Raw genomic sequence first — 249,399 nt, 5'->3', positions numbered from 1 at the left:
CACAGGCACTCAGCTTCTGTGGTAAAACATTTCCTATTCCCTGCAGGGCAGGAGCCCTTCGGAACTTAAAAGCTTATGTTATCCTCAGGTTCTTAGTAAGGACAAGAACAAGTCACTGGAAAATCCAAGATTCATAAACCCACACTGTGCTTAAGGGTGATGAGTGACTACCTCTTTGACTCCTCTTATTCTCAGATGTATTGTGTAATTTGTTTTCATTCATCGTGTTCACTTTCCTGCTTCCAATAGTTTGTTCAGGAATGCTCTTCTCTCATCCTATTCAGAGAAAAAGCCATCTAAACTTGAAAAATTTAGTTAATATCATATTACCAATCCAACCATTAATAGAAATCACTACTCTTTCAAGACTTATTGCAGCTTATACCCATTTTTAGCGCTTTTATAGTTGTTTTCTGTTTGGCTACACAAAATACACAAGTAAAAGGAAAAGTAGCTGTGCTTATGAGCACACTGATAATAGATCAGGACCTGATTGTGTATGTTAACTAAATTTCAAGGACAAATCTGCTCTGAGATTTCACAGTTTAAGTGAAGTACTGAAGACTACAGACTGGCAATATTAGGAAGCCAGCTAAGACTACAATGCAGCCTGCTAAGCAGAGCTCTTGGTACCCTCCTAAAGATAGACAGGCCAGATCCATATTTAGCTACACTGACACCCAGGGACTAAAATAGTTAAATAAAAGACTTAGCACACCAACTGACAGTTACATTCTTCTTCCTTTCCGGACGATACAAATATTAATGTAATTATTTGGTAGTGACTAAGCATAAAAACGCAAGCCTTCAAAAACTGTTCCTTTCCCCTCCCTCTCTAGCGCTGCCAGACCACAGACCATTTGTCTGCACACTGTTGGCATTCTGGTAGTGTGGATGACAGCGGGGACTGACCCAAGTTTGGCCTGTACTGCTGTCCCAACAGTTTGGTCTAGTTCTTCTAGCCCGTGACTAGTAACTCTAATGCTATGCAGACCAGCCACTAGAGGGGAATAAAGAGTCACACTTTACTAACATGGGTTACCGCATTGTAAACTGCTTTGCAGGGAGATCTCAGACGCGGCCATGAACAAGTGCTGTACCTGACTCGGCTGGCAACGCTGGTTCCTGCTGTAGTCCGATTACTTTTGTGCGTGTGTATTGCATTCGGACAGCAAGGTTTACTTAAGGGTCTCTAAACCCGGAATATGTTTGTATACTCACTGCATGTTTATTATAAATGTTTGCACTCCTAACTGTATCCTAACTACTTGCAGGGGTAAAGTCACATAGGCTCTGAACTACCAAGCATTTCAGCATGTTTTTTAGCTAAATACACTTAAAGTGTATTGCTAGATTGTGATGATGTTTTCCAGGGGGGCGTGAGGGGGTGGCCAGCAGAGGAGCTCAGTCACAGCTACCTCTAGCCTAGGAGGGCTGTTAAGCCTTAGCTGCCTGTAAGACACTCCTCCAGGAAGCTACTGAAAGCAGGTAACGTCGTTACTAAAGCTGCTAAAGGAGCGAACCTGTGTAGAAGTCAGTCTAGATAGAGGAGGTTTAGGACAACTAGTTTTCAGACACTCAAGTTAGCTTTTGTGTGTACAACTTGGACTCCTCTGCTCTTAGCAACACAAGTTAACACTAGTCAAGGATTCTCCTTACTTATCAGGAATCCCCAGAATGTACAGGATACTGTTTTCCATGTTGCCTTTTATTTCCAGAACATACCTAAGAATGAACAGGATTATGCTCAATGAGCATACCAGTAATGCCAAATTCCAACATTTAAAAAAGAAAAAAAAAGGGAGTCTAAGCTAAAATCATCAAGAGACACCTTAAAATAGATTTTAAACCTTTAAATTTCACAGTTTCAAGGCCTCTGGGCCTCCCTCCTCCCCTGCCCCCTCCCCTGACGCAAAGCTGTGATCTCTAGTAACTCCTTTTTTATAGTGAAAGCAAAGACTCTGTTGTAGCCATTTGATTGCAGGAACTAGGGGCAGAAAAAAACCAACACTAAACACAAAAGGAGTAATGGTAAAAAATACATGAGTTGGCATTGCTGCTGTATCTTCTTTTCCAGACATAACAGAGCTGGATTTGAAGACAATATCCAGGGATAAGAGCTTAAAAATTGAAAATTTACTAACCTAAAGATTGCTATCTTCACACAAAAATCCAGGCAAGGAGGTATATGTTGCTTTTTAGCGAGAGGAAGGCTAGCAATGATCCCATTTAATTTCCTGCAGTAGGAAGCTTAGCAACTATTAGGTAATAGTATCTCCTTTGGTGATTACTGCTTATACTTGGAGGGATGTGAAATTAGAGGAAGTCCTTGAAATATTAATGCCAATGCCCATTACAGTCCTTGAAGATGAGGACAAGGACCTTGGACTCAATGTGCCATTGAATGCTTGCCCTTGGTAGCATTGCAGCCATCACACACACATCTGATTCTTTCTAAAGGGGAAAAATTCTTGGCTTGGGATCCATCCCCCTGGGTTTGTTTCTCATGGAAAATGCTGGACACAAGGTTACTTCATCATGGCTGATTTGCTTAATTGGAAAGAGGGATTGATATTTCTGTTAGGAAAGTAACTAGTGTTTAACATTGCTGCATCTATCTGCTTTTATAAAGTTGCAACTGGTTTTCCTAAAGCAGCATGCGCATAGGTGTTCATAGGCTGCTGCCTTGCTAATGAGTTGCATTTTCCACCTGATACACCAAATCTTAGCCATACAGCTGTCTCCCACTAGCAATTATGAACTTGAAGCATTTAAAAGAATATGCATTACAATAAGAACATACATCTGACAATTAGCAAAATGGTAATTGAATTTGTCTCCTGTCCCAAAATAGAGGGAAAAGCTTGGCTTGTTAATAGTAACATGACATCCCTAATAACATTTTAAAATGTATTTTTAATCTAGGATTAATTTTCAAGCACTTGATAAGGCAATTTGCATTTCATAAGCTTCATTGTCCTAAACAATTTTGAAATAAAGGATTATCTTCTGTAGCAAAATTGAAATCTTAATTTGGAGACTAGGTTACCTACGTGCCTGAGCTTTTTGTAAGAAAAGATGTAGACGGTTATTTTGCTGGAAACTTTTTTCATGCAAATAGAGGAATGTATTGTCTATTTTACAGAAATATTTTAGGTTCAGTCATGTTCTTATCAGGAAATTGAAATTCCAAACTCTACATATAAAAAATAATATGCGGGATGGTACCAAATTCCCCTCAAAAGAATAAAGCATGCAAATATATAAGCCACATATATTATAGAGATACTAGTTCACTGCTTATAAACAACACTGCAATTAACTATTAATTGTATTTTTAAGTGTTCTAGGAGTCAAGATTTTAATGTTTTAGTAACCATTGGCTGACCTGCTTTAAATCTTCCTACTAGTGTGTTTACATGAATTGGACTACAGTTCTGTTCCAGTTGGATTTGTGGACTGAGTCTTGAATGTTTTGTACTGTGGGAAATATCCATACACATTTAGAATTATAGTGTATTTTTCATAATGCACTATAGAAATTCAGCATAGTGGCTTTCTTTACAACAAGAACTATTTTCTAATTATTAGGTAAGCATTAATACATGACTTAAAAGACTGTCATTTATGGACTTAAGTACATTATCAAAGATAAGCATAAGAAATTTTTTACATTTGTCTGGCTTTTAAGGCTTTTTGAAAAATGCAGTAGGGGAGGGATTTTTAAAAAGAAATGGGGATGCTCACAATTGTGAATTTACATAAAGACTTTCTGATGATGTCTAAATCATGGCATGAAAGCTGAAAAAGCATGGGTAGAAGCACAAGGACAAAGCGATTGGAAAACCATTAAGGGAGGAAACTGCAAGTATCTACATAACTAACATAAGCAGTGGGAGTGAGCAAAGTACTGGAATCATGCAGTGTACAACATTAATTTTCTGGAGAATGTGGAAAGGATTGTAAAACAGATATGATGGTTCATTAGAAAATGGTATCTATCAAGCTCACTGTACTATGCTATGCTGGCAGTTTTGTCAAAATGACAATGTAAACAACACATTTGTCTACTTGTACCTACAAAGAGAGGAAGAAGTTGCAAGAGGTTTGGAATCACACCTGCAAGATGTAGCCTATGCATCTAAACTTAGTAGGATCAGTATCAGGTCCTCAGTAAGGATAAATGATAAAAAGAACAGAAAGCCTGAAGCTTTGAAAGGAATTTTGAGAAGTTATATTTCAGAAAACAGAAATGCACTGGTCTGCCAGATTTGCTGGTGCAGCCTTTTTTCTTAAGTAGCAACATGCTGCACTTGATAAAAAAAAATGCATGAATGAACAGTCTGTTCAAAACAGAGAAAATGTAAGAAAGATAACAGCATTGTTGGTATGGCCAACAGATTGTGGGAATGTACGCAGGTTGCTATTACTGAGCTTTAGATAAAGTACACTGGTATTTGGAACATTTCAAAAGGTTTGGAAAATCAGTTTGGATAGTTATCAGAGATTAACTTGGTAGTGAACGTTCTCCTAAACAATTAATCCACAAGCCCATTCAGGAATGCAGTACCCCTCTTACTCAAATGTTTTTCCCATTTCTTTTCCTGCTATTCACTTTCTATTTATCATTTATGATTGCTATGAAGAGGTATCCAAAATAGACGAGTATATTATCTATCAAAGTAGATAAGCACATTATCTACTCCTTTATTTTTTATTAGTAAGGATGCTCTCCAAATTCAATATGAGTGAAGGGGGAAAAAAAACCCAAAGATGTCTGGGGTTTGGTCTCTAGTACTTAAGCACATCACACACAACAATCCAGATGTTCACTGACAATGCATTTTCCTACCATAAAATCAGCATCTCTCTCTTTTCTACTTTGCACTGAGTTCTCTGTCTAGTCTGTAAAGGCCTCTTACACACCCCACTTTCCCTTCTACCCCTTTCTTTGGCATAGATGAAGCATTCCTGCCACTGAAAAATTTCTTCATCCCAGGATCTACCCTCACTGCTCTCATCTCAGACGCTAACATGGGTTCCAAGGATGTGGATCTCAGGTTTTGTTACTTTAGGCTTTGTTTTGCCCTTCTCACGTGCCTATGCTGAAACATTTGTAGTAAAGATACTTCTGTTTAAGGTTGCAAATCTGATGTTTGAGTTCAATTATAAAGAAGGTAACCAGCATCAGTACAACTTTGCTTCAATGACATTAAGAAATTGTACCTCAGGATTTAGTCTTCTGTTTCCACCAATGGTAAAGTCTTGCTTCAAGAAATCACCATTTTAGTCTTCTACTCAAGCTCCTTAGGACAGAAAAATAATTGTAGTTCTCTAACACCAGCTCTGTAGAAATAATTATTTCATTGCAGATGTTATCCATCATCAGGTTGCATTCACCTCTGCACTGAGACTGAAGTTGCACTGATTTTCAACATTTTTCAATCCCCCTTCCACCCACCATTCTTGACAAGAATTTTTCAATATCTCAGTCACTGCCCTTATGCATTTTTGTTGTCCTCTTACCTGATCCGTAGTCTGTAATGATGAAAAGTTTATATTCTGTGTCATTTGTTGGAATATTAATATTTGAAATATTTCTCCAAATCATTTATTTGTTAGCATCACAACAAAATTATTACTTCTTTTTAATTTAAAAATGCACACCCATTTGAGTCATTATGCATGCCAGTAATGCAGCTATGTACAAATATATTTCCTTTATAGAGTTATGACTGGCTGGTCCAAATTGATGAGCTGTTTTCTCCTCCATTGCATTTTAAACAGAAATTCAAGTAGGATATACACTGTTACTAGTTAACAAGTTATAATTCTTTTCATTACAAACTTAACTCTCACAGAAACAAAATTTTCTTCTTAGTTGAAAAGCAGGTTAGCAATAAGAAATATTAACCTTTTAGTTTGTGTTTCTTGTAATCTGAATAAACTGATGTTTCAAATGTGAATTCCCAGCACATTAAACCAGTACATTCCAGTCAAAAGCTGGCTAGCGTATGGGCATCCTCTTCAAATTTTCATTCAATAAATTAAAAAAATACATAATATTACAGAATTACCTGGTTCTGGTTTCTGAAAGAGGTTGAAATCATTCCTACCTCCCATGAGGATGTTATCTAAGGAGAGCTGGAGAGAAACTGCCACCTGAGAATTATTTTTAAAACATTGTAAATGTATCTTAAAAGTGTTTTAAAAGTAGTTTTAAATGTTCACAGAAAGCATTGCATAGACAAAGGAAATGGAAATACTACAAGAAGATATTTTCCTTACAAGTACAGAACAGAGTGTAATTCAGTTTCAGTTCACATTCAAGAAGCTTGAAAAACAACGTATCAGAAATACAAATGCATACAATATGTTTAATAGACAAATATAATGCAATTGGTCTGGGTAGTAGCTAAATCAGGAAATTGACTGTAATTATAGTTTATTTTATAAGAATATAATATAATTACAAGGATGTTGAAAGAGAAGCTTATATACATCAAAATTACTGGATTAAGACATTATGTTCTTAATATGAAATTCTGCCCTCAGACTCTGAGGCAAAGGATAAAGTGGCAGAGACTGTGGTAATGGAGTTAAGAGCCCCACAGAGCACTACAGAAAGCCATACTGCCACTAAAGTTCAGAGGGTGTGCAAGGAAGAAATCGGAGTATCATTGCAAAATGAAGCGACACAGGAACATGGGATAAAGGAACTGCTTGGACCCCAAAACACACTCTTTTTTTTTTTTTTTTTTTTTTTTAACAGGCTTCAGATAAGCCCACCCCTGTGCCCACACAGAATGCGAGTGAAGAGTATAAGGACATACATAGCCTTCGGTGTCCAGCCTGGACTGAAGGATAAAGTTACCAATGTGCAAGTGATGATCTCCCAACTGATTTGTTGCTTGGAGGTGCAAAAGTACGGCTGTTAGTGCTCAACTAGAATAAGGTTTGCTACCATGTATTAACAGAAAACTTAATACTGATCCCTGAGAGCAAGAAAAGTGATGATTGTAGATTTGCTTGGACATTAAAGTGACCTGTAAAAGGATTAGTTCATAAGTCCTACAGAGTTTCCATTAGATTTATAGAGTAAGTGAAATAAAAATTCTAGCATGACTAAGAAAATTTATGTGGAATAACATGGTGGTGATGAGCTGTGGGATAAGATCAGATGTGTTTTCTCATATGGCTTACTGAACAATAAGATCAGAGACTGTTTTGGATATAGTCCAAGGAGCATGCCAAGCAGAGCAAAAAAGATATGAGCTGAAGGAACATTAGGAAATGAGTGATTACAATAAAATCAGATATAAGATGTATGCAAAATGCATACTGCAAGAAGAGGTAGTGTGCTTTTAAGACATGGACTGGAACTGGGGTTTGGGAAGATGTAAATTGCAGTGGTTCATCTATCTTAATGACAAAAGTAATGTCACTTTGGATAAAATAAGAATGAGAAATTGGGCCATATAGATACAAAATACTCTAATGGAAGACGAGGAATCAAATAGGTTTCATATACATTCTGTTCAATTGAGTTTTCATAAAGCAACTGGACTGTGATTAAAATTTGCAGTCTGATATTAATATACCACCCAAAAGATTCTCAAAATGCTACCCAACACTTTGGCAAGGTGACAGCCACAGCAGAATCACATTTAAAACATTTGCAAAACCTTTCAAAAGTGCAATCCAGGTGAAAAAAAACAATTGTTACTTGTTACGGAGACATTTCTGTGATGCTATATTTTCTATCAGCACTTTTCTTACATTTACCTCAACTTTATTCTGCTCCTGGATAACGTAGGGGAGTTTTTCAGTTGTAAGAAATTTAAAATTTCTTAGTTTGGAATTCTAGAAAGAACAATTTTCCTGTTCTGTGTTAGACTAGGCCACAAGACTGCCAGGCATCATGTCTTTATCAGGTGAAAGAAGAGCTTTTCCATATAAATGTGTTACATTCTACCAGCAGTTGAAAAAGGCGTTCCCTTTTCCAGTTCAGAATTTCTACCAAGTGGGCTTACTACAAATCTTCCAATAAGCTATAATGTGCTGGGGGAGGGAGGGAGTAGTAAAGATCTCTGGTATACACATTTCTCCTTATACAAAAAATGCAGAATGGTACAGCTTAATACATTATAAAGAGGTTTGTGATCCTTCCACACACCCCCAAAGTTTTAGCTCTTCTTATAAGTTAATATAGAATGAACATAGATACAACTATGTAGGCTTGGCAATGATACAGATGGCCAGTTTGCTTGGATTAGCCTTGTCTTACCCAAATCTGCAATGGAGACTGTCAACCCCACCACACAAACCCAAAACAGAGGCATACATGATTACTTGCAATAGAAATATGCAAAAAAACCTTAGAGTTTCAATTAGACAAAGCCTAAAAACCCAAGAGTTTGCAAGTAATACCTTTAACGATACCCTTTTTGTCTATGTATGAGGACATTTAGATGCTCATTCCAGTGTGGCAGAAACTAGCCAGTAGGTAGGAAAGTGTTTGGCTTTCACAGGCGTAATTATCACTGCATAAAAAAATACCCTGTGCCCTATATCTCCCTCTTCTCTCTCTTCCAGCTGGTAATCAGCATGAACTTTCAGCATCACAGTAAACAGCTATACCAACAATTTGTCATATTTTCTACTCCAAATGAGTACTTTATTTTGCAATGTTTAACTATTTAGATGCTATTATGCATACATTAATATTTAATTATTTTATGTAATTAGCAAATCCTTATGGCTCTCCTTTGTATAATATGGTCATTGTATTCACTCTTTTTTTTTTTTTAAGTGATGGCAGAAATGAACAGTAGTTCTCATTGTTCTGCAGTCTCATCAGTTCACACAAATTTAGGTCAGGCTGCACCAGGTTTGGATGCTCTTCCAAAATACATAAAGGGACTTCAGTAGATTGAATTAGTGATTTGCAACTTGACAGTTAATCTGGTGTGATTTAATGCCAAATGGGCTAGAAGACACTGGATTGCTGCAGAAATTATATGTGAGGTGAAGAGTAGATTCCAGCTCCTGACCAAATTCAACTTCGTTCTTCAGAAGGGTTTCATCCAAGTAATATCATTACCATTAACGTATATAATAAAACTTTCCACTTACACATATATCAAGAATACTTGTGGACAAAGATGCTATCTGAGATGAATAAGGGTAGCAGAATTTGTTCCAAAGTTTTATCAGCATCTCCCTTTTAATCACAAATTAATAGTGCCTGTTGGGTACACAGAACTCTCCAAAGGGCTTCAACTCACCCTCTGTTGCAGACTCAAGTACTGAACAAGAACCCCTCACATCTGTTCTTTGTATGTGAAAATCAATTCCAGAAATTAAAAACCAAGGGAGGAGGAAGAAGTAGGAGACCTACGTTTTCCCAAAATCCTCAGTTCTCCTATCTATTCCTATAATGACCCAAATTCTCCAGTCCATTTCAGAAAGTTTTCTAAATTAATTCTGGACCTTTTACATTTGCTGTTTTCCTGCCTTTGTGTCACCTTACAATTTTTTTACCAACTGTTCAAAACTGGTCTTAAAAAGCAGGGGGGGCGGGTTGTGGGTGAGAGTTGAGGTTTTGTTTGTTTTCTAAAGAAAAGATTATCATTTCTTTAGGAAGCAGGTCTGCAAATGTAAAATCTGCTACCCGACTGCAGGAGTACTGCAAAATTGTAATTGATATATTGAATGAACATAATATAACAGCAAGAAACCAGTTCATTTATAATGGAATTGCAGTCCATCTATAAGACATGCAGCTCTACAGATTGGGTAAACATTGTTGAGGAATGGTTAAAAAAAATGTAATTGCTATTATGGTAGGAATTTGAGGACTATGGCAGAGAATACAGCATAAACTTATCAGAAAAACAAGGACTAGCATATGAAATTTGGTGGAAGATTAGTCATAAATTATCAGAACTGGGAGGGTGAATCATAAATTAAAAAAAGATTTTTCAGTCAAGTGGATTGAAACTACTACCACTGTAGCTACTAAATAGTTTCAGTGTCTCATTTGTGAAATTGTTTCAACAGGTAATATGGACAAAATTTTTATCTACTTCTATTCTTTAACTTCATTGCACATTTACACACTTATTTAAATGTGTATATAGGTTAATTTAAAAACCTTTACAATCTTTTGAGATAAGTTCCATCTATGCAAGGAAAGGATTATATTACTAAAAGAAATATACCTATATGACATGTCAACAGAATTAATGCTTTTAGTGGCAATTAGATTTTTGGGTTGGTAAGTTTTGTATGTAGCAAAGCCAAACAAATGCTGCATCTGGAAAGCAAGTAATACTTAGGAAAAAACCTACATCATAGAACATAGTAAAATCCTAAACATATCTGCAAATGAGAAAGAAAACTCAGTAATTAAAACTTGTGATGACTAATAGAACAAATTTTCTTAGTTAGAAACTAAGATTCAGTGTAGAATTCAGCATGGTTAGAAACTCCTAGACAAAGAGGGGCAAAAACAGTCAGGTCCACAGATAGAAATTGCTTACCACAGTTCAGTGAAAATCCACAAAGACTGGAAAATGTACTGTGTAAGTATTCCTAATACCTAATAAGAGAGCCAGGGCCAGTAGGAGTACATAGGCAATTAGGTTAGCCTCATTGTAACAGAAGTCATAGAAACTATAAGATCAAATAGAAGCAATATCCAGATGTTTAAATTTAGGCATCTAGAGGCAACTGAGACTTTGTTTCTGAAAGCATTTATACATATGCTTAACTTTACAGATCTTAATAGCTTCATGAGCACAGAGTCAACAGGAGCTGAGTGGTCTGCGTCTCAGTAAACGTGAGACCAGTCCACAGAGGACAGGATGAATGGAAAATAAAAAAAGCCAGGACAAATGCAAAAGAACAGAACAGATTTAAATATGTGCATATGTACATACACACACGTATATGTACATACACATATGTATGTGTGTATATATGTACATATGTATGTATATATAGATATGCACATGTATATATAATGCCCAAGGAATAAAGAAGAAGAAATAAAGAAGTACAAGATTACATGTCTGGTTATAAGTGCCTTGAAAAAATAACGCCAAGGCACAGTTTGTTTGAAAAGTCTCCACATTCCACAGGCTAGGCCAACTATTATTAATGTTTGCTATAGAGTGCAGAATTCCCTTTCCAGTTCCATTTGGTCCCAATTCCAGTTTTTGCACAGGGAGACCTCCCATATGTTTGTTCTAATCTACCTTTTGCTCGATTTAGGTCTTACATATTTATTCTCCCCAATTTATTCAAAATCCTAGTAGGTAAGATAGTAATAATTTTCCCAAAAGCAGTGGCAGACAATAATTTTACTTCTGTAATGCACACACAGTTGTGTAGCAAAATACTTATGATCAGATAACTTCTTGCAGCAGGCAGAAATGGTTTAATTTATTTCAATAATGCCATTCTTATTTATAGCAGCTGAAAGTGGGTATCTTCATGATTAACTTCTATTTTGCATAACTTTACATTAATAGAAATTAAAACAAAATAACTTTGTTCAGGTCTAGAATAGAAATTTTATGGCAATGGTTGCTTTTGAAGTAAGTTTTATGTTTGTTCTAAATGACCAGATGCTATCAGTTCCAAAATGTGACTTTGAACATTCAAAGTAAAGAAAGAGCTTTTTTGTATTGATGCCAGCAGATGTGCAAAACCACAAATGATACAAAATGAACATTGACTGTGTTTCATTATCAGCCTATAGGTCAAGGCAAGCTCAGGTTCATACTAGAATGTCATAAAAACATTTAAAATTAGGGCTAGAAATGTTTTCAAGAAGTCCTTTTGCCATTCTTTGGTCCAAAGGCAAAATCAGCTACATCTGTATCACTTGTGACCTAATGTTTGTCAGATATATTCCTTAAGACCTGCAGTGTGACTGCATACCTTTCCTATTCCAGCTCTTCACGTTATGATAGAAAGCATTTCCTAAGTTTCACTTGTTTTTCCTCTGCTATTTGAGATCTCTCACACAAAAGACATGGAGGGAAAAAAATCCCCATCCTCTTTGCAGCAGCATTCAATACACGTGAAACTCAGTTCTAGTCTTACAAAAAAAAAAAAAAAAAAAAAGAAGAAGAAAGAAAGAAATAGTTTGTTTTCTGGTTGATAAAAAAGAAAAGCTGATAAAAAAGGTTTAACAGAAAAAGTGTACGTAGACTAAACCAACATTTTTTCAAAAAGTACAGTTTTCTATAGAATATTCAGTTAAGAAAACAATGCTGTTTTCTTCTAGGAAAGCACATTTATTCTTTGCTTTTCCTCTAATGATTCTTGGCTCTCTAAATCTCATTGAATCATTGTGCTGTCACCGGTTGCTACACTGTGGGGATGAAAGCATGTGTTCTTTATCATCGCTATCTCTGTATTCTGTTATTAATTTTTCAATAGGTAACCAAGACCATTCCAAAAAGGGAGGAAGCAAAGTCTTCTAGTCCTCATGGGGAGGCTATATTTTAGCCAGATTTCCATCTCTGCATTCCCCTGAGGAATCCCATTCATATTTTTATTGGCGGCAAAGAAAACTTAAGTATTCAAATATTTCTCCTTTTTATATGCATACCTTATCTTCTTTTAATGCTTTATTTTAGGATTCTGTTCTCCATCTCACACCTAGGCCCTAAAACTTAGAAGATGAGTTACAACCCTTTTCTTGATACATTCTTGGGTTGAAACTTTTTATTATAGTAAAGAAGTTCTGACTTGGTCAAAAAGTCATGTAATATTCATGGTTCAAGTAACTACTGTAGGCAACTATTTCATGGTACTTGACTGTAGTTAGCAGCCTGGGACTTCCTGTTCCTCCTCCTTGTGCTCTTTGTTATGCTTTTTCTAAGTCCCTTTACTACAGCAAATGAAACCTCTCAGTTCTCATGCAGGTGTCCAGGGCCATTTGAGAAGGACTGAAAATGTGTTACTAGTTTCAAAATGGCATTCACCTTTCTACTGTATTTTGTGGTTGAATAGTTTTATCCGGAAGTGATGAAACATTCAATCTTTATCTTTCTTTGCCTTTCATTTGACAGTCGAATGAAATTGTGGACACATCCACCATATATTTGAAATCAATAGCAATAATTGGGTAAGTGGTATGTAGTCATGTTCTTGGCATGTAAAGAACTGGAAATATGTGTCTGCATCATCTCTGAGAGCCATAAAAGTGTGAAGAGGCCAACCACTTATGGTAAGGTCAAGTTCAAGACTAGTGCTTTTCTGAGCACACTGACTTCATCCACGCTGCCGGGTCGCTGCAGTGCAGCTTGGCATACCACTTACCTTGCATCTCTCCACACCTGCACAGAGGCCTCTCATGGGACACCTGGTGAAGCATCATGCAGTAGACAGCCAGAGGTATCCACAGCTACCAACTTCAGTGCAGCAGTAACTTCTGCCTGCTGTTGCCCCTCTTGCTCTGCTCAAGAGTCCATGCCATCTGAAGTGTATCTGGCTTTCCGTAGCCTCTAGCATTGCATAACATGAGCCGTTGCTATGTAGATAGTCAACTGTCTGCAAGAACTAGTGTTTGAAAACTTGCAGTGCATAGAGGAGACATTTCCATCAGCAGCTCACGTCTCTGACCACTGACCACATTTGACACCATTCTAGCCAGGCTCCCTATCACAAAGAGGAAATTTGAGTCCAGAAGATCAATGCCGCTTGTTGAAGTCACATGGTTCAACACTCCTGGCATGACCAGGAAGCCTGTCCAGAATTTTCAGAGGCAGACAGCCGTATTTGAGAATGCGGCTCACCACATCTAGCACCTTCAGGAAGCCTGTGGAGCCTAGAGGCCTTAGCTTGTACTGATCAGCTGGCAACCAGTCTGGGGTCAATATGTCTGGAAGGAACATGCTGGTGTCTGAGGCTTTCATCTAGTGGCAATTGATTCAGCAACCAGGGTAATTTAGGTCAGAGAAGACATGAAAGCCATGCAAACTTCAAAGATATATCAGATTGCTCAGGGCGTTTTCCAGCTGAGTGTTGAAAATCTCTGTCGTGGTTTAAGCCCAACCGGTAACAAAGCACCATGAAGCTGCTCGCTCACTTCTTCCCCCTGGCCACAGTGGGATGAGAAGGAGAAAATACAAAGAAATGTTTGTGAGTCAAGACAAACAGGGACACCCCTCCCTCCTTCCTGGCTCAACCCCACTCCCGGTTCTCTCTCCTTCCTCCCCCCGGGAGTGCAGGGGGACGGGGAATGGGGGTTGGGGTCAGCTCCCCACACCTTGTCTCTGCCGCTCCTTCTTCCTCAGGGGGAGGAGGACTCCTCACTCATCCCCTGCTCCACCGTGGGGTCCCTCCCATGGGAGACAGTCCTTCATGAACTTCTCCAACGTGAGTCCTTCCCATGGGCTGCAGTCCTTCACAAACTTCTCTGGCGTGGGTCCTTTCCACAGGCTGATCTTCAGTCACAGGCTGCTCCAGCACGGGCTTTCCCATAGAGTCACGGCCATCTTTGGGGGCATCCCCCTGCTCCAGTGTGGGCTCCTCCGCGTGCTGCAGGTGGGCATCTGCTCCCCCGCTCCCCTCCGTGGGCTGGGGGGGACAGCCTGCCAGCCTGCCGTCTCACCACGGGCTGCAGGGGCATCCCCTCCTCCAGCGCACCTCCTCCCCTCCTTCTTCACTGACCTCAGTGTCTGCAGAGGAGTTCCTCTCACATTCCAATCCCATTACTCTCTGTAGGTTCCCCTTCTTAAATATGTGTATTGGGTCTGGCTGAGATGGAGTTAATACTCCCCATAGCAGCCCTCACAGTGCCATGCTCTGCATCAGTAGCTAGAAAGGTGTTGATAGCACACCAGTCTTTTGGCTACTGCTGAGCAGCGCTGGCACAGCATCAAGGCTGTCTCTCCAACATTTTTGCCCCCCTCAATGGCAGGCTGGGGCAGGGCAAGATCTTGGGACGGGACATAACCAGGACAGCTGACCTAAACTAACCAAACAGATATTCCATACCATATGACGTCAGCTCAGATATAAAAGCTAAGTGAAGGGAGATGGAAGGGGGGGGGGGGGCATTTTGTCTTCCGGAGCAACCACTACGCGTACTGAAGCCCTGCTTCCCGAGAAGCGGCTAGACATCGCCTGCTGATGGGAAGTAGAGAATAACATCATTTGTTTTTTCTTTGCTTTCGCGCACAACCTTTGCTATCACTTTTTATTAAACTGTCCTTATCTTGACCCACGAGACTTTTGTTATATTTTCTCTCCCCCATCCAGCTGAGGAGGGGGAGTGATAGAGCAGCTTTGGTGGGCACCTGGCATCCAACCAGGGTCAACCCACGACAATATGTTATCCCAGAGGTGCTACCACCCTCGCTGATGGGCTCGGCCTTGGCCAGAGGCGGGTCCGACTTGGAACCGGGGAAGCTTCCAGCAACTTCTCGCAGAAACCACCCCTGTAGCCTCTCCCCTGCTACCAAAAACCCCACCACACAAACCCAAAACAATCTCTAAGGATGAGGATGGATTTCACAGCCTGTCCTGGGCAAACTGTGCCAGTGCTTAAGGTGACAAATGTTCTTTCCCTTAACACTGCTGACGCTGCATTTCCCATATTTTATCTTGTGACCACCACATCTTGTGCTTCAGCTCTGCATTTCTCAGAAGAATCAGGCTTTGTTTCTGCAACCCCCTTTTATGGCTGAGCAAGCTCAAATCCTTCAGCCTCACCTTGCGTGCCCTGTGCTCCAGCCCTGTCTTCCCTCTGCTACATTCTCCACAGTTTGTAGACATCTCTTGGACTGGTGGGAGGGTTTGAAACTGGACAGACTACTCCAGCTGTGGTCTCCTGAGTGCCAAGTAGGGATTACTCACTTGATCTGCTGTTTACACTCTTAAGAGAGCCCAGTATGTGGTTAGCTTTCATTGCAACTGCTGACTTGTGACCAGCTTCATCACTACAGTCCCCAGGCCCTTGGCTCCAGAGCTATCATCTAGACAATTAGTTACCCTAGCCTGCACTGCTGCCTCACGTAAAGGACTTTTCCTTTGCCATCGTTGAACTCTATGAGGTTACCATGGGACCATTCTTCCAGCTCATCAAGGCCTCTCACAATGGCACCCCATCCTCCAGCGCACCTACCACTCCCCGGGTTTTGGTGCCATCCACAGGTGTGCTGTGAAAGTACACACCATCCCACTGGTCAGCCCATCGATGGCTGTGTCAGACAGCATTGGCCCCACTGACAACCCTAAGTAAGCAAGGTGAGGCGTGAGGGTGGTGGCTTCTCCAAAAGGAAGGCCACCATGATAGCATGATGGTCAGGTATGAGAGGAAACCTCATAAGCTCCCAGAAGCATTGTTAGATTTATTCTAATGTCCCTCACCTCTTGCACTCGTGTTCCTTATAGAGCTCCTCAGGTAGCCAGTCGCTGTGCTATGGCAGGCCCATACCTTCAGTGATTCTAACTGTGGATTTGCTCCAGGATGACCTCCAGTACCCACTGCTTGGACAACTTGAATTTCACAATCATGGGCCTGATGATTGATGTGTCTGGAGCTGAAGCCTTCTCCTTTTCTCCACTTCTTCCTGGAAAAGTAAAGATATGACGAATGCACATTCTTCTTTCCGGAAATGCACAGTATTCTGTATTGCTGCATGTACCAGCTGCTTAAGAAACCAGTATTCTAGTTTTGCAGCATGCAGTTATGAGCATGGCTGGGGGCGGAGGGTCATTCCTTGGAAGGTATGACTTGTATCAAAGCCTTAAGGTATGGAATTTAAAGTATAGATTTTCAAAGCCCTCTCTGAAGACTCCCATCACTTAAGTATCATATGAAGTCAGACAAAGTTTGAAAATGCTGAGGTATTTAAAAACAAAATCCAAAATAAAGCAAAACACTTTATAAAAGTGTTTTCATTGTTTTTAAGTTTGACAGAGCCAACTCTCATCCTAGTTTGATTCTGTCCCATTGTTGACCTCAAATGTTTAAGGCAGCACTTTTCTTCACGAAAGGTTTGTAGAAGGCTTGGAACTAAGTTTGGCAATACATAAAAAAAAAACTTAGGGCTGATTTGATTTTTTACATGATACACTGTTCTCTATAGAGCTATCCTTTATAGAAATCAAAGCAATAACAGCTTATTGAGGCTTGTTCTAGAAAAATCTTATTTTGGAGGAGAGGATGAGTTTCTGTGATTGCTTGATAGCAGGCTTCATTATTTGGATTTTTTCTTCTATTGCACTTCTCTATTTTCAAAATGGTTTAATTACATTACTTCTAAAAAAATTTCTTATGTACCCATTGAATTTTGAAGTCTCTCAATGAGCCAATAAGCCTTATTTTTTCATTTTCAGTGTTTCACCAAGATGGAACTGTCTGCTTCAGTGAACACACAAGGATCTTGGTGAAATCAGTAAAAATTCTGGTTTTCAGTACTACTGAAAATCTGGTCATAATGAGCATGTCCAGCTGTCCTGTAAGACCTCTGGAGTCTATGGAGTTGCTCCAGAAGAGAGTATCACCCATAATAAAACGGCATAAGCATTATTTTTTTCTACTACTGTATCTATTTTTTAGAAAAGGAAACTTCCAAATGACAGCAGGTTTTGCTTAAGTACAAAATATAAATCTTCTCTGTCTTCTCAACGTCACAAATCTAACAAAATATTAGAGTATCAATGAAAATTCTACCTCCTGTCTGGCAAAAAAAGCCTTTACAGTAAGAGTGTTCAAAATGTTTTTTACATTATACTTAGCAGAGCACAGATGCAAGGTGCAATATTGACAGTGCCTCATTTTACCAGAATAATCTTGTAGAAATGGTTGTAGTTTGGTTTTATATTTGTAGCCATCATGCTATGTAAAGGCTTTCCTCAGAAGCTTTTTACTACAGGCCTAAACAAGAAGGCTAATAGTAAAATACTCTGACTCCTTAAAACACAGCCCTGCAGAGACTCACCAACTCAGCTGATATGTCCTGTTCTCAAAAATAAGTTAAGCGCTCACGCTCCTAAATCTTATTATTCTTCACTCAAGGCTTAAGTAGCCTTTGATCCAGTGCTCGACTTAGACATGCAAAACCATGCGTAGTACTTCTGCATCCTGTAAGAGGCCGTGGACCATGCTGAAATCCCGATTCAGTTCTGTATCGTAACTGCCATCCAAAAGAAACATCTTTATGTTCTGGATAGGTACCACCGCTGGTATTTCAGAAAGGTGGACTGAAATTGGAGTTACTTGAGACATTATTGCATCAGTCAGAGCCGAACACACCAAGTCTTTAACTACCCCTTTCTCCACTGTTTCAATACAGCCAAGTAGAAATATCTTTGCTAACACTTACACTGCAAACAGCACAAGAGGCAGATCCATATAAGGATGGTGTTTATGCCTCTGGAACCACTGAACCAGCAAATTTCTAGTCTATTGAGGCTCCAAATGTACTCTTTTCTTTTTCCTTTCCAAAGGCAATAACACCCATCTAATTCAGATGTACATAGCTGTCTCTACTGCAAAGAACAAAGCTCTAGTTTTCATTAACCAATGTTCAGCTCTATAAGACACTCCCAAATGGAGTCTGAAAAACTAACGATTGATGCAGTTTTTCCATCTTACAGCTTTATGTAATGCTTAGTAGGTCTTCTCAACTGATGAGTCACAATGATTTTTCAACCTTTTCACAGCTTAAAAAATGCCAGCCCTGAGTTGTTTCTGAGATACAGGTAGCAAGAAACTTAAGCTAGTGCCACTTGAACATGGTTCCCTCCAAACTCCTCTAGACATAAGGAGATGTGACAGCTCACCTGCTTCCATTGGAATGACTTCCTTTTGCAGCCACTGAAATGAAAAATGGTAAGAAGCAGATTTTTACCCCTGTGTTTGTTTTAATTTAAGCTTGAGGTTTGAGCCCTGAAACATCCTTCAGAGAGTAGAATCTGTAGGAGCAGACATGTCTGAGAATTTTGAAAACTGTGCAACAATGAAAAAGCATCTTTAATTTTTTTCCTAGGAAGGGTGACCCCTGATATTTTCAGTGCTTAACTAAAAGTACAGGAATTTACTCCAAATTATCAATACCAGTCCTACATACAGTTCTAGTGATTTCAGTCCCAGGTACTTAGTAATTCAGAAAGTTTTTCAGTAGTCAATAGTCCTTCTCTCCTAAGGAGATTCTTAATACGTTCTTTATCACAGAAAATAAAAATTAGTGGTTTTTCCACAGCAGATAAAGCTATTTGGTGTTGCATAAATTCCAGTGGGGGAGGGGGGGGGAAGAAAATATATCAGCAAAGCAGACCCCCCTTCTTCCTGGAATTAAAGTTTCATTCAGTATACAGAAGCTCCCAATTCTTCACATTTCTTTGCTTCATTTGCTTTTTCTTACTGTAATCCAACCATACAGAATTTTCTACCTACGTGTTGGGGCGGCAGGGCTTTGGGTGTTTATGTTTTACAAATATATTGTTTCCTCAAGCACATGTACTTCTACCTCACTTTCTCATTGCAAGTTCTGAAGAATTGTTGAAAATTAATTGCTAAATTGTTTTTTCTTTGGATACCAAATAGCCATGTCAAGGAAATTTCAGAAAAAAAATGAAGCTAAACAGTCCTAAGAACATCACATATACAGTCTCTGGATTTTTTTTTTAAATTAATTTTGGAAATTAAGAGGTAACATGCATTAACACATTACTCTCCCAGTAAGTACTCTGCAGTGACATAAAAGCAAAAGCATATTGACAATATAGTCCTTTTTCTGATTCCTATCCTGCATAATCTTTCTTTGGGATGAAATATGAAACTTTTTGTTCCTGTTTCACAACTTGTTCACACATGCACAGTGTGTGCATCTAAAGAACCCTAAATAACTAAAAAGTAGAAAGAATTTTTTGTTCCAGGTACACGCTGTAGAGACTTTTTTTCCAAACAAATCAAAACAATCATGCACTTTAAGGCTCAGTCAAATCTAAATTTAAACCACTGTCAGCTTGGCCATCTGAGCCTGGAAGACACTTTTGCACATTAAGCATCCTCAAGGGCTCTTCAAAATACTTGCCACCAACAAAAAATGGCAGAAATTCTGAAACACCTTTTCCTCTCATGATCGTAGGTGTGATCCTGCTCCCAGAAACCCCTTCAGCATTAACAACACTGTGGCAATCAACTACGTATGTTTAATATAGCTTCTGAATGGTATCAATGGCTAAAGCCTCCATATCCTTCTTTGCAGAATTACAAAATTACAATTTATACAACTTACTCAGCCCAAGTCATAATAAGACTACAAAGTTATGTCATTATGTGAGCAAATTTTATGAAGAAAAAATATCACCCTGAATACAATCCAAAACCTGTTCAAATCTACAGATATATGAAAGATAAATCTGTTGCTCTAATTCTTCCATAGTTGTTTTTCCTCCACGTTAAAAGTAATGTACATCGTAGATTAGCATGTATTTTTCCTGAATATGCAATGGCCTGTGTACTTGCCCAGCTTCCAACCCCTACATAATGTGAGAAATCAACTTGGAAAGATTTTATACTGCCATTCTGGTCATTCTTTTAGTTTCATCTGTAGGAGTGAGAGCTTTGTCTGATCTCATTCAAATGAAGGCTCCTTCAAAGCCACCTGAGGCCAAAAGAAGTTTTCCTATCAATGTTACTGGGTTTTGAGCATGGCCTCTATATAAAGAGCTTGCTCATCTTACCAGCTTACTTATCTCCCCCTCCTCCTCAGCTGTTCTCTTCTTCCTCACCTAGTTAGGTAATTTAGAGGCGCTTGAGAAAAAAAGATTCTGGATGCTTAGAGAATGAGAACATGCTAAATAATTAATACACTGATGTAAAACTTTACTTGTCTTGCTCACTATGTAGACAGAATACAGAAATATCGCCGAACATATTTTGTTGCAAATGACCCATTTGTTAGAACATTTAGGGCAAAGCAGAGCTAATTATCATCATCAGAATTATAGACTCTGCAAATTGCATAGCTTCTCTTTTGATAGCTTCAGAATAAATACCATCCTAATAGTTAGCCTGAAGAGTATTGCAAGGACCTGACTTGGCATGTCTGGCCCATGTAAGCCCTTATTATAGGAAAAATCTATAGTTATGTGGTGAAATAATTAGGGTTCATCTGTTCATGGAAGCCTCTGCCAGAAGAACTGAATGATTCAGCAGTGCACCCCCCTCTCAGTTGGTGCTTCTGAAAAGTTATGCATTCCCCAGAAAGTCCAGAGGACACGGATCTTCCTCTCCCACTTTCATGTAACTGTGTATAGTGCTTTACTGGTAGTAAAATCAATAAACACAGGTGGGCTGGACTCGCTTACCTGCTGGAGGGTGACCTGGCTATACCACCTTCACTCTCAAGGTTGTGTGTGAGCTCTGATCTAACATTTGTGTTCTAAGAAAATTCCTGCTAGCAAAATATGCTGGAGAATATCTACTTTGTGTTTCCAAAGAGCTTAAATGATTTACTAGATAACAATAGAGACTTGCATCGTTTTGGGGATGCCCCAAAGCAGGCAGGCAGGTGGTTGACTACGGAATTTTACTGGTACAAATATCATGACTTTAAAGGTTGGTTGGCATTAAGAGCATCAAAAACTTGGATACAGATGCTTGTAAGCAGCGTTTGCATCCTTTTATATAGAGAAAGAGAGAACAGAAACAGAAAGACCTTAAATATTGAAGGAATAGTATTAGTGGCATTTTACAGATGTTGAAGCAGAAAAGCTTCTGTGCATTAAGTATTTACCTTAAGTAAATACCTAAGTGCATGTTAGTGATTGGAAACTGATCCAAGACTTCTTAATTCCTTGCCCTGGTCACGAACTATCCTCCTTTCCTAACTTAGTTACCATCCTGGAGTAGGACAGGGAGACTATGTATAAACATTTCCACATGGATCTAAGAATGATGTATCATCTAGAGAACTGAACAATAGCATTAATATGATGACTGTATAACAATTCTTTAAGAGTATTATGGTGCCTTTCATTATCCTCAGGGAATACTTGTTGGGGATTAGTTCTATCCCTGCTGTTTCAATAGAAACACTGACTTACTTGAGTTCTGATCTTTCAAATTACGCACACTTTTAAAAAATCTTTGAATAGTTGAGATATCTAGGAAGCTGTGGTACAAATACAACATGAGTAATAACGTTCACAGGGGGTGGGAGCCAGCCAAAGAGCCTGTCATTAGGTGGTTAGCCAAGACATTTATATATTCAAAGACATTTGGAAAGGTTAGAGAAGAGGAAGCTCTGAATATAAACCCGAATCTCTGAACAACTGATCATTTTGCCAGTAAGAATTTAAGTATAACTTGCCGTACACTGGGATTGGCAGTTATGGGGAAAGGTCTCTACAGCAATGACTCAAGCCAAATTAGACAAATACATACTGAATTGAACTACAAGTCAAAGGCTGTTGCTGTGACAATATATTAAATACTGGAACTTCATGTGAATATGAAAAAATGTGCACTGCTGTTATGACTGGAAAATCATAAATGAAAGATCAAGTTTTTTTATAAGAATTGGTATTTCAATTCTGTTCTGAAGGAAGTTTATGACACCATGAATATTACCTCCTTTGTCTTACATTTTATATGCATCTAGATGAGATTCTTCAAGCTACCTCTTTACAAATGGTACAGATAGCCTAGTGGGATTTTCAAAAGCATATTGATGCCTAACTCCCGTGGAAATAATTTGAACTAGGCTTTAGAAATCTTAACAAGTGGTTGTCTTCATGATTAGGTATCCAAATACGAATGTCTCATAGAAGGGATTTAAGACTTTTCTTGCCATAAGTCAGAAGAATTTAGGTGTTCACTGTGAAATTATCAGAGCTGGCTAATGGAACAGGAGCATTAGTTCTGTTCTCAGAAGTGATTGATATACCTGGACACTTAGCATTTGTTGACACCAGTGACTAAATGAATAGAAGCCAGGTTGCATGTCAGAATCCAAGTCCAAAGCTGGATTAATTCCTTTGATCCATATCTTAATGCCGGCTGAATATTTTTTTTTCCTGATAACCCAGCCCTGAGTCACTTTTGAAAAACATGACATGATTTCTGATTTTACTTTTAGGTAACTACAACTTCAGTACCTATACCAGGATGTCAATCATTAATACCAAAGGTGTTACTCAAAAGGGCTTATGAGTCTGCCTAAACTCTCCAGATGCCTCCCTTCTGGCTGAAAAATCTCTTGAGTGACGGTAGCTCTGCTCTGGGTATGCCTAGGGTTGAAAGGCAAATAGGTTGGAACCCAACTCTCATCTCAGTGCCTCCAGGATCTGGAAATAAAGCAGGCCTGATCCAAAGCACATAGATTTATAACATCTAACACACGTGAGACTGGGCCATATGCTGAAAGGGTATAAAAATCTTCTCAGAGTTTTGGCCTGGCAATCAAAAGTTTTTAGTCCAAACTAAACACTATACTCTGCTTGAGAACAGTTGAACGTGCTTATCCTGGGACTGCACAACAGTGGCCTGGTTGTGCTCTAGAAGAGGAGCAATTCTTTATCTCTCCTGCTGAAGCTACAAATGATGCACCAGACTAACAACAGTACAAGCCAGAGGAACCTTGACATCATCTCTGGTCTGTCCTCCCACACCTTCACGCTACTACCCAGTAGCTGAAACACTACACAACTGTCACTCAGAATGCAGATAGCAGATTATTTTTCACTAGACTGTTAAAATCCAGGTTGGCAAAAAGTCTTATTTCCCATAGCAGTGTATTAACAGTCTTGCATGTGATCCAAACAGCAAATTTCACAAGAAGGGTAATCACATTTCTTCCATTTCACCCCACCTTATTCAAAGCAGACCTACTTCCATGTATCACAACTTTGAAATAATCTGGCAGAACTTGTATTTCTGCACTGCGCCAACAGCCCTGCTCAGTGACATACATCATGAATGAAACAGAAAATGTTTATGGCTCAGCACATTTGAAAAGCCTTTGGCACCTGTGATTTTCTTTCCTTTGAACATAACCAGAGCCCATTTTCCATGCTGGTTTATTCTTTGGTCTCCCCACCGAGTCTGCTCTAAGGAAGGTTCACAGGGATTATTAGTGTTTGGAAACAGGGAAATAGGACTTGGAGAGTGGAAGAAGAGTAGAATAAGTTCCTCAGTTTATATCAAGTTTTCTACTTCTTAAGAGAAAATTTTCAACTGCTTTGAATTTCATTAAAATCTTGATTATAATGAGGGATACGTCCTCATTCTTTTGATCTAATGTGGCCTAAAGCAAATTTAAATATTAAGGATACCTAGGGACAAAGTAGGGATTTCCACTGGTTTTTTTTTTTGCCCTTCACATTCAAACTTTATTACCATTCTAAAACATGATCTAAGCAGTTGTCCCACTTTCATTCTAACTGGTACAGAATATGTTTCCTGTTTTTCTAGCAATCAGATATATGAAAGACCATCAGTAAGGCTCATCATATTCTACTGTCACTATACTGAACTATATTTTTTGTTCTAAGCTCATTTAGATCGTAGATAAACTCCAATGGAAATGAGGTGCATTTTTACCACAGTCATCGTAACAGAACACACTTTGCTCACTCGTCCATCTTCAGAGTCCTCTCTTTGCCTGACTGCTCACCACTGGGACAAGTGCTCCTGCAGGAAGCTCCAAACAGACAGTGGCCTTCAAGAAAGGTGTTGAAGACACAACAGGCCCGTAACATCCACGTGACTGGAATCTTAACTTCTACTATTCCTCTGAAAGGCATCTCACCTGCCATGAATAAGTGAGTTTACTAAATTAAAAAGAAAAAAAAAAGAGGGAAAAGTCTTGAAGTCCTGTTTAACACATTGCTTTGTTACTGAGGACAGTAGAGAGGCACTGATTATTTCTCACATTAGAAATAAAAATAGGAGCTATGATTAGGTAGGGAATTTGTGTTTCTTTAAAGGTAAGAATTAAGACTAAAATAGATTCTCTTTCTCCTCATGACTGTTGCATGATGAGTATCTAGATAATGTAGTTTAGTCCCACACTACAGTTTCAAATATTAATGCTTTCTCTCAAAGCAATAGGAACTAGTCCAGAAATGAAAGCCTACTGTCTGTTCTGTCTGTATCAGGCCCACAAATGTCCTTTAAAATTGGCACATGATTATAATTATTTCCATATGTTTCCCAAGCTACCAAGGGTGTGCTGGCAAAATTCCAAACACCTACCTGACTGATTAATATATAAAAGCTTTATGTATTTTCCTGTTTCGGAACAGCATCTAATATATTGCTAAACACTCAGTCAAGCTTCACTTTGTCTTGAATTTGAATTCAATTGTCAACGTATTTTGAAATGTATTACAATATTAGCACTGAGCAGGATCAGACATTATTTCTCCCTTAATCTGGGTGACACTTTGTCGTTAACTTTTGTGTTGATGCACTGACTTTAGTTAATGCACTATTGATGTTCATTTGCTTGCAATCATGCCCTGTATTGGTTTGATTAGATCTACTGTATAGCTGTTTGATGACAAAACCCAGTTGGTTAAATGTGGTCTGCTTCTCATTTCCAGTCAAGCTTTCTGTCTTGAGACATGAATAGTTTCATTGATTAGGTGAACTAAACACATTGACAAGCATTCAAGCTAGTCCGGTTCAGGCATAATAGTCCCAGTATTATGGATTCACTCTCTGTAGTCAATGAAAATTTGGTTATTCATTTAAATGAAAGCAAAAGGAACACCAATAGGTTTTGATTCTATTTGATTATGCTCCCAGAATATATCCAGTACAATTTCCTCCTACTTTTAGAGACAGTAATGCTTCACAAGGCAAGACACCAATTATTATTGCAGATGTTAAAATCCCTCCTGCCCTGATAAAGAAATCCAAATAACAAGAACAAAACATGACTAGCTAAAATCTGGAGCTTTAAAAAAAATTTCTGGATGTAAGTCAAAATAGTAAGAATTTACACTGCGTCTTCTATAAAGGATGCAGTTGTTTGTTTAACAACACATCAACTGTGCTGAATACTTGAAAAAACTGAAGTCAAATCTTCAGGACATTTCATTGCTGTGTTGACACTGCTCAGCACTTGTCTTATCTTGCACTCCTTCTCAGTAACCAATATCTTTCCCCCTCCTGCCCTGTCCTGTCATGTTCTGGAAATGCATTTTCAAATTGTTTCACCAAATCAGGGCTATAGAGCATTTTTGGATGCTACCCTTAGTCCCAAGATCAAAATCAATGGAAGAGGCCTCCCATCTGTCTTGTGACTGGAAATGGGCATTTTTCCCCCCTAAGAGCACTCTAATCCATTAATCTGCTTTAATGCAACACAAGCCAGTACGTTAGATGTGGCAGAACCTGTACCAGCACTGGATGTTCCTCGCAGGGAGCAGCAAGAGCAGGTCCACTCCCTGCAGGAGGACAAGCCGGGACCTGTGGGTGAAGACAGCCCAGTGGCCTCCCCCCGGCAGGACCAGGACAACAGCAAGCTCTGATCAGACAAAGCGAAATACTGAATCGGGTGCAGAGTCCATCCAGAAAGTCCAGTCAGAAAGAAGATGGGACTAGAGACAAGGCTACCCGTACCACAGGTTTCAAGGTTCTCCCAGGAGGTGAGGCTGGAGACAGGAGCTGCCCAGGCCTGAGCTGAAATGCTGCCCCAGATCCATGGCCAGTGGGTGCAGAACTGAGGCTGGTTGGGGCAATTAGGGCCTTTTAGTGCCCTCAGGACCCTGGCAGCTCCACAGAGGAAAACGTATACAGAAATGGCGGGGGGAGGAATGAAGTACTATCAGGGAAAGAAGTTTCAGAGAATCAAGATTTCTACAAGCAAGAATGAAGTAATTGTTAGCAATTCCACTTCATTAGTATAAGCAAAGTATGAGCATCATCCATCCTGTTTCTGCATGACATAAGGAGCCATTAAAAAAAAAAAAAGCAATCAAATACATAGTAAAAGTAAGTTTATCTGTAACATTTAAAAGGAAGCATCTTAACTTTCAAAGATTAGCTGACACATACTTTAATGTGAGGCAAAGATACATTATCTTTTTTGAATCATGGACTCGCACTGTGCCTCATATGACCTCTGACATGTAAGTGTGGCAAGTCCCTTTGCAGATATTTAGACTTTGAAATCACGATGATAGCAATACTTTCTCATGAAAGATGAGAAATTACTGAACACCCAAGTGCTACCATGGTGTAACTGATATCTTTCTCAGAAGTTGTTTCAAAGCACTATTTATGCCCATTGTGTACACTGATCAAGAAAATAATTTTGGACTTTATTTCTGATATGGCAACAAGTCAAGACCACAGAAACAAGGAGCACTGAAAAAAAGAAACCTCACTTACAATGGTAGAAAAGCAGGCCATATTTGAAATCATCTGGTCACTTCTGCTTCTCGCTACTACTCCGAAATTCCATGCTGCCTTCCTTCACAAAATTATGGAGAGCTGAATACGTAGGACAGAAGAAAACAAAAAAGTAATCTATCTTTTGAAGTCTAGTTATCCAGATATACTTTCATCCTCACCCTCCTCCCTGCTAGCAGAATATGGAAAACAAAAGGGATTTTACAAAACCATTGTAGCTACTTTTGGTGCTGCCTCCGCTGTTCCTCTTGTTCTTGATCAGAGCCACCATGTAGAAATCAGAACTTCCTTCATACAGAGACAACTGCTCAGCAAGGTCTAGTATTTCACCAGCTTCCAGTCCTATGAAGGAAACATTCAGTGCAACTCCTCAAACCCCTGGCATCCCAACAGTAGCTAGGAGATAGTTCCCAATCTCTCTAAAGGATCAGTCATTTATAGGTGGGTTTTTTAGCACAGGGAGTACAACACTCTACATCATGCTCGCCGCATTATCCTTGTGCACAGCAGCAAACAGATGATGACCACTTCACACTTTGGTCTTCAGACAAGGGAATGTCAGAAATGGTGGATGTTTTGGACCTTTGTGGGGCAGTAATGGCACCATGGGTCCAGAAAGGGGTTTTCATGCCTGTGTCTCTTCCAGCCTTCACAAAATACTGCTGCCCAAAGCCAGGGACTACTGCTCATGCAGTCTTCAGTTTTCCACAGGTTGTAAAAATACACTTCAGTTGTCAGCAATGAACGTAAGTTGGGTCTGGGTTCTCAGAAGAGATTCTTATTATAAACATTTATTTCTGCAAGTTTAGTTTCTGTTCTCCTGCAGCAGCATTCCTAGGGCAGCCATACTGAAAGGGTTAAAGACCTCCAAACCCCTCCCCCACAACTTATTTCTTGCTTATAAAGAAAGAGATTTGCAGTGGCCATACTATGAATGGTTTTATTGCTATCTGACATTTTGTAATACATTGTTACCACTCCAGTCTTTAATATGTAGACTAAAAAAATAAACCATAGATCTAAAAGTACATAGTATTAGTTTAACCCATAATCAATATAGCAACTGATTCCAAGTATGCTACACAGGCATTTTACAAAAAAAGGAAAAAGTAATTTAAATCCATGTTTCAAGGATATTTAACATTACATTCCAAAGGTTATTTCTAACAAACACAACTATCCACAAAGCTGCTAGTTTGACTGTTTTCAAACAATAGCTCCCCGAGAGGTTCCGTATATGGCTGTACTTTAACATAAAATTTCAAAGCAGTAATGCTCTCTTGTGCTTAATGAGACGTTACAAACAATATATTCTTCATCTGAAAAACATGTGCAATACTCAATGCAGAAATTAAGTTCATTTTTAAAGTGTAACACAAGTATAACCAAATACATACACTATATACAGGGTGTTAAAAAAGTTAGTAAGGCTGCTTAGTCTTTTAAATCTGGCACATGGTACAGATAGGACACACCCCCCCACAAAAGATGTGGATATTCCCATGAAAGTCCAAATCTAAGTACTTGCAGAAATGTCTCAGCTACTTTCAACACTCTATTGGACTTTCAAACTGAAGCAGAAGTTATTTCTAAAGTAGTTCCACTCTAGCCATATAGGATTTCTAGCATGGAGATGTTATTTCTGGAGAATAACGTAAGAAATGACTACTTGATTGGCCTCTGGACAGTATGAAATTTCTCACCGGTGTTGACAGCTGCATGACTGTGCATGCAATGTGTTCTTTTATACATACATAACAAGAAAACAAACTCATGTCTTCTAGCAGGAAAAGGGAAACATTCCTAATAATACATTTTCTTTAGGAAAACTTGATTGGTATATACAGTATATAAAAAAAACCCTACACAATTGTCAGCATAAAAAATATGAGTTCAGTATCTTTCTTCAAAACCTAATGATGAAAAATCCAGGTATCCTGAGACAGGTATGTACTGTGCCTCTAATTTGCCAATGCCAGTGTACTGCTGGAGTACAATTAGAAAAGCACTACCTGCATTTATCAACAAGTACAGAGATAAAATTCGTAAGGCAATGCATTAGCTTAAGAAACTCTCCTCTTTTCATAATGTTAAACAAAAATGGTGCAAAATATGCGTACAATGCTGTCAGACATATCCATGAAGTAGCTGTAAAATGAAGAGTATGGAACAATACATACATATATATATACACACTACAGTTACCAATTTCACAACATAAATGAAAATAAATGAAAGATACTTTCTTTTTTTGAGCATTATGCTTAACCATGATGTGTGTACTCACATTTGGGCAATTGTCTTAGATATATATACACACATATTACATCTGACAGTGAATTAATAAAACAAACAAAAAATCACTGTTGTGTGCTTGTGAATTTCTCTGGGTAAAACCAGATCAATAAAACTGGTTCATTTTTTTCCATTAGGGGATTCTAACAAATGAAATGAAGTATGATTACTATAAATCCTCATCAACTGAAGTTTATTTTGGCTCTAAAACAGTAGAAGAGCAGTTCTGACCACTACTGACTGTATTAAAAGAAACAAATAAAAAACAACCTGAAAACCTGATGCATTTGCTAAAACCTGGTGAAAATCATGTAAAAAGCCACTAAAGATTGCAACTCTCTCAGTGGACATAACATTAGTTGGTTGGTTCAGCTGATAGCAGGAATATTTACTTTAAAATAGACCCCTAAACACAAAAATGTTTGACATTGAGAAGCTGGAATATATACATTTTTGTATTCATTTACATTTACAATCTACAAGGAAAGTAAGTGTTATGAAATATTTTATTTGGGGAACTGGACTGAATCAATGCTCATTTCATAGATTAAAGACTGTTTAGCATCCTGTTATTCATAGATGATGGTTACAAAGTTAGGCCAAACATCATCAGCTCTACCTTAAAATCTAAGTTTTCTCCAAGCATGAACCCCATGGCAACTTAGCTGTTCCTTGGCCCTTAACCCTCCCTTCCCAGCCGTTAAGTCTCCTATACATCCCCCATAGATTACCATTGAATCATGGTAGTCAGTATTTGGTAATGTATGCCTCTAGGTCCTTGAATTTATTCCCAGAAGAATTACATTTATCTTGGATAAAAAAGTAAAAGTTACATACAGAATGCTTTCCCTAAACCAGTACAACACATTGTTGTAAAAATGGACTGCATAATCTGTTGCTGTAAAAGCAAAGATTTAAAAAGCTATGCGTGTTACAGTTCTTGTAAATCATCGCTCTTGGTCATCTCTTCTTGTCATCTGTAAGTCTAAAAATTTATGAAAGGATAAACATACTGTGATGAGAATGGATTTTTTTCACTCTGCAAGTGCACCTTGCATAAGGAACAAATAATCTTCTACATATATCAAACAAGATAAATAGCTTTAGTAATGAACATATGTAAATTTATAATTTAAGAATGGGCTTCTTAAAGGTCCATCTAATGTTACTAGAAGCCATATGTGTTAGAATGTGCATTGTGCTCTGAAAGCAGAGGGACAAGAAAAGGAGTTTGAAAAGTTACACAATGTTTCAAGCGAACACTGGCTTTTGAAGGAAATTTTGAGAAATTAAGCACCCACTTTCCATAGACAGTCAGTGGCACTTTTATGCCCAATTTCCTCTGGAAATCCTATCTTTACATGCTACCTGTAATCCCAGAAAACCAGGGCTTAAGTTTCTCAGCCCCCCCGATACCAGGCTAAAGCGATACTTTATTTTGCAGCACGGGTCACCAGTGAAGCTCACAGTGCTGAGTAAGTTTTTGAAAACTGCCTTTAATGTGGGGAAAAAAGAATAAAGAACCAAAAATTAGATACAAAAACAAGAGGTCAAGATTTCTGATGCACACTCATTAAACAATAGTTAAAGAATTTGGTCCAGTGACTGCCTCATAACTATCTGTCTCTTGGTGTTTACAAATTGTCTATTACCCCAAGATTTCAACAACAAAATGAATTAGACAATTACCATATTATACAAGGAGACTATTTTGGCATATTTGCACTCCCTACCATTTTCAATGCAATAAAAAAGGTGAGGACTAGTTACAATAATGCGTGTGCATGCAACAGATTTTGTCCTGTAGGTTATTTTGTATTATAATGGATTAGCAGCTCCATGCAGCTGACAGATGACTTGCTTCATAGTAAAACCAAAACTCTGGGCGAATCTCACAGGAAGATGCAAGCTTGCAGCCGGGGCTGACAGCAGCACTGTCCTTGGCATGAGGCGGTTACGGCTTCTCTGGACTCCCGATGTCTGAACAAGCAGAAACTGAAATATTTTTGGCGCTTTTGCCTGGAGCAGGAATTACCCTAGCTAATAATGCTTTTCTGAATAAAACACATCCAAAAATATGAGATCCTGACAAGAATAGCAAATATACGATTCGTAACTCTTTCTTATGTAGAAGCATTAGGTCATCCTAGGCAAAAGAGTAAGCTTCTAAAGGGTAAAACTTTGTTTTCTGGTTTTGGGGATTCTTTTCCTTAAATCAAAAAGATTATAGTCCCACAGCTTCCAATAACTATGAAAGGGTATAAACTTCGAAGCACAAAGGCAAAATCGTTACTGAAGTGTTCATTATTACATGTCTTTGTCACAGTTCCAGGCAAACATTCTATAGGTAAGATTGGACCAGTAATTGATATGACTACATAAATATGTACATATTGAAAATCACATATATGCGCAGACATATATATCTGTGGATATATAAAAAATATTTATTTTCTTAGCAAAGTTAAAAGTCTGTGTAAAAACATTAAGAATACTGAAAAAGGTAGGAGCTCTAATTCCTCCTTTGGAGAAAAGTAACAAGTCCCCTAGATGTCCTATATAAAAAACACTCTCTGCAAGAGTACAGCTCATTTTGAATTCTCACTTATTTCATTATGGATTAATATATTTGTTGAAGATTTCATAAATAGATAATACGCAACAATTATGTTGTAAGGTTTGATTGCTACAGCATAACTATAAGCTGCTGTTGTACAAAAAATAAATTTTATTCAGACAGTGTATGTCCCGCTCAAATAGAATGCGTAGCTACTGCTACAAGTAGAACTATTTCAGAATATAGTTTTGTTTTAATGTGTTCACATACGAAACCTCATTTGGGGGCATTTTCTCTGAAAATTCTTTGGCCAAAAGAACAGCCAAATGCAGATACATTTTCCCTGGGCCCTCTAAATACTCAGTACAATTTCAAAATAAATCTATAACAATTACCGCTCCTAAGAACTGAAATGCTATACAAAACAATTCTGATAAAATACGGGAAATGGTAGCATAAAACATGAAACCCCCAAACCATGCTTCAACTTAAACCACAGACAGTTCCAGTTAAACATAACAATACTGCCTCACCCTCGCCTTCTGTAGATTTGCTAATATAGTGCTATACAAGAATATATACAACTCTGGAAACCTCTGAAATGCAGAGGCACAAGCATGTCAAATATCTGTTAGACAGAGTCTGAAATTCAGTCTAACTATGGGTGAAGATCAGACTTAGCCTTCTTCTCCTTCATTATAATGACAACTGAAAAAGGGCAAAACTTCATCTCATACGCTATATAGGTTCTCCTAAAGGAGTATGACAACGGACTGCTTAAGACATGGCTGAATTTACTGATTACAAGCACACGTTCATAGCAGCAGTCTGCCTGCAGCCATTAAACACAATTCGGAGATGAGTTTTCCATCTTTAAACCTCATTTATGTTATAACCTTGAAACAGTAATGTCATTATTCTGAGAAATTACGATGATGGCGGGAAAAAGGGATTATCAGTGCAAAGGGCCCCATATGAAGTGCATGCTCATTATCAAGCCTAGTTTATCCAGGCTTTTATTCCTTCCACAAGAACGCTTTCAGTATAGTGTACAAGTGAAGTCATTCTCTCTGAACAAGACATTGGTTTTCAAGCTGCTGGCTATACCTATCGTGTGGCTGAACAAGACACATCAAATGAATCTGATTCCAGTGTAAAATTCCCAAGGAAGATTCCTGTTCTGGTGTAAGGCCAGAGTGCACAGGTTCCAGAAATGCTTTTTGGAAGTCAATGCCAATAGAGAATACTTAGGGTATTTCTTTCTTTATCCTGAGTAAAGGGTTTGTTTATTTATCAAAGCCCCAGGCACATACTGCTATAGTGCAGTTAGATTTTGTCACATAGTCCCAGTATCCTGAAGTCCATTATTGGATTATTTTCCGGAGCAGTTCTCATTCTTCTCCAACAGGTGGTGGTGGCTGGCATAGCTTGTATAACCTGAGAATGACAAAAAACAAAGCAGTTGTTATTCTGAGAGCTTGGTCATTATTAAAATGGGTAAATGTAAGGAGCACAAACTAAATCTAAGTCTTCCTGCACTGCAAAACAAGAGGTACTAAATTCCGCTTAATAACATTGATATAAAACCATTAAAATCTTATTCATGAGCATGAATGTTTACATTGAAAGTGGTATCATTAAAACACACATCTATAAACAATCTTATAAAGATTTTCCAGTTTAGTCAGGTTTTAATATTTCTGCACTGAATACCCCATTTTGGAGAAAACTAAGTCTCCACTAACCCAATTACCAGTTGTTCCTCTGAATTTCTGAATAGGAAAAGCTGCTTGGTGAATGCAATTGCCTCCATTTTTGTTTTGTTTTGGCACAGTCAGACCTCACTCTAACAGTGCCCTATAAAACTGATGCTGTTTGAAGAACTTAAGACAGATGTCACACATGTGACACGCCAGCATGAAGATTTTAAACTCTCCCCCCGCCACCCCTTTTCTACATGTATGAAGTCAAGACCAGTAAGATTTGGTTCAAATGACTACCTCAGTAAAGATTGAAATAGCCACTCCTTCATTTATAAAGGCTTTTGAACTTCTATTAAACCCTTTTGTGTGGATTATTAACAAGTGTTTGAAACCACCCTAATGTTAGGACTACTGAAAATAAACTGCAATCATTCTGACCTCAGGCTTTCTGTAACTATGTCCAGCATACAGTATCTCCCCTGCAACCACAGTAATTAGAACCAGCAACAGACATGATCTCATTTGGAGATTACATATTTTCCTCAGGGAAAGTGTATCACTGAAGGAATAGCAAAGAGAAGAGACCAAGTGTGGCATTGGAAGGAGAAAAGGCATCAGAAGCCAAAAAATGAAGAGACAATGACACAGCGTGTGCATTAATACTTAACATTAAGACTCTCTGATATTGAAATACCAAAGCAATAGAAAGAGCAGGTTTGGCAGGTCTGGCTACAGGCAGGGTAGTGACTTGTCCAGTGGCTCGTGGGCTAAGGATATTTAAGATGCTCTGAGTATCTGAGTTTTCCAAGTATATTTTGCAAATTTGCCTGCTAAGCATCACATTAATTTATATGACTCCACTTTAACTAATCACAAATTTCAAAATCATACAACAAATCAACACAGAAAACAAAAATCTGTACATGTGGCTGGGCTCCACAAACAATTCAAGATCAATGGGCTGGTGCCTTCTTGGCATGATACTCTGATACTGAAATAACACAAGGCACAGTGTGTATGGCTGCCCCTGTGACTAATGAAAGCCTCTTCAACATCTAGGCACATCTTGTCAGAAAAAAAGCATCCTGTGACTATGCAAAAGCAGGGCAGGATAGCTGCTGTTCTCTGATTTCAGTTCCCTTAGGAGTTAAAACCCATGGGATGCTGACAACACACAATGATCACCGGCTAAATAACTTTTCTCTGAATCTCACCAGGAGTGGTTATCAAGCAGTATTGTTTCTGGATGGTAAAAACAGGGAGCATCAGTTCTGTCAGCCAAATAGCAATTGCAAACCTGCTTTCAAGCCTCCACCATAACATATTCCAAAGACCATTGGGCTCTTCCACACTGTCATCTGGCAGATTCAGAAATGTGATAATTTAAGGTCACATTGTACAAACACCAGTGTATTCATTAGGAGCCATATATAAGCCAACATGCATATATCTCATATTTGTATACCAATGAGAGAATAAGATGGCCTAATCTTTATGCAGACAAGTATGCAGAGAAAAATAAACAGGGGTTATTGGAGTTATTTGATTCTGCTGGTGTAATAAAGCAGTAATATTCAAAGCTGGCAAAAGACAGATAAAATTACTGTCAAAGTCTCATCTAAGTAATTGCAGTGGGGTTAGTTCTCGATGATGTTTTAGCAAAATCTAATTTCTATGGAACAATGTGCAGAAAAGCTCAGCCCCAAGTACCAGCATCTGTATATTCTTCAGCTTAAAATGGTAATCATTAAGATTACTTGTCTTCAGAGCAAGTGATGTAGGGGAATTCTGAAGCAAACTAACAAGGCTGGATAAATCCCTAAGGAGCTATAATTGCTGAAGACGGTATAGAGCAGAAACAGCCTGTTCTGGGTCAATACACATGGAACAACTATTTGAGATGGTACAAACAGATCAGCTGAGAAAAGACAGAAAACAGTGGCAGCTGCAGAGAGCTGGCAACGCTGTCAGGTGACGTTAAATGGAACCAAATGTAATGGTAAGGCAAAGAACTGAGAACCCAGAGTATCATTTACCTATACATCAAAAGTATCACTCCTGCCTATGACTATTCTGGCTTACCTGACTTACCTCTCTCATGTTACACCAAATGCCCCAAACACTGAGGTCCATGAGATATTCCTGTGACATTGCTGTTGCTGCTGACTGGCAAGCGTGCTGGATGCATCTGTCTATTCTATATTCTAGGAGTGCTCTCATAATTTTTCTTCAGTTTTTCATTGCTATGTTGTGGGAGTGTCACTGGAAAGAGGCAATCTTTTCTCAACTGATGCAAAGCCAAAAAATGTCTCGTGGCCAAGTTTTTCTTAAGAACTTAGATTTTTCCTTTATCACAAAAGCTGCGAATCTAGATCCATGCTATGTCATTTAGAGGTGGGAAAATTTTGGCTTGCAAGAATTTTTTGGCTGTCTCCAGATTATCTCATGAAGGAAGAGTCCATTTAAGGCCAGAACCATATAATTCAAAATATGAAAAGGCTTCTCACAGCTTTTACTGTAATAAAATGTTATTTTACTGCTTTAGGTTCCCACAATGCAAGACAGTTGGTCAGGCAGTTTTGGTCCTGGATTGCCTCTAACCTGATCACGACTGAGAGAAGGGACACCCTCATCTGCTGGTAAGAGCAATGACTTTATTGCTGACAGGTTTACTCTAGAATCAGTATTTTTGTTGGATCTTATTTAATCTCCTTGATGGGGCATGCAAGATACGCTCCATGAAATGCTGCTACTCAGCAACTGAAAGGCAGCTGCTGCTCAGATTTACTCATACCTTGTACACTTAAGGTACACTCCTTTTCTAGAATCAGATCGAGCACAGGCATGGAACAATATTTTGTGACTTGTTACAAGTAAATCATGAGCAGTAGCCTGACTCCCTACTGGGAGAAACTGGGACACCTGAGAAGAGGGGAGCAAATAGCTTAAGAAAAAGTTCCCAAGTATTAGCAGTCAGAACCCAGAGGACAGTCTTTCTGTGAGGCTATGGACAGCATATGTGTTCATACACAGTTACCTGTATCAGGTTTTACTAATTCCCTGTTTCCTTACTGAAATTTAAACACCACAGTGGGTCTGTTATGTATTCCACATATCTGTTTAGCTCATTCAATGTTGTAATTAGTCAACAAAAAATGTTGTTTTAAATAGGTAAAAACAGTTTAAATTAGAGCTGGATTAATAAAATGACTTTAAAATAAAATTAAGAACATTGTTGTTTGGTTATTTTCATTTATAAGTATTGTGCTTGTTAAGGAGCATTTCAGGTACCGGCAATCCATCACAGCATTAAAAAGCTGGATGCTTCAGAAAGAGACAAAGAAAGACTATGCCATCTCTAAAAGCAACTAGAACATGATTTTGCTTAGATACTGCAGTATAGTTTTTCATTAAAATGGGGTTATGCATTTAGTTAGGCATATTTCCCCAAAACCACTAAACATCACAAGTGGTGAAGGACTTACTCCAGTGTTTTCATAATTAACATGAACCTAGGTTTCATTTTTTCAAAAATGCACAGATTTTGAAGTGCTATATAGCCTAACTTCTGCAACTAATTACTTTAAGTAAAATTGTATGGCTAAGAATGTAATTGTATGTACATTAAAAGCCAAATCTCACCAGTTAGTGACTGTTTGCTGTTAGCTTTTGGGCAGCTAGGACAGAATTTGGCACAAACTAGACAAAATCATGGTCTAAGACACAAACTGTCAGTTACCTTGGCACAGACTGTGGCGTTCGATCCCTCACTCCTAAATTCTTGGCTGTGTTTTGTACTCTCGCACCCTGCGAAAGACAAACAATATTTTGCTTAATTTAGTCCAACACAAGTTAGAAAGTTTTCTGAGCTTTCCAGATGAACATAACTACTGAATATAATGAATTAATACATATACTCCATGTCCCAAAACAACTCTCCTCTTCTGAGGTGGGGAACAAGTTAAAGCAGTACATGAATTCTCAACTTAGAGAAATATGCAGAAAAGAGACAAAATCTTTCCATTTGTCATTAAATGCGTACATATATATCTTACTAACATAAAAGATTTCATAAAAAATTATCATTTAAGCTTTAAAATAATTCAAACACATGCTGTTTCAATTTGTTTCATTTTTGTCATCATTCTTTGTAGAAGGCATGGAAAACAAAGTTCTTTTCTGAAATGTCACTTATCTCCTTCTGAACAAACAAATATTACAGATTATTTCCTATGTATAGCCTTCTATTTAAATCTAGAAAAATGGCCTAAATTCAGGCACTGAATTAGGATTAGAAAAATGCAGGTCCTGATCTTCCTTTATAATCACAGAATCACCAAAAAAAAAAAAAAAAAAATCAGGTTGGAAGGGACTTCCCGAGTCCAACATGCCTGCTTAAAGCAGGGTCAAATAGAGAAGCTGGTCTCTCTGTACCTCAATTGATTGTTTGAAAAACAATAATGAAAATACTTTTGTCTCACTGACTCATCCAGTAAGGAAGAATTTTATAAAACATACACAATGTTCATATACCATAATAGTAAAAAAACCAGACTCTTCTGCAAACAAACTAGCTTAAACATATGAAAGAACATAGTAAAATTTGGTTTTAGATGATGAGGTCTAGCTTTAAAGTGCAGTTTTATTTATGTAAAGTAGTCATCATAAAGAAACCTATCTGTTAGATTTACAGTCTCTGTGTTTTCTAACATTTTAAAGGAGATGGAAACTACTTGTTCTGTCTATAATACATACACTGACTCTCCCTTTATTTCTCCTTCTGTACTATCTAAATTCAGGAGAAAATAACAAAGAACAAAAAATATTCTTAGAGTGAGATCTTAGACTGGTGTACGACATCAAAGATAATTTATGTTCCAAACAGAGCTGCAATGGCAGCGGTACATGATGTAAAAATGAGGTATAATCATTGATTTAATACATCAAGTAGGACTAGAACTTGCACTTGACTGAAGTCTGGTACCCAGGTAATTGAGAAATTACTAGTTCACTGTTACAGGCTCAAACAAAAGATGAAAAAGGCTGGCTGGTTACACACAGATAGGTTCTCAGAGTTTATGTAGATCAACACATGCAACAAAAAATACTGTGTCTTTACATTTCTTTTAGGAAAAAAAAAGTGGTAAAGATAGAGAAAATAACTAGAGTACCTAAAAAACTGAAGGCAGTATACAAAAGTGATTTTACTAGCTTTACATCTAGGTCAGTAAGCTTGTCTCCAACAATTGCAAAAGACATGACTGCAGACCATGACAAAGGTATTGTATGTCCTTTGCCAAAAAACCTTCCAGAATTCAATCATTAGTCACTCAATACTTCCTCTGTTCAGCAGTGAGTATGTATTTAATCAATTGCAGTGATTCTCTTCTCTTCTTTCCCATGTCATCTTGAACCCATGGATAACTTCACATCACTAACCTCCTTGTGGAAGATCATCAACATCTTGGGTACAGTCATAGCTTGTTGTGTCAAGAGCCACTATTTTAGTTTGGTTTGAATCTGCCAGTTTCATTTGATGCCTTTAGTTCTGCACTGGTGAGGACAATGGTCAGTCCCTAACTGTTATTTAGACCTCTGTCATATCCTCCTTCACCATGAAGCTGAACAATCCTAGATTATTTTGTCTGTCTGCCCTGTCTATAAACCATTGCCAACCATTGATCATTTTTTTCTGACCTTCTCTGAACCTTCTCCATTATGCTATATCCTTATGGAATGGATCAGAACATCAGAGAGTTCAAAATGAAGGGTCATGACAGCATGATTTCTACTTTGTCATCTATCCTTGCCTAAACCATTATAAATTCTGATTTGCTTTATTGATAGCTACTGAGAATTGAGCTGATGTTTTCTGCCATATCCTGAGGTCTTGAGTGTGAGATGTAATGGCAAGCTCACAGTCAATTATTTTGAACATGAACTTAGGGTTTGGTTTTTTCCCCATGTGCATCACTTAAGAGTTATCTACACTGATTTTCATCTGCCATTTTATTGGTCAATCATGAAGTCCTGTAAGATCCTTTTGTAATTCTTCATAGTTTCTTCTCATCTTTAATAAAAACTTTAAACGTGTTCAGAGGAGAATAGGGAGAATGATTAGGTAAGAAAGCACAACTGAAAAAAAGAAAGATCAGATGAACAAGTGATGGCTTATCAGGGAAATGATAATCAAATTTGGGACAGACTTTCTAGTAGGGCCTGTAGCAATAGGCGAAGGGGTAATGGTTTTAAACTAAAAGAAGGTAGATTCAGACTAGATATAAGAAAAAAAATTTTTTACAGTGACGGTGGTGAAACACTGGAACGGGTTGTCCAGAGAGGTCGTAGATGCCCCATCTCTGGAAACATTCAAAATACTAAAAGCCTGCTGCTAAAAAGGGAGTAAAATAAAAATAAATTTTTAAAAAAAGACTCAAATGAGGCACCAAGTAATACACCCTAATGAAAAGGTTAAGAAGACTCTGGAACAGACCACTTAGGAAGCATGGTGCAGGAGTCTCCACTACTGGAGGTTTAAGAACAGATATGACAAGTGTCTCATGAATTACATAAGGATAGCTGATCTGGTGTTGGTTACAAAGTTAGACAAGTGAGTCCAGACCTTCAGCACCTTCAGTGTCCTTTCCTCAGTGCTTTTCTAAAATTTTGTCATAATAAAGAAACCCCACCATGATAAATGCTGAGAATGGCATATGATTAACATAACTGAGAGCCAGAATATACACATACATGGGAAAACTATCTAAATTAATCACATATAGGTCCTGAACATCAGTGCTGTGACTACCTCTGAGAACAAAACCAGCCTATTTTTACTTGCATCACTCACTAGACAAATCAATTTTAGTACCCTGCTCACATAATAAATCAAATGTGTTGATTTAAAAAGGAGTCTAGCTTTATACAACCATGTAAAAGGAGAACAAATTAGACCTTACTTAAAACCACCAGATTCTTATTTCTTTTGAGGAAAAGCCCCCAAGAATTACTAGCAACTTGCTACATGACATCTCTTTGTCTCCACCGACCACCATTATACCATTTCTATTTCAATATACTGTTAATTTATACTTCTCCAATATTATTCTTAAAGCTACAGCAATGTAAATACCGATGCTGTTCATCTCATGTAGGCATAAGGAACAGTTGTGCTACATGGTTCCAGAATGCTTCCCTCTGTGTACCAGTAACTGCCAGAGCACTGGTGAAAGATGCCAGCAGCTCTGAGGAAACACCACCATCAATCTGGACTCTTATGTATGAACTAGTATTCTCATTGCCATGAGAAAAAAATGACAGGTTTATTTTCAAGCTACACACTAATTTAAGGATAGCAAGAACCAGTCACATAAAGAAAACAGATTCTCTTTATGCCTGCTCAAAGAACTCTAAATCAGTAGATTGAGAATTATTCAAAATGTAGTGCTGTTATTATACTCATGAAAAGGCATGGAAAAAGGATTACTCACTTAAAAGACAGCACAAATTTTCTCCTAGCCTCTTCTGTTTCTCAGCTTTTTAGCTACCTTTCTTCCTCAGAGCCCTGTCGTCCCCGCTACAGCTCCTTTCCTAGGCCTCTGTCCTCTCCATACTTTACTGCATCCTGAAGACACACTCCTGTCAGGATGTTTTACATAGTAGTTTGTGGGTACAGATGTTTACATGAATAAACATACATGAGTAAATAGTTACTAAAAGATAGTTGGGATGTTTTGTGAAAATTTTTATTTTAAAAATCAATCTAGACTGGATTAGCAGATGAAAAACAGAAATCATTTAACTAAAACCATCCCACAGACCCAAGTTCATACCAACACTCACAAGTTGGTCTCTTTTCTTTAGTTCTTGCAGAACAGGTGCTTGCAAATACCTAATTATAACTGACAGCGCAATTACTTTGTCAATTGTTCCAGCAACACAGTCAGGGCTATTATGAGTCTTGTTAAAGATGATCATGACTTCGTTCAATTTCAAAGAAAAAAAAACACTTCCTGAGATCATTCATTCAATCAGGTGCCTCCATTATTCAGTACTGGTGCCCCAAGCTGGAAGAGGTATCAGCTTTGACTAGAGGCAATTTCCCCTTGTGGAAAGCTGATACTGCTGGGAGCTAACACTGCTGGCTTCTATAGAATAACAGATGGAATAGAGGACCTTTCATTTGCACCTTCCTGTGGCTAATCTCTTTATTCCAGAAAAGATTCAGGGTATAAATGGGCTAACAAAGTTTTTGTTTGTTTGTTTGTTTTGCATTAAGCCACGTAGAAGACACATGTATTGCCCTTAACTAAATGTTCTGCATCAAACCCCAAGAAGCACTTTTTTTTTTCCCCTCCAAGTTTTATGGCCTGCATTATGCTCCTGACAGTTAAATCCTACAGATAATTTAAACATTAGATTCAGAACAGGTTTCTAGAAAATACCACAGTGCATTGTTGAAATTACTCCAAAACGTTTAGAATTTAATGGAGGGTTGTATTTCTACTACAGAACTCCAAGACTGATTTAAAATTACAACAAAAGATTATCTCTCTATCAAATGCTGTAGTGGTTTCCTGCAAGAGGAATAACGTGTGAAAAAAAGTCTGCCTTGATATACTAGCAGACTTTTTTGCAGTGTCTGTGGGTGGTATTGAGATATTGGTATCTTTAACAGCTATTGATCACCTGCTGTTTTACTTCAGAGAATGTAGCCTCACTGCAGGCCGCTTTCTACACCTCTATTTGAGCAAGTACAGTTACAGCTGCTCAAAATCATGCAAGTTACTTTCATTTTGTCTTTCATTTTCATTTAATAAACTGTGGAAGATCCACAAATTAATCAGCATTTTTGAAAACGGCCTAGAACTGTATATTGGAAATGTACCCTTTGACAGAATAAATCCTGCAAGCAGACATGCAAAACTCTACATCCACATTTTTTTGATTGCAAAACACCCAGATATGCCTTTTGTCTATAACTTCAGGAGCAGACATATCAACCCACACATGCAAGTTTATCCTTATACAGCAGTAGCTTTCATTTCAAGTCAAGTTAAAGCCGTAATTCCTGAGCAGAAACTTAATTTATGCACCGAATAAAGTGGAAATCCGATATGAAAAGGAATGAGACTAATTAGTCTGATGTATCCGTGTTAGGCAGCAGCACTAACATATAATTGATCAGACTCCATGGCTTAAGAATATCTACACAATTGCTTTAACAGGCTAATGGTTTGATCTAGCATATGTGCATTTTTGTCAAAAGCAAGTTAGAAGTAAAGTACAGTTGTTTAATCATTTTTGTAACTAAACTGTGATCACTGCACGGAATATGTAGCAAAATTATTGAAAATAATAAAATTAGATGCAAACTAAAAACCAGAAATTATGAATCTTGTCTTATCTGTGATTAATTGTTCCAATATTTAATTATCTTTTTTTCACTTCAAGATTGAGTGCATCCTGTGTCTTATTTATGCTTTTCACTTCAAGATTGAGTGCATCCTGTATCTTGTTTATGCTTTTGTCATAAGGTTGAAAGCTACCACAGGCTGGGATGGATATGTGTTCCATATGCACACAGAGTGATTAAACCCCCACTCAACCTTGCTTTGATCAACTGAATAGGTTGAGCTCTTTAATCTTCACTTCATAAGCCTTGTCTAACAACCTCTGGATCATTTGAGCTCCTCTGAACTCCTTCCAAGATTCCAAACATCATTTTGAAAGTATTTATCTGATAATAAGATATTCTAGGAAAAGTGGTACCAATACAGTAGAGTGTATCCCCCATTTTCAGTTGATATTGCCATTTAAGCCATTTTTTGTTATACCTTAGAACTAAGAGTTCATGTTGAAGTGGTTATTTATCCACAAGAGCCTCTATATCCTAATATTCTATTATGACCAAAGAGTGAAAAACACTATTTTGAAATAAGCACATTTGTTGTGGTTTAACCCCAGCTGGCAACTAAGCAAAAGCAGCAAAACATCGTCTTCGGGAATCTTGCCTGTAAAGTTAAGAACCACAGTGTTTATTTCTCCCTTCCCCTCCTACACTTCTCCTTCGTTCAGTACATGAGTAACTTTTTATTAACAAGAGTTAATAATCTTAAGTTATTTTTATGGGTAATATATATTTAAATAAAGACTTTCTTACTCAACAGACTATTTTGATGTAAGGTAATGTCACAACAGTTACTATACAAAAATCACCAAGTAAAATCATAACCCTGTAAAAATTATGACCCTTTTACACATACAAAGAAAGCAAGCATCAGGTTAAAAACAGCCTGTTGCATTATTTTAAAAAAAACCACCTTTCAGTCAACAATAAAGGAAGAGAATTAAAAAAAAACCAACAAAATACCCAAATTAAGAAAACTCACACAGACATTACACAACATTAAGATGGAGGTTAAAAAAATGCTTGGTCAAGTCATTCTTGTTTGATGATAACACGTCTTGTTAGGAAATATCAAGATGTTACCCACAGCGAGCATCTTACCTGTTTGCGCATGACATCTGTAGCTTGCATGATATAGCGAGGAGGTAGCCCATGGCTCCGAGCCAGAATGATTGCCTGCTCCAGGGTAACACTCAGAGTGCAGCTGCAATGGAAGATAGAAGTCAGCTATATGCTAGCAGTGATTTCCTTAAAATAATTGCTTTTAGATCAAATATCTTTTTTTAAAAAAAGCTACAAATAGAAAGATTACTTAGTAGATCTGCCCCCCATCCCTCCCCCACCCATGCAGGCATTAGCCTGAACATTAAAATGTTTCTTAAGTAGAAAGATTTTGAGTGTAACAAGTGTTCATGCTGACTTACAACCAAATGCATTTGCCTTGTTTTGCTGTTGTTTAAAAAAAACCCACAAAAACAATAAAAACCACAACCCAACTATGGCTTAGCAAGCGCATGAGAGAGCGACAACCCAAGGAGAGGAATTTTTTTGTAATTGTATAAATCCCTTTCCAGGTGGTTTCTGCACATGTGATCTCTCACCCACCACCATTAATGCAGACCCTAGCTTTAGTACCAGGATCCTGACATCTTGCCATTAATTTAGCTTGGCTATTCTCATGGCACATTAGTGCAGTTCAGTCCAAAATTAAGAGACGTTTAGCCCTTTCAAAAAAGTAAATAAATAAATAGAGCATTCCTTCAAATAAACTGTCCTCTCCTACTTTGCCAATCTTTTTTCAAGTAAACACTTGAGGACAAAAACTGATCATGGTACCACATCCTAATGAAAAGGCTGTAATTGCTTTGTCAGAGCAACCAGGGAAGTTTCAGAGCTAAAGATCTTGCTGTAGGAAAACCTGTCATCAAACCAGACAAGAACTAGCAGGGAAAGTCATTCTGGACATGCCATCTGATTTCAGTTGTCATGGTGAGGACAAGGACAAATAGTTGGTTTCTTATACAATCAAGAACAAAGCTGTAGAAGACTCACAGATAAAGGCAACAAAACTGAGTAGAAACAGGTACTTTTTGGAAGGCATAACATGTATGAGAGCTGCTATCATCCAAGAGGGGAGAGTGGCTCCATTCTGCACCAGCAAGCTGCTTGATGATTTTTCTGTTCACAGCTGAAGTATTGCAATAATCAAATCTCTTCAACCAGAAAGATGAGGTGTACAGAAAATGATCCTACCTCAGCAGAACCTGACAAAAGCTGCATATTTCAAGTTCAAATAATAAAACTAAGACACATGGTTAAAATATACTTTTGAGTAGCCTTTGTTCAAAATCCTGACCAAAAGATTCTGCATAGTTTATATTATGCACACAGAACAGACAATATGTTTCAATCAAACACTCATCTTGCTGAGCAGAAGATCTGTAGGAGGAAGAATGTGTCTGCACTTATTTTCTTACTGAACCCTCCCCACCGACACATTTTAAATACCACTTAAGTAAATTTATGGACTGTAAAAAGTTTCACAGTAGTGAGTGTATAAGATACTAAATTTGATCTGTAGCTTTATTAATGGCCTTTCATTAAAAATTTAAACTAAGTGATTTTCCTTGGTAATGAAGTAAATTTTATTCCCCAGTTTTTTGTATGCACTGACCTCAGAGTTAACCTGAAGCAAAAACCTATTGATCTTTTGTGTTGTATGTTCGATTAAGGTGCATAATAGTTAAATATTAGACTAGAAATTATAAGCACTGTGTTTTCATCTTGTCTTTGAAAAGTGAAATATTGCCCAAATAAAGTACATGCTTGTAATATTTGCCAGCACCAAAATCTGAACATCTAACCTTCAAGACCAGACTGCAAAGGAAGCTTTGTCTCATTGACAATGGGGAAAAAGCAAGCGTATCTGAAATCTAATTTGACAGGTGTAATCTAAGCCAGAGAAAAAGGGTAAAAAGTCTCTCTCTAGGTATAATAGAGGTTAATGGGCTCACAGTACAGCTTTCGACCAACCAGTTACTAAGCCAATTTTCCCATAATTCCCATCTTCCTGGAACACAAAAGTCTGAAAGAACAGAAAAATCATATTCCGCATGCGTGACATCAAAACTAACAAAAGAACCTCCTAAATGATGGTCAGCTTGAAGAATTAGGTGCAAACACTAATCTTGTGATTGGAAAAGACTGCCAAACTGCTCCCTATCCAAAACCTGACGAAATGGCTGGTGATCATGGACGTTATGAGCCATCTACATTTTGACGGTGCCAACCATGATTGAGAAAATAAGGCTGCCAGATGTGTAGATAAAGACATAACCACAGTGGGAAAAGCAGACACAAAGAGTAAAATAGCATAATGAAGATTTCTTTAATAAGCTACTATGGAGGTAGGCAACAACTACAGTACAGTCCTGAAGCACATAGGCTAAAATTGAAGATCTCACCTCAAGTCAAAAAAGAATAGTAATTCTAAGGATAATATTTTTAACATATCCTTGGAAATTAGTAGTGAAGACACTCAAGATGACAGCAGCGATGACATTAACTATTATCACACCTCTTTAATAAAACATTTTACATTCGAAGTGAAGTCCTACAGTAATAGTGGTTAGATGCATCCACTGTTTCTTTTAAAAAACATTCTTACTTGTTAACGTATGTTAAAAAATGTTAAAATAGCATCAGTGGCATGATTGCATTTCAATATACTATTTCATTAGAGATGCAATTCAGTATCGCTGTGTTCCTCTTAAGGCATGTAAAAGGTCTGATGAATGGTAGAATTAAATATAAATTATTGGATATGGCTTTTGTCATGTGATTATGAAATAATTACTACTTTCTAAATATGAAAACCAATGACACTCAAATAGCTTCATTTTGGTTGAATACTGAATCAATGAGATGGCATCCTCTAATAAAATTGATATATAAACCTTCCATGGTGCTATGCTGAACTGGCTCACTAGTAAACATGTATTTACATGCTGGTGCTCTCTCGCAGCTCTTCAAATACAGTTTTTTAATTCCTACGTATCCATTATCACAAATCAAACTGCCCTGGAAACCAGCTGTGAAAGAAACAAATGCACACACAAAACATCGGATGGTAACAGGGAAAAGTCATAACTGGAAGTACCTCAGCAATACGGCTGCTAAGCACAGAGAGATAAAGCAAATGCAAATTTAAACAAATACAACTTGTACACTTTTATGAAACAATATGAAAGCTGGGAATTCCTCATATGGTAAGACCGTTCCGGTGGTCTGAGCAAGGTTCAATATCAAGGACTGTCAGCAAATATGTGCAATATGTAATATCTACCCTTCTCCCCCATTTTGAGAGCTGATAAGCAGATGGTATTAAAGTTTACAAAGCAATTTGGAAGCAGTTCTGACCACCAAAAGTATCTGGTCATTTGGATGCAATCAGTCCAGATAAACCAAACAAAACAAACTCCTTCCATGCTCTCATAACATTTTGTTATGGGAAGCATAAATCCCAAATCCATATATTTTACAGTGTAAACAAATAAAAATCTGTTCTCACTCCCTCTCTTTTCCTCTCATCCCTTCTTTTACGCCAGAACAACAAAAGACACAAATTCATCATCTCAGAATTTATGTCAGTTAGAATCACAAATTACCTGCCTTGACAGATTACAGCAGCAAGGCAGCACAGACATTTGGCTTTCCCAGAACAACTGCGCTGAGAATTCCTCACTTCACCCATTTGGTTTCCAAGAAACAGAAGGGGCTGCAGCTGCTCCCAGCCCCTGCTATCCCCAGTCTCCCATCAGTCATGACAGTATTGATGTGAAGATTAAATACACACTTTCAAACATCTTCTGTATCAGACCATCCTGAACAAAAGAGGTTAAATCATTTTCTGTCATCAATAGTCTATTTGTTTCTGACTGGATGTGAGTTTTACTAAAAGGGCTGCAAATTGGCTAGATAGACAAACATCTACACTGAAATATGGAGCTGTTAAAGAAGAAAACAGATTGAAATTTTCTAAGAAATTGATTATTTCGTGACAGCTTGTTTAATGTCACCTGAAAGGAAAAATAATTTGAGTTCATGTACACTACCTACAGAGCTGCCACTCAGCACACTGTGTATCTATGTTACCAGAGTAAAAAGAATCTAAATCATTCAGTTCATTCTCAGGTTTCAATTAGGATTCCAGCCATCCTACATCCAAAGATGCATCAAAATATCCCTTAGAAAAATGCCCTGAATAGAGAAGATGAGGTGAAACAAATTGGTTTAGTAGTTACCACAGTCAGAGATGTCGAAATGAATTATGTTCTGGTTATGTGAATAGGAAAAAAATATGAAAAGGATGCATGTATGCTTAGTCTACTTAAAATCTAAGGTTTCTACTCAACATGTAATTTAATGCCAATGTTATTATTTTAATTACTTTTCCTTCCATACATCATAAACTAATCATACCTACATTTGACCACCTTTTAAACCAATTAAATGTGAAGTACTCACTTGTTTCTGCTGTCATTTAACTTAATGCTTATAGAGCTGCTATTATTTATGTCAGTGTATGCAGCAATTAAAAACTTAGTACTAAAGTAAGTCACTTTGGGGTAAACATTTTTGGGGGTATTTCTCTATAATTACTAGTGACAGCTGGGTAGTATATATTCATTCTGGTGAGTAACCCAAAGAAGAAAATAATCCATGACAAGCCTAAAAAGGAGGGAAAATGTTGTTCAGGACTATAAGAAATAAGCATAAAAACTATAGACAGGCCTAACTCAAGACTCTCCCACAATTTCTAAACTGTTCTCATTGTGGAATATGTCTCTATGCAAGTAAAACTGAAGTCTGCATTCTCTGTGCCCATATACTGAAACTCTGCTGAACAAAATTTCATTTTGCAGACACAGGGAAGTTGGGCCTACCAATAGGTATTAGAGAGAAAATGAGCATGAAGTTCGTACAATATTGTATTTTACAATTACAATAAATCTCTACTGGAGTTCAGGACTTAGGTTCAGTCCCTTTATGAATCTTTGTGAAGCCAAGCTGTTCCCAGTGTGGAAAGAGCCCTACTTTAAAGACCACTACTTTAAAATCAGCCTTGGATTGAACCCATCCACTGAAGTATAGGCCAAAACTTGCGTTATTTTTGCCAACATATAGAAAGCCATTACATTGCAAGTGAAATATATTTATTCCATTATAAAGGTTCAGTAATCATAAACAATGCTTCAAAAAGTAACTGTGGAAGATATTACATACAACACACAGAAATGGGTAGTCCACGGTTAAGGGGACTTCTGCCTTCTAGCCATTAAGCATCAGCATGCACAGGTTTCCTTCACAAGAGGCACCACTGTGATTACGTAGTTGTACAAACCTCAAAATACATCTATCCCAACTCCCTTATCAGGCATACATCCACCATCCCACAACAGGATAACCCAGCTCTACCAGGTATTTTCAAACACAATCTACCAACAGTTTTCTGACTTGCTGAAGTAGATGGCATGAACTTACCAAGCTAGAGAATCAGTCTTGGGAGGTAAGTATACATTAGCCATATTTCAGACCTAACCTTGGTTAATGACTTCTTTTGTAGTTTACAAATATGGTTTTAATCAGGTTTATTAGATTCAATATCAGTAATTTTTAATCCTGAAGCATGAAGCATGCAGTAGGTAATAATGATTTTTTTTCCTGTAGTTTATTTGGAAGATTACTATCATCCAATCTATTTCCAGAAAAAAAATATGACTACCTTTTTCAAAACAGAGAGTTTTTCAAAGAATAATGAAAAGAAAGAAAGAAAGAAAGAAAAGGATAACTTTTCAGCACGTATCTTCTGTCAGTGTTAAAAAACTGCACAGTTCTTCCTGTTAAGATCTTGCCACCTTTAATCAACTGCAAATGTTGCAAGGAGGTACTTCCACCATTAAATATTGTTTGTTTGATGAAAAGAACAGCATTTCCAAAAGATTCAAAGTATCCCATGCCTTCTGTTTGTTCATTCTCAGTCATATTTGCAAAAACAAACAAAAAATCTAAAGTCAACTGTAAACCCAGCTTCAGCCATTATCTCTTGTTCTGTACAGAAAGTCTTTCACATTAAAGGCTTCTTCCCATGTAAGCAGGCAAGTAAATCTGCTGGAAAATTCCAATTTACTTCCTGTCTTGTAATAGTTCAGGTTATTCACCCAAGTCTCTTCCATCTCAAAAATTAAAAAATATTTGGATAAGGTTTTAATTTTAGATTATTTGAGAGGATCTATTCTATTTCTGTTGTAATGTAGCAGTTTTTTTAAGGAAGAATCAGATTCTCCCAAAGGCCTGGACTGCAGATAAGGCAATACTGCAGGAACTGAAGCATGAGAGGATGATTCTACAGAGCACAGTGATTGAGTTTTGTGTCAACCTTGCTACTAAATGTCCATAATGTTAAAAGAAAGCCACACAGAAAAAAAAGAACACCTTGAAATCCATACTAGTAACAACTTAGATCCATCTTATCTGTCTCAGTGCATTTTATGAACTTCTTTGCATTTTCAGATTGCATTTTAAATGAAATAGTCTCAGAATTTAAAGCCTGCAAGAGAACTCTAAGACTACAGTCCTTCATGTGTTAGAGATAACAAAGCAAAAATGTACCAGATTGCCTATGAACAGCAAATACAGATCAAAATAAAATGATCATCATCACTGTAGAAACAACCTATTTGTGCTAAATGCCTTGTTTATTTTGCCTTAAGATAAATTCTCACATATTTCACAGTTATGTAACTGTATTCAAATAGTAACCAGCACAGAATGAAGTACTCTACTATCCTAAATTATTTTATGAAAGCTTTGTGTATGCCTCAGTAGGTATCACAAAAATGCACTAACTGTAGACAGACATAACAAACTGCCATTTAAAAAGTAGAAGGGAATCTTGACCAAATGAGAAGGTAGCAGGACTAACAGTACAGTATAGACCAGAAGGCTGGAGTAGAGCAAGGATGTTTTTCAGCCTGTGCTGACCTGCCTCCTGAAAGTAGTCCCATCGATCCCAGAAAGCCTTCTTACTGTGGAGCTAATAGCCAGCCTAAATACAGCTGCAAAACTTCAAGGAGACTTCTTTTTTGTAGCACACAGTCATTGAGCTCAAAACTGAATTCCTACAGAAAAATTTCTAAAATAATCTAAAAGGAAGAATTCTTACAATAGAATGTCTAAAATATAAATTCAGAGCACCTATTTTTCACCTTGTTTCATTTGATTCACAGAAAGGCAGCTGGCCATGACACACAGCTTATGGTGTTATCTGCTTTCCTATGTGGAAGATGGAGCAGGTTTAGCTGAATTGCAGGAGCTGTGCCAGCTACAGGAGACAGCATAATCAAGCCTTGGCAAAACCTGCCTCATCATTCAGCTGAGTGTCTGCCAGCCAGAACCCCACTGCTTGAAGGATGGTAACACTAGGGAGAGACTTTCTGGAGGGGAAATTAAAATTCAGAAAAGTAAATTAGACAGTGATTTTTCTGGGGTTCATCAAGATTATAAAAGACTTCTTTTCTCTTGATCCTCCAGGAAATGCAAAATTTTAAATAAACTTGGGATTTGTTTCATTTGGATGCTTTAAATTATGCCTCTGAGCCTGTAAGGCCCATGGTCCCTGAATAGACTTCCGCAGCTGCTGCACCTAATTTCATTTTGGCATAGAAAGGGGCTAGGACATGTCTGTGCAGTGCAGCCTCGCTCTTCTCCCTCAAGCAGGAGCTAGCATCACGATTCAATAAAATTTAAAAGTGCCTTTCATCACCTACATTTATACAGAGTGATTGCAACTTCAAACAGAATGAATATAAGTAAAGAAAGCAGAGCATTGTTTACAGGGTGACAGCTGATTGGCAGGCAGAAATATAATTATGGATAATAAAAAAGGGAAAATAGAACTGCAAACTATTGATTTCTTGGACTAATTTAGACCTCTGTTCCTGATGTTCATCAACAAGGCATGTTCACTTATGATAATCCAAGGGGAGTTTGTAGTATTCACATGTCACTTAGGACAGTGAAGGTTATTTTTCCCCATCCTTGCTTTTCTGATGATCAAAATATATTTGAAAAGAACTGCTGTCTGAAATAGATAGAGGATTTCAGGCTCTAATGTAAATTGGTAAACATATTGTCATAATAAAAATCAAAGCAAAGCAATCACCAGCAATTCAAAATCCCCAGCATTATCTTGGATATAGGGATGAAAATACGAACTCTGTCAAGCTGGTTTAGCCTAGTGCAGTGTAAAAAGCAATTTAATATGGATCACAGAGAAGTCAGAAACCAAGACACTGCTGATCCAGAGATCAGCAATCACTGTCAAAGCAGACAAAGCTGCTGTTTCATAGTTCTTGGCCTCTTCTGCATAGGACTGCCACCCAGCACCTCCCTCCCAAGCTATCTGGGATTCAATTCTGGTTAGTAGGAGGGGTGGCAGAACACCCCCTCTCACCCCCTGTCAATCCATGACACCTAGGTTGAGAAAACATAGAAAGGACTTTCCAGTCAGTTCAGTAAGAGACAGATAAATTGAGTGACGGAAGGTTCATATATATTTTGTTTGAAGTGTATTAAATACATCTACATTCTGACAGATTAATGGTTTGCTCAGTTCCCACTCCCCATAAACAAAATAGAGATGCTGACCATCGGAGCACCCTGTACACTTCCACACTCTCAGATGTTCTCTCCCATTAGAGACCAATCATAGAAATTAGGCTAAAATGAGGGGGGCGGGGGGAGTGGTTAAAAGGAAGCGTACAGGAAACTTGCTCTGAGTTGATTGTTCTTCATTTTTAAGATGGCAAGACTGAAGTGAAGAATATACTTTCAAAGTTTAACCTGCAAAGACAATTCACATCTTTCCCCCATCTGCTTGCCTAGTAGCATCTGTAGATAATACCAATTTTCAACTCATTTAATATCCGTAGCATAGTGTTAAAAAACAGTCATGAGTCCTTGGTCTGGGCCTACAAAGTGTGGATTTCTGCAGCTGATTGCAATCAAACACTTCACAGCATTTAGTTTCTAAGAACACAGAAGGCCAGATACACTGCTGAATACAACCAGAGATAAATATCCTCTCTTACTAACAATCAGTAGCTTCAACTCTAAAGAACTAACTTACAACTTAAAGAGCACTATTTTGCAAGATTATCTGCCCTGATTAAATAATATCCAACAAACAGAAGAATTAAGCCTTCAAGATTGCAGGCAACAAGCAAAATCATCTATGTCTATGGGACTCTCACATCTAGAATCTTACTCTTCCCTCTTCTGTGCTCTTCACAGGATTTCATGGTGCTGCAAAACAGTCTCACTCTGCAGAGCAGGAAGGGGAGTAGGTTCACAAAACCAAAGCAGAATTTAGCAGTAGAAATGTCAGGGGAAAAAAATTCACCCAGCAGGCCGACTAGAGTCAAAACAGGCTTTCTATCTGGGCAAAGGCAATTTCAGAGTGCCAAAAAGCAGAGCACACTTAGTGCTGGATTGTAGCGATGTGGCCTAGGGAGGCCAGAAAGAGAAAACAGCACATGAAGGGACTTATATGACTTCACAATCAAAGGAAAAACTTCTTCATCCATCCAGTTTGTATGCACAATAGCAACTTCAGGAAACTGGTGTTAAAAAAACCTTCCTCAACTTTTACCACATCAAAAAATAATAGCACAAGAATCCCTTCTAGTCTCTAAATACATGAGTTTTCTTCTGAACTTTTAGAAATTCAGGACAAAAACTCTTTGAGTACATATAAAATCTTAGGTAATACATTCCTTTTTCCTGGAGGGCTTATCTTAAAATGTCTCTGATAATGCGAAGAGTTGATGTTTCTTTCTCTGAACAGATGGTAGCCACAAAGGCAGTATTAATACACAAATGAAGTAACAGTATCTTCTACAAAAGCTCAGATGGACTCGCTGTAAAGCAGAACTAGTAACGCTTTAGAGAAAAGTGGTTTGTACCTTTACGTAAATAGGTGGTCTTGAATCCTCTAATGTTTAGATGGAAACTCACACCTAACACATTTAAATCCCATTCCCATTGCTCATAATATAGTCCTGAAATCCAATATGTTGGTTTTCTAGTATTTTGTGGGTTTTTAAATATCCTTAATGTCCTGGTTTCAGCTGGGATGGAGTTAACTGTCTTCCTAGTAGCTGGTACAGTGCTATGTTTTGAGTTCAGTATGCGAAGAATGTTGATAACACTGATGTTTTCAGTTGGTGCTCAGTAGTGTTTAGACTATAGTCAAGGATTTTTCAGCTTCTCATGCCCAGCCAGGGCACAAGAAGTTGGCACAGGACACAACCAGGGCACCTGACCCAAACTGGCCAAAGGGGTACTCCATACCATGGGACGTCCCATCTAGTATAGGAACTGGGAAGTAGGGGGCAGGGAATCACCACTCGGGGACTAGCTGGGTGTCAGTCAGTGGGTGGTGAGCTATTGCCCTGCACATCATTTGTACATTCCAATCCTTTTATTACTACTGTTGTCATTTTATTAGTGATATCATTATCATTATTAGTTTCTTCTTTTCTGTTCTATTAAACCATTCTTATCTCAACCCAGGAGTTTTACTTCTTTTTCCCGATTTTCTCCCCCATCCCACTGGATGGGGGGGAGTGAGTGAGCAGCTGCGTGGTGCTTAGTTGCTGGCTGGGGTTAAACCACGACATTTAAATATATATTTAATAGTTTATACCTTTGAATCGGCCCTAGTTTTGAGCAGAAATCTGATGAATAATTTCTTTTCATCTAAGAACAGCTCACATTCAGAATCAAACATACCACCTCTTATTCACTCATTGAATTATTCTGAATAATTTGTGACCCACACACTGTGGGGTAATACTTTATTGGGATTATTAAAGTTGCTCTGACTTTATTCTTAAACTATAAGTTTTTGGCACAAATATACTGGCAAATTCAGAACATAATCCATGAAATCATGATGAAAGCTGGAGGTACTCTTTTTCAGCTTTATAAAAAAATGGCAGAATTAAACCCAAAGCCTTTTCTGATCATGTGGGACATGAAACTGAAACCAAGATAAAGAGCCAGAGAAAAGCTGTATAGCTTCATGGCCTTCTGAAATGACAAATTCATGGCAGTCCATGCTATATAGCATTTCCATTTTCATCTGATACAGTGACTAGTGTTAAATAATAGTCTTTTTCTGTTATTGCCTAAAATCAAGTATAGTATACAGCATGTTAAATACACTTGTATCATTGATGGAAAGTAATACAAATAGTCTGTTGCAAACTGTGTTAAAAGAAATGGCAAGCACTGTTTTAATACAACTTGTGTTGGATACATATGGAGCTTTTCCTTGTTTTCATGCCTGATAATCTGCATTGCAGCTATGTTGCCTTTTTTTCTTTTTGCCTCCTCAGAGCACTTTCAAACAAAGGACATTACTTAAAACGAGGAGAAAGTAACACTCATTCTAACACAATATACTGGTAACCAATTCTGCTAAAATAAGGGCTTGCATAGATCATAAACTAAGGAGCATATTTTTAACATATCGCTACCTGTAATCTACAGTCTGGAATTCTTATAAAAAGAGCAGATGTTTAGCTCTTTTTTAGCTCAGATTCTTGGTTATGTTTGGGGTTTTTGTTTGTTGGGGCTTTTCCCCCCTCTCCAATTGTAGTCTTTGCTTTTTTGGTATAATGTACAGAAAAACTGTAATCTGCCCAGCTGGAACGTAAACATATCACTGCCTTTGATGAATATCATTAAGTATGAGACAGCTGTATCATGACGCTATTGTCATACATACATTTCTATTAAAATCTCTTAGTGTTGATGACAAAGATCTGTTGATTATAGCTTAGTTCATTTTTTTGATGTTGTATTAATGACACCAATTGTTCTACAGGCTGAACTAGTTGTCATAAGGCACACCTGCAAAAATGCTATCTCTTCTGTTTCTTATTCTTTCCTTGAAACAACTTCTACTACAATTCCCCCTAGCTTACAAAGCAAATACAAATTTCAGCATTTCTTGCCTGTATTAAGAGTTCAATATAGTAGGTGTTATTCACCTAGGAAACCTTCCTTTTTCTGCTTTAGCAATTAAGATTTCTGCCTTTTTCTGACTTGAATGAGGAACAATCCATTACAACCGCATAAACCAAAATCATACTGCTCATTTCTGTCAATCACTGCAGATACAATTCTAGATTTTCACTACAAATCTTTCAAGTGTATTAGATATTTAGTCTAAGATGCGAGATATTTAGTGTAAGACCTCTCTATAAATAAAAAGCAGCAGTCTCCAACTTGCAATGACTGACTTAAAGAAAGGGAGAAAAAGAAATTGTCATACCGGTGAACTCCACTGTTGCACATAATGATGTGACAAGCTCCAAGCCTGCTACAGAGTTCGGAAGACACTGAAAGCAATCCAACTCCAGATGCACTGCACGCAGTGTATGCACAAGCAGCAGTGCGCTTAGATCGGATAAAGGACCCTATCAGTCGGTAAAGTTCATCCAAGCAATTGAGAGGCCTCATCAGCTGCAAGAAAGGAAGAGAGAGAGAGATTTAAATATTTGCTACTGCGAGCACAAGAAATGCTCTTTTAGAGTAGGTCATCACAGATGCAGATGGAACAGCAGGGCTGGCTGAGAAAGCCGAAGCCAAATTCCATAACACAAACACAGAGCACACAGTCTTCTGTTACATGACCTATGACAACTTTTTCAAACTTTTAAATTCTTACCGTCACTGACTGTTTCATTCCCAGTCCTGCCTACAGAAGTGTTTTTCAATTCAATAGACTGAATAGACTCATCAGTGCGATTTCCATTAATGGTATTGTAAAAGAAGGGGAGCCATGAAGAGGCAACCTACAACTGTACGCATATACAGGAGGGATGCCAAGACTGGTTAATTGACTCGCTGAGAAAATCAGCTTATAATTAAGACAACACTGTCCTTTATTTATGCAAATGTCTAGTTCCTAATCCTGACTAACAACATGGAAAAATAAAAATGAACAGAAATTACAAAAACACACTAGAAAACAAGAACAGTTAACTTTGTAGCAGGACTTAAAATAACCTCGGCATTACCATATGGAAAATAAATGATCCACCTAGTAAGGAAGGCAGCTCCAAGTGGAAGGCTCCTCTCAGAAAAGAAACTTTCAAGAGTGGTCTAACAATGCAAAACATCATCTCATGGTTCTTTGTGTAAAGGAGACGTTCACAAGACAGTTTTGCACACCTCCTAACTCCAAATTCCCTATTCTCTTTATTCCAGAAACACCTAAAGGTTCCAACAAACTTCCCCGCTACTCAAAGAATGAATCTTTTGAAAGACAGATCCATTCCCTAAAGGCAGTTTTAACTAATTAGGGAAATGGCAGCCTCACTTGCTCCTATATGAAGGTTACTTCATTGGAAAGCAGAAAGGTCAAGTAAATCAATTATAACAACCAGCATGTTTAAACCTGGGCACAAATAGATTTAACTTGGTTTAGGTCCTATTGGTTTAACTTGCACCCATTTAAATTGATTTTAGCTGGTGCTGTTTACTAATGCAGAGCTATGGACAACAGAGCAAAAGGCTTACCCACAAACAGATCATGCACTCACTCACAGCTTGCTCCAATTGTAAAATAAATGCATTAGCTTAACCTAGCATCCCTTGGTCAGATCTGGATTATGAGATGCTTTTACCTTGCCCTTGAAGGTTTCACTGAAATAGATAGGGAACAGTTTTAGTCTGCTGCACCTGTGACTGCTTAGAAAGTTAAGTTGCTGACTCACTAGGGAAGGAGAGGCACAGGCACAGGTCCTCCTCACCTCCCATACGGTCCAGCATGCATCCAAGAAACAGGAACTATCAGTCTGTTAACACCCATGCTGGATGATACCAACAAAGTTTTAGTCTGTCATAGGGCTTAGGTGATGATCGCTGTATTTCTCAAGCCATAGTAGCTCAATCGCTTTTGAAGTCAGTGTAGGCAAGACCCTAGAAACTTCTTTTTTCCCTGCTATCAGGCTGCAATATGGTCATTAACTCTCCAATAACAAGAGAGAGCACTAAATGAATTTTCATAGACCCTGGGATCTCTCAGTCACAGAGGTTTAAAGACAAATGAAGGCATCTGAAGAAAGCCCAAATGAGGAGGTTCAGAAGAAAGCCTTCTGAGCAGGATGCTGAAGGAGCATTTAATTTGGAACAGCGCTTCCAGTTTTCACAACAACAAATTTCTGCCTGCACCTGCTCTCCCCCCACCCTATCCTTCCACCCCCCACATGGTCCTGGAGCAATTGCATTGCTCTGAAAGCACAGTGAAAAAGGGAAGTTATGGTTCCCCTTCTCCAGCTGAAGCCCTCCAGCCATCTTTTGATACAGAACCACATGGCATCGCATGCCCCTAAAACACAGGTGGGACAAAATGCTGAAAGAGAGCTCCTCCTTTCCCTGCCTGCCCCCCATCCCCAGCTTTAAATAATTCAATTTTTCGATGGAATTAAGAAAGCCTCAGAAAAGGATTACAATAACAGTGTGTAACATGCAAAGTTTAATTAGGCACTTAACATTTTTATTTACCTTATCTATATAAGCTGCTTTAGATGTTGAATTTGGAGGCAAGTTTGACTTGTCCAGGTAGAATGCCCTGAAAGAACAAACAGAGTAAGGCAAAAATTGTTATTTGTTTAAACTCCTGAACAAAATGTGACTAGTCTTAGACACCATCCTAAGGTTGGAATTTTTTTTTTAAATTTCATGCTAAGAGAGGATCAAGGAATAATACATGGCAAATAGGCATTATCACCCTTTCTTTTAAAGTAATGAGGAACACTTCTTATTCTGGAGACAAAAACTGTCCCTTTAGCCTTTGACAGTACAGTGCAAAATTTTAATGTCTAGTTAGTAGAAAAACTGGATCTGGAAGTGATTTTCACCAAAGCTATCCATGAAAAGGTTTGTGGCAACTGTCTAGATTTTAAAAGTGACTTTGGGAAACTTGGCATATAAACAGTGCCTGAGCCTCATGCACTACAAGCTTTTTTAATATTAGCTGTATATAACTGCAATAATATAAAACCAGAATCCCAAACATGAAACAGAGTACTGACAGAGGGAACACAGACAAGCTCACAATATAAAAAGAAACAAAAAGGCAAAAACCCTACAAGAGGCAAATATGCATCATACAAGCAAAATGGCATTTGCAATGTGTGCACTCATGCATGCATGTGCAAATAAAAAACAAACTGCCTTTGTTTGCAATTTCTGCACACTTCTTTGAAAATTAATTAGTGCATGAAAGGAAAAGCCGAAGAAAACTGTCATGTACCTGCACAACACAAATGTAATAGAGAAAACATACTTACTGTATCAGGTTTATATATTGTGTACTAAAGCTCATCAAACCACATTCTCCCAGTTCTTTCTATAACCTTTCACTTATCAATGAATAGTACCAGAAAAAGTTTCTATAAAACGGACAAATGAACGTGCACTGCTTTTAAACAGAAAGGTTGGCTAATTTCTGTGTGGCATAAAGGAGGCTGACATTTTGTACAGAGGGCTTCCATGCTATCCTTTGCTCCTAAAACAGGAAAACTTCTCTTATTCAACACCAGAAAGAAAGAGCTTTAGTAAAAAGCACACAGGAAGCATGGAGTTCTTCTGTCTCCTTCAACTCAGGAACCCTAGAGGAATCTTTTTCCTTCTACCTTATAAGCAAATTAATTGCTCACCACAGATGAGCTATCATTAAACAACTCATAGGCAGAGGAAATATCTTACATATCTCCATGATAAGATCCCAATTTCTCTGCCTCTGCAGCATCGCTTAAGAAAAAAAAAAATTGTCCCTGCCTATGGGAGAAGGGTTGGACTAGATGATCTTTAAAAGTCTCTTCCAACGTACACCATTCTGTGATTCTCTGATCACAAAACTCATTCTGCTGGTTGAAAAGCTCATAAAACCTGCTGGGGCAGCTGAAAACAGAAACACCTGGTAGGCTTCCTTGCCTGGATGAGGCATCCAGTAAGAACCAGGCAACAGCGACCAGTGCAGCAATCCTGGCCAAGGTTAAAATAAAACAAAACAAGAAAAACCCCGCTGAGCTATGGATTGTGTAGGGAATAAAACATAGATTCTCCAGTGGAAACCTCAAGGTATCACTGATCCAGCTCCATCGCCTGTGCACATGGAGCAGACCTGACTAAAGGTCACAGCTGAGCCATGACCCAGGCTGGAACCATGGAGTGGGGTAACCAAATTTCAGTTGCAATAAAGCTGAAAATAAACACTGAAAAGAATGCATCCTGGCATCCTAACTCTCAAATGACAGGATCACCTGGATCCTCCAGTCATGAAAACATTGATTCATATAACATACATAGATAAAAATCATTCTCCTCCCCTTTTTATGGTTTTATCTGTGAAAGAAGTTATTCACATTGTTACACATTTGCAGGGGAGGGGTGCAGACTGCAGATTTGAATAGCCTTTTATTCTTCAATAACCTGGAATAACTGAAATGATAAAAAAATCCAGCCACCTTTAATTCTAGTCGATTTTTCTTCCTATAGCTTTGCAGTTTTGAAAAGCATCTTCTCCCAAAGGTAAGGCTTGAATTAATCCCCTCAGAAAGCACAGCAAAGCTAATCTAGTTCTGTTATTCCATTAAGCCTGTTGCATGATCCAGAATGTACTCTGTGTCAAAGGAAGCTGGAGACTATTGGAAGGAAAAGAGGTTTGCAGAGAAAATTACTCATAAATCACTTTGAGTGGCCACAGCACATAAAAGCTGCCTCAGCAGCAACAGACCAACCTTTTTCTTTGTTAGCAAAGCTAAAAAACAAAGCATCACCCTGTCATCCACTGAACATTATCAGGCTAAAAAAGTCTCTACTGTTTTTTCCCGCCATGCCACAGGAAAACCTGCCTCATTCAGAGTCTGTTCAGCACTCCCATGCTCTTTGGACTGTTATTTCAGCAAATTCAGCTGCATTAAATGAAACCAGAAACCAAATATAGAACAGTACACACATTAATGGAGTACATGGAAAATAATCAACTCAGGGTACAAAATGAAGCAACATGGATGCTAGAATGTGATATACAATTATAGGAATTACTCCATTAACTCAGTCAATTATTCATTAACCTAAAGAGCAAACAAAAATCAACTACACACAGCATTAATTTTAAATATCAAAATATCCTGTTATAAATTAAACTATCCCCCCCACAATCAGATAACACTTCCAGATGTTTCTCAAGTGCTTCATTTTTATTGCTTTTCATAAAAACTGTCTTCAGTATTTTACAGAACATGACAAACTGTGGACAGCATATAAATTTCCAAAGCACTTCACTTAATTACTAAATGCTTGTTAAGGTCCTTAATCATATTTTATGGGAAAAGTTAATGGCAATCTTGGCATGGTGCCCAATTTGGACAATATTTTCTAATGCATTTGAAATGAACAAGAATGAAATCATAGTTCTTTGTCTGCAAATGTGATGCTGGTTTTGCTTCTAAAAAAAACCTTAGAATTTCTCTAAGTTGCAGCAGAAAAGCCCTTCTTTAAAAAAAGGTAGAAAATCCAATAGGGATTAAAACTACAGGGGATTATTGCCATGCTCCACGTTCATAAGATATCCCCTATGTAACAATGTCAAATAACGGGACAAGTATTTCAGGGAAAACTTACACTGGAATGAGGTAACAAACATCTTAGGGTTCAAACAGAAAAATCTACCACAAGATGAATGCTTTCCGAAGATGTCTTCCCAGAACTTGAGTACAACAGAGATACAGAAGTATTGAGGTTTTCTCAGTGAAGCATTTTACAGGATACCCTCCAAAATTGACCCAGACATGTAAAATCCTGAAAATTTTAAATCTTGAAAACTGAACCCTAAGGAGGCTCCAAACCTCTAGAGACTCACATTCTTGAGTAACTTTGTACATGCAAGTAATTCAAGCAAAGCCAAGTTTCTAGTCTTATTATCATTTTGTTGTTCCAGGAAGCCCACAGGGTTATCCTAGATGTTGATCATCTTTTCTTTAGAATACAAGGATAGTAAAGAAGTGATTGGAGTGGGAGAGAGAGGAAGAGGGAAGGTAAAGGCAAGTTGGGGGCTCTGCTCTAGAAAGATTTTGCTTTGATGTTATAGCAGAGAGGAACTCAGTCTTTTATATTTTCTTCACCGCTGTGGCATACGTATAAATAAATTAATACTGACTTCAACAGAAGGATGGAAATATATTTTAATTCTACTTGATTTTCGATCCCTTGGAAACAAGATCATGTAGATAAGCATGCATCAGTACAGAGGTGCAGAGTCAGGAAGTGTTAAGTTCCCTAATTCTTTTCTTCAGCTGAAACTACAAAGCACATATTTATGACATAGATAAATAACATCTCTGGATATTTGCATATATATGCACACATAATTTTGTATTTCTTTAATAACAGTTCTATGTTCTGCCAACTGGTTGTTAACTATATAGGTGAGCATGAGTATAGCATGTATATTATATATATGTATACACACACATTTGGAAATACTTTTTTGTATATCTATATATAACATATATATTCAGTTGTTTCTGGAGTACAAAGTACCCACTGCAGAAAACAATTTGCTCACAGCAAACAAATTTAAGTGTTTTGCATGTTCTTTCCACTAAATGGTAAGTCTCAATAAATGATAAATTACCAAGTATATAATTACCCTCTCAGCCCATACTAAGACCTAGTGATTTTAAATGTGTCCTAACATCTGTGTCAGTGATACAGTGTCCTATGTACAGTGTCATTAGTAGTTACAGAAAGGTTTAATTATAACAAGAGAAAACCTTTATGACCGTATCACGATTTTAAATTCTCAAAGAACATACATAGTAATATTCTAACCTTTCACAACTATTGTGCAAACTGAAAGGCAGAACAGAAAATTTTAATACCATGTGGCTCTGAACTTGCCATGGGTAATTCATATCTCATGTGTAAGGAACTCAGTAAGCCCCTCCTTTGGACTTGGCACTGGTGAGCCACACCTTGAATACTGTGTTCAGTTTTGGGCCCCTCACTCCAAGAAAGACATTGAGGTGCTGGAGCGTGTCCAGAGAAGGGCAACCAAGTTGGTGAGGGGTCTGGAGCACAAGTCTTATGGGGAGCAGCTGAGGGAACTGGGGTTGTTTAGTCTGGAGAAGAGGAGGCTGAGGGGATGCCTTATCACTCTCTACAACTACCTGAAAGGAGGCCATAGCGAGGTGGGTGTTGGTCTCTTCTCCCAAGTAGCAAGTGATAGGATGAGAGGAAATGGCCTCAAGTTGTGCCAGGGGGTTTAGATTGGATATTAGGAAAAAATTCTTCACCAAAATGTTTGTCAAGCACTGGAACAGGCTGCCCAGGAAAGTGGTAGAGTCACCCTCCCTGGAGGTATTGAAAAGACTTGTAGATGTGGTGCTTAGGGACATGGCTTAGTGGTGGACTTGGTAGTGTGAGGTTAACAGTTGGACTCGATGATCTTAAGGGTCTTTTCCAACCTAAATGATTCTATGATTCCTGACTTACTCCAGGCACAAAGTAACAAACCAGCTGTTGTCAGTCTCTACTGTAAACGTAAGCAAGCAGAACTGTGGGAAACTGCAGTCTATGGGGAGGAAGATGTGACTGTAAGGTGAGACAAGCAAAATACACAGAGAAAAGAGGAGAATATTTAGATTTAGTTATGCACAGAAATACCTACACGTGGGGAGGGGTGTTAAGAAAATTTCAAGAAATGAAACTTAATAGCTTTCGTGGCAACTGTCTGCTTTAGTGGAGTAGCCTGGGAACATAGTCAGGACACAGACTTTCAACCCTGGAAAACCAAATGCCTAAGAAACTGGAATCTTAAACAGCACAGATGATTCTTCATAGCGCTCCTCATTTTCCTGCAAGCGTGCAGCACCTGGCTAAACTACTGGTCTCCCACCAATTTAATCCCTCTCCAGTCTGTGAAGAGGGGACATTGAGAAATTGGTGTTAGGATGAGTACAAGTACCTGAGGTGCAAACTGTGGAGGATGCTTGCAAAGGAACAGCCCTACTATCCCAGCAGGCACATCACAGCCCTACTCTCACACCTTTACAAACATACAAGCAGGGATCATAGAAACGTGAGCACAGAAATGTGAAGACAGAAAGCCATGGATGACAAAAAATGGAAAAAAACCCCATCTGCTCTATGTAACACTGCCCACTATTCACATGCTACATTTTACCCCCTATTTTTCCAGGAGTCTAGTCTCCAGCATCTCTACCTACTTCCAAGATCACTTGAAACCATCCTATTTGTGATGTTAAAGGGAAGTTCTTGGGCCGCAGACCAGTTACAGCTGCGTTCCTGCTTCTCCCGTCATCCAAACAGCCAAATCCACACTGAACCCATTAGTACTAACTAATTGCTTCCACATTTGCCTTTCAGACAATAGATGTCTCCTCTTTGGCTCCTGATATTCCAGACACGGAATACACTGTTAGAAAAGACAACATGCCAAAGAGTTATTGGGTGGTCAGGGTTTCTACTGCAGCTAGGAGCTGTACATGCTGCAGGCTTGAGCTGGATTCCTGTCAGTGACCAGGAGTGAAAGAAAAGGCTCCACCTCTGATCACTGCAGATACACATTCTCTGCATTTGCAGAAGATAAAGAAAGCGGAATGAACCAGATGTTCACGTCAGTGAGCTAAGACTCAGTATATATAATCCATCAAGACACATAACTTTCAGTTTCAGGACACTATCTATAATACATACTGATCATACTTCATCAAAAGTCTAAAGAAAATGAATTTACACTTACAGAAAGAGCACAGCACTGGAAGAGAAAAAAAACAAAGCTAAATTCAAGCCAGCTGGCAACATCTTTTAGACAAGCTAGACAAATTTAATTTACTTTGTCCAGAATCTCTCTATTCTCTCTCTGGTCTTGCTTCACTTAGATGCAATGAATCTTCATTTCTGTTCTACCTAAAATGCTTCTCATTAAGTTCATCAGGAGACAAATTTAGCTATTATTTCCTTGTTATGTCCTTCAGAGTGAACGCTTAATTTTCAATCTCTCCTTCATAAAGATTTTGCATTCAGAGAGAGTTCAGCCACGAGTATCTAGTTCATTTGGAAACACATATTAAAAATCTAAAAGGCATTAGATTTCCAATTTTTATAATCATATAAACTACACGATAAATTTGTGTATGTAGCATTGCAGTCTGGTTTTACTGTCACTTCTTTAAACACAAAGCAATGTATCAAATACCTAGCATTGAAAACAGGAAAACAGTTTTTCACCTGCTTTATAAATATCCCACTCACCAAAAAGAAAATATTTTCACAGAATCACTCTCTGAAACCTGTAACTCTCCTCAGGTTACTCCTTTCTGAATTTGACGGCAGTGACAAAAACTGTTAATGTTGCTCATTAAGATGTCACTCACTGAAGTGGATAGACATGAGGGAAAGGAGAGTAAGACTAAAAAAATCACAGGACAACAGCGCACAAGGTCAAACAGTATAAGCTTCTTAACCACATGAGCAATTTGGTTCGAAAAAGCTTTCCCCCTGGAAACAGGGAAGGAAGGAATCTGGCAGTTTTAAGGTGGATTTCAATGCTTTTATTACAGGAATTGCTATATGATCTGGTCTTTGAGATAATGCAGGTATTGTCTTGAGGACCCATCAGTTTATTCCAGTGACAGACCTTTCATAGTAATTAACTATCTCTAAGTGGATATGTCCTTTATGTCATTGTATCTCATTTATACCAAAGCAACTATTAAAGAATTTTAGTTCAGCCTGAAGCCATGACTGCCATCACATCTATTTTCTGCCTTGACTAAATTATGCAGGATACAGAAAACATCAGCCTGCCAAGAAGCCTGCAGCTTGAGAGGCTGCTGTGCGTGTGTACATGCATGTATAAATAAAAAAGATGTTATATTCCTCAGACAGATTTTGTTCCATGCTTGCATAAATTCTAGGGGCAGAAATAGTTTCCTTTTTCTTGTCTTTTTAAAAATTAAAAGAAACAAGAACACCCAACAACATGAAAACCTCATGGATTATAACATCCGTGAAAAAAGAATTAAATTAATTTTGCCATCATTCTGTGGAGGCAATAAATACAGGAGGCTTCAGACAGAGAATCTATTTGAAGTTACATTGTAAATGAAACACTTTAAAATGACAAATATTACATTCAGCGTAATCAGATGTTCAATGTAATGAGGGTAGTTAGCCAAATCATTTGTCATTAGATTCACTGATTATAATTGCTTCCTTAGCATAACAGACTTGCATTTACCTCCTAAAACGACATCCAAGAATGCAGCAACATAAGGAAAAAAACCACAAAAAATGGCCTTTTCCCTTTACTGCTTGCTTTAATTTTTCTTCTATTACGGCTGTACAACAGGCTACAAAAGTAACCACCAATAACCCTGGACACAGCTGACTTCAAAGAAGAGTTCCAAATCACACAGAATCGTAGGCAGGAAGGAAGGAACATTTTTTCCAGACCTTCTTTGTCTACTGATGCACAGACAAGTCAATTACTACACAGTGGTAATTAGCACCCACACCAGTGGTGGGGATGGATAGCAATCCTCAGCTGTCTTTCCCACAGCATGATCCTAACTCTGGAGTGAAGAACTGGGTCATCATATAGTGAGGGGTGTCACAAGAAAGAGCCATGCTGGGGATAAAAGAAAAGCTACAGGAAAGTAGAGCTTTCCTAACCTCACCCTCATCTATTATTTTGCTTACTTCCCTCTGATTATTCCCAATCCAAGCCACCATAACATCGGGAACGAAATTTTAAAGGTGTTTAGATGTCTAAATGCAAGCATAGGTGTTGAAGAGGCATTAAAAATGCTTATGAACCTAAAAGCCAGTGATTTCACTAATTTCTCATCAGCTAAAAATTATCTGTATAGATAGTTTTGGAATCCAAACAGGTATATTAATGTGCGGTTTTAGGTACCTATATTTCACCAGTCAACAATGCGCAGCGAAGCATACTGCAGAGACCCAGAAGCTGGAAGCACACTTGGTACAGGCACAGCCCTGCACCCAACTGAATGACCTGCACCCTGAACATCCTCTCTACCTTTGAGATACATCCTTCACGTGCACAGGTATGTCCAGGAAAAAACTCTTAAAGACTATATGTGCCTGGACTTCTCTGATTAAGAAACTAACCAGGAGCACCTGTAGAAAATTGCATTTTACTAGAATGTCATAGGAGCAACCCTTTTTTTTCCAAGAAAGAGAATTCACAGACACAAAAAAAAAAAAAAAAAGACTAATCTGATAAAATGTCAAATACTCACAGAGAAAGGAAGACTGGAGGAGCAAGCTTCCTTACTACTGTAGACTGAAAGTCCCATCCTGGGCTATCAAGCCCAAACCTCCAATAGCTTGGACAAATATTACAGAAGTTGACATTCCTACACTCATCAAGGTCCATTTTAACAAATAGCTTACTTTTTGCAGGAAACTAATCCAATACCTGATTTCTCTGAGGATGAAAACTGTTCTCATATCCAACTAAATGTTTTATCTTAAAGTCCAAGGATTGGCTGAGTTGTGGCCATTCAGCTAACCTGTCAGGGTCTGTGCCAGCTTCCAACAGGCCTGCATCGCAACCAATCTTTTAGTTGCAGTTAATGACCATAAGTTTTATTTCTATGCAATGTAATAACTACCATACTGAATCCCACTCTGCAGGAAAGAGAGCTGTACCAAATATAAAAATCATACTCAAAGGACAGAATATATTTTAACTAAGTAATTCTTAAAGCAGTAATGCTTCAAAAATTACAATTAAAGTTTACCCTTTTTTTTTTTTACAATTACGTGACTCAAGATTTGCAAAAGAATACTTAAATCAACTAAGCAGTCCAAGTAAATATAGTGCGTTTGTGAGTTTCTGTTATTCCTATCAGTATTTGCAGTTATGGATTCAAACACCATTGTGCCCTGCACTGTTGAAACAAATGGTCTCTGGTATCTGTAAAAGCAAAAGGACTGATTCAGGATAGAAAAAGCCTATTCAAATGGCAAAGAGTACCAAAGGAGGATGATGGGGAAAAGTGGGAGGAGGCAGGAGAATACAGAATGGTCTCACTTAACATCAGCCTCTGTACAGGTTAGACACACAAGTTCTTTCTGGTCCTTTTCTAAATTAGAAGACAACTGCTGAGCTATCAAACACATAGTAATAGAGATCTTTAAAATCTTTGCTGACCTAATTACTTTCACTTGGTTGTACTGCATGTTTCTCATTAGCAAACAGTTTGATGAGCTTAAATTTACATTGCTGGCAACTACTAGCAGCAGCTTAACTTGCACACAGAATTTGAGTGTAACTTTCTTTTCCTTATCAGTGTCAGAGAAACCGAATTGGTAAACTATAAAAATAAGTGTAATCTGGCTGACTGTGAAAAAGGAATCCAGTGCAATTAAGAATATTTGTGGGCCAGATGCTGAAGACTTCCCAGCAGTTTCAGAAATTTCATAAATTAGGTATTCATTGTTGGGAGTTTTTAAAATAACATCTTTATTCCAATAAAGTACTTCCTACATATTGCTGGGGTAGGGGGTGTTGCCTCAGGAGTTGTAGAAAACCTCAACTTTAGCTGGCCTTAGAATAAAAGTTCCCTTATGTTATTAATTAGATTCAAATAGCTAGGGTTAAGTCTCTTACAGAAGGTGGAGGGACATTCTCTCCATTCCACATAAGCATGAAATTCTATAACCAATTTTGAACTGTCTTTCATGTATTCTCATAAAAATGATAATCTTATCATTACTATTTCATAGTTGAGGTAGTATTTGCAAAAGCCCTAAAGCAAGAACCATGAAAGACAGAAGCTCTTATGATGCTCAAATCAGTGTCAAGGAGGACAATTTTGCACCTGGATTTATTGTACTACTTCTGATATTGTGGAAAAGCTAGTCACAGTTCCATAGTTATGAATGAATTTTGCAATAAAAGCAAGGATTCAGCTTCTTGACTTCACATGATGGATAAAGGTTATCCTTCCTGAAACCCACTGAAAATTTACTAATATGTCTTTTAATTCATTCAAATAAATAATTTTTAAATTAACTTTTTTTAAGGAACACACATCAGTATCAGCTTTGTCACGCAAAAGATACCACACTCCTCAAAAATGTTCTATGTACTCAAACTTTAACAAGACTTTACCACAAGAAATTAAGAGGTAGCTGAGCAAAGGTACTACTCATTTTTAATTTTACTGTCCTACTTGGGTACATCCCAAGTTAGGCCAAAATCTCGGTTTGTAAGTGGGACCATACACAACGAAGTGGTCTCATCTGTTTCACATTATTAGAGCGTCGGGAATAAAAGCAGCTGAACTTGTATCAAGAGTTCTCATCAACAGATGGCTCGCCTGCAGTGTCGCTGCCAACCAGTGGTTTCATTCCCACTAGTTCCCATCTTCTCCCACTACTTTTTCCTTTGTTCTTGCTCCCATTTGCCTTCTGCTGCTGTAGCAATGGAGAGATTGTAAGATGGTCATCAGATGGTCATTTCACAAGCAAGCAATGCACTCTGTTTCTATGGAGAAAGAATGGTTAATGGATTGTGTCTTGAATGACTTATTTTATTACCGATTAGGTGGTTCTGCACAGAGGATTTCTTCCACGTGAAAAGTTTAAAATAGTATTATTGCACTTGAGTATGTTTCCAGGGAATATTCAATTTCACCTTTTTGTTCTTCAGAGCAATTATCCAAATGTTAATATCTTTTGCTGCTGTAGTTACTTTATTAGATTCTCCTGGCCAAACACCTACACAGGCTAGCAAATGGCAGAACAAGAATGAAGCATCTGCTTTTCTGTTTCTCCTCTTCACGTTATGTCAGTGAATTCCTGAAGCTGTTTGTGCCTCATTTAAGAAATGGGTAGAGTTCACCAGAAAGCAACAAAAAAATCAATTACTGAATGTTCTCATCAGACATTAGATGGCTGGAAAAAAATCCAAAATTTTCCTATTCTTGTGACTGGACAGAGCTACCCATGGTAATTTTTGTTGAATGTTAACTTTTTCACAGTAACTTCTTGCAAAACCAGGCCTTGGAGGTTAGCAACTTATGAGAGCTGAGTCACAGCACCATAAGAGGAATGTACCTCATTAGAGCCACAGCATGAATGGAGGTCCTAACACATGACATAAGGAAGGTCAGGGAACACTAGAGCATAAAGTCAGGAAGAATTTCTTCTAAGGATTTTCATAGGGGCTAAATTGGGCCTATTCATAGAAAAACAGCACAAAAAGTCTTGCCTTGTCCAACTGATAGAAATCTCTTTCCAACACTAGCTGACCTCATCTAGGCCAAATACTGGCATGACCAAGGCTTCCTGTAAAACTGATCTATAACATAAGCCTTGTCAAATAATACTCAGGAGGAACTTTTTTTTCTAAATAGGAAGTATTAATACAAGAAGGTAGAAAACAGACTAAATAAATACTACATTTGTCATTAACATAGAAGTGCACCAACACAGATGTCACAACAAAATTAAATATACAGTACTCACTGAATACAACTGGCTTTAAAATCACTTTTACATAGCACTGCTTAGATTAAAACAGAATCTAGAAAGTCCACTGCTTTGATAACACAAACATAGAGAAATACTTTTGCAAGATCCATGAAGAAAACCTTCCAATGACAGGAGTGGGCCAACAGGTGAAGGAATTGGAAAAAGAGACCCTCATTTATCCTCTTTCCCCTTCTCCATTGTCCTTAACCTCTTTTTTTAGATCCTGTTCTCTGCTGCCTTTAAAAGCTGCCTAACTGTTCTAGTGAAATGATAATGTTTCCATCTGATTCAAGAATTTTAAAAGTGAATAGATGTGATTTTACTGCAGTCCTTTTCACTCTTTTTCTTCAACTCATGTGCAAGTAAGTGTACTCAAACAGGTGTTTTTCACAGATACAGTGAGACACAAGGGCGATCTATGTACACATCTTCATTATTTTACTTCATAACTAATAGATTATTTTGCATAGCAGAAATTGTGTCTTTATGTGCAACTTCTTAATGAAATACTTACTGAAATACACAGCTGCATAATCTTTACATACACTGGCAAGTATGCACTCTCTAACCCATACCCGAAGCTGAAGCAGGCATCCAGATAGGTTTATATTCCCATTAGTATGGTGGGCGGTGGGGAGGAAGATGCTCAGCTTTGAGGAAAACACTATTTTTTAAGTCCTATTCTGTAGAATTAGGTAAATATGGTCTGCAAAATCAGATCATAATGATTAGCAATTCTGATATGCCATTTGTCATCAAGTAGACATTTCCTTTTCTATATGCATTAGTACAACAACCTGGAGGCAAGTACAGCTACAGCTTTCAAGGGAAAACAGTTTTTTAAGTATCTTAACAGTGCACAAATCAAAGAAGTCAGAACCATGAATCCTGGATCTTACTCAATCGTGCACCGAGAAACAACCACATACAATGCACTTCAGTTTAAAGATGTGTCATAGAAAATGAGCTGAAAAGCAAAAGTTGGTAATCTAATCTCAGGAATGTTGGTTTATTACCCACCGTAGTTTCTGGTTATACTGCTTGACTTTTTCTAGTGAGGCTGCATTAATCTGAGCTTGAAATTCTTCTACCGAGACGCTGTCTCTGTAATAATATCCTTCCATGCTCTCCAATGCTGTGAAAAGAGAAAGGAGAATGGAGATGAGAAAAATCAGTATTAAATATTTAGTATTCGCCTTCTTTGTAGCTTTGTTCACACACTAGTGAATTACTTTTTAACCTTGAGGCTGTGACCCCACTGTGGATTGCTGAGCCGTTTCCATATGTCATCAAATTCATACAGATCTCTCTTTAAGATTTCATTTACAAGAAAAATTATATTTCTTGCCCTGTGGAAAACATAAAGGAGAATGCTAGTTTCAGTTCTGTTGCTCTAATTAAAGTACTCCTGCCCTGTGAATGCAAATGTGGTTTTTAGTTCTGATATATCCTGGAAGAAAACAGTAGAATGAGCTGGGGTAGAGGAAAGAAAGGATTAATGTACCAGCTACTTTCACAGAGGGAGACCTAAGAACTTCTTACAAAGCCCAATTTTGGGAGATGTGGAGCATTTGAACCTCTAGTTATTCCCACTGACAATGTGAATGCCTTCTTCTGGATCAAGTAAAGCAAACTCCTTGGATCTCTGAAAATGCCCTATAAGCATCTTTTCAGGGATTGGATAAGTTTCTAAAGTCAAATACATGACTATGTCCACCTTTGTTGTACTCACTTCATCAAAGAAAGGATGAATATTGCTACAAGAACTCAGGAACTAACCAAAGACTTCCATTACAGGAAGGATCGTATGTCCTTCTCATACGATCCCTGCACAGAAATTAATAGCAGGAAAAAAGGAACACACTACCATTCCATTTTGGGATGCTCTTCTTAGCAATAGTTTTCAAAAAGAAAGAAAGAAAGAAAAAAAAGAACATTTCCCTAGCTCCTTCAATTTAGATAATCAGGACAGTTTAACCTGTTCTTCAGCCGAGTCAAATCAAGTGTTTGAAAGGCTCTCAAGAAAATTTGGACTGGAAAAATCAAGATCTTCACATTAAGAGGCTAACAATAAAACACAGGCTCTTGGTGAAATAGTTTTTTGGGGGAGAAGCACTAAAGATTTTACAATTAGGAATATTGCCACTTTAATAATCCATACACATTCTAAGAATTCATCACCCTATCAGAAAATGCAAGCAATAAGCAGAGTTCTGACGGAAACATGCTGCTGTCTTACAGCTCTAGCTACACACAGAATATTAATTTTGTTTGTACTGCTTAATATGACCAGTTAATAAATAATTCATTCATTGTGAAAGAACATGCAAATTACACTCCCCTTCCGTGCTTTCAGAGTTTGTAATTCTACTTCTCTGCAAAAATATACTAAATTTCAGCAGTCAGACTTGCTTCTTAACTTCCTCGGTGCTAAGTCAGACCAGAAAGCCCCCACAAAAATATCTGCTGAACTTCATTTATAATAGCATGTTAGTGCAAACTGAGTTGATAATCCGTCCTGCTTATTTTACTGGCATAAAGTTGGCTTTATCCAATTAGATTACCCAACTGGGAAACTCAGTCATCTGTCAGGACTGGCTAGAGCACATAGTTCTGCCTCTACAGGCACCACAGGGGATGGCCCCTGCTGGCAGGGAATCCCACCATGTGTGCTTTGACTCTCCCCTTTTTGAAGGCTTTAACAGTTTTCTACATAATATATTAGAAAGGTCTTTTGTGAGGAAGCTTTCCTTACAAACATGACTTGTAGGGTATTCTTGAATCTGAGACAGGATATTATGGTCTGAATGCATAGACAACTGAATGGGAAAACAAAAACCTGGAAGGATGGGTAGGCTCAAAGGGTAGCAGCTAATGGAACATGGTCCACCTAGGGGCCCATTACAAGCAGAATACCACAGGGATCTATACTGTTCAACATCTTTATCATTGACCTGGAGGAGGGAAGTCAAGTTTGCAGCTACTATCAAATTAGGAGAAGCAGTAGATATACTCAAGTGCAGGGCCACCTAGAGAGGGACCTACACAGGCTGGAGGAATGGGCCAGCAGGGACCTTGCGAAACTGAATGAGAACTAATGTCAAATCCTGCACCCGAGAAAGCAGAGCCTAAAGAGCAGCTCTGCTGAGAAGGACCTCAGGGTCATGTTAGACAGCACGCTGAAGATGAGCCTGCAGTGTTCTCTGGCAACCAAGAAGGCCAAGGGCATCCTAAACTGTATTAACATAAGCATGGCTCGTAGACTGAAAGAAGTGCTTGTCCTTACTTTATTCAACGCACATTAGGCAGAATCTTGAATACTGTGTCTAGTTTTGGGCCTCACAGTACACAAGACTTGAGTAGAGGGCCACCAAGATGGTCATGAGGTGGAGCACACACTCTGTGAGGAGAGGCTGATGGACCTGAGCTTGTTCAGCCTGTACAAGTGATGGCTTTGGGGGGACCTACTAGCCAGGTGCCATTAGCTACCAGGAGGTCAACAAGGAGACAGAGCCAGACTCTTCAGAATGGTGCATGCTGGCAGGACAAGAGGCAAGAGAAACCTGGATGCCAAGAGCAATAGCTCAACATTCTCAAACCCCCATCTTGCAAATCAGGATCCTTTTAAATGGAAAAACCCTTTACACTTAAGTATATGGTTGCACAAAACTGTTTTTACAAGTGGAGGGATACATAATATAGCCTGGGTAAACATTTAAAAGCTTTTAAAAACGTCTACAGTTCCAATCCTGAAAATATATAGACTTAAAATTTTAGGCATGGAGCTACGCAACACAGAATAGAGCAACACAGAGATAGACTGATGTGCACCTACTTGTGTCTTTGATAAAGTATTCCAAAAACCGTGATTTTCTAAATGTCCCATTTGAAAACATCATAAACCATTGTATTATAGGCAGGAAACAGCTTAGATCTGTTAAGCTTGGGAAGCAAGCATTCATTTCACAGAGGAACTTACAGAAGATTTCTACATTTGTAGCCAATAAATTTCAGTTAAAGATGGGTATCTACTGAGTTAGTTTGGTGGCAGCCCAGCCAAACCTCCTAGGAAAGGAGCAAAAAATAGAATCCCAATTCATTCATTAATGAGGAAAAAAACCCCAAAATAATGATTTAAACACTAGGATTTAACTTCTTATCCAGGACTACTACTTCTTGGAGTCTAATGGACTATTTTGGATGGGAATCCTTCAAAATTAAAGAAATTTGGTATGATAAGGAACGGAGAAATCTTCTGTATTACTGTAAATTATTAAGCAGATGTAACACTTGAAAATCTTTGCCCTTTTCCTTTAGCTGACTACAGAGATGTTTATCCTAAGACTCAAATATTTTGGGTTTCTGGAAACAGAAAGGGAAAAAATTCTGCAACACGCTGAATCCCCTCCTGATTCTAAAAACATTTGTATTTCCAGTATTTCATCTGAACCGAGGTATTTTCTGTTCTCTTTCATGTTCCTGTTGCCTGCTTTACTGAAATGTGTCTCCTGCTCAGTGTTCTCATTTTCCCCTATGACTGAAATCAATCTGTTCAAAAGGAATCCACTGAAGTCTGTCTTTATTAGTTTGTTTAAAAAAATCAGACTTCAGGGTCTTATTTTTTAAAAATTGTGTGGTTTAAGTTTACAGTAAGTTCAGCTATTTCTTCATGTATCTGTTTGCTATTTCCTTTTACACCCTCCTTATCTATCAGAGACCAAACCTTCCTCGAAACCTTCATTTGTATGTCTGACTTCTGCCTATTCCACATAGACCCTGGAAGCCTTTTGCAAGGTACAGAGTATTTTCAGCTCCCTCTGAAATCAAAGGCGGCTCAAGGCAATCAGCACCTCGCATTCACCATTTCAGTGAATCAAACTCCACGCTCCTGATGACTGTAATGACACTGCAACTAATGCAGGCTGCCTGCAATTTATGAATAGTCTGAACATCAGCGCCACCATTCATCACTTCGGTAACGTTTGCAGTGTCATAACTACAAAAGCCTGCAAACGTTATTTCAGTCTTCATAACTTTTTAAAGAGACAGAATTCTCAAGGGATAACAATTTAGAGGACTTTAGTCCTTAAATCTAAAGTAACAGGAAAAGATTATGATCACATTTGGAATGCAGAACACTTTTAAAAGCAAGTTGCATGGTCTGACTATTGTCCGCTAATGTCTACAAAGAACAAAACATTGATGAAAGAGGATTCATTCTTTGGTGTTGGAATCATATAACAGGTATAAACTTAGAAATGTATACCCATGCTTCTATTTTTTTATCACAAATCTCAGCATTTCTTAAATTCACATTTTAATTCAAAGTTCTCAATAAATGCCCACATTAAACAACATATTTAAATATAAGCATTGTACCCTAATACTTATGAAGGATTTAAATCAGAGCGAATGAGTAGGGTTTCAAAGAGAGTTAAATATTATGCAAAAGAATTAGGGGGGGGAGGGTCAGGAATTAAAACTCAGCTTACCTTGTGAAAAAAGTACTGGGTGGATTTTAAATCCCCCTCCATTCTTCAGCCTTTGAGGAAGCTGTTCAAAATGGTAACTATCAAGGTAGAAGTAAACCTTCAGGGTTTGCCGGCTTCCTTCTGCTTGGTATGTGATTGGTACATCTAAGAATACAGTCAGTGTAATTATTTCATAAAAAGCAATGACACGTCCTTTTCCAGAAACTGTTGCACCCAAAATTCACACACTTAGATAAAATCACTGCAGACACAAAACTAACACATGCAGTATTTTACATTATACTCAGTGTTGCTGTGGTCACTTTTGGACTATCCATTATCAGGAAGTAGATAAACAGAAAAGCAGTGACTGTCAGTGACAGCAAAAATACTGAGCAAATAATGTATTTAGAAACATCCTACTTGTATTCCCCATAAATCTGAAGAAACATCTACATACAGCACATAGTTTGAAATCACTGGAAGAATGCCTTTAGCCATATTTCATATGCCTTCCTCAGGTGCACAATGTATCAGGTCAGTGTGATTATACAGAGTCAGACTCTCCTCAGATTTGTGTGGGATAGAACACAAGTAAATACACAGTAGCTTCCAGCATATTAATTAAATTATTATTAAACATCAGGACTCAAGTGAGAAAACAAATATATTATGGTAAAATATATAAAACTGTAAGAGCAGATTTCATTACACTTTGACAAACTAAATGTCATAATACATCAACTGGCGTAGAGTTCAGGGCAACTAGCAGTATCATTTTGCAGTTACAGTGATTCCCCAACATATATTGTCTGTTTTATGCTAGATGATTAACATGTAATGACCATTAGGAAAAGTTGACGGAAATTTTCCATTTAGCTAAATCTCCCAGAGGAAGTCAGTTTAATTCAGCTTAAGCTTTTTCCTGTTTAAGTATCTTTTCCATACGTAAGTCTCCAAGTTGAAAGCAGTAGCAATAAAATTTAGTGATTTGCATTAATAATATTATTACGTAGTTTTTACACTGCGTGCATAAACTATTTTATACCTAAATGGAAAGGATTCCAAAGGCGCATTTTCGATGTTCTTGGTAATAAGAAAAAGAGGGGGTTTGTTTCATTTATTATGCACAATCATAAATGGTAAAACCAAATTTGCCAGTTCCTTGTCTTCTGTAACCACAGTCATGATGGCTGTGGTGGAAGCACTTAAACCAAAAGGAAATACAGCGTTTATTACAATCCTAGAACACATGGACTTTCCATTTATCTCTGTTTTAGCACAGACACCTCAGTTGGAAGATACAGCAATATGAACCGTTCATGACACAGGCATAGGGTTAACTCCCCATCAGGATGCCCTCCTGTAACTCCAGTGCCATGTTGTTACCTGGCTTGGCAGGGCTGCTTTTTAAAACAAACACTCTGAACAGGGTCCTTACTTGAATTGTACAGAAATAAACACGGTCTTATACAGGCTAATTCCTACCTGACTACCAGCCCTGCCCTACTGAATTCATTGGAGCACGGGAAGCTTTGTGGAGGAGCTTTATGTCTTCTGGTTTTGGTTATTGCAGAAGTTCTCTCACATGTGGTCTCGATTCGGCAAGGGAATTGTTTTAGAAAAGCTTGATGTGAAGCAGACATGCTTTCCTCCCTTCCCAGGGGAGTTATGATACTTAGGAAAAAATGAGGGCTTTTTGCTCACTAAACAAAGTTTACTGCAGGAAAATCTCTACTGGCTGAAACATATTAATAAAGAACTGGCTGAAAATGAGTGAAGGGTATAAACAGCAGACTGCGAAGACAGTCCCTTCCTGCGAGTTGGGTGAGTACTGGGAGGAAAGGTTCAGGACCTTGATCATCTGCACCAGTGGGTCTCTGAGGAAGTTTCTTGCACTATTTAAAGCTATCCTAATAGTGTTTGCCATCTTTCAAGGAACTCTTCCAAAAATCTATTTTGTCTTTCAGACAATAAATGAAACGTTTTTTATGCTTCTCCATCTCATCTCAGTTGCATTTATCTATTAAGACCTTCAAGCTTATTTTACACGACTCTTCAATAACAACTAGATCTTCCAGGGACTTTCCTGATGAAGTCATGTACTCCCAATGGAAAATTCGGTTAAGCAAACAGTTTTGTCCCCAAGGTTACTGACGTTGCCAGATAATGACTCTGCATTGTCACTGATGTTAGCTGTATTTCAGGAAATCTAGGAATATTAGGAGGGCTACAGATGTACTAATTCTCCATAATCCCAAATTATATAATACTCCCTGTGGGAGGTAATGTTCTAGGAGAGAAAAATGTTACAAATACAGAAAATGTTTCTCAACAGTAAAGCCCAGATACAAATTATAATTACTCACTGGCAACTAGTGGTTCTGGCTCTGATTGTCTGAAGTAAAAAGTAACTTTTTCCAAGTCAAACAGTGCAACCAATGTATCTTCTAGCATGGCTTGCTCATCAGCCTAAAAAAGGCAAAAGAAAAAGTGAACCGGTCATTTCAGCCAGATGTTTTCCCTACAAGAAATAATATGAGAGCAGGACATAAACATAGCTACAGAATGTTGCACAACATTTCACTGATGCAGTGTATAACCTAATTAACTCCTAGATAATGTAAATATCTTTGCTTCTATTGGCACCTTCCCTTTTATTACTAGTCCAAGATTACTGAAATAAATGTTATCATTTCACATAGTAAATTAATAGGTAATTTATAGCTACCATTACTTTTCATGGCTTTTAATCAAACAATACTGTAATTATTCTTTATGTAAGATACCAGACTTCAACAGCTTGTCTTGACACCAGATCTAGCTTGTAAATTAACAGAGGGGAAATGTGAAAAACAAATTCTTCTTTTTAGCAATTTTCTTTAAAAAAATGCCATAACTTTAGCATTTCATTTATAAAACACAGATGAGAGTTCATTGCATCCACTCTAAGCACCAATAATTGAACCAGTAGCTCAGAATGAGTACAGCTCAGGGTGATTTTTGCACTTTCACCTACAAACCTCTAGATGCAAATCAAGTATGTAGATATGTCAATATTCTGATTTGCACCTATGGTTCACTCTGTGTACTCCTGAGCTAGAGAGACAGCTAAAGAAATACAGACTAATTTACCAAAAAAGCTTCAGGAAGTAAATTACTAACTTCTCAGGACACTTTACTGAACCTTTAAAAAGGAAAATACTAATCTACAAGTATGGTTACCTTGAGTTAAATATGCAGAAATCAATAATAGCTTAAATTAATTTTGTTCTCACCTAGCACCTTAAGTTACCAAGAGCCAAATGGAAATCTGAGGCGTGCATTTTTCTTCCCCTAAGAACTGAAGCAGTAGGAAGGCAAAGAATAATAAACTAGCTGCCTATAAAATGAGAATAAGCTATAGCTCACTGAATTATAGAAAGGAAAAAAAAAAAAAAAGAAAACCACCACATGATTTCCCTGATCTATATATTGAAATAGCATTCCCCCTTGTATTTAGGAAAAAGCAAAGCTGCTAGAAATATTTTGTCTCCTGGTTCAAGTTACGAAGTCTCTGTGGACAGAGCAGTTTTATCAGCACAATAGTCTGAAAACCATTCAGTGACATGGGAAATCTTTGCACAACTGCTCATACTTTACTGAACTCTGGCCATAATGACTGTAATTTCCTTCAAATACCCTTGTTTAAAATAACACGGATCATTTGTAAGCCAAACAGTGCTGAGAAGGTATTGAAAAAGTTGCCTTTAAATACTTTTCACTTGATTGAGAATAGTTAGACAGAAGAGACTAAATTTTATTTTATTTTCAATTCGACAATGCATACTGCTGGTATCTGATTACATGAAAACAGCTAAGTAGCATGCATTTTCACTACAAAGGAAATCTCTACAATCTTGAAAGAAAAAACAGAAGTGTTCAGTGCTGTAAAGACAACGGTTATTTTGTGATAACATGACAACTAAGCACATGGAAAAACATTAGACAGGAGCCAATTGAATTTACTCTTGAACTCTGAGGACTGCAGCACCAGGACATGCTGGTGCTGCATGGTGCTAAAAAGCATCCAGGATTCAAGACATGAACCCAAGCTTCCCTGACTGTGCTTTCTTCACACACCCCTCGTGGATAAAGAGCCCTCCTGTTTCTCTCTCAGGCACTGACTTCACCTGTTTTTAAGCTGCACACCTTGTCCTGACATACACTGTCCCATGCAAGCTCACATCGGTAACTCAACTACCTGTGAAGTAGTTGTTCACACTAGCTCAAGTCCATGCTCTTTAACAGTACCATATGCTAATACTTTACAATTGTGATTTAGAAATACTTTATTTCTATTGATCACTTCTGCTTCTAAAGTTTATCAGGTCATCTTGACAGCAATTTGCTGCCGAGATAGACAAGGCAAGGAAAGAAGACCTTTGATACTAGGAACATAGTCTGTTATTTGCATTGACTTTTATACAGTAGGATGTACCAAATCAGTTATTTTCAGTGAGCAACTTCAGAGGTTGAGAAGACCACCATGGAGCAGACCGTGCAGACTGCTTCACAGTTCTTTGGGTTAGCAGCCACCAGTCTAGTGTGAGAAGCAGCTTAAATAGCTGAAGCAGCACTTTGGATAACTGGGGATTAGGGGACTACAAAGCCATGTCCCTTTTTTAACTGTTTCTTAACCCATGGCTCTTTGCCAAGCCTTGTTAAGAAATAGCAGATTTCCAATTACCCTGACAGGCTAAAAGGATTTGCCCTATGACAGGAGCAAAACAGACTAGCATGTCTACTCCTTCAACTACTGCAGACCTATTGTTTTTTGGGGGAGGGGGTGATAAAATTATCTAAACCAGGTATTTTATTTATCTTGCATTGCTGCTTTTTGCAAACTGAAGTTCTGGTTACCACCTAATACTACACTCACTCCTAAGGAACAGCTATAATAGCAGTGGGGAGTCAAGGGTAAACTCACTATTTGCTAACTCAAAACAAACATAATACTGTCTTTGTGGAAAACATATTTCCCATATCACAAACAAACATTTCCCGTCTCTGTAATTATCTCAATCACAAATTTTCCAAATAGCAGCTAATTAAGTAACAAGCTAAGCACAAAGGACACAGAAAATCACATTTATAACTAAGACACATTTAACCGTGCCCTGGGTTCAGGGAACAAACACAGACTGTGACCAAGCATGCCACATGAGAAGTCTTACCAGGTTAGGCGAGAGCAGGGACTGGAAATGAAGGAGAAGACCTGCACTGGCTATCTGTTCCAGCCACCTTCTGCTGGCCTCTAGTGTCTCCGTTTCATATTCTTTGTTGTTGTCAAACATCTGATTTAAGGCCACCATTAGTTGCTCTGAAAAAGCACAGACTGTGGCCACTAGGCTCTGACAGAAGACCATATCTCGCCTCAGTTGTATCTCGCTGTCTGTGATGGGTAAAAGCCAAAAAAGGAAAAGCAAAAATAGAGCAGTAGATTAATTAACAGCAAAGGAACTGGGTTAGAATTTTTTTCTCTGTCTAAAAAACAAGTCATTTTAATGTAAAGTAAATTACAAAGTTCACAGCCCAATGTTATTCCCAGTAAATAGCACTCCACACCCCAAACTGCCATTTTCTGCATATAAAATAATCTTTTAAATTCTAAAATTATACAGAAATATATTTAAAATCTGGAATTTAAAGTAGTTCTTCATAAACAATGAAGAACTGTATGTTTATCTTGTAGATTTTAATTCACATGCCACCAATTCTATGTACTTTTGATGTTACAAGGTGATGGATGTGAGGCAGATCCCTTTGCTGCAATGTGAGAACCAGCTGGGAACAAACACATTTACTTCCCACAGGAAAGCAAGGATAGTCAGAAGCTCTTAATGTGACTGCATCATCTGGTCAACTCCATAGCTACCAGCTGGGAAGGACAGATGAAGACTGCCTGCTGTAAAGTGCAGACAGGGCATATAGGAGTGCTGCTACCAGAACGCAATCTATCCAAATACAGTATTTTATAAATGCGTAATCTAGAAAATAAGCACAGAGCAGCATCACATATTCAGGAAGCAGCAGAGATTTATGGTGTCAGGGAAGTCCAGGACAGGTCCCTAGGTAGAATTCTATGGAACCATTAGCAGCTGATTCAAATTAGGTACTAGCTAACCTACCAATTTATCCTGGAGGGCACAGGCATTAGATTAGCTAAAGGTCATAAGAGTTAGAAAAGGAAATACGTTCTCAATAAAGCACAAAATTGTAGTGATAAATATTCAGTGCTTCCTTCTCTTTTCTGAAGGTCTTCAAGTATTTTTATCATTATGAGCTGTTAGGCAAACATCAATCACAAATGGTACAGGTAGACTTAATCTTTCTCAGAGCAAGAGAAGAAGATTAGGTGATATTGAGGTCTTTCCAAAGACTAAAATCTTAGTCCTTACTTTTACATTCCTCTGCCTCTCAGAAGCTTAGCTCCTTTTCCACCTTCTCTATAGACCTGGCAAGACTTTAGATGACTGGATAAGTCAGCAGAAATAATTCTGTACTCATAAAATTAATACTGACTTTAAAAATATGCTTTTCTTGGACTCCCAAGTATTTCTCAAAGTAACTCCATTCTGTCTGTTTTCCTCCTGAAATCTTCAGTCTTTTCCTTGACTATTGATAATAGTGACCACTCTTTTACTATCATTTTGATTTCATTTGCCATCCTCTCAGGACCCCAGGAATGACTTCCATAAATGGTCTAATCACTACTGCCTCTGCACTATGACTCATTGCTTTTTGTTTTGATTATTACAATTAAACTCTGTCTCTCCAATCTCTCAAGTTGTGCAGATTCCAGTACAGACAGAATTTTCATATTTAAAAACTCCACCCATCTCTAGCTTCAAAAAGCCCACTGGCTTCTCTGTGGTCAAAAACTTTCCAATGTCACAGAAGCACTCAGGGATTTGAGCCCAACACACATTCTCTCTCCTCGCTTTGCTCAACTTTATCTCTGCCTAACAACAGCTGACTTTCAGTGCCTTCCTCTGTATTACCTCCTTCTGAAGCAGCCCTCTTGTGTCTCCAACACCTCATTTCCAAATCTCATTTGATACTACTCGAATATCAGATACTGCATCCAAGAGCACTTTGGGCTCTTTTTTCAAAAGAATTTTTACACAAAATAAACTACAGAATTTACAAACTTATGAAACCATGTAAATAAGGAAAACTGCTCTAAAAAAATATCAAGTCTGGGGTATTTTCTCAGGTCACTTATTTTAAAACACCTGATGAATTTCTAAAAACTTTTATAATATTTGGACGAAATCTGACAACAAAGAAATGTTATATTCTACTTTATAAAACTGCAGCTACGTGTCATAACAAAATAATGAAATAATAATGCATTCATATAGTGCTACAAGATGGTTAAAATAATCAGCTTTTACAGTCAAATGAGACTGCTTACTTGAATATTATGCACCTACAAACTGTAGATATCTTCTGCCATAAGTAATATTTTCTAAATACTGATTGACTGACATTTATTTTGCAGACACACATGTCTATTTCGTGTATTTGAAGCTGTATGCAGTGATGGTCAAATAATACACAGAATAATCAGATCCCTCCAAAAAGAAGGGACTTTAAAAAAGGTATTCTGTAAAAAAAGATCAAAGGAAAGGTAAGGGTTAGAAGAGTAAGGTAAGTCTGGAAATAGATGGGAATGAAGAGGAAAAAAAAAAAGATAGCAAATAGGAGAAAGCCCAAAACAAGAAAGATAGCAGAAGTACTGTGCACAAGCTCAGTGATTTAGTAGTTACTTCATCTGCCAAGATCCAAAGTAAATGACCAGAGAAGGTATTTTGCATTATTAAAAAAAAAAAAAAAAAAAAGAATGTGCAGTGTTTGTTAGAAATGTCTTTGGAATTGTTGTGTTCTTCAGGAATCCTCACTGTAAACACGGGTAAAGTTGATGATATCACGTTATCGTATCTGAGATTTTTCCCCTTCCTCTAAACACAGTATTCTGTCCAAAAGCAAAAAAAAATCTCAAACCACCCACATCCACTTCCCTCACTCCCAAAACAAGCAAAATTACCTGTATATTCAAGAAGTGCCAAGAGTATTCGTGCCTTCACCTCTTAAAGAAAAAAGAAAATATATTGAGGTCATGGTTAAAAGTGTTTTCACCAACATAATAATGCATTTGCAGTTTCTCATTTTATACCAGCTTCAACTTCTTGTGTAGGCAATCCTAATTTATACCTACAAAACAGTAATGAGTCTCAATTTCACTTAATTTTACATATGACTTGATAAAATTGATAATAATCAAAAGCACCAACACTGAGAAAGACACATAAAGAAGCAGCTGCTATCTCAGAGTACATGTGTACCAGCTGGCCAGTGCAAGTCAACATATGAAGAATTCCAGTCTTAAAACTTTGAAAAGCAAGACCAGTTTTCACTGATTCGCACACTACCCCTGTTCTTTATTTTTAATTTTCCCTCTCTCCTTCCATACTTAAAAATCTCAAATTACCCTCATTTTAATGTATACCAAAGCATCCAGGAAAAATACAACAGAAGTTTCACTTTATTCTCAGCCTTCACGATTTTATTCTGCTTCAAACATTTCTTGTCACTTAACAATGTAAGAAGTATAAAAGTATAGATTAAAAAAAAGTCTTCATTTACAGTGATAAAAATTTGGTTTTATATCTTTTGACACTTTTTTTTCTAAAGTTTCTTCTCAAAGTTTGCGGGCTGAAGGGAGTGATTCTTCACCTCTACCATGTACCAGAGCACAAATTTAAATGTGTTAACCACCACTGCAAGGAACAGGCAGATTAAAAAGCTATCATAACCTTAGAGAGTGTTGAACTTCGAGCACATCAGTTATCCTACAGTAACTGCCTGTAGGAACACACTGCTACTTCACATGCTTTCACATCTTTCCAAACTTTCTTTCATACACTCAGTTTTCTGTGCAGTCCTATTCCAAGCCCTGCTCAGTGGACCAGCAGAGCTGCTATGGGGTATATGGACAATAGGACAATTTGGGAATATGTTGCCCCCTACTAAACCCTAACCTAATAGGTTTGAAATTTGAATCGTTTGAAATTTGAACACAACTCAGATGACAGAACTGACATTGGAGTTGACTCTATCAACAGCACAGTCTGGATTCTGTGTGTACTTGAACGTATCTATGAAAAGCCAGAATCTGCCCCAAAGGTGACTATGCTTAAAAAAGAAGAAAACCTTTCAAGCCTGATCTTCATCTATGCTGTACACACATTATGAAAAGAACTGGCAGTACCTATGCTTCTGAAACTCATGCCCACAATATCTCAAATACAAGCATCAAAACACTCAAAATTACTGGTTATTCTTGAAAATTGCCTGGTGATAGGTCTTTGCCTTAGCCTTCTGTCTTTTGAAAAAAAAACTTACAGAGATTAATAACTTAGCATCTTGTCTGAACATAGCTTAGTAACTGAAATTACAATACAGGGAAATGTAGATTTTGTCTGAAGAATTTAGATACATTGAGGCTATTACTTGCAGCTTGTTTTATATGAGATTTATTGGATCTCTGAATTCAAAAGCATTTGAGGTATCTATAAATAATGATTTCCTGCTTATGGGAAAATTACAGGACACTGCAACTCTCCTTTATCGTTGCTATAAGTCTTCTCTATTTCAAAATATACCCACAGGCAAGAAAGTATTTTTAGGTTATTTGTATAAGTAGAGACTTACCTGGGGTTAGAAATGAACTTTGGATGTCAACCATTTGCTTTTCAACAAATTCCAAATGCTATGGAAGTTTTCACCCTGTCTTGCTACACGGCATATGGAAGGGAATAACTCCCTAGCAATTTATCTTTAGTTATATGATTTGTAATGCAAGATGCTTTCAGTTTCTTTTATTCTTAAACATTCTTTTGTACTTCTTTTTTTTTTTTTTTTTATCATGCTATTCTGCTATCCTGATCTTTGCCAGTAAAGGCTAGATTTTAGTTTTATTTTGTTTCTCACACCTGAAAATATTTTCGAAATGAGGCTGAGATTTGCACTGCATGTTTCACAAGCTGAAATACATGTCTTATACCTTTAATGACTGAAAGGATCCTTCACTCCTCACTCCTAATTTAAATTAAAATAGATGTGTACTTTCTCAATTGCATAGTATTTCCTGTTTAAACTTAAAATTATTGTGCTAGCAAAACAACTGCACTTCCTCATGAAGTTATGTGACTAGCTGACTAGAAATCTGACTTCCTCTAAAACACCTCTTCTTTTGACCAAAGATCTTACCTTTTTTTAACTTGAGAAAAAAGCAACTACAGAAATTTCTCCTCCTCTTTGTTCTCTTTATACCTTTCTGTTGTTATGCTGACCAGTTTTGGTTTTACTTTGCTTCTGAAGGGTCCCATTCTTTCCATCCATCTTGTTGATTTTCCTGGTTCTTACTTGAGTCTCCCTCAGCTTTTCCTCTTGTGCTTCCCAATTCTCATGTTACATCCAGAATCACGTACCTACATTATTCTTTTTCTCTTCAGTGACTGTTGAATTCCTGCCCTGACTACTGCTCTCTCCTGCACCAAAATCAAGCACTCCATCTTCAAAGATCTGCTTGTGTCAACAACTTATCTTTATTGGTTTAACAATTTAGTAGGCCCAGTCACTCCAAGAAATAACTTTCATCTTTTCTTTAGTTACTTAGCTCCAGATAAATCCTCCTAGACTCTGTATATTAGTTCAGAGAACTCTTCATTTCTATCAATTTGATTAGCCTTCTAGGGCTGCCTTTTACTGTAACCATAGAAAACTTTTCTTTTTCTAATGATATGGGAGGACAAATGAAATGAGACAAAGCAATCTCCACATAATGTTTTAAATCTACTGTCAAGGAAGGTTTGGTTGGTTTTTTTCTGTTTTTGTTTTTGTTTTTTTTTTTAATCTGTGCAAACCCTCATAGATTTTTTTTAAAAAAACTGTTCTCCCAATTCCGATACTAATAAAAAGAAAATTGACAGACCAGAACGACCATCCTCAAGGCATTCTGAGTTTTCCATTTCTTCATACTTATTAAACAAAGTAAATAAAAAGAGTCCTAAGATCTAGGACTTAAAACGCCTCATTTTTGCGTGGCTCCCATGTCTCCTTCTGTTCTAAAGCACTAATCAGTCTAATCTAATACAACACATTCTACAATGCAACAGAACAATGAATAAAAAATTGCAATAGCCTGTGATATTATTATGAAAATAAAAATGAGTCAGTTTTCAATAAGGAGATGCATTTACTGAAAGCATTCATCCTTACTTAGCATTCATCAATAATGGTTAAGTATGTTTGTAACATTTGGAGGTTTTAATTACAACAATTTTTTTCCCCATGGTGAACAAAGTTACATCTGTGGTCTCCTTTGACTACTTCCTCTAGAACGTGCCAGAAGAGACAAATGTATCTGCTTTCCTCAATTATTAAAATGCTGCCTTTTACTTATAAACAAACATGAAGATTCTTCTAAAATCCCAGGACTTTGTTCCAACTTTTTCTCAGAAGCCCAACTAAGCAGTCAAATTAGGGGGCATCTTTTCTTTTTTCTGAATCAGGCAAACAGGAGGGAAATCAGGGAGGTAAATCTCTGTACCATGCTTTAGGTTTTCAGCCAGAAATACCTCAGGGCAGTACTAGTGTTTCTTCTAGGTATCCTGACCATTTATGAACACAGTGCATAATGGCAAGATTAGAAAGGAGAAAACAAGAAATGAAGATATGATGGGAAAATTTAGCTGCTAAAGCATTTTTAGCCCTGCTTTGTGCTGATCCGATTTCAGTTAGATCCAGCTGCTGGTTGTGTCTCAAGTTTAATTTATACAGGCCTAAGCCTGTCTAAGTCACAGTAGTCTCCCCAAACTGCCCAAGGGGCACATTTCTGCCCTGAATCTTTTCAACACTGAATTACATATACCTGTCTAGATATGCCTTGGAAACTAAGGCTTGAAAAGCAATTATTTACTTCCATTCTCCTATTTCTCCTTCATGCTATTTGTGCCATGGAAGCCACAAGAAGCTAGGCTTTCAGGTATCCATTACATCACACCAACTTCTTGGTCCCACAGGCAAATCAAAATTATGATGAAGATGTGGATCATGATTCTCGAGAGTACTTCTCAGGAACAAGTATTAGTGATACCAGTTTGCGGGGGTGGGGGCGGTGGAATAGAAATCAAAGTAAAGAAAAAAAACATGACAAGAGAATAGAAAGATGTAAAGACTGACAGTGAATAAACAACCTAAGATGATAATTTTACATGTAAACCCATGTATTTGGTTAAGAAGATGGCACAGAAGCCAGTTGTTGGAAATCTCTGACAAAAGCTCAGATGCCATGGATGGAAAGGGAGAGCCAAGAATATTTAAAATTGGCAGAAAACTTCTGAGACACAGTCTTTGTAAGAGAAGTTAAGGCAGAGTGTTGGCTCTCCTTGAACAGCACAAGAACAATGCCTTTTACTATTTAGCTCTCTGAATCATGCACCATTCACAAGCATGACAGTTGCAATAAAGTTAGTTACTATAATTTATTAACAGAGAAAACCCTTTTTAATCCTAATTTCTAAAACATTAGAAAATGCAAACAGTTTTATTGTTCTGTAAACATCAAGATTCCTTCTGATAAATATCACCATTACATTATAGTAGTATTGTAAAAAGAGAAGTTTTCTATTATATAGAAGCAGCAAGTCATTTGGACCTTGCTGAACTCTCCCACAGAATATTGTGGTAGATTTAAAACCAAATTTATCCGAATAACCTCAGCTCAATATTGAAGTTATATGACCAATGCTGAAATGGGTTAAGTTTATTAATTCTATTTATGGGCAAACAAGTTATGTGAAAATGGTCTGTTAGGCTTGGCTTCAGAAGGGGGGCAATGAAGGACTGTTAAAAACACATTTCTGTTCCTCCTGAACTGTGAAAGTAATCATGATTAATACTTGAATATAATTTGGTTTAGGCTGAAGATAGACCTGTAGATAGAAGGATCCAAAAATATTTATTCATTTTTCAATCACTGACAGCCACCATTAAACTAAAAGAAGTATTCTTAGTATTGGAAGTCTTAGTCAACCCAATGTGATTGACTCAAAAAATAGGAGATATTTTTGTGGTTGTTTTTATAATTTTCTAACCCAGGGTCTGAAAATATGATTGTATCTTGAAATGAGAAATACCAAATGTCAGAGGAGGAGGAGGAGTTTGTTTGGTTTGGCTGGTTGGTTTTTAGAGGTTTATCTTAATAAAACTTATCACAAAGTTCTTTTCCAGTGATCTGAAATTTAGCAGTTTCTTTATGGGACACCATGGAAATCAGCCAACAAAACAAAAGAAGCTAAACACACACACAAATCATTTAAAGCTAGACCTGACATAAGTTTTTGTTCCCATGTAGACTCCTAGAGCAAGTAGTTTTATAGAAATAATTTTGCTCATTATTTCTGTTTCTCTATCAAACAGCACAGGAAATAAAGCAGAAGCTACAGGCAAGATTTTCTGGAGAGGAAATCCCAGTTACTTTCTTATGAAGCCAGGCAGAGAGCAGAAAACCCCAGCTCACATGGTCACTTGGTGGTGAAGAGGAGCAGAGTACTAGTAACATAAGACAGTGGTGGGAGGGAGGTGGAGGAGGAGGAGTGACAGGATGAGTTGTGATGGAGTAAGTGAAAATCAGTGGAAGAGGTTTGGCTTCAAGGCAGAAGAGGGAGTATGATTTTAGAGGGACAATGATTCCAGATCAATGACAGGAAAGAGCAAGATATAGGACAAAAGTTGACCTGCAGACTCTTCATCTTTCCATTTAAGACAGTAGAAAAAAGGGAGTTTAATTTCAAGGAAAGCCCCATTTTGGTCTATCAGTACCACGAAGTTCTGTTACAAATCAGTAAGCCCACTGGACTTCAGCAGCAACTGAAATAACATAGCACATGCAACATATGGTTCATTTGTTTTCACTTGTCAGAACAGATGATTTTCTCTTCGGTACCTGAAGCCAATAGGGTGAGCACGAGACAGATGAGATATACTCCACTAACCTTGTTACTAAGATCACAAAAAACTCCTGAAATTCAGGCATTTCCCATAGACTACACTGTGTTCAGCAAACCTTGCCTAGCAGCAACATGAAGCAGTTGTATCTTCCCTCTTCCCTTCCCCAGGCTCTCTATCATTAATGAAGTGTTTATTTATGGTCACATTGTTCTTACTAACCTTCTACAAATTTTCTGATATTCTGGGCAAGACTCCGGACACTGCTGGGGAGGTTCCAGGGGTCTTGCTTGATGTGGAGTCGTAGCCTCTTTGGACAGTTAAGCTTCGGTTCCATTTCCTGCTGAAACTCTAATCAAGGACAAAAATAATATTTTTCTGCTTAAACCTCCTGAGAAAGCCCCAGTAAGACATTATTTCTTCCTAAATGTTTTCACAGCTCAAGGAGTTGTCAACTTATTTAACTCTAGTTAAAGCTAGGGTGACAGGTCTAACAGTCATCTCAGCTCCTTACTTAAAGGAGAGAGAAAGCAGCACTCCCAAACATGATTCTTTCTGAACCAGGTACCTAAGATAGAAGATAAGCCTGTCTCCACGGAGAAAGAAGGACCCTGGCACTTTTAGAGGCAAAATTAATTCAATCAGAAAATGAAACTTAAAACAAAATTACTTATTGCTTAACCTAGTCTATCTTTCAAATCACTGAAGTGCTCCTTGTATGGTTCATGAAGATGGTGCAGATCAAGAATAAAATATCTGACATGTCCATATCTTGTGTCAAACTGAACATTTACTATACCACTGAAAGGATAACATTTTGTTGTGTGGGCCTGCCACGTACTTAATCTGAAACACTGAGAAACACAAGAGAGCAGAAATGCTCTAGGTTCATCCCCATTATCTTGGTCCCAAAATAGGAAACAAAAAAAAAAAAAAAAGAAGAACAAAAAGAGGAGGTTGTGTGGTTTTCCATGCAAATTCAGTGAGGGGGAGGTATTTCAGGCTTTGTAAAACCAGATAATTGGGGTACAGTAATTAAGCTCTATTGACTTCAGTGGGATTTTGGTGATTTATAAAAGCCGAAGATCCACCCTCTGGCCATGTAAAATTAGTTTTCCTTGGCAAAAGACATGTGCAGGATCAATAAAATCATAATCAAAACTATTATACATATTAATACAACATTCAGTCTCCCATTGAGCTTTTTTCTTCTTTTTTTTTAAAAAAAACCACACCTCAGTTCACTGAAAGAAGTCCTTTGCATTATTCATCACAATATTATGGCTACCACCAGATATCTATTTATACACTTAGATTTAAGCAACTATGTGAGTATTAGCAGAGTATCTGAAATTACATACAGGATTTTTATTTTTTTTAAAAATCAGTAATAATTATATAAGCATATATTTAGCATAAATATTACTTTAACTATATGTTTACGTCTGAAAATTATTTATAAATCAACTTCAAAAATTATATATCTACAAAAAATAATAAAAATCTGGTATTAGTACTAAAATAGATCAGAAATGGCTTCAGTAGTTGAGACAAAAATCTAATAAAAACACCTGCAATATACAAAACCTGTTTCTTGCTTCAAAAACCTCAGCAATTCTACAGTCAGTTCAGAGTCTACAATTTAACACTAACTGTCCAAGAAACCTAAAATTCTTTTGTACGTTGTGCAATGGAAGTGTAGAAGCCAACTAAGAATAAGATCTACTCAACAAGAATTTCAACAATCAATTATTGCAGAATACACCAAGATTAAGCAAAATCAGTTCTTTAACACCCAGCTCAAGAAGTAGATAGCCATATCCATGTAACCCTCAAGCTGCCTTTTGATTCTCATAGCTAGAAATAAATGTTACCTTGGAGGCCTCGACCTGGTGTAAAATATTTCGTCTGCTCAAAGGCCCTCATCACAGCTGGTCCTTTCAGAAGGTTGACAATTGAATCGACCTGTTGGGATCAAGGTTCTGTGAGAAAGATGTTTCTTACAGCAACAATTACAAATTCTTTCTTTAAGAAATACGTACTACAGAAAGGCAGCTTTGGATTCTTTCTTACCTAATGGCTCTAGTTAAAGTAACAAGCTAGGGAATGTTAGACTAAATCTAAGGACCTGTTTAATTCACAGTTTTGAACTATTTACAGAAAACTGAAGGAGATTGAGTAAATACATACCATCCCAGTAAACAGTGGAAAGCAAAAGTAAAAAGAAAAAGAAGTATTTGCTAAAGACATCTTAGCTCAAACATGGACATTAGTATCAAAGCCAAGAAAAATAATCTCATACTTGACCAAAAAGATGCTCCAAACAGCTATGGAGCTTGTCCTGTTTATCATGGGAGATTCGAACACTTATGGGAAGCTCATCACCTGAAAAATATTTTTAAATGAAAAAACGTTTAGGAGTTTCAGCATGTTTTCCAAAAATCTTTGTAGCTTAGATAATCTGCTTTACACACAGACTCGTGCTTAGGTTTTCAGTATTATGGTAACTGTTCTCCCTACACATTTTGCATTTGGTAGTCACTCCATAATACAGAAATAGGTCTTAGAGAAAAGCCCATATTCAAAACCCAACTGGACATGGTCCTGGACAACCTGCTCTAGATGACACTGCTGGAGCAGAGGATTGGACTGGATGATCTCAAGAGGTCCCTTCAAATCTCAACCATTATGTGACCAGAACACGGGATTCTTCTACGCTGAAGAACATCCTAAACACCAGACTAAATGGCTAAGTAGTATGAATCTAATATAGCAGACCACAAAGTCACTGAAATGCATTCACCATAAAATTTTTATAGGGACTCTACAGACAGTTCACAGTCTTAATGTTTTTACTCATTAAATGGTTCCGAGATTTTAGTAATTCAACAAAAATACAGCATCCAAATCCTGTATTTGATATGAAGCTTTTAGTAGTACATACCACATCATTTCCTAAGAGAGTACAAAGGAGAAGGACTCTCCTAGGTCACTGCCCTCAGTCACTCGCTCTCTCAGACAATGGGTGATGAAACCTGAACTCTTTCAAAAGCTGTGAAAAATTGAGCTTAAAACTGGTTTTCTTCCTTGCTGTTGCAGTGACAGATAAAAAGTAGCCACTTGATAATTTATAATACAAATTTATTCATGGTCAATCTAGACTCATTTTTCTTATGTCAGTGAAACCCTTAAATAGCACTTTTCTCTCCTTGATTTTTTTTTTTTTTAGCTCCTTTAGATGTCCTTACAGCCAGTAGTTACAACCCATTCACAGGATTTTAATTGCAACAGATGGAGCACAGTGTGAAATAGTCTTGATTTGGAGTTAACCAGGTTAGCTTTGGAACTAGGAGAAAATTAAGTCATCAGGAGAGTGGGAGTTACACTAAGCAGCAGTATTTACCAATTCAAACACTATCTGTGCTTGGCTAGCACAGACATTCTTTTAGGCACCTCATTTGGTACTTCAGCTTGATGCTGCACAAGAGCATATCAGTTCATTTACATCTTAAGTTGAAGATGAGGACCCTTGCTCTCCTCTTTTATTAACAGTTCTTTATCATAGAATGGTTTGTGTTGGAAGGGACCTTAAAGATCATCTAGTTCCAAGTCCCCTGCCATGGGCAGGGACTCCTTCCACTAGACCAGGTGGCTCAAAGCCCCATCCAAACTGTCCTGGAACACTTCCAGGGACTGAGACATCCACAACCTCTCTGGGCAACCTGTTCCAGTGCCTCACCACCCTCATAGTGAAGAGATTCTTTCTTACATCTAATCTAAATCTACCTTCTTTCAGTTTAAAGACATTATCCCTTGTACAAGTCACTACATGCCCTTGTAAAAAGTCCCTCTCCAGCCTTCTTGTAGACCCCCTTTAGGTACTGGAAGGCTGCTATAAGGTCTCCCCAGAGCCTTCTCTTCGCCAGGCTGAACAACCCCAACTCTCTCAGCCTGTCTTCATAGAAGAGGTGCTCCAGCCCTCTGATCGTCTTAGCGGCCCACCTCTGGACTTGCTCCTTCATCCCTTCCTCTGTATCTGCCCAGCTCTGTAAGTATGTATCATTTCTGGAAAGCAGCTGCTTAGAATTGCATTATTTCTAAGGCGTCTCAGATACCTTGCATAATGTCATTAATACTTTCCTGTCCCAACTGAAAATACCTCTCCTGGTACAACCAGCAATAAAATTTGCCCTCTCTAGGGCCAAGTCTCACTGGTGGCTCATATTCAAACTAATATGCCCAGTTCTTTCTTTTCCTAAGTCATTCCCAAATGATAAACTCTCAGCTTAAAGCAAATATTTTTATTCTTAGTCCCTGAGTATATGACCTTGTACTCCATGCAGTTAAATCCCATCTCATTCCTATTAGCAGCTGCATTTATTTAAATTCAATTTGTCATGGCATAAACAAGAATGTGCTTCTATGTGGTCTCACATTCTTTCCTACAAACATACACAGCCGATTCCTGCTATCCGGGTGCTGACACAGACTGGGAGAGCATTCCACACTCACCTAAAATGCTCCTTACTCTGTGCAACATAACACACTGTCAAGGTCAAGGCATGAACGTGGTTAAAAGCAGTGACTCTAAGAGCTCTAACTAATTCAGTCTATTCACAGAGATGATGGAATGTTGGCTCTCTTTCACAAAAGGACTCTTAAGTGCAGCACTAGCTAGGCAGAAGCAAAATGATACACTTCTATTACCAAGGAGGATGCAATTTTTAAAACAAAAACAACAAAACTGCCAAACAAATGAAAAGAATAAAACTGAATAAAAGGAACAGATGATAGATTCATAGCCGACTTTTCTAAACATACCTGAATCCATTTCATCACTGTGAAAATAAGAACTGCACTGACTGCTACAAATGCTGGTGAATGAGGCAATGGAGTTCCTATTGCTGTTGCAATCGCTTGAAAAATAAACAGAAAACAAAAAAAAAGAAATAAAGTCATGTCCTTTAACACAGGCTCTGTATCAAAGTTATGGAAATTCTTTCCCTTTTCCCCTTTTAAATTTAATGATGAGATGGTCTGTACAATTCTTTATCAACAATAAAGATCCCTATACTTAGGCTATCATTTAATTTGCAATCGTGGTAGGACTCAAGAGGACCAGATTCCAAAAATAGATGATTCAATTGTCTCCCTTCACCTTGCATATGAACAAGTACTTGCAGAATGATTATAATATACACTTTCAATGCAAAACAACCAACTTTTCTTACACAAATGACAGTTTTTGAAACGGTGGCCTCAAATGTTTCAGTAACTCCACGTATAAATTCTGTACTCCTAGTCCATAGCTAATACAAATGATGAAACACTCTGGTGTATGACTTGCAAACTAGAGTCCATAATGGGTTTAGAAGAGATTTGATCCATCTGAATTGCACCAAAACTCAAACTACAAACTATTTTTCCCTGCCAGCCAAAACATAGTTTACGATCCCATCTCTTCCAGCTGTTCATTTTGTTAGAGATGTATAGACAGTTACATCTGTGAATTCAGTGAAAACTTCTATGCGTACAAAATGTCACCCACATTGGTCCAGTAAGGAGATTTGGGGATTAAAATGTTTGGGGTTTTTTTTTTTTCCTACTCTTTTCTCTCAAAATAGATTGTTCTGTACAGAAAATAGATGGAGAACATACCTACTTCTGCAGCATAAACAGAGTAAAACATAGCCTTTTTGTACTAAAAATTCTATGAAGATAAATTTCAATTCAAAGTCTTCAGAGTTTTTTATCCACATGATGATCGTTTAGTTTCAATGCAGCCAATGCTTAAGTAATTATCCAGCAGAGGGAGTCTTAAAAACCCAAGTGAATATAAGGTAATGTAGAAGTGTACCTAAAGGATATTTATATATAATGATCTGGTTTTGGTTTTATGAATTGGGTGTACCCATTCACCAAGAAATACGTATCTATATTTTATATACAATGTTGCAGTTATACATGTACCCATGTGCTCCCTACTTGTTTTCTTTAATTTTGTAAATACAGAAGTGATCTTCTACTAGTTTTGGCATGCTGACTTACATTTCCTGGATAAGGTATGTGTTTTGGACCTGTAGCCAAGCAGGTAAGTGAATGGGGAAAACTTAAATGAAGCAATATGATATAATTACAATTGTATCTATTAAGTAGATGAAAAGACATCAGTAACAACATGTTCCTAACAGAGGGTGAACAGTCCCAAGGACTATTAAGAATTTCTGGCTGGATATTAAGAAATGTTTTCTAACGAACATTAAAGTCTCCAAAGGGGAGATGAAGGTTATTTAAAACTGGATTGTGCAAAGCATAAGAAAATAAAACACATGAAAATGAGAAACAGATTAGATGTATTAGCTGTATCACTCCACGTTTTTCTTGTGTTGTATTTTGAGGTTTAGAATGAAACCCTACAACACAAAATGAAAGCATTCTAACAGCTGAAATTAGCCTACTAGTTCTAAAAATAGCCACAGTGGCATTACGGGATCTGGAGTTTTTAAGTATTGCTTAATGCAATTATTTAAGCAAAGAAACAAAGAATTCCAATGTCGCTCCAATAATTGTTCTAAATTCAGAGATTTTATGATTATTCTGCATATGGAACCCTCAATTTTATCATTCCTAAACAGCCAGAATAGACTATAAATTACCGGAATCAGAATAAAGAAAATATTTTAAATGAAGAGACAATCATGTCCTAAGTCACACCTTCTTTCTCCACGTACAAATCTTGTGCCAACTGAGGAAATTCCCAACTGGAGCAAGCGCAGTACAATAGGGCAGTTCCTGCACAGTCAGTTTGATACATCATGGACATGCAGAAACCCCTAAACATGCTTCAGCTGGAACAGCGCTTTGCTTGTGTGTTCACCATGGTTAGAACAAGACGGACTTAATCTGTGCAAATTATCTCTACATTCATTTCTGTCCAAATTTATACATATATTTCTGTTTCTACTCTGACAAAGAGTTCCTATCTACCATGCTGCAGTAATCAAATATTAGCTTATGAAAGAGATCTCAGCAACACAGGGTTCTGTAGAAAAATGATGACCCTAATGGGATTCTACTTCCTGAGCATAATAATGAACCATGATAATGAACAAATAACGAACCCTTATTTTACTTGCAGCTAAAATTTTAATTTAGATTTTATATCATGTAGTTAACCATTTCTCTCTAAGCAACAGAAGATAATCTTTATAAGACCTATGCTTGCTATAATTACTCCTTCCTCTTCAAAATTCTTTGTATTTTCATTCACGGTAAATGTGATGCATTACGAATTCTAGAGATGAGATGATGCTACAATATTTAGAGTGGAAGAAGGTGAGGAATATATGTTGAGAAACAGGTTGGTTTTTTTCTTTAGATCAGAAGAGTGGTGGTTCTGGCATCTTGATTTCTATGGCAGATATTTGGTTTGCTGTGGGGAACAGAGTAACAGAAATTATTTCTGTTTTTTATAAGACAGGTAGTCTAAAGTAAAGTTTTACAGCTCTGGCGTGAGATCCTGTGAAGGTTAGGGATACAGAGATCTAATAACTAATCTGTACTCATAAAAGAGTTTATTTTACACATCTTGTAACACATCTTAATGCTCATTATTCCTTTGTTAGAAATGTCAGAATCATTATATTGTGATAGTCTTCATAGCCACTTGACAGTCTATGAACCCACAGGTTTGATTCAGTTGACAAATAAAAACATTATTAGTAAAGTCACCTGTAAGAATCCCTGTTGCTGATGGTATCATGACCAGAATCTTCTTGTTCATCACCTGTCACGCTGAAACAAACTTTCTTCCCATTTCTTTCCCCCTTTTCATTATCACTGTCTGCCGGTATTAAAGGCTCAGGTGTTTTACGTTCTGACTTGGGAGAATATGTTATTGAGGAAAGAAGGCTGTAAGACAAAAAAAAAAAAAAATGTGTTTTTTAAAAGTGAGCTAACAACTATATATTATTTCTCATCAACGTCCTCCAACTATTATTCTATAATACATGAAGGGAGCATCTTAATTCGGTCCATATTTATTTGAAACAAGGGAAGAAAGTGACACATTCTGCTGTTAAAAAGTGTAACAGTGAAACCCATCAGCATTACTAAATACTCAAACTTGTATGAAGGCAATTATTCCAGTGGGAAAGAAATACAGCACATTCTTGAACACTTGGGGTCAAATTTTGTATTAACATAACTATTTTTAAATATGAACCATGTACTTCTCAGCACAAATCAAATAACAAACCAAAGAAATTATATCTCTGTGAAAAGCATATATTTTCTCAATCAGTACTGCATCAGATATGCCAGCCTGCACGACAGGCTATTTTACTAAGGCATTTTAAGAATCTTTTTTAACATATCTGTGTATTTCCTGACATTCAAAGTGTCTAAGCCACTATCACTAGTAAAACTGATGATTAATCTACAAGCTTCTGTGATGAGCACAAAAGTGACATCCAGTCAAGAAGAGAGAACAGTGCAGACTGCTACATTTAGAACATGCACAAATACTGGAAGCAAAAGATTCATATTCATACTCAAGATTCAAACTCATACAGAGATGTTCCAATTTACTTTCAAGATCAGAACAGCTATAATGGGCAACTGTCCTTTAATTCTTATTACTCAAAGGCTCCATTAGAATGATGTTTTCAAACTAAAATTTGGATTTGAAAGGCAGCATTTTTCTTGCAAAACCTACCTTCTAACTACCTGAAATCAGAAGACACTGAATTAAGCTTTTTTTCCTGTAAAGTACTTAGACACAGTAGTAGGGTTTGTAGGAGCTGTCAGAATGGTCAACTGGCAAACTTTCTACCAAATACATGGCAGGATTCAAAAGTATGTTAGATCTTTTTGTTACACTTAATTCTTACTTCTGAAGGGAAACTATGCAAGGTGTGTATCTTCTGTGAACAAAACTCCTGCCCTAATTGTTATTAAAGGGTAGCATTCAGAATTCCTTCTTTTATTCTTATTTCTCGCCACATATATTAGCATTGTTACATTACACAAGGGGGGAATTCTGACTTTAAGTGTTTTAGAGCTCCATCTTTATTTTGTGGGACTCTGCCAGTTGAAGTAATTCATTCTTAATCCTAACAAAGCTAAGTTTGTTCAGCTACAGTTACACCAGTACTGAGCCATCAATTTCTCTACTCTTTTGACAAAGATATTCTACCAGAGAACAACCTGATCCTAAGCTGTTCTTGAAAGTTGAAGTTTCTGGACTCAGAGCAGTGACTTTTTGCATACCATACACAGACAATGTGTTCAACACCATGTTCAACTATAACGTTTTTGAGTACATACAAATAATTTCCTGACTCTCAGGAGTGGACAGAGTTCCAAGAAAGAAATTAAGAAAACACATACTATGGAAATGCAATATGGTAGATTGTCCCTATAATGCTGTCTAGCATTTATAATGCTAATGACTGTATAGCAATGAATACATACCTCAAGTGGTATATTAAGCTTAGTCTCATTGAAATCATGACCTGGTAGGTGTTAACATAGGATTTGACATTAAGTTTAGGGAAACAAGGATGATAAGTAAAGGTTTTTAGCAAATCCTTTCATCATTCTGCATTAATTTTTCTGGCTAAGAGCTAACAAGAGATAGACAGATATTTATCCTACATATTGGAAAAGGTACTGATCTGAACTGTAACTGAAATACAGAAATACTATACAAAATGCATAATTTTACAGGACTTTAAGCCCACCCATCCACTAGGCAGACATCTCTTGGGCTACATGATGCCTTAACATTTCAGATCAGTGTGAAATCACAACTCAGTTATCCCCTATCACTTAAGTCACCTGTTAGCAAGATTCCATGGGGACGGGAAGAAAGATGGGCCCCATATTTTACAGCAGTGTTTAGTTTCAGTATACCTGCTGGAGCATACATGTTCTTGAATATGTCCTAAAATAAATGTGTTATGAAAATGTAGACCTTAGAAATCAGTTCTTCGTACTCATAAAACTTATTTTCTGAAGAAAAAAATATAAAGGGGGGTCAAAAAGGGATTAGACCAATTCATAGCAGATCATTCTAACAGTGCTCTTAAAACAAAAGGTCCATTCCAAGAAGACCTTGTAGCACTGCAGGCTGGAAGCTGAGATGAGATAAGGATAGGGATTAATCTACACTTTTGTTTTTTCTTGTGTTCCCATTATCACCCACTTCTAGGAAAACAAAAATGGGCTTTGGGCAGATCCATTCTGATAACTTCTTGTTGCAAGAAAATAATCAAGAGTAAGAAAAAAGCATAATGTACTGCAATTTCAGCTCCTGAAAATATCTTCCCCTGAGTAATTATTTGTCAAGACACAGACAGACTACTATATCCTCTTCTTTATGTGACTGTTTAGTCATTGCTGCCAAGATCTCAGTAAAAGACTGATTAAGGTAGCTGGAGCTTTTCCTACGGGAGCTTTCCACTTTCTCTCAGCAGGCAGGCTCTTTTTCTAAGGAAATTTTTTTTGCTGAACTACCATGAACGAAAGCTGGAACTTTGGATAACAGAATTCTGGAGTTGGTAGTTCCTGAGGTCACTGAAGTGCTCTTAGAAACCCAAATCAGGGAGTCTAAAACACATAAACCCAAACCTATACACAAAAAAACCCCAATAATCATGCTTAAGTAGATTTATTTTTTTTAAGTTTTTTTTTTTTCTTCTTAAACACAGTACATGCACATTATACTTTCTTTGAAGATGGGTCTGCCCCAAACAAAACTTAGATGTCTGTCTCTCCTAGGAGAAATATATGAATGAGTAGTAACTAACAGCTAGAAAGTCTCTGTAACTATGAAGAAAATTTCCATGAAACAGAGAAATTTAAATCTCAGCCAAAAAAATCCTCACATGTGTAATTAATCCTATATGCAACCCAAATCAACACAATCCTAAAAGTATGTCGGAAACAAACAAAACATGCTATGGTCAGTCAAAGCACTAAAAATGGATAGCTGCAGGCAATAACAAAAAAACTATGCAACCTGTGAGCTGCTTCGCCTTTTCCTCACTCCATGGAGGCTCGGAAAATATTCAAGCCTCTTGTATAGTCCCAACAGGCATCTTTCCAAAACCAGCTGGGATCACAAGAGCAAACTGAGTGCATGTGAACCAAGAACACAGCAGAGTCATCATACAGAAAACAACTTGAAGAAGGACTTACTTCTGTATAATACCTAGCACCAATGGTGAGTATCTGGCAATGGTACTAAAGAAGTAGTGGGGTGCTATTAAATTATTTGAACGAGAAGTCAGTGGAACTTTGAGAGGCTGTGAAAAGGGTATATATATCTTTTGTGTGTGTGTGTGTCTCTCTCTCCATCAGTACTGTATTTCTTATGCAACCCAAGCTCATTAATGAGCCACGATAAAAGTTATTATGAAGGTAATGTTAGGAGTACACAACCTGCTCTTAGACATTCCCTTCCCATAATCCACAAGCTCTCACAGACCTGCTCTTCAGGTGAAACACTTGTTTTTCAGTTCACTTTCATTCACTAACAGGTAGGAGAGGTTAGGCAGATAACACTGCCCCAAGATTTGGGGAGTTGAGAGAGAGACCATTACTAATCTCAACACAGAGCAGAGACATCTAATAACATGAAAGAGCAACACTTTTTCAACAGTGCTATTATAAAGGGTACCAAAGAGTCACTTAGTAGCCCAATTTTTCTATCATTGAATATCATATAAATTTAGAATTCTGATACCAGGGTCACACTTTTTGTCCTGAGAAAATTATGATAATGAGGATTGCTTATAATAATAAGCAATTCAGTAAATAAAGACATCAATTTTATTGTTGCTATGTCGTAACAAAAAACAGTTGTTCTACAGTCTTTATAAAGTTCAAGGACTGGTATGTTCAAGCATTTCCTCCTAGCTGCTGTAGTATGAATATTTCCAACTAAAGCACAACTGTTTGATTATCCTATTACTCTATCTTTTGTTTCTTAATAGCCCTAACTTTTGTCTCAAGAGTTAATTAGTAGCTGTAACTGTGTTCTAATGTGATACACCACATACTGCTGAACTGCTCACAGCCTCTTCAGCACTTTATGTAGGTCCCTTGGCTATCCTGTTTCCTGTACAGAACCGCTTTCCTCCACAGTAATTACACACTGGCAGTCCACTCAAAGTCCGTGAGGAATAAAGCATGAAAAGTCTCAGTCTTACAAATAGCAAAAGGTAAAATTTGCTAAATAAATCTTTGCACTTATACAAGATCTGCTACAAGGTCAGTGTATTGGACATTTATAACAGAAAAAAAAGTGAAACCTTGTGTTTACTGTCACAACTGTATGATTCTCAAAATGAATGTATGTATATACCTGTACATGCAATTTATATATATGTGTGTGTATTTATATATATGTGAGTATGAAAGAAAGGCTCACAAGTTCCTCTGCTTTTGCATCACAGGCTCAAGGGAGTGGAAAGGAAAGGCGTGGCAGACTGGTAACTGGAACTTCCTGAAATATTGACTGAGCTTCCATATATAATTTTCTGACTTCCTTGAGGAAGAGTGACAACACAGGCTTTACAGACAGTCATTTTTAAGTGCACCCAAACACTGAAATTATCTTAAATTTAATTAACTGACTTCATCTTCAGCATGATAATTAGCAGAACTACATAAAGGCACAGGAAACAACATTTTCTTAAAAAAATTTGAGGCCACTTTTATTTTCATTCCTACTGCAGTATGTAATACATTACAATTACTTATTACTGTGTAGCTATTACATTACATTAATATTAGAACAGTACCAAAAAAATCCCACTCTGAAATAACTATGAAAGGACAAATCATTGTCCAGTCCTCAAAATAATAGGAGAAGCAATGATACATCACTTTTCCAAACTGGAGATCATGAAAGACTGGCTTTTAAATGCTAAAAATTATGTTATTTGTATTTTCAAAATGAATAATTTCTGACATTTGCATTACATATGGGATCTTTCAAAACTGAAAGACCTATCATCCTCCTTCATCCTTATGCCAAGACAACAAATAGACTAGCAGCCAACCTCCTTACCTCCCAAATGAAAAAGCAAGTTTTAAATCCTTGTCCTGAATTAGGACAAACCGTGATGAGACTCTGCATCTCCCACATTCAAGCCAAGTGTCCTAATCACTCAAGAGTGGCTCTCCCTAAATCCATAGTTCTTCATTAAGGCCAATTTGTTTTTGAAAAATGTCTAACACATTAATAAACTTCCTACAAATTCATCTCCAGGACTATTCAGCAATACCTGAAGAGTTCAATAAAAGCTATTTTTATACCCCTGCCCTTTGTTTCTATTCCTAGTGAAATTTTAGATGACATCTGAGCCTCATATTTCTCTCACCTCAAAATAATTAGCATTTCCACACTCTAGAGAAAAGCTACAAACTAAAGTGGGAAAAAATCAGGGACACTTGGAAAAAGAACGAAATGTAAAATTACCTACACTTAAATTCTTTGCCTTATTTCAATTCTATCTGAAGTCAACATTGATCCTACACTACACAAAAAGAATACCCAGATTTATCGGTATCTTCAATGGAAAAATTAAAGGCAAGTCCAGATGGTAACATTTACTTACTCATCTATTTGACAGACACATGTTTCCACCTCTTTCAGTGCAGCTTGTAATTTGAACAGCAATTTTTGATAGACATCTTGTGTTTCTAAATCTTCTTCTTTTAAGAGGTACCTCAGACCATGGCCCTCTTGCTGGCCAAGAGACTGTCCTGAAGGGGCAGCCATAGTAGTAATGGTATGTTGGACATAAATCATGGGATTCAGTTTACCTGGGAATAATACAAAGAGGTTACATCATTATATTTTTTTCAACATACATTTTGAAGTTAGTAAAATACCTAGCAGACACTGAAATATTTTCCTGCTTAAAACTTCATGTAATTCCTTAATTTTACATTCTATTTTGCATATCAAAGTCAAGCTATTAAAGGAAAAATTATTGTGAAATTATGACTGGCCTTTATTATGCTTTAAAATAAACCTAAGTATCAAAAACAGAGGGATTTCATAAAAGCTTGTCCTTAATTTTAATATTTGGGATATAAACTTAAACCAGTTACCTTTTAAGACTCTATATCAGAAGCACTGGAAGTAGTTCTTTCAAGTTAAACTAACTTACCTTGATCAGCGGTTTTATTTTCCTTTTCATGGGAAGGATGTTTTCTGCTGTCTAACTGTACACCAAAGGCACTACCAAGGGAGGTTGAGGTTTTAGGGTAAGACACTTCCATCACATTGATATGGCAATTGGTTGGACAGAAATCACTGCTGTGAAGTGGTGAAATTTTTGACTTAGCTTGTTTAAAGGTAGGCCAAGCTCTGTTTTTTAATACTCTTGAAAACTAGAAGTGAGAAAGAAAACAAAATTTTGATTAACCACTTTTGATATGTCAGCAATTGGCTGATAAAACTTATGTACCTGACTAGAAAGCAAAAGTTTAAAATGCTTCAGGCATCCTTGACTTCAGATGCCTTGACTTCATGACCTCCATCTTTCTCTACAAGGGAAAGAAAAATATTTTTCATTTTATATTTTTGAGGGGTTGAGTTTTCAAGTAAATGATATTTACAAATGTAAATAGCCTTGTAACAAGGAGATAGAAATTATTTTCCTTGCAACATAATAAAATACTAAGTGTCTTCCTGGGGAGAAAGTTTGGAAATGCTTTATGATCCAGTGCTGTACTGCACATGACATTTATAAACACCTGCTGACATAGATGTTTAGAAGTCAACGTCTTTCAAAAATTTCTGAAATTTTTGCCTGAAGCTATAATAACAACAGAATTGGAAGCTATGAATTATGAATTTCATATTCAGTAAGGATGAAGTCCTCCATAATGGGTTCCTGGGCTGCATTAGGAGAGGCTTTCCCAGAAGTTGGAGGGAGGTGATCCTGTTCCTCTGCTCAGAACTGGTGAGGCCACACCTGGAGTGCTGGTTCCATTTCCGGGCTCCCCAGAACGAGAGAGACATGGGCATACTGGAGAGAGTCCAGTGAAGGGCCACAAAGATGATGACGGGACTGGAGCATCTCTCCTATGAGGAAAGGCTGAGACAGCTGGGACTGTTCAGCCTGTGGAAGAGAAGGCTCAGGGGGATCTCATCAATATATATAAATACCTGAAGGGAAGGTGCAAAGAGGACAGAGCCCGGCTCTTTTCAGTGGTGCCCAGTGACAGGACAAGAGGCAATGGCACAAACTTAAACACAGGAGGTTCCCCCTGAATATCAGGAAACATTTTTTCACTGTGAGGGCGACTAAGCACTTGCACAGCTTGCCCAGGGAGGTTGTGGAGTCTCCTTCCTTGGAGATACTCAAAAGCCATCTGGACACAGCCCTGGGCAACCATTTCTAGGTAGCCCTTCTTGAGCAGGGGGGTTGGACAAGACCTCCAAAGGTCCCTTCCAACTTGAACCATTTTGTGATTTTGACTGATTCTGTGATGCTGATAAACGTTAGAGCATAAAAATTGCAAACAACGTATTTTACAGACTTTCCTAGTCCACAACCTCTTCTCTCCCCCATATATCAGCTCAGCAATGATGAATATTTTTTTTCCTCTCTGTTTTATGGTCTAATTCTAATACAGTGCTTAGCCACCTCTCCTTCATTAAAACACCTGAATTTTATGCATACTCTTAGGCTTAGTGTTATTTGTTTTTTAAGATGAGATTACATCAACCCAAAATGGCTAAGACCTAACTGTACTAAACTTGGACACTTAGAAAATACACCTACTTCAGAATCATAAAGGTCATGAGATCAAGCTCTCCCACTGGAAAAGAGACTTGTCAGTCCCAAGTAGGATTTTTGTCAAAATGTGTGGTTTCCAGAGCAGTTTGTTGTTAGGGGAGATTTCTTCTGGAAACGACGTAATCAGTTCCAACTCCCTGGTATTTTAATCACAGTATCTCTCCAGTCGAAATATTGCACAGACCTACCTCAGCTATGCAGCACAGCTCACGCATAAGAATATTTTCAAAGTTAACTTGCAAAGTTCCCTCCCCAATAAATGTCAGTACAAATTCAAACAGTCAAGTTTTGACTAACACTTCAGTTGAATACAGGTATGTCCCTTCTGAGTAATAACAAGTTATTGTGCTGGGATTTAAATTTCTGTTTATTTTGGTGTCATATTACTTCATCCTGATGAACATTTGACTGATTAATTACATTTAAATCTTTATATCAAAAAAAGATCTGGAAGGTTACATGAAATCCAATTATGGAATTGTTTGAAGGCTGAAGAATGTACAAATAGTTAAGAAGGGCACTAAGGACATTCAGCGATGAACATGTTCCTGCAAGCAGTACATATTTCACATCTCAATCTCCCACACATCCTGCTCCAGAGAGACCAAATGCCTGGCTATGATTTAATCAGGTCATAAGTCAGACCCAAAATTCTTTTCATATATGTTTTGAGAAACATCTGGGACTCATGGCACTGACTCGAGTCTATTATGAGCAAAATGTTCTGATAATAATAATAGTAGGAACTGAAGAAATCTACAGGGTTTCTATTTATAGAATTCGAACTTCCACAGTGAAACCAGGAGCCAAGCCGGCCTCAGGCACTCTGAAGTCTCCTGTAACTATGGTTACCTTTACCTTGCCAAGAAAATGACATATCTATTCCTGAAATTCATTGCGTTACTAATTGTCATTAAAAGCTGTAACTGTGAAACTACTGATTTTTGAGCAGATGAGCTTGAAAGTGCAGTTTGTAACAGCAATATCTGCTTCTAGACAGTATAAGCACTATGAAAATTTCCCTAAGGCTGTTTGTTTCATATCCAGCACAACACAATAAAATTCATTTATTGTCTTGGCTTCCTGTAAAAAGAGTGTACATCATGCTCAAATATTTTGGCTACAGGAAAGGTATAAACCACCTACATGTTACTCAAACTCTAAATATACTATTATTAATGTTAAAACTAATTAATTTGTTTTTTTAAAAAAGATGTATTTATTTTTAATCAATTTGAAAACACAGATGTTTATAATTCAGGCAAACAACAGAACGATTGGATGTTTGGTAATGCAGTATCAGAACCCTGTTGATGTCTCCTATGACTCAGCTCCTCGGTTTATTCCATTACTTGTCAGAGCACCCTGAAAAGTTTTTGGAAAGCTGGTTTTTGGCTTTCATTCTACTGAGCTACAGGTTTTCCTTACAGTTTTCCCTCCTTTTCCTTTGAAAAACAAGAAAACATTATCTGTTCTTTTCCATGAAACTTTTAGAACTGTGTAGCTTCTACATTGAACCTCTTTTCTTTTTTTTTTTTTTAATTTTCAATTTTTTTGCACATTAACTCTCAGAACAGACCAGCTTGTAAATGTCACAACTCGGATGCCCAACTGAGATAAAACAGGGCAGAGCAAGTTCTATGTAGCCATTTTGGGCCTACTTCAAACTAGTTCCACTCCCAAAAATTAGGTTGTATGGGAGAGAAACCAGAAGCCAGGATGAGAAAATAAGTTTGCATTAACAAATTGGCAAATGGTTGATTCATTTATGCCCTACTTAGCTAAACGACTATAGAGAAATACACTGACAGCAACTAGAGGTCATACTCCAGGTTATTTATTCATTCACATCTCATTAATTTAGATCTCAAATGCATGAAAGTCAGCACCTTCTCCTTTTTTCTGTGCTATAATGTTTTATTAACCCAAGCTAATCTAACAATTTAGAGAGCTATTACTATTAATAGTCATGCTAGAAAAAGTCATACCAATTTGAAGGGCATAAAAGATGAATAAAAGGGTAACAATTTGGTATTTAAAATTAAGATGCATTAGAAGGAAAAAAACAATTCTGCTGTTACTGCTTCATTTTCAGTTAACATCTGCAAATTCACTAGAGTATTGGTTTAAGGCATTTACAAGAATGCTGGGCCTTTTATGGGAAATATGCAGTTGATTGTATCTACAACTGAACAGAGCAAACAAGAAAGGATACGACCTACCCAGTGTCTAAAAAAGGGATAATAAAGAGCATGTTTTGAAAACAATTTATGCAATTACTCAGTTTAGGCATTCACGCCTCAAAATAGCTAAACTTTCAGCCATATTTTTGTCATTGCAATAGACATTTTGAAGAGTTATTCAAACTGTACCACACTCCCCTGTTACTCCCTTAAAACCACAAATATCACCAAGCTTAGGACATGCTAGTCATACCTTTTTATAACTAGAGATTCTTCGGTAGATATGATCAATTTTCTCACTGCAAATGACACTGAATTTACTTTGGAGCTCAGTGGGGATCACTTCATTTAAGGAATTGAGGCTGTTGCAATTCTGCACAAAATGTTCGTCACTTTTTGCCAGTGCTTCAAGAATCTAAGATAATAAAAACAAGAGCAGTACATTATGAAATAAGATGACTAAGATAACCCCTTGCTTAACCCCTTACTTATCATCCCTTATAATTAAAGCTGAAAAGCCTGATAATCAGTTGCCTTTTAACATTACAGGCAATGCTCCATAACAACAATTATTGAAACCTGGGAAGGAGAGGTTTCTTTAAAGCTATCCCCTGCATAAGTTATACACATAATAAGTACTTTTACTTGGCTTCTCAGGACATTGGCTGATAATGGATTTACTACTAATTTCCAAATAATGTAACCACTATAGCTCCTCTGAAATACATTACCTGCTGTATTTACTTGAACAGCACATATTATGCGAAGCTGATGAATTAATTCATTACTTGTAGCAAAACTTTGGTGTGGCAGTAAAGCAATACTAACACGTTGAAAAAGCATACAAGAAACTGAGTGCTATCCTCTTGTATATTCTGCATATATAAACAGGAAATAGGGAACAGAATAAGCTATACAGCCCAGCAAAGACTGGAGTCTTGCTATGATAGAAATAGCACCAGCAAATGATGGTGATAGAAAACTGAAAAAAGGCATGTTGAAGAGATGAGGGTAGTATATAGCCCTTTTTTGGAGTTAAGAGTTACTTTTCAGGCATTAAAATTCACTGTGTTATGGAACCTGGGAGATGCCTATTGCTGGTCGTGTCCAACCCTGAAGATGTGTTTGAAAAACACACCCAAAACAACTTTCTAACAAAGGCACCCAAAATCCAGATTAAGGCACCTGAATAAGAAAATACTCGCATTTTAGAAACACTCAAAGAAGTCTGGACAAACAACACATACATTATTAATCCATCAAGGGACTTATATCTGCAATTCCCTTCTGCTACCGTTCATTACTATACTATCCACCATCACGGATGTAATATACGATTTATAACCTTAACCAAGGAGTTTAGAAAAAAGTGACAACCTACCGAAATTTCAGAATGCAAAATCTTAAGTTTTTAAGAAGTCACAGACTATAAATGAAAAGATCCTGAGAGAATTTTTTTCTCAGGTCCCCAGCATGATGAATTAAGGAAAGTTTTTACCTCTTCTGCTACATACAGTGTTTAATTACCGTATTAAAACACCACAGTCACTTCGGTCACACTCCTAAGCTTCCTTTTTCTCAGATTTAATTAATAATACAAATTTAAATAATTCAAGTGGAGTTTTTTGCAGCTGTACATTAAAATAAGTGCATTCTAAACCATTAACTTTTGCAGCATGACTTTGGATACTTTCTCATCATAATAATTAACACAAAGATTTGCACAATATAGGGAAGTAGCCCAGTATTACTTCACACCCCTACTAGATATGGTGCAGAACAGAGATGTTTAAAAATGCAAAGCAACAATAAATACACAACAAAGAGAGAAAGAAGCATATGGAAAGAAGCACAAGACCCCACTGAACACACAGAGAAGTTTATGTTTGGGGTATTTAAAACCATTTGCAGACAGTTATATTTGATGAAGTGTCACTACAATTTTTATTATTGCCTTTGAGTTAAGGGACCTAATTTTTCTACCAGTGGACCTTTTGTAGTCATTTAGCCCACAATCACTCGAGATAAACTTCATATTATTCTTAGTCACATTACAACTCATTATTGTTTTTTAATAATTTCTAAATATTTAAATAGCCAGCCTAAATACCAAGGGTGATGACAGTCATTATTTAAGACCAGAATCAGTGTGCTGGAAGTACTTCTCTACTTAACTATTTCATATACAACAATGTAAAAATATTAAGCAGTTACGAAAAAATATCTTAAACATTTTATATGAAATTGTAATTACAGCAAGAATTAACATCCTTCAGGCCAATGGCCTGAAGCATTCACTGGACCAGCTCTAGCAAATATTGTGATGTTGGTGCAAGAAGTTACTCCCCTGTCTGTCAACCTGACTTGCTCCAAAGTGAAGTCAGGGAAAAGAAATGCCTGCCCATGTCTCAGTCTTTTCAGTAAAAGATCAGTACTTCAGCTTACGTTTCTGATGTAAAGATCAACAGAAAAAGAAATTTGCAGGTATCAATACACTTCCCAAAAGTTTGGGCTTTCATACTGCTATGAAGTGTACTTTGTTAGCATGCCTATGTGTGTGAAAAGATAAACACAAACTTAGTAAAAGAGCTGTATTACTACATTATTTGTCAATCTGACCCAGACAATACCAGATACATATAAAAAAATCCACAACCCATTCATAGCAATCACAGATTTTACCATTTGGAAATATTCACAAAATAAAAACTCCAAAGTAAACGCTAAAGTTGCACTTGGTTTTTTTCTTCCTCTCAGATTTAACCAATGTGTGAGCCTGTATATGCACAGCTTTATTTTACTTTCAGACACAGAAAAGACAGATGTTGTGCTACTCCATTTACTGAAACAAATTCTTAAAGTTGCACATGCAATTCTGATGAGATTAAATTACTTCTGGAAACTAAAACCTACCTTCACTAAGTTTTGACATTTCAGTGAGTCTTTGACTTTCTTTCAAGTTTTATTTGATAATTACGAAAAAAGGGAGAGGGGCAGGAGGAATGGAAGACTTTAAAGTTCTTTCATTTTTTCAGTTTAGAGGCTCAATTTATAACCACACCATAACTTAGTTTGCTTCCTGAGTACACAATCATTCTCCAAAATGTCAGAGGGATAAAGTTGACCAATTATAAGATACTAAATTAAATACATATTACCCTAAGAATAAGCAAAAGACATTGCTCCATTGGTATTAAGCATAGTAAGAATAAAAACTTGCTCCATACCTTTGCAGTCAAGCTGAAAAATCCCTTTGGTTCAATCATTTTTTCTAACACATGGCACTTTATTCCAGCTGTGCTGTCATACTCATAAACCACTCCATACTCCAGATGAACATTGTCCACAGTCAGACTCACATGATCTTTCTTTCCATCAATTATTGCCATAGTGTTAAATTTGTCAATTACCTCTAGAATAAAGAAGATAACACAACTCAGTTGAGGAGGGTAGGCCGTTAAACAAACTAAAAAGGACATAGGCAAATGTTCTAGAAACAGGTATGCTCTGATTATTCTATTTAAAAATGTTCATCAAAAAACCCAGCTACCTGCTGAATGATTTAAAAATCAGAATACCAGTAGGTTTATGGATGCTAAAATACTAGATTGCTAAAGAGGCATGAACAGACAAGGATCAGTAGTCTCTCTTTACAGTTACTGAAGGGCACTAATTCAATTTCATTTATAATCCAGAGACATAAAAAAGCAACAAAAAAGGGAAAACTGAGAACTTCTAAATAGACTAGAAGGAAATGACCATAAGAAGTGTCAACATCCAGAAATGAAACCACAATATCAGCATTTACCCAGAGAACATGAATACAGTTCATGTGTTAACTGTCTCTTTAATTACCATGATGCATATGAATGCAGCTTTATCTAAATGTTAATTGCCTGAAAATAATCTAAAAGGATAGCTTATTTGTTATTTCTCATGCAGTAATGACTAACACATCTAATTTAGCCTTAAATGATTACTAGTGGTGAAAATAAATCAGGTAATTCCTAGGATTATGTATCTTGTGAATAAAAATTGAACAGATTTTCCCTAAAACGTTCACAGAAGCTTTTTCTCAAAATGGGAAATACAATAATTTTCAGAGAACAGCATGTTAAATTTACATGTTTAGAATACATAAAAAAGCAAATCCTTATGTAAAACGCATCTTACAGTCTGCTTGTAATTTCCTCTCTGAAAACAAAACCACTGCCTATATTTTCCTTGCTACTACACCAATGTTCTGAGCAACAAAATCAAAACAAGTATCACATACCTTCCACTTTGCAGTCAAAGGCATCTCCTCCATCATCTCCAGAGGGTTTGGTGTTTGTTTTCTGAAGATCCTCCTGTGCACTTTCAATGCTGTTATAAACCCACTGTATAGAATCTTGCTAAAAAACAACAACAAAAAGACGTCTAGGACAAGCTTTGCAAGTAGAATTGATAGCAACTTATTTCACTGCTTTCAAACATGAAATAGTTACTTTAACTCCCGGATTATTATCAGCTTTACTGCCTTCTAAGCTCCACATTAAAAATAATATTTTGAAAGTTACAGAAAATTTTGGGATTGTCTAAAATAATCTGAAGCATTTTGTCAAGTTATTTTTTATTTCAGAGTATACTGTCATGAGACAGTATGAAGTCTGTGACAGCATGACATCCATCAGTTTCATGTCTCTGCCAAAAATAATTTAAGACATTTCAAATCAAATTGCAGATTGAAAAATATTTGAGACAAGAAATAGTGAAAAAATAGAGAACGGATTTTTGCCTTGCTAAATCTGCTGTGTGTCCACAAATCTGCTGGCAAATATTATAGAATACCAATCAAAGATATAGTACGTCCAGTTAATCTATCACCCATGTGTCACTGGCAAGAAGAATATACACTACAGCCTTCATTACTTAAACTTGTCTTTACTACAGTTATTTTACTAGACGTTCTTTATTTTAACTGCAGATTAGCAAAACCCCCAAAAAGGACAGAATCACAGGCCCCAAAAGTCTGTCATCTTATGTAACTGAGTGACACGTGAGCACAGGAATGGTAGCTTGGTCATACAACCTATGAAGAAGCCATGTATATGCCTTACATCTTGTTCTCTCCCCTCACTTACTCAGCCACATGCCCATCACATCCTTGTGGAAAGGCCTATCAAGTATGGCATCTCCAGACTATTCTTCTCTTCCTGTTACACTTCAAAAAAAGCTTGACAGTCAGTTAATCATTCCCTCTCCAACAGCTACAGCAGAATAAATGACACAATTCTGACTAATCTGAATTCATAGACTTCAAAAAGAAGTTTGTGGAAGAACTCAATGTTAAGCAAGGGCAGCAAAACCTTAAGCTGAATGTTACAATTTTCACTCCAAATGCCAAGTACGTCTGATTATGCTTTGCTAACATACAATATTCAGCTGCTATCTTTATCCCATTAATCATAGGTAACTAAATTTTCATATGATTTCTATTTCTCTCTAGGTTTCCTAGATTCATCCATGCCTTACTTTTCACTCAATGGTACTCAAATAGTTTAATAAGGAAGCTTAACTTTCAGAGCTCTCTGTTGATTGTTTAAAGACACCTGTGCACAAGCTGATCAACAGAAACACTTCCAAAACCCACACTTCTTTGGAGGTACACCTGAAAGCATGCTGCTTATTTATGGAGTCTTACAGGTTTACTTAACATCATTAAGACTGCCATGCCGATCTCTAATAGATTTACATCATGTCAAAGAGTTCGTTCATTATTTGAACTTAATATGGCCTAATGGAAGGACTAACTACTTAAACTGGAAGTCCCTCTTTCAAAAGTTAACACAAGATATAATGCAATAGGATTTGGAGAAATGTTCTCCAAAAGCATTACAGAGGCACAAACTGAGCATAAATCTGTCACATCATGATTAGTATCACATGATTAGTATTACTTCCAAGAAGTAAAATCTGCTTTCAATTTTCTTTATCCAGACAAGACACAAAGAATATAAACATTGTCCAACAGAAGTTATACAATTATTCACACTGCAAGAATCTGAAATGAAACTTCATGCTCCAGGCAAGCAGGAAGACTCCTCACCCTGAGAAGTGGAATATACAGAAAACAGAAAAAGATCCCCTTTCAATTATGCAATTGCCAACCACAGGACAGACTGCAATATTGATGTTAATTAAATGATAGGCTAATACACTGTACTTACAAAATAGGAGAAATCCATAGTTATCTTCCAAATAATTAAAACCCCAAATTTCTGAATAGGAAATTAAATTTTAGCTGTCTTGACACCAGTGGGAATACTGCCATTTACTTCAGTCTAGACAGTTCTCCCATAGCATTTGATAGCACTACATTCTAAATGAAGTTTTTCTTGTCATTCTGGGGGATTTTAGTTATTTGTGATTTGCTGAATTATTATCAGCTACTTTTTAAGATTAAAATAAATACTCTGTATAGAAAAAGTTATGTACTCCAACATATTACACAATTGGATTAAAAAAAAACCACATTAATTTTGCATGTCAAGGCATTCATGCCACCCAACATTAATCAATCCTCTTTGGATGTCACTAATCTCTTTAGGAACTCTACAGTTATACACAGAGAGAACACACATACTATAAAGAATTTATCTTTTATTCTAGCCAGTTTTGCTACTAGTGCACAAAGCACCCTCTCTTTACTACAGCGCATGTTCCTTGAAAGAATAGGTGAGCCTGATCTTGATATGATACTTAACAGCTTCAATTCTGTATTAGAGTTTACACATAAACATCCAGACAAATGTTTTCATAAAGACTGTATTTGCATGACACAGTTCTAACTAACTCTTACTTACAATTCTTATCTCATATCTATGCATTAGATGTGGGAGGAGGATTTCACTCTTGATTTTAATTGGAATTTTTCTCAATTAACATGCACTGGAAGAGTCTGCGAAGTTAATTAATGATATTGGTGCACAGTTTATGAAAAATTTGCAGGGACTTGGAAAAATTACATTATAGAATCCAGCTGGGTTTGGTTTTCTTTCTTAAATTTGTGTCTTGGAAGCCTGAGATTTTCTAAACTAACGTGAAAAAGATAACAAAAATTGCATGCTTATATTAAAAAACGGAAATTTTGAGTCCTTGAATGTATGTTTAGTCCCAAGATTGGAATGCAATGGGAACACAGAGACTTTTATAGATGGAATATGTGCACCCTGCTCTTTGTGTGCTGAAGTGTTACAGAATTCTGGAAGAAGATCAGCTTTTTGCATTGCATTCTCCTGTTGCTGAGCAGGCAGCGAGCTGTGTAAATCCCTGTCCATCATGATGAGAATACAGCTCGTAATGCTTTCTGCATAGAACTGCAGACACACTTGAAATAATACTTTAAAAATACCATACAAAAAATAAAATTAGTGATAAACTTAGATTTATTTCAATGCAGGAATTAAATAGACCTTGAACATCAGCAATATATTGAGCAATCTTCAACTTTTATAATTCAGCTGGCATCCCTTCACTTTTATTCACCACTCCTTTCCGCTCATCCCACTCAAACACAACAGACACATTACGCTGTTTACTTTGACCACGTAAACAATTTAGAAGAAAATCTGCAAGGGTACCAAGTGAGACGTACCTGCATTGGCCGTCTGTACTTCCTGCATGCCGTGACATGAGCAATAACACTTGCATGAGTCTCTTTGCTGACATTAATTCCATTCACTTTGATTATGCATTGGCCAGGGTGGAGACCTGCCACAGCTGCCACTGTTCCTATTAAAAAACCCCACATAGTTAACAGACTTCTTTTCCCAAACATCTCCTTTAACGCTTACAGTCCAAAAGCCTCATATTTTATGCAGACTCTGCTTTTCCCAAACATCTCCTTTAACGCTTACAGTCCAAAAGCCTCATATTTTATGCAGACTCTGCTCTCACTGATTCATACATGCTCTCACCAATTCTTATATACTTCCCCTGACCACAGGGTGCTTCTGCAGTCAGCTGACTCCAAGAAAATGGAGTTCCCCAGCAGATGGTTCCATAAAAAGAGACCAGACTATTTTCTAAAGGCTGTTTTATAAAACAAATGTTGATTACTAATATGAAAATGTGGAAAGTTTGTCTTAAAGAAAAGGATTTTAAAAGGATAAAAAGGCTCTAGCTTGAAACTCACTAATTATAACTTAGACCACATTTTCATTCTATGCCCCAAGCTTATGAGCTTCTTGACTACTTCAGGTGTCTCTATTTTACATACAAAACAGAAGATTTCTGACAATTCATAGAGAAGTATCAGAGAATACTACAGTTTCTTGTTAAACATTAAGTATCCAAATCCAAATACATTTCCAAGGATCATCTTCTTATTTTAATCTTTTTACCAACTCAGTTTTAACAGAGTGCCTTACAGCTTTAATCAAAACACCCAAAGATAATCAAGTAGGATATCTCAAATTTAATTATTTTGGGGGGAAAAAACCAAAACAAAGCATTCTCTTTGAGCAATATAAAATATATGGTTCGGTGATTTATTTTCACAATGCAATAACCACCTTGGGAAAAATCTTCTATCTACTGAATAGGTACTACAAAAATAGCAGCTGTCTTCAGGTCTTTTCAGTGTGACTCAAGCCCACTGCTGAAAGACAGCCTGCCAGAGTATGACCTTAGTTCCAGCTACTTGAAAGTTTGTCTCCTTGTGTCTGTCTTGATACTGCCACAAAGGTGCCAGGGAAGTCAAAATCTATTGCCTAGAGACTGCAAGACTGAGGTGCAGAAGCTAGATGCTATGAAAGAAAAGGCTAGACTGAATTTGCAGGGCTGACTATGAGCTATGTCATGACCTGTCAGCTAAGCATATTAGACAAGGATACAACTTAAAGAATATACCTGGATTTCCCTCATTTTAGGTACTACCAAGTTAGATGATAGCTGCATTTTAAATCTAATATCAAAGAACGTCTTTGGAAATGATACTATTACCAGTGGGATTGCAATCCCCCCAACCCCGCCAAAAAAAAAAGGGAATTTAAAAATAAACATTTAAATAGGCCTTATTAAATCACTCTCCTATAAAAATCTCTCTCTTCAAAAAAACCAAGGTCCCAATTCAGCAAAGTATTTAAGCATATCCTTAAAATCTTTCAGGTCTAGAAAGCCACACAAGCAAGCACTTATATACTGTTGAGGCTAACTGGAATAAAGTATGTGCTTAATGAATAAGGATAGACAGTTGAATTGAGATGCAGGTGCAGAAATAATTATCACATCACCTCAACAGTCTGTAGTTTTTTAGACTTTCTCTTGAAAATCTAACTTCTGGCACCACAGCCTAGAAAAATAGTCATCAAGCTCTGTTCAATTCTGGCTGCTTTGCAGATCAGTTCACTTTAAAATCCTCAATTACAAAGGGGGGGGGGGGGGGCGGGGAGGACACAACTGCCCCACAATAGCTGAATATACGTGTTAGTTGACTCCACCATTAACAACATACGACAGCAACAAAGAGTGCTTCAACTTCTTTTATCGCCAGTGCACCAGTTGAGTGTTAGGGATGGCAGGTATTTGACAATCACAAAGTGGACAAAACGGTATTTAGAGGAAACATCTGCAATTACTGAGACAGACTAGGTCACTAGCACCTTAGAAAAGATTTGTGAAAAGTGCATTTTCTGTAATATGTTTCCAGAACATTACAGAACCACACAGCCACCTAACAAATTAAGGTTCAGGAATTGAGTGGTTCCCAATACCCACTCACTGAAGAAGGTGATTTTGCATCCGTCAGCTATTCCTTAGTCTGTAAAGAATGCACAGTCTTAACTTTCCTACATTCATATAAATACATACACACACACACACACAAAAAAAAGCCAGAAAATCTATCCAAAGCTTACAAAGTGTAAAAACACAAAATAATCTTACGGTTTTATTTAATATTGTTTGTTACTTCAGAGGGGGAAATCTAAGCTGAATCACTGAATCTAATTTTGATTTATCTCAGCCACACCATTTAGATATTAAATGTATATTTATCACTACTGTTGACAGCTCTTATAGCTTACCTCTCCCAACAGCATGGACAACTGATGGGCCAAAACCCCGGATTTGGAATCCAAGTCCATCTGCAGAGTCAGGAATCTTCACTGTCCTGATACAAGCAAAGATCCAATATGAATGTAGCTAAAGGTAGCATTTTGTTATTCAAGATAAAAGTGGACAGCAATAAGTAGGTTACAAGGGTGTAAGACTCCACACTTTCATTCAATTCACGGTTTCAGATTCAGCACCATTCATATTCCAGATACTTTTGCACTTCTGACATCAGAAATAAGAGCAAGCTGAGATGCCAAAACCAATCAGAGGAAGGCAATACTATTTCACAGGGAAATTCAATATGCTAACTATGACCAAAGCATCACCACAGCTTTAAAATTCCTCCCAAAGGGACTGCAATTTGGGTAGGCTGCCCCAGCACAGCAACACTGAAAGCCCTGGGAAGGCAGGCACTCTCTCAGCCAAAAGGACAGAGCCTGGGGACCACAGATCATGGGAGACCTTGTCAGATGGGCTGGAGAAGAATGCACAGACTAGATCCATATTAGAATTTGTTAACATCTAAATGTCTATCTACTTGGTGAGTTTTATTTAAAACATTTTGTCACAGTTTTTCTGAGAAGCTATGCAAAGTACTGAGTTTTGTAAAGCAAGAATCGCCTACTACTGTTCATATAACTTGTAAGCACATTATGCTATGCTACCATTTGGTCTAAATGCAACAGTAGTAAACCTACTGACAAACATAACCATCAAACACACAGTTCTTAGACTCAAAATTCACATCTACTCCTCAAAATGAAGCCCTGAGCTTGCCCAAAGTAAGCTAGCATACTCACATGATATCAGCTCAGGTTCCAGAAAAAGCAACACAGCTGCATTAGCCCTTATCAGAGCTAGTTAGGTCATGCATAACAGTGTGCTGATTTAACTTTGCAGCCTTTACTGCCAGAGCCACCTCTGTTATTATTTAAGGGATCTTTGCCCCAAGCTCCATTTGCCAGTACAAAAGCAGACAAATTCAAATTGATGCTGAAAAGTGATTTTAAAATACATTTGGATTGTAATAAACTTGATTTACAGGTAGTTTTGAATAATACCATTGCATCATTTCTTGCACTTTCATTTTTTTTCTGGTATACATAATGTTTAACATTTGGAGACAATTATTAGCAGAGGTGAGATCCAAAACCCACTGAAGACTATACATTTTTTAAAAATATTAGAATATTCTTGAGATGAATACAGTTTCATTTGAAATACTTTCATAAGTATAGCATCATTTAGTATACTTATATATTAACTAAGGTTGATAAAATCTATATGGTTTCATTCTGAAAATGCTTTAGAACATGCTAATAAGCTATGAAAGACCATCACTGGCATCTGAGGCTAAGAATTTAGGAGAGAAATGACTCTTCTGCCAACACGGTTGTGCTAGCAGCAGCTCCTGACAAAAAGCAAGCATCACTGAAAAACAAATTCTTCAGCTCCTCTGAACTCCTCATTCACTAGATCATCTCTGTCAACCTTGAAATTCACCCACATTTTCACTGGCAAGTTGTGTCAGAAATTAAACCAGTATCTACATTAAAGAAAGGCCAAGATATGCCTTCTACACTTGCTACAACACTATCATCCACTGGTTTGGGGGATTTTTTTTTGTTGCTGTTTTTGTTTGTGGGCTTTTTTGGAGTATCAGTCCAGATGCTCATCTTTATGCCATATTTCTTTCTTTGCTCTTTTCCTCTTTCTGGGTGCCATTGTATTTCTCAAGACACCTTTGCTTCTTAACAGGAGAAATACGTCTCCATTCTACCGCTGAACCAGAGCGATTTTGAAGGCACTCTGGTGCTATCTGGTAACAGAGCATGATTCCTTCTTAGCCTGCAAAATTTGATCAAAATTACTCCTGACCACTGTTTCTTACTCTCCTCTTTTTATGGTATGTATAAACTAGTAACAACTGCATTAACTTTATTAATAGACCTATGCTCATTTACATACTTACTGAACCCAGCCATTAGGCCTCACTTTATATTTCTTTTATGTAACAAAAATTGCATTTGGGTAGGAATGATCAAAACTGCGTACAGAAATGCATCTGTACATAACCATGGGGAACTGTTCACTTGCTCTTGTTGTTTACACAGCCAGCGCACAGGCTGAAGGGGCCCATTAGAGTCCAACTTCTGTCAAACCAGTGACTAATCGCCAGAGGAACTTGTTTAATAAATACAATGAGAGATAAGTGATCAAAACTGTCCTTATGTCAAGGAAACTTCATTTAGACTTGTGGTTCCTGCATGCATTTAAAGTGGCAGAGCTGATGATCTAAAGTACTTGTGTTTCGCTTTTGCTGACTGACAAATGTAATAAAATCAAAGTAGATCAAATTGCCTGACTTCACAAAGTCAGGTTAGATATAGCATTTAAAATAACTTTACAGTAGTGCTGTCTGAAGTTCCACTAGTTTGTAAAAATCCCCCCAAAAGAATGACAACTTACTCCCGTGGTTTAGTGCTCACAAGAACCCGCAGGGGCTTTCTGCTGCTTAAACATGCTTTCAGGAAGCAATCCACTTCACTGAAGGGTCGCAGAAAAACCAGGTCACCGTTAATAGCAAAGATTTTCTTCCCAACTTCCAAGCCTGCCATCTAGAAAACAATAAAAGTTGTGTATGTGTTTGCCTTTTATAACCATTAATATTATGTTTTCTTCTGCTGGCATGCAACCCCAATAGGAATAAAGACGTGCACATTTCTTTTACATTCTTTATGCCTCCTTCACATACCATGCACAAAAGACCTACACCACAAAACACTTCTTGAACTGGTTAAATTGACATGAAGGGTACAGTGAACACTCACTCTGAAGAGACCTAAATACAAGACCTAGTCTTAATCAAGATTTTATGACAGTATTACAATATCAGTCAGTATTTGTAATAATTAACACAACAGCTTTATAGAGCCAGTTTGGTTTGGGGTTTTTTTATGACATTACCTAATCCATCATTCTCCAAAGGAACTAAAGCTTCTTTTCATAAGGAAAGACCTGATTAATATTTTCGTAAGTGAATATTTATGAAGTTCCAAACCAAAATAATATCCTTAAACATTTTTTGGCCTTTGAGGCAAAGGTATGGGAAGCCAAATTGCATACAGTTTTTAAACTCTGGTCTAACAAGAAAGGAACCATAACCAGTTGGATGACGGGAGTACACAGAACGGCTCAGGGCACAGGCTAAGCTTTAGCACCATCTGAGATCATGGCAGAACCTGACTGCTAGAAATCACCCTCAATATAGCTCTGTGGCTGTATTATATATTATTGATTTGCTGTATCTATTTTTATCTTAAATTTCTATTCCACCACGAGATTTAGAAAGGCTTGAAATGTAGGTCCAGATTTTTTCTCTCATGGAAGAGACTCATTCTTTATGTTTAGAAGTATAGAGATTCCCATTCAGTTCAGTAGAATATGAATTTACCCAAACAGAATCTAAAGCAATACTAACAAACAGAAAGGCTGTAATTCACTCAGATTCTCAAATTCTAGACTTTATCCAAAGCTTGATACATCCTTTATTATGAAATACATCAAGTGCAACTCACAGACTAGCTTTATACTCATTTCATATTCCTCCAAAAATGTTTATTCCATTCATGATTAATGTCATCACTGGAATATTATAAAACATATAAAAATAAAATGATAACTTTTATATCACCACTCAATATGACAATTTACCTGAGCAGCAAATGAATGTTGATAATGGTCAGAGCAATATTTTTAAAAAAAAAACAACAAAAAAACCCCCACCAAAATTAAGGGAAAAAATTGGAAAAAAAAGATTCCTACCCACAGCTTTCTTGGAAAGTTGTCACTGTCACCTTCTAGTACTACAGATTTTCCTAACTGATGTGGAAAATATACCTCTGTGACGAAGTGAATAAAACAGGGAGAATAATTTATAATACTTGATACCTCAGCATTTGATCCTTTCTCCACCACTTTAATAATTGGAACCTTATTTTTATCTTCTAAACCAAAACCATAAGTGCCTTCATTAGATTTAATCTGAAAAATAAAATTGTTCAGAAAGGCATTAAGAAGAGCTAAAGTATATTCCCATTAAATAACAATACATGCTGCTAATTTATTGTCGCTACAGCAATTTTTTTAATCATCAAAGCATACAATCATTGGGTTTCACTCACCAGTAATGACTTGGCTATGACATTTTCCACTACTTTCAGATCATGTTTCATGAGCCTGTGCTTCATATTTGACCCTTCCATTTCTTCATCCGCATAAAAACGGAACAGCAGTGGTTCATCCTTAAATTCGCTTTTCTCTAACACTGTATGATACAAACCCACACATATTAATCCTTTTTTTCCTCTTAAACTTTTGAATATCATGTCTTTCATGAACCATAAAATGCTGAACATGCATACACATATTACATGCTAACAAACTATTTTTGTGTGTGAATCTAGGGAAATCTTAATTTTTAACATAAACAACAATTTTCACTTAGATCCATCACAGATGGGTATCACTAAGCTCATTTTCAACTACAACATCTGGATTCCACCAAGCTGAGGAAGACGCATTAGCCTGAAATGGTTTTAGTGAAAATGGCAAGCACAAGGTTTTTTCCTAAAAAGGGTTTAAAAACATGATTTTGAAAAGTTCTGCTGGACAGCTGCTGGAGATGCTCAGCACCAAGTTCTGGCACTCTCCAGGTGGTAAAGCATGCCAGGTTCAGCATTAGAAATGGGTTTGGTGGGGATGTGGAAGGCAACTAGAACAGCAGACGGATGCAGTTTGTATATTTAAAAATCAAAGGAAAAAGAATGAACAGTGACAGAGAGGAAGTTAATTCTCCCTCCTTCTCTAAACAACCTGATGAGAAAATAATTTCTTCCTTTTTTTCATTTCAGTAAATGACCTACTGCTTCAGTCCTGAAATCCTCCCCCTGATGGTATTAAGTGTGACCTTTTTCACCTCATTTTTGGTACTGCACAGATATCTGCTCTCCTCTCCCTTCCTCGTTGTTTGCTGCTGTCCTTATGATTTTCTCATTTTTCTACAGTCCACTTTTTCCTATTGTCACCACTTCGCTTTTCTAAAGTAATGCTCCTCCATGCTTTAGTCATTCCCCCAAAAATGTCTCCCTTCTTTTCTACATATTTCCTAAGTTTTTATTGCCTCATCTGTGCAAACACGTAGTACCTGCTTAAGAAATTTCTTTCCAAGTGGCTAATAAAACTGCCCCCCCTAAATCCATTAGAGGATGAATTCCTCAATATGTTATAAAATGTTATATTTTATGTTATAAAATTAACTGAAAATAACTTTCAGGGTATACAATAGCTATTTTTTTTCTTCCAGATTGTAGCATAGGTCACTTCAGCGATACAGTAGAAGAACTTCCTATCCCTTCTATAATCTTTACCAGGCCCTGCATTTCCCTCCAAATATGTGGACAGCATTAAACAAAAAAGTAAGAAGGTAAGCATAGCTTGTACAGAATGTATTTACTTACCATGGTGCATAAACCCATTATCACAAAGAGCTACACCGAATATCATAGCTTCCTCCCTTGTCCGGCAATCCCCCTGTTAAACAATAGCGTATTTTTAAAAATATATTTTAATATAGCAGCAAAATGGATACTATGCACAATGGCATACCCTTACAGGGCTGGCAATGGTTGTAGATTACATTTACCACAGCCATCTTTATATGCACATTTATAGCATACATACAAAACAGTATACACGTGTTTATCATAAAATCATAGAATAGTTTGGGTTGGAAGAGACCCTTGTATGGTATACCTCTTTATAGTTACAAATAAATATGTAAGGATTTTAGTAACACTACATTCTCCATAAAAAATTGAACATAATAGAATCTAAAAGTGTCAAAGTTTTTATTTTATAAAATGGGTGCATGTTCACTGAGTGAACAGGATACCCCGTTCTTGTTCCTAGTTTGCTTAAAATAAAATAGAACTGATAACAGCAAATTGGTACTGACTTTTATCCATCTAGTTAGTAATTTAGAGTTTTTCAGAGCCTATCCATTTCATTTTAAGCCATGAACAATATTACATGCTGAATCACAAAGCTAAGTCTCATTAAAACATTTAAAGTTCAATTGCAAATAGGGAAGATAACCACAAAAGGGATGAACAGCATGGCTGCTGACAGCTGATTTCTGTTTCTTTACTAGTTTAAGAGGATTACACTTACATGCACTGATTTAATAACCCTAACACAAAGTTATTCTGCTTAATACATCACTACCTTTCAAATTAGAATTGAAATGCAAAACATACATAAATCCAAAGGTGTATACTTGCCTGTGCAATCAACCAGTCTATGAGTTTGTTAGCCATGACCACAGATTTGTAGGTTCTCAAGTGATAATCTTTATCCCTGTTCAAAACAAAACAATTTAAGAAAATCAAACAAAAACTCAAAAGAGCCTAACAGAAAAAAACCCTTGTATTTTATAATCAATTTAGTGCAAGCATGAATTGAGCATTTTGTCATGGTTCAGAAGCTGTCTCTGGAGTAAGAAAGCAAGTCAAACCTTTCAATGCAGATAGAAAGGAGGAGGCTGACCATATCTTACTTGGGTGATAATGTCACTGGAGCATAAAGGCAGTTGTTATGTTACAGCTGGGATTCTCCAAATGAGGTAATGGAGTGTTAGTAAAGGAGTGTATTAATATATACAGTATGCATATAAGCCTATCCATCAGGACCTAGAATGCTACAAAAGTCTCTAAAAAAAGGTCATATTGAACAGAGTTTGCAGTCATTTAATGATTCAGTTATGCTTTTTGTCTTGATAGCCCTTCAAACTTGTTTGATTACTCCAAAGTGACCTATCTTGAAAGGATGGGTTAGGTTCCTACATTCAAACACACTATCTTCAGATTATAAACTTCTGAATGACTCTCTAAGGAGTTCCCAATTGGACTCACCTAATTACTGGGGTAAACAGACTGTGAAGACGACAGTACAGTCGTACACCCTGTTAAAGAGAACGAGGAGGTTAGTTAACCACATGTTCACACCAGAGAGAACATAAGAGGAACGGATGCAGTGAGGAAGCCTATATGTTCTAAATGCACTTCATTTAGACAGTAAAAAAAGTATGTTCAAATTTCTGTATATTTTCGTATGCCAAAACTTAGTATTTCCAGATAACAATATGGATTAATAAATTATGAGAAAGAAAACATTTCCAATCTAATCTCAGCTTCACTGAGATACATGCAAAAATGATTAGTTTTAAGGTAGCATTAAAAATTCTGAAGGTATAGTATTTTTAAAGAAAAGTACACAAAACCTGAAAGATAAAGCAATGTTTCCACAAGGTTTTCCCAATCACTGGTTGCTATTCTACACACAAAGTGAGTAATTAAAGGAAAAAACACTGCATTTGATTATACGCATCAATACTTTACTTACAAATTGAGATTATAACTAACCAATAAACTTAAAAAAAATGCAAAAAGATTCAAAGATTGGGAAAATTTTCAAGTAAAAACAAAAAATAAAACATTTGGAGGAGTTTAAGAAATTACCATCAGAAAATTTTATGTAAAAAAAGAAATCACATTAGTATTACTCAGCAGACTATCAAAAACCAATTATGTTTATAACATGTAAGAACAACCATGTATAACAATTAAAAGTTGTGTCAAATCAGATTCCATCCTACCTTGATGTGCCTGGTAGTTCAGTATTGAAGGTTCTTCTAGATATACCTTACATTAACAAATGCCAGCAGAAAAGCGAATGACAACAGTAATGTAATGCCCAAATGCTGATGTTTTCTATCGCCTCAAAATCATGAAAAGTTTCAATATTAATGAGTTCAAAGGCAACTTTGTTCAATCATTTTGTTATGCTCAGTAGCATAGATGGATAGCACTACTTATCTGTGTTTAAACATCTACATGACTGCAGATTTACTGCCTTGTTAAGGCACTAATAAAAGACACTCAGATTTAAGAGAAAATTAAAACCATTTTTCTACATATAGCTTCGCATCTATTAAAATGGACTGAAAAATACAACAGACTGCAACGCCAGCTTTAGAATCACTCAGAAACACAGGCAATGCATCCGGCATATGACACCATGAAATAACAAAAAAAAGTAAAAAATAACTAATTTTGTATTAAAACGTGTAACAACAAGCCAAAATCTTCCCTTACAAACAGAAAACTGAATTTGATTCACATAGATATAGACAGGCAAGTGTGAGGGGATGTTGTTTACCCTAGCATAATATTTTACATTAGTTTTCAAGCAGAAACTCCATTTCCTGTGCGTCCTTCCTAGTAATAGCAACTACTCTATTCTGTACCTTAGAGATCACATCCTGCATCTCATTTCTGGGGTAGTAAGTTCCATCATCGTATCGGAATCTGTACAGCATGTGTTCAGGTTTGAATTGGTGCTTATCTGTAACTACATTAAAAATAAAAAATAAAAAATCATGTATTGTTAGGTGACTTTCTGAAGAAATCAACAAGAGAGAAGAGGGCCAGCATAATTTCTTCTAATGACAGCCCATTACACAGCAATAGGTAGATTTCAGACAGGGAGGGCAGGAAGTCCAATGAGATCATCTGCCCTAAGTTCCTTTATGTCACTGGTGACAATATTTTTCACAACGTCTAAGCAGTCCAGAAGAAACCAAACAATTTCAAGTCATGGGACAAAGCATAAGAAAGACAAACAGGCAGGAAACAGCCTGAAAAATTAGGCATTCCAATCTTTCTAGTCTTCAGAACTTTTGCAAAGCTTATCAACCAAATAGCCAAATAAAGCTTCTTTTGCAACTATTCATATTATCGTTCCACATTATTCTCTTTTCTAATTCTTGCTGAGGTCCGTCTCAGATGAGACAGTAAAGATACAAACCCTCCACAACACATCTGACCAGTCTTGCACTGGGGAGGAAGGAGTGAGGGAACATCTTCCTCTATACATAGCCAGCTGAAAGTCTTAAGTGCAAGAGACTGGCAATCACTATGAAGGTGTTGATAATCCACTTCCCCAAAGAGCCATGAAAAAGGATCTTAACTGGTGGATTTCCAGAGTTTCACAAGATTCCAGCAACAAACCTCACAACTTCAAGTGTTTTGTCAAAACAGTCATATTGTATGATACAAAACTTCTGGAAACAGTACTACAGCAAGTCTTTCTGAAAAACAGCTAATTTATTTGATGGCTGAGGACAGCACTAGGCACTAGCACCATCCTAGGATAACTGTCTTGTATTAATTACTGTTTTGCTTGCAGATGTAAGCTTCAATTTTTAAACTAAATTTGCATGTCATCAACTGATAAAGGAGGGTACTGTAATGTCCTCATTAATCAGAGTAACAGGCCTGACAGTGTTAGGTAATTCTTCTGTGCATGCCTTCCTATACCAAGTGATTAGACCACCATACATTATTCTCTTCAAAAAATTTAGTAAGGCATCATAAACTTTGCATAGTAAGGTGCCTTCTGTCTGCATCGTTTCTCATGACCCTTCAAGCTCTTCAGTATCTCCACACATCATCTGATACATGGACATAAAAACTGGACTTCATATATTAAGTGGTTTCACCAGTGTCATGTGCAAGAGCAAAATAACTTCTCTACCTGTATTTGATATATCTACTAATAGTAAAGCCCAGGACATTATTCCAATTGCCTTGAACTGATGGCTCATGCGAAGGTGATTATCCAGAATAACCCCTAAGCTCTTTTACGTATCATTGCTTTTCAATACATCAGATACAGACTACAAAATTTTCATATTTAATGCCTAGCATAAGTATCTAAATGAATGCTAATGGATTGTGATGGCTTAACTCAGGGGAAAAAAAAGCTATCTTCTAGTTCTGTAATTAAAAAAAATTTCCTACTGTTGAAGAAAAAATATATTCCACTCCATTAACATACATTAAGAGTTTCCAAAACCAGCAACTACAGCAAATAGAAAAACCACCACCAGGACAGCATTGCCTAAGGCCAAATTGTTCCTCACTGTTACACAGATGCACTGGGAGGGGAACCAGGCCTATAAGCACCTTTCCTTTCTTGCATGCCCATGGTGAACAGAGCAGGCTATGCTCTTCAAGGAACACAAGCACTGCTCTGTCTTTGCAGCCCCCACTCACACTCAGTGCACCAGAAACTAACAGAACAGGTCCACAGAGCTGGCATATCCTGAGTTTCAAACACTTAAAGCTGACAAAACACTGCATTCCCACTAAAATAAGGAATCCCAAGTTGTTTTGCATGTCACTCCGAACAATGTACCTGTATTTTGTGTTGGAATAGATTTATATGGCACACACTAAGAAAAGGGAACTGATGAAGATTTAAACTGGTCTTTTCTTTTACTTTTTTTGCCAAAATTTTTGCCAATTTTGACTCAGATCAGTGCACCAGTCCAAGAAACTGCACCGCAATGTAAATACTTACTCATTTTAAAACTATATGATAGTCAGATTAATTTTGTAACTACAAAGCTCCTTGCTGCCTTGAGAGGAAGCTTCCATCTCTAATCAGCAACAGCAAGTGACTGGACAAAGCATCTCAGCCCATTGGCTTACATAAGTCATTTCAGGTATTACAGAATGCCACCAGGTGGATTTAAAATAGCAACATACAAACAGATTTTTCCCTTTTGCAAAACTGGAGGAAGGAAGGAAAAAAAAAAAACCACAAGGAAAACCCATAACTTTTCTACTTGCAAGAGTTCACACATCAGGAAGTATAACAATGCCCATCACAACATGGGTCTGGCATTGCTAGAATGAAGCCCAGCACAGTGAAAATAATGACCAGCATAGTGAATATGCAAAGTCTAACAAAGCCCTCTATAACATTTTCAATGTGAATAACAGCCAAAATTTCCTTCTCCCTTGCTCCCTCTGTGAAAACAGATGGTTCATTCAACTTTATTTTAAGAATTCTATTTTCACTGAACCACAGCTGGATCCACTATTCAAAGAAGCATGTCTGGCTCACATTTCTATGCTCTAATATAATTACCCTTTTATCTCATGAAATTACACAGTATTCATTTAACTCTGTATTGAGAAAGTCTATGAGTGTATTTGGGATATAAATTACAAGATCAGGAGAAGAATCTTTGGCAATAGAATCATTCCATTGAAACAATTCTGTGTGTGTAGTAAACATAATAGCATCTGACATTTGAATGATGGTGGAGGAAAATCATGTAGACTGATATTAAAGAATTAAAGACTACATGACTACTGATGAGTAACTGTAATGTTTTTCCTCCTACTCCACGTATGTTTAAAATGCACACAGCTAAGTGGCACTCTGTTACTCTGCTTTCTTTCCCGTCAAGGACACTGAAAACATTGTGGCAACGAACTTAAAAAGCTGGCTGTAGTATAAAAGCATTAAAATGTATATTATCAATGATTCCATCTAAATTTCCACCCTGGATCCATGCTGGAACAGTAGCTAACTTCACAACTGTTTCACTATTTGTTTTTTTTTAAGTGACTGTACCTATTGTAAGCCAAACATGCCTTCAAAAACAGAAGTTTCTCCAGTTTGCTTACAAGGTCCTGTTGGATTATTCCTTGTAAAAGAGAAAGAAATGAGGACCTGCTCTGGTAAGAGAAAAATGTTGCCAATGCAAATTACCACCAGAAATCAAACCTTCTTATTGGCTCAAAACTGAACCATTTCAGTGATACTTCTCTCCAGAATGAGCTACACACAGATATCTGACTGAAAGTTTCAGCATAAAAATACCCATTTTAGTAACTATACAATGTAGTGAAAATAAGGCCTTAAAATTCAAAAGATTCAGCTGTTGGGTTCTAGGTTGCATTCCACCAGCTCCACTTGCAATACCTAACAGATGAGCAGACACACTTATGAAGAGCCAGCTGTGACACCCTCTTCTACAATTCTTAGATGAACATGTATCCCTAAAAAGCCTGGCCTTAATAAAAGGCTTAAATCCTTAAAAGCAGTCTACCATTCTCTCTTCCCCCAGAATTTATTTTTTCTAACAAGAGAACAGGAATGTTTCTCTAGGTCCCTGTTTGCAATGTTGTGATCCCAACAGCATAGGTGTAGTCTGATTAAATCAATGGAGCCTCTCCCACTAAATCTGCTAGGCATGGACAATGGCCCCATGAGGTCCCTGCAAGGATATAATGCAGATTCAACAAGCTGTCTCGCATTAACAAGACCATCTTTTTGTCAAACAAAATTAAGTCCAGTCTAATTACAACAATTACCTTGAAAAAAGTAAGTTAAAACTAATTATATTTACCATGATGGATAATGCCATTCTCTAATAAAGCTTGGCCAAGATGAACACCTTCTTCAGATTTGTGTATCTCTCCAATTTCCAACAACCAGGACACAAATTCACTGAAATAAAAACAGATACAAAAAACAAACTTTAAACATCATACCACCAGTCCTACTACATTTGCCTCTTAGTTACTAGTGTTTCTTACTAATGTAGTAAGTAATTCTTAAGCCTAATGATCTTCAGAATGTCAATACCACCCTTAAAAGGCCCACTCATTTAAACTTTTTTATTATTTCAACATAAATACATATGGTGTCCCTTGAGATGTCTTTTCTGCTCAGAAGTTTTACCTGCACGAAGTTTACCTTGCACATGGTGAAGACTTTCCATGTTTTCTGGGATTTCCTAAACTAGCATAGCCACATTTGACCAGATGGTCAAATATAAAGGCAATACCAGGCATACCTACTGTACCTGCCCAGGGCAGATATGCCATGAAGGCAAAACATAATCGCAGTATGATAGAACAGTAGGCCTGTTACTTCCAAGGTGTGTCAGGCACATTGACATCCTGAGCATATACACAAAGTATATACTGCATGTGCAGGAAATGCCTGGCTTGTATAACAATAAACCTGACATAGTTGAGACACTGAATTTGTGTCACACAAGATATCTGCATGTGTGTTACAAATCAGAAGAACAGTGTAGTGAGGTAGCACAACATCCACATTCACAGATTTTAACTGGTGACCTAGGGACCAGCAAAACCATACTTCAAAAGGGCCCACTTCAAAAATAGCATAGAAAAGCAGCCATTTGATGACAGGTTTAAATGTTTCACACATGGCTGCTCACCATGAGTGGATTCTTCACCTGCTTCCAACAACTTCACTGAGGAAACATGATTCAACCACGACTCAATCTATAATCTTATTCCTGGTTTCAATTCTCATCAGCTATGTGATTTCTGACAGCACATGAAAATCTCCCAAGTTTCACTTCCACTTTTGGACCCAGTGGTTATCTTCACTACAACGTGTTTGTGTAAAACAGTCACTGTACTTTATAAAAATACTTCCCATACCTAACTGTCTTACAGTCAAATGAAATAAGTGATCATCCCTCTGCCTCTCAAAATAATTCTTTTGTCATATACACATTTTTAGGGTACCTACTGCTTTCACTTCCTCTTGCATTCCATCTTCTTAAGCCATAGGTATAATATGGCATTATAAAGATCCTCCTCATAATAGGGGTAAATATTTAAACATGTAAACTTTATTTAATAACTCTGTCCCTGACATTCAGGCAAGAGGAAGACAGAAGCAGTTTTAGAGACAGAGATTTTTTTAAGTAACAAAGCAAATTTGATACCTTAAACAAGGCATTTCAGAGACAAAATGCATCAAACAAGTTGGGAATTATTTCTTTAAATAAACTATTTTATTTGGTGCATTTTCATATTTTCAACATGCCTTTGCAGCCTTGTCCCTTTAATAAAGCTACTTTGGAATACAAGTACACATGCATAAATTTCAGGCAGACCTAATTTACATTTTGGCTAAATTCTAGGAGGCAAATAGGCCTCACAGACATTACAAATAAAGCATGGTTTCTGCAGAATCCCAAAGAAAATTTAAAATGTGGGTTTAGTTCGTTAAAATTCATGCTATAAAATGCATATAATACCTTCCAAGAAAGCATTTGGGGAAAGTGGTTAATTTCCTCTTCCTGTCTTTGATGAGATTCCCTTGTTTGCACATCATTTTGTACAGTCTTTCTCCTTGCTCAGAGATCATCACCCAAGTGTCCTGTTCCATGCCCAATTTTAAACCTGCCAAAAATGCATTAAAATTTTATGAAGTGATATTGCCATTATATTTCAGTATCCTCCCAAAAATGGAGAAGCAATACCAATATTTTACATACAAAAAAAATGTAAAGGAACTGTTTTCCTTTTTTTTCCTCACAATAAAGTTAAACCATGAACATCTGATCTCCACAAAGCATAATCAAACGATATCTTTGAGTTCCTCACAGTGAAGTTAAACTGTTACTATATCGACATCACCATTGATATTGTAGTAATAAATACTAATGCTGTGATTTTCAGACTTCCGTATATGAACATTTGCAAGGGAGTAATCATGTCTTCACAACTTTAAAAGAAAAAGGACCTTGGTTTTGCTCTTACCATGTGATAATAAAAACGTTTTCACTTAAAGGAAACTTTTACAAATTTCCAGTTAATAGTAACTAGTTATCTGTTATGCATTTGTTGATTTCACATAAGATTAATTCACCCCTTTTCCACAAAAGCATATACACAACTTGATTTTTATTTGCTTCAGAATTTTTACAACAGCAGAAAGCTATCAAGGGTTTTATTTCAGTATTTCTTACTGGTTTATTTTTTCCTCTTTCTCTTCTTGAGAAAATCATTATGTTTTCTGAGTAACAGATGATCAAAACCAGTTTTTGTTGATTTATGCATCCTACCGGCCATGTACAGAAGCTTGTGCTTCCAATGAATACCACAGAGCTTAATATCCCATGTACTTTCTCAATAAACAATTATTAATTCTGGACAAAACCACACATTTCTGGAATGTCTTGTATACATGTTCTCAGTTTCTGTTCAGATTTTTACATTTTTAAAACTCTAACTGTACATATACAATCTGAGTAACAGCATGCCACTTCTTTAATTCTGAAAATATCGCCAGAAAAAATGTACCTGTCATGAGAAAAAGCTAACACTGTGTTATGGTTTGCGTGGCACAGGTTTTTTTGGTAGCAGGGAAGTGGCTGCAAGGGCAGCTCCTGTGAGAAGCTGCTAGAAGCTCCCCCGGCTCCAAGACGGACCCGCCTCTGGCCCAGGCCGAGCCCATCAGTGACAATCAGCCTCTGTGATAACAGATTTAAGAAGGGGAACCTGCAGCGAGCAGGGGGATTGGAAAGTGAGAGGAAACCCTCTGCAGATACCGAGGTCAGTGAGGAAGGAGGGGAGGAGGTGCGCCGCAGGAGGGGATGCCCCCGCAGCCTGTGGTGAGATGGCAGGCTGTCCCCCCCTAGCCCACGGAGGGGAGCGGGGGAGCAGAGGCCCCCGAAGATGGCCGGGACTCCATGGGAAAGCCCACGCTGGAGCAGCCTGTGCTTAAAGATCGGCCCGCAGAAAGGACCCACGCCATGGAAGTTTGGGAAGAACTGAAGCGCGCAGAAGGACTCATGCCAGGAAAGTTTGTAAGAAACTGCAGCCTGCAGAAAGGACCCACATTGGAGAAGTTCATGGAGAACTGTCTCCTGTGGGAGGGACCCCACTGCAGAGAAGGGGACAAGTGAGGAGTCCTCCTCTCCCTGAGGAGGAAGGAGCAGCAGAGACAAGGTGTGGGGAGCTGACCCCAACCCCCATTCCCCGTCCCCCTGCGCCGCCGGGGGGAAGAGGGAGAGAGAACCGGGAGTGGAGCTGACCCAGGAAGGAGGGAGGGGTGGGGGGCAAAGTGTTCTAAGGTTTGGGTTTACTTCCCAAGATCCTTGTTTTATTTTGATTTGTAGTAAATTTACTGATTTTGTTTCTTCCCCAAGTTGAGCCTGTCTTTTGCCCATGACCGTAAGTGGTGAGTGATCCCTCCCTGCCCTTATCTCGACCCACGAGCCTGCCTTCATATTTTCTCTTCATCCTGCCGGGATGCCAGGGCGGGGGGAGTGAGCGAGCGGCTGGGTGGTGCTTTGTTACCGGGTGGGCTTAAACTGCGATGCAATGGTACTGGACACAGATAAGAGGACTGTCTCTCATTATCCATGAACCGGATAGTGGTGATGCCACACAAACAGATAAAACCCGATGCATACCCAGGAAAAGAAAACTTAACCAATATACTACTTTTGGAGCTTATAGGATGTTGATGCTTTTATTTGTATTGACTGTTTGAATTAGGTCATCACAGCATCATCAGCCTTAAAGATAATCACCTTTTATGTAAATTTCTAACTTGCTGAGTGCCTCGGGTGGTTACAGGATAGCCCAAAAATGGACAGAAAGACTTCCTAGTAAAAAGCTTCCAATTCAGCCTGATTTCTCCTAGCAAGAAAATACAATCTATAAAGTGGCCCTAGTTGATAATCCAATTACAACCACCGAAATCTCTGCTGAAGTACTCAGGGCATTCTCTCCCTTTTGCTCAGCTTCTGCTATATGGATTCCAAATAAAAGTATAGGTTGAGTTTCTCTAAGTACACTGAATCTCTGAGTCTCCTAACACAAACAGCCCAGCAAATCCCAGCTACATGGCACACTCAAGCTGTATTTCCGTGCCTCACCCCTGCTCCACATGCTTTATTTACGTAGTCTAGAGATCACTGCATTCTGCCATTCTGTGTGAGATGTGGGATCTACAGCACTGCTAGGAAGTGGTGCACACACAGTACAACCAGGAGGGAGCCACTCACATGAGCGTTGCTACTAGCCCAAGAGATGTAGGAAGTGTGTTCATTTGATTTGGTTCATCTCAGACTTACAAAGGAGATAGAACACTGTTCTCGCATGTGCAGTCACTTCAGTGAAATTGCCTATATATATATACACACACACATGAACAGGCTCCATGTCATATTAAGTAAACATACAACTAAAGCATCTTTATGTTCATGGTGAATGGTAAAGTGTTATAGCTACATTTAGATACAGTATCTGAATCCTAAAAAGATAGCTGTTTGGTTCCCAAGTCATTTGGCAACTTGATTGCAATTAAGTTGATCACTGTGCTGGAGGAGGTGGATAAATTTATAAGTTGAAGAGTAACAGAGATATTCAAGAAACACTTTTGAAGATTCTGTGTTGCAAACTGAGTCTAAGCATGTACCAAATCCTCTCCTCTTTCTTTCATGGTTGTCTCCTTGGTGGCAAACCCACTGAGAACACCAGGAGCTGAAAATTTCACCAAATCATAGGATGCTAAAATACCAAGACACGGCTTGAAGTTGGGATGGCTACCTCAGACCTCACATTTGGCAAGGTTTAGCTCAAACTCACTTCTACTACCAGCTGCTCAATAGTATAGTGTGAAATAATAAAAATACATCTACACAAAATATTCCTACTCTTTCTATTTCTTACCTAAAGGTACCAAGAGTCTAAGAGAGCCAAGAAACTTAACAGTGAAGTGGGATTTGTTGAAAACCTTCGTAGCCAGTTCCAGACAAGGCCCTATACAGAAGCAGACAAACCTGGGTTTTGTTGTATTTGATGCCATCTCTACCACATCGCTTTTTCATTTGTTATTTTTAAAATGTTGAGTTTTTAGACTTCTAAGGCATCTTTTTAGCTTTTCTACTATTTATTCCTGATGGCACTATTAATTAGCCAGTGCTCAAACACCCTAAGTTGAAACTCTGGTCTGACAGCAGATGATCTGCAAACATCCAGTATTCAACTTTAAAAGACCAAAGAAAGTATTGTTAGTCTCCATTTACAACGCAGGCACAAAACAACAGCTACTGCAACAGGTGACAGAAAATCTGTGCAGACCCGGAAAAGAATCCCAGATCTGACTACAAGGTCATATTTTCTTTCAATACCAAGGCTCCAAACATCATTACTGATTAGGATATTTTAGCTTGCGAAAGAAATTAGCTCCAGAAGATGATGATGCGTCATCTTTCCCTGGTTCTACTTTGTGCTGGGTTCACCTTGAATACATGAGGTTATTTGTGGTCACATTTGAGATCAAGATTATATTTCGTCCCAGTATCCTTCCACCTTAATTCAGTTATTCAAAAAGATAGTGGTTTGCCAATGGCAATTCCTTACTTTCTTGGGTAGGGGAGAATACATCAAAGATGGGGTTGCGGGTCTATTCTGTACCATTCCATGTTGCATCATCCGCATGAAGATCCAACACAGAAAACCTGCTCATTTCAGTGACTCAAAAGGCCAGTCATAAAAGGGAATCAATGCATACAAATCCCACAAGCCATTTAGTATAGACCCTCGTATACCACAAACCGTAACAGTACACAGGCCTCAATGAAATCATGACTGGAATTTATACTGGTTGAGAATAAACTGTAAAATCATACATTAAATCATCTCCCCGTTTCCAAAACAGCATTCACTAGCAGCATACATGATTCAAACCATTATGGCCTTCCCAGTAGAAGTTTGATTTATTTTTTCCAAGCTGGTATTCATAAACCTTCAGCTGAACCTGACACCACAAGTTTGCCTAGCAGCTGGTTTTGCTTTATATCTCAACATAAAAATACACTATGGCTTTCTGGCAAAGCAACACAAGGAAGTTTATTAACCTACCTTTTCTTCTCTCTCGCTCCTTCAAAATAGCCTCCAGCCATTCTTGCTTCTCTTCAGGGGTTTTCGCCATGCATACAAACCATTTGTTCTTTGCTGTGTTGTGGATCTTCCAGCCATTAATAACAGTGTGGCCGCTGCTGTGATAGTCAGCTGGGAATAGATAAAACGGCTTTAAGGGCACCAATTCTTAAAAAAGCAATAGTTGTTTAAAATTATTAAGAACTCTTATCATTACACATAAAACTTAGGAAATACAGAAGACTAAAAATGAATTTAAAGTTATCTGTGCTGCTTGTGAACCATATTGTAACTTAATAAGCTGTACTTTTAACTTTTAGTAAATAATGTCCTTTTTAAAATGTAACAGCAAGTTGCCTAGCATATGGAAGAAGGTATAAACTCGACACTAAAACAGCCAGAGTCCTATTAAAAGAACAGATCACAGTACTTGGAGTACTTTTGTTCATGTTAAACTGTAATAAATAATTCCTTAAAAAAGTAGCATTGTGGTTTTGCCCTTTAAATTACTCAGAGCTGCTGTGCTGATTGAATGATTTACTATTAAATTTAAAAAAGGACTAAACACACAATCGGAAAAACACAATTTCCATTTGACAAGTAAGTAAATCACATATATTTGATGTATCTTTACTGGTTACCTGAATAAAGGAATATCTATACTTACTTGTTTAAACAAACTGAAATATAATACAAGATTTACTCTGATTTGAAAAAAAATGCATTAACCAAATGGATAATTTTTGAAATATGTTCCTAACAACTCTATGTTGCACATTATAGGACAGAGGTAATAATTGCTGATGTTCTTAGATATCTTGAACTTCTGACTCTTAACATGTAAATCACTATGCTATAAAAACCAGACAATTTACTACTGATTAATCTTTCTTTAATTCTATAACATTTGATTTTAACATGCTAGTCCATAAATCTTATTCAGAAATTAGCTAAACAAACTTCCTCTCCAAAACTAACACCCTTGAATATCCTTCACTAGGATTACATGCCTTTCCTGGGGGAAAATCTGTGAGGCATAAATTCCTCATGATAACAAATATATTTTTTTGCATAAAATACAGATTAAAACTAGAACTAGCAACTACTGTACAAAATATTAAGAAAATCAAAGGTCAACATTTTCTCACCACAAACTTTCATTAAGAGGAAAGAAAGTCCTAGGGCCAGCCCTGAACTACTACAATAACTACAGGGCTTTCTACTTTACAAATACTTTTTCATAATTCAGCCCTGTTTTGTATAATGCGATGGGATTTTCCAAAACTGAAACACTTGCTGAAATGCTTGCTAAGATTTATCATAAATCTCAGCAGACATGCTAGTATCCTTTCAATAACTCTGCATTTTAATTAGATGGAAAGCAGCCAAGCTTTGTATACTGGGCTGGGAAATGTCAGGAACTACTAGAAAATCATGAGACTGATGGCTAATTTCTAAACCAACAAAACTTTCTAGTACTGAAAGTGTATAAGAAAGTGCAAGCAAGTCTATGACGGGGAAAAAAATGAAGTAAGTTATTTTTGCAACATCACATTTATACCACTTATTTATCATATATTTATTCACATAACCTATGTGTAATATCCTTTGTCCCTTTAAAAGCACTGTTTCTTGAAAACCAGCCATCGTATCATTCATGCACTGTCAGAAAATCGGAGTCAAAAGTCAGGGAAAAGAAAGAAGCCTCAAACAAGCTCTCAGCTGACAGACTGTAGCCCTTAGGAGGTAAGAGGCAGGAGCACTACTGGAGGAAGGAAGGTTAAGGTGCCTTTGTACTATTTAAGCATATACTTATAAACGTTGCAATATGGCACTAGCTGCACCTTTTTGTTTATTTATTAAGTTAGTGTTAATACATATAAAACTACAGGGTGATATTTTTCCTGTGGTCTTTGTTACCATATATCTATCATCACAACACCCATGTTATGTAGGCAAATATTATGATCTCTAATGCAGTGAACCCTAGCAGTTAAAATTGTGGCCAAAAAATTAAAAAATGATGGCTCAGACTCACAAGTGGATTTAGATCCTCTCATTTCACTCCGGACAGAAATTTGATGTAAACTTAGTAGTTTAATTCAGAAAAAATTGCTCATCCAGCCACTTGAATATCTCCGTGTAGAAAGGACATTTTAAACATACAGCATCCTTGGCATCTGAAGGTCTGTAACTGCAGGGCCAAGAGGGCTGGCAGTTTGACCACATTTATCTCATGCCACTACAAACTGAATTCTGTGAAAAGCCCAATCACCTAGCTAGGTACTAAGACTGCCTAATGTATACAGGTGGCAATGAGGTCAGGTGGAGGAAAATGGGTAGCTATAGCCCAATTTTGCAATAGTAACCCACTCCTGCGATGCCCAGCTTGACCAACCTCTGCCTTTAACAGCAACACCCCTGCTTTCTCTTTGGCTCTCTGTGTTCCTCATGACTACAATCGTCCAAGGCTCCCATCAGCAATTTCTTCTCCCCAATACACTCATGCCCATAGTCTCCCGAAAAGCATTTCTGCATTACTCTATCATCCTATTTAAACCCGTACCTTTTTCAGACTAGCTATTGGACAAAATCTGATCAAAAGCTGTAGACATGCCAGCTGGCTAGCCACGAGTTATGCACGTTCTGACTGGCTAGCTGCACAGGATATATACACACTCTTCACACGAAGGCAATCACAGCTGCCAGTCAGGCTAAATAAATGATTTGCAAACCTGACATGATGGTTACAGAAAGGAGCATGAGACTTCAAGTTGCTCCATGCGAATTCTGAACAAGCATGTTTAACAAATCATTAAGCCTCCGACTTCCCAAGAAAAGGTGATAAAAGATTACCTCATCTTCTAATGGTACTTGGTAATACATTAAAGCTTGTCATTTGAACTGCAATATATTGTTCAAAATTCAAGACTTAAACCTTTGAGAGATGCATACGCAGCAACTTGTTACAGCCATATACAACAGAATTTTTTTCGTCCCTTAAAAAAACCAAACAGAAATCTCTGTATTGAAGTACTTCTAAGTTTCTCAGACTTTAGTTAGGAGCACTGATGCTCAGAAATACCAAGGAAATAATTGCTGCATAATATCAGTTTCCTTCCTCTGCTGTATACTTTTTGATGCAGTCTCTGGTTACTATTATCATGTAGTGTTTTTTCTATTTCATGCCTCATTTCAAGACAACACAGGACAGAACTAAGATAGTATAAGCAACCATAAATCTGGTATTTCCTAAGTCTCCAGTGCTTGTCTTCATAAACTGAATAACATTCATTTAATGGCTGGTGAATGCCTTTAGAAATACACTTTTCTCTCAAAACTGAATTTTACAAACTGAATACAGAAAAAACACTACCATCACAATATATCCACCTTTGTAATACTTGCAAATAGTTGTGTAGCCACATTGTTTTAAGAACACAAACAGTCTGCCCTGATAAGTAATATGCATTCCACTTTAATCAGTGCAATCAAAAAAAGGCAGAGTGCTTCATGATGCTGAAATAAAAAAGAAATGTTACACCAATGGTAATGCTCAGCCCAGGCCTAATTTCATGAAAGAAAAATTGCTTTTCAGAAAAACCTTTATTAATTTCTGTAGGCATGTCATTAGCATGACAATAAACCACACTGGGAATCTGTTTTCCTATTTCTGTGCTTTTACTTACAAACAATGAAGACTACATTCCTACATCTATCAACACTGAGAGCAAATGCTCTCAGTTACCCTGTTCCCTGGAGCCCTATGGTTCCTTATACCAAGTGAGCAGAGGATCCCAAAATCTACAGTAAAAAACTCTGGAAATATCATGTAGATTCAAAAGTCCTTAATGTTTATAGAGCCCCACAAAGAGTCCATGAGAAAGAGTCATGCATAGATATGAAAATATCAGCACTCTGCACTCGGTTCCACTCTAAAGAGTTATAGAAAGTGATAGATGATTAAGGAGAAGAAAATACCATACCAAAGAAAGCACATGCAAAGCTAATGTGAATGAGGCTTAGACGACCAGATTACTGTACTTGGGAATGAGATGAGACAAAAAGAACGCAGCAGAATAGTACCGGGTTACAGTTCAAACACCGATGACTACAGGGGATGAGAAACAACACATCTGGGTGCAACAAATAAGAACAGCACAGAAACCAAGACAGAGGAAAGTTAAAGAAGGGCATCATGATCTGAGTGGAAGAAAAAGTATCATTGTGAGGAGAGTGAATACACTTCTGACTAAAAGGAAGGAAAACAGGTTGTTTTGGGTTTTTTTTTAAAAAAGGGAGGGGGGTGGCAAGAAAAGGGCAGCAAGGTGCCACAGGCAAGAGAAATAACACAGATATTTCCATATTTCAAAGAGAACCATAGAAAGTAGGGATGAAATAGCAGTAATTACAAGAAAAAATTATTTTAGGATATTGGACAAACTGAAATGGAAAAGGTGGAAAACATGGGAATGTGAAAAAAAAGCAGGTAAGAATAATCATAGAATAGTTTGGGTTGGAAGGGACATTGAAAGGTCATCTAGTCCAACCTCCCTGTGATGAGCAGGCATATCTTCAACTAGATCGGGTTGCTCAGAGCCCCATCCAACCTGACCTTGAATGTTTCCAGGGATGGGGCATCTACCACCTCTAATAATCTAGAAATCAAAATAACCAAACCATTAACTGATGTCTCAGAAGTGTGGAGAGGACAGATTTTAGAAATGCTGCATATATAAAAATGACAAGATTTGATATGGCTCAGGAGAGCAAGTGGGAAAGAAGCATGATAGCCTCCAGTACTCTGTGCAAGGCTATGGGAAATGGGGACAGTAGCAAAATTTCCTGTGGCTGGAGGAAATTAGACTACCGGTGTCTGGAGTGGAGACAAAGACCATTTGCGCTTAGCCAAATTATACTTGAAGATTCATTGAGGAAGAAAGCAAACAGGCAGGAAGGAAAATGAACAGTGTGAAAGAGATCAAGGACTGGATAGCTAGAACAAGCAAATGAAGAAAGGTAGGACAGATTTGAGAAATACAGGATAGTTATGGAAGGAAGAAGGAAGAAATATTTGCTAAAGCCAACACTAAAAGCGTGGCAATATGTGGGATCAGAACCAGTGAAAGAAAATGTTACAGAATTCTTGGAATACTAGTCAGGAAGAAGATGGTGGGTATAAACCTCTGTGGCCACAGTAACATCAAAAGTTACACGTAAAGAGATGCTGTCTTAGAAAGTGACATAATGGAAACAGGAAAACTGTCTTTTATTTCTAAAGCATGTATAAGGAAGATGAAGGAAAATAAATGAAAGGTAGTCAAATAATACATGACACAAAAGACTGAAACACTCAACTCTCTTTTTTGCATTAACAAAGCACTAACTGAGATTTCATACGAAAAAAGCCAACAATTGGGTAGGAATACAGGCCAGAAAAGGGAAGCAGCGGGACATAGAATATTGAATAAATTATATTCAAGTCATAGAATCATAGAATCATTTAGGTTGGAAAAGTCAACGAGGCTTGATGAAATTTGCTACAGCGTACCCATAGATATCTCTAAATCACTAACTAAATCGGCGGGCCTGGTGAAGGACATAGCCCAAAACAGATGTCAAGGAGGTCTTACAAAAAATGTCTAGTAAACGAAGAGAATGAATCAAGTGTGACACCATGGTGCTCTACCTTATGTTCAGTATTTTCCACTAGTTTTATCAAGAGCTTAAATGGTTCAGTAATAACATTGTTTGTTCATAGAACCAAGGCAAGAAGCATTGGAAGAGCTTTGGGGAAGAAGACATGAATCCTAAACGTTTAATAAATTGTGGAAATAGATAAAATTCAGTACAGACAAGAAAATAATTATTAGGACCTACTCTCAGACATTAACACAGTATAAGATATAATGGGATAGGCACCAGTACTGCACAAAAGGATCTGGTGTGGTATTCTGGAACACAAACTGAAAAATTGAAAAATAAAGCTCTCAGAAGAACCAAACAATCCTAGGATTAGTAAAAAACATCCCGCGTGCAGCACTACAGTAATTATTTTGTTCTACTTGGCACCAGTGAAGTTTCAGCTCTCGAACCCTCGTAATCCAAATGATGCCAACAAACTGAAAAAAAAAAAAAAAAAAACCAAAACTCCAAAGGACACAAAAAGTAATAAAAACTTAGAAAACACAACCCATGACACAAGGTTGAAAGACATGAAAAGAAGATACAGAGGAGAGACAACAGCCTTCCAATAAACTAGTTTGTTGCAATAAAACCAATAGTTAAACTGTTCTCCAAGTCTACCAGTAGAACAAGAAGTGAGCGAACTATTTTGAAAGCAAGCAACTCAAGATTAGAAAAAAAAAAATCTTAATCTTTAAGAAATATTTAACTCCTATGAAGGATTTCTATGAAGCTTAAGCTGTACAATCCTTGTCATTAATGCTCAATTTTAGAAAGAAACTACAGTAAGAAATGCTTGGAATCCACAGTAGATGTAGGGCAAATCTAATGCTATTTAAAAATCAGAAGAAGTAATATATAACTCACAGAAATTTCCTCCAGACCTACATATTTGCAATGCCACTGCAAGCTTCCCATATTATTTTTTTTTAGTTTTACATTAAAAAGCCCAAAATGTTTAAATGTTTCAGGTTTTCTTTGTTAATTGTAAGGAAATAATAATTGTTAAGCTCGAACGTTAAACTCAAATTTCTAAAAGAAAAATTGACATTTCTGTCAAATTCAATTCAGGAATACTTTGCGTTTTCACTTTTCTAATATATGTCAGGAAAATTTCAAGCAATCATATGGATTATATCCCTAAAGGTATTAAAAAAAACCCCTTCCTTTTTTCTTAAACACTTATGTTACAACATCAGCATTCATAGTGTTTCAGGTTTCACTCCAACAGAGGTAACTTTTCCATTTGCTTTTACAAATATATCACATACCTAGGGATAACCTCTTAAAGAGTGCTGGAATGCTGTAAAGTAAAGCTAAACACGCGATTTCCGTTGAGCAATAAATGTCACCTTATTTTATTACTCTGTTCATGTTAGCATAAAACAGTCATCTATGACCGCCCAGCTAATAATGTATGAAAGCAATGATGTGTCACAGAAGCGGAGTTTTCATATGAGCACATAGCGCTTTTGAAGTGGCATCTTTTTCTAAGTACAGGGAGCACCCTCCCTTCTCAAAGAAATCATGAAGCCGCATTTGATTTCAGCATCTCAAAAGACTGCTCTGTAAGTGAGCAACACAAATATACTCACCTGTTCCATCATCTACATTCTCTACTTCCATCACTTCTGTGTTTATTCTGCCCCGAAAAAGGTAACGGTGGCCATCTGTAGATGCTTTGCTGTTCTTCAGTCGCCTGATAAAAGAAAGAGCAGATGAGCATGTCAGCCACCACATTTTTCTATGTTTCTGCACCGCTACCTGTACATGTAGCATTTATAGACTACTGTAAAAATCAAAATACATTTATACATGTGCAGTTGAACTGTGGAAACCATTGCTGAATGGGACACTGCTGATGCGAATGCAAAGATGCTACCTCTGGTAAGAGTAAGCTGCAAACTGCTGACAGACATGAGAGTTTATCAGGAAAGTCTCACTCCGTAAAAGCTCTGTTCCAACGCTTTGGTACCTATATGCCACTGTCTGCCAACAAAGACAAAACACTGCATTGGGACAATCTTTCCTCCTAACTGATGTAGTCAAGAAATTCAACACAAGGGTAGCATGACTGAAAAAATGAAATAAGAACACCTTTGGATATAAATCTTGACCTACACACATTAGCCTCATAAATGGGATTTATGCATGGAAGAACGAAGACAACATTCTTCCTTCCTCACATAAGGGTTAACCAAGAATTGTAATTAAGAATTGCTGAAATTTTGTGCCAGTTTCACAGCGATATATTCCAAATCACTTTGCACGGCTATAACTGTTCCCGGTGAAGTCAAGGCCTTTTGAGAACCTCAGTTCTAGGCAGGTTTTCCCACCTCAGATAAGCCAGGGATGATTTTTTGCCCATTTTTGTCTATAATGATAATTAATACTGTATATCAAACAAAGGCCAGTTCCTGAGAATTAATGATCACCAAATTCTGACCTTCACTCACTCCAGAGAGGCACTAATATTCAGAAAATGACCTACCTCTCAGTCATTACTGTCTAATGAGTAACTCTAAGTTATTCAAAACCTGAATAATATATTTAAAAAAAGAAGCTTAACAGCAGCAAGCATGAAGGTTCAGTATCACATATTTTTTCTCTCCAAAGTGAAGTAAATCCAGTAACTCCTGCGACCTTTTGTTTTCAGTTTCTGCGGTGGGGTTTTTGGTAGTGGGGGAGTAAGGGCAGCTCCTGTGAGAAGCTGCTAGAAGATCCCCTGGCTCCAAGTCAGACCTGCCTCTGGCCAAGGCCGAGCCCATCAGCGAGGGTGGTAGCGCCTCTGGGAGAACAGATTTAAGAAGGAAAAACTGCAGCGGGGAGGGAAGTGGGATGTGAGAGGAACCCCTCTGCAGACACCAAGGTCAGTGAAGAAAAAGGGAGGAGGAGGTGTGCCAGAGGAGGGGATGCCCCTGCAGCCTGTGGTGAGACGGCAGGCTGTCCCCCCCAGCCCATGGAGGGGAGCGGGGGAGCGGAGGCCCACCTGCAGCCCAGGGAGGAGCCCATGCTGGAGCAGGGGGATGCCCCCCAAGATGGCCGTGACTCTGTGGGAAAGACCACGCTGGAGCAACCTGCACCTGAAGATCGGCCCACAGAAATGACCCATGCCAGAGCAATTCATGAAGGACTGCAGCCCGTGGGAAGGACTCACATTAGAGAAGTTGATGGAGAACAGTCTCCTGTGGGAGGGACCCCATGCTGGAGCAGAGGACGAGTAAGGAGTCATCCTCCCCCTGAGGAGGAAGGAGCGGCAGAGACAACGCATGATGAACTGACCCCAACCCCCATTCCCTGTCCCCTGCGCCACTTGGGGGGAGGAGGGAGAGAGAACCGGGAGTGGAGCTGACCCGGGAAGGAGGCGGGGTGGGGGGAAGGTGTTGTAAGGTTTGCTTTTACTTCTCCTTGTTTACTATCCTTGTTTTGATTTGATTTGTAGTAAATTGATTTTGTTTCTTCCCCAAGTTGAGCCTGTCTTTTGCCCGTGACCGTAAGTGTTGAGTGATCCCTCCCTATCCTTTTGACCCACGAGCTTTTCTTTATATTTTTTTCCTCATCCCACTGGGACCAGGGGGGAGGAGTGAGCGAGTGGCTTCATGGTGCTTTGTTGCCCCCTGAGCTTAAACCACGACACTTTTGTACCTATGAATCCAAATTTAGCAATCCACATTTATACAACTCCACAGCAAAAGGATGCTTAAAAATTACATAAAATATCTCATACCATAAAAATGGGACAATTTTTGTAAAATTTCCAAAATGCAAACCTCCTGTGAGCAACACGCTCTTTACCTACTTGCCATCAATACCCAAAGTATCTTGCTGTCATATGATCAATTCATTTCCCACCATAAACTCTGAAACTATGTTCTAAATTGAGTTATTCTCATGTCTGCAGAGATGTCACCATGGTAGTAGCCAATGACACGTAGGACATAATTGCTCAAAACCAAGGAAATCATAGACCTGTCATGTGTTTTGAGATTTTCACCCAACAATGCATTGTAGCTGGAATATGGCTACAAAAATATGTAACTTAGTGGCAGACAAATGAAGAGATACTATGTAATCAGTAATTTAATTGTAATTGCCAGACAACAAAATATAGCAAAAATTAGAAATTTTTAAAAGACCATGAGTTTGTATTTAACCAGTCTACATAAAAACGAAACTGAGTGGTTGCAGAAGGATATCCTTGACATAAATTCAGTATTCAATACTAAATATAATCATGATGATCTTAAATGGTTCATATTCAACAGTTCCAAAAGTTCTGCAACCTAAGCAAGAGTTGAAACGTAAAAACAAAAGACTGATTCACTATAGCTAGTGAAGTATAAATTACCTATTTTCTCACATGTAAATGCTTCCCTGTTAACAGAGTAATCTGTAGGAGGAAACAATACTCACTGGGGAAGAAGATTTTTAAACCTCCCTCAGGGTTAGCCAGCAGCTTCAGTAGCAACCCACTGGAAAAAAACAGCATTTCTGGTCCACTTCTGTTCTTGCAGAACAAGCTCAGCAGCTTTACAATATAGAGAGGTTCTTATAAGACACTCTTGATCAATAGGGTCAATGGCTACTTTCTACTACTACCACTTCCTGCTTTCTACACCACATACTGAGTCTGATTTTCCCCACATGTTGGTTCAGCAAGATCATCTACAGGTGCTACAGTGGATTTTACCACAAGTCCATCACAGAATCATAGAACCATTTAGGTTGGAAAAGACCCTTAAGATCATCAAGTCCAACCATTAACCTAACACCGCCAAGTCCACCATCAAACCATAACCCTAAGTGCCACATCTACATGTCTTTCGAATACCTCCAGGGATGGTGACTCAACCACTTCCCTAAGCAGCCTGTTCCAATATCTGATAGCCCTTTCAGTGAAGAACTTTTTCCTCAAATCCAATCTAAACCTCCCCTGGCGCAACTTGAGGCCATTTTCTCTCATCCTATCGCTTGTTACTTCGGAAAAGAGACCAACATCCACCTCACTACAACCTTCTTCCAGGGTGTTGTAGAGAGTGATAAGGTCTCCCCTCAGCCTCTTTTCCTCCAGGCTAAACAACCCCAGTTCCCTCAGCTGCTCCTCATAGGACTTGTTCTCTAGATCCTTCACCAGCTTCATCGTTCTTCTTTGGACATGCTCCAGCACCTCAATGTCTTTCCCGTAGTGAGGGGCCGAAAACTGAACACAGTATTCAAGGTGGGGCCTCACCAGTACCAAGTACAGTGGGGTGATCGCTTCCCTATAATTAGCATAAGAGGAGAGAAAAGGGATATCCATCCCCTAGCCACCTGCTCTTACATATGATAAAATGAGTATAAACTTATTTGGAAAAATAATTTTTAAAATATTTAAAATAATACTTTTGAATGATGAGTCCTATGCAGAAACTCATGTGAAAAATACCACATACATACTATATACAACAGCAGGCAACAAGGGTTGCTAGTAAGATTTTAACACTGCAATTAAAAATTGGTCTCAGATTTATGCATTTTATGCATAAATTTCCATTTACTTTGCTGGTTGTATTTGTGTATATACATCTGAGGTTATAACTAGACTACACAACACATGGCTATTGTGGTACACATATACAGGAGTTCTGGTCTTTATTATCCAACCCTCAAATCTCCTTCCCTCTCATCTAACCCCACCAAGAACAGGTAGCAAGAAGAGGATTAAGAGCACACACTATTCCTCAGACACAGCTAAAGCAGTGGGGGAGGGGGAAATCACTATGGCATCAGGCTGCCTGACCTTTTCATCCTAAAGTTGATGGTGCTGGGTGCTCCCACACACTGGACTGCATGGCCAGCTACCTTCACCCGAATGCACCAAACGTACATTTTGCTATTAACATTGCACTTGACCATCCTCTCATGTATAGCCTTCAAAAACAGCTGGGCCAGGATCCATCCTATAACAGCCATGTGACCACTGCCAAGCCAGAGCACTGATCAAAACAAATGGGTATTATAGGTGCAGAGAAAGACATCTTTCACCTGGACAATCCAGGGCACTGCTAAAAGACAACTGGAAAAACAGGATGAAACTTGGCTATCAAATCTGGAACTACCCTTGAAAATCTTACAGCACTCGCACTGATCCTATGGACGCAGCTGTAGTGATGACAGTGGAACCTGGATTTATGAAACAACAGTTTCAGCAGCTGCAGACAGTTTCCTTGACTAGACACTGAGGTCAACGGTGGAGTTTCCTCTGACACCATCCACAAATGTACAAAGGCAGAGGCAAAGATAAGGGTATTCAGCAGTGCTACTGGAGATCATACTCAAGGTCTATCATGTATCTAGGAATTTATCAAGCATCTATCCACTAATATGTATTCAGTAGTTAGTCAAAAACATTTTCTGGATCAAAGAGACAAATTTAAGCTGTTTCAAGAAGGATGCCTGTACATAGGAGAACCCTTATTTCTCGGAAGCATAAGAGCACAGAATGTTAATTGCAGAAGCTCGTTGCCGAACTAAGAAATTGCTCCTTGCAACGCAGCAAGCAGCAGCTTTCTGGCTGTTTTCCCCAATTAGAAATACAAGGCTTGAAACTCTTCAATCTATAGAGACTTATTTTATAGCATAAGCTACACTACTAATTTGTGTGAACTAAAAATTCAGTCCGTTTACCCTTTCTAGAAGAGCGTGAGGCTGTCATAAAACCTGTTGTGGAAGACTGACAAAGCAGATTCTTTCTCCCTGCACTTCACCATTTGGATTCTACATTTGTATAAAATCTTTCCAATGTTTGAATTAAATACGCTTCTCTTTGGATGATAGGTCTCCTCTAAAAATGCTGACTTTTATATTGCAATTAACTGCAGTAGACACTTCGGTGTTGTTAAAGTATTCTTATGAAACAGCACACAGAGGATTAGCTCTACTGTGAGAAAAATCCATTCTTTTTGAAATTATAAATTAATCATTTACCTGTGCTTTTTTTTGCAGTAGACCAAAAGGTTATCAAAAAGAAAAAATATCCTCTCTTGGATATTTCCTGCTGAAATTTTCAGTAGTAGTCCACTTCGCAGCATTTCTGTGCACGTGTCCGTGATGTTGGACCCCTAAAATCAATTGGAAAGAGATTATTTTTTATTCTATGAGAACTGAAGGACTCTGCACCAATTAAGGAAAAGTTTCTTATACAAACTCACAACAACGATTCTCTGGAAACACCAAGAATAAAACTCACGGGAATTTATTACATTGTAATTAAATAATAATTTCTAATGATGCTTAACATCAGCTTTGTACTCATTTAGTATTGCTGTTAACTAGGGGGGAGGGTTTGTGGCTTTTCTGAATGGATAAAGTCTAATCACTAAAGTTTCCAAATCATATTACAGCTGTGCATAAGACCGCACCTGAAAAATCAGGCCAGCTTTACACAGTAAATCTTATCCTCAGTAACTTTACTATTTAGTCAGAGATGTCTGAAAATGGGGCTTTGCAAGACATAATCTATGGCAAGATGAACTTTGAAGTTGAAGCAACCTGGAACTTGAACATCATTAAGGGTAAGTACTTCAACACTAAATTAAGCTAAACACAAAATCAAAATCCAGCAAGATTTAAAACTCAGGCAAAGCTAACATACAACTAAGACTATCTAGTATACTTCCTCCTAACATACTCTGAAGATATCAGAATTTTGCTAAGCTTTAAATGTTTGGGATAAAACATCCCATGCCTCATTTTTGCTTCAAGGCAGATGTGAAAAGGCGGCAGGTATTTTCATAAAGGTTAATGAAAAAGAAGCAACTTTAACAAAGTATAACACTTTCCCCAAAATATTTCTACAAAAGCATCATGGCATTTCTATGCTTTGTAAAAAGAAATTTACCTCTCAAGGAAGCCTGCCTTGAATTCAGAGGTGTATTTTGCTATTCAGAAAAGTCATGCTCCTGTGGGACAGAGCTCCTGTCCATATGCAATATGCATCCAGCCATGCAATTCTACTGACAGTTAAGTGTGCTGGATGCATCGAGCATACACCCATGGTTTGAAGAGTTTCCTAACTTGAGGCAGTCAACAGTCAGCTTGGAAAACCTGCAAAATCCAGGACTTTGCTTTAATCTACACATGTTCTGAATGACTTATGCCTACAATACCTGTAGTTACTTCCTCTTCTTGATCTAACCACAGTACCCCAAAGAAAAAAATGCGTTCAATTAAGAGCCAAGAAGCAATCATGGGTTCTGCTCTCAGCTCTTCATCTTACCGTTCATCCTTTGTACATCACAGCCCAGAATATTGAGCAATAGCTCAGACTGCTCTAAGGAGAATGCAGTCTGTTTACAGAGATGATAAGAGAGATTGCACAACCATCACACTGGAACGCAGTTCAGGTCTCTAAATAAAGCAGCTTCAGTATCAGTTTTAACTAACCGCTCTTGTTTCCATTTAGGATCAAATGAGCCAAAAATGAATGTCACCTACAGCCACTACACCATACTTCCCTTTCTAAGACAGCATCAGCACCAGAAGCTGGCATACCAATTTTACACTTTTATTTGAAACCAAACACTGAAACACCTTAAAACACACTCAGTAATATAAATTAAGCATAAATTAGGGCTGCACTTAATGCTTGCTGACCACAACTACCAAAAAGCATATAATTTCTTTCCATTCTAATTCATTGCTTTTGTATATTAAAAAGAGTAAACAATATGTTTTTTAAATTTGCTGGAATAGTACTTAGTAATAATTTGCATTTTAAAAGGCTGGATATTTTTTAAAGGTTTTTGGTTTATTTTTACAGAAAACTTCAGCTTTGCTGGAAAATTGGGGGGGGGGTATAGGGAAGCCAAAAAAAATTCAGTTTAAGGCTTCAAAATTGAATTGGCAGTTTCAGCGTTCTACAAAAGGATGTATCTTTTCATAGAAAGGGTTTTATGAAAAAAAAATTTCTCTTTTTATTGTAAAATTTCATTTTCACTGTAGAAAAAGACAACCTTTTCCCAACAGTCCTAGCAAAATCTGCTACTGTACCAGCATCATGTCATAAATACCATATTTTATACATATTTTAAATGCATATAATTCAGGCTACCCGAATTATCAAGATTCACCTCATTCACGACTCAAGTTCAACATTACAATATGGCAGTGAGTATTATCTGTATCACATTACTACCCTTTACTATTGTTTTCCTCTTCATTTTTCTCCTTTTCTAATACAAACTGCTAGATGATGAAAAAAAAAAAAAACATTCTAGAGACACTTTTTTCCCTTGGAGACCTCCCATCCACATACTGAACAGTGTTAACTTCACTTATTGGATACCTTTTGACAAGATCACAACCCATGCTGGTGTGGCCGCAGGTCAGTGAATTTTGTTATTGCTGTTTTATTTGCTGAAGTCCAAGGGAATAAGATAATGGGATCAGAAGTCACATCTGGCTGTCCTACATAACATTGCTAGTGCAGAAAAATCCCCTGCCATCCCCTTGACTATGTTACACTGTTAGGGTCAGCCTGTTCATAGACTTTGGGTGGGCATGGAGCTGAAAGGGAGAAAAGAGGAAAGGCATATTATGTAAAAGCACTGCTGTCTCTACACCTGGGGTAAACACTCCTCTCCACCACATCCCTGAGGGATGAAACACATGCCCGAAGAAGGATAAAGCAGGGAGCACACAAGCACTGCCATATCCACCATGCAGTTCAAAGGAGGACTGACTATTAACAATGCTTTCATGAAGGATGAACCTCCACACAGGTTTACAGCAGGAACACCAAGCTACAGTTGATACCCAGCCCAGTAGCATAATTCATTTATCCAACTCTGAGCTGTCCCCCTCATGGGGGAAGGTTCAAGGCTGCATTAATGGATGAGAGGTCACCCTTGTCCCAGAAGCAGGTGAGGCTATCTATTGCACAGCTAAAACTGTGCTACACTACCTACAAGCAATACTTTTGGAACAAATATTACAAAAACCTTCTAACACAAACACATTTTCATTAAATGTTTGAATCATAACTACCAGGGAAATCTCAAATATGAGCAATCTGAACGTAAAAGTAATTTGCTATTTCAAAGTTTTCATTAATATGTACATTTATACTCCGTGCTTGCAAGGGAAGATCGTACAGTTGCTCAACCTAAATGTAAAATCACTACTACTATGCTACAGTTCATGTTTCTATACATTTAAACTACCTGTAATTAGAGCTGATGGGGTATTTTCAGTGAAACCAGCATTTTTGTAATATGTCAATTTGAAAATGCCATGTATTTGTATTGCGTTTGGGTGGCAAGGCTTTGTTAGTGGCGGGGGGGGGGCTGCAGGGGTGGCTTCTGTGAGAAGCTGCTAGAGGCTTCCCCTATGTCCCATGGAGCCCATGCCAGCTGGCTTCAAGACAGACCTGCCCCTGGCCAAGGCTGAGCCCATCAGCAGCAGTGGTAGCATCTCTGTGATAACATATTTAAAATGGGGAAAAAGCCTATGCAACAGCAGCTGGAGAGAGGAGTGAGAACATGTGAGAGAAACAACCCTGCAGACCCCCAGTGAAGAAGGAGAGGGAGGAGAGCAGAGATTCCCCTGCAGCCCATGGCACTCTTTGCTGGGTAAAAAACTGGCTGGATGGACGAGCCCAGAGGCTTGTGGTGAATGGTGTTAAATCCAGTTGGCGGTGGGTCACAAGTGGTGTTCCCTAGAGCTCAGTATTGGGGCCAGTTCTGTTTAATATCTTTATTAATGATCTGGATGAGGGGATCGAATGCACCCTCAGTAAGTTTGCAGGTGACACCAAGTTGGGTAGGAGTGTTGATCTGCTTGTGGATAGCAAGGATCTGCAGAGGGATCTGGACAGGCTGGATCGATGGCCGAGGCCAATTGTATGAGGTTCAACAAGGCCGAGTGCCGGGTCCTGCACTTGGGTCACAACAACCCCATGCAGCGCTACAGGCTTGGGGAAGAGTGGCTGGAAAAATGCCTGGCAGAAAAAGACCTGGGGGTGCTGGCTGACAGCCAGCTGAATATGAGCCAGCAGTGTGCCCAGGTGGCCAAGAAGGCCAACAGCATCCTAGCCTGCATCAGAGGAAGTGTGGCCGGCAGGAGCAGGAAAGTGACTGTTCCTCTGTACTTGGCACTGGTGAGGCCGCACCTTGAGTGCTGTGTTCGGTTTTGGGCCCTGCACTACAGGAAAGACATTGAGGTACTGGAGCATGTCCAGAGAAGGGCAACCAAGCTGTTGAGGGGCCTGGAGCACAAGTGTTATGAGGAGCAGCTGAGGGAACTGGGGCTGTTTAGCCTGGAGAAAAGGAGGCTGAGGGGAGACCTTATCGCTCTCTACGACTACCTGAAAGGAGGTTGTAGTGAGGTGGGAGCTGGTCTCTCCTGTCAGGTGGCTGGAGATAGGATGAGAGGAAATAGCCTCAAGTTGCGGCAGGGGAGGTTTAGATTGGATATTAGGAAAAATTTCTTTACCAAAAGGGTTGTCAGGCATTGGAACAGGCTGCCAAGGGAAGTGGTTGAGTCACAATCCCTGGAGGTATTCAAAAAGCACATAGACAAGGCCCTTCAGAACATGGTTTAGTGGGCACGGTCGATGGTTGGACTTGATGATCTTGAAGGTCTTTTCCAACCTAAATGATTCTATGGTGAAGACCAAGGTGAGGCAGGCTGTGTCCCTGCAGCCCACAGAGGTCCACGGTGGAGCAGATATCCACCTGCAGCCCAGGGAGGACCCACACTGGAGCGGGTGGATGCCCAAAGGAGGCTGTGACCCTGTGGGAAGCCCTCACTGGAGCAGTCTCCTGGCAGGATCTGTGGACCTGCGGAGAGAGGAGCCCACACTGGAGCAGGTTTTCTGGCAGGACTTGTGACGCCATGGCAGGGACCCATGCTGGAGCAGTCTGCGCCTGAAGGACTGCACCCCATGGCAGGGACCCACACTGGAGCAGTTTGTGAAGAACTGCAGCCCGTCGGAAGTACCCACGCTGGAGAAGTTCATGGAGGACTGTCTCCTATGGGAGGGACCCCACACTGAAACAAGGGAAGAGTGTGAGGAGTCCTGCCCCTGAGGAGGAAGAATCGGCAGAGACAACATGTGATGAACTGACCCCAACCCCCATTCCCTGTCCCCCTGCGCTGCTGCAGGGGGAGGAGGTAGAAAGAATTGGGAGTAAAGTTAAGCCCAGGAAGAAGGGAGGGGTGGGGGGAAGGTGTTTTAAGATTTTATTTTATTTCTCATTATTCTACTCTGGTTTGGTAATAAATTAAACTAAAAACTAATTTCCCCAAGTCAAGTCTGTTTTGCCCATTATGGTAATTGCTGAGTGATCTCTCCCTGTCCTTATCTCAACCCAGGAGCTTTTAGTTATCTTTTCTCTCCCCTGTCCAGCTGAGGGAGGGAGTGATAGAGTGGCTTGGGTGGGCACCTGGCATCCAGCCAGGGCCAACCCACCACAGTATTGTAGAAACAAACCTGTTTTAATCATCTTTCAACAAAACTTATAAAGGATTCAGTTGGGAAAAAATGACCTGCTAAGCAGGCTTATACTGTGAATCTAGACTAGTTTTTCCTCCATCTATCCTACTGAATCATTGAAGACTCCAAACATCTAACTCTAGGGCAGTCCTCTCCTGTGGGTAGCACTGGCACCAAGGAATGTGGTTTTTCAGGATATTTGGTGTGGAAATGAATACACCCTAAGATCTTGGAGCCTGCAGGCTACTTAGGTAAAACTGGCTTTTAACAACCTTTGGATGCCAGTCAGTCACCTATCATTCCACTAAGGCAACAGCTCAGGCAAGAGGTCTGAAATGTGGGCTACCATGACCACATCACAAAATAAATGCATTTAAAATGCATGGGAAGGAGATTATATGCAAGAAATTTAAAACAATATCCCCCTCATCCTTAAGCCACTAAATACCCGTCCCTGACATTATAAATAACCTTTATTACTGTAAGATGAAAAGCAGCATTTGTTGGTTTGTTACAAAAGCTACTTACCTCCATATTCTGGGCAAATTCCAGTCAAACATCAAGGCCTGACCATACTGATTCAGTGGCCAGCTCGTTAACAGTGATAAACGTCAGAAATGACAGATATTAACTTACTCTTCAGTACTTGTACATGGGCATAGGAAACAGAAATAAAATAGGGGAAAGGGCTAAACATTCTGGAGTTTAAATCAGGTATCTCTATTAAAATACTACTTGATGGTATGGTGGAACACAAAAGGAACAGAATACCCTATGCTATTGTCACTAACTTGGCCTGTGACTCAGACTGGTTTGTTTGTTTTCCAGTTTACAACAAATGCAACAATTTTATTTTTTCTTCTCTCACTAAAACATCCACACAAATTTTACTGACAGACTCCTTCAGCTGCTGAGCCGTTCTCCAGCTGAGACAGCCACCTACACAAGTTCTGAACTCAGGCCAATAAATTTAACCACTTAGGAAATTAAGGGAGAAAGTCATTGTACTCAAAATTTTCTTTCTTGAAACAGATGTTCCATTTTTCCATGAATCTGTATTTTTATCATAACAAACACAAGCTTCTTTTTATGACACTTATGTATAGGAATTCAAGTCATGCTTTGATCAGATTCTAAAAATAGTCTTTATTTTTTTCCCTTTCCTTCTAGTTGGGGCCAAGCAATGTGCTAAGCATTTCCTTCTGGAAGGAAATCTCCAACAAGTTTGCCTCTTTATTTTTAGGCGATGCATAAAACCAGATGTTTATTTAATTATATCCAGTCTCATATATTGCATTCAGAGATTTTTTTGTAGTTGTTGCTGGGAATCATTCAAAATACTGTTAGCTCGTATACACATTCTGCAACTCTTACCATTTCAAGGACTAACTGTATATTATGTTTGAAAAGGATGCGCATACTAAGATCAAGGCAATTTTGCCAGATTAGGCACCCTGTGGTTGCCATATGATAACATCAAACCTGATCAGCTAAACTAAAATAAACACCACATAACCCTACTGAAAACATACTATTTTAAGACAATGGCACTATTTCAGAGTTCAAGCACAAGTTAAATTCTAAAATTAAATCGGGGGAGGGAAGGACACACAAAACAAAACCAAAAACAAAGAAAACAAAGAAAACAAAGAAAACAAAGAAAACAAACAAACAAAAAAAAAAAGCACCAAGGTTGGAAGGAAATTACTATGTTACAGTTCGCAGAACACATTCTGAGCACAGAGCCAATAAGTCTATGTTTCACATGCTTCTGTCCATATTGTTACCCTTCCTTATTGTTACCTTCGCTTGCTAATATATTTACAACAGCAAACATATTTACCACTGTATGTCTTACTAAGGACTCAGAAAAAACTTAATGCAGGAAAGTGGATTCCCTTTTAAGGGTTGGAGGTTTGAGGTCAGTTCTTAACTAACTTAAATGACTAATAATGCATTGAGTTAATAATACTGGAACTTTATACTTGAGTGTGTTCATTAAGATGGATTTGACAAATACCTGTAAGACTCAGGCACTGAAAGCATGTAGAAGAATTTTAATCACTACAGTGCAGTAGAAAACTTAATTGAAAAGTTCAAAAGAATAGGAGTAAACTCAGTGATAGGCAATAAGGATTATTCAACAAATTTCATTGCCATAAAATATTCAGCAACATAAGCATTTAACTTGCTATTGCTTCTATCATGAAGTTATTGCACAAGCATGTCTAATGCATTTTAATATTCCCATATACTAATCTTTCCAAGTTACTGCTGATGACAGCAAGTCCAAGCTAATTACAAGAAGAAAATTATTTTCACCTAGTCTAAACAAGCAGCTGTTAAGCTATTTGCTTCTTTTGGAAAGCATTAGGTCAACCAGACCTCCTCTCAATTACAACATTTAGAGGTTTACTTTACCTAAGTAGTCCTTTCTTTTTCAAAATCCTACAAACAATATCATGGCATGAGTACACACTCTCTGTCATTTGTCTTTAATGCCTTTTTTTTTTTTTTTTGAGATTGAGGATTACAACTAAATGCAGAAAGGCTTATCTGAATACAGACGAGCAATTATATAGCTTTTGTACTTGTTAAAATTCCTCCTCTTGAGGCACAGTGAATTTTTGTGGATTGTGTTATAGTGACAGTCCTGTACCAGAAGACTACAGTGCCCTGAACTCTGGCATAAGAGGACTTCTCTGCCCTAAATTATACCTACCCCAATTACAGAAATGGAAGAGCGGTTCTTGAAAATGCTGCTACACAGGAAAAATACCTTAGGTGACACATTTCAAATCCTACAAATGAACTGAAGAAACACAAAGACTTTTGATTAAAGTAAAATTAGTTGCTTAATCCACGCTTAGAAAGAATCAAACCTTCCCACACTACTCAATTAACAACCCCCGAAGGTATGCATACGTCCACAAAATCAGGAGATTTCATGTGGAGCAGACAGGAAATAATTTTGCACTGTCATGGGCAGTATTCAGGGGGTTCTTTGTTCTGTGTAATTTTTATGCCTTTTTCAGATAGTGGCTTGTTCTGCTGAACCCTTCTGGAAGCAGGGTGAGATTGAATCCACTGCTGCAGAAGCAGAGTGCATCCTTAGGCACAGCAAGTTCAAGAAACAAGTTCAAGAAACAGCAGGTGTGGTAAGCAGGAGATGTAGGGAGGGAACAGAGCTGTGTAGAAACTCTATTTTGTTTCTGCTGTTTTATCTATTACTATGAATATCCACTTAAAAGTTGACTCTTCTAGTCAATAGTCTAATTTTTAGTTGTCAGACTTCTTGGGGAAATCTGACAGTTAAAGTTCAGACAGGTCTATCTCAAAGCTTTCTCTGATTCACTGTCCTATCAGTGTCCCTCACCCTTTCTTTTCTCTGCACTGTACAAATGCCATTTCCCACTACATAGCTGAAAGATCAAGTCTCAGTCTATCAGACTAACGTGCAAAAAATACATTATTCTTGCTAACTTTTCCTGCCAGCAAGCCTTCCACAAAGCTTAAAGGGATAAAATCTCTTCCTCTAGTTCTTAAGCAGCTCTCTTAGGAAGAGAAGTAGCACATTCGAGCAAAGTATTCAAAAAAAGCAAAGAACTACTTCCATGTTGAAGTAAACAACCTTGTGTATTATATTCCAAACTGACTTTTTAAAAAATGTCTACATTGCTTGATTTATATTTCTTTTACTGGAAGTTCACTTGTGTTTCCCTCTCACCTCAGTGCCGGCAGCTGAGAAATTTCAATACAAAACACCTAAGGCAATTTAATGATACACTCATATCTACAAGTATCTTTCTGTATAAACTAATTACAGTGCTCAAAATAATACAAAAGGAAGATTTTGGTGCTACAACTACTTGATCTTCTTGTTATCTAGAGGAAAGGATGGCTCTCCTGGTTACTGTGAAAAACTCTAACTCAGAGACAGACCTATGGTTTCTTCACAAAACTAAAGCATTAAAGCTCTACTATTTGCAAACTATTAAAAAAACCCGACAAGTCTTACACAGATTCTGTTGAACACATTTATGTTAGTTTAGCTCATCCAATAGTAAGGGACTACCTACAAGCTGACAAAAACTTGTAGACTCAGTGCTTAATCAATAATAAATAATCAAATTTTTTTCAACCAGACAAAATGCTATTAGGCAGGCATTGACAGCAGTAAAATCAGAGAAGCAGTTATATTAGGATTTATAGATGTGCACACGTGCACACATACATGTTGATGTAAGTGATCAATGTTCTAAGTCAAACCCTAAATATTTGCCCTCTTTCCTGGAAGCCTGCTATTTTATACAACGATGCTCAGTCACGGACAACACTTAATTTACAGAGTAGATCCCAAATAAAAGCTGTGATTTCACAGAATTGAGGAGGTGACAGTACCACAGGATCACAATAACAGTGCAATATATGCTTGTTGAAAACTGTTACTCCACCCTCAATATACAAAGCAACAAATCTTACGACAGTACCTCCCATCCTTCAACATGAGACTGCCATTCTTCCAAAAACTCTAGTTTTTCCATTTGTCTCTTGGCTTCATTTATGTTGGAACAGACAGCTTTCATGGCCTGGAGGGCTTCCATTAGTGCCGCATAGTCACTGTGCTTCCTTGGAGTCCGCTTCAGTAACTCCTATTTAGACATTTAAGAAAAAAAAAGTAAAAAAGAAACCTGTCTTTGATTTCTAAAGGTACATTACAGGAGACTTAAATCGACTAGGATACAAAATCAAAAAGTAGCCAGACTTCTCTTTTACTAGGTGAAAAAGCAATAAACCCTCCAGTGTTGTGTCCTAGTAGGACACTAAAACCCAGAGAAATATATTACTAACAATAAAAACAATCACAACTTAGGAACAAGTTTGCATTTCAGCTACCTTCTTCCCCCAACAATGTTTCTTCATGTTGAGCTTCATTTTTTGGTGGGGGTTTTTTGTTTTTTATACTCCACAGGATGGAACTAATCAACAGCAAGGATAATTCTGATTAAAAATGTTAGTTTAGTTATGTCAAAATTAACATCTTCCTTTCCTGCAACTTAGGGAAAAAACTATGCTCCTTTAGCTCCACGCTATTGTTTCATCTAGTGCAATACACCAGAGCACCGACCAATAGCTTAGGTGACTCACTGATTTCAGATGGTTACTGGTAATGGCAGCCATACTAAAGAACGAAAGTGGAGTTGCCAGTATTCATCTGAGATTTGCCATCTCAAACTACCAACCACCCATTGACAGCTGGACTGACTACGGACTGCCTGCAGTGCATATACCCTGACTGAGCCACGGGTACATTCCTCTGGAGCCCTAACCCTGCTGCCACCACACCCTGTATTTAAATTTATTTAACATAAATATATTCATTTCATTGCCCCCTAGAGTAATTCATTAGTCATTTTCCCGTTTTGTCTGTAGATCCTTCATTCAAAAAAAACAAATATAAAAATAATTTTCAAATAGGCCAAGGGAACTGTAAAACCACAGATATCTGGGATGACTCAAACCTCATTGCAATTATTATATTCTTTAACTTATTTTAAAAAACTTAATTTTAACATGTTTACTTCTAGGTTTTTATGTCAGTGCAATGAAATGCATATGCCTCGCAACTGGCAATGTTTCAGATCTAAACTCACACACGCACTGTGAAAAATACTGTCCAATAATCAGGTTTAAAGTAGCTTCTAGAGCAGAATCTGCTTTGGCTTTTCTCTAACAGTTTAACACAATAAACAATACTAGATCTTACTTAGTTAAGCAAAAGTTTGTTTTAAATATTTACTTTAAATATTTACTTTCCTGTATTATTTTATTTCCTAACATGGAAAAATTTCAGTAACTCGGAGGTTTATCAGCACTTCAACATTTTTCATTAATTTTTAAGTTGTAACAGTAAGATAAACATGTAAGTGTGCATAGAACCACCTACAGCATCTTACTGTTACTCTACAGTTTTTCTTACAAAACATTTTCATAAATATTTTTCATTTACCGTTTGCTGATGGTAAATTAGAATCATCAAAGCATGTCACTAACAAAAGCTCTGCTATCCCATGGATTTTAAGCAAGGGCATGGTCAAACCCAGCTGAAATCAGTCTCATTTAACTTCCTTAAATGGCTCACTTCCATTTAACAATGGAGAGGCAACCTTACAACTAGTCGCAGAAGGGAGCTAATCATCTTGACCCAGCCAAACTCCTCAGTTCTTTTCATACTGATGTCACAAGACTTGCCACTAGCTTTAATGAGAGCAGGTCTGGGTCCAGTATCTAATAAAGAGATTATTCACTGTTTAGACAGATTGTTCCTGCAGTTCGGAAATATCCTTAGCAACTAGTTTTATATAGAAAGTATAAAGTCCTAAATAAAAATCTTGTAAGTACCTTCAAAAGAAGGGGATACTTGCATATTCTCTGTATCGGTGTTACTAGATATCCCTCCAATGGTACATCTGTGTTCTTGCGTCCTCCAAGGAGCATGCAATTCTAGAGCATGAATAGTTTTACAAATTATTAAAAAATCCTGAGAAAATTATCAGAAATAAAGACAAGGGCATATGTACACAGCAATATTAGCTAAACTATATATAAATTATATACATATATGTAATGAGGGAGGTTTGCAAGACTGTCAAAAGAACAGGCTTGAACACATGCACAGGCAGGGACATTGACCATCACACATGACAAGGAAGCCACAATGGTATTATGCTGGCATCTCCCCTAGGTACCTTCTTCATCCAGTCTGATTAAAAGCGGGCTTTTTTTAAAGTTTAAAAATGACAGTAAATAAAATGCTAAAAATATGCTTTCATACTTCAACAAACAAAAATAAAAACAATTCAGGGTGACCGCTATAGGTGCTGTTGCTTCCAAAAGGTGTGTTTGCAATACTAAGTAGCATCAAAGACGGTTTGAAATGTTTGAACAAGGCTATCCTAATACACACCCAGAGGAAAAAAAAAAGTGTTCTGTTTACATGCTTCTATATTTAAATGTGATGTGCAATGAATAAAAAAAAACTTAGTCATGGGTTAAAGAATATGTTAGTTTTGACAAGACATCCAACTATGGAAACAGAGAACACATGAAATACGGGGTAGAAACATCCATGAAAAAGCAGCTGACAGACAAGAATAAGGGCTATTTGGGATAACGAAGCATGCAAGGGACATCACAGCAAATATTTGGAATTGCTGGAATTTAAGTACATAAAGACCTAAAGTAACAATGAAGATTATTTTATGGAGAGATCAGAAGGCATTGTGATGCAATGGTATGAGATAATCTACAGCTTCAAAGAGCAAGATGTCTAAACTGAGAACACTAAACAAAAGTAGTTTAACACAGCCAGATGGTAGGCTGATGCAGGCCACAAGTCTAGATGCAGACACATTGATGGAACAGAGGCTACACAACCGGGTGGCCACTCCACTAAGCATGTAACCCACAATGCACATATCCCATAACCAGTGCTGCTATGGGGATCTCTACACCCACCCTTAAGTCTCTGCTTTGTACTCATGGTTAACTAGCTTCTATCTTAGCCTAAAGGATCCTTTATCCCAAAGGATCTCACTTAACCTGCCAACAAAAAAGCTTTACTGATGAAGACCAAGCAAGATAAAGGCAATAAAGACTATAGATTTATATTATGACTGCCTCTATACTTAAAGGCTCAAAAGTCTCGTTTCAGCTCCCAATTATTTATAGATAATCACATCTCTAATGACTTGGATTGTCCTGTCTGGCTAGAAGGCTTCAACTGTACTTTCAAACTGCAGTCAGACCTCCTGTTCTCTAGGTGAGACTGCTGCTGCTTACTCTACAGACATGTCCTGAATCTACGAGGAACCCAAAACAGATGTGAAAGCCCTGTGCATGCACCCAGGAGTACATGACACTGACACATCATGAACTGCCACAACTGCACACTTGGCTTCCTTTCTCACAAAACAAGCTCTTTGCAATCTTTCTCCGCAGTATTTTGCTTTTTGTCTCTGTAGTCAGCATTCACCCCTTCTTCTTGAGTCTGGCCATGCTGCTCCCAATACAAGAACCATGTGTGTGAAGCTCCTCAATCTGGGGCAAGGTGAAGGATACTGTGTCAACCGCTGAGGAAAAACAGGACAACTTTGAAGTTGTTTTTAACTGTGAATGGAACACTGCTGAACAAGAGACTCTTAGCAAAAAGGCAGATGGTGCTTTATGTCACCCAGTACCCCTCTACAATAAGGAAATTCCTAAAATGCTCATTAACTTGGCTGTAAATAAATGCAGCTAGGAAGGGAGTCAGATCCAGTATCTTTCAAAAATGTAGTGAGCTGCAATAGGGCAACTTCACCAAGAACTCTGTCAACAGCAGTAGTGAAAGCCTACTGCATACTAAAAATAGTTAATGAAAATAAATCAAATTTGTGATACTGCCACCATTGGCATCATCTCTTTTTTAACCATACCTTTGATGCTTTGCTGATAGTGTCATTTGATCTCCAGTCCCAAAATGCAATAATCAGATCTGATCACTCCGAAATTTGATACCATATCCATGAGCATCTTCTCAGGTATTTAAGTTCTAATATAGTAGGCCCCACATTTCAAAGCTGACCTTGTTACCACAGGACGCCATGAAGGAAAACACAAAAATCATTCCACACTGAACCCTTTTTTTAACATCTAATGTCAACTACTAGGAAACTCAGTATTTACACAGAAACTGGTTTTGCTGTGGGAAAATCATGAGGACTGTCATACTTAACATTTTAAAACACCTCCTTATTTGTCCTATAAAGTGAAAGACTAATTGTGTAGCTGTTTCTTTTGACCTCAGACTAAGTCAGCATCTAAGATCAGGATGGCTACTCTACGATCCATAACAAAACATTTTTCTGTCTGGCACAGCTGCGGCTACAGTACCAGAACATGGACCTTCTCTTCAGAAGTTCTGATGAGTCTTTCAGCTTCCTTTCTATAATTTCTTTCCCTATCCCTCCTCATATATCTTATCCTATTCTTTTTCCTTTCTACAGACACAGCTGGATTTACACCCTTGTCTCTTGGCCAGCAAGTTCAAGGCATGCTGCCTAATGCTGTATTATGCATGGATCCAAGTGCAGCAGTAAAAATACGACGTACACAACCTGTTCCTCTGGAAACATCATCCCCAGCTGAAACCGCCTGCTAACAGCTTGCAGGTATGCTTGTAGTTGTTACATGGTAGAGGTGACAATGCTAACAATTCACTGCCCAGTCAAAAAATACTAAGTTAGAACACCACTTCAAAGTTTATTTACCAAAAGAAACGTCCGCACTGTTCTTATTTTGTTAAGGTCAAGCAGAACTTTCTGTGCCTTCTCGTGGTTACTGCAGTATTCATCATAGATACGGAATTTCTCTTTCTGCAGAAACAAAGAAATACATCGTTCTTCACTTGCCGTTTTGATTGTCCTTTTAATTAATAAAACATGGAATGAACACTTTTCAAAGCTGAATAGCTAATATAGTCTTCAATTTGGAAGGTCAGCTCTTCCTCCTACGTTTATTATCTGAGGTCCAGCCTCAAATTAGAATTATGAACATTCTGGAAGCATCACTCGGGAATTTCAATCATAGAATACCAGGTTGGAAGGGACTTCAAGGATCATCCGGTCCAACCTTTCTTGGCAAAAGTATAGTATAGACAAGATGGCCCAGCACCCTGCCCAGCCAAATCTTAAAAGTATCCAATGTTGGGGAATCCACCACTTCCCTGGGAAGATTATTCCAGTGGCTGATTGTTCTCATTGTGAAAAATCTTCCTCTTGTGCCTCATCAGAATCTCCCCAGCAGTAACTTGTACCCATTATCCCTGTCTTACCCATGTGACTCCTTGTAAAAAGGGCGTCTCCACTTTCTTTGTAGCCACCCTTTAAATACTGGAACATGGTGATAAGGTCTCCCCTAAGCCTTTTCTCAAGGCTGAACAAACCCAGTTCTCCCAGCCTTTCCTCATACAGCAGGCTTCCCATCTTTGTGGCCCTTCTCTGGACCCTCTCCAGCCTGTCCACATCTTTTTTGTATAGGAGGGACCAAAACTGAGCACAGTATTCCAGGCGTGGCCTGACAAGCACTGAGTAGAGTGGGATAATGACTTCTTTATCTCTGCTGGTGATGCCTTTGTTGATGCAACCCCGCATTCAGTTGGCTTGCTTTGCCACAGCAGCACACTGTTCACTCATATTGAGCTTGTGGTCCACCAGGACCCGCAGGTTCCTTTCCATAGAGCTGCTCCCCACCCAGGTAGATCCCAACCTATGCTGCACTCCTGGATTATGTTTTCCCAGGTGCAAGACTTTACATTTATCTTTGTTGAACATTGTAAGGTTTTGCTGAAAAATTTCAGAGGCCGGACTACCACAAAAAACATAGGATTAAAAAACAGGAAGAAAATGCACAATGAGTGGCATATTTACTGACATCATTACCTATTTTGTCTGCAAACACTTGTTTGCAAACATGATCCATACTTCTGCAGAGTCAAAAACTCAACTGCTGTAAAATGTTTCTATCAACCATTAAAAATTTTCTCTTTCCACAATGAATAAACAAAGACTTAGCAAACAAATGGGATTCTAAACAGAGATAACAATGAAACCTAGACTTTTTGTTAGGTCTACAACTGAAAGCAAACTAACTTGTCCTGATTTTGCACAGCTCTGTAACACTGACATCCTCGTTTTGCTCCAACACAAAAAAATAACACTCCTAGAAAACAATTACTACAGCATATACAAATATACTTGTGGAGGTATTGCAGTTGTGAGAAGTAAAATACCTTCACAGTCCAGAACCATGGAGATATTTTACCCAGCATATGCAATTCTTTGTTAAATAGTCACATTTTTCCTAGCATCAAAGGAAAATAAAAATAAATATTATTTTAAAAAATAAATAATAAAAAATAAATAATATAAAAAATTAAATAATAAAAATATTATTACTTTTGCTGTTTCATGCAACCCTGATCCTCGTACCTCCATATCACTTATAGGCACCAGCCTTGCCCACGCTGCAGGACTCGGTTTGTCAGTCTGAACTAATTTGGTGAATAACAAAGTGATGAAACAACAAAAGTTTGCCCATTTGATATGTTCTTTCTTCATTTTCCTCCCCTCTTTTTTTGGAAATGACAGTAACCAAGAGATGACCTCAAAGTACTCTACATTATGCAATCAAGTCATATTTTGTCCTCCTGACTATGTACACTCATCATCATGACAGTAATTAATAAGGACAATTAGTAAAGGAAAAAAGTGAAATAAGGATGTAATAATAGATAGCGTACATAATGAAGAAAGCAGGTTCCAACTTCATGCTGCGCATTAGGTTCTGGCTGTAAGCACTCCTCTACCAGGGACAGGAAGTTTTTGTGAACTGCAAGAATATCTTCAATATTTGAAAACAACATCTGCAAAAAAATACAACATACATAAATAAAACATCAGATACAAAACAGAAGAAATATGCAATTAGGACACTAACCTTAACTGTCTCTTCTGTGACATTTTTATCCACTTTGGCTGTAGCACACTGGATCATTCGGTGAAGGAAAGCCTGCATGAAACAAAGCAAATAAGGAAAAAGTTATTTCAGGAAGACTTGAACAACTGTTGGCATTTGATGCTTATAATTTGTTTCCCAAATTTCTTATGCTTTGGATATAAATCTAAGACAGAATCTAAGACAAGTATTTGATTTATAAAGCACTTAGTAGTCCTGTTACCCTAACATGATATAAAACCCTATCTACATAGTGTTAAAAAGAGTTAAACAGTGAAATATTATTGAAGCTGAGAAACTGAACATTCTCTGAAGTACCACTTCCGCCCTGCACTGATATTACAATCAAGCAAGTGCAAAACGAGTCATTTTCAAAATCTCTCTCTAGCACTTTACAAATTGACTACAAGACAAGCTGAAATAAGCTGCTAATTTCTAAATTAAAACTAGTCAGGAGATACTATTATGAAATGCAACTTTTACCATAGTAACAACAAGTAAGATTTTACATGTATTAATAATCAAACCTATTGCAAAGTAAATTGGCTTAAACAACAGTCAGCTGCACCTGGTTTTGCTTAATGAAAATGTTCATTCTTGCCTCCCCAAGAACCTCACCCGTGGGGAACAAATGAGAAGTTAGTAACACTACTAATGAAATACCAAAAGAGTAAGTTTTCTATATTTCACATTCCAGAACTGGAAACAACAAGAAGGGATGTACAGTAAGACATTCCAAAAGAAATAAATCAGTTCAGGTACAAAGCATATAATTAATTTTTATGAATTCATCCCATTACAAAGACTTGGGTACTTTCTGAAAACATCTGCACACTGTAGAATAAAATTTTACATTGATAATTCTTCACACGGACACGCATATTCTTTAGTCATTAAAAGCTGGCACCACAAGTGCACAAATGTCATGTCTTTCATAACCATTTAGCTCCAAGTCACTGTGCATTGTACACTGTACACAAACTCATCTAAATTCTGGCATGGTGCAAATTCCATAAAGGGCCAATAAATAACCCCTGTGTGGAAGGATAGCAGTCACAGCATGCCTTTTTTTCTCTCTGCTGGGACTTAAACATTTTCATTCCCAAGCAGTGATCCTTTCTCTGCTGAAGAGGACTACATAACTGGCATTACACATTTTTATTACTGAAGAGACAAATGTAGTTATCCAGGACATAAAGAGAATTAAGTTTGGCATATTGTCAGCATATTGTATGTTGCTCTCTACAGTGGATTTTCTACTTCTTTAAACCCCTCTTTTCCCTGACAATTTGTGCTTTCTTTCTAATGTTTTATTGATGGTAGAAAATGCCATTAATTCATTTGCAGCAGTTAACTGTTGGTGGACGACAGCCCTTTATATCCTTCCTTGCTACGAATATCCACAGGGGTTATGGCAAATTTGCTCTGTGCATCGCCTGTACAGTGTACAGCCAATCCCACATAGAGCGAAAGCCTGTTTAACTGTATGACTCTAAATTAATTTTTGAAAGTTTTCATTAAACCAGCCAACAGTATTAAATATACTTTAGAATTGAGAGGAAAAAAAAATAAATCACAAGAACTACCTCTGAAACTCATGTCTATTTTTACTATCTGTAACTTCTCTCTGTTCACATTATTTCCCCACAGACCAAACATACTGCTCATCTGCACTCATGTTATCCCAGAAGATCTTCATTTCCTGTAACTGTGAAGGAAGGTGAACATTCAGTTGGCTGAAAGCAAAACTGAGAACCATCTGGGAGCTGGGGCATTAGTTATTCTCGAGTGACTCAAGACGCTAGCCAAGAGTCATGAGGTCAAGAAGAGTATACATCAGCTGCAATAAACAGAGTTGTCCAAGCAGCACTGTCCCAGACCCCACATCTGCAGAGGTTATCAGAAACTGAATCCAGGAAAATCCAAACTCTCACAGAACCCAGAAACAAGTCACTAATTAAGGTAGGGAGGCCTAGGATGACTTCAGCCCCTTCCAGCAACTTGGTGCAAAAGCCTATATGTTATGTTGCTGTACTCATACTGTGGGGGTAGTGTAGTCACAATGCCAGGTTTTTTTTCTAAAGATTTGCCACCTGTTGTCCCTATCAATGCAGATTTGCTTCCTGAAAAATCCTTAACACTATGCCCCACATTTGAATCTTACAGGGCACTCCCAAGAAAGCACTACAAAGCCACACATCTCTCAATAACTGTAATAATCTCACATTTTCTAGAAGAGTGGTGTAAGAATTCAGGGGAGTGCAGGCAGGGGTGGAGATGTCCACCTCCATCCACCTGCCACCAAGAACCATCCTTGGCAGACTTCACCTGCTGCGGAGTGAGTAATGCAAAGCAATGATGAAACCCAGGTTTCCATGATGCAAATGCCCTTACTAACTCCCTCCCTGGAACACAGAGATACCACTGACTCCACACACACACCACCTCTGCTCTGGGACTTTGCTAGGGAGAACAGACAACTGTCACCAGGCAGGAGGATGGAGAAGTAATTGCTTTTGTTATAGTGTAAAATAACCTTAATCCAGCACTGTGACTACAGAAAGAAAAATGTCTCTGAACTTGTATGAACACACAGTAGGTCTGAGAGAGAGGCAACTATTCAAAAGTCTCCAAAATTATTTGAACAGCACCTGAGGACAACCAAGAACAGTTCTTCAAAATTTAGTAAACAAAGAAAAAGCAGGTCATTTATAGACACAACTTTAAGGAGGACCACGTCATAGAAATAACAGACCTTAAAAGGAACATATATTAGGAAGCCCAGAAAATACTCAGGAGTTGACAGCTGCTGAGCTAGCAGAAAAAAAATTATAAAAGCTTTTGAAAATAAACTCCATAAACTATTACTAACCAATGAAAAAACACACCTGTAAAAAAAAATGAAAGAAAAGTAAAATGGACATCTCAGCCACTTTACAATTCACTAAAGAACTGGACACACACAAAAAGTCAGAAACTCCTCTGAAAGACAGCACTGAGTGGCATCTAAAAATTCTACTGTAACTTGAAGGCTGCTGCTCAAAGTCCAGACTTATTACTGAGCACATTACATGAAGGAGCAAAGCGTTACAAATTGCAAGGACACAGCTAAACAGCCCCTGCTCCTGGACTGAGCAAACAACTGTAGCAATCAATTGGCATACATGATTCCCATACTTATCAAAAAAAAAAAAAAAAAAAAAAACCAAAAAAAAACCCAAAACCCAAACCACCGAAGCGAAAAATCAGCTCAAACTTAAGGCAATTTCATATATCATGCACACATGTCAGCAAATCATGACTCATCTTTGTTTCCTGGACTATACTGCATGTCTTGCTGACATTACTTCAAGATTCATCTACATTAGCATAGATGCTTCTTACCACAACATCAAGCACAAAGAATAATCTCTGTGCACTCCAGGATTCCAGACCTTTGTCACCTGGACAGTGAACCTCAACTTTCTGAAAGCTTTTTAAGCGGATTCCACAGTTTCCCTTAATTTACCTTCAATTCTTAGTTTTCTCAAGTAACAACAAAGCCATATGGTTTAAACATAACATAATTTTCCAAATTTTCATCATATGCTACCAGCATTCTAGCTACATTGCTGTGGTACAGGGATTCACCCTTGCAGCACCGCAAATGGAGATCCGCTGCCTCTGGCACTCTCTGCCAGCCAGACTCTTGCTGATTTCCTGAATTCAGAGTGAAGAGATCTCCATGAAACATTTCAGAGGAGCAAGTTGGCTAGGTACCATAAACAGAGGTCTAAATTTAAAAGATCAGATGAAGTGAAAAGATAAAAGAGAGGATGTTTGTTATTTACATTTAAAAAAATAAATAATCCCATTTTGTTTGCCAATTTTTAGAGCTGTCTATGGAAAACTTAGTCATTCTAGGAATATCCTTGAGTCACTCAGATTGCTACAACCCCTGCCTCCACAAAGTTTGAAATTCAAATTACAAACCTAAACTTCCTCAAGCGTCTCTCTGGAAACTTCGTTAACATAAAATGGCATCTAATGAGCAGTATATAGCTGCTTTGGAGAAGAAATGCTGAGAAAAATCTAAACATGAAGAGGCACATCTTTAGCAGTTTGATGATCTTTAGAAGTCTGACGAACTTGCAGACCAAAACGTGGGGTACCAACTGAGTCTTTTGGGAGCAGCTGAGGGGAGCAGCTACATGTAAAATATGTAAGGTAACAGTTTAGGGCTAAGGTTTCCCAATTCCTCTCGGGTCCTACCGGGGACATAAAAACTCTTATTTCTGGCTATGACTCTGTGGACATAAAAACTCTATTTTTGGCTATGACTCGGGGTCTTTGTACCACACTGTTAAGGAGGAAGGTAATTCACCTTCACCTTTCAGAAATGTGGCAAAGAATTACACAGAATGTTTGGAGAAGATTCCATACTAATAGTATCAATGAAGATAACTACATCCTTTTTTCATGACTGTGTATTTATTACCTGCAAAATATTTTTACATACTTTCTGTACTAGTCCCCATTCTCAATCTTTTACCCTTTTCCTCACACTGCTGTGACACACCGGGACTGAAAATTCAAACATAAAGACTGAAAATCCAAATTCAAAGAATTATAAAGGAATCTGCTCATTATGCCAAATAAGTCCTAATGTGTTCGCCTGTCTGTTGATCTGCTGCCATTTTGTGAGGCAGCGTGTTTCACAGAGAACGTACACTGAGTTCCTGTTATGGGTATTTTACTTCTGGTCTTATCAAAATAAGAGTAGCATTGTTGGGTTGTTTGGTGGCGTTTATTTTCTCCATAGTTGCTCTGTGTGTTGTTGGGGGGGGAACCAAAAAAACCACACCACCACTACAGATAGCACAAGAAGCTGCCAAGAGCACAAATGACTTCTCTGACATCTGGAATGGAATCAGGGAAGACAAAGAAGTCTGCCTGCAGAAGATTCCCAGGGCACGAAGAGTTTTTGCCTTCTCGACAGATAAGAAATTAAGTCCTGAAATTATGTCAGAGCACCTGGGTCACAAAATATATTTAACTATTTTTCTGAAAGCAATCATCCTACTTTTATGAGCCTAGAAAGAAATATTCTTTATTGTTTGAAAAAAAGAATTAAAAGTTACTTATTTTTCCTCTCAGACTTCTTGTAACATTTTTCTATCCTTAAATCTATACTGTCATAAACAAAAATAAGGTGGACTGCAAAAAGATATATTTTAATAAGGTCATTTCCTGTATATTTTCACTTTAGGAAAACTAGTTCAACCGAAGCACCCAATCTATCATACTGAAGCCTGCTGAATAAAGCTAGCAAGGTGTTTTGTACATTAAAACTGAATAAAATTTTATTTTGCACACTGTCAAAAGACAAAATCCAAAACGAAACCCACAACAAGGAAAATGTTCATATATTACAATTTTTATAAGTGTCTATGATAATACGCTTATCTTCATGAATTTAGAAACACAAAGCTGAAATACTTGTGGTGTTTGTGTTTTCTCTTTACATTCTTAGTGTATCTATAGGCATCTGGATGGTGGAAAATATTTTGCTCCTTTTCACAATATTCCAATCCTAGAGAGAACACAGAGACCTACCTTTACCTGGGAAGAAAACTGCTCAAGATTATAGGTGACTAGCCAAATGTATTTTCTTAACATGGCTAATTCAGCTCACAGACACTGAGGTAGTATTTTGCACAGCAGTCTGAGGTTTGGCGCACTATAATTAATGCATGTCAGATTCCAGGTCCCAGAAGAACACCGTGACGGTTTTGCTGAAGCACTTTTGCTTGATTTTGACACAAAAAAACAATTTCAATAGAGCAGACTCTAGCAGCAATAGCAGCTGTGGTAAGCACTATGTGCTTACCCTCCTCTTCCCATTAACCTGTGCCAGAAGCAGTGGCAGTAGCTGCTCAGTCTGGCTTCTGCTACTGAACAAAAGACTCCTCTTCTCTCTCCAGTAATTCACCAGCTGAGACACCACCTGTTTCTCCCATCTTGCCTGCAGGACTGGATGAATCACAAGCAGCAGAGAGAGCATCAGCCAAGGTCAGCCATATTCTTTCTCCCTACTGTACCTAGAGCCACTTTCAAAGCTGGCTTCAGATTCTGCTGCCTATAAGGACAGGGGAATAGATGGACCACATCTGCAATACTTTCCATTCTAGTGCTAATTTCCTTTCACAACTGATCAAACTATTCCCTTCTCCATTCACCAGACCCAAAGGGGCATCAGTCTGCCCGCAAGAGCATCCCTGGCTTCTTTCCTTAAAGTAAACATGAACTCAGAAGGAAACACACACACACACACAAAAATGATTGCATTGAAGAAACATGGATCTTCATAACCTTCTCATACATGATGAACATGCTGTCACATTTGGGGATAATCTTAATCCTTTCTCCACCATGTGTATTTATTTTTTTTCTGCTAAAGTTTTTCTCTATCATATCAGAAAACTTATTCCAAGAAAAAAGCAAGAAAACCTTTCCTCACCCTGTCCTGTATCTCAATCACCTTTTCTGCACCTCCCTAGTCACTGACAATATTTTTCAACTTTTTAATGCAAATCTTGTTCATCCTTTCATGCCCACTGAGACTCCTAACTCAAGTTTCTTTCTTTGATGAGGAAATGCCCCCTAAACTCATCTACCCCACCTCTAAAATCACCTGAGCTATGACTGTGCTTTCACTTTTGATCCCTTCCTTCCTTTCGGCTCCACAGCAGAAGCAAGCAAGAGATTTATAGTCCAGTTCCCCTCAGCCAGGCGGGAAGTCAGATGTCTCCACCCTCTTCCTTGTACCGAAGCCATTCTCAAAAAGATTTAGTACAACCTTTTCCTGGCCCAAATCAGAAGATATCTGTTCCTGTTTCTTCCTAGATATCAAGAATCCTGTCACCCATACCTAGTATCTTCATTTTGGGGAAACTGGTTTTCTGAGGACTAGCTATGCTCTTGCTGGTCAATGAAAGTTTGGCTGATGAGTAATGATGGAGTTACTCACACGTGCACAGTTAAGATCATGCCTAAGTGAATTACCAAATCAGAGGCTGGCTGGCTCACACATGCTGCTGCAATCTGAAGCCACATGCAGAAAGCTGCTAGAAGATCAACTGAATTGTTTCTTGACTAAAATATAGCTTTAACTAGAGCTTTAGAGAAAGGCCATACACCAGCATAAAGGATGAACACCTATCTGCAAGCTGAGCAGAAGGCAGAGTCTGTCTAATATTTTTGTCAAATATTTTATGCAACATGGGTTGCTGCTAACCAGGCCTTTACCCCCTTAAAATGCAAACAGATTAGATTCTGCTGTCAACATCACCAACAAAGAGGTTTTGGAAGGGTAAGGGAAAAGAGGGATTTTCCTGTCCCATGTGAATTTCTGAAAAGGCTGCTGGGATTGCACAGATAAACCAACCAAACAAGAGGTGTCCCTATCAATTAATAAAATGTTTCCAGCATGCTTGTGAAGAAGTACAAGATTAATCTTTATTGTATTTTGAAGATTTTCTGATGAAGAAAAAGATATTCTGGATTTTAAAGTGTTCATATGTATGTGGAATTCCCTCTGGTAATACATCATATGGTCCTGTTGGTTCATGTTACAAAGTGAGTAATATACTGCTAATCATACAACTGATCTTGTATCACTCAAGTGGGAATGGAAAAGAAATGACGTCTACAAACAAAGTTTACCTCTCATAAAAGTCAGCAGTTTCCTGAATTTACAGAACACTAGGTTCTTATTGGGAAATCTCAGTGAATTCAGCTGTGTCCACTACCAGCAAATCAAAACAAGAAACTAGGAAACCTCACAGCAACTGTACATCTGGAAGTAACAGTATGTTCCCATTAAATTGCAATCCTAATTAGAAAAGAATTCACACATTTGAAACCTTTATACTTCATACTATAGTTTCTGCTTCTTTTATGCAGACACATCGGCTTATTCTAATCGATTTAAAAAAACAAAAAAACAAAACTTGAATTTTCATTTAGTTTTTACTCTGAAAATTATGATTTTTTTTTAAAGTAGCAGAACACCAATTTAGAAGAATTCAACATTTCCAAAACATTTTTGAGGCAATTTTTTAATTCTACACATAAAATTTTATTTCTTTTAGCAACTCATGAATTTCAGAAAGTGTAAAATGGTCAAGAGGAGAAATACATTTGCCACAAATGACCCCTTTGAAAGAATCTTTTAGATTTTCTGATTCAAGAAATAAATTAGAAATCTTAAAAATATCACAAGAAATTAATTCTCTGCTAATCTCCCTTCTTTATCTTTCCAAAGTTCGTTAACAGGTTTGAAAACAAGTTTGAGTCTTTTCTGACTCAAAAATACACACCAGACTTAAGGGAGCCATAATCTTTATCACCAATTAAGAGAAAGAAACCTGAAATAACACATCGCATCTCCACTTTCAGAATTAAAATTTAAAGCTTAATTCCTATTGCATCTGAATAAGGGCGGAAAGCTGACTCAGCACCAATGAAAATGAATTATTAAGTCCTTAATGATTAAGGCAGCTAATTAAAAAAATCAACTGTTTTTCCTATAAACTGAGAAAACTTGAAACTACTGACAGGAGATCATAATGGAAGCATACCAAACCCTTTTTATATGCTCAGTTTTCAAGACTTTTTTTTTTTTCTAATATTGGATTGCACAGTCCTTAATTGTGAGTTTACTTAATGTTTAATATGGTTAGATGCTAATTAGGAATTAGAGTGTTTGAGAGTTCTACAATTTTTATTGCCAGAGTTGTATAAATAAAGTGTAGTTCTCAAACACTATTCAGAGCCAATTGTGCCTACCATTTGTATTTGCACACTTATGCCAAGAAAAACACGAAGCGGGGAAGAGTATGAAACAGCAGTTTTCTATCCCAATTTCAATTCTTCACAAAGCCTACAGGGAAGCTGTAGTGAGTATAGTACTTCCAAGAAGTGCCCTCCTCATCACAGAAAAAAAGCAGAAACATCCCATTTAAGTTCTTTTCCAATCAGTAGAAACCAGAATGCTTCCCTACATAAGGAAACCTCTCTTATGTCTGGGATACATATCTCTAATTCCTAACACTTTTCATTTAGATAGGTCCTGGGATGATCAAATGGTGCAAAGTTAACAGCCTCATATGCAACAATGCCTCATTTCATGCAACAATCGTGTGCCACATTTCTGAGTCTTAACAAGACAGATGTCTTATTTTGGAAAAACTCCCGGACAATGGTATATACTTTCGCTTCTCCCACAAATATACCAAAATTAGATTTACGTTATCAAAAGACATCCAGGTCTATACTGTGATGATGTTGCTATTTAAATGCATTGTAAAACAACTTTTATCTTCAAGGCAAAATCAGGTTTTAAGAAAACCATACTACTTTACATTACTTATTTCACAGAGAATTAAGATCCTCTTGGCTTGTGAACTCATTTCAGCCACTAGTGTAGCAACACAGACAGTACTGGAGAATATTAAACAAACTGTTAAGCCATGAAAACATAGCAAATAATCCCAGACCAAAAGCAAGGCTTTATTATTGTCAACAGAAGCTAAGGTAAACAAAAAAAGCATGATGGAGATTGAGCTCCCAAGAAATACCACAAAAATTGAAGTGAATCCACGATTTTACAGTTATCCCAGGCACACTTAACTGTGCGCAGTAATGACAACATATGCATATAACGATGTCACTGTTTAAGAATACCAGTACTTGCATTTCCAGATTCATCTGAAATAACTTCACTAGAGCAGTTTTCGTATGTTCAAGTATCTTGGCTGCACTCATGTACTTTCATGTTCTGCACATCATGGGGAAAAAAACCCCTTACAACTTCATGTACAATAAACCACAGTTTATTCAAACTCCAAGAGACTTCTAACTAACCTGCAACCTTCCCACTGGCCTTGGATGTGTAGCATTAACTATATATCAATTCAATTACAACTTTGAAGAAATGATGTACCAGAACAGCCAAACCAGCCAGAATGGTCATTAAAGTGGGCTTTAATGATAGCCCCCATAACAAAGTGGCTAAAGCACCTCCGTAAATTTGATCCTTAATTTGAAATCCAAGATTATTTACCCCACAATTTAGATCAGGAGAACCATTCTGACAGCAGATTGTCTTAACAGCAATTCTCCTTCTAAGCTGACATGTAAAGCAATTATTTTTTTATGCAAATGTTCAAGGGCATATTTGAATTCAAGTACACACACCAAGCAGAAGTCCTGTATGCCTGCCCTGGTAAAATTACATGGGTTTGTGGTTTGAAATTTCTTCTTTTCTTCCCCGCTTGTATTGGGTTTCTGTGGCAAGATTTTGGTAGCGGGGGAGGGAGTTACAGGGTTGGCTTCTGTGAGAAGCTGCTGGAAGCTTCCCCTGTGTCCGACAGAGCCAATGCCAGCCAGCTCCAAGATGGACCCCCCGCCAGCCAAGGCCGAGCCCATCAGTGGCAGTGGCAGCACCTCTGGGAGAACGTGTTTAAGAAGGGGAAACCTGCAGCAGGGGAGAGGGGATTGGAATGTGAGAGGAACCCCTCTGCAGAGAGTGAAGGGAGGTCAGTTCAGAAGGAGGGGAGGAGGCGCGCCGCCGGAGGGGAGCGGGGGAGCGGAGGCCCACCTGCAGCCCGGGGAGAGAGGAGCCCACGCCGGAGCAGGTGGATGCTCCCGAAGATGGCCGTGACTCCACGGGAAAGCCTGCGCTGGAGCAGTCTGTGGCTGAAGGACTGAAGCCCACGGAAAGGACCCGTGCCGGAGCAGTTCGTTAAGGACTGCAGCCCGTGGGAGGGACTCACACTGGAGAAGTTCATGGAGGGCTGTCTCCCGTGGAAGGGACCCCACGGTGGAGCAGGGGATGAGTGAGGCAGAGACAAGGTGTGGGGAGCTGACCCCAACCCCCATTCCCCGTCCCCCGGCGCCGCCAGGGGGAGGAGGGAGAGAAAATCAGGAGTGGGGTTGAGCCGGGAAGAAGGGAGAGGTGGGGGGAAGGTGTTTTCAGATTTGATTTTACTTATTATCCTACTCTGATTTGATTGGTAACAAATTAATTGATTTGGGGTTTTTTCCCCCCAAGTTGAGCCTATCTTTTGCCCATGACCGTAAGTGGTGAGTGATCCCTCCCTGTCCTTGTCTCAACCCACGAGCCTTTCTTTATATTTTCTCCTCCCCATCCCACCAAAGGGAGGAGTGGGCGAGCGGCCTCATGGTGCTTTGTTGCCACCTGGGCTTAAACCACAACACCGCCTTTTGTAAGACTGAAGTTCTCAAAATTTCACTGGAGAACTAGTTTTCACAAGAAAATTCAAACACAGAGAGCAGGATCACTTTGTGAATAGGTCAGAAAGCAGTTTCAGCTATAATATATTTCTCTATCCAGCAATACATTTAGTGACAGACTATTTTTGAAGATGGCATTACTGATAGTGGTGGGTATTTAAGAAAACGAAGAAATACACATGCCTATTTATATGTAAAAGAACAGAGAGAATTATACCTATTCTTGCTGTACCGTCATGTAGTACAAAATGTCATCATCAGACAAATATAGTCCTATTGCACTTGTATAAAACAACTTTAATATTTGTTTAAACTCAAATGTCCTGCTACTAGTTTTCACACTTTAAAATTTTAAATGAACTGTAACACTGTGATACCATTGCCCTCCACCATCCCAAACCAGGAAAAAGCAAGTCTACAAAACGCAAGCTGCATTCACTGCTACCAACTGCAGCTTATATAGCACCTGCACCTTGTACCATATTTGTCAGATGTTGAAAATGAAACCAAATTAAAGGATTTCTCAACAGTAATGGGATCTTCTTGTCAACTAGTCAGTAACTCTTCCCAGGGCAGCACACAACGCAATTCACTCATATCTGGTAAGCAAGGCTGACCAAAGCAATTCTTTCCAGCAAGGCTGACCAAAGCTGTGGTAATTACTTAATGCATGAAGATCTGAAAAACAAACAAAAAAGTGTTTCAAAAGAGAAACACACGACTTTATTACAAGAAGCTGATAAACTCAATATTTTGCCTAAATTTTAATTTCTTTTTCTTGGGAAGTGATCAAGAGTGGATAGGTTGAACAAACTAAACAACTAGACTACTCTGAGAAATGCAAACCAGCTGCAGCAGTAAACTGAGGTTTACAATTCCTGCATACTGGCACAGACCCAGCTCTCAGATTTGCAGGGCCAGACCCCCAGTGCTTCTGATTCAGGATCCCACAGGAATCAGTGACATTCAATGAAAGAACAGGACCCCATTCAACTGGATCGTAATGCAGTGTTAAAGGACTAAACTACAACCAGGATTGATCATCCACTGAAGATACTCTGATGACAAGAAATGGGCTTAAAATTCACCTTGAAAAACTAGAAGTATTTTAATTAAAATACTTTTTTTTTTTTAAGTATTTAATAAAGACTGCAGCAGCATATGGATACTTACATGATGATTTCTGATGCTTAGCTTCCATTTCCGAACAAATATTTTCAAGTGTTGGGAAAAAAAAAAAATTCTTGTTATCAATCATGGAAAAAAGTATGATTATAGCTATGCAAGTCTTGCAACCTGGCTTGAAAAACTGATTTTTTACTTTGAACCAGAACTTAAAGAATAAAGTCAGTACATGAAGAAGCTACTGACTTCTGAAGATTAGATGCCAATGTTAGTTGTCTTAACTCCATTCCAACAAGAATACAACCATACCAAAATTAAAATTCTTTTATTTTACGCACAGCTTCATACAAACAAAAGATTGTTACATGCCCGTATTGCCTGCCATGAGTTGGTCTTGTGAATTTTCATCTGCCTATATGGTTTTGAGCCAATTTCCATGGAAATGCCATCGTTAATAATTTTTTTTTTTGGCTTATATTTGATTCATGAGATGCTTCAACTGCGCAAATGCGAAGAATAGTTCAACTTTTATTTCTTTAATGGCTTGATAACTACCATAAAGACTATATGATAAAAAAATCTTAGCACTGACTTTTTTTTCTTGATGCTACCATCTAAACATCTGCTGAACATTAATTATATCACAGGATATTTACAAGCTAATCTCAGTTTACATCTGTCAAAGAGGTTTTATTTCTTGAAAGATACAATGATCACCAAGGACACGATTTTAGAAAAATAAATGGAGCATATTCACATCCAGAATAGAGCTGCAGGAATAAAGCCATTCCATTTGAATTTATCCACATTAGCTGGATTGCCTTACTGTCAAATAAATTAGTATTTTCAGGAAATACGGACCTGGATTCTATGTGCATGCTGGGGAGAAATAACCACACACACACACTCACAGGCTTTCCTCTCCTCTCTGGTCCTTTCTTTTCTCCTTTCCCTACTCAAGCACAGCCTCTTTTTTGTAAGTCTTATGTAGGTCTATGGCCTGACTTTGGCTTTGATGAGTTCCCAGCATAACTGCACAATTTCACTGAACCGTCTGTGAAGCATGTGTTCTTCAGGAACACAAAGACTGCATGGCTGTTCTTGCTACTTTCATTAATTTTTGTAAGGGAACAGAAGACAAAACTGATTACAGTACAATTTTCATTGCCTTCTTAATGAAATTTTATCTTTGAATGCTGGGACCTTAAGACGAGAGAGCTTATTACCTCTTCCTGAAATAAGAGTCTCATTCTTTTAGGTTATAGTCAAAAGCTTTAAATCATCCTCCAGTTGAAGCAGAGAGGACTGGGGATTTTTTTAGATATTAAGTCTGTAAAAACTAGTACAAGAAAAACTGCCATTCCCAATCAGTCCACAAGGACAGTTTTTAAGACCACTACTTAAATTAAAAAAAGGAGAATATTCAGCTGTCACAGCATCACGCAAATCACCATCCTCACCAAACTACCTGCGCTGTAACTGCAGACAAGTACAAGCAGAGCATGTTGGTGGCAACTGCCATCTGTTAATACTCAACTGGAGTTTGACAGCACTGAATACTGCTCGTACCAGGATATACTGCTGCTTACCAAGACACCCACACTGGTTACACAAACTGAAGTCTCACCGAGTCTTGCCACATAAGGTTACACAAGGATATGGAACATTTTTATTATGATTATTTTTATTTCATTCATGAATTTGCTGTGAGGAACATACTTCCAGTTCCTATTCTCCAAAGTGAAAAATAATTGTCTAAACCATTCAAAACCCCAGATACCAAACTTCTAAGAACAACACAAGGGAACAATGGTGTTAGCGGGACCAGGAAATCAAGAAACCATAAGTAAACATCAAGTATTGTTTTCCAGCATCTTCAGGAGTTTTGGATCCTGCAGCCCTTCCTCTGGGTGAGGAAATGACACCTCTGCAAGTTTTCCTTATATCCACAGTAGACCACTATAGTTTGCCATACCTGGGCAAACCAAAGGCATTGAACTTGCAGATGGCAAGGCATGCATAGGTCCAATTGCTGGGCAATAAAAGCCACTGTGACCACAGATTCATTTCTTGACTGCAAGGTGCTGCTCCTCCACTACAAAGCCTGATTGCCCCTTCTAAGAAACAAGCATGCCTGTCTCAGAGATGACTGATCCATCTGAGCCATGGGACTGCATGAAAGTACTGGTAGAGGTAGCTTGAAAATGCAGGCAAAATAGCTTCAGGAGCAATACCATGGCTTTAGGAGGAGAGCTGACACCAAGATGAAGTCCGATAGTCTTCAGGTCTATATGTGATCCTGGTAGAAACCTCTTCATCTTCCTTCCTCCTGTAGACCCTGCCCACAGGAAGGACCAGCAGCAGGGAGTCAAGTGAGGCAGTAAGGCCAGGGCAAGATGTTCTTCACTAACATCATTCCAGATGTGCAGTATTCACAATTATACCAAAAATGAAGGGGAAAAAGAAGCAAACCTTGTGGGAAGACAGGTTTGCTTTAAATGAAGAAGCACAAGCCCAGAAGAAGAATTAATACTTTACACACACAAATGAAGTGGACACTATGCTAACAGGATGAAATCCTGTCAGAAGGAAGCAAAAAGAAAAGCAGATTGCTTCGTCTTTCAGGCTTAATCTTACTTTCCCCAAACTGCCTGTTAAAAAGTTACTAATTGCTAGACTTTGATTTTTTCCAGTGGAATGTGAAAGAAACTGGGATAAGTACAGAGGAAAGTTGCCAAATCCACAGTTAGAAACTTTCCACAGGCTTTTTTTTTTTTTTTTTTTTTTTGAAGAGACAGAGTTTCATTTCAAAATATTTTTCTAGTCTCTTCTACTGTGAAGACTGCAGTGCAATGATTTACAGCACGGATCCTATCTCTATAGATAAACAAAACCATCATTCCCAAGAGATTTGACCTTCACCTTTCATCCTAAAATAGTATGGCCAATTACATTGCAGCAGCAGCCCACATCCTTAAAATATGTTTGACTGAATTATGGGAGTACTAGTCTTGACTTCTCAAGTTTGTTACAGACTGCAACTAACTAGAAGAATAAAATACACAACTAAAACAAACAATTATGTTTGTCAGAAAATAAATTCCAGCAACTAAATGGTGATGCAGGAGTATGTACTGTTGAATTTGTTGTTCTTGTTAAAAAGAAGAGCTCAAAAAAATGCACTGACTTATCATTGTTACATCAACTTCAGCAATAAACTATAAGCTTCCAGGAAGTTTATCATCCTGTTTGCTGACTATAATTTGGGTTGTTGTGTTTTGATAGCAAGTTCCTGTTCCTTCAACTCACGTCCTCTAAACCGGGCAAGCATTGGAGTCTCACTGCCTGTACTCCACTTACCCAGGCCATATACCTTCTCATCCCAAAGATGCTGAGAAGAGCGTTGTAGGGCAGAAACAGCTTCACATCTTCCCTCAAATCCGAGGGAAAGAGCAGAACTGTGGCTCATTTGGCTAGAGTAGGGTAAGAAAAACACACCTATGTGAAAAGCATCCTAAATATACTGGACATTTACTAATCAAACACAGTGCAAATATTTAGGTAACAGGATGTTAAACTGAGATGTCATTTAGAGAGAAAATCACTGCAGGTCCAACAAACAAAAAGATTTAAAGTTTACAATTAGGCCTCTACTTGTTGGATGTTATGTTACATTTTAATCCTATTTTTAACATTTTTACGGAATTTCCTTTCCATTAATACACTACATTACCAGAACTACCAGCAAAAAATGTGCAGAAGGAAAACACAAATTCACAATATAGTCTCAGCCCTAATATTGCCACTATCATTTCTGCCACAACTCTTTGATGACCAACATGGGATGTTGCTCACTGCATAACTGATACTTTCCTATCACTTAAATGGTTTCTGCAAATTCTGTTCTAAGTCTGGGATAATAGGACTAACTCTACCGCACAAGAGCTAAGGAAAAATTTTACTCCTTATCAGTGATTCTGTAAGCCCTCTCTCTATGATGGCAAACTCAAAAGCATCAACTTTTGAAATACAATAGCCATCACAGAAAACTGAGCTCCCTTTATAATGAGATAAATCATCTGAACACCATGAGTTCAAACATTAGCATGAGAGAAAAAATAATTTGGTTTTAGGGAACATTTTCTTCTCCCCTTTGTAGTCTTTGCCATTATCTACAAAGCACAACAAGCACACATCACATTTTACTCTCTGTGTAAAGACACTCAGCATCCTTGATTAAGATGACTGAAGAGAAATAAAATATCAAGGAAGTCTGATAACATGGCAAATACTGTACACTTTCCTTCTGAACCCTGCATGGACTGGCATCCTGGTCATATATAACAGAGAAATGCAAAATCCATTGTAACAGAAAAGCCTTTTAGAGACATCTCCATTTAGTGTTAAGGACAATGTGACAAGGCTTTAGTGCACAGAGCTGCCATACATGAGGGTGGAAATTTCCGGATCTTAGAGCTGCAAGGAGCTCATAGACACAGGATCCCTTCTGGAAGCACCAGAAGGCTTGTCTGATTTTCTGAAGGGATGGGTGACATCCAGATATTGTTTTTTAACTATCCTTTTAGACAGCAAGGACACTTCTTTTTTATTATCATCCAAAGAAATGGACCAAAGGAAAAGAGCACAATTTCCTGCCTATTTTGAAAAAAACAGAGTATACCTAAGGAACAAAGGAGGGTGGAGGCCCCAACACTACCAAGTCCTTCTGGACCAGAGTAAGTGCTCAGAAATAGGCAACACTCATAGCACGTTGACTTAGAGCAACCAAATAACACTCAAATAAATAAGCCTAACACACAAATTAAAAAAAAAAAAAAAAAAAAAGAAGTCTCCATGTGCAGAAAAGGTGGGCCAAACTGAAGCCAAACCCTCAGTGAAGATAGAGCTGCTCTTGGCTGACCTAACCCCAAGCAGCTCAGTACATCAGCACACTTTGCAAGACAAATGCACAGAGGATTTAATGGCCAATGACGTTTTCCTGGTCATGTGATATTTTCTAGCACTGGACTGTGCATTTTCAGACAGAAAGGGCCTTTGGCCATGGGCCCTTTTTTTCAGGGGCTAAGGCAGGAAAAGGACCATATTAGCAGCTAGATTGGACCAAGAAGTCAACCAAAAGTACATAGCCTGTCTGTCACACAGCTGGTATGTAAACAGGTAACAATGGCTACCATGGCTTTACACAAATATCTACCTGTGTGACTAATTATGTTCAAGAAAGCAGGACTAAGTCATTCTGCAAATACCCCACAATAGTCTGGATTTTATTTTCTCTTCCAAAACCACACATCGATCTGAAAAGATTTCCTAACATGCTCCCATTCAGCAAATGGGCAAGAATATAATAATTTCACAGCCAGCTTCTCCCACAATACCCATTTTTGTCAAATTTATTCTGCACATGAAAAATTCCAGCAGCAAAGTTCTGGAGTACAGCACACTGTCAAACCAGAATTCAGGTTTCTGAATGCACCTTGCTGTCAGTCTGGCATCCATCCCAATAGCTACTCAACATTCTTTGAGCAGCATGCAAAGGTCTGGAAATTTCCCAAACTAACGAACAAGCAAAACTGTCAATAGACATGAGCCTTCCGCTCCTACATAATCAGATTCTTACATGGTCCTCCCAGACTACCATATCAGGGAATCCTCTGAGAAAACACAACAAAACAAAACAAATCTTTCTTCTTCCCAAAGTGTTCAGCATTTATTGGAACTGAATCCACTCACCACACGGGAGAAAAAAAAGGACCTTCTTGCTTATTGTATTTGCCCTGGTTTGTTCATGTCTTAGACAGTGGAGGAACTGAGGCAAAGTTCTACTCTTACTTCCGAAAGAGTGCTTTTTCCAGTTGTTGTCTCCATGAAGTCCATTATCTAGATCAAACTCTTAAAGTTGACGTCTTGTGTCCCGAAGCCTCCTTCTTAGCAACTAACCGAACCACTGGTTTTCCACTGTATGACACAATATAGCATAGGATGGGCACATGGAGGCTTCTCAAAGTCCAAAACCTCCTCTGTATCACATGTCAAAGTCAGTGCATAGTGCTGTTTTTGAGAGAGGTCCTCCTGGTAATTCGTAGATAACCAGGTTGCTGAGCTTTGGGTTATTTAAAACTTTTTTAGTTTAGGTAGTAGAATTTGTACAATTCGGATAAAGTAACAGAGTCTGAATGAGCTTGGCCCACAGTACTGGATCAGTGGGTGCAATTCTTATGTGACACCTCCCATGATCACCAGAAAAAAACTACAAGCAGTTCCTTCAGGCTATTTGGTTTCACAATTTCCAGTGCTGTGAAAAACTGCGCAAAGGTCTGATGTGTCTAGTTCCTGAGATTCCTGGACACTAGAGACAAGCCAAGTGGACACAACCCTCTCAGCTCCTATGTTTAGACTATGTATGTGCTTTGCAATCCTCATGAATGCCAATGGATTAATTTTCGACCACAGGAAAACATCCCCAGCTTTACTGTTGGCCTCTGGTTGGATTGAGAGCAAAACTGCAAAAACTTTGATAGGAAGGAAGACCTACTCTCATCTGCTTTTGCCTTACTTCCATGAACCAAGTCGTGCTCTCAGAAGAGTACTACGTTTAGTCACTGATTTCGGTGAAAAAATGACTTTGAAAAGATTAACATTTTGTCATCAGTTTGCAATGTTTATCCTATCCTGAGCTAACAAATTTTGTTTATCGACCACTTTATGAATAACTTGAATCAGATTTTGCTAAAAGGTGACTTTTCACTGTGGATCAAAGAATGCATACAAGGCTATCACTCTAAAGTGCTTTTCTAGCAGTCTTCACAGAAGCTCATACAAAGTCAAATGTATCAATTGTTATCAGATCCACTACCATGGTAAATAAAAATCAACACATTCTAAGTACAAAATAACAATGGGTTTTCTAGCAATTTAAAAATTACCTGGGACATGTCAGAAAGACAAATATCTGGGTAACAATGACTAAGGCTTCAGAAGCCCACAGCAGAGTTCCTGCCTAGTCAGTTATTTAAATCCAAGAAATAATAATCATTAAGGACTTTCTTTAGAATCCTTTACCTCTGTAAAACATACAAAAACTTCCTCATCAATCAGTTTGAATGAGGTCTCCAAAGTAAATAGTACAGAGGGAGCAGAGCAAAGGCTGATAGATGGGATGTTCGGATCTTAGTATAACAGCCTCTGTTACATAGCCTGAAATATCAAATTTGTTTCAAAGTGGAGTAACTTCTCACTGGCTAAAGCCATCCTACATGGAGGTTAGACCATCAGATTATACAGATTTACAAATGCAGTGTCTCACATGAGGAGGTCCTACATGTGAAACCAGTCAGGATACAATTAAAATTACACATAATTGAGAGGATATTCTGTTCTGGGTTCTTGGTTTTGGGTTTTGCAGTACTGTTGCCATTGCAGATAGCAGATTTGTTCTCTTGTTTGGCCTTCCTAATGAATGGCATATTCTACCTGTATGGTCTAGTCCTCCTCCTGTAGTTCTCATGCTATGAGATGAGCCTCAGGGGAAAATAACTGAATTCAGCCACATATTTTCAATAAATATGTCATGTTACCCATTTAAAGTATGCTATCTGTATGATGTTAAACTAGGCTATTCTAAGCAAAAAATAAAGTAAAAAGTCAGTGCTGGATTTTGTCAGGACGTTGTCACTTGCAGCACTCCATCACACATGGCCAGAATGGAAATGCTTTTTTAGAATTTGCTTTAGATGGCTACAGTAATTTTATAACATGTTTTAAAGTCCTCTTACATGATTCCAAGTATCTGGCTGGGTTTATACTGGGTTAGAACATCAGGATCAAGCTATTTTGCTAATTGGGTATACTGTCATTCATTTTGAGAGAGGATAGACACTCTTACTGAAGTATACTTTTCTATACATGAACTTTCAGTCAAAGCCTATGCAAGGCAAAATCCAGCATCAACATTTTACTCTATCTTTTTGCTTAGCCACAGGACTGTATGCTAAACATATCAGATTCGAGTCTCAAAAGCTCATAAAAGTGCCAGTTAATTAGATATTAAGGATGCAAAAAGAACTGCTTTTGCACAGAATTTATGTAGTATTTTGGAAAAAGAGTAATCCTTGATAGAGTGTATTAATTTAACTTGCAATGACTGGCATGTTCCTGCCTTTTTTTCCCCTACCACAACACAGTCAGATTGTAGGAACTTTCAAGGTCCAACATTTTCTTCTAAGATCTATGAAAACAAAGCCCCAAAGATCATTTCACTCCACCTCACTCACACACAAAAAAAAAAAAAAACCTGGAGAAAGCAGACAGAACAACAAGGATGTGCTGATGCAAGCAGGAACTCAATCCTTTTCTTCACATTAGAGGAACACCCCCCTCAAAGAGGCATTAGGTCAGAGATGTCAAAGCTAAGAGGCTGGTAGCTAACTCTGGGCTGAAACAATGTCAAGGACAGTCTCTCCTGACTGCGCCATACTGGAGCACATCCAGCGCTAATGATGCGACATCAGAGAATTTGTATTTCTATCTCCTTTCACGCATTAGTCAATCATGTTGGCAGTTTGCAAAAATGTAGAGTTCTAGATTAAGTCTTATAAAATATCCAGTTTATGTCTTAAAAGGAAAATACCAAGTCCTGTAAAAAAAAGAATCCTTAAGTCATTTAAGACTTACAAGCCATGCTTTCAGAAGCATGCCCACAGCCCCAGAAGATTGAACCTGAGGCTGTGCTTTTCCTGGGATCTGCTACACCAGCCAGCCCAGCACTGCTGTCCAGGCAGTGCAAATGGGGCATGGCTGTCTCCGGGAACTCTTCTAAAGTGTCCACAAGACAGAAGAGAGGCCTGTGGCTTCTATACTGAATGGGCCCCAGTAAGCGTTCAAGTCAGTGATACATACATACATCTCTCTCTCTCTCTCACCACACTGTACTAACTCAGTGTTTACTGCAGGCTTTTCTCTCCTCCCTCTCCTTTTGTTTTTTTGGTTGGTTGGTTGTTTTTTTTCTTTGGTCAGTCGGTTGGTTGGTGGTATTTTTTAAGATTATTGGCAACACAAGTGCGAAAAATACCAGCTTCTCAATATTTGGAGAACAATAACTATGGCTCTGTACTCAGCAGAGTCATCCAGGGGTATGGAAGCACTTCACAAACAACACACTGAGCTTCTACAACATACTTGCATCATAAAATAACTTTTTCTGCACATCGTAGCTGCAGAAGCTGAAAGTGAAAAAGGGATGCTACCACACATTTGCAACAAAGCACAACTTCTACATATATAATCAAATGGCACTCTTTGCAAAGAAAAGTGCGTTCTGAAAAGATGCAATTAAAAGGCTTAATTTCCATGGACAATCAAAACTGAGAGGAGTAAAGCCATGTAATTCATTAAATCCACTTATGTTCACATGGGATATTTATTAAGGCCCATACTCCCATAACAGATCTACGTAACTGTAAACGTACCCCAGCAGCAAGCCTTCAGTGCCTAGTAACTCCAACTAGTGCAGAACACAGACACAACTCTGCAGGAAAATCAACTGGAAACATCACACCTATTCACCTTCTCCACAGAATTTTAATATGGCTTCAAGGAAACACATAGACAGGGCCTTGATGATGTAACAGATTGTCAAACTTCAGCATAATGGTTATGATGGACATTTCTGCTCCCTAGGCTCCATGCAGCTCTCTGCAAGTAATGGTCTAATTAATTCATATAAAAAGAAGAAACTTAGAGCATAGTCAGTGGTTATACAAGAAACATTTCCTGATGTCCTTACAGGAAATAAGGCACGTCACTGTCTCGTTCACCTTCCGCTTCAAGTGCGGAACACATTCCTTTGATTTTGTCTTCCCTTAACAAAAACGCAGCAACAAGAGTATTTAAACAAAACGCTCAAACTGCACATGCTTCCCCCTCCCCCCCGCAGAAAAGATGAAAAAGCAAAGACCATATGACAAATGTTAGTCACATCACTTGGCATATAAATGGAAGATACTCATCATAATGTCCACAATACAAGAATTTACATGGGGCTAAAGGCTTGAGAGCACTTTTACTATCCTAGATGGATATTTTTTAGCAAGTAGTTTTACAACTGATACACACATTGAATTTCCATTGGTGTCCAAGTTTATCAGAAGCATACAGCTTTGAAACCTTCTTTGAAAACTTGTTTTTAAGTATGCACACATTAAGTGCTGGAAGACGTCCACCTTGGAAAACCCTTAATTTTTGCATCAGAATTAAGTTATTTGTATCCGTTTTCTGTGTCTGTGGTTTTTTACAAAATTTGCAGCAAGTCTGAAATGCAAAACTTGCCAGTCCACTTCTTACCAACTGCTAACTTTTTCCTTTAAACTGTGTAAAAGACACAAAAATGAAATATCCCAGATTTCAAATAGATGTTTTTGTGAGGTTTTAAAGTGAAGTTTTTTGCTTAGAAATGAGAAGATTTTTAAGCGAGGTTTTAACCTACAGCAATTCTTATGTCATTAGCTTGGAGAGATCATTTTCTTCCGCCCCACCCCTCCCTTTTTTTTTTTTTAATAATTGCTAAGAAGTGACAGTAAAAAGCCAGAGTTAAAAAAAAGGTCACAGAGTCATGAACCTTAACCACACTACCAATTAACTGCTTCTATGGAACTGTGGGAGCACTGGGCAGAATGGTGGGCCCTTCATGAATTTACAGATCATAGTCCTATACACACCAGACCAGCAAGGATTACATTTAACGCATGGATATAGCGGAGAGAGACGCTCTGTAAATCTAAGGCGAAAATAACCACAGTAATAATTTTCTTCCATGTATAACATATTTGATCTAACAATACATACTAACCTTCTTTCATTTTTCTCCATCTATTCCTAATCCCATGACCATAAAGCTGTGAAATACACCTTTTTGGAGACAGTACTGTGCTTCTCACAGGAAAAGCACTTCTGAGGCTACTGCTGAAGCCTATCCTCTTCCTATGAACAATTCACTGAAAGTCTCCAGAAAAATATAATCTATTGCAATAGCAAATGAAACTGAGATGTGAAGAGGTTTCCTTCCTTTAAGTGAGTTAAAAATCTAAAGAAAAAGTAAGTACATCTATTCACCCTACAGACAACACCCCAGGAAAGAATGTGTGGGAAATAGCTGCCTTTGCAGCAGGAAGATTCACCATTTGCCTTCTCCACACGATGCAGAAACTCAGTGCCCTGAGAGAAAAGTGCAGATAATTTAGGCTTGAACGCTAACATCAACCCCTCACAGCAACCCTGCGATCAGAGCCAGGGAGCCAGGCATCAGGTCAGTCCCACCCTTTATATAAAAATCTGGGCAGCTCTACAGTGGATTATTATAGTTTACTTTTTTCTTTCACTCCCAAAACATCGGTATGAATGAAATGAGATTTCTTCAAAAATAAGGACTTGCTTTCAATGGCCTTCTTAACCTGCACAAAGCTGTACTTCTGAGAGCAATGTCAAATGATGATTAGTATCATCATCTGCCTTGTAAAGTGTCAACATTTGAGAATTCTGTCAATCTGCTTTACAAAAGTAAGATTTCTGACCCACATAAACCAATCCTTTCAACAGGGGTTAAAGAACTGGCTAAAGTGGTGGTTAGTTTACCACAGATGATCTTTAAGGTCTAAAGCTAACAGCAGCTACTTTGGGATTTCTCAAGAGCAGCACAGTCAGCACCCATCTCTGAATTTTTATACCATTTATTAACATATTCTTAAGCATTAACAGTCCCCACTTCCTTCCAATGTGATCTTTTGCTGTAGGATATTATCTCACACATACTCCTCTACAGGAGAGCCCACTGGCTGACACAGGAAGACAGCGCAGCCAAGACATCTTTGTGAAGGGGCTACAACCACTGCCTGCCACCTCTTTTGGTAGCAAGCGGGGAGGTTGGTAGAATAAAAGAAGGATCTTAAGGTATATTACTGTTGCTTCCTTATAATTACAGTAAGGTAAGTTTTAATTGCTTCTTTTCGTATTAAACTATCATTTTCATACTGCCTTGCAAGCTAAAGAAAAAAAAAATTATAAATTATTACCACCTCAGAACTTGTAACAGCAGATTTGTTTAAAAAGCATCTTTATCAACATCTACTATGTAAATGTCTTGTTTCCTAAAATCACCATCATCTGCAGTATCTACAGTTAATTGTTAATTAGTAAGCACATACAAGCCAGAAATTTCAGTCAGAAATGCACTCCACATGCCTGGAACAGGCTACAACAGTAAGCGAATCACTCCATTTAAGGAACTATGTGGAGGGATTTACCCACTAAGCAACATATTTAAGAGCACTTTTAGTCAAAAAAAAAAAAAACCAAAAAAAACCAAACCTGTAAGAGAAGTTACAAAAGGATTAGGACAGGAAATATATACTTACAAATGTTAATATTCTGTCTACAAACCAAATTCCAAAGATTATTAAGTTTAACCATAAATTTGGACTTCCTTCATTTACCGTAGCATGAACTGATCCTTGAAATAAAAATATAAATTCCTTTAAGTTCTTTTTCAATTAACTGAATTGATTAGAGTATTTCATTACGGAAATACTTTTGCCTGTGTGCACTGCTTTAAGTCCTCAGAATATGAAGATTGAAAACTTTTCCCAGTTTTTACCTCTCTGACTGGACTGTCACCTGATGCAAAAAACAGTGATGTAGAACAACAACATAAACCCAGTGAAAACACCCCTACTACTGCCAGACTTTGTTTGGTAACAATATTATGACAAACATCAAAGGTTTTTGTGGTTTAAAATCAACTTAAAGCACAGAGAATGCAATACTTGGTTGTCATCATCTTATCCTTGTACCAGACAGTACAGGATAAACTTAAGGGCATCTGCATAACATCACCACATCCTACCATAGATTTCTACAATTTAATTACTTTTTAGTATAACCTAATATTTGAAGTGTAGCTTTCCATCTGATTTTTTTTTAAATAAATCCTTGTAGAAGCAAAATAAAATTTCAGCATGCTGAAGCATTATAGTATTCTTAGCCTTTCCTCTATCTTCATAGGTATTTACAGTGCTGTGGAGTAGGATGAAAGAGAAACAGTTGAGGGATTTGGTGGTTTGGTTTGTCTGGAAACATCATCACATTGAAGCCTGTTATCTCAGACCACTGAGGTTTCATGCTTGCAAAGAGCATGAAGATCAGGAACGGACTGCACTCCTAATTACACCAACTGTAGAGCATGGGACCTCTGCGCTGGAGTCATTTGTTAACAACTTTGGTTAGATAAGACACACATGCCTGAAAGTCTTCCTGTTAGAAACGTCCGACACCTTATGGATCTTATCTCTAATTCACATTGAATTTCAATGGGATACAGTCTTCAGCCTCTCTTGACCATCTTCGAAAAACCCTAGGCTTCATTCAGAAGCAATGAAAGTTAAATTCAGGGAATTACAGTATTCCTTCTATGAAATAAGAAATACTGTGTCATCATCAAGAATATTCAATATATTCTCTTTCTCAAATTCCTGGGTGCTCCACTGAATAAATATTTCAGGGGTTTAAAATTTTTACAAATATTGAAAATAGGCATTTTTTTCCCCAATCTATAGGTAAGAAGCCAGGTAATCTGTGCAACACTGGAAGAATGAGTTATATCTTTTTTAAAACACCACTAGGAAAAAAAATGTTGTACCAGAATCTTGTTTTCTTCTACTTTACATTTATACCTGTCAAACATTACAGAAATGAAAAAAAAGGAAATAATTCTCCAAGTGTAATGAAGCAATGGAAAAAATCCTCAAACAATTCTGGGTTTATAGAGCCTAGTTTTTTGAAAATGCAAAAAATGGTGAAATTCTGCAACTGCCTGTTGAATTTCATAGGGATAAAGAGTTCAAGTAATTTTACTAACACACTGAGCTTCATAAGTCAACGTATATGGTTGCTGAAATCTCTGACCTTCAATTCAAGACTCATGGAATATGAAGTATAACTCATTGCATTTCAAATATATTCATGTGTGGGAGACATTTTTAATGCATCACATCTGAAGGGAAAAAAAAAAAAGCTCCTATTGAATTCATATTCTAAACTTCAAGGGACAGAATGGAGAATCATTGCAGCCCAAATTGTACCAGAAAGGAAAGTGCCAGAGCATAATTATTTTTAATTGGGTCCCACTAACAATGAGAACACGTCTTACCACTCAAAAAATAAGGCAGAAATATTAGTCTAACCATCATCATCCAGGGCACTGTCGTAACCACTGTTTTGTTTTCATACACTTTCTGGGGTCCTTCTTCCTGAATATCTTTTCTACTGGGTGCAAATACTTTAAAACCACCTCTCAATTGTGCTTTAGTACAGTTGAGTATGTTTAAGGACAAAACAGCTACGCAAGTATTTCAATTATGTAGACTTATTTCCATTTTTAAGCATCATAAGGAACTGCAAACAGTTTAGTGCAACAGAGGGGAAGAAGAATGTCCTCAGATGGCAATAATAAACAAACAAACACCCTTTTATTCTGGCCAGACCTAGTAACGATTGGGCACGACAGTACTTAGCTCATCCTATGAATTTAGATCACCAAGATCTTTTACTCTGATTCATCATCATGATTCTTTGAAATATCTAATTTTTTCTCATGCACTGAACCCATAACTGTATCACTACTTGAATGTTTCTGACTGGGCGGTTTGGAAGAAGTTTTAGGACCCTTGACCTATCAGCCAGTAGGATGGTCCAGGCTCATTCCATACACAAAAATGAATCTATTGCGGCTTTAATTTCATTTTACAAAACAACTGACACCCAAATTGACCCAAAACCTGACTGTATACATCACATTGCTCATGTCAAGCAAGCCACAAAACTAGAAAAAGACAGCATTTTGAAAGTGACTGTTACTCGGGCATCTAAGTAACAACAGGGAAAAAATCTGCTTACGTTTCTGGCTCTGCAGACCTATTCAAACCCAGCAAAGGTATGACAGTACAGGAGGAGAAGATTTGCTCCACATATTTCAAGAGCTGGAAAGCAAATTCATTTTCTAAGTCATACAGACGACTTTAATCTTTGCAGCATTAATAGCTAATAAGTGGGTATGCTTTTTGCAATTTTTTCAGCTACCCACTGAATTCTTTGTTCTTACTGGAAACAGTTTTGTCTTCCAATTAAGAGTTTTCATTCATTAACATAACTTGGGGAGGACCCACAAATTAAAAATTATACAGTTCTAATTAGAGTAGTACACAAAAACGTTACATGTGAAAACAGTTATGGATAGTTTTCAAGGTTAAAAAAAACCTTGACAAAAAGCTGATTACAGTCACACCGATCGTTACAGCTGTATTCCAAATTCTCCATAGAGTTTTTTCTTTACCAAAACAACAGCATTGCCGCCCATCCTCCAGACTGAAATCACATTAATTAGCTAGGCAGCAAAGTTTCAAAGCATACCAAATGCTTACTAGAGCTCACTCTGCTATTGTGTTTAACTTTGAAAACAAGTCATGATGAGGGAAATCTACATGATAAGCATACTTTAGCTGCAGAAAAGAGGTTTTCATCTGCCTAGAAATTGGCAACCGCTTGCTGTGTTTTCTATACTTTATGTTATGTTTCTCTGCTCGCTGGAACGAATTGGCTGCTATGAATGAAAAGAAACTTTGCATCTAATCAGTGGCATGAATTTAGACTGAAAGCTGCTGTGCAGGACTTCTGTGAAGACTCTGGGCCCTCTGCCATCCTTGTGCTTGTGAATGAAGCGGCGTGAGCCACATGCCCTCCTCCCCCCGCCCCCCCCAGCTGGAGCCTTCACCCTTTCCCTTTGCTGGGGGACCGGGGAACCAACGCTTTACTGGTGAAACGACCGTGACCCAGAAAGGCATTCAGTGCCATCAATGTGCTCACTTGAGAGATCTCAGCTGCACTTTCCATCCTGCGGCTTTCACTCCTGGTTTCTAAATCAACTTGTGAACCAATGGCGAGGCAGCCTTCCTGACTCATTCCCTTGATAAATTGGCCCCTAAACTGACCTCTGACCTCTCTGCATACTTTTCCTAAGTTACTGCTGACCCCAGAAACTCTGTACCCTGCTGCCTGTACAGGTTTGACTTTGTTTTTGTATCGGGACATACTGATCAAGGAGAAAAACCAAACAAACCAGAAAAAAAAAAAACCAAAAAAAACCCAACTTTATTACTATACAATTACTCTAACAGCGAAGTCCCTATTCTTCTATTCACTCGTAAGAACCACCATATGTTTTTGATTAAAGTACTACAGCCAGTGAGTTTTCAGGAGATACAAAATAATACAAAATCTATTGAGGCTAATGAAACTTCACATTTGTTTCAAAATTAGTGACAGATGTCCTACTTAAGCAAAGACGTTCATAACAAGCTAAATTTTAAATATAAAATATTGCTGAATCTGGATAAAGAACCAGCTGCTGTTGAGTAATTCATTTAATTAACTTAAGACCTGAGTCAGACTTGGAGAACAAGCAATTAAAGATTTCAAAGAACAAACACAATGTCTGTTCAGATATGTATTTATTTAGCTCTCTTCTATAGTCTTTAACTATGTTCAAATACTACTTAGAACAACTTCACTAAAGCACTTCTCAAAACAATCTTAAATATATATACTTAAAACAGTAGAACTATAAATACCACCGTTCTCCATATAATACTATATTAATGTTTTTCTCTCATTTAAAACATGAATTTACTGAACTTCCTAGTATGTAATTCAAGTTTATCACTGAAGTTTTCAGAAACTTCTTGATATAATACCCAAGTTTTCCCGTTCTAGGAGAAAAGTTCTTTTTATATACCTACCCAAAGAATTTATGCAGATATGTTTCCATTCAAACAGTAAATATTGCTAAACCCTTGGGCTTTTGCATTTTTCATTAATGAACACTTCAACTTTGCTGAACTACTTAAAAAAGCATGCCATTTTACTAAGAAAGTATACTCTAGTGCATCTCAAGTAACCTACATTAATATACAAAGACGGCTGAAGATCGATTCCAAACTGTCAAGGAAGCTTCTGGCTTCCAGTGCAAGGAAGGTTACTGATCTCTACCACATGCAGGAAACCTTTCCCAAGCACAGGACCAGTATGACTCCAGAGGCAGCTTCTCTCATCACCTCCCTCCATCCAACACACACGGCATCTCTGTCCCACAGTCAAAGAAAACTGCAGATGAAGTGTGAGGTGCTTTGTCAAAAGTTGAGAGACAGGACTCAAAGCTATCTTCAGAAGGACATTTCATACCAGAGGATACACTGTAAAAGCAACGGACTTCTGCTGTGATCACTCCCATTCCATGTCACATGACAGATCCTCAATAAAACACATTCTCTGACTGTTGCAAAAAAATGAGGTTGGTCAAGCAAAGAGATGATCGTGGCAGGAAGCAAAGTCAGGATTAATATTTTGGCTAACTGAAAGAGCATGGACTGGCCTAGTGTCCCTGATGTCATAACACTGTTGCACAAATTATATCTTTATCTACAAGACCAATTAGATCCTATATAGAAAAAAAAGTTGTTCATATAATGACAGTGAAAACAACCAAGAGGAGTGACAGTGAAAACAACCAAGAGGAGTGACAGTGAAAACAACCAAGAGGAGTAACAAGGTTAGCAGAACTTCAAGAGACACCAGCCATTGGCACTGCAACGAAGACTGATCTTGCCCTGCCCCTCTCTGTCCAACTCACTTAACATGAGCAGTGAAGTATGCTAACCTCTAGTAGTAGTTTCACTATCTTTTTTAAGCTGAAAAACGCACATTCTGCCATGTAAACTGACACTCACCTCTGCATAAGTCATTAGCCTTTAGATTCAGAGTAGAAATCTCTATTGCTTCAGTAGTATAACTGGTAAGAATAGATGAAGTAATCCTCAGAGTTTACCAGAGCAAGAAGTCGCACTTTTCCTAGTGTTTCACAACTATTTCTAAATAGCCAAGGAACAAACAGGAAGCCCTAGGAACCCCAAATTTCAGTCCAAGTTTTTTATGCAGAGTGCACTCAAGTGTTCTTATGTATTGATTTCTGCTTACAATTTATTGGCTTTTACTGGCTGTCCTCCCTTGCTTGCTATTTCCACTCCCAGATCATAATTCTGTTGATTTCTGCTTTTATGCTCCTTTTCCCTGATCCTGCATTTATCGACTCATTCATTGAGTGAGAGAAAAGGTGCAAAGTCTTTCCCAACCCAGCTCTAAGGTTTGGTACCGAAAAGGTCCAGGCTATCAGAGATGTAACTGCTCGGAAAATCCTGCTCAGGCCAGCGTCTCTGGACTGGAATAGGCTCAGCGGCTGCAGAGAGATGGCAGATGAAGAGTGAAATCAATGCAGCGGTGTGCAGGGTGCCAAGAACACTGAGTGCAAACAGATTCTGTGGGCAGTGATGGTGGAGGCTTCTAATTAGCCTCCACCAAGTGCTTCCGAGCTTTTCACTTGGTTGAACTGACTGGATTGGCACACAAGAGTAAAAGCCAATTCTCCGACATTAGGAAAATAACCCCACCATATCCTCCACTTTTGCCTCCCTCTCCCTCATGTTTAATAAAGTTCTGTGAAATATGAAGGTGTCAGTTTCCTGAACAAACACACACAGAACTCCATTCTCACATCTTATCTATTTATTTAAAGCAAAAGTAGTGTGCTTTACTGACTTGGCCATAAAACAATAAAGATAAGCTTTTCATTTGTGCTGAGTGCTTAAATACACGCAGAATGAAGTTACCAGTGTGCTATACAAAGTCAGCATCATGATATTTTCTCTATACTACAAAATTATTAAAATATAAGAGCTTTAAATACCTCATGAGATCAAATGAGTGAGGGGTTTAAGTTAAAATGAATAAAGCATTATCTAGCTACCTTTTGCTAACATAGAGCACATATCACTGAGCACCAGTTTATATTTAAACTATTGTTAACATCTGAAGCACTGTGTTTTCTCTTATCCTATTGCAATGTTTTCTCTGCAGTACCTTCAAATCAATCAGCCCTCTCCTTTTTCTGTTTCCAAAAGAGTTCTCAGCCAGGTTCCCAAAGCCTGCTGCTCTTTCTGCCAGTAGTATTGATGGCTACTCTATCATACCAGTGACCCTCTTCAACAGGACAGCAGATCAGCTTTTCACATCATGTTTTCTTGCACTATGGCAGGCCAAGAAGTAGCAAGAGGTTGAGTATTTCAGACATACCACTAGGAGACAGCTAGATTTACCCTTCATGCCATTTCCCTAACCAAATCCAGGATACCTGTAGAAAGCTTCCAGTGACCGTAAGTACACATTCAAACTTACAAGTTACCCATAATTATTAAAATGCTCGAGCTAAGAAAATAAAATTCCAGACCCTCAAGTCTCTTCTTTTGCTATTTGTTATTGGCAGGGCTAGCAGGTGCTGTAGCATTCCTCAGTCTCTGTCTCTGGTCCTCCCTGTGTTTCATTCAGCAACGACTCCAGACACCAGCGGTCACAATACCCACCCACAGCAAGAAGTGGCACTGTTGACAAGAACAGCATGGATTGAGTTCCAGTTGTTCCAAATAATGAAAGTCTGAATGTACCATAAATAACATGCAAATCTCAGAGTAACTGTGGCATTTTGAGAACACTTATCCATTATATGTTATCCAGCACTACTATCAGGATACACAATCTACGATGCACGTTAACAGTCTTTTTGGCTAATGTTAATTTGGACTTTCAAGTAAGTATTTATTTAAACTAAGACAAAGCATTTCCATTATGACAGCAGAGTTCTAGGATAATATTAACTTCTTCATACTTTTTGAGCTACAAGTACATACAGTAGCTCCTGTGAAAGCCTTTAGAAACACAGACACTAAGTATGCTTCTGGAAACGTAAATATTTTATTCATGGTCACTTAATGAATTCATTTTTGTGGTTACCAAAGAGAGGTGACAAAAACTGTCATCTTTTATCTATACTAGGGACAGACAGAAAAGACTGAAAGTAAAAAAAAAAAAAAAAAAAAAAGGATATGAATAAAGGAATTCTTTACAGCATAAGAACAGTTTTCAAGAGAAATCTAAAGCTGAAAATTTATAGACAAATCTGATGGAAATCTTGGCTGCTGAAGTAACACCAATAAAGAAAAATGGAACATACAAAGGAAAAATCTATTGGTCAGCGTTTAAGAAGGATATTTAACTTAGTATGGTAACTGAGTGAAAAAAAAGAGACAGAAAGCCTCCTAACCAAGGTGACCTGAATTGGTCCTTGGGGCAATTTCTCTTCCACCATTAGTTATGTCGATAAACAACTCTTAAAATAGGCATCTCTAGTAGATGCCTCAGGTTAGGACAGACCCCTGTCCACACCTGCATATACACATATTATGCAACCATAACTCCTTTATTACTCTGATTTAGCATTGCTTTGTCTGCCTCTATCTAAAAAGAACCTGGAAATAAAACAGGCACTAGACAGACTGGGATCAGCACCCCATTCCCCACCTCACCCTAGAATCTAAGATAAGTTTGTTTTCCTGTAATTTCCAATTAACAGGACATTAATAAGTATGAGCATACAAATTTAGATGTTTATTGTGCAAAAGTTTGTTTACAGAAAATTAGGGTCAATCTAAACATATTTTCATTCTTGCATTATCAAAATACTTATCACTGAAGCCATTCTTTCTTCTCATTAAGGGAAAAAATGGACACAGGCTTTTTAATTAAAAAATCAGAGCCTCTGTGGGACAAGGGCAGCAGTATCTAATTCCCCAAGGCCAGGTGGCAAAGCCCTGAACAGTAGTCATTAAAAAAAAGCATTAAAAACAGAGAAAATTATCAACTGTAAGTACACACAAAGGTTGAGACGAAGTGCCTTGCCTAAGTCCTGTCCCTGCGTGACTAGGTGGGAGTAGCATAGCATGAGCCCTGGCAGACAAACAGCTTTCACTCTGCACCAGAAGCACTGGAGATCTGAGGAGAATCTGAAATTTAACCAGCAGTCTGGTTCCTCAGGTCTTTGTCTTAGCCTGGGCATAGCATCAGGCTACGTCCTAACTTATGGTAATTACCCATTTTTAACCAGGATATTTAATCATCCCCCAGAGACAGCAGATTTACACGGACAGCTGGCTTTTCCCTCTCTGTCCCCCGGATACAGCCCATGCACATAGAGCTACAGAAAGTCAGAGGTGTACGGACCAGCAAGGACAGGCTGAGCCTGCTACGGACGCGCCCGTTTACAGGGAGCTACCACTTACGGATTTCGCAAGGACTTTGAAATCTCTTTACACCATTTATCAGAGAATATTCTTCCAAGATTGGCTATAGCCCTAAAATATTTTGAAGCACTATCATTAGCTCTCAAACTCAAATAGATTAGTTACCATTGGTCTATGGTGCTTTTTGAACAATTTTATTGTGCACTTTTAATCAAAAAGAGAAAAGTTATAACACATTTTTCCCAAGGATACAAGATATGGGGACCTGAATTCAACTACCAGTGAGATGTTATTGAACTCCACAGACCAAGATTTTTAAAAAAAAAAAAAAAAGCACACACACATAAAACACCCACAAACAGAAGAAAAAAAAAAAAAGACAAGCTTCCAGAGAAGAAAATATGCATATAATATACAACAGACAAAATAAAGGGAGAAAAATGAAACATTTTGAATTTTTATCAATATGTTTCTGTAACAATTAAAATGTGATAAACAACTATTCATATGTGAGGTCTAGTCATGACTTGTCATGGCTTTACAATCCACATAATATTTTGGGATGCGTGCAAATCAAAATTAGAGACATACTAGAAACAGTGGGCTAGATACATCCGTGTATGACAGTCTACTAATGTAGCAACCGATTTATAAAGTGTAAATAAAAGTCTTTACAGAGAAGGTCAAGAGTTGATAGCACCTGTGGTAGCCACTTTTCCGAAATGTGAAAATTCAGGAAGACAGTAGTCCCCTAAAATCTTGGAGTTTATTGTATTTGTAGGGGCTTTTTAGAGGCCAAAAATATTATTCTAAGATCTTCTCTGCACCAGTTATGCTTCATTTTCTCTAAAAACCTTAGAAGTTAACTGAGTTAGAAATTTGGTTGCATGTGGCAAGTCTGCAGTTCATTTACGTTTTTCATTAACCAGGAAAAAAAAAAAAAAAAAAAAAAAAATCAAATCTTTCACTGTACAAGACTTCATATCACAACAGGAATATTCAATATGCAAATATTTGCTTCCCATCCATAGTGCACAGTAAAGCTATAGCTGCTCTACTCCCACTGAATGTTCCACCTATCTCTTAAGTCCAGTTACCTATCAAGAACACCACCGCCTCCTGCAAGACAAAAATAAGTAAATAAAATTTGAATATATGGGAGAATAAAGGGTCAATAACCAGAATTGCTGTGATATACTGGCAAATTCCTTTTGGAAGTCCGTGGGATAACTATAGCAAATACTTCATTCCGTAACACTAGCCAGCATATGAGAAATGCTTACTCTGTGAAATTAAAAGGTTTAGAAATAAATAGGAAAGTCAGAACAGTGTATTACCCCAGAGCTGTTTGGTGGCTGCAAAACAACAGGAAAAGGAATGGAATAGCCATTACAGCCTTTATTGCTATGGCACATTATGACAGACAGCATACAAAGAACAAACAGTTTAGACACAAAATAACATTTTGCCAAAATCCTGTTTTACATCCAGAAGTTCTTGCAGTCAAAAGCCAAACTGTACTTGGCAAGTAAGTGTGGGGACTTTTTCAGTAAAGATGCGTAATATGCAAATGTATAATGCATGCAAATGCATGATAGGGGGGGGGTTTAATATATTGTAATACCATTTGGTCCAAATCTAGCTATTAATTTTTTATTAGTAGTAGTAAAAGCTACAAGTGCAAAAATTCATTGTTACTTTCTGTGGTAGAAGCTGCTGTAACACAGATGAAAACTAATTAATCCAGTGTATTTCCAGCACACATTTCTCACAAGATGCCCAAATTAACTTCATTTTTCATGACACAACAATTGCCAGCAGAAAGCAACACTTGCTCACACATCCCATACAGTAACCTACATAAAACCAGTTTAAGTGTCAGGAGAACTGAATATTTTACGCAACACTGCCACTGATAACTGTTGTAAAGTGGCATTTGTATACAAAATAGGTTTGACAGACAAATAGAAGCTTCAGAAGATAAAAGGCAATTCCTTTTCACCAATTCACTTGAAAATTTTGACTCAGACCCAAGAAAGTATCTGAAAGGATCCCATTATCAAAAATATTTCTCAGCGAAGAAGTGTCCTGCAAACAAATTTGGAAAACCTACATTTTACTGGATTGTACATGTTGAAAACCACATTACAAAATCTAAGCTAAGAACTTACTGAGTTTGAGTAGTAACTAGTCAACTTAATGACTTAAAAATTGATAGTACAGCAGATGATAAACTACTATAACTATAAAATAGAATTCTGCTTTTTTAAAATACAGTTTTTAACTTAGCAAAAGTTTCTTCACTTGGTCTATTGAATGAAATAATGAATTAGTTGTACCAGTACTACAGCTCCTGTTAAACTTTTATACTCATGTATTCCAACTAGAATAACCTTTCATCATGGCTGAAGGTCATCTCCACCAACTCACAGGAGTGTTCTGTAATATATGTATATGAAATTTAAAGACAAGCAATCTCTTATGAACTCATCAGGCTAAATATTTACTGTAAGGGTTTCTGCAGTGTTTTCTGGGGGAGGGACAGATCCTTTGTCTTTCCCTACCTCTGGAAAACCACAGCTTACATTGTAGCAGTATCAGTGTAATTTATCATCAGCTTCACATGAAAATTTCATCCCTGTATTTGCTGAGACACTGATTTACCAGCCTTCCCCAATGTTGTCTGGGCACAGGAGACTAAAAACACAAAAACAAAGCATGATTCCTTTCTGCAGTTCAAATCCTTATTATTCTGAAAAGCTTCCAAGCCTACTATATTCATATTCTCCTCTGCCTACCTTTTGAGGATGTCAGAGTCAGGCCCACTATAGGCCGAAAACGTGAGGATTATTTAATATAATTTTATTTCATCACCTATCCAAAAGCACAATACATTTGAGCATTTATAAAGAGGGAACTATAAGCCTTCCCTGTTGCAGTTTACTATCTCTAAATGGAAATACTGAGATGTAATCAAGACAGGTACAACGGATAGTAAATTGCCTGTAAAACATTTAAGAGAGTGACACAGCTTTTCAACAGAGATCACAGCAACTTCGTACACTAATGAAATCTAGTTCTTTGTGCACTCACACTTGGAGCGAAGAAAGCTTTACCTTCCTCTGGGCCAAAGACCTCTTCTGTATCTGCAGAAAACAGGAAACTTTCCTTCCCATTGTTTCTGTCCGGTCTGACTATTGTAACAGTTCAGTATAACTAAACATGGGAAAAAATCCCTTTATTTCCTGTGAGGACAACCTCATAGCATATGGGAAGAAATTAACACGCTCGTACAGAATATAACTGCCAACTTCCAGGCATTATTCTTAATAAACAGGATCTCACACAGTGTCAAAGAGATAAATGAATGAGGAGTAACCTTAAAGTAAACAAAAATAAAAGTTATTGCTATCAGGTATATTACAACATATTTAAATGTGGTAACCACATCCAATTAATTTTGTAATTTCCACTCATTAATTCCAATATTATTATTAATGGCAGTTACCTGTTGTTTCATGTAACTGAACTACAGAATCAACATCTTATTAGAAAACAAATCTTTCTACTTTGAGAAAGCAGCAGATACAATCCTTATTTTAAGAGGTCTCCTCTGTAATTCTAACCGGCAGAAAGATCTCAACTCTGCCAAAAGTGTTTCCGACATTATGAAGCAATCTACAACTTGTCACTTTCAAAATGTTAAATCAGTTACATCATCTTGAAAACCTGGAGGTATCTTTTACTGGTAAGCTTGAGATCAGCTAAAGACAGCTCACGTTTTAGTCTCTTTAATTACAAAATTCTCAATTATCTCGATAATTATTGAAACTTCATATTTTATCATAAAATAAATTAAAATAAGCACACAAGAACCAAACGCAAATATAATATTTTCACACTCAAGCTGACTGTATTTGAAGATGTCTAAGAATTCCTACCTTACTGCTAGCCACACTTACTTCAACCATTCAACAACATAGCTAACTTCTGGGACCACAAGTGGCGCCTAATTTAACACTGCAAAAGCCAGTGATGCCTGTCCTATTAACACAAATAGTACAATACAAGGAAATCTCATCACATACTTGACATGTTTCAAAGGAGGTTTTGTGTGCTTTTTCATTTTGAGAAGAACCAGTAACCATTCCCTCTCCCTTTTCTACCTTGTTCATGTATTTTTCCTTTATTTCCAGTATTCTCTCCCTTCTACTTCCAGAGCAGAGTTTCTCCTGTAATCCCACACCTCTCATTCTTCATATTTATTCCTGTCGTTAACTACTTTTATCCTTCACTGAGACCTCTTTCCACACCTTTTCCCCATAACACTCTTTCACAATGCAAAACAGAATAACGAGAAGGAGCAAACAGCAGCTACAACTCATACTTTAAGCATCTTCCCCGATCTCTAAAAATACCACTTTTGATATTTAAAGATAAATGAAGAGAGGAAAGCAAGGCCTAAGTAAGGTGCTAACTACACTTCGCAAGAGAAGGATAAGGAGAATTCTTTAACGCCTTACAGTGCAAGAAAAATCATAATTCAGTACCTCAAACATCTATTACACATATTTGGGGGTTTTAATTTTTACCCTCTGAAAACTTGTGCAAAAGATTAAGAATGAAACCAGGGTGAAGATCAATGATACTGACACCAGAAGAACTCGCCCCAAAGGAGTCTGAAATATGATCAGGAGTATGAAGGGGGTTTCATAACAGGAATGATTAAACTTGGACTTCTAACAAGAAAAATAGTGATGCAAGTACTTAGTGAATTTTTCAGGCAGGACATTTAAAATGAGCAAAAGGCATTATTTTGTGGGAAACACATTCAGAAGTTACTGGTGCCAAAAAAATACAAACTGTACAAAAATAAAATGGGCAAACTCAGAGATTACATAGCTTGCATCTAGCCCTACATCCACAATCTCGAGTACAGACAGCCCCCAAACCACTAGTGCCTGAAGTACACCCTCCTTAAGTAATGCTACTAACCACCATTATAAAAAAATTACTGTGATAGACCTATTATTAACTCTATCACAGCAATTCCCAGGTTCCTTCCAACACATCTCATTTTAGGTCTTTATCTTATACTGCAAGTTAATTTTTGAGTGGTATTTTATAAGCTTTCAGCAACAAAAATCAGCAGGCACTAGAAGGAAGGAAGCAGCTATCATTATAAATTTAGGGTGGCCGTTTTTACAAAGGCATTCTATGAATCAGGACGTATTTACTGTCTTCCTGCTTTATATGGCTTCTGCAGAATAACTCTCCCCCACAGACAATAAAAGGATAAATAGGAACTATTCAGCAATTAATATTTTACAAGTGACAAAACACTAACTCTACAGGTATGTGCCACTTTTCCTTCCCTCTACCTTGTAAGGCTTTGGTTTCTCTTTAGTGAAAGTAGTGCTTATACACTGCAGAGCTTCAGCTGCTTCCACATCTGTTTAAGGCTCAAATGCCTCTGTGACTCTTAAAGCAAAGTCCCTTTACCATGCTCACACTATAGAATCCAAGGATGTTGTCTCAAAGCATCCTGTCACATGCTATTTCTTCTAGGCATCTGGATACGCCATATGCTTAAATTCCTTGGGTAAGGTAACTCAGCACATACTAAGTAATAAAACAAAGTGATTTTCCAGTCTTGTTATACAAATTCATAGCATCCCAGACATCAATCACTTTGTTATACAGTACATCATTTCAACTTCATAGCTTTGTGGTTTTAGTGCCCAATTTTTTTCAAAAAGTCACAGTAGGATTACGAAGTAAAAACATGGCCAATTAAGTTTACAGAAGAACCTGAGAACAACCTGAAAGTGTATTAAAGGCCAGGGAAGAGAAATCTTGCTTACCATTCTTCCATTTTGTATATGGTACTTTCTAGCTTATTTCCATAACATAAAATGGGACGTTGATGATTCTTATGGTATCTTTTGTTAAAGAAAATACAAACTAATTAATTATTTCAGGGGTTTCTCTACTTTCATGCTGTTACCTAGTAATCAGTATTTAACTTAATTCCCAATCTGGAATTTTTAGCTGGGTAGTAACACAAAACCAGCTTTGTTTCAGATACACATTCATCATGGTTTGAACTGTCATGCCTTTAGGGGTGGGGGGGGCAGCAAGGACACAAATATAGATGATTCAGGGTTTGTAACTTGACGAATCTCAGAGTATCTCATCTACTTCACCAGTTTGTGCCTATTACAAGGTAGCCTTTCCAACACAGATACTCCGCCACCAAATTCACCCTCCACCGCTTGCCAGAAAACCCTTCCTAAACAAGCCCCAAGATACAGGTCTCACTGAAGGCTTTCTGTAAGCATAACTTCATGATGTTAGTAAGGCAAAGAAATTAGGCTTTTCAAAAAACTGGACATTTACAAGAAGTACAACAAGTATAAACACAGTTCTAGCCCAAGTATGAAAACTTTCTTGTAGTTTAGCCCTTCTGGCTTACAGTTCCTGACATATGCCCCAGCCATTTCAGCTGGGGACTCAGGGGTCACAGCCACACATATAATCCACCTTCAGATTTGTTTCTCAGACTGCTGAGTACATGACACTAGTCATGTACTGGCCAGCCTTTAAGCTCTGACCAGCCACTACCCAATTTTATGTTCTCAGTTGCTTTTTGTGATGCAAATAAAAACATCCTTATTATCTACCAAGAGGCTGAAGTCCCAAGTACAAAGAATTTCCCATGGCCCTGCTCACACCTAACCAGCAACAATGAGGATTTACTGCATAATCTCATGGATAACTCTTCTTGGCCTAGATATTCTCCATGTTTGGAGCCTATTTCTCCTTTTCTATTCAGCCTGCCAGATGATTGCTCTTGCCTAATCCATGCTATTCAAATTGATTTATATCCCTGATGGAGCTCTTAACACATCATCTTTAAATATCATAGAAGACAGACACCATGTACACACCTCAAGCAATTCGGCTCTCTCCTATACATTACTACATCCCTGTTGAGATCACCTATAACACGTTACTAACATGGATACCCGGCAGGGCAACAAGTTATTTTCTGAGACTTGTCTAAGAGTGCTCTGTCTCCACTGATGCTCCTCTGTCACATCATGTTTGATTTAGGCCTAAGGTGCCTGGGATTGTTAAATCACCATGTAGGAATACATTCAACCCTCACTCTAGGAATGACTCCATTTAAACAGCCTGAGAAGTTACCAGTATGTATCACAGGGCAAGTTATAAAAAACTTATTCAATGTAAATTCACCTGTCAATTGATGCTGGTCACTTCCTCTGTTATAATAGGCAAAAGTATATTTAGAAAGCAAATATATCAATACATATAATGTACTTAAACTTCAGGTGCAAACATCAACAGCTACAGCCAAATTTCGTTTTGAAGTGAGAATGCATATAAAACTTTCCTAGGAAGGTCAAGGAGTAGATTATTTATTCTGCTCCATTCAGTAAGACATTACCAATTTGTCAGGGGACCTGCATCACACAAATGACACTGAAATAAAGCAAGCCACCCTACTACATCATATTACTGTTCTTTCCACTATTCTTCAGTTCTAGCTGTTTCTCCTACCCATTCCCCTACACTAAATCCATGCTCTTCAGCCTTGAACTTGAAAGCTCATGAGGCATGCCAGATGATTTGGCAGCCAGGCTACCAAAAGCACAAAGGAGAATCAGGAGGTCTCATGGGACTTAAAATAAGCGTCAACCCCTAATATCTCAGTTCTGTCCCTACAACAGGATAAATGCAGCTGTGAACAGTCTGAGAGAGAATCACAGGAGCAATAAAGCTTGCACAAAATGAAGCTGGCTTTGAAGAATTACCCTTGCAGTTTCCCAGGCATTTTAAGTAGACAACTATTCTTCTAGCATCAATTATATATAAGGGGAAAGGGCTGCTTTGCTGTCAGAGTACTGAACTGGGAATCAAGATATCAGATTATATTTCTGGCTCTGCCACAAACTTCCACTGGGACCCAAAAATCCAAGATCTGCCTCTAAGTTTCCCATTTGTAGAACTACTCAGATTTGATTTATTAACAACAGCAATGCACTGAGAGAGCTCTGAATAGAAAATATTACAGAAGTGCCAGGTTATCTGTTTACTGAGCAAATATAACACAGTCGAAAAAAAAAATCTGTGTATCTGAGTTTCCTCTTGGGTTTTTAATATTTGTTTGCTGAACAGTATACCCTGGCCATTTGCACTGCAATTTCAGAGGATACAGGAAACAAAGTAGAGACGCAGCCCTGAAAAATTTGCTCTCCTGAAGAGCTGGAACTTCAAGACAATCTTTTTCTCCATCAAAATTGATGTAAAATTGACGAGTCATGTAGGTTGGTAGGGACCTCCAGAGGTCATCTAGCCCAATTGCTTGAGCAAAGCAGTGTCACCTAGAACAGGTCTCTCCCTCTTACCCAGTTGAGCTTTGAACAAAATAAAGATATTCCACTATTCCCCTACATTGAGTTGGAATTTCCCACTTTCCACTGTGTCTCCTTTTTCCACTGTGCACCTCTGAGAGGAGTATAGCTCCATCTTCTCCATATTTACCCATCAGGGAGCTGTAGACAATAATAAAAATTCCACTGAGCCTTCTCTTCTTAAGGTCAAAGAAACCTTGCTCTCTCAGCCTGTCTTTGCAGTCATATGCTCTAGGCCCTCCTCACCTTGCTGGCCCTCCACTCTTGAATTGGAGAGCCCAAAATTTGAGTCACAAAGGTCTCAACTGTAGAGTAGAGGGTAATGAATCACTTCCCTTGACCTACTGGCAACACCCTTGCTAAAACAGTCCAGGATGCTGATTGTTTTTGCACTGCAAGGGTGCAATGCTGACTGTTGTTCACAAGCACTCCTAGAGCCCTCTCTGTAAAGCTGCTTCCCAGCCCCCAGCCTGTACTGATGCACAGGGTTATTCCATCCCAGCTCCAGGACTCTGCATTTGCTTTCACTGAACTTCATGAGGCTCCCATCAGTACTGCTGGTACTCCAGCCTAGCGAGATCCCTCTGACTGCTCAAAGTGCACCTTCCTATCCTACCATCCAGAACATTACTGAAGACACGATACAGCGTTGGTTCTTGAGGGACACTGCTCATAACTGGGCACCACTTGTAGTTTGTGCTGTTGACAACTGTCCCTTGAGTCTAACAGATCCACCAGTTTCCCACCCAGCTTACTGTCTTTATCCAGTCCAAATTGATGAGACCTGGATGTAAGGATACTATACACCACTATACAACTATGGTTAAATCAAGGTAAATAATATCTGTAGCTCTCACCAAGTTCACTGAGCCAGTCATCTCCTCATAGAAGGCAATCAGGTTGATCAGGCAGGATTCACCCTTGATAAATCCCCAGAGGCTGCTTCCAATGACTTTCTTCTCCATCAGCTGCATGGGAATGGTTTTGAACATGATTCACTGCATCACTTCCCCAAGAACTGAGGTGAGGCTGATGAGCTCACACCTCCCCAGATCCTCTTCCTTGACCTTCGTGAAGCTAGGTTTGACATTTGTGTTTTCCCGGTCATCAGGAACTGCCCACAATCGCCATGACCATTCAGAGATGACAGACAGGCCTCACATTGACATCAGCCAGCTTTCTCAGATGCATCCTACCTGATCCTGGACTAGTGTATATCTGGTTGCCTGAAGTACTTCATAACTGTGCCACCTTCTACTGTAGGCAATGACACATTCTCACAAAATCTGCAGGTAAGCTTCAAGAGGCCTAAGGGAAACCCTTATTGGTGAAAACTCCAGGAGAAAAAGCATGGAGTACCTCAGCCTTTTTTATGTCCCCTCTTCACAAGGCTCCCTGTCCCACTGAGCAGTAGGCACACATTTTCCTTAGCCTTCCTTTTCTACCAATGTACCCACTGTGTTGCCCTTCACATCCCTAATTTCAATGCCAGCCGAGCTTTGACTTTGCTATCTCCATTCTTGTATGTCTTTATATTCCTCCTGAGTAGCCTGTCCCTAAGCTTTCTGGAGTCCCACACCAATGCACACAATCTATTCACCAAAGACAGTGATAGTCCTGCTCAGTCCAAAACAGAAAACTGAACTAATATGCATGTAGTTTAGAAATAGAGCAAAAATAGTGAAACAAAATTCCTGAAAAAGAATATGCATGAGTACGTAAGTATACAAAGTTATTCAAGATACTTGTATAAAAACACAGAGCCTAAATTATTCATCTAAATTATTATCTTATTCAAGCCTGTATTTCATTCATGGGTAGCCCAATTCCTTTCCAAAGAGGGACATATACTTAACATACAGACACATGGTTATAACCTTCTACAGACCAGCAAGTTGGCCCCACCAGTATCTTAGGTCAACTATAGCCAGTTTGGATTTGTTTATTTTGGCCAAAATACAGTTCCTTTTGGTTTCCAATGTGAAGAACTTCTCAGTTCCTCCTACGGTGTAATACTGTTACTAACTTTGACTTCGTCTTCTTTGACAAAATTGTTCTTCATGCTAAACCTACCAAAAAAATACAAACCAACCTTGGACTGCATAGTTTCAAAGCACTTGGTGTTTTAAATTGGTGAAAAATATTACTACTGAAGAGGGTTGAAAAATATGTCTCCATAAATATTTGAAATCACTGCAAACTGCATACTATTCAACAGCATTAGGCTGCATGGAGTAACTTAAGTCTGGACATATTGATTGATGGTCCCCTCCAAGTAGTCTCTTCTAAATTAGCAGCTCACGTTACAAACATGTGAAATATATGTGGCAGGAGAGTTAGGACTGAGCTATAAGGCAGAGCAAAAGAACAATTGGAACACTGCAAATATGATGATATTTATAAATACAGATAAATCAAGAAGTTGTAAAACACCCCGAAGCATATCATGGTCTTTAGCATGATACGTCTTAGTCTACAATAAGTCTTGGGAACAGAGAAGTTTCTTAAATGCTGTGAAACAAAGATTTCTCCTTTCAGTATTTTAGACTTTTCACTGAACAGCTAAAGAAACCACCTTTCTTCTTAAAGGGTAGCTTTTCAAAATATAGTCTAAGTACCTCTGAGAGCAGTAAGAGGAAATCCATTGAAAAGTATGAAACATCTGTTTAGAGTATAGTGCAGTCTAAGTCCAAACAAGGTAAGATATGCGCTTGAAAATTCTTCTGAGAAAACCCTGCTTTTTGCCATTGTCACACCTTGCATGAACTCCGTGCTCAGCTGGTAGAGATGCAAATAATCTTTCTTGCTAATCCACTCCATAAAGCAAGCATTCAACTTTGGGGATGGGAGTTACAAAGAAATAAACAGCTTTTAACCAGTTACCCTTACTCTGATAAAGGCCACAGGTGGTGCTATTGATATAGCCAAGCAAAGTTAAATAAGAATAGAATACCACATTCACGTTTTTTGTAACACTTAAGCAAGCTAAAAACAGCAAAAATTGGAAGTGAATGGAAAAGATATTGACTTTCTATGGTAATTGTGTTTGCACTTCCTTTTGACTTTTTATGATGAAGTAGCCATAGAATGTTGTTTTTCTTTTCCTGAAGAGAAAGGAAATCACATAACCTTATCAAAAAATGCAGCCAGCTAAAACCCTTCCCTTCCATTCATTTAAATCCGTTTTATAAAATATAAATGCAATTATACAAACCATTATGAAGTCACTAATCATTACTGCAACTGAGATACACATATAACATATTTAAGGAGTTGGACTCAATCATCCTTACAGGTCCCTTCCAAATTGAGATATTCTATGATTCTATGATACATACATATAGACACAAAACCAACACACACCCACTGTTATTGTATCAAACTACAGCCATAAAAGATCTTTTAAAATGGTTCTTTTGTGAAAGGCCCAACACCTCATTTCATCATCTAGCATAACCATTTGAGGAGTTTCAATCCAGGACAAATCTTCTATTGCTGGTCGGGGTTAGTAACACTGAATTTGACTAAAAAGTTACCTGGTGTCTCAATTACTATTAATCACTTGTCCAACAAATTAGTTTGCTCAACAATCAAAGAAATACTTGAGCCAAGAGAAAGGAAAGGCTCAGTGTGGCAGGGAAATACAGATCCTGGGGAGCCACACGGTCACTGAGAAGACTGGGCAATAAACCTTATAAACAAAATCTCTTTATGCCCATTGAAAAGCAAGGATTCAGCTTCCCTTAACAGGGCACACATTTAAAGAAAACAAACCCTTTTTTCACTTTAGTGCAAGCAGAAGAGAGGGGAAAAGACAGTACAGTAGGATCTAATGGAAATAAAACTGAGATTTGAGAGTTAACTGGCAGAAATGTATATATATTCACAGAAGAAACTCTGTAAGCCATACTATAGTCTACATAATAAACTAGCTTTGCTTTTTCCCCCAGCTGCTTCAAGATCTAACTAGTCACCCCAGCTGAGGCCGTGGCATTTTGGAAGGCTTACACAAGTGCCAACATCTGCTTCTATTCCCATCAACGTCAAATTTGTCAGAACACGAAACTGCACCAGAAAAGCAATCCCTCCCATAGAAAAACAAACTCTACTTCCATGGATATGCCCTGAAGTACCAAGTGTAGCAGATCTATTACATTTCCAATTTCTATTACAAAATAAAATTTCTTTCCCAAGATATATATACACTTTATTTATTTATATGTATTTACTTACTATTGTATCTAGCCTATTTCCCTTTAGTGTATCTGCACCCTAATGTTCTTCATGGCCTGATTTGCCTTTAGTGGCCAAACAGTCATTGTACAGCACAATCATAAAAACTAAGCCTTACACCAAGGTACAAGGTGACAAATTAAGCCAGCCACTTTTTGGCAACTCTTTATTATTTAATACTTTTTAATTTCTCAGCAACTTCTACATACAGTTTTACTGGTCTCTTTACTACTGCTACATTGAGGGTTCAGGTGAGTACCCTGATTTATACAGTAAGTGAAACTTTACATGAAAACATTAAGCAAATTAAAAAACAAAACAAAACAAACAAACCCACAACTTTTTTTTTTTAAAACATTCATTAAAAAGTCAAATATATTCCACAGCATAAAATTGTGGACCAATGAGAATCTTGGAAAAGCTTATGTAGTTTTACTCCAGTTAGCTAACTATGCTTATAGAGTAAAATAGGAAATTTTCATTACATTTACAGAGAGCACACTAAATATACATGCTTTGTCATTTGCTGTTAAGAATGAAATAGATAAGGTACATCCTGACAAAGTCACAAATTTTTTTTAAAAAGCACCTTTACCATGAACGCTCAAGGTAAAATTAATTATTCAGTTACACAGTTGGATGACACGTAATTATTTTAGACAGAGTACATATTCACCAACTGTTGTTTTCTCTCCCCCCCCAGAAAGTGCATTTTGGTAAAAAAAAAAAAAAAAAAGATTCTCCTCTATCCTTGCAAGTACAGCTTCTCTTTCACTGGAAAACAAAAATTTCACCATCGGAAGATGATATGATCACCAGAGATCACCCAGAAGCAGAAAAATCCCAATTGCTAATTTAGCCAGTAAAGTATCAATAGTTTGTAACAGAAACCTCATATTTTAGCTCATAAAAAACTCCATCTGTAGATAGCAGTTTTCAAAGACTTTTTAGCGCCTTAGGTAAATGTTTCCCTCACTAGATTTCTTTCTTTTAAGAAATGCTAAATGCTAACAATAACAAAAACTCTATATTGCAATGATACTCCAAATGTTATAATGAAATGTCTGAAGGAAAAGTGTAAGCCTTTCTTTATAATTTCCTGTGCATGCCTCCTGCCTCCAACATTGCTGAGACTACTAGTGGACTTTAGTTTATCCACCTCATGTATGTTTACATACCTCACTCAAATGGGTCCAAAACTGTTATTGCTCAGTATTACTGATGTCTCAATATACTGTGCTACTCTAGCTTATTAATGGAAGATTCAGGAGAAATGAAAGAATAATATTAATACAACCAGACCTTTCCACTCAGATTTCATCTGTGATGAGTGCAGATTAAAAACAACGTACTGAATTAACACTGCATACAGCCAAAAAGAAGAGGTGAACAAACTCGCATGAGAATGACTAGTTGGCTATACCTATCTAATAAAATAATTAATATATTAAAACTTCTGCTTTGCACTTAATAGCCTTGTAGACTTTCGACAGAATATAAAAACCAAGCTGCTTCTCACTACCCTGATGCTGACTGGAAGATGAAGAATCACAGAGGAGTAGGGGAGCAAAAATACTTTAAACAACCAACCAGAAATCGGTCCTCAGTAAGACGCTCTTTAATTCCAATATAAACTGAAGACGCTGAATAAATTTAACATATACTGGACATGTTTCCCGTGCAGGGAAACCAGCAAAGCATTTCCCATGTTGACACACACCAGCAAAGTCACTTCCTCCTTATAAAGTCTTCATTCTCCAGCCAGCCCCAAGCCATACCAGGCAAAGACCCGTTTTCCCAACATGACTGCATCAGCAACAGGGCTCTCCTCCTCCCACCATTCCAATAAATCAAGCTTACGCTTCACTTCCACTCCTGTCTGTATTACATAGCGCCCATTGTGACAGTGTAATTTTGCTTCAGCAAAATTGCAGGGGTGGTGCACATTATCAGTTCACTTCACAAGATCTCATGAAGTACTCAGGCAAATGAGTTAGGTGTAGTATGATGTACATTACACTTCCACACAAATCCCACTTCTATACTGCCCCTTTCCTACACAAGAACAATCGACTGAAGAAAACTGTTTTTTTCTGTTCCTTAATTTAACTGCCTCAACAGGGCGTATACACAAAATGGAAACTGCGGTCCAAATGGGTGAAAAGTTGGCTCTCTTGCCCACCACTACTACACAAGTGCTAATGTACTTTTCCATATGAAGCATATACATCATAAAAGATTACATTCTGTAAGCCCACAGAAGAAATAGGCTCTAACCCTGAAACCACAGGGGGTTTTTTCATTTATCTCAGGGAATACTCTGTTCCTCTTAACTACAGTGAAACCTGCAGGTACTCCATGCAAACTGTTAGGAAGACTATAAATGGCTTCAGCTTCTCAATCATAAAAGAAACATGGTTTTCACCACAATGATCTTCACAGACGGTGTCAAGGCAACCTGGAAGCCTAACCCTTAGCTTTTATTGGAACTCGGGCTGCCTCTACTTTAACAAGACATCCTGGAAAATAGGACAGGGTTTGGACAGAGAAATATTCAGTGCTGGGACCCCACACTGGTGATAGGGGGATCACTTCAGACTATCTCTAGTCTAGTCCCAGGAACTACACACTCATTAGCAGCCAGATGTGCTCCTACCAAAAACCTTCCAGTTCACTTCCATCCAATAAAGGAACCCAGGCTGTGTGCGCCAAGACCACCTCATGATGTGAAACAAAGTAAGCTGGGATAATGTTTGTATCTCAGAAGAGCTCATCCTAGGACTGATAATGGTTTTAAGAAAGGGAACCACAAGCCTAGGATACCTAAATGAGAGAATCTAGCCTCCAGATCAAGTAGTAACCACAGGAACAAGTACAATGATGGTTTTGATGGCTTATGTAAAATAAATGTGACTGTGTCTCCATACTGGCCCTAGTCCAGTGGCCCTCATAAATCCACCACCACAGCCGCTCTCAACAGCAGTCCTAGCACATAGGCCAATGGAAAGCTGAGAAGTTGTTTTCTCAAACCAAGGCTGAAGTACAGTTAAAACATATGACACTTCCCTGTCAAGGATTTACATCTCTGAACTGTCACTTCAACCCTGTTAACAACCATTAACGAATATGAAAAACTTGATGTAGAACCAACTATTTAACTCCAGCCCTCCTCCCTTTCTCTGTATGATTTCTTTTGATCATCTTGATCCCAACTGCAAAAAGACGTATTACTGAGTTCAATATTTGGATGCAACTTGAAATACATACAGAGCCTGCTCTTTAGGAGGAGCTGAGCACTTTTTGCTTGAACACCCATATCTGCTATGTCTTAAACTGTAGGGTCCAAAATTAAAGATATTACAAGTTCTTTAAATTTGCTGAAATGATCTAAGACTCTGACATACACCAAATTGGGGGCTTAAGATAAAATATTGAAGAACATTCCTTTAGGATAGGTATTTTTTTTACAATAGGTAAAATCTGAGTGTTAAATGGAAGCAAGTAAAACACAATCGCACAGCCACTTCTCAAAAACTTAGATGTTAAACTTCTTTAAAAAAAAAAAATAGAAAACACATTGGACCATTTACCGTTTTTCATGGTTCTGCTGAGGATAAACATATGGAGAAAATAAGCTACTCTGTAGATCTTATTTCACTCCAGTGTCTGTGATTTTATTCTCCCCATCACAGCCAAGCTGAGAATTTCCTCTTTCATGATAATAAGCAGAAAGTCCACAGATCTCAAGGCAGCAAAGCAGGAAGTTTGCAGTTTGAAGGATTTCCCCTCTTCAGTGGGACAGGGGAGGAGAGAAAAGTATGAGGGGGCTACTGTGAAATCTTTTACAAACTTAAGCAGCTGATTTGGACATACTTATCTCAACAGGGTCCTCGAGTGATGCTACCGAGGCCACGCGCAAATGAAACGCCGCCCGCATCTGTTCTGTAATAATTCTGTCACCCTGGCTTTTTGAGAGAGTGAAAACTCCTGCCTTTCCCATTAAGGTATTACCCGGCACGAATAATCCTATCAACAGTGGCAGTCAGACGTAGGAGGAAGCTAAGACTGCTGCAACACAGCTCTCCGCAGAACGCGCTACCTTCCCAGCTGACCCTGTATCACAAGACAGGAGTTAACGCCACATGTGGCTTTAATGCCGAGCAGCTGCTGCACACCAGCACCCCCTCCGTCCTCCTCCTCCTCACCCCCCTGGACTATCGCAAGTAATGGAACTGCAGCGCCCTGTAAGCAACACGAGCCCCCACACCCACGGCAGACCTGAACCCAAACACGTTACCCCCGGAGAAGCGAGGTCGCCCGTCCGGGCTCTCCGAGGAGGGCGGCCGCGGGGGCGGGGGGGCACGACCCCTCCCCAGCCCGTTCAAAACCTGCTACTCCCCCTCCCTCTTAAGCCAAAGCGGCCGCCCCGCGCAGCTCGGGGCGGAAAACCCTCTCCCGGCCGCGGGTCGCGCCGTGCCCCGGCCGGCGGCAGCCCGCCCCGCTCCCCGCCGTGGGCGCCGCCTTCGCCGCGCAGCAGCGGGGCCGCCGGGCGAGGCGAGGCGAGGCCCCCCCCGCGTCCGCGCCGCTCCGCGCCCCGCCGCTCACCGACACCAGGAACTCCAGCGTCCCCACGTAGTCCCGCTCGGTCTTGAGCAGCTCGTTGAGGACGCAGACGCGCAAGCGAAGCTGCTTCTCCAAGTCCTTGCCGCTTTCCCCCTTGCCTTCCCCTTTGCTTTCCTCTGTCATGGTGCAGCGAGGAGGAACGGTGCTCCCAGCCCGGCGCCTTTCCCGGCTGCTGGCAGCGCTGCCTGAGCGCCCCGGCACTGCGCTGCGGACAAGGACAACAAAAGACCCCGCGAAGTTACACGGCGGGGCCGGGCTCCGGCCGGTCCCCAGCCGCGCAGCAGCCTCAGCCCCTTCTCACCCGGCTCCAGCAGCGGCCCGAGGTTCGGAGGCGAGGAGCCAGCCCCGTGCGTGCTCCTTTCCCGTCAGGAAAGGGACACAGCCTGGAGGAAACGAGCGGTCACTGGTTCCCAGCTCGCCCTGTTAGCTGAGAGGTTGGAAAGCCTCCGCAGCAGCACAGACTTGGACATTAATCAAAAGCTTTGTATCCATGTGACTCCAACCCTTCCCCCCCCCCCCCCCCCCTTCGCTAAATCTCAGGAAAAAGGAAAGGAAACAACTTGAGGGAAGATTGCGTGCCAGCAGCTGCCTGTTTCACACACAAGCTGCGAGCTCCAGTTTGAGGCTAATTGGAGATCTCCAACAACAGAGCACAAGAATTATAAAAATGTCCCAGCAAGCTGGCTGGCCAGGGGATCAGCAGTTGTTTTTGTTTTGCTTTAATCATCACCAAAAGAGCCATTTCAGCTTCCCCTTCCACACCTTCCCACGAGACATATATTACCATACATACACTGATGTGTATTACAAATACGTGCTTTGATATTCTTCTGAACAGAGCTAAGTGTGTGCCTGTGCTAAGTGAGTACAAACAGTACATTTGACAATAGGTACAGAAAAGTTCTTCTGAGATAGGGGATTTTTCAGGGGTTTTCTGGTTACTGAAACAAGGTGGTATAAAATCCCACACAGTTTTCCGGTCTGCATTGGAAGTTCAGATTTGCATGATACATTAAAAGAGTAAAAAAGAATTCAGTAGCCTTTTCAAACAGTTACCAAAGAAGTATATAGCTACTTTATACAAAAAGAACTGATTTCTTGAAAACTGAAATATGTCAGCACACTACCAAGTGAATTTTGAAACCGCTGATGAAAGCTGAAGGCTTCTCTGGCTAGCTCTTCGATCTGTGACTGGAAAGAAAATCCAGGTATTCAACTTCAAGATTACATATCAAAGTATTTTTCCAAACATGCAACATCCTAAAAGGAAGGAGTGAAATGGAAACCAGGGTGTAAAACTCTTCTACAGCCACAGTACAAGCTGAGGCAGCAAGAAGAGTCCTTACTGGAAGACAATAAGCAAAGGCATTCGTGCTCTGATAACTAGACAGCATCTAGCTGTTTGCCTCAGACATCTATTGGGAAATAGACAATATAGTTCCCACAAGATGTTTCTCAAAGAGCTGAAATAAAAAAGCCTGTTTCTCTGAACGTGTCCTACTTCCCCGCATCTCCCCCTTCCCAAACACACAGCTCCCTCGCATAAAACCTAGGCGAGTAGCAGCAGTTGCTGTGACTGGTTCTCCTGTGTGTATCCTGATCAGCCATTTTTGCATATGCAGACTAGCCTGCAAGCTTGCCTACAGACCTCAAAGGGTAACTTCCCTCATGAGATGCTAGTTTGGGACTCTTATTCCAAAAACGGCCACTGACTTTCATTAAAATCAGAACTTTGTGGGTTTGAGGACCTCACTGCCCTGACAAGTCTGCTTCAAATGCGCTGACAGGTTCAAAACAGACTGGGGCAGAAAAGCCAGCACCATCCAATCATTGAAGCTTGTTTCCTCAGGAAACCTGTCTACAATAGACAACCTGTCTGATGATTAGCTAGAAACTTTCTCACCTGCTCAGGTGAGCTTTACCAGTGAGGCACAGAACCAAAGTCCCAAAGCTTTGTGGCATCTGCCCTGATCCTACAGAGGAGATGAAGTGCTTCATACTTGCTTGCACTAGCACCAAGAAAGCTGATGTTATGGTGGAAAGGCCAAAAAAAGTGATGCACTGAACCCCATGATGAAGTTTTCTCAAGTGATAACCAGCAAATGGATCCAAAAACCACTGGAGTAGAACACCAAGCTACCACTTTCCCACTCCTAAACACATGTGGGTGCTCTTTCTCAGGCAGTCATAGCCAGGTGCCTCAACCTAGTTAAATTTCCTGTCAGCATGTACCCTCGCTTTCTTTTAGGAGAGCAGAAATAAGTGACGGCTACAGTTTCTGATTTCAGACATTCCCCTTTGCTTCAGCCATGTGCCGTTAGTTTTCACAACCCACATGCACACGCACAGACCTAGGTGAAGGCTAAAAGAGGCAGGAGCAGCAGCTTACTGTCTTTTTCTTCCCCATCATCTATACCAGTAAGAATCCCTTCCCTTCAAATGTTTGTTATCTCATTGCCAGGAGACCTTAAAGCCTAAGTGATCCTTGTCCCAGTTTATACTCTTGCTGTCCTCGTGCAACTAATTCTTCCTCCTTCATTCAGGCAAGCAGCTCCAGCTATTTGAACCAGCAAAAGTACAACTGACAACACTGAAGAGATTTTTATGACTCACTTAAGGCCACTGAACCCAGCAAAGCCCACAGCTGATATGCAGTGTTAGGAAAAGTAGTTGTAAGTACCAGACACAATCTATGGAAAACAAATATGCATACATGCTTAGCCAATTTCCCTGACAACCTGCTTGAAGTACTAAAGACAAGGGCAAATTACTCTTTTCCCCCTAGTTTCAGGAAAAAGCTGAATTGCTCCAGTTTCATTACACCAAAATTGGAAAAAATAATAAAACGAAAGAAAGGTAGAGCATACACACAAGATGAAAAATGTCAGCTCAAACAAAGTGTTGTAACCAAAGAGCAACCAAAGAGCAGATTTTACAGTGTGATGTATGAGGGAACCTGACTAGTAGATAGCACTACCTGTCTTAAATACAGAAACAAGTTATATAAAACAGTATACTGATTATGCTAGCATGTGAGAGAGCACAATTCTTGCTCCCTATGGGGAAAGCTACAGGTTTGGAGAAACTGTTCCCATGGGACGCTATAACTTTGGAATACAACAAGAACTATTTCGATCCAAGGGTAATTGAGGCCCAAGTTTGAACTCCCTTTAGAGTCCTGTTGAAAAAAAATATTGGCACCACACAACTTTTGGCCTATTCACAAAACCACGTAATTGAGGATGGATGGATGGGACCTCTCAAGATCATCAGTCCACCTCCCCTGCTCAAGCAGGGTGGGTCACCTTGCTTGCACAGGGCAGCAGGACAGGTCGTCCAGCTAGGTTTTGAGTGTCTCCATAGATGGAGACTCCACAGCCTGTCTGGGAAACCTGTGCCAGTGAAAAAAGTCTTCTGTTGTGTTCAAACAGAACTTCATTTTTTTAAATTTATGCCTATTACTTTTTGTCATGCCAGTATGCACTACTGAGAAGAGTTTGGCTCCCTCTTCTTTATTCCCTCCCATCAAGCATTTAGAAACATTGATCAAACTGCCCATGGACCTTCTCATCTGCAGGCTAAACAGTCCCAGCTCTCTCAGCTTCTCCTCATATGCAAGATGCTCCATTCCCTTAATCATCTTTGTGGTCCTATCTGATGACCTGGAACAAGTTTCCAGATATTAAAACCCTTATGCATGACAGATGGTAGTAATTAAACTTCATCGATCTGCCATGACATTTGTGTAGCCTAATGGAAAACCACATGGATTTGTTTCTGTATTGCTACCGAACGATGGCTATCGGTGCAAGACAGTACCAGTATCACACACGAATGAAATCAAACATTCTGCAGTGTAGGGTTCGGCGCCCGGAAGATCTCGCGATGTTACGGAAAGACAGAGGGTTAGTCGCAGCCCTATGACGCATTCATAACCCCACCTACCCTTGTTAATATAAAAGGAATCAACTGCGCAATAAAAGGCGGAAGTTGGCACTCACGCTGTGTGTGTTATCTGTCTCTTTCCCTGGTCCGGGTCGACCAGTGATCTAACTGTAGCACCTTGATATGCAGCGAACGCTACACTGCAGGGCATCTTATCTTGTATCACAGCACTGTAAAGGACTCTTCAGTCCAGCTGGGAATTTAAATTTATCTTCTTTTCAGTGAAAGCTGAAATATGTTTCTGAAGCTATATCAACAGATGGTATAGCTTACTTTGCAGGCTGCTCACCAACATTGAAGACTTCTTTCTCTAAGGTTTGTTTTCCTGAAGGACAAAAAACAGGGACAGACTAACAGAAGCCAACCATTTCTACTCCCCTTGTAGAAAACACTACTGGGAGTCCCCTTTCTCCAGGTAATATTGATAATGCAGTAATTTCTCCTACTCTAACCTGCCTAAACAGTCCATGCAATGCAGAAATGGCTATCAAAGCTAAAACTAGCCATTTTCCTGAAGCAATCTTCACTACTTGAATTTAAAAAAAAAAAAAAAAAAAATTCTTAAGACACCCACCCAAGAAACATGATTAACAAGCAACACTAAAAAAATTCACTTGAATAAAACCAGTTTGTTTACAGGTGCCTCTAATACCGTACTGAGCAATGAAAAGGTTAGTATCTAAGGGACTAGCTGTAAACTGTCATGAAGTGTTGGGGGTTGAGTGAAGGGAGTTCACTTTTGACACGTTGCTGTCTGCTCATTCACCACAGAGTTTACACTAAAGCAGCTTTGCAGACACAGGTTTTAAAGAGAGGTCATTATTTGTACAGAATGGACCAAAATAATCAGTTCTGTAATCTTCCTTTATGGCATTTTTGAAGGAAGATGGAGGTACTTTAGCCACAAAGACATTCAAATGGCCCCAAGCCCTGTAAGTTTGTGGAGGCAAAGTAATATAATCGTCAACATAACGCTTACAGCGAGCTCATATTCTGTAGATTTCTGCAGGTCTTCTGAATACCAGCTGGTCCCCCCAAGCACCCAGACTTTTTTTACCCCAAACTGCGGCAACGTTACTTTCCAAGTATGAACGCACCAGACTTCACTACACAGTCTTTCCACAAGCCTCTAATAATGGTGCATATCTATCTGCAAGGCTTTCAACCATTTTATTCCCACCAGCACAAGGGATACGGCAAACATCTGTAGCAAACAAAATCTCAACATTCAGCTTTACCTAGCATGTAAAGAACTACTGCATGATCCAGATCTGATTGATCCAAAAATAAATCTAAAAGGATATAAATAGATTATAACTCTAAAGAAAAAAAAGGGGTGTTTAGTAATTCACTTAAAGGCGTGTATTTGACTTCCCCTCTAAAAATCAATTGTACCTTCAAGAAATCCTGCAGCAAGAAGCCACATAAGTCTTATAATGGCAAGTGATCACTATAGATAGTTTTTCTTCAGAAGAATATCTAGCATGAACCAGCACATCTCCAGAACCTCAAGACAGGAGTGCAGTTAGTTCACGTACCTTTTGCATTTAAATTGCTATTAAAAGAACATGAACTAACACAAATACATGGCAAGATCCCCCAGGAAACTCTAATTAGTCCAGGAAGAAACTGACCTTACATGGAGCCAGCATGACAAAGTAAAAATGGTCTCCACAAGGTTCAACACCAGCTTAGTGTACCTTGATGAAAGCTATTTAAACTAAAACCTCACCTTATGTAGTATCTAAGCAGAAGGACAGAACGGGCAGCTGTAGACAATTACTCCACCTCATTTTCAAGAGGACACCTGATTACAGCTTCTTTACACTAGACATTTAGCAACCTTTTTAAAAGCTGATAGAAAACTGAAGCAAAATTAATTATAAACCATGCAAGCTGAAATAAGCTGAATGCAATTTACACAAGTCATCTAAAAAAAAACTCCCACATCTTAGTGAGAAATAAAACAAATTAACTTCAGAGTATACAAGGTCTTTCATGTTCCTAGCCAGATTTATATCACTGGGTTCTTCATGGGAAAGAAACCATAACTGATCAATTAAAACACCTTTTTTGATCTGCTCATGGGAGCTCTGCAGAACAACGAAGCAGAGATTGAGAAGCAGGGCTTTATGTCAAAACCACAACTTTGACTTTGGATAACAGACAGTAAAACAGAACTTGATATGAAGGAAAGTGTAATGAATTTCCATTTGGTTCACTTTAGGGTAAAAAGAAAAACAATCTTGTTATTATAAGAATCCAATCATGAGCTTTCAGGAGGAATGTTAGCTGATGTACAGCGAGTTCTCCAAAAACAATAGCATGTTTGTTTGTTTATAGTTAATCAGAGGACAGTAACTCATCAATAAGTTTCCAGCACTAGAGGTTGAACTATTACATGCCTAACTGTTTGGCAGTATTTAGAAGGTGGAAAGAACATTAGATTCATCAGTTAGCACAAGCTAGAAGACAGACATATCTGACTTTCACAGGCATTCTTTGTACCTTGGCAAGTACATGACATATAGACCCACTTGAAGGTACTCTTTCACTCAGCTTGAAATACCTTTGATACAAGGGGTAATTTTGTCACATCTAAAAGTAAGGAACTTTTGTCCCTCCAAGTGCAAAGACTTACTACTGTTACTCAGAGACTAATACATTAAATATTTTATTTAACAAAATCATTGTTTTGCTGTTCAAAAAGCTGAATTTTTCTCAAGTTTTTTAATATTCTTGCTCTAGTACAATGACTTAGAAGGGGTTTTTTCATCTTTTTTCAAAGCGTAAAGTTGATCAGTAATGTCTCCAGTCATTGCATATGCAGTGTATGGTACTGTCAATACTTCCTGAAAATCTTAAATTAAGCAAGGCTACTAATTAAGGTAAAAAATTTTCTGTCTTGTTTTAATTGCTGGATGAAGTGATGCAGGAGCCTCAAATATCAATCAATTGAAAGCCCAAGACCAAAAAAAAAACCCAACAAAAAAAACCCCAACAAACCAACCAAACAAACAAAAACAAAACCAAAAAAAAAGACAAAACCAGCACTCAATTCCTACTTCATCAGAAATTATTTTTTATGCTCACAAATGTGTGTTTTAGAAAGAGGGTAGGGAGCAGGCAAGGAGAGGTAACATAAAGCAGATGTCCAGAAGCAAGCTATACATACATGTAAGCAGAACACAAGTCACACTGGTAATACCAGCACAAAACCAACAGCATTTGACTGGTCTCAAGATTTCCATTTTGTTTTAAGTAACTGATATTTGCACTGTATCTCTTTGCCTCTGCCAAAGCAACAGTAAATACAGACTGTTCAAGTTATGATGTGCTATAAGGTATGTGGCAGCTAAGCTTCTTTTTTCTCCTAGTTTCTTTTGCCATGCAACAACTTGCAAAGATAATAAAAAACAGCTGAGATACTGAGTTCACTGGTTAAAGTTGAAAGTACAGAACAAACTGCCATTATACTCCAGAGATTTAAAGCTGCTGATACCCAAAGCAGATATTTTGTATTTCCAACCCCTCAGAGAGTACAAGAGTGGAGAGAGTAATATTTTGAAACCGTTATGAATTAGGGGTTCTAGCAAGACCTATCAATCAAGAAAAGATAAACTTTAAACTAAACTGAAAAATTAATTTGAATTTTATTATGGTTGACACATTTTCTTTATGAAGGAGCTGGAAGAATGATAACTATTACAGAGAAATCTAAATATGTTCTTCCCTAGGCAGAATTAGTACTGTCAGAAGATGAAGATTCTGCCAAAATGAATCCTTTAAAAATCTTTTTTTATTAGAGGTTATTACCAGAAAAGCAGAGTAAGACTGAACATGCCAAGAAAGCATGACCAAGTACAGCAGAGTATTACAGTATTCATTTGCTAGAAGGTTTTTATATGAACAAGTGAAACAATTTCATTTGTAAAAGCAGGTTTTAAAAAAAAAATCTGAATGGTAAGTTTACTGCAGTGGCAACTTACTGTTTTATAGCAAGATATTTCACAGATAAATATGATTTGTATGCTCTGATGTTCTCTGTTCATTTGTCCAAACAGGGAAAAAGCCAAGGCTCTGCAGTCCAAGCCATGTGCTTTAACCACGAAACAACATGACACAAGGTTAGATCATCAGCTGACATAAATCACTGCAATTCCATTAATTTCACTGACCATTAAAGACTCAAATGAAATACGGACTAGCAGTCTAACCCTAGTTGAACTATCACCCATTTATTTTAGCTATGTACATGAAAAAGAGCAAACATATTACAGGGGAGTTGCAGTAGTTATTTGGAGGCAGAAATGTTGTGGGGGTTTTTTACAGCATGTTCCTAATATACTTTTCTTCTCTGGAAAGGTAGGAGAAGGACAGAAAACATTAAAAAACAAAATAGACTATCACTACCAAAAAAATCTATGAACTAAACAACAACACACAGATTCCTTCATAAATATACTTAGTTCTTCAACCATAAAAGGGTTACACATTAATATTAAATGTTTGTAGAATAGTTTAAATAGAACATGATAATTTGCTCCGAGTCATTTTCTTTTTAACCTTCCTTTTCACGTCTACCTATCATAATAACATATATGACTTTATCAATATATTCACATAATTTGCCCCCAGGGAGCTATAAAATGTCAGCTATATCCATACAAATTTCTTTCAGGCAAGACGGATTGAACAAGGATGCATAACTTTTTTGTAAAAAAAAGACAAACTTCTTCATGCAGCTCCTCTGTCTTCCAGGATTTTGTTTCCATAACACAGCCATTTTGATATATCACTTTAAAAACTGACAATTTACTTACAAAAATTAGATTTAACCTGGAAATACAGAACTAATTTTATACAGTAGAAAGTGAAAGGATTCAGTATTATGCTTACTTCTACTGAGTTTAACCTAAACATCTAGATCATGCAGTTAAGTCATACTGACTAAACTCCAATGTTTCTTCAGATTTTTTTCCCCAGTTTGTTCATATGTGACACTACAAAACTAGGTTACATTGAGGGTGGAAGGATCTCAGCCTATCAATAATCACAGCTTTCCTCCTTGGTTGATATTCCTCCAGAAGCCTCTGATGCACAAAACTAGAATCTTTTGACCATAAGTTTTTACACTTTTCCACAGTTTCCTGCACCTACTACACACTTCTGAGACTCTTGTGTTTATTCTTTAGAAGCTGCTTCTGTGTAGATTTTAACCTGATCTTTATGGTATGATCCAAGTGACCACCACTCAGGCATTAAGCAACATGACTGGGATCTGGTACATGTTTATTCTCTTACCCTTCCTTTAAGGGAAAAGGCCTATGCTGTTAAGTGTTAAGGCTGGGATTAAAAAAATCATGTAGCAACACAGAAATACTGCTGTTTACAATGGAGGAAGGACAGTCAAAGCAACACTCCTTGCACTTCAGGCAGAAACTGGTTAAGATAACAACATTCCCCAATTTTGGGACAAGTTAATGGTAGCCCTTTGAGACTATGAGAAAGTTTCTTTTTTTTTTCACATGTACAACTAATAATACAAGTGTTTAAAAAATACTTTGGCTAGGTAAATCTAGACTGTGAGGCTATGTCTCTCTTCCCTGCACCAGGGGACCAGATAATAACCAGTTCTGGATCTAGCCAAGTAAATCAGACAGGATTCCTCTAATCTGCATGCTTTTACCTGTAGCTTTAAAATCCCTTTTGCCTGGTCCCTTTACCAGGACTTTGGAAGGAAGTACAAGAACTGTTACAGTAACATATAATGAAAAAATCACATGGGTGGAAGGGACCTCTGGAGCATTTCTAGATCAAACATCATGCTCAAAGCACATACAGTTAGAGCAGGCCGCGCAGCTGAGTTTTTAATCTACTGCTCAGGGCAACCTGCTCCAGCGTTTCACTGCTCCTGTGGGTTTTTTCCCCCTTGTAGAGTCAGCATTTTCAATGTTCTAACTTGTGTCTGTTGCCCCTCATCCTTCCACTGTGCAACTCTGAGAAGATTGTGGCTCCATCTCTCCACACCTTGCTGTTTATGGAGTTACAGAGAGCAGCACCACCACCGCCTGCTCTTTTAAAGGTTGAACAAACCCAGCTGGTTCTCTCAGCCCCTCCTCATACATCATATTATACAGCCCTATAAGCTTCATGTTGGCTCTCTGCTGGACTCATTCCAATGTCAATGCCTCTCTGGTACTGGGGAGCCCAAAGCTGGGTACAGTACTCCACTGGCAGTCTCTGAAGTGCCAGACACAGGGGAAGAATCACTTCCTTCAACCTGCTGGCTACACTCTTGGTCTCATACTCAGCCCAGTATGACATCCGTCACTGAATAACTTCTCCTTATGAAGGGAATGCAGGACTTGCTGACTAGGCTGATTTTAAAACACTTTTGTTCTGCCAAGAAGCAATGCAACCTGAACCAGAGCCAAGTGGTGTCTCAATATTAATCTCCTCTTGGTTATCAGCTAAGTTTAGCATCTTACTATGGCTAACAGAAGTGTTAAAGGTCAGCAGCAGTATAATGCCTCTCTGAGACAAAAGCTTACTAGATGCGGGATATAAACATGCCTGCCAGTGACAGCACACTGATTTATGAGTGCTGAAAAATCAGTAATTTGAATAAAAGTTGGGTTTGGAACAGCAACTGTTTATGGCCATCCATAAAGGCTGTGTAGCAACAAGTGCAGTAAGGCAGCCATGGGAATGGATGATTGGGAATTTCCTGTGGAAGTAGCATTTTTATTTTCCACAGTAAGAATTCCCACTCAGCCACTATGATATTGTTTGGAATCTAGAAAGTTTCCTGTACAGGTGCTCCACGAATGCTGGAAGGAACTGCAGAAATGTTTGTGTGGCTAAACAGCACACAAACACTTTCTGTCAACAACATGAAATCACAATTTAAAAAAATGTTTCAATGTACTGATGAAGACACATGGCTCACTGGCCAAGAAGCAGTGAACTAAGAACTGAATCTGGAGTTTAACACTGATTAGTTGTGTAAGCTCTATTAAGTTATTCCACTACATGCACCTCTGGGTTCTTACCAGCTATTAGCTCCATTTACACACTTGAATACCACTAACCCTCAAACCAATATAGGCCTTTTTTTTTTTTTTTTTGACAGCTGTTATGTTTTCGTAGTCCTTCCTAACTCAGACTTCCTTGCTCACATAATGTCAAAATTACCTGGTGGTATTTCCACAAAGTATCTCCCACTGAAAGGAGACACAAATTTGCTGCTGTTGTAAAGTGGAAGTATCACTGAAGGGCAGCTCTCTTACACTAGTGGGAATTTCACTGTAGGAGACTAAACAGTAACACCCCTGCAAATCAGTGTGAATTGTAATATCTGATTTTGTCCTTCCCAGACAAAAGAATTTATTCTGTTAGAGTAATAATGTTGCCTCAATATTTATCTTTTCCATTATTTTTCAAATGACTGCAATACATAAGATTTTATTTTTACTTTACAAAGGAGTTTATATACAGCTGTAGCACAGCTGTATATAAACAGCTGTCCCAGTGAGTTATCACAGATTTGCATACCACTTGCTAGTGCAGTTGGCTTCCCTGTGAGACAGTGGCATCCAGCTCTGGTACTTGACACCATAAATGCTTAATAACTCTTGATGCAGGATTTGGACTTCCAACAAAGACTGGTGAAACAGAGGTTTCTATATGTCATCCAGCAAATGACAAGAATGATTGCAGAGTTTGATTTGAGGAGCTGAGCAGTATCTTTATATTGAAAAATCTTTATAAGATTCAGAGTAATAAGCCCAGGATGATCATGTCACTTGTAGGATTAAGAAGTTGAGCCACTTCCAAGGTATAGCTTCAAAACCCAAGGCTTGCACTCCTTTTGGTAGGAAATATCCTTTTTATTGTGTCGTTCTTTGATAAACCATGACACATTTGGTAATACATGAACTTCATCTGGTATCATTACTATATATATCTGGGACTGTTTAGCTTAGACCGGGACTCTGTAGCCTGGAGAAGAGAAGGCTCAGGATAGGGGGAGGGGCAGATCTCATCAATGTATACACACACGTGAAGGGAGGCTGTAAAGAAGAAGGATCCAAGCTCTTTTCAGTGGTGCCCAGTGTCAGGACCAGAGGCAATGGGCACAAACTGAAACACAGGAGGTTCCCTCTGAACATCAGGAGACACTTTTTCACTGTGAGGGTGACCAAGCACTGGCACAGGTTGCCCAGAGAGGTTGTAGAATCTCCATCCTTGGAGATATTCAAGAGTTGTCTGGACATGGTCCTGGGCAACCATCTCTAGGTGGCCCTGCCTGAGGAGGAGGGTTGGACCAGATGACCTCCAGAGGTGCCTTCCCACCTCAGCTATTTGTGATTCTGTGAACTGCCAGGCTCAGAGGGTTTTGATCACTGGCACAAAGTCCAGGTGGAGACGAGTTACTAGGTGCATACCTGGGGGCTGACACTGGGTCTAATACTGTTTAACTGCTTCATTAATGATCCTGATGATGAGACAGAGTGCACCCTCAGCAAGTTCACATATGGTATAAAACCAGGAGGAGTGGCTGATATACAAGATCATTGTGCTGCCATTCAGAGTGACCTCAACAGGCTGGAGAAAAAGGCAGAGAAGAACCCATTGAATTCAACAAAAGGGAATGTGAAGTCCTGCACCGGGGAAGAATAACTCCATGCATCAGCACGCACTGACAGCCGACCAGTTAGTGGGCAGCTTTGCAGAGAAGGACCTGAGCATTCTGATAGACAAGATTAACATAAGCCAGTAATGTGCTGCAGCCCCGTGGATAAAACCAGCACAGAGCACAGGACAAATATAAGAAGAAAGAAGCAGCAAAAGAAAAGAGGTAAGGAGCAGCAGAAGGAAACTGCTACACACTGACCCCAACTGCCTGTGCCACGCGTCATCTCACAAAAGGGACTGGGAGTAACCTGTAGCAGTAACAAGGGAAGTGTAAGACAAGGAAGATGGAAGGAGATGTGTCTGGAGTAAAGGGAAGGAAAGGTGTTTTCCCCAAGTCTTTCAATGTTTGTCTTCTGTCTTAATACCCAAACCAGTAATTAAATGTTTATGTTAATTGGCAATAAATTCTCCAATTGGCGTCTGTCTTGCCTGTGACTGCCCTTTGACTCCTGCACAGTCATACCCTACCGCCCCTCAAGCCCCACCTTGACACTTCTCCCCACATGCACACATGCAGCACCTACCCCAGAATCTTAGAAGTCTCACGCCGCTGTTCCCTACAGACCCTCAAAACTTCCCTTGACCTGCACCCAAACTGCACCAGTGTCCCAACAACTAACAAAGCCACTACAAGTCTTTGTTGCCAGCAGTGCCCCTGATACCAAACACTAACCACGTACACCAGTCTCTCTAATCAGAAAACACGTTCTGCATGTGAAGTCATTATGTGTGGAATTTAGTCTCAGATTGTTATTCAAGTGTGTAAAAGTTGCTTTCTTATCTCAGTCTTGTTTCACGCCTGTGCTGCCATGTCAGCTGGTGTGGCCCATCCTGCATTTAGGTCTGCAGAGCTGGAGCAGGGCTATTGCTCCAGATTGTATCTGCTTCACTGTCCTGATCCTCCCTGTTTTCTCAATCACCAACAAGAGAAAGCAGCATCAATAAGTCAACATCAGCAAACCACCAAAACCTAAATATACTTGCTCTGATTTTCACCTAGAATTTAACCGTGTTAATTGCAGCACTTCTGCAACCCAAACCCTACAGCTTCTGCTCAGGTTTTGGCACAGTATCTCAAAAACTAAATGTAACACAGCTGCTGTGTGATTTACCAGTATGTCATCTAACTGAACAATTCCCCAATCTAAAGCAATCAGAGAAAAAACTTTTTCTGAAGCAACTTTACTATGAAAGCAATCATCAGCCTTTAGAATAAAGTACGGTGTCTGGTGTCTTCCCCTAAAATTGCACGTGCATAGTAAGAACAGCTGTGTTGAGGATTTAAAGAACAAAAATATATGGGTGATATAACCTATTCCACAGAAGAAAAAAAAACATTATGTGTACAGCAGGAAATCAATAATCTGATCTATATCAATTAGAGACTACATAGAACACAGTGACTGAAATAAGGAGGTGTCTGAAATGCAAAGGGCTGTCTCACTGCTTGAAAACAGCCCAGTTAGCTACTTTAGTGAGCTCAGGATACCTGAGGCAAGACAAAACTCTGTCCAATTTTCTTTCTTATTTGGAGGTAAGAAAAGAGGTAGAATCCTCTGCCAGGAATTAGACATCTGGACACTGTCCTGGGCAGCTGGACTTGCTGAGGGTGCACTCACTCCCACTGTCCATGTCACCAGCAAAGATGTTAAACAGCACCTGTCCCAACACTGATCCCTGAGGAAAACCACTTGTCACTGGTCTCCACTTGGACATCGAGCCATTGACCCCACCTCTTTGAGTGCGACCATCCAGCCAGTTCCTTAGCCACCGAGTCGTTCATCTGTCACATCCATGTCTCTCCAATTTAGAGACAAGGATGCTGTGCAGGACAGTGTCAAATGCTTTGCACAAGTACAGGTAGATGACATCTGTTGCTCTTCCCTTATCCACCAACACTGTAACCCCATTGTTGAAGGCCACCACATTTGTCAGGCACAATTTGCCCTTAGTGAAGCCATGTTGGCTGTCACCAATCATCTCCTTATTTTCCATGTGCCTTAACATAGTTTGCAGGAGGATCTACTCCATGATCTTGCTGGGCACAGAGGTGAGACTGACTGGCCTGTAGTTCCCCAGGTCCTGCTTTTTTCCTTTTTTAAAAATGGGGGTTATGTTTCCCCTTTTCCAGTCAGTGGGAACTTCACCAGACTGCCGCAACTTCCCAAATATGATGGATAGTGGCTTAGGCACTTCATCTGCTAGTTCCCTCAGGACCTGCAGATGCATCTCATCAGGTTGCATGGACTTGTGCACCTTCAGGTTCCTTAGATAGTCTCGAACCTGATCTTTTCCTATGGTGGGCGGTTCTTGATTCTCCCAGTCCCTGCCTTCGCCTTCTGTGACTTGGGCGGTGTGGCTGGAGCACTTGCTGGTGAAGACTGAGGCAAAAAGGTCGTTGAGTACCTCAGCTTTCTTCATGTCCTGGGTAATCAGGTCTTCCATTTCCTTCCAGAGAAGGCCCATGATTTCCCTAGTCTTCCTTTTATCACTGACATAACTATAGAAGCTTTTCTTGTTGCCCTTGACATCCCTGGCCAGATTTAATTCTCTCAGGGCTTTAGCTTTCCTAACCTGATCCATGTCTGCTCAGACAATTTCTCTGTATTCCTCCCAGGCTACCTGTCCTTGCTTCTACTTCTGTAGACTTCCTTTTTGTGTTTGAGTTTGTCCAGAAGCTCCTTATTCATCCATGCATGCCTCCTGGCATTTTTGCCTAACTTCCTCTTTGTTGGGATGCATCCCTCCTGAGCTTGGAGGAGGTGACCCTTGAATATTAACCAGCTTTATTGGGACCCTCTTCCCCCCAGGGCTGTATGCCATGGTACTCTACCAAGCAGATCCCTGAAGAGGCCAAAGTCTGCTCTCCTGAAGTCCAGGGTAGTGAGCTTGCTGTGCATCCTCTTTGCTGCCCTAACGATCTTAAACTCCACTATTTCATGGTCACTGCAGCCAAGGCTGTCCTGGAGCTTCACATTCCCCACCAGCTCCTCCTTGTTGGTGAGAACAAGGTCCAGCATCGCACCTCTCCTCATTGGCTCCTCTATCACTTGGAGAAGGAAATTGTCATCAACACATTCCAGGAACCTTCTGGATTGCTTATGCCCTGCCATGTTGTCCCTCCAACAGATATCAGGGTGGTTGAAGTTTCCCATGAGGATCAGGGCTTATGAACGTGAGGCTGCACCTGTCTGTCTATAGAGGACTTCATCCACTCAGTCTTCCTGGTCAGGTGGCCTGTAGCAGACCCCCACTATAATGTCACCTGTCCCTGCCCTCCCTTTAATCTTGACCCTAGGCTCTCAGTTGGCTCCTCACCTATCCCCAGGTGGACTCCAGCTGGTCACTAACATAGAGAGCACCACCCGCTCCTCACCTCCCCTGCCTGTCCTTCCTAAAGAGTCTGTATCCTTCCATTCCAATGCTCCAGTCATAGGAACCATCCCACCACATCTCCCTGATGCCAATAAGATCATAACTCTGCAGGCGTGTGCATGTCTCTAACTCCTCTTGTTTATTTCCCGTGCTATGTGGGTTTGTAAAGAGGCATTTAAGTTCAATCCCCAATGAAGCTGACTTGCTGGCTGGAATGGCTGGAATTCCTTCTGCTGCTTTTCAGGTCCTCTCCTGCTGACCTGTGATCCCTCTCCAGGCTCTGGGCATCTATTGCTGGCACTGGCATCAAACTGGTGGGATGAATTGAGGTTCCCCTCTCCCAGCAATGGTCAGGTATGAGTACAGGAACATACATACTTTGTCAGGGCCCTGAGGGCACTTACCAGCCTTTAACAGCCTTGCCCTGCCTCCCCGGATCTCCCCAGACCCTGCCCACAGCCCAGGAGGCTGTTTCAGTTCCCCAGGGCTCCCCCAACCCTTCCCACAGCTCAGGACCCCATGTCAGCTCCTGAGGACTCCCTCCAACCTGCCCACGGCCCAGGACTCCCTGTCAGGACCCCTGGGGCCATCAGCCCCTGCCCTAGCAATGCAGCAGCGAGGCTGGTCTCCAGCTCCCCACGGCCCTGCCCAGCCATGGACCCTGCCGAGCGAGGCCCGCCCATGCACTGACGTCCCAGCCTGGCCTCTCCCGGCCCCATTGCCACAGCACTGCCCAGCCATGTCTGACCCTTGTTCTCCTCACCAGGCCTGATCCTGACTCTCAGCTGCAGGCTGACGGCCTGGCCTCGCCCCAGCCTGGCCCCATCACCATGGCCCTGCCTGGCAGCCACTGGACCCAACTGCAGACTCTCCCTCTGCCATCTTCTGTATTTTTGTTCCTGTACTATCAAAACATTAGTGATGCTGCCACTGCAGCAACGTGTTTTTCATGTGCCAGTCCACATTTTCTCGAAAAGCACTCACTTCTGTCTTTTTATTCTGCCCTAAGTAATCTGGGTGTGCTTAACAGCTCTAGTCCAGATCACAGCAATTAACACAGAAACCATTTAGAAGCTTAAAGTAATGAACAACACGGGAAAGACTGCTTGAGTTGAAAGGTTCAGTATATGACTGTTCATCTCCCAGAGCTTTTTTGCTTTGGAGTGAGAATTTCTTTATCACCTTTCTCCCAGTCTAATTTTACGTGAAGATTCTACTTTGCTGTTAACCATATTTAATCTTCTAGAAAATACTTTTTCTTTTTTTTTCATAATTGTTACTTCCCCTGCTACTCATACTTCTGCTAAAAATGGCAACAATTTCTCACTCTAAAAATGTAATTGTACCTTGTGTTTATAAACAAAGGCAAATGTGTTACTTGTCGCATTAAGATTTTTCCCTTATGAGCTGCACTACAGCCATCCTGCATACTACTCTTGTTCTCAGGCACAGAAAATGGGAGAAAACAGGACTATCACTTCATACAGACACAGCTTATTTTCCAGATCTCAACTTTTATTTAAAATACTTAATCAAAAAAAAGATAAAAATAACTAAAATCATACTAAAGAAAGAAACGCAAAACTTTTAAATCAATACTTGTGTGATCTACCCAACCAAGATTTTTTGAAGTCAGTAGGGACCCAGTCACACAACCCTTAGAATCATAGAATTATTTAGGTTGGAAAAGAGCCTTAAGATCATCGAATCCAATCATAAACCTAACACTGCCAAGTCCACCACTAAACCATGTCCATAAGCACCACATTTACATGTCTTTTGAACACCTCCAGGGATGGTAACTCAACCACTTCCCTGGGCAGCTTGTTGCAATGCCTGACAACCCTTTCGGTGAAGAAATTTTTTCCTCATATCCAATCTAAACCTCCCCCGGTGCAACTTGAGGCCATTTTCTCTCGTCCTATCGCTTGTTACTTGGGAGAAGAGACTAACACCCACCTTGCCACAACCTCCTTTCAGGTAGTTGTAGAGAGCAATAAGGTCTCCCCTCAGCCTCCTTTTCTCCAGGCTAAACAACCCCAGTTTCCTCAGCTGCTCCTCACAGGACTTGTTCTCTAGACCCTTCACCAGCTTTGTTGCCCTTCTCTGGACACGCCCCAGCACCTCAATGTCTTTCTTGTAGAGGGGCCCAAAACTGAACACAGTTCTCAAGGCGGGGCATCACCAGTGCTGAGTAGAGGGGGACGATCACTTCCCTAGTCCCACTAGCCACACTGTTTCTGATACAAGCCAGGATGCTGTTGGCCTTCTTCATCACTTGGGCAAGCTGCCAGCTTGTATTCAGCCAGTTGTCAACCAATACCCCCAGGTCCTTTTCTGCTGGGCAGCTTTCCAGCCACTCTTCCCCAAGCCTGTAGCATTGCATGGGGTTGTTGTGACCCAAGTGCAGAACCTGGCACTCGGCCTTGTTGAACCTCATACAAGTGGCCTCGGCCATTGATCCAGCCTGTCCAGATCCCTCTGTAGATCCTTGCTATCCACAAGCAGATCAACACTCCCACCCCAACTTGGTGTCATCTGCAAACTTGCTGAGGGTGCATTTGATCCCCTCATCCAGATCATTAATAAAGATATTAAGCAGAACTGGCCCCAGTACTGAGCCCTGGAGAACACCACTTGTGACCAGTTGGATTTAACACCATTCACCACAACTCTTTGGCCTGGCCATCCAGCCAGTGTTTTACCCAGAGAAGACTATGCCTGTCCAAGCCATGAGCAGCCAGTTTCTCCAGGAGAGTGCTGTAGGAAATGGTGTCAAAGGCTTTACTAAAGTCTAGGTAGACAGCATCCACCATCTTTCCCTCATCCACTAAGCGGGTCACTTTATCATAGAAGGAGATCGGGTTAGTCAAGCAGGACCTGCCTTTCATGAACCCATGCTGACTGGGCCTGATCACCTGGTTGTCCTGTATGTGCCCTGTGGTGGCACTCAAGATGCTCTGCTCCATAACCTTCCCTGGCACCGAGATCAGGCTGACAGGCCTGTAGTTCCCCAGATCCTCTTTCCATTCCTTCTTGTAAATGGGCATCACATTTGCTAACTACCAGTCAACTGGAACCTCCCTGTTTAGCCAGGACTGCTGATAAATGATGGAAAGTGGTTTGGTGAGCACTTCTGCCAGCTCCCTCAGCACCCTTGGGTGGATCCCATCCGGCCCCGTAGACTTGTGCGTGTTTAAGTGCTGTAGCAGGACACTAACCATTTCCCCTTGGATTATCGGGGTCTTATTCTGCTCCCTGTCGCTGTCTCCCAGCTTAGGAAGCTTGGTGCCCAGAGAACAACTGGTCTTAAAGGCAAAGGCAAAGAAGGCATTAAGTACCTCAGCCTTTTCCTCATCCTTTGTCACTATGTTTCCCTCCGTGTTCAATAAAGGATGGAGATTCTCCTTAGCCCTTGTTTTGTTGTTAATGTATATTAACAAGGACTGTGAAGTCAACAAGAGTGCTTTAAGTTAGATGTATATCATTCATCTACCCATCACCATATGTATAATTACTTTCCTAATTATATTAAGTATTAAAAATTTCCTTGAATGCATAGTTAGCATCACCAGAGTTAAATTTTAAGTCTTTCTCTAAGTGTTTAGAGTTACTGCCTTCAGGACAAAGAAATTATAATATATACCTTGTGTGAGCATAACCGTAGAGTATTTATTAAGATAAATAATTGGGGTTTTTTAAGGCATTATCAAGATAAATTTTTGCAGTCATCTTAGGGTTCCTGAGATTTGGCCATGGATTTTTACCTATGTAACTCACATTTACATATCCTGAGGATATTTCTAGGGGAGAAGCAAAATTCAACGCCAACATTAAATACTGTTATGTAATTTCAAACTATATAAATACATCTATATTATAATGTTGTAGAAGTGTGATCTATATTCATAGAGTTACACTGAATACACTCGTTTTCATTTTGATGGAGCTTTTTGTTTGGTTTGGATATGGCTTAGGTATGGAGGGGCATAAGTTTTCTTTCACAGAATCACAGAATGGCTGAGGTGGGAAGAGACCTCTGGAGGTCATCTGGTCCACCTGCCTCCGCTCAAGCAGGACCACCTAGAGCCAGTTGCCCAGGACCATGTCCAGATGGCTTTTGAATATCTCCAAGGATGGAAATGCCACAACCTCTCCAGGCAACCTGTGCCAGTGCTCCGTCACCCTCAACAGTAAAGAAGATTTTCATATGGTGGATAGCAGAATTACTCTCTCTAACTGAGTACCGTTCCATCGCTATATGGCCTTTTTTCCCCCGGTCATTTATCAGCTAACTAGCAAACAGCACTTCTGATAATGCAATTATTTTTATGCTTATTGAAAGATTTAAATATGACCCCCTTGTATGCAAGAAATGTCTGGAAAAAAGCAAACACTCAAAGATTCTAATGTGGCATCAGAGAGTGACAAAAGAGTATCTCTGAAGCAGAAACAGTTGTCATGATCACCAGCACAGTTCACAAAACTAAAAATATATGAGAACTATGAAAAATGTTCATAAGGAACATTTGAGTAAATCACAGAACAAGTTGAGTCATCTTGTGGAACAGAACCGAAGGAACAAGAGCACATTGATATGCCACTGGAAAATATGTCTTAAATGTAGTTGATCCAGTGCCAATATTGTAATATTGTCGTAGCAACTGTAATTAGGACAGAATAACATTTAAGAGCATCTTAAGTACTAAAAACAAATGAAGTGGTGATGGTGCCTCTCTCTGGTCATTAGCTCTGTATCAGATGCTGTTTGATCACATTTTTCATAGCTTCCAGACTGATTTACACTGTGTAGGAACTTAACCCACAACATTTTAGATATCAGTCATCACAGCTCTTCAAAATGTATTTTAACATTATTTGATTTCCCAGTAGAGGAACAGACACATCCAGTGTATTTATAGATCTTCCAGTGCTGTCTAGTCTGGGAAATGAACCATCTATTTTAAAAATGTATTTGTTTTGGTTGTATTTCCAAACTGATGACTAAAACATTTTAAATATCTAAATAACAAATAAGCATTTTTTGACATTTTCTCACAAAAAACAAGCTCTCCAAGTTGTGTATGAACACAAATTGGTAGCACCAACAGCTGAAGAGCAAGTAAGAATAGACATGCAGATAAGAAATCAAAACTGCCCAAATATCCTTTGTCATATTCTTCCATATTCACTAAAGTATTGATTTTTATCTGTGATCTTGAATTAAGTCTCTAATTCCACACTTTTCATTACAGATAACAGTCAAGTTTTCAACATAAATGCAAAATAAAAGCATGAGCTCACATCTTCCTCTCTCATTTATTTTCTTCATAAATAGCTAGGCCATAGAGTCGTTATTAAGCATGGAAATGCATGGGACCTGCAGTGTTGACAGCTTTGTCAGCTTTTGCAGGTGTGCTGGGTCTGGCTGGGATGGAGTTAATTTTCATCATAGCAGCCTGTATGGTGCTGTGTTTTAGATTGGTGACCAAAAGAGTGTTGATAACAAACCGATGCTTTAGCTATTGTTGAGCAGTGCTTGCACAGCATCAAGGCATTCTCTGTTTCTCACTCTGCCCCTCAGCAAGCAGGCTGGAGGTGGGCAAGAGGCTGCAAGGGGACACAGCTGGGACAGCTGACCCCAACTGAGCAAAGAGATATTCCAGACCAGATAATGTCATGCTCAGCAATAAAACCGAGGGGGAGTTTTTCCAAAGTAGCCATTGCTCAGGGACTGGTCAGTCATCAGTCTGTGTGATGAGTGATTGCTTTTGTATCACTTGTTTTCTTTTCTTCTTTCCCCCCCCCCTTCAGTTATTAAACTGTCTTTATCTCAACATGAGTCTTCTTCTCGCCTTTGCCATTCTCACTTTCTTTCTCATCTCACTGGGGGGAAAGTAAGCGAGCGACTGGGGCAGGGCTTGCCTGCCAGCCAGGGTCAATCCACCACAACAAGTTTCACAATATCTCATTTTATTTATTTTTTATGGTCCAGTGTATCCACTGATGGAATAATTCCAAATTGTACTTATATAATTCAAGGGCATTCTTAAGTTTCAAAAACCCCCGAGATTTAGTTAAATATTAAGTTTTTCCCAACACTTCAATTCGCAGAGGCCATCTTGCTAGTTCTTGGCTGCTCAGATATTGTAGTATTATGTCATGCAACATTGTCTTTTGAACTGTGCTTTCAGTTTGAGCTGGAGGAATGAACTTATTTTCCTATAGTTTTAAACTGCCCTGTGTTGCCTTAGGTTCAGAGAATGCCTGGAGACTGATGGTCTGACTTCGGGCATCCATACAGTTTTAATTCTACCTCAAACAGTAGCACCACTGATTTTTAAAAGTACTACTCATGTCAATAAAGTAGATACATAATTAGTAACAGAATAAGAGATATGTTCAAAACAATTTACAGTAAGATATTTTTCTGACTGTATAGCTCAGCAAAGACACACTGCTAATTTTGAAAGCATTCAAAAACATTTTAATACATGTTTTCCAGCACAGCATCTCAAGGAAAAAAAAAAAAATCAAGATAATAGTTCTCTTGTGGAAAGACTAAAAAGATTGAGGGTGGAGGGCTGGCAAGTATTGGATTCTCCGTCACTAATAAAGGAGAAAATTATATCATTCCACAGTAGTTTTGATTACCCTATATCTTATAAGCATTTGGTCTCTCAGGTTTGGGGTTTCCTGCTTAAAATTTCAAATAAGATAAAATAGCAGTGTAAGTCTTCTAAATGTATGCTTTCTAAAAGTAATCTTTTGGTGTAGTAACTCATCAAGAAAAAGAAAGAGAAAACTGCAAGGAAGGGAAACAAACCAATGAAAAGAGGGAAGGCCAAACAGCCTATAACAAAACTCAGTTTTAATAATTGTAAATGTTCACTATATTTAATATGTTTTAATAATCCTTTTCAACATGTACCCTTTAATTATTTCAAAGGCACCAATGAAAGAGAAAGAACATGACAGTTCATTTTTGTATACTTTTAAGTTAGTCTCCTCACTCTTATGATTGTTTACAAGAATAATAAAATTAACATTTCTTGTCAAAGGATGGCATTCTACTAAGTTTTTATAAATTTTTTCTTCCTTTGAACTACTTTTTTTAGTATTATGAAATGAAGTCCTGGAAAATTATGAAGCAATGCAGATTCATTTCTGACCAAGTAGGCTATTTTTCTGTGTGCTGAATTGCTAGCCACTAACAGTAAAACGAGAACTGAGGGGGGGGTTGTGCTTTTGGGAAAAGATACTACTCAACTAACCAACTACTGTGCCTATCTATAAACACAGGCAACAAAATGTATTCACCAAGTTCTTTGCTAACTACATTAAGAACTTTTTTTACCTTCACATCTTTATTATGAGGCAAGGATTCATGCATCCCATAACTGTCATTCACCCATTACACCGACAAAATAATCAGAGACTGTGCTCCAAACTATGCACCTATCGGCACTAGCAGACTCAGCTACTTTTTAGCCATTACATTCATCTGTAACTATGATACTGCATCATCTGAGGTCCTTATATAGATTTATGACTTCACTACTTCTTTCAGTCCAACATCTCTTACCTCAACTGAAAAGGGTTCAAACTTACATCAGAAACCACAAAAATAACAGGCAGAGTTTGATTTGTCATGCAGTTTTAAAATCCTATTCATTTCCAGAGCCAGCAACAGAAACCTACACTCCTAATGCCCAGAAATGCGCACACAGATATCTGTATAGCTGGAAAGACAGCTCCATCCAGGAGATAAAAATTACCCTTTCACACATAGGTGCTGTAGGAATGATTTGTGTTATAAATCTGAAGGGAAGGGTCTTCCTCCTTGAGGAAAACAACAACAACAACAACAACAAAAACCAAATAAAAACTTCTGTGTACCATTTAGAACAAGGGAGTTCTAAGTACTGATTCCTCACTTACATTACTCTGTACCTAGTAGTGAATGGACTTAATAGTTCACTGCTGTAATTAAGGTTTTACATTTTTAGCTAGAAGTGCTGTTCTTTTCACCACAGAACAAGACAGCTGAAAAAAGTTCAGCGTGCCAAAATAAAAGAGGTTATTTACTTTTTCCAGCCATACCAGCTAGTCTAACCAAATATATTCTCTTTCTCTTCAGTCATTGCTTCACGATAGCCTTGATAATCATGGATGCAAGTTATTAAGAGTATGGCATCATAAGGCCATGGTCTCACTCTCCTGTCCTTGTTCCCTACTCTACAAACATAGGATTTGCCTTGGTTTCTTCTGGTTATTTTTCTGTTCCTTGCTCTTGCTCAATGTATCTCTTCTACATACAGAAACCATGATAAAAAGAACACTGCCATCTCAACACATTCACCCCCAGATACTAATTTCTTTACTCACTTCAAACAGGAATGACTCAAAAAAATGTTTTTCTTCTGGAACGTGTTCCATCCATTCTGCTTGTGCTGCCAAAAATGATCAGAAGAATGATTTCTATCAACAGTCTGTAGCTTAAACTACATGTATCAAACTATACAATACCCTACTTTCACTTCTATTTTTATCTGATTTTTATCAGGACTTCTTATATTAACTAATTTCTTCTTTAATGATAAAAAAGTAACTTATTTAATGTCACTTGAATAGGTATTGAGGAAAAGGAAAAAGAAGTGACTATTGTACATAATTTACAATTTCTTTTGATTAATCATCTTCTGTTGGCAGAATTGCTCATCTTTCATGTAGAAAGCTTGGGCACGTTGGGTAGTTCTACTGGACTGACACCATATAAAAGCTACTGATCAATTATTCATACACAGATTAAAGTGAATTAAAACTGTAATCTTGGAACATCCAGAAAACTTAAAATGACCAAGAATTATTAATATAAAAACCTTCAAAGAGTTATAGAAGTCAAATTCTCAGCTACAAGCCTACTGTTACCTTTTTGGTCCAAAATATCAAAGGAAAGCTTATTTTCTTTTTTTTAGACAGTCATTCAGTCTTCCACAATTTCAATTAATTCTGCCAAAGATTTCAGATAATCTTGTTCTTATTAAAGGAGATCATTTTGAGGGGAAAAAATGCAAAAGTAGTTCACAAGATTGATTCAGTTTTATACTGACCTCAAGCCCTATGCAGTCTTCTCATGACTGAAAAAGGCAGTCTGGAGACAAACACTTCCTTCTCTGCTCCTGATGTCTAGGAGCTGTAACATTTATGTCTTCCATTCTGTCACCAGCTGGGGAAAAAAGAAAAAAATGAACCTAGCATTGTGGAGCAATTATTCTGTAATAAGAGCTCCAAAGATTTGTCAGAGTCCAGTCATGCCTTTCTCAGTAAGTTTTGACGCACATTTTGGTAAGGCTGAGGAAAATCCAGATAACGTACAGCCAATCTTTCACCTGACACCTTGTATTGCACCAAGAGTTGCTGGTCTGTTATGATTCCAGGAGGAAAAGGCACTCAGACTCCATAAAGTATCATTTAAAATTCTACTTATTAGAGATAACACTATAATGAGAGAAAAGTAAAGTAAAGGTAATCTTACATCCCTTTGGATGATGGGAACTCTGAGTGGTGTAGCATTGAATGAGCCTCTGATCCACGTGTAGCACATCATGCAGACCCCATCCATAGAATTTTGGTCATTTGGGCTATTACAGGATTTTATTGCACAAAACCAACTCTCTCCATCATTTCTACTGTCAGTCAGAAAGGATGTTCACATGAGAAATTCTTGCTGTTCTTTCAGATAAAGGCAAGGCCACACAGGTGGCGTAATCACTGGTACCTAGTGGGAGCCGCCTGTAGGTTCTCCTTTTACAATGAGCTGGCTGAGTCTATCCTGAAGCCAAGGGATTTCCGAAGCCAAGGGATTTATGCAGCACAGCACCAGCCTGAAGACAATGCTGCATGTGCAGCACAGCGCAAACCAGCCCGGGGCCTGCTCAGATTGTCTGTTTTGTGGATCACTAACTCCTCAATGTACAATGGTCTTCTGGTCAGGATCAGTCTGTTTCCCCTAAACATTTGTGTGGCTGATGCTGTATTTTTTTGCAGAGGGACAGTATAATTCTGAAAGGGACTTATATTTCTCCCCAAAAGGTTAACATTCCCATCCTGAATGCTCCCTCTCTCCCAGCTGCTGTCCTACAGCAGAGAACACAGGTGTCTTCATGGAGCTCACATTCACCTACCGGAAATTCTGCTTCCACCATCCCTTCTCCTTTCCTGTAACTGTGTACCATTAAATACAATGTGCATAAATTAGCATTAAGTCAATTTAATTGCACAAACACACAGCTAATCCTTTTCCCCTTGCTTGTTCAGTTGCATTCGGTGCTTACACTTCCTGTGGCTTTTTACTCACTTTTAGTCTTTCCATTCACTCCTTTCTCAAGCAGAACATGGTCCTTATTTCACCAGTCAATTCTACTTGTATTCAGCTCTGTTCATCGCAGCTATGCACAAAGAGGGGCTTGCATGCATGCACTCTTCACACGCTCACAGCCCCTCTGTCTGAACACCCATCCTTCTTCACTTCTATATGCAAGACAAAGTACAGAGAGGGAATATCATATTGTATGAAAGTATCTGTATATATGTGTCTGTGTGTGCTTTGGTGTGTATTTATCCACAAGCACACAGAGACATACACATGCATTTGGCTGGGTCCTGGAGTAGAAGAGGATGCAGGCAAGCTCGGTGGGACACTAAACCACATCCCCAAAGAGAGTGAAAGAAACAGAGTTGTTTCTCCATCTGCAAGCTGTGACATGTAGGATCTTTATCGCTGCTGCTCTCAGGGCTGAGGAGAGCTCAAATCCAAGGATAAATTAAACCTTCTAACAGAATAATCAAAGTCTGAAAATAAGGAAGGCTGAAGTCCTGCACCCAGAACTTCCTGTACCTGACCCCTGGGGAGGATGAATTTGATGTCCTGCCTGTACAAGTCACTGTCTTGTGTACTAACATTCAAATTGTGGTGCACCAGAAGTAGTCATAGAGAATAAACACTGCTTACCTCTGTGCAGAGCACATATAAACAACCAGAGCCACATTGCAGCTTGTCCTACACTGGACACTTAATGCAGCTGTTGTGCTGTTGTGGCATTTGTAAACAGGAGACCAGCACCAAGGTTAAACTGGCCACTGCACGAGGCAGCCTCGTCTTTATCAGAGTACGGACAGAAGTTGTTGAAAAGGCTAAGATTAGGAATCTCTGGTAGGTATCTACAGAAATGTTTCCGTAGCTGTTCTCACTGAAGGTAAACTTCAAGCCTGATGTGTGACAAATGAGGTATGGCATCTTCTACCATGGGAAAGAAAAGTGAGACGGGCACACAAAAATTCCTGTTATGTCTGCAAAAAGCTTAAAAGATGGACCACTTGCCATTTTGGCTTAAATCTTTGTTTGGTTTCATCAGCTCATTAACTAAGTAATACTCAGAAAGTCAACTTCTATTAGGGAAGACAAATTTCACTCCATTAATACTCAGAATTAAAATAATTCAATCACAAATGTATACTGAATATTTATCATACATCAGGTGCATCCTTTTCATCACCACCACATTGCAAAGCCAATGTACTACTGTCACAAGCACGGGTGATTTAATCACTAATTAATGAAATGCTGCAATCAGAAACATAGCATACCAAGCCTTTGGGTCTAAATGAGAAATTCTAATCAGATTTAAATAGTTCAGTTGTTCCAGTTACTGCAACAATCTTTGAATTCCTGGGGTTTTAATAGGATGAGACAATCTGACTGTGTCAAAAATGCCATTGCCCGAATACAAAACTCTATGCACTGTAGGCACTTCTCAGTTGCCTAAATCTATTTCAAGCCCCAAAACAGCTGTTGGGTTTGTTGTGATAATTCATTATCACTAATTTTCACAGTTTTTATTTCACTATATTTGGGGTTTTTTTTCCATTATGGCCACAGTACCTTTAGTATCATGATTATTTTCTAAATCTAGCTTGCTTCCTCTTTTCAATAAATACACAGAACTTGTAGTTGTGAAAACAGGGGCCAAGTATAACAACAGACTCCAATGTCAGAAGACAAAGTTCACCTAAAATTACACTGAATATCATAATCTTTGCCGACTTGACTCAAGATTTTTTTTTAATACCGTAAATTAGGGATGCTGGGGACCAACTTCCTTATTCTTTCTGTTTGGGTGCCGTTTGAAGAAACCTGCAGTAAAATGCGTCTGCCATTACTCTTGCTGTGTACTGCCCTCTCGTGGATTTGTGTCAGAAAACAAACCCCAAAAGTAATCCAACAGTCAGAATATACACCTACTAGATTGTTTTCCCAAGCCCTGCAAAGACTCTGTACATGCTTGAATTTGGTCACAGAAGTGGGTCCACAGGATTTCACACGGATATATATAAGCAGTTACAGAACTGATCTCTAATTAAGCAGGGATAAATATATTAACACTTTGCACTGTGTATACTTTAAATTCAAACTATAGCTCTTCATGTCTCCAGGAAATACCTATTCATGGGGTTTTTTACATCAGAATGTCTCATAGATTGGAACTTGATAATTGCAGCTACAAAACTTTCTCTTTGTATCCGTTATAATTGAAAAACACTTTAATTAATGAAGGCCTGAAGCTACTTCAGAATCAAGCCAAGTATTTTAAAATTAAACCAAAATCTACAGAGGTTTTTAATAAGCATTTATAAGTAATGTAAATAATTTAGAACTCGTGTAATTTATGATATACATCTTTTTACGCTAAGACTGGTAAAACATCCAAATCTTGACTACCAGAAGGAACATTTTATACAAGCTGCAGAAAAGGGAGTCACTTCAATATAGCTGACACATTGAGCAAGACAGATCTGCAAATAGTCTCAAAAAAGAAAGTCCTTTGAGCGTCAGCATTGTTGTTCACTCCATGTGAAAATATAAGTCTCTCTACAATTCAGTCTGCTCCTGAAATTCACAAATTCCTGACCTTTTTTTTTAAATCATTCAAGCAAGGTAACTAATTTATCTCTGAATTTGGGGGTTAGTAGTTGGCTGATTTTTTTTTTTAAGACAAAATTGAATGTACTCAAAGGCATGCCACAGGAAGGGTGCTTCAGTCTATAAAGTGTATGGCTAAAAGGCTGTGTCAATAACTGCATTCAGCCCAGTCCAGAAAAACCACATTCCCTTCCACCTCCTTCCCCAATTAATTGATTTGCAACAATTCTGAGAGTCATAAGGAAAAATACCAGAAGCTCTTAATTAGCATGGTTTACTATAGTATGATGAAACAAGCCCTGCCACTGATCAAGGAACAAAATACATACACTGTTTCCATCACATTTTAAATCAAGACTTCAGAACAGGGTAAATTATTCTTTATTTCTCCCTTACGAAAAAAGTCGGCATCCCACAGTGCTCTCACAATGAGCAGACAGACATTTGACAGGAAAATCAAATCCTGATAGTCTAGGATTTTAATCCATGTAGTCAACTCTGTTATCACTCAAATCAAGGGATCTTGGCCAACAACTTTGATGGGAAATAAAATCAAGCCTGTATTGGAGATGAACAGTTACATTGCATGACTATCTCCAGACATGATGAGGGATAACACAGTTCAGAGTTCAATGCTGTAGTGAAACTGAAGATTCAGCCCACAGTTTGAATTCATTGCCTACATCTAGGGGCAGATCAAGGGTATAGATTGCCCCATACCAGCAGCATATCCTTCCTGCAGTGCTGCAAAAGGCTCCACAAGAGCCCTTCTGCTACCCAGGTGTGTCCATGCTAATTTCTTCTGACTCCCAGGAACCAGAATATGCAGTGCTTTTTGATTGCTTCCTTCAGGATTTCGTTTTTGTGGCATTGCCCATTTTTAAATACACATCGGGGAACAGATGGATAGGATGACAATTTTGCATGTCTGTGCAATATAGTTCTTTATGGAGCAAGCTGCCAGATTTTAGTATTTCTAATTTACAAGAATGATTTTATACCTTTTATCAGCATCAGACACTGAAGCTAACTTTCAGAAGCAGCTAGAAGTAAATAGCTACAGACTTTAGAATGGCTAGAAGAGGAATGCACTTCAGGGAATTTCAAATTCAATAGAAGTCTATTTGAGGTTTCGGTTCTTTTATCCGGGCATCTTTTAGAGCCAGCTAGGAACGCTACAGAATGAGCACAGGGAAGTTTTGCCTCCCCAGTCAGCTTTAGAAAGGAAAGTGTTCTTCTGTCTCCCTTTGAGACTCATACTCATGCACTGATATGATATTCTGGTTTGTGCCTGTTCTCTACTCTTCCATTAGCACAAGAGGTCCCAGGCTCAAGAATACTGGTGTTTTTGTTTGATCTCTCTCGCAGTAGTAAAATCAGAGCAAAAGTGGGATTCAGCAGAAGAAAAGGTCCATAAAGAGCTTTAGAGACTTGTGGATTCCACTGATTTCCATGGCAGTAGCAGAAAACAAGATCGGTCTTAACCAGTTTCCTTCTATGGTGCACTGCTTCCTTCCTGTGGTAGGTGGCACTAGCAGCACCTATTATCAAGTTTACCACTTTCCACCTTAAATGTTGGGTTTAGTAGTTTATAGTTTTGCCAAGTATCAGTAGTTTGCCCTTAGATTTTGTTTCCAGGCCAAGTATCATGTCAGCTTGAAATCTGGGGAGGAGGGGCAAGAGAAGGAAAGGCACAGATTTCAATAAGAATAGTTCAGCTGGGTAGTCAGAACTGGCTGAGGCTGCGTTTGCTTGTATTAAAAAAAAAAAAAAAAAGTAATCTCGCTGTTAAAAGTTCTAGCAATTTGTTCTTTGAAGTACGGACTTGAATTTCAGGTGGGCAAGGATGAGAAGGGGGGAGTGCCAGCCACTGTATCAAGAATGTGTCTTTTTCATCTTTTTGAAAAATCCCCACAAATTTGTGTAGGTTTTAAGTTCACAGAGAGCTACAGTATGAAGATCCTGAACAGAGATTATGATCCTAGCAGTATATTTTCCCATCCAGTCCATCTGTACCCAAGCTTTAACCCCATCTGAGCAAAAGCATTTTTGGAATTGCAGCCGTTGGCTGCTGAGGGCTGTGTTTGGTCTCAGTTCAGGTGTGTGCACTAAGGCCAAGACACCTATCACCTGGGTGCTTTTAGGAGCACCCATCCTGGAATCACTTCCTGCAGACAAGGAATACACATGGTATATACACATGCACAGAGCAGGAGCAGCATCCAGACATGCTTTCAGCGAGGGCTTTGAAGGAGCTATCTGAGAATGTGGGGACACCCAGGGGCAAAGGGAAGTGCAAAATGAGGATATGAGATTATGGGGTGACCTATCTGTGGACAAGAGGAGAAACTTGAATTCTGAGACCCAGAGGTGTCTGAAAGTGGGATTTAAACATGCACAGG

At 38.5% G+C, this 249,399-nt stretch overlaps 1 protein-coding gene across 1 annotated transcript; it reads right to left on the bottom strand.

The window, feature by feature from the left end:
• Nucleotides 1-31,171: 31,171 nt before the first annotated feature.
• Nucleotides 31,172-218,328, bottom strand: PREX2 (phosphatidylinositol-3,4,5-trisphosphate dependent Rac exchange factor 2). The gene is made up of 41 exons (XM_049825355.1): nucleotides 218,297-218,328; nucleotides 217,978-218,200; nucleotides 167,016-167,087; nucleotides 166,819-166,941; nucleotides 164,789-164,893; nucleotides 161,880-161,981; nucleotides 159,968-160,129; nucleotides 149,969-150,102; nucleotides 144,598-144,701; nucleotides 137,300-137,449; nucleotides 132,679-132,823; nucleotides 131,002-131,102; nucleotides 127,042-127,145; nucleotides 125,648-125,697; nucleotides 125,018-125,093; nucleotides 124,196-124,268; nucleotides 122,861-123,003; nucleotides 122,628-122,720; nucleotides 121,146-121,294; nucleotides 118,646-118,731; nucleotides 116,215-116,351; nucleotides 112,855-112,972; nucleotides 111,806-111,990; nucleotides 108,832-108,993; nucleotides 104,758-104,980; nucleotides 104,200-104,407; nucleotides 98,303-98,482; nucleotides 95,393-95,487; nucleotides 92,874-92,956; nucleotides 92,446-92,536; nucleotides 90,794-90,922; nucleotides 84,606-84,647; nucleotides 81,730-81,947; nucleotides 78,883-78,985; nucleotides 76,535-76,678; nucleotides 72,063-72,177; nucleotides 59,004-59,070; nucleotides 56,767-56,957; nucleotides 44,466-44,568; nucleotides 37,695-37,762; nucleotides 31,172-33,689 (listed from the first exon to the last, which is right to left on the bottom strand). The coding sequence occupies exons 2-41, from the start codon at nucleotides 218,116-218,118 to the stop codon at nucleotides 33,644-33,646; spliced, it is 4,821 nt and encodes a 1,606-aa protein (XP_049681312.1). The 5' UTR covers nucleotides 218,119-218,200; nucleotides 218,297-218,328; the 3' UTR covers nucleotides 31,172-33,643.
• Between the last annotated feature and the right edge of the window lie 31,071 nt (nucleotides 218,329-249,399).

Source organism: Accipiter gentilis, chromosome 2 (assembly GCF_929443795.1).
Source record: "Accipiter gentilis chromosome 2, bAccGen1.1, whole genome shotgun sequence".
Lineage (NCBI taxonomy): Eukaryota > Metazoa > Chordata > Aves > Accipitriformes > Accipitridae > Astur > Astur gentilis.
Note: the sequence above shows the minus strand (reverse complement) of the source record. Positions and strands in the feature narration are given on the sequence as shown.

What these genes read in the sequence shown, in the direction of transcription:
- PREX2 (XM_049825355.1), bottom strand. Translation starts at nt 218,118, where the DNA reads ATGACAGAGGAAAGCAAAGGGGAAGGCAAGGGGGAAAGCGGCAAGGAC. An exon ending in TGTGTCTGTCAAATAGATGA is followed by an intron (nt 98,483 to 104,199) that starts GTAAGTAAATGT and finishes TTTGTCTTACAG; the next exon opens with CCTTCTTTCCTCAATAACAT. An exon ending in CCCTGCTCTCGCCTAACCTG is followed by an intron (nt 78,986 to 81,729) that starts GTAAGACTTCTC and finishes TGCCTTTTTTAG; the next exon opens with GCTGATGAGCAAGCCATGCT.